Source organism: Tamandua tetradactyla, chromosome 15, assembly GCF_023851605.1.
Source record: "Tamandua tetradactyla isolate mTamTet1 chromosome 15, mTamTet1.pri, whole genome shotgun sequence".
NCBI classification, from domain to species: Eukaryota; Metazoa; Chordata; class Mammalia; order Pilosa; family Myrmecophagidae; genus Tamandua; species Tamandua tetradactyla.
The window spans coordinates 57,275,335-57,563,692 of NC_135341.1; the positions used below are offsets into that span (position 1 = coordinate 57,275,335).

The 288,358-nt window shown below is 38.6% G+C and overlaps 2 protein-coding genes and 2 long non-coding RNA genes across 7 annotated transcripts; 2 read left to right on the top strand and 2 right to left on the bottom strand.

Moving 5' to 3' along the window:
* The first annotated feature begins 4,197 nt into the window (after positions 1–4,197).
* Positions 4,198–170,365, top strand: GADL1 (glutamate decarboxylase like 1). Its single transcript, XM_077130402.1, has 15 exons — positions 4,198–4,408; positions 33,850–34,016; positions 37,672–37,798; positions 39,912–40,002; positions 43,774–43,880; positions 44,674–44,789; positions 50,433–50,512; positions 50,633–50,687; positions 55,897–56,013; positions 60,743–60,807; positions 61,077–61,158; positions 93,592–93,791; positions 103,118–103,169; positions 115,088–115,177; positions 168,570–170,365. The coding sequence occupies exons 1-15, from the start codon at positions 4,372–4,374 to the stop codon at positions 168,741–168,743; spliced, it is 1,560 nt and encodes a 519-aa protein (XP_076986517.1). The 5' UTR covers positions 4,198–4,371; the 3' UTR covers positions 168,744–170,365.
* Positions 103,047–148,093, bottom strand: LOC143657998 (uncharacterized). Its single transcript, XR_013163053.1, has 3 exons — positions 148,002–148,093; positions 135,534–135,640; positions 103,047–103,121 (listed from the first exon to the last, which is right to left on the bottom strand). It is a non-coding gene; the product is annotated as an uncharacterized LOC143657998 (long non-coding RNA).
* A 21,393-nt stretch (positions 170,366–191,758) lies between the features above and the next one.
* TGFBR2 (transforming growth factor beta receptor 2) lies at positions 191,759–276,753 on the bottom strand. 4 transcript variants are annotated; one of them, XM_077129928.1, is made up of 8 exons: positions 276,229–276,753; positions 263,464–263,538; positions 243,796–243,964; positions 239,011–239,201; positions 211,931–212,697; positions 210,191–210,332; positions 197,049–197,176; positions 191,759–194,525 (listed from the first exon to the last, which is right to left on the bottom strand). In XM_077129928.1, the coding sequence occupies exons 1-8, from the start codon at positions 276,320–276,322 to the stop codon at positions 194,346–194,348; spliced, it is 1,746 nt and encodes a 581-aa protein (XP_076986043.1). In that variant the 5' UTR covers positions 276,323–276,753; the 3' UTR covers positions 191,759–194,345. The 4 variants fall into 4 exon arrangements, with proteins under 4 accessions (XP_076986043.1, XP_076986042.1, XP_076986044.1 ...); XM_077129927.1 differs by having other exon boundaries at positions 211,931–212,727; positions 276,229–276,752; XM_077129929.1 differs by lacking the exon at positions 263,464–263,538 and having other exon boundaries at positions 211,931–212,727; positions 276,229–276,751.
* On the top strand, positions 259,699–264,349 carry LOC143657483 (uncharacterized). Its single transcript, XR_013162862.1, has 3 exons — positions 259,699–259,862; positions 260,320–260,925; positions 263,898–264,349. It is a non-coding gene; the product is annotated as an uncharacterized LOC143657483 (long non-coding RNA).
* Positions 276,754–288,358: the final 11,605 nt, after the last annotated feature.

A 288,358-nucleotide genomic window follows, 5' to 3' on the forward strand; every position in this document is an offset into this window, starting at 1 on the left:
ACACAGGAGGCCAAACACCTGGCTTCCGCTTTTCAATTACTCTCCTTTACATAGAATTGCCAGGAGGAATCTAATTTCACCTCCAATCATTTTTTCCATTACTTTTATTTATGAAAATAAATAGCCACCCCTGGGCTGAATACTCAGATTGAAATTGTAGAACCACTACCCAATTGGAAGAAAATGTCTGGCTTTCTGAATTCATTTACATTTGAAATTTTATTGTTCCTGTTTTTTTGTAATGTCAAGTTTGAAAACAACAACCACCGTCTTGCCTGTTCTATAAATGCACCCCCCAAAAATAGGTTTACGTCTCTGAAAGTTAGTTGCTATATATTTCTTTTCGAATTTCTAACACCACCTTCCTCAATCCACCTCTCCCCACCCCCCACCCCCAAATCCTCATTTTTAAGCAGCAATTAAGGCAAATAACTAAGTGGGGTGAAAGTACTTTCAAAGTCAAGGGTTTTGAAAAGCAAAGACCCATCTTTTAAAATCTCTGAAATTAGCTCTTATTTGGCAGCACTTTCTCTTCTCACTGTGCAGCCCCATGAGGCCTCAAGTGGAACTGGCCATCCCCTCAGCTGTGCCTCCTCTATGTCATGTACCAATATCTTTTGCAGAAATATCTAAGGGTGGTTAGCTGGTTCCAAGCCTCTCTCCCTAATTGTCAATATTCTGAAGGCAGGATTTGATTTTAAATTCCTAGTGCCTAGCACCTGGTAATTAAGAATAAAAACAAGGGACCCAATGGCTATCGAACTTCTCCCATGTAGAGGCACATCCAGGCCCAGAGACTTAATGCTATGGAATAAAGATCCTCAATGTGGGATCCTTGAGCCCACTTGCAACTGAATTACCTAAGGAGGGAGGTGCTTGTTTAAAAACACAGAATTTTGGGTCGCCTCTCAGACCAACTCCATCAGAATCTCTGGATGGCAATTCTGTGGATTTTGGAAATTTAACAATCTCCCTCAGGTGATTTGTGGGCATACTAAAAATGGAAAAGGCATAATGAGAGAAGGCGTGGAATAAAAACAGTAATAGTTCACACCTCTTCCACACTTACTGTGTGCTGGGCACTGTTTTAAGTGTTTTCCATATGCTAACCTATTTATTCCTCCCCATTAACTGTCCAAGGTAAATACTTACTATGATCTCCCATTTTTTTTCCAGAGGAGCAAACTGAGGCACAGAGAGATTTAGTGGATTTCCTAAGATCACACATCTGGTTAGCCGCAGAGGTGAGATCTGAACCCAGGCAAACAGTTTGGCTTTCAGACGCCGTACTTTCACCATTCCTTTCCATGTCTCTGCATGGTGTTTCCCCACGACACTTCAAAAATATACGTTGTGGGGCCCATCTCCTAGCTATTCTTATCTGGAGGGAGGGGGCCTGAGAAAGTCCCCCATGAGTCTGCTGGGGGGTTAATAATTATCCCTGGAATTCTGATGCCATACGCCTTTAGAAATACTGCCCGAGGGAATTCATGAGACATTCTCTCAAGTCAAATTCCCTCCCATCACACCTCTGAAAACAGGGCATGTGATCTCAGTTGGACATGCCATTCGATTTTCAGACCCAACAATCACACAATTTGTGGGCCTCCTTGGACAGGTATGAATGGTGTAAATCTGCTCATTGGAACAGATGCTTGGGATGTTGTTTTTTCTCTATTTCCTGTACCTCAAAAGGCATGTTTCTCAACTTCAAGTAAATGGCCAACTCTGCATGGAGCAACACTTCCTATTTCTCTCTCTGCATGTAAATTCCCAATTCCTTAAAGCACTTCTAGAAAAATCTATTGGCATGAAATAAGCTCCCAGAAAATATAGTACAGAGTAGGTGTACAGGCAGGTGTCTAACAAATATTATGAATTAATGAATGCTGTTCTCACAGCAGTCCTGCCTCAAACAATGATTCCCAAGTTAAGAGTCTTTTATATGTTCTGTCTTGTTATGACAAGCAGAAACTCTGCGAAGGAACTAAGATTCCCAAGGTGCAATCCAATTTCTTACAACTGGTCTTATCCATACATCTGAAGAATCCATTTTCCTGCAAGGCTTTGGCAGAAGCTCTTATTACAGTGATTGTGGAAAGTGTCTTTGCTAGTCAACACCACTATAGTCTAACTTAGAGATCAGGCACAGGCTTTATAATTACAGACAGCTACATTCCAGTCATAGTTCTGAAACACCTCATCTCTGTATTCTTGGGCAAATTACTTAATTTAAGCCTCAATTTGTCTATCTATAAAATGGGGAGAATAATAATTTCTGCCCTTACAAGGATTTTGGGAGAGAGTGTATGAAAAGCTTTTGACGGAATGCCTAGGTCATAGTGCATGCTTAGTAATGACAGCAATTTTCATTAGTGAAATTGTATTGAGTATTTCAAAATGCTCACTTCTGACTGGAAGCATTTCTTAATTCCTCAAGTGAAACTGGCCATCCCCTCAGCTGTGCCTCCTCTATGCCGTGTACCAATATCTTTTGCAGAAATATCTAAGGGTGGTTAGCTGGTTCCAAGCCTCTCTCCCTAATTGGCAATATTCTGAAGGCAGGATTTGATTTTAAATTCCTAGTGCCTAGCACCTGGTAATTAAGAATAAAAACAAGAAATAATATAATGCAATGCCTTTACTATAGGAATAACTGAGATAATCGAGATAAATTGGAAGAAGTGAGTTCATAAGGCAGTTTCTGGCTTTCAATCTAAGAAATTTTGAATATCATGTTCTTGTTTGGGGAGTCCTTTGTCCAGGTCTGTAAATTGACATTTTTGTAATCCACTGCACCTGCAGCAGGCCCTCATTTGTCTCACACAGAGGGAAGTAATTCAGTAGCTGCCAACACTGGTCACTCTTGCAGTAGAGAAGGTTCCATGCTGAAAAAACCTGCAGATGTCTTTTCTAAATCACTTCTTAACTTGTTAAAAAATTAAATGATAGAAAAGTAAAACTTTCTAGAGCATATGCTTATTTCAGTATTTTAAATAGGGTAACCAAAGATTAAGTCCTGAAGTTCTTATTTATGCCATTATCACTGACATCTCAGTATCTCAGTCCTTTATCTGATTAAACCAGATACAAAATAATAGAGTAGTTGCGAGCTCAGAAATTTACAGTCTTCATAAAATCTGTTGGTGGGGTCCTGACTCTAACATTTTTAGTAATCCTGGTTCAGGTTTATTAGAAATAATCAGTTCTTATTTTGGAGACAAGGACTTAACTGTCTTCACTGATGTGACTTTTAATTATGCTAGCCGGGGGAAATAATTCACCTGTTAGGAAATGATACTAGGCTCTCTGTAAAAGTAAACCAGGGAATTTTTTTTTTTTAAGCCCGTTGAAGGATCTGGTTTACAAATGCAGTTCCCTAATGCAGTTGTCACAAATGTCCTTTGAAACGGCATTAACTGATTGCTCCTATCATAGCAACAGCGGATGTTAAAGATTCCAAAGGGAATTTAGCTGTAAACATAGTTCGTCGCAGGAATCACAAAAAAAAGCAGCGCTCACTGATTAAATTTAAATTTACAGTAGGAACATGGCTGACACTAAACTTCCAGGGACTTGCTGGAAGGAGAGAATTTTAGTCTCAAGACCCGGCAAATATTGGGCCCTTCTAACTGACCCCCTCCTTTTGAGCATCACCATCTGGCAACAGTGCTTCCATCCTGTCCCTTCTCAAAACCTGGGATTTGGCAGAGGCAGAAGGCTGAAATCCGATAGGAAGGAAAAGGGATTCTTATAGAACTCTTAAATGTCAGAGCGGTACTGAATGAATGAGTAGCAGATTCTGTTCACCACAGCAGCCCTAAAATAGGCTCCCTGAGCTGGTAGCTCTCAGGTCAGATCAGACCCTACCAGGTGGTTACTCTAAAAAGCTGGGTGCAGAGAAGGTCACCAAGGCAACACTCCCTCGTCGACCTGGCCCAGCCTCAGCCCTTGGTGGTGGGGGGGTGGGGGGGGCCCGCTTATTCCTACCCAGAAACCCCCTTCGCTCTTACATACTGCTCACTACCCCTCACTGGTTGCGGCGCGCCTGGCGCTGAGAACCAGGGCAGAAGGACCTTGGCCGTGGATCAAGCCATGTCCTACATCCGAGGCGCGGCAGGCAGCCAGCCGCGCTCCAAGTATTAATAGGGAGCCGCCGGGCTGCGGGAGGCTGGCCCTGGAACCTCCGCTGACAAAGTGAAAGGAGCGCCGAGCGCGCACGTCCTCCTCCCCCACTTGCATTCTCCGTGCTCCTGGCGACTGCCGGGTGCACCTGCGGGTCCCGGAGGGGGGGCGCTGCCTCAGCAACCGCAGCCGTCGCCCAGACTGCGGGAGCCGCGCCGGGGGGCAGCCTGGAGTGGGGGAGCCGCGATGAGCCGCGATTCGGACCGCGAGTGCCCGCTGGACGGTAACGACTCGCCTCCGCGCGGCTGCGTTTTTAGTCCTTACCTGCCCCTCCATCCGGGTTTTAATCTCCGGGTGTTTGATCTGGGGAACTAGGAATCCGGGTATCTCCCCGGTAAGGCGGCTGGGGTGGTGGGACGCCCCCATCTTCGTGGGCTTTTGCACCCTTTTCTGTACCTTTTGGGCTTATTTTAGAATTAAACGAGCTCATTTGTAAAGCTCTGAGAACCGCGCCTTGCTCATAATGGACTGTGCGTGTTTGTTAAATAAAACGCTTACTGGGATTGCACTGCGTGGATCTCTGCGGCGGATATCCTTAGGCAGAGTACCTGCCCTGAAAGAAGATGATTTTGCTTCTACTTTGGGGCAAGTACAGCATCACCCCGCCCCTCCCACCTCCACCCAGCTACCTTATAAACAGGCATAAAAAGAGGCTACCTTGATCTTACAGAGGAAGTGATGCCCTCACCTTCCTCAGATTTGGAGGCGGGGGATGGTTGGTTGAAAGAAGACAGTGCAGTAAAATTCCCCAAATCGACTTTATCGCCCCATGTCATCTAGTCATATTTCTGTAAAACACTGGTTTCCAACTTTGGGGATGGAGGGTCTCAGACTGCTTTGAACATGTGATGAAATTCCCTACCCCCCCCCCCCCCCGCCCTTACCCCATCAAAATCAACCCACTGAAACACATCTGTATCTTTGCTGACGATCTCCTAGACTCCCCCCGTGGACCCCCTTGTAAAGAACCCGTGCTTTGAAAAGTCGTTATTATTGCTATTGTGGCATTTTCAACTAAGCAGTTAGTTGTTGACCATTTAGGGGGAGCGCTCCTCCAGGAATTGCTTCTCTTTGTATCAAGAACCTTTTTGGATTGTACTGCGCAAGGCTTAATGAAGCCTCGTTAAGTTGGCCCCCCTAGGGGCTTCTACTCAGCAGGTACGTCAGGTACCTCTGCCTGTGTTCCCCGCGGATCTCAGTCATTTTCAGGGTCGGGAATTTTGCACAAGACGAAAACCTTTGTGCTGAAAGAAATGTTTCATTCATTCCTTTTTCAGTACCAAAGAAATTTCCCAGAATAACTGTCCTGGAAACTCTTTTAAAATATGTATTTTAAAATGACATTTTTGTTGTTTTCAGTTCATTATATTGCATAAAACTCTGACACTTTAAATTGTTGGAGCTTCTTGCCAGACTATAACTTTTGTGTTTTTAGGGTCAGCACCTTCCGAAATTTAAGGTATTTTGCTATTTGAGAATGATTGAGAGGTAAATATTAGATTGTTAATTAAAAAAAAAATCCTCCTAATAATATGGCCGATTTTTTTCTGTGTGGCAAGGATGGGTAAGGTAATTGCCCTTGACCACCGTTAGCTCTGCTTTTTTTGTTTTATTTCAACCTAAATTTCTGTTTCAAAGCCACACAACCTTTAGAATGTGATAGACACAAAACAAACAAAAAAGTTTTCTGCTTTTCCTGAATTAAGCATATATCCTTGAAACCACTCATGTCTGAAGCCTCTGTTGACTTCAATAGCTGCCATATATGAACAGTGAAGTGCTAAGTTTAACTTTAAATCTGAATTCCTGAGGATTGCAAAAGACTTAGCTTGCTATCTATCTGTGATCCTTGAGCAGGTGATAAGGTGAATAACTTGTTGAATAACACCTCATTGTGCCAAATGCTTGCAATAACATCTTAAAAGAGTAACAGGATGTGTATCCTTCAGACTTTGTAAATTTCCAAGGACATAGGACACGATCGACATTTGATTTGTATGTTAAATGATATGCCTGTCTTAAACTCGCTTGTTGAGTATCTGTTACAGACCTATACATTATGGAAGAATGTCACAGGGAATCCTGTTGCAGATAAAGAATTCTTATTCTATTCCACATGTTTTCATAGAGGTTTTTGGGTTTATCAAGGTACATCCAAGAGAAATTTAGGCAATTTATTACATCAGGTTAAAATTTTAATTTTATTAAAAAGAAAGGATTCTTTGAACTCAATAGTATTTTCCCTAAGGCTTGAAATAATAGCTCCACCTTCCACGTAATCCTGCCTGCGAAATCATTGTTTTAGTTTTATTCAACTTTGGTTCTTATAGAGAACCTTTTTTTAATGGAAGTAAAGTTCAAGTTTTAATGGGGCGGTAGAATTTTCTTTCTGTTGAAAAGTTGGCCTTTATATACTGTTATAAATTAATATAGTGTAATAAAAGTTGGAGCCATCACATTCAGGGCCTAAATCTCTCTAATTGATTATTATTATTATTATTATTTTCCCTATAGATCTCTCCTTTTTCTTTCTCGCTGTAATCTTTGTGCTTTTGTTTATTCCTTTTTTTTTCTACTCTACTGCATGAGTAAACATCGGGAATGTTTTTAATCATCATTTAAATGAATACCACCGTGGTCAAAATTCATCATTCTGTGGATGATCCCCCTTTCAGGATAAGAAATGCTAATGTTTATGGAGCACTTATTATTTGCTAAACTGTGCTACAAGTACTATCTTATTTAACCCTCTAACCCTCAAAATAAGTCACTGGGAGTGGTACTATTATTATCTCCTTTTTTTAAATTTTTTTTTATTTTGAGAAGGCTGTGGCACCGACAAGGTAAACCTCATCTCAGGTGCTCTAACTCCAGATTCCACACTCCTAACCCCATGCTGCCTGGGCTGGGTCATAATGCTGAAAATGGACAGGTGACCTGGAGCAGTCTCCTTTGCCTGCCTCTGCAGAGACTATAGGAAGTATGCTGAGGAGCCCCTGGGATGTGGTGCTACGCTCATTGGAACGACAGCACCCTGTTGGGTGGGAAGGATGGGTGCAAAGCTTGTCACTATTCACAGGTGGACCCTAATGGCAGGGCTGGACACAGCAGTCCCCTGAAGGTAATCCACTGGCCCTGTCACCAGGGTGAGGGCGTATGCTCTGCCCATGGGGCGGGAGCCTCTGCTTACTAAGAATGCAAAGCAGCTTGGTTCTGAGGGAAGACGGCAGTGTCCTTTGGGACTTGTTCTCTAACAGTACTTCCCTCAAGCAGGTTTAGTCTCTCAGGCCACAGCAGACGGGTTCATTATATTTTTAAAATATTTTTATTGAGAAATATCCACACATGTATAGTCCAACCATATTATACAATCAGTGGCTCACAATAGCATCACATAGTTGTATATTCTTCACTATGGTCATTTTTAGAACATTTGCATGACTCCAGAAGAAAGAAATAAAAAAGAACTCATGCATCCCATTACCCCTTACTCCTCCCTCTCATTGACCCACAGTATTTCAATCTACCCAATTATCACTCTTTGTCTTCCCCTATTTATGTATTTTTTAGATGGGTTCAATTGAGAAAGCCAGCACCCCTTGAGAGCAGGTGGACCTGCCGTGGGCCATCACTTTTCTCCCATGTGTAACTATGGGAACAGAGGAAGGAGAAGAGCACATAGCAAACACTTGACCAGTAGCTGGGTCAGGCTGTGTATCTCTGGATACATGATTTAACCTCTGTGAGCCTCAGTTTCTTCATCTGTTAAGTAGGAATAAAATCATCCAATGTTTAGGATTATTATGAGGATTAGCACTAACATGGAAGGTATCGACTAAGCCATGGATTAATGGATTTACTATGTTCAGATAATTGGATGTGAAGGTTAATGAGGAAATAGGAAAGTGTTAGCACCATGCAACTTTCTAGAAAGATAGCTCAAGGTGACATCTTCAACTCTACAACATTATTGAGAACCATCTAACACTTTCTTATTGCTGCAGAAGGTCTGTTAGACATGTGATCAGGCGCGCAGTCTGGGTGTTTGGCTTCTGCTGTGTCTTTGTAGCTTGGGCTTTGATTTTTGAGAAAGATTGCGGAGAAGTTTATTTATATATTGAAGCAGAAGAATGAGTAAAGAATCCAGTGATACGTGGGGAAGTGATTTGCAGAAAGCGATTTGGTCACTGGTGCTGTGAAGTTACCACTACAATTGGCTTCAGTACTTTTATCCTGCTCACTGTTCTTTGTTTTTCCCTTCATGTAATTTAGTAAATCCTATATTGCCTACATCTTAGCACTTGTGACAGGATTTTTTAATAGTGTGTTTACATCTCTTTTTCCTGGGTAAGGCACATGAGAGCACGGATAACAGCTATTTACCACCTCCCCAGCATCTCACAAAGTCCCTGGCATAGTAGGTGCTCAGCATATATTTGTTGAAAGAATGGATGAATGAATGATTGAGTGAGGGATGGGAGCATTTTTGTAACAATGAGTGATTCCTGAAATACTTTAGTCCTTGTCAACTTGGCTTTAAATTTTGAAGTCATCTTCATTTTTTCCTCCTCTGAGTTGTCATCCTAAAAATCTGTCACTATTTCCATGTCAAAAATAGAACAATATTTGAAATGTCTATATATTTAATGTTTGAATTAAATTGTGGTAGGTTGTAATATTCTATGTAAATGCATTCCATTTGGGGGCAGTGATTATTTGGAGCAAGAGGATCTAGATGATTAGAGATAGCAAAGTTTTAGTAGGGATTGCCTCTGGGTAGTGTAGGATTATGGGTATTCTTTAAATTCTTTTGCTTGCTTATCTTTTCTGACTCTTACGTAATGAACTTGCATTGCTTTTGTAAAAATAAAGCACATTACCAGAAAATATACACAATAGATCATAGATTGCTTATACTGTACTTCCTAACCCCCTGTCATTGGGCACATAGGTCGTCTTTTCAACTGATTTTCCAGTTTTGTCCACCTAACTCCTTCTCCCGCCCCCCCCTTTCTGGCATGGGTAGGCCCCAGGAATCAAACCCGGGTCTCCGGTATGGCAGGGGAGAATTCAGCCACTGAGCCACCGTTGCCCACCCCTAGCTCTTTTATGAACATTCAAATAGTTTCTACCTTCTCAGTGTTAACACAGTAGCATAATCTATTTATAAGAGATGACTTATTGAAAAAAGAAACTCAAAGTATGATTTTTAAAAAGCTATCACAAAGTCAGAACTTGGATTATTAATTTTCCAACATATTGTCATGTCAACTACATGGCCTTGCTGCCAACCGTAGCTCAGCTAACTTTTAGTCTCCCTTCTGCTTTTGGTTTTTCCTCCTTTACAATGTAAACATTTTATGACAGTTCATAAATACCTAATTTATAAAAGTTTCCTAATTGTTTTGTGTTTGTACTTGAGGTGCTTTCAAGATGGCTACTGTTGGGTATCAGTTCTTTTTCTGCAGGGTGAGCTCCAGAAACTAGAACCTTTGTAAGTAGGGCTGGTGTTTTTTTTTGTCTCGTTTTTTCTTTTTAATCAGCATTTCTTGGGAACAGTGATGTGAATGAGTAACCATAAATCTTACATATTTACTCGTCTTTGAGGCAATTGTACTGCTCTTCTATGTTGTCCCTGGAAGCACCATGACATTATATTCCTCTAGCATCTCATGGCTGCTACTGTTCTCTGAGTAAGAAGCAGAACCCAGAACCTCTTTTCCCAGGATCCACCAGTATCACCATTCTCTTCTTTGGGAGATATTTCTTATTGAAGGAAATTCTTACCTCATTTAGGAGATCTTCCCTCAAAGGCACTCAGTTAAACTTGCTCAAAGCCTCTGAGATCCCACCCGTCTGTGCTATTCAGCCCTGCCATACTCCCCCATGGTCTTAATGAATCTCTCTCTCTTTTTCACTAGAGAACTTGTAGGTTTACAGAAAAATCATGCAGAAAATGCAGAGTTCCCACATGCTCCCCAACCACCACTATTAACATCTTGCCTTTGTGTGGTACATTTGTTACAACTGAAAGCATTTAAATAATTGTACTATTAACTATAGTCCCTGGTTTATATTAGGGTTCGCTGCTTGTGTCATGCAGTCCTCTGGTTGAATTTTTTTTTTTCAGTGCTATTAATTACAGCCATAATGTTGTGCTACCATCTCTTGATTTGAGGGGCACCACTATTTCATCCCACCTTGGTGGAATGGGTGTGGAAAAGGGAAAATACCTGAAAGAAAATAACATCTCAAAAATAGAATCCCTTGCTGTGCCATTAAAATTTCTCCTGACACTCATGAGGATTCTGGCATAGCTCTTTTTTCCCAGCTCCACTTTCCTTTCACTATGAGTTTCTTTTGATGCTTAAGAGGCTGTGGGACTCCATGATGGTTGGTTCTGTTTTGTGTTTATTCCATTTCTTTCAGATTGTGAGGGATTGCACTTAACTCTCCTTTTGGGTGGTTGCTTCCAGATTGTTGTGGTGGGGGGGCTCATACTCAAACAAGCTCAATCCCCTTTTCCCAAACACTCACACACCAACTACGCCCCTCCCCACTCCTGTGCACAAACATGTGTGCATGTGCACACACTCACACACACACACAAATTCAGGCTCTTCATGTCATCAGCCTTGATACCCCTGGCTTGTAAATTCCTTGAGGGCAAAGATATCTCGTTGTCCTCCTCCTCTTCTTTTTCCTCTTCCTCTCCTTTTCCTTCTTCGTATCCTATATATTTTTTGTTGCAAAATGAAACACAGATCCAGAAAACCAAACCAAACAAATGTATAGCTAAATGCATTTTTATAGAACAAACACGCGTGCAACCACCACAGATGAAGATGTATGAGTTTTTCCTCCATCCTAGATGCTGCTTCCATATACCCCTTTCCAGTTAGAGCTTCTTCCCACCCCCATCACTCTGATTTTCATTGTAATTACTTCCTTACATTTGTCAGTAGTTTTATTAACAAGTAAACATTTCTAGACATAACAGTTTAGTCTTACCCATTTTAAAAACTATGATATATCTTTTAAGTCTCTTTTAATTTATAGATTTCCCCTCTCATCTTTTTTTTTCCTTTTAATTTATCTGTTGAGGAACCTGAGCCATTTGTCCTTTAGAATTCCCCATGATCTGCTGGCATGCTCACAGCTCCATGTTTTCCTCGAAGCTTGCCTACCTTTGAACTCTAAGAGGAGTTTGAACTCCTCCTTGGCCCTTCCTCCTTCCCTGTCCTTACCTGCATTCCACAGGTACTCTGCTAATGAACGGATATAAAGAGGTGAAGTGACACACCACATTGGAGTCCAGCACCAACAATGGCACCGGGCACTGGGGTTGCTGAACTGTAACTTTGGGCATATGGCCCAAATTCTCTGGTTCATTATAGCTAGTAACAGAACCTGCCCTACAGGGCTTTTGTGAGGGTTAAATAAACCATCCATGCAAGCACTTAGCACAGTGTCCAGCCCATACGTTGCAATCCATTAACTGCTGCTATGGTGAGTATTTTTGTTAAGTGGAGGGAGGCAGGCTACATTGGTGACTGAACCTCTGAGGTATCTATATCAATTCCTTTGTCCCTGTTTTCATCCCCTGTCTCCCTTATGGTGCCAGCCAAAAACCTTAAGCTATGACCTGCCTGCAGCAAGGCAAACTGCTGCCCCAAGCCTCCACTCAACCTGGATGCCCCAGAGCAATTAAAATCCTTGAGGCCTCTCTAGGCTGTGTGGCTACAGAGAGGACAGGGGTGTAATATGGGCTGTTGGCATGGAGGTATCCCCTATGGTGAGAAGTTTACATTCCACCTGAATAACCCCTGACAGCTCTAAGTCATCAGAGCCCTTCCACCAATGAAGTTCCTTCCCCACACACCATTGCCCCCCACCAACACCAAACCATGTTTGATCTCCTTATGCCTGTGTTTTACTCCTTGTAACACAGTGACTCTGTGTAGTTGCTCTAGGGGGAGTCTTGCTTTCTTCTGCAGAACTTCTGGATACTCTAATTAGCGGTAAGAAATGAGGACCTTATTTTTCAGAGTGCAGAAATTTCTCCATGTTGCTATCTCCTGGGACATATCTGTCTCATCTTCTTGACTCCATTACATATTTTAACCCAAATCCTTAAATTCTAAAAGTAAGAATGAAACTCTTTTATCTAGTAGGCTTTTTCTTATTAGGCAGTCAAGCACTTTTCTGAGCTTCTTATATTCAACTCCTTAATTCTTACATTAACTTCATAAAGCATACTTTACTGTTATTGGCTTAAACAACAGGAATTTATTGGCTCATGGTTTCATGGCTAGGAGAAGTTGAAAATGGAAGTGTCAGCAAGGCAATGCTTTCTCCCTGAAGTCTGTGGTATTCTGGGGCTGTAGGCAATCCTTGGCCCTTGGGGTTTTCCATCACATGCAACGTACATGGTATTTTCTTCTCCTTTCTCTGTCGGGTTCCCTTGACATCCCCTTTTTGGCTGCTCCCCATATTGTCCCTTCTCTGATTGAATTTCATTCTGCTTTCAAAGAACTCCAAAGGTCTGGATTAAAGCCCGACCTAATTCAGTGAGGCCACCACTTAACTGACGCAACATCTCCAAGAGAACCTGTTAAAATAGGTCCCAGCCCACAGGTATGGGTGACCAGGGATTAGCACCTGAACTTATATTTGTAGGGGACATGAATCTATTCCCAACAAGCATTATAATGAGTTGCTTGAAAAGTTATGTTCTCATTTGCTAATTATTTAAAATATTAGAAATTTAGGTACATTATGGGCAGTTTTGCAAAACTTTATCTTTAAAGTCTTTTTTCTATTTAATTTTTTTCATTTTTTCTTTTACTTTGCTTTTGATCACTTAAGTAATTTTTAGACCATTATTTCTTCTCCCTGCCATTAATAATAGCAGAATGCTAGAGTACATTAAATGTTTAGAAATAGACATTAGGTTGAAAAGTGTTAATGCTAGATTAATTAAATTATAAAAGGTTGCAAAACAGTATTACAGTAAGAACTCACTTTGGTGAAAAATAGTAATACATTTATATATGTATATATGGAATTGGAACTTAAAAAGTGTATTTCTAGGGATTAAAAGTAGTTGCATGATTGGGTGGATGATGGATTTTTCTTAGTTCTTCTGCCTGTTTGTTTTTCTTGTAGTGAATCTCCATTGTCTCTGTCAAAAATAGAAAAATAAAGAAAATTATTTTAATTTTGGTGGAGGAACGCACTGGGGAATGGAATTTTTTCTCTTGCTTGAATTTCTTCTCACTCATTTTAGGCCAACTATATTCATCTAGCTTAGTTTTCATATTCTTACACAGGGATGAACGTCATTTCCATTGCTTTAAAAAATCTGTTAAATTTTAATTAATTTAATTTAATTAATTCTAATTAGTCTATTGTTGAGTATTTAAGTTGTCTCAATATTTTTTTTTTCGCAAACAAGACAGAGAGAAATGTAACTGGCTAAAAAAATGCAAAAATAATTTCATTTTAGAAAAGGATTAAAAATGTTTAAAGCCTAAATATAGAGTTGAAAATTTGATATGATACATAGGAGTGTGTCAGAATTACTTATCTGTCCCAAAAAGCTGGGGACTGAAAATATTGAATTTTTAACAAATTGTCATCTGGACCAATTTGCACTTAGCCAAATTGCTGTGGGACCAACACCGTAATACTGTCAAGGCAATGAGTGGGAGGGACAGAGTTTGAGCCTCTCTTCTCCATCTATATGGAGGCTCCTTTTCTGACTCTGAAAGTAGAGAGGCCCTCCTCTCTGATCATCCATTCACTCGCCAGCATAATGAAAACTGAGAGATGATACCTTATCAGCTTCTATGAGGTTGGTGCAGAATAGGTGTAAAGTAAATTGAAGATAAGCATTTCCTACCTTGCTCCCTCAATAAAAATTTATCACATTGAATTATATGGATAAATATGCATGGAACTCTATGGACTATGTTTTTCATAAGTTTTAGTTTAATTAAATCCCCCAAGCCAAATAATAAATGCATTATAAAATGAGGAAAGTAGACTTTAAATTCTATCACTCTTAATAGAATAATTGAAGAAAGAATGAAAACTTCAAAAATTCTTCCTACTCATGACTGAACAGCACAGATAGAAAATGCTATTTAAAAATATACTGTGGAAGATAGATTTTTTTTTGACTACTGATTGAATTATAATGTTGAGTTAGATATCACCTCAAGGCTGGCAGGGGGAAATATATCTTTGGTGGGTTTGGAAATGGAAGTTGGTGTTGATGCTATTTACACTCCTGCCTGGTCCACAGGACCACCCCTTCAACAGGAGCTGCAAACTTGCATTGGAAATAAGTCATGGAGCCCACCAGTATGGGTTTATCCCTGATGTTCAGTGCATGAATGTCATAAAGTTCTCATGCAATGGGATAGTCACAGATCATGCATTACTCTGTCTCAGCTAGGCTTAACCCCAAGTCTCCAGTGCTGGTTTAAATACTCTATTTAAACTTCTTTGATCTGTGATTTCTGTGGCTTGAGCCCTTCAATCTTGGAATTGGTCCTAATAAATGATGGCCCTCAAACCCAAGAGATCAACATGAAATGCATCTTTTATTGTTCCCTTCTTTTTCCTTAGTGGTAGGAGAATGGCAGAATTTTTTAGACTAAGATGTGGAAGCACTGGGAGTTAAGTAAGCAAATGAGATATTTATTATTAAAGGATTCAGACCAGTAGAATAGATACCAGCTGCCTATTCACTAGTTGACTGTTTCACTGTTTATCCCGTTAAGAGCCAAATGCATAAAAATTTTATTAAATAAAAGTACCTCTTAGGAATGAAAAAGATTGTAAAATAATTTAGAAACTTACTTGCCTACTTGGGAACAAGTTTAATCATTTGTATATCTTGACCTTGCTATCACAAGCACTGTTCATATTATAATACTTCTCAAGAGCTGAGATACATCCAGGTGTTTGTACCTTCATTGAATGACCCCAAACTACTGCTCTTGAGTTCCAGTATATTCTCTTTTACTCTTGCTGTCTCCTTCATTTTGCTCTCCTGTGAGTGCCTATTATCTTTTCTTTCTAATTTTAAACCTTTGTTTTTTGTGTGTGATTTGATCTTTTTTATTTTAAAAGCTTTTTATTTTTTATTCACACACCATACAATCCATCCTAAGTGCAACAACCAGTGGCTGTTGATAGAATCACGTAGTTATGCATTCACCACCATAGTCAATACCCATGCCCCTTAAATCCCCCTTTTATCAACATTCAGCTTTGATATAGTGCCTTTGTTACAACTAATGAAAAGATTCTAATCTTAATTCATAATAGCACTTCATCCAATTTCTTGCTTCTAAAGAGGTTAGTTGTCATCTCATCTCCTGGCTTCTTGGCCTACAAAGGATGGAATTGTACTTGATGAAAAGTAGATTTCCTCTGAATGAGATGTGAACAGGTCTCCTACAACAAGAGTTTATAAGTGTTGGTTACATTGACATTGCTCTCTCTCTCTCCCTTCTTTTTTTTTTGCATTTTTTTATATTCTTAGATATGTTCTGGATATTTGATTTTGCCAGATAAGAAGCTTCTATATATGTGTATGTAAATGAATATATATTTTATATAAACATATGCATTTACAATTATAGTTCATGCTCATGATTTGAAGAAACTGATAATGTTTTATTGCTCAAAAGATATTCATGTAAACAGAATGGCACGTAAGTTGCAGTTTGAAGAAAAATTATAGCTTTCTACTCCTTGAACTGCACTGGGAGTGTAACTGATCTCTACCTTATGGAGGGGATAAGATTTACTCTTTCTCTTTACTTTCTCTATTTCCACTGCTTCCATAACAAACCCACTAGAGGAGTTCATAATACAGCTCACAGGAGGGTGGGAAACTGTGTTTCACACATTTTTTTGACACATGATATTTTTAATGTGTTTTATTGAGGTATGATTTATATACTATAAAATTCACCCATTTTGAGGGTATGATTAAATTTTTAATAAATCTAAAGTGTTATGCAACCTTCACCACAATCCTGTTTTGGAACATTTCTATGCACACGATGCTTTTCTTCTGCAACCTTTCTGAGTACATACTCCTCTCTGCCAGCAGCTATCTGCAAAGGAGAGATTACGATCTTTTTAGGTAGGGTGCAAAGAGAAAGGCACTTACTGCTTAGATTTGAACAGTGAAAATAGGATTTTCAAAGCAAAACAATATTTTTACAAGTCAGGCTACCGCCTTGAGGTAGGGTTTTCTAAATTCTTTTTTTCCCCTCTTATCAAGATTTACTAGGTTTAGAGAGCCAGACCCTGAAGTTTTATCCACAGTACAGATACCTTATATACCTTTAGTAGGTATTTGTAGGGCTAGAGTAAAGAAAAAGCAAGATCTGATGTAGGAGAAGTCAAAGGAAAAATAGCAACTTTTGTCTGAGGTTATAATAGGGAGAGAAAAAGATTGTCAAGAGAAGCAAGTGTTGAAAGGCATCTCTCTGATTTCCCACCCCTTGGGACACAAGCCCAGGAGTGGTGATAGGGGTTGGAGGGACAGCTGGGAACACTGGGTAGTTTTGGGTAGTTTTTATGGTGGTTTTATGTGATACTGAAGGCAATGTGAAGAGTTTTTACCAATTCCTATTGGATGAGACTACCTTGCAGCCTCCTCAGAGCAGGAGGTATGGTTAATTGAAGATGAATGGAGAGGATTTAGCTTCTTAGGGTGGTGGAGGTGACTTGGAAAGACCCTCTTGACTTGTCTTCAGAGGAAAGTAACCTGAACTGAATACCCTTAATCATCCCGAGGGGCCTTCTCTGATAATGTGTTGAATCTGCTCTACTGAGAGCTGAGGAAGAATGTGCCATAAACCCAGAGAGGTCTATCCCATCACCAAGAGACCACCTCAGCCAGAGTCTCGTCCACACCCCCCATCTCTGACCAAGTTGAGTGAGAGAAGACTGGAAGTGTACCTCAGGTATGACTGCCAGGTGGAAAGGAGTGACAAATTGGACAAGTAATACTGCCCAGAGACAAAGGTGCCAGTGGACACTTCACCTTTCCAAGGTTCTCAACACTCTTCCTCTGCTTTGAAGTTGAGTAAGACTTGCTTTCTCCTAGTGTACCTAAACTATCGAGGAGAGAATTAAGAGAGTGAAAATTTGAAAGACCGACAATTACATGGTAAAACTAAGCATTGCCTAAAGGTACTATTTAACTTATTGTATCTGACTTAGTTTTTAATCCTCATTGGGCTAAATATGGTGAATTTTGTTGCCTCTTTCCAGCAATGTGGGCTCATGAAGACATGATTAATTAAGAGACAAAAATAAAGATACTATGTTTTCTTTATATATATGAGTGTTATAAAGGTACTAGCTGCACAATATAGTCTTGAAACAAGTGAAATTGGCTACTACAGCTGCTGCCATTGCCACCAGCACTGCCTTTGGGAAGAATGATTGACAGAGGTTAATATGCATAGAGCTGTCTTTGGTCTGCTGATGGCATGTCTTATCTCAGCAGAGTTCTCCGTTTCTTAGAGAGAAAAGATTTGGGTGTCAAATATCTGTCAGTCATGTTATTTCAAGCCAAAGGGTTCATTCATCCATTCACTTATGCATACCTAAAAACAATATAGTATAGGGAGGCTTGAGATAAAATAGCTTTGCTGTGCCTGAAACAGTTGTGAAGTAGGTTCCATGGTCCTAAAAGACCATCTGCTCATCTTCTCCATCACTTCCTCCCTGGGCCTCTACCATGGAGGTCTTGAAACACTTTAGGAGTTCACGGTTCTGCAGGGCACTGTATGAAGTCAACTTTTAGATACGCGGAATGTGATTTATTTTATTTCATGAACAAGAATTTCATTGAAAAATGGGCTTTAGCCACAGAATAATTAACATTTAGGGTGGCAAGTCATGTTGTAGAGCATGATGTACTTGGCAACATCATTTAACCAGAGAGGTGAAAGCATTTGCTTGCAGCCACACAGGTACTTAGGGCCAGAATCAGAATTAGAACTGCTCCCCAGCCCAAATCCCAGAGTGTTCTCTCTGTACATCTTGTCAGGGTGGATAATTAAAAAGAGGAAATCAACCCTGTGAAATACTGATTAAATCAAAGTTAAACATTTATGTTTGTCTTCACCAGCATCTGAGATTTCTTGGTACACTGCTAAAACTGTCAGTACTCAGAAGCTTCTTGATGGGAAATGTTGCAGGACTGCTATTTAAATTACTTGATGTCAGCAAGCCATTGTTAAATATTAAGATCTGCTTGGTGATTTGACCACAGTATTGACAAATTTTAAACTTTGATGCCCTGGTTTTTGCCTATTAAATATATTGCTCTGTCTTCCCTTTGAGTTTTTGTTTTTAAGCTTATAAGATTATTCCCAGTTCAGCACTCTTGATGCTATCTTTTTTGATCTCCTAATACTTTGTATCGACTTACAAAATCAATAGAGACTTAGTTGGTACTTTATGACATATCTTATCTGTTCTTTCAGATGCCATGTTGGCCAAAAATGCATCCAGGGAACATATTTCCTTCATATGTATTTTCATCGTGGTATATTCTGCTTGGCCATGAGCTCAGTTTTATTTCAGAACCTCATTTCTATGAAACAATGATAGAGGAGAAAGAAAATCCTTGAAAAATTGAATATCCTAATATTAGTTGGTGGCCTTAATTCTTCAAGTTGATGGCACAACAAAAGAGGGTTTAGAAAGTAATTATGGAACATAAGTATGATGACAGTTTTGCCCAGAAGTGTTCCATACAATATGTCAGCTTAGCAGTTAATTGTACTTTCATTGTTTTGTGTGTGTGTTGGTCCAACCTCTCCAGTGAGAAAGGCTGCATACTTAGAGGAAAGAGAAGAGATGGTGCAATCGATCATAGGCCTGAATATCAGCTCTACTGTTTACTATAGCAGCTACGTGACCTCTATAAAGTTACTTAATCTCTCTGATTTTCATTTCCATACTTGTAGGTATGATATTTGCCTGATGGGTATAATGAAGATATGTGCAAAACCATGTAACTAAAGTGCCTACTACAGTGTCTTTGTGGTCCACACTCAAAAAGTGATAGCTGGTAGTTTGTTTCTTTTTGCATGGGCAAGCACCAGGAATCGAACCCGGGTCTCTGGCATGGCAGACAAGAACTCTTACCACTGAGCCACTGGTGCCTGCCCATGTAGCTACTTGTTTTATTTGCAATTCTCCAGATACAGAGCCTGAGTCAAGATGAGTGTCAGGAGTTAATTTGGAAGGTGATCCCAGGGAGACAGCCAACAGAATATGGTGGAAGTAAGGTTGGGTGGCATCCACTCTGAGGCCACCAGAGGTTTTGCAGCTTTTGCTTTCACTCTCTTTGAAGCTGGCCCCACCTGTGAGAAAGCCCAGGCTGACTTTCCAAGTTGGATGCAGTCGTATGAGTTCTGGCAAGACCCGCAGAATCCAGCAACCCACAGAATCATGAAAAATAATTATTCACTGCTGTATTAAACTACTAAGGCTTGGGGTCAGTCGTTACACAACTACAGATAGCTGATACATCCTTCCAATAATTGTTTTTCTGTTTGTTTTTGCTTAACTTTTAATCAGAGTTTTAGTTGTTGTCCTTTCAGAGTTGCGGTGTGAGATGAATGTGCTACTATGTAAAGAATTGACCAAAAACCTGGTGCCTAATATGTGATCAGTAAATGCTGGCTATTAGTATATGAAATAGCACCTGGTTTATTTAGAGAGGTGAAGTGTGGACAGCCCTTTGTAGATCTCATAAAACTCAAGAAGGGGATATGGGAGCATTGGCCAACCTTTGTGCAAACTGTGTGCCTCTAAACCTCTGTTCTCTCAATTGCAAAGTGAGAACATTTGCTAAATTATCTGTAAATGCTTTTCAAACTCTAAGATTCTATGTCCTTCCAAAAAATATAAAAAAGATCAAAAGTCATCTTTGGCACATAGTCTATATGGTTTCAGATCTATATCTTAGTGGATCTTAGCTAAGGAGTCACCCACCCAGGTATCTTTGTGCCCTGTTATGTAGTGTTCTGTGAGCACTTTGCTTCTCAACATCAGGGTAACACTGAGATGTGTGTAACTCCAGGGATACCATCTATAAGGTAGGTCATGTGACTACATAGGCTCCTAGGCGGTTAAATCTTCTCAGATGATCTCTTCCAATTTTATTTGGAGGTGGGGCTGATGCTGTGTAGGATAAAAGATGAGAATGAAGATGATGGTGGCAGCCTCATCTTCTTCTGTACTTCACTGAGCAATTCAGCTCTGGACCCACCTTTGCAAATCCTGCACGGGTACACGTTAGCCCTGCAGGTAACAGAATCCTCCTTAAAAGGCAGTTGTGGGGGGAGGGGGGGCAGTGTGCAAGGATAGCTCGGTGGTAGAATCCTTGCCTGCCATGTTGGAGATCTGGGTTCAATTCCCAGGGCATGCACCTCCCAGAAAACAAACATACAAACGCAAAATTCAACAAATGGTGCTGCAACAACGGGATACTCACATGGGAAAATAATTAAATGTGACCCCACCATATGAAAAAAAATGTCAGTTAAGGACTTCTGCTTTTACTTTGAAATACCCCTTAATGCCATTCCAAGCAACTTCTTAGTATATTCTTTCCAACCACATCTAGTAAATTCCATAAAGGAGTTTGGGTAAGTATAGTTTTCTGCATCTGAGGCTGGCCATGTGTGAATGTCACAGCCTGTATGTGAAGATGCAAAAGACCTGAGAGTAATTGCCCTCTACTTACCTAGGAGATGATTTGTCAAAGCCCTCAGGCTAGGAAGCAAAACCCTGTGCACAGATGAGCCTCATATCAGAGTTAATCAACAGATCATGTAAATGAGGCACCCATTTATAGCATTTATTTAAATTTTCATTTAAATTGCCAGTTAAATAGAATACATCTAAAATCCTGAAGTCAACACTTGAGCAAATTGGTTTTAAAACTATATATTAAATTGCAGCACATTGCAATTTAATACATAGTGCCAAGGTAATTGCTTATTGCTTTAGGAGTATAAAATATGTGTCCAAATAGTGTAGTGTGGCTGATGAGACACGAGAAGCAATATCTGAAATTAAAGAACTTGAGCTTATGCCTTTTGGGAATAGTAGAATGTGGTAATTATCAACATAGGGTCTGGATTCAGGCTGCCTGGCTTTGAATTCTGGCACTTACTAGCAGTGTAATTCAGGTAAGTCTTTTCATCTCTCTGGACCTTATTTTCTCTATCTGTAAAATGGAATTAATAAAAATACTTTCATCATAAGATTGTGAAATGAAATACTTGATTTAAAGGGCCTAGCTCTGTGCCTTTACCAATGTAAGTTTATTCAATAAATGTTCACTGTTGCTATTATTTTGCAAGTGCAGTTACATATATTTCTTTTATGCCACACTTTTGGGAAATAAAGGAGGAGACAAGGGCTAGAAAATGGACTTTTATTGAGTAAAGTGTTATGTCTTGACATTGCACAAGGCATATGCTAGTAATTTTGCTTCATCTTGAAAACAAGCCCATGAAATTGTGACAACATCTCTATTCTACAGCTAAGAATCCAATAGGCCTATGGATCAAAGGTATCGGACCTTGCATGAGGTACTGGACCCATCAGAGGTAGGATTTGAAATGGACATCTAGACTTCCCCTGTCCAATATCATATATAGACACTCATCACATGTGACTATTAAGTACATGAAATACTTCATTAGTCCAAATTGAGATATTCTGTGAGTATAAATACACACCAGATCTTGAAGACTCAATAGGGAGAAGAGAATGTAAAATATCTTATTAATAGTTTTTTTAAATATTTATTATATGTTGAAATGATAGTATTTAGGATATTTGGGGTTAAATAAAAGGCATTAAATTAATTTTAACTGTTTCTTTTTTACTTTAAAAAAATTATATTAGAAAAGATAAAATTACACAGATAGCTTGTTTCTGTGGTTTGTAGTTTATTTCTTTTGGTCAGTGCTGTTCTAGACTCTTTGCTAATTCTATGCTATCCCCATTGCCCTCAAACACCAAGACATGTATTTAAATGGAATTTTAAAACAAAAACAGAAAAAGCCATATTTATGTGCTGACAGTAACTCAGTAACCTCTAAGTTTTGGGAAAGAGTGAAAGTATATGAGAAACCCTGAGAGTTCAAAGACTATACTTAATAAGACATATCTAGTTGGTTTTAACATTTCTTAGTTAAAATGGCTACAGAAGCCAAGTCACTTAGAGTATTAGTTATGGTTCTCTACTTTTGCATAACACAGAATGACTTTTGCTCACCATAAGGTGGAGTTTATTGGAAAGAACTGGGAGTACTCACCCCCAGAACTGATGAAAAAGCTGAATAATTAGGCTTTAGAAAGGACAGGAACCAAGCCTCTTCTGGAAATCTGTAATACTTGGGATTTGGAGATATTTGTAAAAGGGGGTAACCCTAACTGACAGTCCTCCAAAACAGTCCTACCAGAGAAGTCATGATGCAGGTTATGCCCAGAATTCTCCAAGCAAATGAGCAAAACAAAATAGGCATTTTCCCTATTCGGCCTTAAACCTCAGAAAACACAGGGGTCACTGATAAAGTAATGTTTCACTTATATATGTAGACAAGAAGCAAAAAAGGAAGAGTCATAGAGGACAAAGAGCCAAGATATTGGAGAATGCCAACAAGAATGTGATTACTCAGGGGAGTCGCCAATGAAGAGGAGAGGGAAGATCCAGTGAATCTGTTGGGAAACAGACTGTGCCTTAGCAGTAGCTACTGTTGAGTCAGATTAAAGCGTATCAACTAAAGGAAAAGTGCCTGCCTGGGCTGAAGCAGGGATGAAATGTATTGAACAGGTATACCAAGTCCTACTCCAGTTTTCTCATGGACTCTAAATGTGTTCAAGTTCTTGCAGGCTGAAGTCGTACACATCAGAGAAGTTCAGAAGGTTTAGAGGTGGGATGGTGGAGAGGGGTGGTTTTATTTTTGATATAATAAGTTAAGACATGCAATAGCAGCATATATAGCTTGTCAAGTCATGTTTACTCAAGCCATAGAACTAGATGTTTTAGAAAACCTACTCTCCTGTAAAGATCAGGATGTTAGCCAATTCCTGGCCTGGAGCCCAGTAAAAAGAAAGAAATTAAAGACAAATAAATAGATTTTATGGTACACCATGCATGTATTGGTTATTGGAGCTTCCACATGAAACACAATTTAAGGAGGATAAACACCCCCAGTGAAGACCCATGCACATCAGAACAGGACATTGCCAGCTATTTTTTGTGGCTATTTCAAAGATTCCCTTCTGAGGAGCTTGTACTCTCAGAAGTTGGATGAAGCTTATGGACCTGGCTTTTTTGTTGAAGTAGGTGCCTTGGTATTTAAGCAGAATCCAAATAATCTGACTCATAAAATGAAACCCTGGGTGTTGGGGACATCACAACTCCCAGAAATGTTATACGATCATCTGCTACAAGAAACAATCTGATGCATGGATGCACAAAAATTTTTTTTTCTTTGCCTTATTCTGTCTCCTTTTCATCCAGAGATCATTTTGGAATATAGACTTACTGGAGAATAGAAAAGTTCTCCTATTTACAGACAGTTGTATGGCTTATTACAAAAACATGGGATTGCTGTCTTCAAGTTTGCAGTAATGCTATGGTAGAGGAGTGTATAAAATAAATGCAAACTTGCCGTCTGGTCCACCACCTAGTTCACGTTCTCCCTCTCCATGGCCTGGCTTATTGATCATCACATTTCCTTAACACCAGTTCTTGATATCCCATTTGAACTCTATACCAGTCCCCGCATCATTTTTCTACGGTGTGTCTCTCATCCCATCAGGAATTCTTAATGACTTCCTATTGCCTGCCCGATAGCATCTGTGATGGTTTGAAGCTGTATGTACCCTAGAAGGGATCATGTTCTTAAAGCAAATCCATTCCTCTGGGTGTGGACCATTATGAGGAGTATGTTTTGGCGAGTGGGATCTTAAGTTGAGATGTGACCCACCTCATTCAGGATGGGTCTGAATCCTCTTACTGGAGTCCTTTATAAAAGGATAAAAAAGAGAAAACACAGAAAAGAGCCCTCACAGAAGCTAAGAGAGACAGAAGCTACAGGAAGGTCACTTGCCCTGCGTATGGACCCTGTCCTTTGGCCAAACAGAAGTTCTCAAGGTTTTCTGTACACACACAGGTTTTTCTTCCTGAGTTCATGGTTTGTTTTTCTGATATGAATGTCCTTGCCATGACTCTTTTTACCCCATCATAACCAATTCCTACTAGTCAGTCAAAAATTTGGATGCGCTCCCCTTACCCACTTGCCATTTCCAGTGTTTCCCATATCAGTGTAAAGCTCCACCATCTACCTGGTTGCTCAGGTCCTAAGCCTAAGAGTCTACTTCATTTCTTTTGTTTCCTTGATCCCCTACATCCAATTTGCCAGCAAATCCTCTCAGTTTTACACCCAGAATATGTCTTGAGTCCTACCTCTTCGCTCCATCTCCATAGGTATCTTCCAAATCAAAGCCACCTTTATCTATTGTTTGAATTTCTAGAATAACCTCCTAAGCAATCTCCCTATTTTCACATCAGTTCATTCTCTACATGGCATTCTGAGTAATCGTCTATAAATATAAATCAGATCATTTTACTCCGTTGTTTAAAACCCTTAAGAATAAAATACAACCTTACTTGATCTGCTCCCAGTGTGTCTTTCCAAATCTCACTTTATTCCTTCCATCCCCTTGCCCTCATGCTTGAGCCACACTGATCTCTTTCTATATCTCAAAGAGGCCAATTCATTGACACTTTGTATTTTCTGTCCCATCTTCCCGGATCCTTCTTTTTCCACATCTTTTCATGTCTGGCTCCTTCTCTTTCCTGTCTCATTTCAAATGTCTCCTCTTCAGAAATACTTTCCCCTGCCCACATATAAAATAGCTTCTTGTCCTTATTCTATCAAATAATTCAGATAATTTCCTTTAAAGCATTTATCACAGTCTGCGGTTATCTCAATTATTTATGTTTGCCTTTTTATTAGCTGTATATCCCTGCCACCCCAACTGAATATAAATTTGTCTGTCTTCTTGTGCACTGCACAACTTCCAATGTCTGAAACAGTGCTCTGGACATAACAGGTACCTGATAAATATTTGCTGAATAGTTGAATAAAGGTCGATCTCAAATACTGTCTCATCTATGAGGACTTTCTTCTTTTCACAGTCAAAAGCAATGCCCTTTTCTGGAATTTCAGAGCTTGTTCTGCCTGATCTCAAGTGTCATACTTTTTTACTTTCTGGATGGGATTCTGTGTATTTGTAAACACATCTAACATTCCTTAATGGGGGTTTGAGGTCATTGGTAGTGCATCTGATTCAACTTTGAGTTGCTTTTCCTATTTCTTATGCGTAGTAGATAGTCAATGAATATTTCATGAAATTCTAATTAAGAAATACCTACTCACTGTGGATTTCAATTAAGGAGAATTTAACCCCAAAGCAAGATTCAAAAGCGATTTAGATTTTATTTTCTTTGATTTCAGGCACCCATCGCTAGCCAAATAAAGTTGTGAACATCGTTTTGCTATTTAGTTCCTTGACTTCATATTTGTGGATTGCACTGTGGAATTTGCTCAATCCCTAAGCGGGTTCTGTGACTCTACTGCATTGCAGGGCTTGATTCAGAAATTAATCCCTTCTGAATGCAGAAGTAAATCCCTGCATTCACTACCATTACCCAGATCTTCTGAGTTTCTATGGCTACTGTCTTGTATTATTGTTACTTGTTTCTATCCTGTAGGTCTTCTTCCTAGTAAATTGTTCATAGCTGCCCTCTCATTGGCCTGCTGTTTCAAAGACAGCAAAAATTGCTTAAAACAGGTGTGAAATTTTGAAAGGCATGTAAATTTATGAGGCTCACAGTACATCAACTAATTTAGGCATCCCTCTTTTGCAGTTTAGGAAAGATAGCTGAGTTAGAAAAATTCAGATCAGAAAGATTTCTCTTTAACTTTTTTTTTTTCAGCTAAATCTTCATTTACCCTGGCTCCCTGAATATTCTCTTTCTAGACTTTAAGCAACTTGAGAACAATAGAAACTCTGTGTTGTTTACTTCTGTTTTATCAATAACAGACTGGGATACTAATTTGCTAACTAAAACCAATACTACCCTAACTCCTTTCCTAGGCCTTGCTTCTTATGCCTAGCTTGGACTGGTCTACTTACTAGGTTTGCCAGACCTAACCCTCAAGCCTCCCTTGCTCCCCAATGTCTTGGACTTAATTTTCTGAACTTTTCCTTGGCCTTCCAACCAGATGTTTCTGCTCACTTTGTTTTTGCTTCTGTTCATTTTGATCCATTTTTCCTACTTTGTCCTTTGGAAGAGGGCTTTATTTTCCTACTACTAATTAGCTTTTAGCAATTAAAAAGACTCGGATGGGAAACTTGGCTCTTACTGGCAGACTTTATGGCAAAGACCTAAGGTTATTAATTCTAATTTCTGCTAGAGCCAACAATGTAATATGGGTGCCAAAATAGAGTTCACATAGACTCAGAGCATATCAATAGTCATCATTTATTGAGTTCTTTACTCTCTTACTGGCACTTTGCTAAGCAGCTGGCCTGCACTGTCGTCATCATATTCAACCCTCTCAAGATTCTCTGTGCTAGGTGTGGTTATTTTCCCCATTTGCCGGATAAGAAATCAGATTCACATGGAAGCTAAGTAACGTGGGTAAGGTCACAGCAGCATGTTGGAATTTGGGCCAAGATCTACCTGATTTCAGAGCTTGAGCTTTGATGTTAATGCAAGCCTTATCAGTGGAAACACGGTGACTAGAGTTCACTGAATTCAGATCTGGTGAAACCATACCTGGTTTAGGCCTGATGTTAACAGACAGAAACAAACAGACCCAGATTAGGGAGTATGATCTATCAGAAGCCATTGAAGAAACTAGTTTCAACTGACAAAGTAAAAATTTAAAGAGGAGTGGAAAGAAGTCATCACATATTTGGATTAGAGTCTGTCCTCTGAAAAGAAAAATTAGACTTAGTTTGTCTGTTTATTTTATGCAAAATGCTGTAGAAATTATGCAAATATGTAATTGAAGCCACTCTAAGAAGAAACTGTGTGACCATTACTGCTATCCATCAATGGAGTGGCTACTTGAAGAACTGATGAGGTTTGGAAATGATTGTTAATTTTTAAAATATGTAAATCCTTTACAGCAGTCTTGCACATAGCAAGTGTTTTATATATATATATCTTGTATTGTAATTTTTTGGGTCCTAACTCCCCATCGAGACTTTGAGATCCTTGACAGGAGATTCAATTGATGTCCTTAACTCCTAGCTTAATGACTGGCACATGGTAGGTGATTGATACATGTTTGTTGAAATGAATATATAATTGTGAAAGGATGAGAGAGAGGCTAGACAATTGAAGATGTTAAATTAGGAAAGCACCTTGGTGGTCACCTAGAGCAGTGATTCCCCAACATACCCATCAGTTAAAGTGCTTGCTAAAATTTCTGTTTCTGGATCCCACCCCAGAACAAAATCTTCTGGGGCAGTTACCCTAGAATTAGAATCTGTATCAATTTTCCCAGGGATTTTCCAGCAGCCAGCCTAATATTTTCCTCAGGTATTCTCTCATTCTGTAAATGAGGAATCTAAAGAACTGAGAGGTTGAATTGTCCCAGCATCAGAGATCTTGGGATTGAGTGAGTGATATTAGAATTCAGCTCTCCTGATGTCTTGGCCTCTGGGTTGTAGAGGGGATTTCTGGTCTGTATGAGAAGGTTAGATAAGATGACCTCCAAGATAACTATGTAGTTAGATAATTTGTCAGTTAATCAGTCAGTCCTGGGATAGTTGTTGAATACCTAGTAATGTTGGTTGCTAAGCTCTGCTGTGTGGATGTCCAGAAAACTGAGAAATTGATCATTTCCTTGTAGGGCTTTTTTTTTTTTTTTGGCATGCTGTATGGCGGGGGTCACATTTCATTCTGTTTTCCATGTGAGTATCCCCTTATTGCAGCACCATTTGTTGATTTTTGTTTTGTTTGGTTTGGTTTTTCATTTGTTTGTTTGCTTGTCTGTTTGTTTAGGAAGAGCATAGGCCAAGAATTGAACCTGGGTCTCCTGCATGGCAGGCAAGAATTCTACCACTGAACTCCTCTCATGCTCCCTCCTTGTAGAAATTTACAATCTGGTATAAGAAATAAGACTTCTACACGGTGAAAGGAAGAAAGTGACAAAGTTGGAGGTCAGGATAGCTGCCCACCCATTATGGCCAAGCTACATGACCACCATCTTGTTTTTTTTTTGCATGGTCAGGCACCAGGAGTCAAGCCCAGGTCTCTGGCATGGCAGGCAAGAATTCTACCACTGTGCCACCATTACACTGCCCAACCATTTTGTATCTTAAACTTCGTGGCAGGAGGTCCCTCTCCTCACAGGGAAATGCCCCATTAGTTTTCTCCTATCACTACTCTTGCTTAAGAATCTAAATCCATCTTCCAGAGGTGACAACCTTCTGGTTAACTGATCAAGAATTCACACCCTGGTCATTTGATCACTCTGAGGATACTTCCCTTCCTACATCATGGCACATGCAAATCTCATTCATGCCCATATGCAGTTATATAAACAATAAATATCATTGATTGCCTGCTCCAATATGAGCTAATATTGACTGAGTATCTTCTATGTACCAGGCACTCTTTGAAGTCTGTATTAATTCCTTTAATCCTATGTCAAAGGAAGAGGCCCCATCTCAATATTTGAAACAATGTTTGAAGCTGAATTTATTGTTTGTTAAGCAAGGGAGAACTGTGCATATGTCTGAATAAAGCAAAAGTTGGACTTATATAGAGTTTGGGAATGTATAGAATTGGGGTGTTGGTGGAAATTCACAAGTCAGAGTGTTTAGGGATTGGCTGACATTCAGATTTGGAAGCGTGATTCCTGGTGTGGGCTGTGGTTGATTGGCTGCCTTTCAGAAGTCTATAGACTACAAGTGGGGAAAAGAGAGAATGTAGAGATGGAGCAGCCACAGTGAAAATTATAGAGAGAAGCAGAAGGGTGGGACATCCTTTTGTTCACAGTTTTTCTTCACCTAGAGACCACACACTCAGGTTTGCCTAGCTGATCCTATTCTTGGGGTTCTCCTTTCAGTCTTCACTATCTCTGCTGTGGCGAATGAATCATGTGCCATGTCATTTCCATCCTTTGCCACAGGTGTCCTCTGCTTGATTAAGTCCAGTCTCTTCCCTGTGCCAACAAATCACAAAGACGTACAGATGACCTGCAATGGCATCTCAGAAGACGAACTCTGAGATAACCATGCAGTCAGTCAATTTATTAGTCAGTCCTGGGATAGAACTGGTTGGCTGGAGGAATCAGGGAGAGTTTCTTTCATTTAACAGTCAAAATATGTCTATTGAACTCCTACAAATTGCCAGGCACTTTCTAGGTACTGTGGAACAACACTGAAACCAACCTGCAGACTCAAACTTCTGCTCTCATAAAGCTTAATTTCTATTGGAAAAACAGATATTTAAATAAATTCATAAATATATATTGTATGCCATATAATGGTCACCGTTCTGAAGAAAAATAAAGAAGAGAAAGAAAATAGGAGAGGGGTGGCTGCAGTTTTAAAAGGGAGGTCAAGAAAGGCCTTGCTGAGATGCTGATGTATGAAGAAAGAGCTCAAAGGATAGTATGAGACCACTAAGGATGGAGTTGGGTGAACTAAGAAGGGAGCCATAAGCTATGAGGTCTGAGGCCCATGAGATCATGGGAGGAAGGGTTCATTTAGGTCATCAGAAAGACACTGACTTTTAGTTTGATGTGATGAGGAATCGTTTTGAGCAGAGGTGTGGTCATGTGATCTGATTTACTCTTGTCAAAGAATCCAGGAGCTGCTATGTTATGAATAGTACACAGATGATGAGAAGGGGCAAGGGTAGAGGCTGGGGAGGTTGTTAGCTAGAAGGCTGCCGAAGTCATCCAGACATTCTTTTGGTGGCTTAGACTAAGGTTGTAGGAGTGGTGGTGATGAAAACAGTCAGATTCTGGATATAGTCTGCACAGAGGAATTCCCCAATTGATTTTATTATTAATCATTATAAGCAATAGCAATTAAAATGGTAGTCCTTGGTGTGGGTCCTCAAAAAGATAAAAATAAGAAAACACCACAAGATGCCTATTTGGAATCTCTAGAGGGACTTTCATGCCTGGGTAAATGCAAAAGAACTAAGAGGCACATTATCACATCTGGCAATAGAAATTAAATGTATCCATCAAGAGAGGCATAATCTACCCCCAACTCTTTATAGTTTTTTTTTTTAAGAGTATTTCCCAACTCCTTATAGTTTTTTTTTTAAGAGTATTTTCTCCTAGTTAACTGTATAAATTATGGGGATTTCTCTTGAATTTATTGCTGTGAAAATGATGATTTTAATTTTACTGCTATTCTGGTTGTAAGTGGGTGTTTGACATTTTAAATTTTATTGTGTGTATGTGTGCATGTAGGAGAGAGAGAGAAAGAGAGAGAGAGAGACGAAACAGGTTACAGAGTTGCTGCTATTCCCTTGGCAATAAAAACCTGGAATCCTACTAATGAGTTTAAAAAAAAAACACTAGAATTTTCTGTGTACCTAATAATTGCAGTGCCTAGTGACACAACCAGGGTTCCCTGAATAATTGCCCTCTTTCCCAATTTATTTTTAGATCCTAAAGAAAGTTTTGGGAAAGTGCCTTCAGGTGTAAAACATTTCCATAAGAGTTCGATTCCTGGGCTTCAACATTTGACCCTAAAACATGTAAATGCATCCTTTCGAGTGAAAGATAAGTGAAAGTGAAGGATAGAACTAAAATTTGTCACCGAGCTTACCCTTCAGTGTGAGGGTAAAAGATTGATCCTTGACGGCAGATTGCATCTATCCCAAATCGGAATCTTCCTGTGACACTTTTACCTGCTCTTGTGGACATCATACATGGTTACTGACATTAAAGCTAAAGGGTTAATAAAGCCACAGATTTTTTTTTTTTTAACGTAGGCAGGCACAAGAAATCGAACCCGGGTCCTCGGGCATGGCAGGCAAGCATTCTTACCTGCTGAGCCACCGTGGCCCGCCCAAAGCCACAGATTTTTGCCAGAAACTGTAACTTTGAGGATAAAATGAAGCTAAGATATAATTAATGTTAATACTGTTAGAGCCCTCAGTTGGTATAGAAATATTTGATATATGTGTTGAAAGAGATTGTTTTTAATCCTTTAATAGTCCATCAGCATTTAAAATGTGGACTTACAAAGTGTAAGGCACCGGCCCTTTAAAAAATTGTTTCTGTTAATTTCCATGACTAACAACATAGAAAGTATAAGGAGGAGAGAGATACTGATTAAGAAAAGAGAATGTTGATTGAATGAAAGCTTGGGGCAGATATTAATTGAATAAGTACCAAAATTATTTTTATGGAAGGCTATTTTGGATAGGCAGTAATCTTTATTCTCAGTTATAGATTTCCATATTGACTTTCAACCTTTAGTCGCTGACTAGCAGTTATGCACTCCTGAACGTATTCTGTTACGTTTTTCTGCCTGTGCTTAAACTCCAGGCTAGAAAAGTTTAAGGGCATTAAAGATGGATTTACACAAGCTGTCATGTTGCTTTTTTTTTAATCATCCTTTTAGTAAGAAAAGGCTGAGTAGATTTAAGAAGAGGCTCTCAGAGACAGAGCAGTGTCTATAATATAAAAGGTCATTTAAACATAGGTTTTAAAATGTGCAACTAGAAGCAGTGATATGTTGATACCATTCTTATTCTTTAGGAATGATTTATTTAAAGGGAAACTATGGTAATGTGTAACAAATTGCAAGAGAGTCTGTGCACATGAAATGGACATGGACTTGTGTTTACAAAGATCTTTTTGTACATGTGTTTGAGAAGTTTTTGCAAGAGTGAGTAAAATGGGTTGAATTTACATTTCTTGAGCTCCTCCACACTAACGGATGCTAAACCAGATGGCCAGGAATGGAAAATAGAAATAACTTTCTTCCTGTGCAGACTTTGTAATCTAGTTCAAGGAAAAATTGACTAATGGTTGCATACGCCTAGAGAAAGAGGGCACATACATTTAGAGAAACATAATCATGTGGGACAATCCTTCAAAAAAGCAGCAGCTAGCTTTCTTCCTTTGAAGATTTCAACGTTTACTTTCTTGAGGGTGACCAGATGATCTCTCTCAGTCCTTTCCATTACTCAGATGCATCATATCCAACATGTATCTTTATAAAATTCAATTTGGTATTCCAATCTGAAAATGCATCACTGCTTCTTTGAGGAAAAGCAATTGGCATACAACCAGGTACATTCTCCTACACCTCTGTACAAGAGTTTCATCCTAGGACTCAAAAATGCTAGGTGAATTTGCACATGTGAAACCAGAGGCTTGCTGCCTCAGTTAGATAGTTTGCTCAATTTGCTAGATTCTGAAAGTTAGGAAAAATAGTGTATAATTTATATTTTGAGAAAATACTAATAGCATAGAGGTGGTGTTAAATAAAATTTGAAAGGCTTTTTTCCAAATTATGAACTCCCTTCCCTTCTCCCCTCACTTTGCCGTGGTGGAGTGGGGAATGTCTCTAAAGAAACATTGTATTGGCAGTCCTTTGTATTTTGTTAGAATGCTAATGATATTTTATCCTCTTACACGGATGGTTCCTGTGTTAGTTAGATTCAGTTGTCAACTTGGCCAGGTGAGCGTACCTAGTTCTGTTGCTGTGGACACAAGCCAATGGTACGTGAATCTCATCTGTTGCTAATTACATCTGCAGTCAGCTAGGAGGCGTGTCTGCTGCAATGAGTGACGTTTGACTTAATTGGCTGGTGCTTAAATGAGAGAACGCAATGTAGCACAGCCAAGCAGCTTGGCATTCCTCATCTCAGCGCTTGCAGCTCAGCCCAGGCCTTTGGAGATGCAGAAAGAAGTCACCCCAGGGAAAGTTGTTGGAACCCAGGAGCATGGAGAGAAGACCAGCAGAGACCATCCTGTGCCTTCCACGTAAGAAAGAACCTCAGTGGAAAGTTAGCTGCCTTTCCTCTGAAGAACCAACAAAATAAATCCCCTTTTATTAAAAGCCAATCCGTCTCTGGTGTGTTGCATTCCGGCAGCTAGCAAACTAGAACAGTTCCTTTGTATGCTACTTCTCTGTTTATGGAAATAAAGGCATTATTCTTTCAACTGCAAACACCATTCAACAGGGAAATTGTGTACAAGATGATACCCTTTACGAACATCCCTGAATGTTTTACTGAATAAAGTGTCACCCACTCCATGTGTTAACCCATCCCAATTTAGAGGGACATAGAAAATAAGTTAGATTTATTCAATCCATAATTTAGGAGCTTTCTGGAATTCACCTCAATCAGTCGTGCCATTGGGCAAAATAATAAATGGTGAGCTTCAATGCCCCAAAAGATGTCTTTATGTACTAAAAGAAGATATGGCATTTGGAGTTGGGATGGTGCTTTGTTTTCCCTTCTGCTTTCTTGCATGGCTTAAATATATTATCTTTTAAACACAATTTATATGTTTCTAGGTGATCAACAAGAGATGGTTCCAAGTAAGAAGAGTGCTGTTCTAGTGGATGGGGTCGTACTGAATGGTCCCACAACAAATGCAAAAGCAGGAGAAAAGTTTGTTGAAGAAGCCTGTAGGTTAATAATGGAAGAGGTGGTTTTGAAGGCCACAGATGTCAATGAGAAGGTAAAATTAAAAGCCAATAAGAAATCCCAGAAATGGGAAAGATACATTTTCCAGTTTGGTTGGCCAGAGGTAATGGATATGGGAAGCAAAAGTTTTTACTTCCTCTATACCTTTGTTTCAAGGAGATGTCCAGATGCCAGAGTTTGCATACACACACGTGCGCGCGCGCACACACACACACACACACACACACACAGCATCTGCTTTCCTTGAAGCGTTCACTCATTTCTCTGTCAACCATCATTTGTTAGGAGCTGCTCTGAGGCCCCAGCCATTAACCAGGTGAGGACATGAGGCAGTGGGATGGTGCCTCAGCCATTCTTCTCTCAGTGCTCTTTGCCCTCCAAACCCCAAGAACGACACAAATTTCCTATATAAAAAGCTGAGATTGCAAGTGACCTGCTGTTCTAATGTATATACTGTTTAAAACACTCTTTGCTTTCCATTTTTGTACAAGTTCTATATGTTGCTACTGAAAATCAAGCACAAGGTAGAAAAGGGTGTGAAAACTTCTTATTTATCTGAGGGTCTTTGGCAGAAACTTTCCTGAACTTAGACTAGAACTCTCAGATTATTTCATTTGAGTTCTGATTGGCATCAATTATTGGTGCTAAGTTTCAATTCAGGTTCAAATTCGGATACAAATTGATATTAAAACTACTACTACAAGCATCTACTCTTAGGAATATTTACTGTGTTCCAGGCAATTTTCTAATGATTAATACATACATATAAATATACATATATAATATATATAAATGCTTGGGTATTTAATCCTCTCAAAAACCCCAAGAGACTGATGCTATCATTACCCCTATTTTAGAGAGAAAGAGCAAGTGAGGTACAGAAAAGTTAAATATCTAAACAAGATCACACAGCCGTAAATGTCAGAGATGAAACTAAAACCCTGCAAGTCTGCCTTCAGTATCTATACCACATACTTCTTAAAATTTCTAAATTACCCTCTATCACAATGCTCACTTTTCATATTGTAATTGGATTGCCAACAAATGGATGTATGGAAGAGATTTTCATTCCAATTAAATTCGTGAGAAATAAATGTCATTTAGAAAAAGATTTTGAATGTGAAGGGCATTACTCTGAATTTTTGATCACGTACATTTGGAAAAACTAATAAGAAAATAGGTTGAAATGGCCTGTGAACTTAGAATTGTTATGTTTAAGGCAAATCATTGATGGTATTTCCTATTCCATCGAATTATATATTTATAATTGCATATTTTCTGGTCTTGTCTATACTTAGGAAATATTTTAGATCCTGCTTTACCTTGGAGTATACTTCTCTTCTGGCAAATATTTTTTTAAACTGGTCTTTATTCAGTCATTAAATATTAACTGAGTGTTAGCTATGGGTAAGGCATTATATTAGGCTCTGGAGGATATAGAGAAAAATAAGGAAAGGCCCAACTTTGAACAGAATTTATAGTCTAGTTGGAAGAGTAAGTTTTCACTAGAAAACGGAATAGAGTTCCCAGTGAGAGTGTAATAAATGACATGTGAATGGGGTAGACTTTCAGGATTTCACAGAGGAGTGAGCACTTTGAGCTTTGATGTGGAATATGAAGGTTAAGTCTGATTTGATGGCAGAGAAGAGTCAGGGATGGGGTTGCTCATTTCTAGGGATGCTGAAGAATGAAGGAAGGTAAATAATAGAAAGAGTGTTGCAAAAAGACAAGATGTAACATAGCATGGGGACCTTTTGCCTGGAAAGAAGGGCTCACACAGTAGAGGACTAATGGAAGATAAAATGAAAAGGGGAGATTTAACATCCTGAGTTATAAATGAAGGATTACAAGTTGCTCGCTTTGTAGGAAACATTCAGGCTATCCATGTGATCTTAGATTGAAAGCTATGTTTTGCTTGGGAGAGGGAGGTGAAATTTTTATACTATTGCTAACTTAGCCTACTTTGACTAAGATCCAACAGGGTACCATTAAAGGCAACCTGTGAATATATCCCATGCTTAGTGAGACCATTACATCTGATTGCTTTCTTCAACTTTGACCGCTTTGCTCAGCTCCCTTGTTTTTCCCTCTTAAATTAAGGTACAACTTACACTCAGTGAAATTTACCCTTTTTGGTGTACAGTCCTATGAGTTTTGACAAGAACATATAGTTATGAGACCACAACCACGATGGAAATGTAGAATCACCCGCTGATTCAGTTTTCTGGCTCCTAAAACAGCTAACATGCAATAGGCTGGCTTAAACAATGGGAATTTATTGGCTCATGTTTTTGAGTCTAGGAGAAGTCCAAAATCGAAGTTTCATCAATGTAGTGCTTTCTCCTTGAAGACTGTAGTTTTCTGAGCCTGGTGGTAGAGATCTTGGTCCTTGGCTTTTCTGTCACATAGCAATGTATATGGTGGCTTCTCCTGCCTTCTCTTCTAGGTTCTGTTGACTTCCAGCTCCTGGCTGCTTCCTCAGGCTTCTCTCTGCTTCAGAAATAGGATAAAAACCCATCCTGATTGAGTTGGGCCACAACTTAACTGAAGTAACCTTATCTAAAGGTCCTATTTTCAATAAGTTCACACCCACAGGAGTGATTAAGATTAAGAACATGTTTTTCTGGGGAAAATTTCCATTCTCCCCTATAATCAATCTCTCCCCTTATCACTGGCAACCACTGATCTGTTTATGTCTTTACATTTTTTCCATTTCCATAATGACATATAGATAGAATCATATTGTGAGTAGGTTTTTGAGACTTATCTTTTCTTTCCTCCACAAAATGCATTTGAAATTCATCTTTCTTGTTGCCTTTATCAATAGTCATTCCTTTTGGTTGACTCAGCCATTTTTTATTTACTTCTACCTATCATTATTATAATACCAGAGTTTAATTTCATACTGTTTGCACACTTGATATTTCCTTCTGCTTCCCCAACTGCCCACCTCCTAGTCTTTTTTTTGAGTTAATCCATTTCTATGGGTGTGAATTCATTGTAAGTAGGATCTTTTGATGAGGTTACTTCAGTTAAGGTACATCCCACCTCCATCAGGATGGGTCTTAATCATATTACAGGCATCCTTTATAAATGGAATGAATTTAGACATGAGAGAAAGAAAGCCACAGGAAGCAAGAAGCTGAAAATTAGCAAAACCTGGAAGAGAGGGGAAAGACTAGCAGATGTCACAATGTGCTTTGCCATGTGACAGAGCCACCAAGGATCCGTGGCAGCCTGTCTTCAAGAAGAAAGCATCACCTTGATGATGCCTTGAATTGGATATTTTCCTGGCCTCAAAGCCATGAGTGAATGAATTCCCATTGTTTAGCCTGACCCATTTTATAGGATTTGCTTTGAGTAGCCTAGGAAACTAAATGGTCCTTGCATTCCCTCATCCCCCTAACTTTTGCTCTGTTCAGTTTACCCTTATTATATGTAACAATGTAGACATTGATTCCACCAAGGCAATCTTCTTTAACATTCCAAATCTATGAAATGCCCCTCATTTCCACCAACTTCCTCACAAGTACCATAGCTCTTTTCACACAGAACTTAGGTATATGCTTAATTCTCTGTCTTTCCTGCTTGTCTGGAAGTCTCGTAAGCATAAGGTCCATGCTTTTAATGTCCTCTTGAAACCTCAATCTAGTGAGTGCTCAATAAACTGTGTCATACTGAATCTCCAGGTTTGTGAATGGCAGCCTCCTGAACAACTGAAACAACTTCTTGATTTGGAGGTGAGAGACATGGGAGAGCCGCACCATAGGCTGTTGGAACTCTGCCAGGATGTCATACGCTACAGTGTCAAGACTAGTAAGAATTAATCTTTCATTTTATTTTTTACTTCCTTGATCTGTACTGCTGCTGGTTTATTACATTTTCTTACATTTGTTTTAAAAGCTGAGTATGGTGATGTTTATAGGATGACAAATTTTGATAAAAAAAAAAAAGCAGAGGCTCTGACATTTTTATAATGATCTATTTAATCTTTACTTGTGCACAGAGTTGTTGTCAAGGCCGAAGATAAAACTGTTGGTTTTTGTGGTCATAGGTGAATACAGACTATCCTTCCTTTATAATCAAGAGCTTACATTAGTTTTTTTTTTTATGCTGGCCCAACTAGAGGATAATATTTTGTCTGTATGGATTTGTTAAGGGATTTTAAATCTTGAAAACCCAGACTATGCCAAAAATTATATCCAAAAAGGTGTCTTTAGTATAAATGGGAAAGAGTTTATTGGAAGGGTACTGATTAACTCTCAGCAATTGGAAATCATCAATTTTTTTTATCAACTCTGGCAGGATGAAAAGTATAAACCTTAAGAGGGTATAATAAAAATGAATCCATGGTTAAGTTTTTGCTGTGATCGCTTCACAGTGATGCCATCACCACTATAATCTTTTGTAAATATACAATGTGATATCAGTCTTAAAGTGAAGTATTATTCCAACTTGACTGTTCATATCCATTCAACCATTAAACAAGCTTGAAGGTGTGAGAATAACTTTCCAAAATATGCGTTTCTTAGTGTGCTGTAAAAGTAATCTAGTGTTTAAAACTATAGAAGCATTATGCTTTCTGAATTCTGACACTGAACTAAATTTAGCGGAAAGAACATAATAAAATCCTAGCTAAAATGACTGGATTATATTCCCTTGGAAAAGTCTGGTGTATGGGTCAAAAACCCAGTTAGCATTTCAAAAGCAGAGATACATATCTTATTATTGTAGTGTATGTCACAAGCAAAGAATGACATTTAATGTAGTTGATTTTTCAGTTTACTGGATATTTTCCATAATGTTACCATGGAAATCAATCATAAATTAACACAGAACTAAAAAACAATCTTATTAAAATTACTTGTAGCTGTGTCGGATTTCCTTTGCCAAATCAAAGAAAGGTTTCCATGTTTAATTTTAAGAGTTCTTTTCTTTGGGGATTTTTTCTCAGATTTAGAAAGAGTCCTCCTGCCTTTGTTTTCCATCATGCTGGGCTTCCTATGATTGAGAATGTCAAGCCAGTAATCCTGGTGTTTGGTGTGAATATTCACACTGTGTAAAGCCAAGAACCTTTATGAGACCTTTTATATGAGGAAACTAAATAGAAAGTTGGAACTAGAAATTGTTTGAGTCTTAAAGACAACTGCCTTTGAAATAAGTTGACTCAGAAAGTTCATGAAAGCTGGGTGATAAATCACATCTTACTCCATTTACATAATATCAGTCACTCTGGTTCAATCTGAAAAATGAAAAACCCTCTCATTGATGATAGTCTGAAATGTGTTTGAAGTTCGGGAAGTTGATATTGATATTTTTGTAAGATAAAAGTAGCAGGCTTTGGTACTTGGACACCACAATATTCAGATAATCCAGTTCTCGAGGGCATTGCTTGATTCTGGATAGTAAAAAAACGGGAGCAGTTAAACCAAAGCCTTTAAAAGTGTACTCAAATTTTACCTAGAAACATTTTATTATTCAATAGAAAGGGGTATGAGATGATCTTCAACACTTTTTTATCCTTGTATTATGATTAGATTTTGACTTTTTTTAAAAAAATTGAGGTATAATTTACATTCTATTAAGTGTACAAGTCTTAAGTGCTCATCTAGATGAATTTTTACATAATTGTACACATGTAACCAGCCCTAGATCAGGCTATAGAACTTTCCAGCACTCCAAAGGCTCCTTCAAGCTCCATGCCAATCAATAATTCTTTCTCAAAGATAACCACAATTTTTATCTCTATCTCTATAGATTAGCTTGTATGATTTTGAATGTGACATAAATGGAATCATAGAGTATTGTCCTCTTTTATGTCTGGCTGCTTTAACTATCTGAAAGATTCATTCATGTTGTTGTTATAATAGTAGTTTACTTTTTCCTTTTCATTGCTGTGTAGTGAAATACTATGCTTTAAAATTTACAGATCATCCAAGATTTTTCAACCAGTTGTATGCTGGACTTGATTACTACTCCTTAGTGGCTCGTTTTATAACAGAGGCATTGAACCCAAGTGTGTAAGTGTCATGTTGCTGGAATGTTCCACTAAACCTGGATTAGAGATTTTTTCTTTGTATGCTTTATGGCAGGGGTCACATTTCTTTCCTTTTCCATGTGAGTATCCCCTATTGCAGCACCATTTGTTGAATTATGTTTGTTTGGCTAGTTTTTCGTTTGTTTGTTTGCTTGTTTGGGAAGTGCATGGACAGAAATTGAACCTGGGTCTCCTATATGGCAGGTAAGAAATCTACCACTGAACTACTCTCGTACTCGCCTGGATTAGAGATATATTTTTAAGTAAATGAAATTTTATTTCATGAATTTATAGTTAATGGATTCATTTGTGCAGTGCTATCACGAATAATGGAATAGCCTTATGATACTTGATAGTATTCAGAGAACTTTTGATTTGTGCAGTGGTACTGCAAGGTGGGTGAGGCAGACACTGTATCTCCAATTTAATAGCTGAGAAAATTGATTAAGCAGTTTTTTTATTCATTTCTTCATGAAGTGCATATTTGTGCTAAGTAGAGATACACCTTGAATAAAAACAAACCTTGATTCTGCCCCCATGGAGCATAAAGCCTGATGAGAGAAAAGAAAAATGCTAATAGAAATGAGCACAAAAAGAAATGTAAAATTCAAACTCTGATATTAAGTAGAGGCACACCATCCCATAGATATAAATGGGACAAGTTTTCCTACTTGGAGCCATGGCTTCTCTGAGGAAATGATAGCTGAGGACTGAAGGATGAGTAGAATTAACTAGGTGAAAAGGTAAGGGATGAGTGCCAAGCTGAGGGAATAGCAAGTATAATGGCCCTGTGGCAGGAGAAAGCATGGCATACTCTATTAACTGAAAGGCCAGTGAAAGTGTAGCTGAGAGAGCTAGAGGGAATATAATGGAGGGTAAGCTAGAGAAATAGATAGGAGTGGGATACACAGGGCCCAGTAGACTATGTTTATGAGTTATTCAAAGTACAATGAAAAGCCATTGAAGGGTTCTAAGTCATTGGGTGCCATTTGGAACAGATTAGGGGGACATTGCCTTTGTTGGGTAGGAGATGATTGTAGCTTGGACTAGGACAGAAGTAGTGAGAATGGAGGAAAAATGTGTTTTGAAGATAAAACAAAAAGGACTGAATGATGTGTTAGACTTTGGAAATGAGGATGAAGGAGAGTTTTCTGGGTAGTTGGCTTTCATAACTGGATAGATGGTCATGCCAGTCATTGAAATAAGAAGCTCTGGGAGAGGGGTTATTTTTTAAGTGTGTGATAGAAGAGGAAAGATCAAGAATTCAATTTCCAATTGTAGGATTTTTTAGTTGGCAGTGACTTTCAGATACCCAAGAGGATATATCAACAAAAATATATCTAGACACTTCGGCCTAGAATTCTGATATCTATGTAGAAGGTATAAATTTAGGAGTTTTGAGAAATAGATGGTAATTGAAATAGTAGGCATCGATGAGATCCCTTAGGTCAGTGATTCTCAGCTCTGACTGCTCATTAGAATCAACTTGGGATCTTTCAAACATTGTTGATCCTGGGCCCCGATCCAGATGGATTAAATCTGAATTTCTGTGATTAAGTCCGTTGACTACTTACAAAGCTTACCAAGAAATTTTAATGAACAGCCACAATGGGCAACCACTTCCTGAGAACAGAGTATAGAATAAGGAGAGAAGAGGACCTAGGATTGAACCTAGGGGGATCTAGCATTTAATGCTTAGGAGAAGGGACACCATCTACAATGGAACCAGAGAAGGAGGAAAATCAAGAGGGTAGATGTGGAAGACACGGAACACAGTGTGTCTAGAAGAAGAAAGGGATCAATAACATCGTGTGTTTTTGAGTGTTCAGCCAAGGTGAAGACTGAAAAATGTCCTTTGGATTAGTGTCATGGAGGTCATTGGTAACTTTAGGTACAGAAGGTTTGATGATATGGTGAGAATTATTCACCAAGTTACAATGGGTAGAGGAGTAAGTGGTAGGTAAATCAGAAGAGACAGTAAGATTACATTCCAGTATGTCTAAGTTTTCTAATTCCTTATTTGAGTTCTTTCATCTGAAATATTTAGATAGTACTTTATGATAAATGATAATAATAAATAAATCTCTCTACTTTACAAATTACTTTTATTTGAGAAGTTGTCTGAATCACATTTTGTTTATGCTTAAAATCCTTTTGGAACCCAGGCATTGGCACGTATTGTTATTGCCATTTTATTCCTCAAGTGACAGACAGAAAGAAAATGATTAACTGTGGAGACTTGTGTCCAGATAGGTACTACATGGTGCTAAACTGAAATGTGGCCAAAACACACAAACATTTTATGTTGCCCTCTCCTCCATCTACAAACCTATTTCCAGGTTTACAGTGGAGACATTTTTCAAAAAGGAGAACAATACTAACTTTTATTCTTACAAAAAAGTGAAGGATTATTTCATTTATATTTTTAGGTATATATTAACATATATACATTTTCATACTGTTGGTATTTGTGACTTGGCTTCATAACGTGGTTGAAAACAGGACCTAAATCATTTTGAAATGACATGTCCAATAGAGTGCTTGACATATAGTACATGCTCAGTATTTTTTGTTTCTTTCCAAAAGCTTTCTTTTCCACATGTTAAAATAATTGCATTAAATTCTGCCACTGTAAATCTAAATGTGTCTGCTTAACTCACATATTGAGCGTACACATTTACTCAAATACAATGTAAAGTAATTATCTAATTGAGAAGGAAATTTTTGGTATTTAGTCTCCCTGAAGTTATCTGGAGGGAGAAGAAACTCAAACATTATATAGCTTCATAACTATCACAGGCTGGGTTTCCTGGGAAGCAGTCTCCTACATGCAGTTTAGTGAGCAGGATTTTTGCTAAATAGTACTCCTGAGATCAACACAGGTAGATAGGAGCCTGAGGAAGCAGGATCGCAAATAGGTAGGAGTGAAGCTGCCATGCAGACTGAATAACAATGCCGGCCGACCCCATGGAGACTCTGCGGCTAGAATAGCCCTTCAGAGTGGGCCAAGTTCATCCCAAATGGCAGGTCTTATACTTCCACTTTTGTCTTCCATCGAGTGTGGACCACCACTAGAAGGGGTGTGTCCTCAGGAAAGGTGACTCCCTATGGATGAGGCAATCCCTAAATGGGTTAACTTGGCAATAACATTCCAGTCCCTGGAGAAATGAATCCTTCATTGACAGGGCATTTGGGTGCTGCCTTTGTTGCAAAATCAGTCACATATAAAGAGATGCCCCCACAGATTTTTCCCATTTGTGTAATCACAGGCAATGTGACAGAAGCCCTTGGTCAGGACAGGTAGTCTCCAGGTAGAATATTGAGAACTGACTGTTAACGTACTCATGGTAATACCCTGATAACAGCTGGTTTCCATGACAATGACTTTTCTTTAACCGGCATCCAAAGCACGTGTTAGAAAGTGCTAAATTAGAAATGGCTAATGCCCTGGCTAATAGAAAGAAGCCAGATGCACCAACTTTATCTCTCCCAATGGAATTAAAGATTCCCTTCAAAAAAGTCTGAGAAAGTAGTGTACATATCCCTAAGGTCAACAGCTACTGGAATTTACCTAACCATGACTAGCATTGTCACTGATGCATGTGTCTCTATTTCCAGTGGATATATTTCCAAAGATTCTACATACACTATGACAGCAACTTGGTTTGATAAAACTCTCTATGCATTTCTTGGGACACCAGAGGGATGATTTGGTTCTAGTCATAGAACTGAAGTATTTTTTATATCTACCTAGTTATACGTATGAGGTGTCCCCAGTGTTTCTGTTGGTGGAAGAAGTGGTCCTGAAGAAAATGATCGAATTTATTGGCTGGAAAGAAGGGGATGGAATATTTAATCCAGGTAAGTACAATTAGTTATTGCCATCATCCTTCTATTATGAACATATATAAAACTAAATAACTCATGTCCTAAATGAGGAATAAAAACTCCTTTCAGATTTATATATTACAAAAAGTTTGGATATTAATAATAGTATTTGGTGAGAACATAGCTTGTGTCTTTCTAGAGAGTGATAATATTTTGAATAAATGCTATTTATTTGGGTAACTGGTCACACAAATGAAATTCCTACAATTTAATTTTTGTATTGAACACAAAGAAGTTTATCTGATGTTGGGAGTTTGGAAGTGCTACAGTTTCCTCAAGTTTTAAAATCCATTTAATTTGAAAAAGTTTTTGTGTCACGTTTTGTTTATTCATACAATATGCAGTTTTTGGAACCAGGAATGAGTCTATGTAGTTGCTTCCATTTTATTGATCAAATGACAGACAGAGAATTATTAACTATGGAGATTTGGGTCCAAATAAGTCTCCAGACCCTAAATCCAGAGCTCATAGATCGAAACTTTTAGTTTGGAAAAACCCTGGAATGATAATGAATCAAAATCTCTCTCTTTGCTGAGACTGGAAATTGCGGGGATTGGAAATCAGAAAGTGTGTAAGTGAAATATTCAGAGTATCGGGGCAATGGGGGGGTGGGGGTAAGTGGGGAGGGTAGTGGTCCCGAGAAATTTCACAGGGATTTGTTGTTAGACAAGAGCAGCCATGGCCATTCTTGCTTTAGATCGTATTTAGTAATCAGGGAGCTGTAATTTTATGTGGTAAATATGCCATTTTACTTTTGTTTTTGCAGGTGGTTCAGTGTCCAATATGTATGCAATGAATTTAGCTAGATACAAATATTGTCCTGATGTTAAGGAGAAGGGACTGTCTGGATTGCCAAGATTTGTCCTTTTCACATCTGCAGAGGTAAAAAAAAAAATATTCTTGATATAAGCTATAGATTTGTCTGAGAATGCATCATTTAAATGACTTGTCTGTTTGGGAACTCCTCATGTGATTTTATCCTATCTTTGTGTAACCAGTATCAAAATATAATGTATTATTTATTCCAAAGGGAATGGGATTAATTTTGTAACCTCCAGCCACCCGATTTTGTACATCACCTTTATTTAAAATGTTATAGCCTGTAACATTTTTCTTTGGAAAAAGAGCCTATTTAATTTTAAAGTGCTATTTCTTTCTGTGAATCTCTTCTTTGAGTGTATTTATTAGAGTTTAGATGATTGCTACTGATTTAGGCCATGTCTTCTCACATTCCTTGTAAAATTGATTGCTTTGAGTGGCTAATATAATCCTTTGTATCTTCCTTTTTAAGGTAGAAAGGAGAGATCCAATAACAATGAATATCACGCACACACACACAATACATACACAATTGGATGTTGCCACAGTTCCCTTATCTTTTATTTTACTATTACTTCTTCTAAGTAGAAAGTCAGCTTGTGGTTAAGTGCATTGGCTTTGAGCTTGGCTGCCTGGATTCAGTTTCTGTCTCCATCACTCACTGAGTGATCTTGGATAAATTCATTAACTTCTCTGTTTCTCAGTTTCCTAATCTGTAAAAATGAGTATATCAGTTACCTCTTGTCATTTAACAATTTGTCCCCAAACCCAGTAGCATAGAACTGCAATGGTTCTGCTGCTCAAGGCTGGGCTCCCTCAGTGTCTGGGGGTGGCTGGTTGATAGCCTATCTAGGATTAGCTCAACTGGGATGACAGCAACAATTCCCCTCTGCTCCATATGCCTCTCATCCTCCCACAGGTTAGCCCAAGTATACTCTCATGGCAATGGTAGAGGTAAAAAAGCATGGAAATATACATGGACCTTTGGGTCCTAGGTTCATAACTGGCACATTGTCACTTTTGCCTCATTTTCTTGGCCTAGTAAGTCAAATCTATGAATCTAGATCCAAGATGTGGGAAAATAAACCGCACCTCTTGAGAAGATTTCTTCAGAGTCCCCTAGAATAGGGCATAGATATAGGAAGCAGTGAACAATTGAGGCCATTCAAGCAATCAGTTTAGTTTAACACAGCACACTCACTAAAGCATGCTGAATATTAAAGAATTAATGCAAGTAAAATAATATATCTGGCAGTTAGTAGATAGTAAAAAATATTAGCTATTATTACTAAGGGAAGAGGGAATGATCCAGCTATAGTAAAATAGGTAGAAGGAGATGGTGAGCCATAAGTACAGTCTTGTGTGGGAGGAATTTGTTATTCCTTTCTCTGTGTTTGTGTGATTCCAGCGGGTGCTTCTTTCCATCCCTCCATTGCTTCTTTCCCAGAACCTTGTAGGAGGAGTTTACTGTCTGCCATAATTTTAGGTGTCTGTCAAATACATGAAGTGGGCAAAATCTATTAGTTTTCTGCCACGTTTGGCTAGACTTTCCATATCTGTAATTTTCTTTCAAGACCCCAAGTTACCTTTTATTGCAAAAGGATTAATTATGCTTTAAGAGGTCAGTAACAGAAGAAAACCTGGCCACCCTCATGTTTTCCTCCTGCCCTGTATGATCCTGGATTTGGTTATTCAGTGCTAGGTGCAAAATGGGCATTGAGAACTTGGAGGCACCTGGGAGGAATCATCTGATCTGAGATGATCTCAGCAACCCGAGGCCTGCCTTCATCAGACCTTCTATAGTATCAGAAGGATGTTTGCTAATATGTACAACTGGGGAAAATACTGAGTTACTGGGATTATCACAGAGTAAAGTTTCCCTCTCCAGGTTCCAACCTTGGAGAGACCCCTGCAGATGCAAAGTCTCTTCTGTGTTGGATTGCTATTTGCAAGTCTGGGAAAGCTGATTATATAGGGCTCCTGCTCTCAGCTCTGTGCTTTCACTCTTCCCCCTTTTCATTCTTTATGGTATTTAAAACATGTTGGAGTTATCTTCCGACCTAGTTACCCTGGGAAAGGGAAAGATATTCTATGGACGCCTAGAATGAAGATTATGTCTGGGAAAGATCAATAACAACAGGTGTGGCTGGTAAATTGGAAATTAAAATGAGTCAAAACCTCATGTAGTTGTGAAACCAAAACTAAGTGAACATTTTTTTTCAACCCGCCAGTGAAGTTATAGATGTAAAATGAGGTAAAATGTATCCCATGGCTAACACGCCAGCAGAAGATGAAGCTAGAACACTAAGGACTAGGTATGAATCCCTCAGAAAAATCCCATCACTTTGAGAGCACAATAGCCTTGAAGGATTTCTCCCCATCCATCCACACCCCACTTTGGAGCTAATTCCTTCCCTTGACCTTCCAAAGAGATTCAGGTCATAGTACTTGCATTATTTTAATTCATAGTTTAGTGACCACCTTTATCACCTAGTCCAACAAATCAATCCATTACTTTGTTTCAAAAAAGAATTAAAGAAGCTTATGTTTACTTAATAGTCTTAAATCTTGTGTAAGCCTTTTAGCTACACTTACCTCATTTTCTTTTTGTTGTCTTATCTTTGGCCCAGTGCTTATTTTCCTGTATTATTTTATTAGGTGGTCTTACCTTTCCAATTTTTATGCTGCTCAACCAGATTAACAGGTTAATAACTTATCACTGTTTGGTGCCATCAAATGGATGTATAAAGGTGCTTTTGTGTACTTGAGACCTGGGATGTAATTCAACTGTTTTTGGAGAGCTGGAATATCATGACAGAGATGTTTTCAAGGTAGCCTCTCCATTGCCTGTTGGAAATCCAAGAGGAGGGGACTTTGGAAAAAAAGTAATAAAGTCCTTGCCTCTGGCTTGATTAGCACTCCCTTATGAATTCCTTGGGCATGTAGAAATCCTAAGTTTGCAAAATTCCTGAACAATTCAAATTACTCTGGGAATCAGCAAAAAGTGGCCATTGTTGTGTGCCACTAAAAAGTGAGGCTAAGAAAGGAACTGCTTCTTCCAAGGTCAGTGTGCAATTAGTCTAGTTCCTCCTAGTGGTGCCAGGACTAGGGTGAGGCTAAATGAGATGTCTGGGGTGCAGGTTTCAGGGTCGTGTCTCCCTACATTTTTGTACCCTAAGGGCTTCACTCCCCTCACCCTAGTCGGGCCCTGCTGTGTAGAAGGGTTCTCATGGGTGTTCTTACGGTGACATGCAGAGCACAAGGCTAGAAGCAACCCGCCTTGATTCTGCTTCAAGAAAATGAGGGAAGTGTAGCTAAAAGGCTTACACAAGGTTTAAGACTATCAAATAAGCATAAGCTTCTTTAATTCTTTTTTGAAACAAAGTAATGGATTGATTTGTTGGACTAGATGATAAAGGTGGTCACTAAACTATGAATTAAACGAATGCAAGTACTATGACCTGAATCTCTTTGGAAGGGCAAGGAAAGGAATTAACCACAAAGTGGGGTCTGGACGGATGGGAAGAAATCCTCTTTGGGGAGTGAACCAATGGGTGCCCTTGGAGAAGTCTCCTGTAGCTTCCTTTTTTTCATTTCCTAACATGTAATATTTATAAACTCTGCCCTTCCTACTACCTGAAGCTAATTTGATCATTGAACTAGTGAGCACTAGAAGGAGTTAGAGTGTCCAGGGCACAATCTAAACTGCGGGGAAGCAGCAGTTCATTGAAGAAAACCCAAGGTCATATAAAAAATCCTTGCTGGAATGAGAAAATAAAACTTCAACTCACTGCTGTCTTCCACGTAGGCACTTGCTGTTTTATCTTTTTGGAAATGAATGCCCGCTGAGAATTTGTAATCTTTTGTAGACGAATCAAACATAGGGGGAGGTCGGGTCTTAGAATGACTGACTTTTCTTTTGCCAGCGATGGAAACAGCCACTCTTTGTCTCTAAAATGCACTCATTACTTCTGAACTCCAGCCCTCGAGATTTTTCCTTTCCTGGAAACTGCTTGGCATGCCTGAAGCATTTCTCACCTCATCCCCACCCCCTTTCAGAGCTCTTTTCCTTCTCTGATGCTTTCAGATGTTTAGACTTCAGCTTTGCAGAATTTTTAATCTGTCCTTACCCATTTGAGATTGACGTTGGGCTATATTTTCGCTGAGGTACCTAAAGATAGCTCCACTGAAGCTCTTTTATTCTGATTGCAAGTTTTTTATTTAGCAAATGCATTGGTTGGGAATATTTTGCTCTTCCTCAGAGGCAGAAAACCGTGATTTTACTTATAGGTGGTTGTCAATGGGGTAGGGTAGTATTTATCATTGTGAAATCAATAGCTGTTTGGTTGCCAGAGCACAGATCTCCAGTGAGAAATAATTCACCTTAGCTATGCCACCTTAGTTATGCCAGCCATGTTACCTCAAACCAGCACAAACTGATGTAGCAAGTTGAGAATTAATTACACTTTCATGTACATTATTACTCTTCGATATGCATATGTTCTTGTAACAACCTGAGATGAATATATCCTACAGGCATTTTGGATGTGATTTATTTCATATCTGGAAATTAATTATTTAGAATGGTTTCATTCTTCCTGATGTTGTTACATCTACATTTATTCTTATAGAGTTAAAAAAAAAAAAGAGCTCCCAATAAAACCCTTTTGACAGAAGAAGAAAAAAAATTACCACATTTGAGGGAATACATCAAGTTAAATGGGAAGGTGTGACTACTCTTTTAATATATTCATACCTACAAATTAAATTGCTAAGGTTTTTTGGGTACAATAATATCCTTTAGCACCTTCATTTTTCTGGCATGAAGAAGAATTAATTGACCACCTGTCCTTGCTAATATATAACAAGTGACATTTACAGTGTTGAATGCTAATTATTTTGCAGGTTTTTTGTAGGGGGCAATGGGAGGTGAAGGTCCAATAGTCTATAGCATATACTCTTATTTGCCAATTAGAAATAGACCCGAGCTAATTCCAGAACCATTTATTAACCTCATTCAAGCCATGGCTGAGTTAGTGTGTCCGTAATTTATTATTACTTCTGTTAAGATTTTAAACACATTCCTGTGTGTATCGTTTCTGTCTTAGATTCAATTTTAAACAAGATTGGTCAGATGTCTGGTCAGCATTCATAACCCATTATTTGCTCTAGGAAATAGTTGTATACTTGTCTGGTCGGTGATGGCAATCTTGTCATATCCTTGGAGGGTTTCCAGTCAGCAATGGACTAGATTCTAAGTTTTCACTAACACTGAGTCTTATTAATAGCACAGAGAAACTTTTCTTTTCTTGACATTGTATAGAGCAACAGCCTCTCCTGACCGAGTGTGTTCCACATGACAACTCTATGCTGAATTTTTATAACAAATCTATGAAGTAGGCATTATTGCCATGTCCATTTTATAGACTGAAAAACTGAGGTTTCAAGAGTGTGTTGTTTGCTCCACATTCCATAGTTGTAACTGGTAGAACTTGGAATTAAATCCTGGTTTTTCTGACCCCAAAGTCAATGTCCTTCACCACTGTACCACAAACAATTAAATTACTGTTTCCTTTTTCTTTTATGCAATAATGTTCTTAAGACTGGGCTCAGTCACAATCACTTATACCCAGGTAAATAATAAGCAGTGCATTTTCTGTGCTATATATTCATGTTTCTCCCTTCCCCATTGCCCCTTTAATTCAGTGCCATTACTCCATGAAGAAGGCAGCCTCCTTTCTTGGAATTGGTACCGAAAATGTTTGCTTTGTGGAAACAGATGGAAGGTAATGGGGACAGGATCTGGAAATCTTGTGGGTGGAGGGTGAAATCTAGACCCTCTACAAAGTGGTAGTATTGTCTATTAACTACTAAACATAACTGAAAGTCTCTCCTGTGTCCTTTAGAGGTAAAATGATACCTGAGGAACTGGAGAAGCAAGTCTGGCAAGCCAGAAAAGAGGTGAGCCGGGAGAAAGAGAGAAGGAGAGAAAATGTGGGCATGTGTCTGGATGTGAGAGAGAGGAAGAGAATGACAGGGGGAGAATGCAAGCAGCCAGCCCATATCTGTGTGTGGGAGAGAGAAGAGAGCATGCTGCAGTTAAAATAGGGAAACTCATTCACAGATGTTCTGTTTCTAGGTGCTTGGCTCTCTATGTTCTGTGGAGTTTCTGGGGTGTTCTCATTCCCAGGTGGCCCGAGTCTATTAAAACACTGACCTCATGGTATTCAGGATTCTTGCCTAGAATTAGCCTTAAGGAAGAACCCAACTTTTGCAGCAGGTCCCATCATCTCCTTTTCTACATAACTCCTGACTCTGAAAACTCTGCAGGCCAAACCAGTTGTCTCTGGGTTGCATCCAGAACAATCTCTGATTTCTTGATCCCAATGTAAAGCCTCCCAATGTAAAGCCTCCCAATGTAAAGCCCTTATATTGCCATCACCCCATGTTGGGTCTGGGTGCAGAATTTCAGCTCTGGCAGAATGTCCTCACTTCCTTAGCTGCCAGAAAGTATGAAATCTGACATGTGCATTGCTTGGGAGGGAAAGTGCAGCCCTGGTCACCTTCTATGCACCAGCTAGAGCTGGCCTGGCATTGGCTTTTTAGGTGGCTCATTCCCTAGGCGCAGCTGTTTTGCTTCTTGGTGAGCACACCTGAGACCAAAAGCCTGCCATTTTCAATGCACCTACAACACAGCTTTCTTTCCATCCACCTCCTGCCCCCTTGCATTGCTAATGGAACTTCAGACCATTCTCCCACAACTTTCTAATAGGTAGCAACAAAGTCAGGCATGCCTATTGAAAAATGAAAAGCCCAGCTGCTGAGCCTTCATGTAAGTATGTCTATGATCGTAAGATTTCATACTCTAGGGAAGATGGATTCTTTCGTTTTCTTAAGTTTTAGTATTATATTTCTGCTGCTACACTCTTTATTTTTTCAATTTTTATCAAAAAATTGTCTTGTCTTTTGGGCATGCTAGATCACTCATTTAAAATTCCATACTTAAAAAGTTCTCTTAATCAAATGTTAAAATAAATTGAGTAGAGGGAAATACTAGTGGTCAATGAGAGGGTCGGGAAAGAGTATGGTATGCATGAGTTTTTTCTTTTTTTCTTTTTTTTTCTTTTGCTGGAATGATGTTTATGTTCTGAGAAATGATCATGGTGATGAATATACGACTATGTGAGGATGATATTGTCAGCCAGTGATTATACACCAAACATGGAATGTTCATACATTAAGAATGTTCACATTGTATGCTGATTGATTTTATTAATACAATTTTTTTAAAAAAGTTCTGTTACTATTACATATGTGTTGGTTTCAGGTATGTGTCCTTACATGTACATTTATAGCATTTTTTTTTTTTGGCAAGGAAAAAACTTGAATTTAATCAAGCCTCTAGATCTATTTAATTTATTAGAAACATGGAAGTTAGAGACAAAGGTTAAATGACACTGTAAGAAATAGATCAAACCCAGAATTCTACTGCACAGACAATGCATTATATTCTTTTTGTTTTGTTTTTAAAAACACACCAATAACAAGTGGATTGGATAGTTCTCTGATGGTACAGACTATCAAAATTTCTTTGAATTTTGGATAAATTCTGCATTACAACCTGTAAGACATTTATTCAGGGATGAACTACAGATACTGTTTTCTAGTTTTAGTTTCATCTTTTTCTACAGATGTTTCTATAAGAAAGAGTTTTCATGAGGTCATCCGTGCTTGTTGTTGGAAAATGTTGGTTATGTTTTTTGTGTAGTTCGCATGATTTCCTCCCTCCTTTTTTCCTTCCTTTGCTTCCTCCTTCTTTCTCCCTTCTTGTCTTTCTTTCTGTCTTTCCTTTTAGACCTTTTTTATTATGAAAAATTTCAAAGGTAAGCAAAACTAAAGAGTAATATAATGACACCCCATACACCCATCATATAGCTCCAACATTCATTAACTCTTATACAATCCTGTTTCATCTATACCTCCCCAAAATGGTATCCTTTGATATGTAAGTAGTTCAGAATATCTTTAAAAGAAAAGACCATCTTTAAAAAAAGCAGTACCATGTTATATTTAACCAAATAACAATATATTTAACCAAATAATAATAAATAATAATTTCTTAATATTATCAAATAACCAGTCTGATTTAAAATTTCTCCTATTTCCTTTTTTTTTTAAATAATGCTTATTTGAATCAGAATTCAAACAATTTGAATTTGGTTGGCACATAAAATAAATCTTTGCTAATCTATAGCTTCCCTTCCTTCCTTTTTTTTTCTTCTCTTCCTGCAATTGATTTGTTGCGGAAACCAGTCCTGTAGAATTTTCCACATTATGGATTTTGTTATATCCAGAATTTGAGAATCAAAATGCTTTATTCCCCAATTCTCCTCTTCTGTTTCTATATTTCTGGTAATTTGGCAGTTAGACATTTAGGCTTCATGAAATTCAGGTTGGGCATTGGATTTTCTACCAAGAATACTTCTTGGGCAGTATTTTGTCCTTCCATCAGGAGACAGCCCATGTCTTTTTTTGTGATTTGATTGATGGGTCCGTGTGTCCTTGGCCTGATCTATCCATTATAAAGCTCTCCATCAGCCTCTCATCACATGGATTTTGCTTGGTCATTGTCTAGAACCCTTATGTCATTAGGGGATGTTCTAATTCACTCTCTTATTCCTCCTTCATTAATTGGCTGGCATGATATTGTAAAGGAAAACATACCCTCATCCCTATTTTTGTTCCTTAAGAAAATGGTTTGCACGAAAGGCAAGATAAATACTTGATTCTTTCCCCTTCTTTGCCAGTTTTCAGAATAGTGAACTGGTTGTCTAGCATCCTTCGAAGATAGCTGAAACTTATTTTTGTTTAGTATCATTATGACCTCATGTCTCTAGCATTCCTCTGCAGTCATTATTTTCGTTGTTCAAGTTGTTGTTTGTTTGACAAAGAAAGTACATGAGACTGACATAATCCTGAAGTTGAGAAATTGAAAATAGAAGTTTTTAATAAGTAAAAATTGCTCGAGGCATATTTAAAAATAGGACAATGGGGTTAGAGTTGGTTTGTCTTCTCAGTTTTCTTTCAAGTCATTAAAACTTGAGACTGAATTCACCAAGGACAAACCTTGCATCCATTCTTAGATCGTAATACATGATGACTAGTTTATTTATTTATCTATTTTTTGGTACCTTCAGGCCTAGTTGTTTTGTTTCAAGCACTCAGCTTGCGTTGTTTCAGATATAGGGAATGGTATATCAACATTTTTCCTGCTGGGATTCATTTCCCTGGCCAATCACAACCCATTGAAAAACTATTGAGCAGTGACCCCTACTTGGTGCCATAACTAAAGGTGGTAAAAAAAAAAAAACATGGAGGCAGCAGAGATTTTGAGATGCTTATATAAAGATAAAACTGTATAAAGTAATCCCTGAATATCTGGAGATATTTGTGTGTGTGTGCTAGAGATGACAAACTTTTTTAGGGAATACAGCTTGCTGGCAATCAATATTGTTCCCACTGAATTTTTCTCACTAACAACATGAGATCTGGGGGAACAAATCTGGAAAGTTAAATCCAGATTTCAAAGTTTAATTTCTGGGCCTGATATTTATAAATAAGCTTGTGAGCAAGGTGAGGAAAACTCATTAGTAGGCTGTAATAGCTTGTGTAGGTATTTTCTCACCACTGTCACAATGTTATATAATTTAAGGTGGTGAAACCCATCCATGAAAGACACCTTAAAGGGTTTCAGTAAATTACTTCTCCTGTTGTTTTGAATGACTGATGTAAATCTGTATCATTTCATTTAGGTCACTGGGCATGGTAAAGAAATAAGATGTTGGTAGGGAAGAATTTCCAAAGTCTGTGGTTTCCCAGGTGCTCTAAGAGCTGTAGCTGGACTGGATTCCATGGGTCACAACTCTCTCCCATGACGGCAAATGGATTCATGATGTACCATTCACCTGATTCCGATGTGTCTCCCTTTAGAGAGTATCCAGCTCTGCCCCACTCTCTATCGAGAAATCACATCTTTCTGTCAAAAGTCAGCTAAATTGAAATGAGTCTGGTTCAAATGCAACAACCCCTGATATTAAAAGTACATAAAAACATATTGCAGTCTCAACTGCATTTCAAATAATACCGAGAGAAGAAAATGGCTCCATCCTTAATGAAGGTAAAGTGACTTTTAGGTGGTGTTTTTGTCACTTATTCCTCGGGTGCTCTAGAATTTTAGAATTCTAATTGCTTTCTTCAATCCCGCCTTTATCTGTAAGTTTTCCCTCCAAGGCATCACTGAGGGCAGACAGGGATCCATCCATTTGGAGACAGCCTCATATACTCTTCCTCCAAATGGTTGGAGTAAAGTACCTTACTGGGGCCAAGTGCCTCGCTAGTTTGGCTGTGATTGTTATTCACACCTATGTGTGCTCCCACATGCCTCCTGTTCTCCCCTACTTCCCACTGGCACCTGCTCATCTCTAACAGACGCAGCCATCAGCTGTGCAGGGAGGAATAATTGTGGTGGGAGTGATGCAGGCTGTCTTTTCCAGCACATTCCAATGGATCTCTCTAAACACCCATTTAGGAGAGGATTTCCCAGTGAGATTACCTTACTCCCTATAATGCTAAATTTGTACTTGAGAGCATTCTTTGTTTTATAATGACACTTACTTTGCAAGAAAACAAGCCAGGTCAACATAGTTTATCCCTGAAGCTGGCTGTTTGTCTTCCAATTGTGTCCCTTTTCGTTTTGAAGAAGGACCACAGTGCTGGCATTAGGGAGCTGCCACTGTATTTCCCCAGAAATGAATCAGGAACCAAGTAGAATGTCAGTTTGCCATTGTGGTTGAGGTTGTTCTTGTTCTATATGGAACCGCTATGGAACAGAATTTACCGAGGAAAGAAAATGAGAGTGAAAGTAGTGAGGATGTATATTGAGTTGAGACAAAGGACTACTCATTGTCATGATTTTTCTGCTTCCTTAACCTGCTTCTAGTGTCAAGAAGATACATGGTGAAATTTTAAAATTCCCAGTGAATTAATGATAATTTCCAAAGAAACCAATTAAATATCTGGATAGAGAGCTATTTGCCTTTACCCACCATTCCACAGGACAAACTTAGTGGTGATGATTATAATTGTCTCTGTGTGTGGCTTCTTCTTACAGGGGGCAGCACCCTTTCTTGTCTGTGCCACCTCTGGGACAACTGTGTTGGGAGCCTTTGATCCTCTGGATGAAATAGCTGACATCTGTGAAAGACACAACCTGTGGCTTCATGTAGATGTAAGTTCATATATTTAACTTTATAGTTTTTCTTCATCATTGGTAGACTTATCAGACACAAGTTATGAGATCCCCAGCTATTTTTACTTATGCATGCATTTCTAATTTGGGGAAATAAGAGTGTTATTAACTGTAAAGTACACAGAAGAAGATGCCAAGATGATGTAAATCTCCTTTTCGCATTCTGAATTCCATTTTATTTCCTCCTCTCCCAAGAACTGTCTTCTTTGGTTCCTCAAAACTACTGTCACTGAGGCAGCACAGTGTAAGGGACACTTTTGGGACTACAAAGTAAGGAGATTTTAGGATTCTGATTTCCCTCTTCATCACTGTAACCTCAGCTCTTTGGGCTTCAGTTTCCTCATATGTAAACAGATGTGGTCTAAGTCTCTACCTGCTCTAAAATTACATGATTCCAGTCAGCTGGAAAATGCAAGAAAAGCTGCATTACAAAATTCCCTGCTATAATCAAAGTAAGTTCATCTGGATCTATCAGAGTTAATTATTTGAGAGGGATTCTTCATAATTTTCTTAGCAAAGAATTGGCTTTATTCCTAATTCATTTTCTGAATTCGGAGGTTGTTCATAATCAGTTTTCCCTTAACTAAAGGTAATTCTTAAAATTCTACTTATCAAAAGTAAAAACTTGAATTCAGCAAGTTCTGAAAGCTTGTTGAGCTTTCTGGTGATCTTATTTTGCGTGGGAAACCAGGATTTTATTTGTTGGATTGTATGCAGGAGAAGTTAGGAGCTTGCCTCTAAGTCAGTTACTGGTTTAGAACCTCCTTCTCAAAAGAAGAAAGGACAATATTTTGACTTGCTGAGTTGAGGTAACTAATCATTTGGGGGCTAAGACTATATATAACATCATAGTTTGGATGCCTTCATGTTTTCAAAGCAGAGTGGATATGCTATGATATGGAGAGAATTTTTCAGTAGCTCATGACTTTCATTAAAAGTGTGCTAGCATTTGGCAAAAGCAACACTAATAGAAAGCTTGCTAGAGTTAAAAGCTCCATTAACATGCCAATGGCAGTACTTCAGGTAGATTATTTGTAATTTCTTAAATGGAACTGCAGTATTTATATCTGTTCATTTCGACTTATATCTTATTGATTTTTATAGATTTGGAAGCATAACAATACATTATGTCCTAAAAGATAATATGAAATGAATACTTTTGTAACTTTGGAAATAAGGGGAAAAAAATCAACTACATCAGCTGTTATACTTACATATTCTATTCTCATAAAAGAAGCATTAAATATGGATTATATCATTTATCTAAAGCAGAGTAACTACAGCAATATCTAAATTGGGAATGATATTAAGAGATTTATGGGACTTAGACAGAAATGCAATTTATAAATATGAATGAAAAGTTCTCTAAGATGTCTAAAAAATAAAAGTTGAGTCCTTGAAATAAACACTTTTAAAGGAAATATTTATGCCCCACCAAATTATGCTACTTGCACATAGTAGGTATCTAATAAATGCCTGTAGTGTTACATTAAGTTTAACAACACCTATCAGAGCTATTAAAAAAATGAGTAAGCTCTAACGTGGAGACAATGTTCACTCATATTTCAGGTATCTAATCTGTCGATAAAATGTATATAGGAGCGTATAATTTATCTTGAAGGGAGTTTATAGAGTATCCCATGCATAGATTTTTAATTAAAACAATGAACAGAATTGCAGTAATTGCTCTGATATGTTGAAAAAGAATTGAAGGTTATTTTAAAGATCCTTAAAAATATTAAAAAGTGGTTTATTGTATCTCTTTTTAAAAATGTAATTATGTTTCCTTGTTTTGCTGAGTCTTCTATAAAACCAAGTCGATGTGCTTATGTACATACTTGTATTTTATTAATTTTAAGATGACCCCTCATCCTTTTTAAAATTTTTAACATCTCAGAAATTATATTGATATCTTTTTACCTTTCTTAGTGGCACATAAAAAATGGTGACCCTTATATTTGATGGCATCTTAAATTTGATTTATTATAATGAAATTTTAAATGATAAAACAAGATAACTTTGATTTTTTTTTATCATTTTTTGCCTCCAGTCCCATTCTCCCTCCTTGAGAGTGAATTTTCCCCCAGCCTCGGGCTCTGAGTAGGATGGCGTCACTGGTGTAGTTCTTTTATAACACAGAGGTTATGCAGCTGCAGAGCCTCCCACTTCCAGCTCAGCTTCCTAAACTCACTTTCTACTCTTCATCTCAAGCCCCAAGAGAGATAATACGAATCGTGTTTAAAATCACCGGCTTTTAGAGGCCACCAGCTCTACATCCCACAACTGATTCCACCTCACTTTCAGGATTAGTTTTATTATTAATGTATTGACTAATTAACTGAAGGGAAAACATGTGTGAAGTGGTATTCCACAGTGCCTGGCATATAGTAATAGCTCAATAAATGATAATTCTCCCTGAGTTAGAAATCAAGTTCCTTCACCCTGTAGTTGATTGGGTTAATGTTTTAAGTTTTTAGGAATTTAGAAAGCAAAGCAAGTACAAGTGGGGCATTGATACAAGGGGATGGGGTGCTTTTCTCTCTTTTGGTTCTTTTGAGGAGTATGGTTGCAGATGAGCTCTGCCCAACTCTGCTAAGCCATTCTATAATATGTGAACTAATGCCTTGAAAGAGTTCATGTGATTTTGAAACTTCAGTTCAGCTCATTAGGCATCAGGAATTTCTTTTTTTTTTATATTTTTTTAAGAGGAAGAGGAGCAGAGGATAGTGCAGGAGACAGGACAGAGTTCAAGCATGGTGAGACAGGCAGAAAGGGGGAGAGTAAATGGGTGTGACTGAGTTTTACCAATTCTTCCCCTAGACGTCACTGGTAGGCTCTCAGTGAGATTGGGAGATTAAAGAATTGAGAAAAGTAGTCAATTTAGTATTTAAGATGTGTAATGGGAGTAAAAGAGTCTAATATGTTAGTTATTTAAAGTTTACATATTATAAAATAAAACCCAAAATCCAGATCTTGGGTTCTTCATCAGTAGGCCTTGATAAAAATTTCCCGAATGCCGAAGGCTTTGCAGCCCAGCCATAGTCACACATGGTGAATCCCAGTGGGGAGAAGAGCGCAGCAGGAAGGGGATTTGACTGACAACCCAAGTCATCAATCCTCTGTCAGAACCTTTGGGATTTACACACACATCATCCTTGAGATGCATTGAGCTCACAAGCTTTGGTGGAGCCGATGAAACTGTAAGAGTCTCCATGGAATCATGGAAGCCAGGCTGGACCCAAGATGAGGCAAGTGAGGTAGCATTCAACATTGCAGGAGGCACTCACTCTCAGGTTGTGCAAAGGCAAAGCAGGGACTTGCACAACTACGAGGAGGAGCACCTCCTTAAGTTCTACATCCTAGATGTACATCCTTCGTCTCACACAAGTTCCAGTCTTCATGACAGAATTGTTTGAAAATGGGATGTAAGGCCACAATGTGGTTTGTACTGTACATTCTCTTTATTTTGAATGAGTGGGCCCGGCTTTTATGAAGAGGTCTCATTTTCTTCATCTTTCATATCCACAGTGTGCGTAATCTTGGCACTTCTTCCAACGTAATTTGGGGGTGTCCATCATATCTTTTTACCTTCTCTAGTCAAAGAGGGCTCTGTCTATATCCTAGGTAGCCCCTGGCCTCATCTCCCGCTTCCAGCATTTCCATCTCCCCTTACATTTCTGTGCTCCAGTCCACCATTGGCCAAATGATGACATTTCCTGCATCATGATATTATCATGAATGGACTTTAGATCCCAGGTCTGTTTCTTATTACCTGTGAGGCCTTTGCCAATTTACCTACCACCTTTGGATCTTAGTTTATCTGTCAAGTATCTGTTAGATACTCTGAGGTTTAAATAACCTTGCAGAGCATTCAACATTGCCCAAACTAGTCCCCTCCTACTCCTCTCACTGCAGTTACTCTTTAGGGGTCTACAAATTAAAACTTAGAAGTCAGCTTAATTTCAAGGACTGAACTGACTTTCATATTCCCTGTATTGATTCTTTCTTTCCCTTACTCCAGACCTATTGACTTTGGGATTTCCTTTAATCTCATTTTCAGCTCCTTTCTCCCTAAAAAATTTACCTTTTGCATGGATAAGTTCCTTAAGTCTCAATTTTCCTCTCTCCCACTCTCACAGTTTTGGTTTGCAAATATTTCTGAAAACCATCTGGCTTTTTTACATTTTTATTGACGTGATCCATTTTCACCTACCCCATCTAGTTGGCTATGACTTCCTTTACTCTTCTCTGTCCACCTTGCCAAGCATGTGCCTCATTACTTGGATAGAATGCCAGCTCAGAGTCCATGGCTCATCCTCAGCATTTGTACAATTTGTATGGTAAAGGACATCAGCACTGTGAAGTGCTGTCTGTCTCAGATTCTAAACTTCAAGAAGGTATGAACTGTACCTTTTGTAAACTCATTTTCAACCACACCCAGCTCAAGTGGTTAATACATGAATATTTTTATGGTATGTGAATTTAAATTGTAAATTTAAATTTACAGGAGCCCATCTATTGTGATGAGATTCTGGTTCCCTGTGTAGAGCCAGTGATCAGCTTCCTGGAATACAAACTGGTTAACATTACTTAACGCAAAGTACCAAATAAGAGAGATGAAGGTTGTCACGCAGGGTTTTCTATGATAACCAGATGGTAAACAAATCATTGAAATAACATTGTTTTGGTTATATAAATATCTCAACAGGCTTCTTGGGGTGGCTCAGCTTTGATGTCAAGGAAGCACCGCAAGCTTCTGCATGGCATCCACAGGTAAATGTAGTTTCCCAGGGAATCTCTTTGGACTTTGCCCATCCAAGAGCCATTTTGAAAATAGACAAATACAAAGTAATTGCTTCCCTTAAAAAGAAAAAAAAAGAAAGAGCTCCAAACTCCCCAAACAACACAGAAAAGGAACCCTATAGGACACTAAGTGGGTGTGAGTACTGAATGCGTATCCTGTTAATGATTTACTCTCTCTGCCAGTAGAAACAAATTGACTCCCCTTCCTACCCTGTCCCTTTCTTTGTTGAACACAACAGGGCCGACTCTGTGGCCTGGAACCCACACAAGATGCTGATGGCTGGAATCCAGTGCTGTGCTCTTCTCGTGAAAGACAGATCTGTGAGTTTGCCTTTTGCGGTCTTTGGGCATCAAGGGGGTTCAATCGCCAGGCTTGCAGATGACTTCATTTTTACTTACGGTTCGGTGGCTTGGGCCTGGTGTCAATGATGATTTTCAGGAAATGTTGACAGCATCAAAAGGAAAAATAAATAGACCCAAATAAAAAATCTAGTGTTTCTGCTCAGGTAATTTTGTGGATTTGATGGAGGTATTATATAATCTCATTAGTTACAGCAAAATGGTCTCTCTCACCCTCATTTGGATTATATATATATTTTTTGGGGGTGGTGCATGGTCCAGGAATTGAACCCAGGTCTTCTGCAAGAAAGGCGAGCATTCTCCCACTGAACCACCCGTGCACCCATCACTTGGATTATATTTTAAAACTCGGTTTTAAATGTGCCAAGATGTTTTTTTTTCTCCTCAATTAACTTTGGAATTTAAGTTATCTTGAAACTTCTGCTCACTGAGAAAATGTAACAGATGTGTGTCATACATTAAATTGAATGCTTAATATACTTAGCTAGGTCTTAATGGCCCATTTATAAAGGAAGATGTTAGTTCAGGGCTAATCATTGGTGCTGATTTATTAGGGGATTGTCTGTCTCCAGTGTTTGGAACTTAGCTTCATTTGGAGCACTGGGAAAAAGTGAAAACTGGCTTGATCCCTGGAAGGCAAGTTTGAAAGAGTTGTTGAGGTTCCTCCTTGCCAGAGAAAGAAACCCCAAGTTTTCTGTGGGTTAAATAAGGATCCTTGTGGGAAGTGGCCCAGGCTGGAAGTGCCACTTCATTCTTAGAAATGCCTCTTCAGGATCTGTGTTCAGCATGTGGGTGATCATTCTTAGCCATCTGTTTTCATTTTGTTCTTAGGGGACTCCCTTTGCTGAAACTCAAGTCATTTTCTACTTTTAAGGAATTTTACTTCAAATAAAATACATGATTAAAACTTAAAACCTAGTTTTGGGTGTATGGATATTTACAGCTAATTTTTTTTAATTGTTGTGACATTTGTGTGTCAGTGCCCTGTGTGTTTTGACATGACTGAACAGAATGCCCATTAGCTACTAGGACCAGATTCTCCTTCTGTAGAAACAGATACGCTCAGGAATTTGCATCTGTTCCTTAATGTTTTATTAGGTTGGCTATAATTGAACATGTTCAATGCCATTTGCTTTTTTTTTCATTTACTTTTTAAAATTGTGAAATGACTGCATGTCATAACTGAAAGGCAGTTAATGCTTGCTATGTCATTTGTGAACCAAAGAACACAATCAACTTATCCATAGTTATATATTTAAGACATGACAGAGCTAAGAATAAATCCATGTTTCCTTTGGTGCAGATATAAGAACAAAAATGTGTCAGGCATCCTTTATGTCTCAGGCATTTTACATTTTCTTTTTCCTTAATCAGCCAATTAGAATTATATATATTCATCTGTTTCTGAGATGCTTTCAGGAGTGGAAAATTTAAACCAAAAGTTTTTGCTCTACTGTTTTGAATAGCTTCTTATCCTTTAAACATTTTTTTCTTGTTAAATGATATTTGAGTGTTTTAGCCAAGAATTGATTTACATTCATGTACTTGAGGCAATTTAAGATTTTATGGATCATATAACTCCTTAACAGGGTTAAATTTTATTTTTTATAAGAATTATTGCCTAGATCTCAATGACAATAGTAGTTCCCATGTCTACTCACATGGAGGGAATTAAGAGGTTAGGAAAATTGCATTCATTGTGCAAGGAATTAAACACTTCCAAAAAATTTGCAAGTTTTTTTTTTTTTTTTTTATGAAAAGTCCGCTTTCAAATGAACAGGAATGGAGACCTGTACAATGAGATATGTTAGTCAGTTTAGGAAGTTTTGTATTGGCAGTTTTCTGTCTCTGTTGTACCTGTTTTCTACCAATGTTATTCTCGTTCATATTCATTCATTCTGTGGTTCATTCACTCAGCACTAACTGATCTCCTATGTAAGTCAAACACTGTGCCAATTCTGGGCTTATAACAATGAGTAAGACAGACACATCCCTAGTAGACAAAGCATTTATAATCTCACAGAGGAGACAATGAACTAAATCTACATATGCTATTCTTTAATTACTATTTTAAGGGCTCCAAAGAAAGTTTTACAAACTATTGACTCTAAAATCAATAGCCATTCCAATCTCTCTTTTTTTTTTTTGCCTATCTTTTAGACATCCCTTGCAGCTAAGAGTTACCATATCACACAGAATTGGCTGATATGATATGTGAGAAATGTGATGGGAGCTCTTGTGAAAGATATTATTTTCTGATAAAAACAATATACACAAGAGGAGAGCACTGTGGCACAATCCTTTCCTCCTTTTTTTCTACCTTGAATGCAGTTGTGTTAGGACTTGATGCATGGAGCTGTCTTGTGACCATAAAGCAATGACTCTAAATTAAAAATTTAGAGAATGACAGAGCAGAATGGAAAAAAAAAAAACAACTTGGTTTTGGATAATGATTTTGAAATGCTTTAGAAACTCTGGAAATGGCTACTCCTAGATTTTTTGGATTATGTAGTAGTTGAATGTTCTAATTGCTGAGATAATTTCTATTAGGGAATCTGTTAACTGTGGTCTAATGCTCCCCTATTGATACAGAGATGTGTATGATAGTCTCAGAACATATAGCCAGGAGACCTGATATTGCTCCAGGTGGATGGAACAGCATAAACTAAGTCTCCAACAAAAGAAGATTATTTTATTTTTTTAATTTTAGAAACTGTGTCTAAAGCACAGAGAATAATGTAAAGACTGTCAAGAGATGAGACTAAAGGATTAGGCAATGGGTAGGTCATGCGGTGTCTTAGAGACCATTGTAATGATTTTAGACATGATCCTTAGAAGAATGGAAGAATTTTAAAACTAAAAAGTAATCTGCAAGACAATGGATTGGAAGGAGGCAAGCATGGGTGCTAGATTAAGAAAAGGCTTGCAGTACCTAACCAAGAGTTGATAGCAGGGATTTGTAAATGAGCATCCACTTATTATTCTTTCTCAGACCCTGTTCTCTTCCTTTAAAGTACTCATTACACTTTGTAATTATGATTTCTCATGAAATGCCTTTCCCTTCTACTAGAATGTAAGCTCCGTGAAGGGAGAGACCATATCAGTATATTCACCACCATATCCCAGTGCCTAGCAAGTATTCATTAAAAGAAAGGAAAAATTTAAAATTAATTGAAAAAATTAATGATTGATTAAATGAATTAAAAATCTTCAGAAATATCTGCCTTTGTGTCAGCAATAACTATGAATTTTCAATTGCCCCTTTACCCCCAAGCCGTTCCTTTTAAGAAGCGCTGAGATACAATGAATAAAATGATAGTTGATGAGCTTTATTGCCAAATACCTCCAAGAATAATGATTTTAATATGAATTTCTTCAGCTGATATAAGGGGATAACTTTATTTAAAAGAAAGCAAATTACTTGGTGAATATGATTCTGTTAAGGGAAAAACCAGCTCCCTAAGTTGTCCCCCTAAAGCCCTGACATTCACAATGCTGTTTTCCTAATTGATGAGCTGGTGGTGCTTGCATTTTTAATTTCCTGAATTAATAAAGAGAAATATGTCAGAAACAAGGCAGAGCTGTTGCTTTCAAAGTTGTACTATCAGTAACTCTCTTTGCAACACAAGGATTAAAAGTAAATCAGAGAGTTGAAAAACTATGTGATTATAAATAAGTTGACTTTAGACGTAAATGCTGGATCTACATGGCACTTTTTGGATCAAAAACAGTTTTGATGCTTTAATCTAAAATAAAAGGCAAAATATTCTAAGAATCAGTTGCATGTATGATGAAAAATCTCAACATCGGCTTTTGATTTTTAGCGTTTATTGGAAAGACTCTTTAATTTAAAAAAACGAACAGATATATGAGAACATGATGATCAGATGAGTTTTCGATTATAGATTATTCCCCTCCATTTCTACCTACCATTATCATTCAATATTAACTTACAAGGCCTTCTTGTTTAACCTGTAGCTACAAAGAATTCAAATAACATCTTTTTTTTTCCCCAGAAAGTCTATATTGACACTATAGATTTTTTTATTCTGTCCATTTTTATATCTTTTACTTCAGAAGTTATGTTCATCATAGGCAAATCAGAAAATTTAGATAAGCAGAAAGAAAAAAAAATAGGACATAGAGTGTGAATGCTAATATAATTTTTCTCTCTGTATATACATGTAAATGTATGCATGTATACATTTACCTAATCCAAAAAACTTGCAGCATATTTTTCTTAACTACTTTTTGTGTGTGTAGTATAGTATATATACAAAGCAAAGAAATAAAAAAGCAATAGTTTTCAAAGCACTCTTCAATAAGTGGTTACAAGACAGATCCCAGAGTTTGTCATGGGCTTCCATACGAGCCTCTCATATTTTTCCTTCTAGCTACTCCAGAATATAGGAGGCTAGAGGGCTTAAATACTTTTTTATCATCACAATTGACTGTTTTTCCTTCTTATTTTGTGAAAAAATAACATATATACAAAAAGAAGCTATAAATTTCAAAGCACAGCAACACAATTAGTTGTAGAAAATACATCAGAGTTTGGCATGGGTTACAATTTCACAATTTTAGGTTTCTACTTCTAGCTACTCTAAAATACTGGAAACTAAAAGAGCTATCACTTTAATGATTCAGGATTCATATTCATTTGTTTTATTTACAAATGAATCTATCTTCTCTGTATAACTCCACCATCACCTTTGATCTTTCCAGCCCTCTCCTTAGGGGTCATATTTTAACATGCTTTTTCTATTGAACAAAATTGTAGGCATTATTCCATAACAACAAATGTATGTATTCTACACAGTTTTAATGGCCGCATAGTAAACTATCGTTTTGACATACTACAGTTAACTTAGCCAACCTCTTATTACTGAACAATTAAGGTGATTTTAATTTTTGGCTATTACAAATGTAGCTGCAATCTTTGAGGCTAAATCTCTGTGCACATCCTTTGTTCTTCCCTTAGGATAAATCCCTAGATTTAACAGTCTTCATGGTGCATTTTTACACTCATTTCCAAAATTTCCTTCAAAATCTGTTTACATTTTCACTAGCAGGGTATTCACACTGTGCATGTGTGTGTGTTTAACCTTTGACATCCCTGGATTGTTTAGCTTTGTCAATTTAATCGGCAAACATCTGTACACCCACATTTACAGACACACCTGCAAACATTTTCCTGCTAATTTAATCCGTTGACATTTCATGCCTCTTTTCAGGCATCTTCTTTGGCTGGGGACATTGACGCGCAGGTCTAGCTATCTTGGTTTCAAATGTATAGCCTTGGAGATAAACTTAAAATTCTCTTCCTTTCATCTTCACTTGAGAGGAGTCTTAGAGCATAGAACCAATTTTTCTTTAGGAGACAGAATGACAAGAAAAAGAGGAGTAGGGAATTCATTCAATACATATTTATTGAGGCTGTGCTGTGGGCCAGGAAATGCAATGCAAAGAAAAAGAAGAAACCAATGTTGCTTCCGAAGGGCTCCCGCAGCAGAGGCAGGGTTTGCACTGACATAACCACACCTAAGAAACACATCCCTCTCAGCCTCATTTTCATTTTCATTCTGAATGACGATTGTTATTGCAACTAACAACTTATATGCCTTTTAAAAATTCCTGTGCAATAAAAGAAAAAAAAGCAAATAGATTTCTTATCAGAGAAACTAGATCAAGTGATATCTGTTTTGTGTATGTGTGTGTGTGTGAGAGGACTTTTTTTTTTCAATTCTTGTTTTCCTTCCTGGAGCTCCTTTGGAGGTGCCATTTAAATGCTTTGAAAATATGGAACTATCTGATCATCAAGGACATTTTTTTCCCTCTCATGCCAGAGAATACTCACCTATACACATGTACTATAAATTTCTTTGGAATGGCAATCCCCTAGCTAATGCAGCAGAAAAGGGGGAAGTTAGGTGTTTAAAACTGACACAAAAAGAGAAAACCATTTGACTTGTAGGAGGGACAGCAATCCCCTGTGCTTGTCTCTGCCAAAATCATTCTCCATATCCTGAATGTTCTTGAGCTGAGAAGATTCTTTCCAGAACTTTGAGCAAGGCTGATTGGTAAATAGCCCTTTTCTTTCTTTCTCCCTGTTTTGTTCTTTTATTTAATATAATGACCAAAAGCTAATTTTCTTTTCATTAGGTTTTTGGAAATGTTGTGCATGTGCATGCATATATGTATATATGTATGTGCCATACTTTTAGAAACCTGACACAGTTCTATCAATAATGACTAACATCTCTAACATGTCTGCTTTCCTTCTCAATGAAGTAAAGGGGTGTACTAATTAATGTCAAAGTTTCACATGTTCAAACTTTATTATGTCTTTCCCTGCCAAACAAACCAATGAAATAGTGTTGTAGGTTTATTTGTTGGTATTGCAATTGTTATTTTTAGCAAGAGAATTTTCTCTTTGTTTCAGATCCATTCTTCATTTAGCCTAAGATATTAATCGTATTGCTGACTGTGGCCCAAGAGATATGTTTTTATATAGTTGTGATTATACGATTATATTAGTTGTCATTCTGTCTCCTAAAGAAAAATTGGTTCTGTGCTCTGATTATACGACCAGATTTCGATCATTACTTACCATCCAGTCATGAATACACACAGGTCCTAAGACAGGACTTGAGAATGCTCCAATAGGACCCAATCCACAGTGTTGGGATCCTCCATCTATCTGTTTCCCTAGTACACTATGAAGTACTTGAGGACAGGGACTGGGTCTTAATCATTGCTATGGTCCCCCTACTTAGTGCAAAGCCTGACACTCAGTTAATGCTCAATAAAATGTTTGTTGAAGCAAACTGAGTCTGCATCTCTTTCCAACACCAACAGATGGTAATGAGATTTTGAAGTTTGTTACCCATGGTGTGAAGTAGTATGTCCTTGATTATCACAACCTGATCTCTTTCAAGTCAGAGAGTGTCCCTTCTTGCAAGTATGTAGGAATTTTTTTTTCGGGGGTGAAGAAATTAGTGTTTGTTTTATCCATATGGTTTGATTTTTCCATTACCTTCTCATATCCCATCTCACGACTTACAAAAAGTCTTTCCTCCAGACCACTAACATTTGGCCTTTTATCTACATGCCTCAGAGACCAATAATAAATTAGTGACTCATGCTTTCCTTTTTCAGAAACCATATTGTCTTTCCCCTTGGAAGTTATTTTTGTTTCAATGTCTAATGATGCTTTTCTTTATTGGAGACTGGGCAAGCAAGCAGAAGAAACATGTCTTTTTGGGCTCTCTGGGTCCTCTCTTGACCCCATCTAATAAACATAATGACATTCACAATCTGCCAGTTCACTAGCAGTAGCTGTTTGTAGCATTGGAGTCCAGCATCTTGGCCAACAGTTTCCCAATTTCATCCTTGAATTCCTTTAAAACTCTTGGGTAACTGCCACCTGGTCCTACTCATTGAGCTACATCTATTTTGTCAGTTTGGCTTAGATGAGTTGGGTTGTTGCCCACTACTGGATTTAATATCTCTGGCTTTCTATTTCTGGAGAACCCTGAGAGTGTGGGAATCTCTTTGATATCCTTCCAGGTAAAGAATTCGTCGTCATAGCTGCCACCCATTTCAGTATATGATCCTAACCTTTGCTTCTCTGCCAATCACCCCAGAGGACCTCAGATTCATTGAGAAATAGCCAAAAAGAAAAAATATGAACATTCTCCCTTCATGTTCTTTTGTCCTCACTGATTCAATAAACACTAATAATTGAAAAATATCCCAGAGAGAGGATTGTGCTTACAGATGTAATATTTTTCTGTCCTGCTTTATGCAAAACTCAACAGGAAGATTATATAAGTTAAAACTTGAGAAAAAGGAGAAACATAAGGGTAAGGGCATAAAAGGAAACCTGAAATGAAGCTAATGGAAAAATTCTTACCGTGATTAGCATGCTACACCTGCCTCTGGGGGTGGGCCAAAATTTGGTTTTAGCATTTTTAAAAGATTGCAGGCATCTGCCATTTTGCCTTTTTATTTTATTAACTCATTGCACTGAGGTTTTCTCTTTCATTTCTACTCCCTACCATGACACTTGAGACCCTTTTGATTTCTTGGAGTAAATCAGTCTGATTTTTTTTTTCTTTGCACAATTCTAGTTGTTGTTTTCCAAGGAAGATATCTGAAAATATAACTGATACCCCTAATTAGTCTTTCCAGCTTTTCTTTGTTGTTTCAAGGTAAAAAAAAAATGCCAAGAAGTCAATTTTTCTTCCTAGGGTTTTCTTTTCATGGCATTTCAAATTGTCAACACAAGTTTGCATGAATAACAGAAGTGCTCTAATTTTGTAAATAAATCATTAGTGTTAAATATAAATTTATTTTATTTAGACTTTTGGTAATTGTATTTAAACCCTAATCCGGACTGAAGCTGTTACTGGCATATAATAAATTAACTGTAGATTGGGTAGAAAAAAGGAAACTCTGTAAAATAGCCACCATAGCTTATATATAGGGATTGCAATATCCACGGAAGGAGCTCCACAAAATGGAGGTGGTACCCCGTCCTTGAATCCCTTATTTCCAAGCTGTGATGATGCATATATCTCATAGACTATTATGATGCTGAGAAAAAAACATTATGTAGAAAGTTTTGTTCATTGCCAAAGTAATATTCTTTGTATTTCATTCTTAAGGCTATGAATAGGAGTTTGGAAGCTGCTTGTCTTATTTTTGTGTTAAAAATTATTGTGAAATATAACATAAAACATAAATAATTTAATTTTTATTTTAAATTTGTATTTTAAAATTATTGTTATAAAATGAATAACCATATAATTCCCACCCTAATTAAGAAAAAGAACTTAACCAGAAACCCATAAATCCTTCATGCACTCCTTTCTCTTAATTTCCTGCACTTAGTAGAATCCACTATTTTGACTTTTATTGTGTTGACTTTCTTTTCTTTTTAATTTTGCCATGTATTTATTCATTCCTAAATAATGAAGTTTACTTTTGTTTTTTTCCTAGATATCTATATCTATGTCTACGTCTCTATCTATATGTATCTATTTATATATATAATTTTGTGTTTGGCTTTTTTTTTTCCAAGCTTATATCTGTAAGATTCATTCGTGTGCTGTGGCACAATCTACTGATTATTCATTTCATATCTTTATAGAATTCCAGGTGGATACACCACAATTTGCTTATCCATTGTATTGTTGATAGATGTTTTGTTTATTCCAATTTTTGGCAACTACATAAATTTGCTCTGAACATTTTTGTGCACATCTTTATTGCTTGCTATATCTCCTTGGTTCCATCTGGGATACTTTTTCTTCTTGTTAAGACCATATTTAAGAATTTTTTAATTGATATATTCCAAGGGTTGGGGGTTGTTTGAAATCTTTTTACTTCTTTTCGTTCTTGAGAAATACTTTCACTGGGGACAGAATTCGGTTAGTGGTTTTCTTTCAGCACTCTGATGATGTGCTTCTGTTTTCGTTTGGCTGTCAGTGTTGTTGAGAGTCAGCTATGACTAACTGTCATTCCTGTGATGATAACATGATGTTTTTCTCTTGCTGTTTTTAAGGTTTTCAAGCTTTCATTAATTTTCTGATGTTTAACTCTACTGTTCTAAGTGGGGATTTTGTTTAGTTTCTCTTGCTTTGGCTTCATTGGACTTCTTAAAGCTGAATTGACATGTTGAATCAGCTTTGAAAACTATCTTTTTAAATGTTGCCTCTGTCCCCTTTTCTCTCTCTTTTTCTGGGACTCCAATTAAACTACATTAAACTTCCTCACTGTTTCTTCTGTTTCTTGATCTCTATTTATATTTTCTATCATATTGTCTTTCCATGCTTCACTGTGGATAGTTTCATCTGATTTGTCCTGAAATTCACTAATTGTCTCTTCAGCTTTGTCTGATATGCTGTTAAAACCATCCATTGAGCTCTTACTTTGTTATGATCTTTCCAGTTTTATAATTTCTAGTTGATTCTTTTCTATCTCTACCATGTCTCTAGGCCCTGGCTCACATTTTTAATATCAGCTTTTACTCCATGAAGAGAGCAAACATAGGTTTGCAACCTGCCGCTGATGACTCCAATACCTACACTCCCTCCAGTGCTTTTCCTGTTTCCCAGGTGTTCTAGTTTGCTAGCTGCCAGGATGCAACACACCAGAGACAGATTGGCTTTTAATAAAGAGGATTTGGTTTGTTAGTTCTTCAGAGGAAAGGCAGCCAACTTTCCACTGAGGTTCTTTCTTACATGGGAAGGCTCAGGGTGATCTCTGCTGGCCTTCTCTCCAGGCCTCTGGGTTCCAACAACTTTCCCTGGGGTGATTCCTTTCTGCATCTCCAAAGGCCTGGGCTGAGCTATGAGTGCTGAGATGAGGTATGCCGAGCTGCTTCGGCTATGCTATGTTGCACTCTCTCATTTAAGCACCAGCCAGTTAAGTCAAACGTCATTCATTGCAGCAGGCATGCCTCCTAGCCGACTGCAGATGTAATTAGCCAACAGATGAAGTTCACGTACCTTTGGCTCATGTCCACAGCAACAAAACTAGGTACACTCACCTGGCCAAGTTGACAACCGACTCTAACTACCACATCAGGTGATTGCCATTCCTGGCTCTCATCTGGCCTAGAGATGCACCTTAGAACCTTTAAGCTCTGCCAAACATTTTATTTGAAATTTACCTTTAGGAAAAATTTGAGACCCACAGTGAATTTATCTTTTCTCACAGATGATTTTATTTTCATTCTGAGGGAATCTGGGGAAACAAGCAATCCAAGTCCAAGGCCTGAAGGTTTTTTTTATTCTCCACAGTATAACTTGCACCTCCATCTCAGACTGAAGAACTCTCATTCCTAAAATAGAGAGGAGTTCTTTTATTGCCCTTGAAGACACTGAACACCTCTCAACTCCATATTTCCTGAAGCCCTTGAGATCCCTGCTGGGGAGGATAAATGACTATGGTATACCAGATCTCCACACCTGGTGGCCAAAGACTTCAGTCCCAGTTGCCCCATCCCACCAGTCTGGCTCTTGTCTCGGCTCTCCTTCCTGGGTCCGAAAACATCCATGGGGCAGAAACATCTCTGGCTCACCTTGTTAAGCTCCATTCCTCTCTTGTACCTCCCTGTAATTTATTCCTGTCATGTTTGGGTCTGCAATGGTTTTCTTCAGATGCAGTTTTTGCATTTTATCCTAGTATTTTTAGTTGTCTTCATGGGAGGGTTTCCAAATCATCTCATTCTCCATTACTGGAATTACTACCAGATTTTGGTTGTTTTAGTAGTTGTCTATTGTTCAGTACTGCCAGTAAGGGTAAGCATTTATTATTCTCCCTTTATTCACTCTACAAATATGGAGAACCTATTACGTGTTAGATGAATAAAGCATGATCCCTATCATAAGTGAACTCAAAGGCTGGTAGGGGAAACAGGTTCTAAGCAAAAATTAAAATATAATGCCATTTTCTTAAAGAAAGGAGTAATAAGTAAGTATTTTGAGAATGCAGAGCAGGTAAGAGAACAACCTTGCTGAAGAGGCTGGTCGAGAAAATTTAATTGCAGCAGTGGTGACTTTTAAAATATCTGTTATTGGTATTTTATTTTCATATTTAAAAAAAAGCAATACATGATCACAATAGCAAATAGAGTCAAACATAATGAGGAACATAAATATTACTTGTAGCCCACTAACCAATACTGCATCATTTTAAAATTTCATGATAGATGTAGATTAATCTATGCAGATATATATATATATATAGATAGATAGATAGATAGATCAATATATTTTGCTTCTATTACACTATTTCCCTTTCTTTACCTACTCCTACCCCTATTTATTGTCTAAAACACCGAGATGCTTTGGATTTATACAATCTTAAGAAAATTCAACTCTTTGAAGATGGACACCATTTTGATGGCATCCTGAGTCCTGCTCAGAGATGTGAACTGTAAGGAGGTCTATGTAAGTTTCAAGAAGCCTTTCTTTCTTTGCAAACTTTCACAATACCTCCTCCCCTGACCCTATTCAGACACTTCTTATAATCATAATTACTCAAGTTGCCAGTGACTTTGTAAGATAGACAGGAAGCGAAATCTTTTGTTATTGCTTTTGTCTTCAATTAGAAGATATCAGTATTTGGAAAGCTTAACCAACCATCTATTCCTCTGGGAATTCCCCATCCTTTTCTGACACACAGCACATATTCCTCAATAGAGAAAAGTTTTCCTGTGAAATCAGATTCTTATAATAGAAGTTATCCTTTTTAGATGTCCCAGATGAGACCCAATATTGCATGAAACTTACATATCCACTAGAAGAAATGGGAAATAGTCGAAGGTGAAAAGTTTTGAAACAAAACAAAACAGGAACTGCAGAACTCTAACAGTGTATAAAATGAAGGATAAAAAGTAAAGGAATGTTAATTATTAAGCCACAGAAACAGACAAGGTGAGGAGAGGATATAATTTGACATTTTTCCATTTCTGGAATAATCCATTCATTGGATCAAACTGTTATTGATAGTTTTGCTGAGTTCATACTACTGTAATTATTATGGCTTCAAAATAGTTTTATCTAGTAGGGCAAGCCTTTAGTCACTCTTCTTTTACAAAATGATTTATTCCCATCTGTTTATTCTTCCAAGTGAATTTTGGAAAGTTTATTTTTTCAAGCTAAACCCCCCCATTGGGATTCCTGATTAGGATTATATTAAACCTATGAATTAATTTTAGAAGATTTTACATCTTTCCATTATTTCAGCTTTCCCATCTAGGAACGTGGTATGTCTCTTTACTTATTCTGCTCTCTCTTATCTCATAAAGTTTCTTTTGAACTTTTTTAATGAAAATTTTCAAGCATGTACAAAAGCAGAAATGAACTTTCATATACCTATCACATCGCATTCCTTCAATAAGGATCAGCTCACAGCCAAGCTAGTTTCATATCTATACATTCCTACTCTCCCTTGGGTATTTTTTTAAAAAACAATTATAGACGTGATATCATTTTACCTGTATTTCTGTTCATTAGAGTTTGAATGGTTTTACTCATAGAAGATGTGCATGTATTTTGCTAAAGTTTTGCTAAATATAGATTTTTATATTTGCTGAAATCATTATGTTCAGAGTTCTTTTTTTTAACCTTCTAATCGTTAATGGTAGTATAAAGAAAACCTTTAAAATATTTATTTATATTTAATTATTTTTACCAAATTCATATGAATTATCTTAGATATTTAAAGCTATTCTTTTGGACTTTTTAAGTAAATAATCATATAAGCATAAAATATCTGAGCTTCATATCAGTTCTAATTATATTGCACTGTTGAATCTCCAAAAAAATTCAATAATAAGAGTAAATTAGAAGGCATTCTTGTCTTTGTGATTTTATTGAAATCGTCTTAAGATATAATTCCTTATAAATCCTCTTGAGCAATTATCTAGGAATGAGTATTGAATTTTACCATATTCGTTATTATTTAATAAGATAGCTGCATCATTTTATTTTTTGAACAGTTGCTAAATAGATGTTAGTATTTTTCTTCACTACTGATTTACCTTATTTTATTGCAATAAATTATTGTTTTCATGTATTAATGGATTTGTATATTTATATTTCTGTTCTATATTTGTACATATGCATTATCTACTGTTATTGCATGTACGTTTTATCTTGGTTGGACTGCAATTTGAGAGTCAGTTTTAAAGTGGCTTCTTTGTTTTAGAATAAATATTATAGCCTAGGGATAATCATTTTTGGAAATCCTCAGAAAACTCAATCAAAAAATTCTCTTGCCCAGAAAATCTTTTGGAGAAGGTTTCTCTGGTGGTATGCTCATTTTCTCCATTTTTATTTAATTCTTAAGAATTTCTTGTTTTGCATGAGTCAATTACAATAATTTATATTTTTTTGAGTATTTAATGTATTTAATCAATATTTTCAAACACATTAACACAATGTTCAACACTCCCTTAAATGTATATCTCACTTTTGTATTATATTTCATTATGAAATCTTAATTTTTAAAATATTTTTTCTATTCTTTCCTGTTTTAGTTTGCTTATCTTATCATCATCTTTCCACAAGGAATCACTTCTTGCATTTGTTTTTAAGATCAAATGTTTATTAAACTCACTGGATTATCATTCATTTCTAATGCTTCTTTGTGTATTTGTTCTGTACAAGTGTTATTTTACCTTTGAGGGTAGTTTTGGCAAGGCTTCTTAAATTTTATTTTGCAATGTTCTTATTTAAATTATCTTTTAGTTAATCTGTAATAACAGTGTTGGTTTACTCTTTGGGCCGAGTGACTTAGAAAAGTGACTTTTACCTTCTAAATGCTTAAGATATGTTATGAAATCCCAGTTTATTTTATTGTAATAAGATAATGATCAGAATGAAATCAGAGACAAATAGTGACAAATTTTTACCTTTTAAAATCAGAAGATAATCTTGGAAGGATATCTTTTCACCCAGAATTCATTTTTTTGTCTGCACTCTCTTTTCCGAGTAGAAAAACAGTTGTCAGAGTTGGGAAGAGGAAATGAGTGCTTTAAAGGAAGCAAGTGTTAAATATGAATGTGCAAATCCCAGGGAGATCAAGACAGACTAGAACCTGCCTGTAAGAATAAGGATATATAGTTTCTTTCTTCCTGTGGCTCAAGCAGTGGGTGAGTCTCAGAGCACTGGGAAGCCTTCCCCGTCCCCTATCTCCCATGTCAATGTGGTAAACCATAAATAAAATAGAGGTGGCAGCAGGGTATATCTAGGTTTGTGCATGTCTGATCTGAGACACCCCCTACTTTTCCTGCAGACTTCAGAGTGGCATGAGAGTCATCCAACAGTGATTGAAAATAAGCCAGAAGACACAAGAGAGTCTAAAAATAGGAGCAAGGAACAAGGAGCATGACTCATGTGGACCTGACAGATCCATGTGGCCATGGCAGGTCTTCAGACATCAGTAGCAAGGTGGAAAGACTATCTTGGGATGAACTGGGGAAGGAGCAGGTAGTCAGCCCAAAAACACAATGACCACACTGGAGAAGCAGACAATTCACTTCTCAGATTCTGTGTAGGGTTGACAGATTTCACAAATAAAAATGCAAGATGTCCATTTAAATTTATATTTCAGATAAACAGCATGTAATATTTTAATATAAGTACATCCCAAATATTGCACGGGAGATACACTACAGTTTCATTTGTCACAAATATGAAATTTACATTTAAATAGATGTCCTGTATTTTATCTGGTAACCCTCCTCAGTTGCATTTGTGTAAGTTCCACTAATGTTAAATAGGGGGCAAGAAGAGGAAGAAAACTTTTAGGAAAAATCTTGACTGTGTTTTAAGTCTGAATGGCCTGAAAAGTCATTTGAGTTTTTCTAGAAGTCATTAGATTAAATGTTCTGCATCAAAGATAATAAGGGCTCAAAATAGAAAGTGATTTCAGTTAATAAAAAAATAGTCACTTTTGCACAAAGCGATATAATTTTTAGATTTGTAACAATTGTATTTTCTCTAAGTTCATATGACAGGTAAAATATGGCACCTCACAGTATCGCGGTTATATTTCAGCTCAAGAGAAAAGGCTGAATTAGAAGCTCTCAGTGTTAATTCCAAATTTCTAGTTTTCTCCATCTCTGGTCCAGTTAGCTGGGGACAAGGGGATGGGGTGAAGGACAGTAAATGTGCCCACCTCTGTGGGAGAGAAGGAAAGTAAAAGTTCATTGTGCACTGGGTAAAGAATCTAAATTGTGTTTGCTAGGAACTGTTTCCATCTCTTGCTGTTGATGACTTGCTAACGGATTACTGAGTTGTAAATTTGATCCAGAAGCTGAAATGGAAAAAGGAAGATGGATTGTATCTTCCCCACTTCTAACTCCATAGTAATTGTCAGAAGTTCATGGCTTCTTTTATGTAAGGCTGCTCTCTTCCTTGTACATTTCATTATGCCCTTGTAATGAGGTAGCACATGTTCCTATTATATGTCCTTTGGTTCTTTTCTTGACATGTTATTCCTCTGTTTTATTACTAGTTTTAGAGAGTACCTTAGTGTAGACCAAACCCTCGACATCCTGTTACAGAAACACTGATGCATTCATTCAGAGCACTGTCAGAATCTTTGCACCATTTCCATGTCCAACTTGCCAGTTTGATGTGAAATGCAATGAAATGCATAGCTTTTCTTCAGAACTAGGAACTTATATATAATAAGGAAAAGATTTTTTTCTCCCTGTGAAGTAGCAGCAATAGGCGTTAGAACATTAGCCACCCTAATAGGTTCTATTTCCCAATCAGAAAATTTAGGGGGTCCCCTTCATTTAAAGGATTCAATTGAAATCCAAGAGAAAAATCTCCAGGTGAGAGGAGTTCTTCAAATGTTGCTTTCATTTGAAAAGAATGTGAGTGTGAAAATAACTTCATTCATGATTGTTAGTGAGGTTAAAGTTTATGGAGCCAGGAGTTTTAAGTGTGTTCTAGAATCTGACATTGACTTTGCAATAACAGTGAATCAATGTGAACCCATGGCCGGTTATCTTTCCCTAGATGGGAATTTTTCACCAATACTTCTATTGCTTCAAGCATTCTTCAGAAAGATTGTTACTTATTTTCAAGGCATTTATCATTTTATTCACAACCATAAAATGTCAGACTGTTGGTGCCAGGCTAGATTCAACACAGAGGGGATTTATTATCCCTCATCATTATATTGATTTCCTGGATTTTGTGAGGTAGGTTAGCAGGAAGATGTCCATAGTTCTTTTAAACTTACTTTGGGTCTAAGGCATTGTGTCTGTGAGCCCACCATGCTTTTCAAAATATACCCTGGGCAGGGTTGGACCTGTGGACCGTATCTGTGATTGGATATAGGGCAAGAGAAGGAGTATAGCCTTTACCCTGTGATGTTGTTTTAACAGCTGTTTACTCTCAGCTTTCTAACAAGTGCAAGTGTCAGGCATTGCGAACATATGGTCTTGGGGCAAAGCAATAAACTCAATAGTGGAAGGTCTAATGTGTCCAGGCAGTGACACATGCCAGGTGTCTGGGACCTGGGGTGAGGGGGTGATATGCTGGGGGCTGCAACTGGGGCTGGGGAGCAAGATAAGGTCCTATTATAGGGCACTTTGGGCATTGTGTTTAAGACTCCATGAGTCTTTTAAGACTCCATTTTCCTATAGGTAAGTTTTTCTCTTTGTATGGAAAATCAGACACTCTCTTTCTTGCCTATCTGAGTCCTGTGTTTTCGCTCACAAAACTCAGCTCAAGTATCAGCTCCTCTAGGGGTCTTCTTGCTTTCCCAAGCTGCTTCAGAGGCCCTTTCTCTATGCAAATCTTCATACATCACATATCGCAAAAGTCCTCTAATGGTGGAGCCATTATCCTGTCATCTACACTCAATTGGAGTCCCTTAAAACTGTCCTATTTATGCCTAATACAAGCCCAGACACAGAGGAAGCTCTTCAATAAGTCTGATTGACAGATAAATGAGCAGGTAAACATATTAACTACTCAATCTCCCTATCACTCCCATGAAGTAGGGACTATCACCCTGCCCCCTCTTTTTTAAACCAAGTTTCTGTACTGGTTTATTAGCTCTAGTTGCTTTACTGTAGTTTTTTTTTTTGATTTTCAACTTATAGGATCATGTCATTTGCAGAAAGTATAAGTTTTACCTCTCCCTTTCCAATCTGGATGCCTTTTATTTCTTTCCCTTGTCTAATGCTCTGGTTAGAACTTCCAGCACAATGTTTAATAACAATGGTGACAGTGGGCATCCATGTCTTATTCCTGATCTTAGAGGGAAAGCTTTCAGTCTTTCCCAATTGAGGATGATGATGTTGCTGTGGTTTTTTCACATATTCCCTTTATCGCGTTGAAGAATTTTCCTTCTATTCTTACCCTTTGAACTGTTTTCATTAAGAACAGATGCTGAATTTTGTCAAATGCCTTTTCTGCATCAATTGAGATGATCATGTGATTTTTCTCTTTAATTTATTAATGTGGTGTATTATATTAATTGATTTTCTTGTGTTGAACCATCCTTGCATCCCTGGAATAAAACCCACTTGGTCATGGTGTATAATTCTTTTAATGTGCTGTTGAATTCAATTTGCAAGTATTTTGTTGAGGATTTCTGCATCTGTATTCATTAAAGATATTGGTCTGTAATTTTTTCTTGTAGAATCTTTACCTGGCTTTGGTATTAGGGTGATGTTGGCTTCATAGATTAAGTTCAGTAGCTTTCCCTGCTCTTCAGTTTTTTGAAACAGTTTGAGAAGGATTGGTACTAATTCTTTCTTTTAATGCAGTTTTATTAAGATACATTCACAAACCATATTGTCATCCAAAGTTTACAATCAGTGGGTCACAGTATCATCATAATAGTTGTGCATTCATCACCACAATCAACTTTAGAACATTTTCCTTACCACAAAAAAAAAAAATAAATAAGAACACACAAAACATCCCATACTCTTTATCCCTCCCTATTATTTGTTTATTTTTTCTTTATATTCTTGCTCATCCCCCCATTCACTGGATAAAGGCAGTGTTAGTCACAAGGTTTTCACAGTCACACAGTCACATTGCAAACACTATATAGTTATACAGTCATCATCAAGAATCAAGGCTACTGGATTACAGTTCAAATTAAAGTTCAACAGTTTCAGGTATTTCCATCTAGCTAGTCTAATATACTACAAACTAAAAAGGAATACCTATATAATGCATAAGAATAACCTTCAGAATGACCTCTCAACTCTATTTGAAATCTCTTAGCCACTGAAACCTTATTTTGTCTCATTTCTTTCCCCCCTTTTGGTCAAGAAGGTTTTCTCAATCCCACAGTGCCAGGGTTAGGCTCATCCCTGGGGAGTCATGTCTCAGGTTGCCAGGGAGATTTACACCCCTGGGAGTCATGTCCCATGTAGGGAGGGAGAATAATGAGTCTATTTGCAGAGTCGGCTTAGAGAGAGAGAGTGAGTGCCACTGCCTTTTCTTTTTTTTTTTTTTTTAGCTTTCAAAATTTGTATTATGGTGATACATATATATATATATAAAACATAAAATTTGCTATTTTAATCATTATAAAGTGTACAATTCAGTGGCATTACTTACATTTACAATGTTGTGCTACCATCACCTGCATACAAATAGTTACTTTTATTCATCACATAATGTAGTTTTCCTCACCATGATCACTTTTAGAATATTTGCATTACTCCAGAAAATGAAATTAAACTTAAAAAGAAAACCCTGAACATCCCATACCCTGCCCATTTTACAGATGAGGAAATTGAGGTTCAGAAAGCATAAATAACATGCCCAAGGCTACAAAGGATTCAAAACCAGTCAGTGGCACTTCTGCAGTCCATACTTTTAACTACACAGCTCATATGATCCCAAGTCACAAACACAGGAAATGGGGCAACCTCTTTTCCTGCCCCCAGACCATGAATTTTAAATCTACAGTGATGTACAGAAATAGGAAATGTTGATTTAGAAAGATAAAACCTGACTGTTTAATTCCCTTAGATCCAATACAAAGTGAAATGTTATTGCTAATGATTTTGTTAATTTTAATTCATTTCTCTGTACCCAGGCAGGCTAGTTAAACTGACCTGTAAATCTCCTCCTTACTCAGTTTGGTCCCCAGATTCTAGCCTGTAAGTTTTCACATTATGCCTTTCCTCTTCTAACCCAGAGTATTCAGAAATTCTGTAGATATAGTCACACTCTGCAAGGACTTGCTTCCAGGTTGTTCTAACTGCACCCAGTCCGCTTGTCCCCTTTCGGACACTTGCAGTTCATCAGACTGCAAGTGTTGTCTTGTTTGGTCTTGAAAATGTAATCTTCATACCTAGAGACAGATGAAGCCAGAGAATCTTAGAGGTTATCTCATCCCCTTGCCTCTATCCTACCAGAGAGTTTTTCCTTATTCATCGTTTCCCTCTCCCCTCCTCCCTTTTTGGCAGCTTTTAACCAGTAGTAACTTCTACTTGCTGCTTGCATAGAATGAGCTTTGTGTTTGAGATTCATAGCTGTTCCTGCCACACTATTTCTCAGCAAAGATCCATTACGAATGACAAGATACAACCTTAGAATAAAACAGAAAACGAACCCAGATTTAACCAGTTTCATCATAGAATATATTTTTTCTTGTTGGGTTGTTGGGAACAAAGGAGTTTAGAAATCAGAAAGCAGTTTGCATCTCCATCATCAAAGGCCACTCCTCATGGGAATTGCTTGGAGTGTTTCTTTCTCCAATCCATAAGGGAAAGTAATCCATGGCTATTTTATTTTCCAAATTAAGTATTTACTTTTAGAAGCTATATATTTACTTATGAAAGGGATTTTAAAATTGGTGCGTATTTGGCCTAAATGAAAACGAAAGATGATTTTTTGTCCTTTATCAAAGAAACAACTCTAGTTTAAGAGACCTTTAAAATGTTTCACTTTTCCTATCTCTACACATTTGGAAACAATTGTGTCATTGAGAGTGTCTCCTTAGGCTTAGGTTGTAGAAAGTTGGGTGCAAACTGCTTTTTAAAAAAACAAGTTTCATTGGAATACAGCCGTGCCTATTCCTTTAAGTATTGTTTGTGGCTCCTTTCGCGCTGCAGAGTCAAGTCGTTGTGAAAGAAACTGAACGGCTTGCAAAGCTGAAAATATTTACTTTGTGGGACCCTTTACAATAACATCCCTGTTTTAGAACATGCAGAGGAGAAGGGTTTTGCCTCCCCCAGTCTCTGGGACCACAATTTGAACGAGTAAATTCTGAAATTAAATAAACTTCTCATAGGTGAATCCATCTTTAGACCTTAAAGCCCAGGATGACCAGTGTTCAAATACTGCTCTGCTAGGGACCACAGAATCCCCATTCTTTCATCTGTAAAATAGAGACACCTCTTTTGAAGATTTACTCTAGGAATAAATAAGGTAATGTTCAAAAGTGCACAGATTCTTTTGTCCCAACAAATATCCTCTAGTATAGTGTAAACATTCCCTGTCATTTTGGTTCATTTCTGTATTTTACGATAAGTCTTTGGGAATAAAAGCCTTTGTCCACTACATCTTGGACTCTATCCAAGGGTTTTCCTAAGTGCTTTATGATTCATTTTAAATTATTATATAAAGCTAGTTTTAAGTAGGCTTGCCTATGGTTATGGTAATATCAACAATTTTAAACAATCCTTCAGTGAAATTTATAAAAAGAAGAGCAGGGAACTTGTGTTTCAGCAATTGCCTTCTTGCATAGCATTTTCCCCTGTATGAAATCAATCTCTTTCCTTTACTCCAAGCCTCAGAGGCCAGACCTCTTGAGGATGCTCAGACCCCGTAGGCCAGTAACCTTGCTGCTGAATGCGTAAAATTCCATTTGAGAAGGAACCGGGCCCCATTAACGGCATCACAATAAATTGGTAGACATAGACTGATTCTGCTAAATGTGCTTCTGCATGGAATAGCTCTTCTAACCTCAGTCTCCAGCAGCACACTCCCTCTGTGTCTGTTTTGCCCAATTTGAAAGAGAGCATTTCCAAACATGTCATGTACACCTATTTTGGAAGATGCAACTAAGTTATCTAAACTGAGGAAATATGCCTTGTGTTAATGAATAATTTTTTACAAGCGTTCACTGAGCCTTGAGGCCATGAATACACAAAGCATCTGCAGGAGGTGGGTTGCACTACAGTATCATCATCCTCAGTTTACAGATGAATAAAAATGTGATATGATGAGGTAAAATGATGTAGCTGTAAGTTGCACAGTAAAGGCTCACTGTTCAGCAGCAGCAAATGACTACTGGATGCTTTTGTGGTACCTGCCAGGTATACCAGGAAGTTGGCTAATTACTTAACCCCTTTCTATTCCTTCCAGCGTGCCTTTTGCAAGCAGATATCACTCCAGGCTTCATTTTATTTCCCCAACGTCATTTTCTCTTGGCTTTGACCTCATCCCTTCTTCTCCTCTTACTCATCCTCTTCCTCCTTCTCTTCCTTCTTCTTTTCCCTCATGCACCCCCCATCTCTCCTACTTCCTCCTTCTCTTTCTCCTCCTTTTTCTTCCTAATCCTCCCGTATTATATTTTTGTAAACTGCCTTAAAAGGCAACAAAGTAGAGTATAAATGAATGTATACCGGATAAATGATAGAAACTCAAAATTGGAAGTAATGCAGGGAAAGTAAAGATCACAAGTCTCCCATCAGAATTTAGTAAGCAAAGTTTACTCATATCCATGTTGATTTGACTTAGCTTGCAAAAACAAATGGTGCTTTGTCAGTTTTGCTTCATATCACAAAAACATAGCCAATCAGAAAATTGAATAGATTAGGGATCTTGTGATGTATGTTTTTTTGTTTGTTTACACATCCCATCACACCACTATCCATGGGTATTTGTTTCATATCTTGAACCATTCTTTTTCTCTGATTAAGGCTCCAGCATTATTCAAATCTTATCCATGTTCTCTTTATGTGAGTGATTAGAATAAAGCCATTCTTCACTTGATTCACATACAAACAAAACTTTAATAACAGACACTAATAGCATAAAACACAGTCATACAACCACCCTGGTTTTATAATTTGTCATAAAAATTACACTTCAAACTTCTCTAGTTTCAACAATGTAATGTCGACTGAAACATTTTCTAAGTGAGGTTGAGACCCATCAGAGCAGTGTTTTTCATTCCTGATTGCACATTAGGATCACCTGGTGAGCTTAAAAATCTAGTGTGGTCCTTACTCCAAACCAGAGAGTCTAGTTTAATTGGTCTGGAATCAGGGTCCTGCGTTGGTATTTTTTTGGAACTTATTCTCCAGAGCTGAAAACCATACTGATTGGTCTTAAATTGTACAATTGTAATTTGTATGACCTTTATATTTTTGCCTTTTAATGAACAGAATAGAATAGAATGGAATAGAATTTAAAGTATCCATCATATGTAGTTTCATGCCTTTTAGGTGGTACTGTGTTACTGCTCAAAAATAATTTCTTACTGTGGGCTGTAGTCAAAGTTTGAGAAATACCATTTTAGATTAACTTTAACAGAGAAGGTGTGCTGATAGCAGCCTTGGGGAAATCAGAAAATCTCCATCTGTCCTAAGAGAGAAGCCCAATTGCACTATTTTTAAATACTTGCAGGGCATGTAAAGGTGTTGCCAAGTATCTCTGCATTATCAAATGTCTTTTTAACTATTTATAGAGGCACTTACACATTCTCTAAGACACTGAGCCGAACTTTCCTCTCTCCTGTAGGCAATGTCACTATTTAAAATTAAGTTGCATTTCTTAAAAAATATCTTTTTAGCTTAGTCTCCTGATTTTCAAATCAGCTCATCCTAATCCTTAGATTTAGGAGTGCTTAAGGAAGATTTACACTTCAGGACAAATATAGGCTCTTAGGTCCGGCACTAAACTGCTGTATCAGTTCTCTGAAAATCCCTTTCAGGGCTACAGACCTGAAGCTTTCTGCAATTTGACACTTAATGAAACTTTCTGGAATATTCCAGGAGGCCTTCTGGAAGGAGAAGAGAGTGTTGATATAAACTCTAGGTGTTCAAATATTCCAGCATAGTCAGTGGTTTTCACAGATGACATAAGTTTGAGTCAGCTAACTTATCATCTGGTCATCAGGTTACAGCTCATTTTTTGGTAAGGAAGAAACCCCTCTCTCACCCAGACTAGTGTGCTTCCAGGCCCTGCTGGCACTGCTCTCCGCCATCAGGACCCTCCTTCTCCCCGTCTCCTCGCGTGGCTGGGCAATGGCGCATGAGGGGCTGCTCCATACAGTGGCCGGTTTGCTGGCTGCTGTGGCTAGGGATCCAAAGGTGAGGGGAAAGCAAACCAGTGGAGGCTGCCTAAAGGAGAAGGCTGCACTTTCCTCACATAGAGGAATGCCAGGGAAGGTCCTGGAGGAGTCGTGCCCACCATGCATGCTCGTGCCGTGCTCCTTCGGGCCCCTTGTACCTTGAGTTGGGGCACGGAGCTGCGGGATCTGTTTGATGACTTAAAGCAATATATCCAATGAGAAACAGGCGATTTTGAAAAATATTTTGCTAAGCGATTTAGAACTTTTCAAAAGACGATCAACTTGAAGCTCAAGGAAAGAGAAAGCTACAAGTATAGAGCTTGCAAGACTTCCCTTTCAAAGCATCCTATATGAAATGGTGACATTTTCTCAAACAGTATACCTTCTGTGCCCTTTGAGAGTACTGTGAAGTTTAAAGCATTGTGTAAATAACTGAAAGAAGAGAAGTTATCTTTTTTGTGTAGGAAACCAACACATGCATAAAAAAGCTTCCTGGAACCAGCTTCGGTCAGGCAAACCATTGAACAGGCTTGCACGGAGGCTGACAGCACAGCAGTATTTTGAGAAAATGGAGGCCTATATTAACTTGACAAAAAGATGTTGAAAGGGCAGAACAAGTTCAAATATGTTACCGCATGGCAGGAGAGAGCCAGCAGTCTGCTCACTGGTTCTTCAGAAATGCAAGCACAGACACCATGAATATCAGAGAACTTATGTAGCTAATAGCTTTCAGAAAATACAAGCAATGAGGGGAAGATTTTTTTGAATTGGAGAATCAATAGAAGACATACTCAGAGGTTGATCCATACTCAGAAGTGATAGCAATGATTGGAACATGCTTGAATGGAATAGGAAAGAGTGTTGAATCAGTGGGTCCAAAAATGGTTCGGAGTTGCTAATGGAAGCCTGCAAGTGAGTATGTGAAATTTCTGGAGCCACTGATGCCATCAATGAAGCACAGTGTGTTTGAAACTAACCTTTCAGATTCCAGAGGAGAAGGTAAATAAGAAATCAGATTTGGTGGCAAGTTCAAATATACTGTGGCTGTTCATAAAATATAAGAAGCTTTGGGTGCACGGGTAGTTCAGTGGGAGAATGCTTGCCTTCCTCGCGGGAGACCCGGGTTCGATTCCTGGACCATGCACCCCCCCCCCACCTCACCCGCCAAAGAAAGAAGAAGCAGCTTTCTCTCGAGCTGTATGCAGCACCCGATGATTTTAACCATTTTCTACTCCATCAGAGAATGAAAAAGTTGCAACAGAAAGGAAATGAATTAAGATTCATAAAAGATGGATCCAAGAAATGTCATAAGATAAATGAGAGATGTCTGTTGAAAGACTTCAAGATGAAAATACACCTGCTTTGGATTGCAAATGAACATAGATAAGGCAAAAATGCAGAAATGTGTGTAGAGGGCCAAAAAATTGAGGCCTGAGTGATTTCAGATTGAAGCAGACTTCCAATAATTAATAAGTGAACAGATATTATGAAAGAATTGGATGTATGAAATACACTCCCCCTCATCAGTTGAAAACCGAGCATGAGCTGGAGATGGCCAGATGGAAGTTATGCAGAGGAACAGAGCCAAGAGAGTGAGATGAAGATAAATGCAAAGATTTTGATGACCAGCTCTCATTCTTGCCATAAGTATTTGAATGTTTTGTGCATTTGAAATCAAAGAGAGGGAACATTTTTGAGATTGAAGAAAAAAACATTCTATTATAGAGAAAGACAAAATTAATGGGAGCACATGCATTTGGGAAATGAAGATAGAGGGTTACGTTCTCACTTCATACATCAAAATCTATTTAGATGAAAATAGCAAAAGATTCCTAAAGGTGGTGTGCTAGTACAAGAACCTTGATGTGTTGGAGGAGAAAACAAATGGTCTGCTGGTTTTCACAGCCCTCAAGCCTACCTATATAAACAAATATCTTGAGATGAACTATACTTTAGCACTTGAAATGACAACTGCAACTTGTCCAGGCACCATCCTTTTCCTTTCCCTTCTGTGTTTTTTGTTGTTGTTGTTTGTTTGTTTTGTTTGTTTGTTTTGCATGTGCCGTCACTGGCAATTGAACCTGGGTCTCCAGCATGGCAGATGAGAACTCTGCCTGGTGAGCCACCATGACCCACACCCTTCCCTTCTGTTTTTAAAGCAGGCTCTTCATGGCTTATCCTCACGGTTCAATCTTTCTCACGGTTCAATCCGGCTTGCCTCCTTTTGGGGAAAATGATGCTGACATTATTTTATTCTGATTATTTCCTACTCCATCCCACACCAGCCATTCAGCAGTCAGTTGACATATCCACTTTCTCTTCTCTGAATAAGGAAACTGAAACTAGACATGTTACCAGCTGGCCGTTTGATGTGTCCTTAGCCCTCGGTGTATGGCCTGGCCTATTCTCATTTCACACTATGCCTTTTGTGTCTTCCGTTGAACCCAGCCTGAGACTTGCAAGGGCCCACGACATCTGAGTTCCCTCAAGTAGGGGAGCTTGAGCAAGGTCAGGACTATGTCCATTTGGAGGATGAAGACTATGGATAACTCTTTCTATTGCTCTAAGATTTCTTGTAATATCCTCCATATATTCTGTACCTTGGTCTATTTCTATGGAGATAATGGCAGATATATCCTGTCCAAAAGGGGAGATGGATGGGAAGTTTTCTTTTCTTTTCTTTTTATTGTGAGATATATATACAAGAAAGCAATAAATTTCCAAGTACAATTTTTTTTTTAATGCTGTATGGCAGGGTCACATTTCATTCTTTTTCCATGTGGAATTATACAGAGACCTTTCCATCCTTGTATAACTCCACCATCACCTTTGATCTCACACTTTGGGGGTATTTGGGCTATGCCCATTCTAACTTTGTCATGTTGGAAGGGCCGGTCTATAATATGGTACAGAGGGATGAAACTAGCTGCTGCTCTGGTAAGGCTGGCTCTTCTGCATTTCAGGACTTATCTGGCCAGGAATCCATCTGGAGGTTGTAAGTTTCTGGAAAGTTATCCTAGTGCATTGAACCTCTGTTGAATCTTACATAATGCCCTAGGTGTTCTTTAGGCTTGGCAGGAACAGTTTTGATTGGGGTTTGGCAAATTTTGATAGGTAGTAATGTCTAACTGAAGCTTGCATAAGAGTGAGCTCCAGAGCAGCCTCTCGACTCTATTTGAACTCTCTCAGCCACTGATAACTTATTTGTTACACTTCTTTTCCCCCTTTTGGTCAGGATGGCATTGTTGATCCCATGGTGCCAGGGCCAGACTCATCCCTGGGAGTCATCTCCCATGCCACCAAGGAGACTTTCATCCCTGGATGTCATGTCCCATGTAGTGGGGGAGGGCAATGGCTTAGAGAGAGGGCAACAAGAGGTCTACCACAAGTAATTCTTAGGCATATGGGAGGTTTTAATATGCTCACTTCATATACAGTGAGGAAGGCTGTCACCTTGTTCTGCGGCTTGCCTGGGGAGAGAAGTATTTCAAAGGAAAAATGGGTGGTGGCATCTGGCAGGAATGTGCAGGAGAAAAAGAGGATTATGGCCAAAGACTGGGAGGTGTTCCCAATTTACTATATTTCATTAGATTGTCACAGTATTACTGTTTGGTGGGTAGCAAGTATCCTCATCTCCACTAGATTGAGGAGAAAAATGAAGCCCAAAATGTCAGGTGACTTGCCTTGAGCTCTGACACCAAGTAACTAAAGCAAAAGCAGAATTCACATCTGTTGATTTTCACTTTATTCTCCCAGATCAGAAATGACGTTTAAGTGGTACCCAGTGTATGGACCTGTGAAAATCCCATGACCAATCATTCTTCCAATGGCATTTGAGATTCTTACTAACTTGGCTACTCTTTGCCTTTCCATCCTACACTCTCTACCTATGTCCCACCTCATTAATTAGCTCCAATCATATTCAGTTAGTTCCATTGCTTTTCTACCCAGCTGCTCCTCATCTTTGGCTCTCAGCTGACACATTGGTTCTCTGGAAAGTCCTATCTAACATCTTGAATTTGTGAAAGATGACCCTTTGTGCTCCATGGCACTGGTGCTGCATTGTAATTGTTTTTCTGTCCCTAGCCCTTTTCTAAATTTCTTGAGGGTAGTGACTTTATTTACTATTACATCACCAGTGCCTACCACAACTTTTGGCATATATCAAGGTACTCAAAATGTCTGTTCAATAAAAATAAAGCCAATATCAGATGACATAAAGTTTTAAAATTCACTTTTATGTTTTGTATGACAACCAAACCTTTCTGCTCTTTACAGCCTAAATTTGATTTTGCACATTCAGTCTAGGCAAATGTTAGCCTAGATGCTGAGCACCTCCATGGGGTTTGATGTCCAGGCTCCTGGCATCAAAATGTTTGTGGTGTAATGGCTTCAGAGTACTTTGGGAATGAATTAATTGGTACAAAGATGATTAATATGCCCAATTCACAACATATTTAGTTTGAACCATTTTTTGCATGTAAATAATGGTCATCTGGGACAGAATATGGGAAAAGACATATGGAAAGAGTTTTCAGTTTGGTAAACTGAAAAACATGCTCACAAAGAATGAGGAAATTATAAATATCTTTGTTGCACACAGAAACCTGACTTAAAATATGTCTGTGTGTTCACTGACTCCTGTGAAAGAAACTGCAGAATCAGGACTGGCCTGGCTTGGCTAATCTTCACAAAGGGAATATATAACCTGCTGATTCATTATGTGTTTTAGTGATATCCTTAAATATCACCAGATTCATAGATATTTAGAAAAATCTAACATGATTTATAAACAAGATGTTAGCAGTATGATCAGTCATATTTACAGGACCAGCATAAGGGTCTGAAACAGAATCTCAGTTGTTTTGATCTCTAGTTCAATATGCTTTCCACTATCATTTTCCTTTTCAGATAGTAGCGCATAATGGGTCATGAGCTCAGGTTCTGAATCCAAACAAGCCTTGTTTTTAAACAGCCCTACCACATAGACCGTCATGGCTTTGAATAATTAACTGAACCTCTTTGTGTGGCCATTTTCTCATTATTGCAATGGAATTGATGAAAGTAGTAGAACTTATCTCACTGGGTTTTTGTGAGAATAAATGAATTTGTACCTATACAGTGCCTGGCACATAATAAGAATTTAATAAATGTTATCCTTGGCCATTATTATTAAGTGCTAGACACTGTGTTCAGTGTTGTGAACACAGAAAATGAAAGTTGTTGTTTTGGTACTCATATAGCACACTTGTCATTTGCCTATTTGCTGTATAATCCATTTTTTAACCTTCCTTTGCTTTTTTCTGCCAACAGGACTTGACTCTTGCAAACCTCATTTCTCAGGCTGTCTTGCCCAATGGCCTCACACTAGGTTTGGCCAATAGACGATTCAGACAGAGACTGAGGTAGCAAGGCCAAAGCTTTCTCCCTGCCTGGGTAACATCACCAGTAGAGGCTCTCTCTTCTCCATGTCTCATCTCCTTCCAAACAGAACCTCCTTCCATGGTCACAGGGCCCACTAAGATCCCTGGTTCCCAGGCTCCCTTCCAGCTGTGAGGGTGGGGGATGGGGTGGTTAGCAGCTATATTTTTTGAGAGTGAGGCCAATACCAAAGAAAATAGATCAGAAGAAAAAGATTTACTGCTGATGATTTATGTCATTTAATCCTGGAAACAGCTCTGCCTGAAGCTGTCATATACCTGGATTTTTTAAATATTAGAGCTTATAAAAATTCCCCTTTTTGCTGTAGCTATTTTGACTGTATTTCTTTCACTTGTCACTGTGAGAGTGCTAATACAATGTCTTTTAATCCCTTAGAACTGTTTATGTTGATATCACAACATAAAGTGATTATTATTCTCATTAGATTCTTGTCTCTGGAATCATCTAACCAATATTTATTGTCCAGTTAGGATTAAGGATATGAAGATTGCAAGATAAATATGGTCCCTCTCTTTGATTGCATAACAGTGAAGCTTTTCTTCCCCCAAATTTCAACTTTTACTACACTTACTCCAAAATGCATTTTCTCTGGAAATTTGAGCATCTTCTCTTAGTTTATGTATTTCTTAAAACTAAAGGACACCTCATTCATTTTAACACAATGATATAAACTTAAATGCAAAGCAGGAACTTTGGGCGGAAAGTGTTCATTTATTTTCAATCAAGTAACTCCCGTGCCTCTGGTTGTTCTTTATGAAGCCTTCTCAAAGCAGGAGATTTTTCAAGGCCACAAAGTAAACAGTGACCCCCCTGTAAGACAAATCACTCATTCTGTTATATGCTTTCTTGGCTCTCCTCTTTTACATTTGCCTATGATGATGCAATTTGTCATCTGATAATGGATGAGCATCTTCTCTTCTTCAGTCACCAGCATAAGCTAGTGAAACTTGCCCAAAACATGTTCAAAGTTCATTTGCTTTGGGGAACGTTTTGAGTTGAGGAAAGTAAATTTATAATGAAGGATGAAGAGAGTAAAGTACAATTATGATGCAAGCATGAGTACATGTATATGTCTGTGGTGTGAATATGTGCATATGTTTTGTCCTTACAATATATGCATCGGTCTTTTAATCTTAATAATATATAGCCAAGCTGTAATTGTTACAGAAGCAATAACCAAATTTTCTTACCTTTTAGGATAGGGAGATACAGTGGTGTCAGCTCAGATAAAAGCAGAAGAGGATTCTGATAGAAACAAGTAAATTCATAGGATTAAAGATTTTTTGTTTTGTTTTGTTTTTGTTTTACCTTAGCATTCAGGCCAAAGCAATTTGCTCTTTCCCTCAGTGTTTACCAATAATATCCATCAGCGCCACACTGAAGGCTTATTAGTATTCATTAATTATTATTTTGTAATCAGTTTATTGTATATACTGGTTGAGTAGGATTTTGAAATTCTTAAGTCTAGTATATAATTTTTTTTTTCTTACGTGGGCAGGCACCGGAAATCGAACCTGGGTCTCTGGCAGGGCCTCAGAGCCACTGTGGCCCGCCCTATAATTCTTTCTCATAGCAAAATATTATGCTTTTTGGTAATGGGACACTAATCTGGATTTAAATGTATATTTCTATTAAGACAACAAATGCATGCTTTCACTTGGAATGCGTTACCTTATGATTTTTGTTTTAATTCTTTAATTACAGGTTGACCAATCAAATAGAGCACAGTTTATGCATTTTCTGATCAGCAGGGGTCATTTTCTAGGGCCTCTGTGACCGATGGGGAGTTTCTCTGTTGCTTGCTTTACAACACTGATAGTTTGCATTGTCAAGGTTTGGAGGATGCTGCAAATGAAAAACTCATGTATCTGTGTTTCTTCTATCCACCCCGCAACCCAGTGAACTGTGAAGGAAGTCTGGAGGGAGGGGAGTGGCATTATCATCCTGAATGCTTAGTGAGAGTGCTCTGTGCCCCATGCAGTGTTGGACTCTGTGGATGTAAGATGGTTGGGGTGGGATCTCCACCCCCTAGAAACTGCTTGACCACACGAGGAGAGAGTATATTCTGATTGCTCATTGAGTGGTGATGGTACAGGAACAAGGCTAACAAGTGAGCCAGTTATCAGGAAGTGAGCCCTGTAGAAGGACAGAGAAAGAAGCTGAAGAAGAGGAAGAATTGAGATAGAAATTGAGGAAGGACAGACCTAGATAAAGAGGGAAGACATGTTCAGTTTATTGCTAAACTTAAGGTTTATGAAATGTTATTCTTTTAAATGTGTCAGATGTGAAATTAAAAAGAAACATGCACAAGCAAATGGCGTGAGCAAAGATGGAAACGGAGCATGATCTTGAGCTTAAGAGAAATTGAGTAGATTGGTTATGCCGGGGAGCAGAGGGTTCTAATGAGTGTTTGGGGCTTTAGTAAACACCAGATAACATTGAAATTAGCTTGGTTTAGACTAGTAATTTTAGGTCAAGATGAAGATTCTGCTAGTGATAGGGTGAATTGTCAAATGGTTACCTACTTCTTAGTTAGAAATATCCGGTCAATAAATGCAAACTGAATTTGGTTGCAAATAAAGCCAACGAGAGACCCACCTACAAGGACCTTTGGGATGGAAGCTGATGTTTTGAGGTGATAAAAGCTTTCTGAATCTTGTTTAATTCCTCCATAGAATTTTCCACAGGTTTTATCTCTGGATTACTGTCTACTTCTGGCCTTTTCAATATGGACATGAGTAGGAGGCCTAGTTTTTGCCTGTGAAAATGTGTAAGGCATGTACAACGTTCTGATTTTTTTTTTTTATCACCAATGTGGAGCTTTGAGGGAGTTGCAGACAGATTTGGACATCTTGAGAAACTAGCCCACCTTGACTTTGCACAGATGATAAAATAGTGGTCTCAAAGCTTCTCAGTGCCCATTGGTCAGATTATAAAGATGGATTCCAGAGTTTTAACTACAAGGGTTTGTTTTGGAAATAAAATGGTAGTCAGTGTCTCAAAGTAAATACACACCTATCACTTCCATCATCGGGCAGTCATAAAGTGAGATATATGTTTGGCACACAGTAGTAAAACGTGTGTGTTCTAAAAATGGACAGTCTTGTCATCTTTCTTTTTTTTCTTTTTTCTTTTCAAAAGGACCTTCTTAAGAAATGCTACTCTGCCAAAGCATCGTACTTATTCCAGCAGGATAAATTCTATGACGTCAGCTATGACACGGGAGACAAGTCTATCCAATGTAGCCGGAGACCTGATGCATTCAAGTTCTGGATGACCTGGAAGGCCCTGGGCACATTAGGCCTTGAAGAAAGAGTTAATCGTGCTCTTGCTTTATCTAGGTACCTATCTGTATGTGTGCCCATGTATGCCTGTGGTAGAAAGACGGAATGAAAGTAACAAATTTGTAAAGTCTGTTCATATACTTTTACTTGTGCATGCCTTCTTTCACCCAGCAAACATTTTCTCAGTGCCTACCATGTGTTAGGGATTGTGGATAAAGGAGTGTCGCCCCTGTCCTCAAGGATCCTACCTAGTGAGATACACATTCATATGAAAAAGTACATAGAACACAAGGAAACTCCATTGTGAAGAGGTCATATATGGTGCTCCAGGAGCATTCAGGAGAGTCCTCTGGTCCATTTTTGGTGGACATTGGCAGAGGCTTCTTGGAGGAAGGAACACTAAAATGAGACCTTAAATGGAAAAAGGGAGAAGAATGATTCAGGCAGCGGGAGCACCAGGCACAAGTCTTGAGTTGTGTGAGAGATTACAGTGACTTTAAGGACCTGAAAGCACATCTGTGAGATGGGAGGGTAGCATGTGAGGCTGGGGTGGAGAAGTAATGTGGAAGCACCACGTTTGCCTGTCTTCTTATGCAACTTTAGAAACAAAGCTGTTGACCCCACTTTAAAAGACATTAGAAAAGCTATTGAGATGTTCAAACGGGGCTGCCTGCTGCTTGAACAGGACCAAACCACCGAACTTGGATCAAGTCATTTAATGTGCTAGGTTAGCCTGCATTGTATAGGACTGGCTTTCATGGTGTTTTAAAAAATCAAATATTTAAGATATTTAAAAATGAGGAGATTTCTCAAAAATCTGGATTCTTGGCTTTCTCTGAAAGATCTGAAGTCTCTCAATTGGCAATAATCAACTGAACCTGGTGATGTCTGGCCCTCGCAGGGACCATGTCCCCATCACTCCTTACTGTTTTTTATTAGCCTATTTTATTATAGCAGAGAGCTGCAGATGGCCTGGATATAAAACCTAGCTCTACCATTTACAAGCTATATCACTTGGGCAATTTAATTAGCCCCTCTTCGCCTCAGTTTCGTTCTAGAAAAAATGGATATATAATGATGGCACCTAAGCTCAAAAAATTATTTTGAGAACTAAATTAGTTGACATATCTAAACCACTTGGGACAGTGCCTGGCATGTGGCACATGTTATGCTATGTCTATTATGAGTTATTAGTCATCCCTGGCCACTGTGGGCATGAGTTTGAGATCCCTGGTTTGAATGTTGTCTTCTTCTTTACTCTCCCTATTCACATTTCGCTTACCAGAACGTCACGTGTCTCCTCACAGATTTATGACAATTTCCTCTTTCTACACTGAAAGTGGAGTGGTATGGGAGTAAACAGCTATAGGATGTTTTTCTAAGGCTCTTGAAAATAAGATAAAGGCTATGTCACTCAACTTTTACCGTAATAATGCAGTGCAACAAGCTGAATGCAAATCCAGTGTTTTATAAAAGCAAGTACTTGCTGTCTGAAGCGGCTTTACCTCATAGTGTGGTGGCCGGTGGTTCGGATTTACTCCCCAGGTCCTTTACCTTCTGTGGGCCTGGTGGCTGTCCAGGGCATGTCCTTCTGATGGTGATGCCAGAAGCCCAAGAAGCGAGCTCAATTGTGCAGGCCCACTTTAAACTGCTGCAGGCACCAAACCTACTCACATTCCACTGACCGAAGCATCTCATGGCCAAGCTCAGTGCCAAAAGGCAGGAGGTAAAATTTGCTTTTTTTTTGCAGAAGGAACTGCAAAGTGACATGGCAAAGGGCTTGTAGAAAAGGAGAGGTGAGGGATTGGAGTCAGTAATCCAATCAGCCATGCACTCTAGGAGTTTAGGAACCTATCCAACATAAAATAGCCTTCAGGGTCTCGCTTACCATAACAGTTTTTAACTTGTTGAAAAACCGTGAATTGAACCAGTTTTGCCAAGAGAGTCATTGGAGGAGAAATAATTCAAAGAGCTTGCAATTATAATGTTTCTGTTTTGTTAGAAGAGTTTATTTATTTGAAGCACTATTCACCTTGGGTTTATTTTCAAGGTTCATATGTGGTTTCCTGGACTTTTAATTTAACAGACAACCAGAAATATTTATGGTATACAGTTTCTCCCCCCACCATCCACCACTGGGTAGATGTCACCCTACTTCTTGTAAAGGAATACCTTCCACCCAGCTTCAGTACATATACATTAGGAGGAATTGACGCTTTCCTCAGCATGAAGAAAGGGCATGTGACTCAGGCATGACCAATTAAAGCATCACATGTCCCTGGCAACCGTGACTGATTCAGAGATGGACATTTGCTTCATTTGGAAATAAATAAACTTTCCTTCAGACTGTTAAGAGAGTAGTGCTCCCTTTAAGCATTTTCTTACACTATTAAAATGTGGTAGAATCTCTGCATTATTTCATTGTGTAAGCTGCTAAGTAATTCAGTGGCAGGTGTCTTGAAATAAGGCTAAACATAAATATTTGATGATCGTATTTATTACAAAGTTAACATTCATCTCAGGATGGATTTTTGTTTATAGTCTAAGGATACTTGCTAATTTCTGCAGAGAAGTATCAGAGGAGGATAAATGTTAACATTTCAATTCAATTTAACAAACATATTGTTTATAAATGTTTGTGAATATCAATTGAATTGAATTAACATTTTAGTGAGCATCACTGCAGACTCTGTGACCTATATTTAAATATTTGAAAAATAACCCCTCCTCTTTCATGCTGATCATTATACAAATTGACTTGCCTTAACCTTCCACACTCTTGATGCACAGCACTCTAGCTCTGGGTTGGGCAAAAGTCATCCTGTCCTCCATTATTAGTGCCAAGCAAAAGAGTAGAGTCCATTTAGTCACATCACTTGGAATGAATGTGAAGCTTTAAACTTGGAGAGAGGATCTTTAGGATTAAGAATTACAATAAGTTAGCAGCCGAATTGTTTTATGCCCATGTCTTTATTTCTTTTCAAATTGGCTGATTGGTTTGTGGTTCTGTTCTTTAAGAAACAGAGTATTCTCTCAATTCTGGGATTTTCTTTTGCTTGCTTGCTTGAGCCTATGTGCAGTGGCGTGCTGGTAAACTGCCTCTCAGGAGGAAGAGAAAATAACAGCCCCAATTGAAATGCCTGTCCATTTCTATGGTGTAAGTCCTTTCATGATAGTAGATTGTAAAGTGACTAACCGTTGTGGTTTGCAAAAATCCTGAATATTCAACAATCAGCTTTCACCAGTCACCAAAAGCTAGATCTACAACACCACTGATTATGTGAGCAAACATAATCATTTAAACTTCTGACTGTTGAGAATTAAGTTTTCACTTTCTGTCAAACCCGCTGACACACACAGACATTTGCTTCAGAATTTGTCAAATAAAAATGTTTCTCGTCTATGGTCAGTAGGCTCTGCCTGACACAATTTCTAAATCAGAGTGACCTTATTTTGTTTCCAAGAAGGATCATTTCTGTCCACAGGTAACAACATTAGCAAAGCTGTACATGATGATTGTGTTACTATTTGGGGTATATATAATTATTGGCAGTCTGATACAGTTATGATATCCATTTGTCTAGGCCCTTAGGCAGGGTCTCTAAAATACTGGAAAAGCTATGCAACTCTTTTGCTCTGTCATATTACAGTGAGGATTGCAATGACTCCATAGATAAGATGTATCCATGCTCATAAATCTAAATAGAGCTTAACTTTGAGATGCATAATGGACCTTAAGATTTAAGTACCAGATTTTGATGGACCAATGGATTGCTGTCACTCTGATCAGATAGCTCACTCTCTCTATTCATGGGAAAGTAAGAACAGACACTTCTAAGAGAATTGACAGTTCCTATTTTATGGGTTGTCAGAAATCCAGCAAGAAGGAAAAAAATATTGCCAAGATCTCTAAGGCCTCTCCTCATTTCCATTTGACCCTTGTCATTCCAGTTGAGAAAAGAACATTTATTTCCAATATTAATGAGTAAAAATTTGCTTTCTCCTTTAGTTGACTGAAAATCAGTGACACTGGGAGCTTAAGGCAACAGCATGTGATTATTAGGCATAATTAAAACCCAGAGGGCTGAGGTTTGGAACCACCACTCTGCACAAGCCAGCTGGTTGTGTGTCTCTGAAAGCGGCCTACGAAAATCGAAAATATTTTGTAATACCCAGGGCTACCTGTTGCTGAGGGTGCCTTTTAGACCTTTGTCATGCTACTCAGGTTAATGGATAGTCAGTGAGGAATAATTTTTAAAGCAGGCCTAGAAGAGTCACATGTGTCTTTTCAACAACAAGCAACTCAGGAACTCCCATTGTGCTACATTGCACAGTCTCCAGTGTACTATGAATCTGTTCCCTTGATCCACACTCTCTGCAATCTCTCAGAAAGCATTCATTTCAGGACTTGCATGGATGGTGAGGGGTTTATTGTAATCACTATGGAAAGGTGAGCAGTTACACATTGACGCTTTTGTGCTAGTGTATTTCTCCAGATGGCAGAGGGAAAAAATCTAGAAGACTATCTTCTAAGGGCCAGTGTTTTCATTTTTTTCTTAATTATGGTGATTTAAAAAAAAAAAAACAGTTGCAGTAGAATGTAGTACATGGATATCTGTGATGAATCACCCAAGCTATGTGATATATTCTGATATATGCAGTGTGCAGAAAGCAGATGGAGAAATTCAGGAGTTCTGAGATGTTCCTCCGTGCATCAGAAGAAATTTCAAATGAGGAGATGAGACTGGAGGGAAGTAGGCCCAGAGTGGTCAAAGGAAGACTCTAATTGCCTAGTGAATCAAGGAAGGGACTGGAAAGGCTAGTTTCAGGAAGGAAAAAAAAAAGTCTCATAAAAGAACAAATGAAGTCTGTAAAAAATTAAATGAACTCATGAATCAGAGAATTTTGGTGCCCTAATGTTGGAAGCACATTTGCAAGCAAAGAGAGAGTGTTTTGAAACAAGATTATCAGTAATGAATGCTTCAAAATCCCACCAGAATTTTAATATAAGTTTATATGTAGTAAGATTGGGGAAAATTCTTGCTAATGTATGTATTTTCTCCCCCTTTTTTTGCTAAGCTGATGTACGTATTTTCTCTCTCTTTTTTTGCTAAGCTTACTGGGGAGGACAGAGATGAGTTTTAGCAAGGTATTGCTGCTGTTTGAGACCATTTAGCTAGATTTTGGTAGAAGAGGTTTATGGTTCCTACATTTTGTCCCCAAACTGAATGTGCATCTTTTTTTCTTTCCTAGCGTCTACCACATGAGAATAAATTTTTTTTTTTAAAAAATTGCTTTCATCTTTATACTGTTTCCATATTCAAATGATAAATATTCAGGAATAAATCATTCCTACGACTATAGACAGAAGTCAACCAAACCATATTTGGATTCTCTTCCAACCAATCATTTCATTTAACCATTTATTTAAGTAGAGTATAAGATACCCTGTAGAAGAGGCACTTTTGAACCAGCCTTTCTGAAACTATGTTCTGGGGAATAGTAGACTTCCAGAAGATATTAATAAATGTTCTTCAGAAAAACAGCTCCATACTCAGATATGTGGAAATTCATGGTGCCCATTAACACATAGAAGGCTCTGAAAATAACTGTGATATAGAACATTTAAAACTTTGTTTTAACCAGTATGCAGACACTGTTGACCTCCCACACAACAAGCATTCTCCCTTCTTGATTCTGCCAATAGAACCTTGATTTTGTCATGGCAGTGATGTCCCAGCTGGGAATGTGGGTCTTAGCCAGTTCTCTCTGCTAGCAGTTGTTCTAGGGGTGGGCATATGACTCTATTTCAGTCAATGAGAGAGTTCTGTGACGGTTTCTGAGGAAAATATTATTCCCTAAATAATAGGGTTTGCATGCATACCCTATTATTATTTATTATATAGAAAATAATAATATTTTCTGAGGAAAATATTATTCCCTAAATAATAAGAGGTTTGCATGCATGAGGAGAAAGTTCTTTTGCTCAAGTCCCCTTGTCTTTCTTCATGGGACAGTGCTGGATAAGGGTGTGCTATATGGAGCAGCAGCCACTTTCTGAATAAGAGGAAGCCTCAGTAGCACACTGAACATGGCAGACTGGAGTGGTAGAAAATGCCTGGCTTTGATGATATTGTGGCACCAACCAACCAGCCCAATAAATGTCTTCCTGACTTAAGCCAATTATACTTCTATTTGCAGACGAAAGCAGTCTAATTGATATGCCCAGCATGGCTCAAACTTAGTCGACTGCGGAACCCTTTTATGCGCAACACTTATTAATATGAAAAAACTGTGGAGCATAGTTTGGGAACTGTGGTATAAGCTTTTTGCTCTTTTTATAATAGCAGCAAGCCCTCTTCCTCAAATCACCTTGAACCTCAACCCAGTCAAAGGGTTACATTGGGCTTTGAGTATGACTACAGTGGAGACATTGACCCTGACACAGCCAGGGTCTACTTGGTTAGCACAAAGCAGAGTTTTTAACTGAAAAAATTCAGTTCTGTTTAAAGATCCTTTTCCCCCTGGAATAGCTTTAGCTAGTTGGACAGAACTGTTTAAACTGAGACTAAAGGTAAGTTCATGTAGCTTTATATACTTATAGTCTGTTAGATAGAGAAGGATCTTACCAGTTTACTTCCACATCTCCATTACATGTGTGAGGAAACTGAGGCAGGCTCAAAGAGGCACATACTTAACTACACAACTGAAGTCTTCTAACCTAGAGTCATTCTCTGGATTTCTGCTGATGCAAGGTGGGCCGCCATTCACAGTTCTCACTGAGCTGACATCTGTTTGAAGTGGCACTGAGGAAACTTATACTGGTCAGGTGTACCTCAAGGAAGCTCGTCTGACTTTTCATAGTCTCAGGGATCCATGTAGGCCTTCTCAGGATGAAATCATGGCATCTGCTTAACAGCAAATTGTGCATTTATGCCTGAGAAGATGAGGACAAGTAGGCTCACAAAGCTTCCCTTGCATAGGTGGATATTGGGTCTATTATTTGTTGTCATTTGTGCTTTACATTTTTCTTTAAGTTCCTTTTCAAACACTTAGGCATGTAACTACACCTATGAAATGTTGCAGAGATATAAAAAGAGAGTTGAAATCTCTGCTGCCCCCATCCCACCCCCGTGCCTCCTGTCTCTAACAGTTATGCATCTTCCCATACTTTACTCCATGATCATATATATATGTGGGGAGGGATTGTTTTTGCTTTCTTTTTAAAAATGCCTTTAAAAATGGAATCATATTACCGACATTTCTCAGTTCTTTGGTTTTCTCTTTTAATAATGCATCATGAGCATCCCTATGGTTTAATAGAGGTAGATATAATTCATTATTTTTAATACCTGTATCTTATTATATTGTATTGCGGCAATACATCTTATTTTACCACTCACCTCATTCTGATTATTAATCTTATTTTTGTATGGCAGAAACACACAAAGACAAACATATAGATACATCAACGTATGTGTGCATGTATATGTATTTATTCATCTATAATTCTATCTTTCTATCTATCAACATCTATCATCCATCCTTACTGTAGGTGATTTTTTTCTAATATACCAGTGCCTCAAAAGTGGATTGTTGGGCATTATTAATCTTCAAAGGTTTTTAGCAGTTTTTCCCCTCCATTCACTAGCACCAGTATGACACAGGAAGCATGGTTCAGTACTGTTGTTCTTAATTTTCTGTCTTTGACTAACAGTGATCTTAAGCATCCTATGTTTATTAGCCACTGGGATTGCTCTTTTTGAAAGTTAGGCAGTCCTTGAGTGTGCTAAACATTCAAAAACCTTATAGGTTTGTGACTTCTCCTGAAAAAATATTTTGGGAAAGGTGTGTGTAGAATATCTAATACTTGGTGAATCTTTGTGTGTGCATGGTCATAAAGCATAAAATAAAATACACACTATCTAGTTAATATTGATAGAATTTTTATAAAGTTTCGTATATTTCAAAGAGGTTATAATCTATATGCTAACATTAATATTTAACCTAATGTGAAAATCTACAAATAAGTTTGGGAAAAAAGGTACGTATCTCATGAACTGGTGTATTTCATATCCACATTCTAGAATGACCTTTAGCAAATGAGCATGATAGTAATATCGTTTCCTCCAATTTTTTACGTGTGCTTTTATTTAATATTTTACACCAATTTTTGACATTGGAGGAGCAGATTGTATTATTCTAGCTTTACAGATAAAGAGATTGAAGCCTAGAAGGAGCATTTTTGCATCATTGAATGTTAAGTGAATATATAACGTAATTCAGTAGAGTATCATATAATTCCATATTACAGTACTTTAATTCCTTATGATGGGATCATGATTTTCAAAGTAAGTAAGTCTTCATTGTTCACTGTGATTTTTTTTTTTTTGGCTATTACATATAAAGATCACAACAGATATCCCATGGAAAATATAATTTTGTCGGAACTGTTTATTTCCTTAGAATTGACCCCCAGATTTGAAATACTGCATCAAATGCTATGAACTTTCAAAGCTCATGATCAATCCCTAGTTTTCAAGGCTACCATTTCAGAAGGCTTCTCTTTTTATGTAGACCAAAACAAACCCAGGTAAGAGGAGCCAATGCTGTTTTACTTGCATCCTCAATATCGTTTTAGACTTTTTGCAGTCATATTCCATACCTCACATAGCTATGTCCTTTGTTCCTGGTGTGACTTTATCTTTTCCCTGACAATGTAGATTAGTTCACAGACTTTCTATAAATGGCTATAGCTCACTTTTTTGGTGGTGTTTTTTTTTTTTGCATGGGCAGGTTCCAGAAATTGAACCTGGGTCTCCGGCATGGCAGGAGAGAACTCTGCCGCTGAGCCACGATTGCACCACCCTAGCTCACTTACTTTTAACATCATATCAGTTACCAGTTCTTCTTCTCTCAGTCCTGGCCTTGGAAAGGATGATATTGGTCTCCCTTGATAGCAAATTCATTTATAAGCAGGACTGTACTCCAAAAACTCTTTGCTTCGCATCAGTTTGGTAATTTAGTTATTTGCTGAATCTTCACCTAGAATACGAATGTGAAATCCACACATTTAGAGATGTATGTCAAAGCAACTTTATATGGGTTTTTACACTGAGGTTAAAGTCTGGTGCTAACATGTAAGATGCACCTCATCTCGTCAAAGAGATGGACGTTTTTACTTAGGCCTCTGGAGATTACAGCAAGTTCACAAATACCTCCGCCTAAATTCAGAGCTACGCATATACTTATACTCTTACCTGTATCTTCATATTTTCTAAGCCTTGTTGCTGCATCATAAATAACAGTTTTGCCATATGTCAGTCATGTTTCTGGCATTTTTAGATTGCACATTATAAATATTACTATGGTTTCCATTTTAGGTACCTAGTGGAAGAAATCAAGAAAAGGGAAGGATTCAGGTTACTGATGGAAGTAAGTAATTGTGGAATTGTGCTCATGATTTTGTCAGTCAACAGTCACGAAAGTGGTAATTTTCTAATCTGTTATATTTCACTGGTTTTTGTGTTGCAGACCGAGAAACAAATCATTAACTTTATTCATAGAGTCCATTATGTTAATTTACTCTATTAGTGCATTTTTTCCTTTGTTGGATTCACACAGAATGCACTTGCCTTTGAGTATTGAAAATTAAAATGCTCAATAATAATTACCAAGGATAATACTAAATAAATTATGACTTCTGTCTTGATATATAAATTGCATAATGATTGTACTAAAAATATTCAACTGTGCTATGGTGGTGACTGCATATGAAAAATCAATTAAATAAGTACAGTAATACTAGTTTTCTCTTTCTATAAAAGAATGGGAACATTTTCACTTTGAAACAATGGGATAATCGGTCATTTTATTTTTTATGTTTTTGGATTGCTTGCTATATATATCAGAAATAAGGTAGTTAAAAGGTGGAGAATATTTTACCTCTCAAATATATAATTCTTTTTACCCCTCAAATATATGGTTATAAAATGTGAAAACTATTTTGTAATTCTGATTTTTACTAAATATAAAGCATGAAAGGAAAGATGTTGTCTTAGATCTTTTTAGGGCATAAGCTTTATAACAGTTTTTACTAATGTGAAAATTGCCCAGAGATTACAGCCTGCGAACCTGTAACATATGTAAACAATCTAGCTAATTCTTTACATGTATTTATTCAGCAAGATTTATTGAGCAATTACCATGTGCCAGGCACAGTTCTTGGCACTGTAGATGCAAGATAGAAATGGTCCCTGCTGTCATGGTACTTATGTTCAAATGGAAAGTGATGGGCAATAAACCCGCAAATGAACACATAAGAAATATCAGGTAGTGAGAAATCTTGTGAAGAAAATAGAACAGATTCATGAGAGGTAAGTTAGTAAACAAATAAATAATCAGATAATTTCAAATGTGGCAAGTACTATATGGAAATAAATAGGATGAAATTCTGGAATGGGTGTGGGGAAGGCTTGTTTAGTTTGGTTGGTTTGTGTAGGGCTCTCTGAGGTGCATTAAGTAAGAGGGATTGAGGTAGCTGATAGGGTCAGAGAGATGGATAGGGGCCAGAGCTTATGGAATCAGGTAGATCATAGAAAGACTTTTGATTTTCATTCCAAGAGTAGTTTTGGGGAAAGTTTCAAACAGACAGTAGTCTGACATCCATTTTCAAAGATAATGCTGTGTGTCATGAGAAGAAAGGAATGTTGTGGTTGGTGGGTTGAGGGAGGGACAAGGAAAGAATAAGTGAGATGAATTTGGAGACTGTTGCAGTAGTCCAGGCGAGATATGCCGATGAACCTCAGGAAAGTTCAGGAAACCCTGCCCCAGAGGCATCACATTAGAAGGTTCTAAGTTTCCAAAGTTCCTGAAAATTAGGGGTACAAGAAACTTGAAACCACTGCAGAAGAAAACATATTTAAATAATATTCTGTTAATACACTGGAGAAGCAAGAAAGCTTCTTTGGGACATTCTATAAGACAGCTGACGTACTTAATTATGCATCTCTAAAAATGCCTGAACATTTTTTTTTACCATAATCATAATGCCTAACAAAATTTTTGATAAGTTCTTTGTACCATCTAATAACCAGCTGATATTCAAAATTTCCCAACTGTTCCAATATTGCTTTTTTACAGATGGTTTGTTCAAATTAGGATCCTCTGACATGTTTAACGCTGAGAAATAGATTTCAAAATGGTGTGCTGATTATATACCATGACATGTAGGGTTTATACCAGGAATGCAAGGATGGTTCAACACAAGAAAATCAATTAATGTAATACAGCACATTAACAAATCAAAAGGGAAAAATCATATGATCATCTCGATGATGCTGAAAAAGCATTCGACAAAATTCAGCATCCTTTTCTGATAGAAATACTCCAAAAGATAAGAATAAAAGATATCTACTTCAATATGATAAAGAGAATAGGTGAAAAACCAATAGCCAGCGTTGTACTCAATAGAGAGAGACTGAAAGCCTTTTCCCTAAGATCAGGTACAAGACAAGGATGCCCACTGTCACCACTATTATTCAACATTATGCTAGAAGTTCTAGAGCAATCAGGCAGGACAAAGAAATACAAGGCATCCAAATTGGAAAGAAAGAAGTAAAATTCTCATTATTTGCAGATGATATGATGCTATACGTGGAAGACCCTGAGAAATCTACAGCAAAGTTACTTGAGCTAATAAACAAATTCAGCAAGGTGATAGGATATAAAATTAATGTGCAAAAATCAGTCCCATTTCTATACATAAGCAATGAGCTAGGTGAGGAATCAGTTAAGGAAAAAATTCCATTCTAGATAGCAACTAAAAGAATCAAATATTTAGGAATGAACTTAAGTAGGGATTTAAAGGCTTGTACACAGAAAGCTACATAACATTGATAAAAAGAAATCAAAGGAGATCTAAATAGGTGGAAAGACATTCCCTGCTCATGGATAGGAAGGTTAAATATAGTTAAGATGTCAATTCTCCCCAAATTGATGTACAGATTCAACACAGTAACAGTCAAAATCCCAACAACCTACTTTGAAGATTTGGAAAAGCTAACTACCAAATTCGTTTGAAAGGGAAAGAGACCCCGAATAGCTAAAAGCATCCTTAAAAAAAAAAAGAATGAAGTGGGAGGATTAACACTCCCTGACTTTAAAACCTATTATAAAGCCACAGTAGTCAAAACAGCATAGTACTGGCACAAAGATAGAAGCATTGACCAATGGAATCAAATTGAGAGTGCAGAAATAGACCACCCAATCTATGGTCAACTGATTTTTGACAAGGCCCTCAAATCCTTTGAAAAGACAAAATAGTCTTTTCAATAATTGTGCATGGAAGAACTGGATATCAATAGCCAAGAGAATGAAAGAGGACCCCTATCTTACACCCTACACAAAAATTAACTCAAAGTGGATCAAACACCTACATATAAGAACTACCACCATAAAGCTTCTAGAAGAAAATGTAGGGAAACATCTTTAAGACCTAATAATAGGAGGTAGCTTCCTAAACTTTACACCCAAAGAACAAGCATCAAAAGAAAAAGTAGATAAATGGGAACTCCTCAAACTCAAATGCTTCTGACTCAAAGACTGTCAAAAAGGTGAAGGGGCAGTGTGTTAGTTAGATTCAGTTGTCAACTTGGCCAGGTGAGCATACCTAGTCTTGTTGCTGAGGACATAAGCCAATGGTGCGTGAACCTCATCTGTTGCCAATTACATCTGCAGTCAGCTAGGAGGCGTGTCTGCTGCAATGAGTGACGTCTGACTTAATTGGCTGGTGCTTAAATGGGAGATTGCAACGTAGCACTGCTAGCAGCTCAGCATTCCTCATCTCAGCACTTGCAGCTCAGCCCAGGCCTTTGGAGATGGAGAAAGAATTCACCCCGGGGAAAGTTGTTGGAACCCAAGGGCCTGGAGAGAAGACCAGCAGAGACCATCCTGTGCCTTCCACGTAAGAAAGAACCTCAGTGGAAAGTTAGCTGCCTTTCCTCTGAAGAACCAACAAAATAAATCCCCTTTTATTAAAAGCCAATCCGTCTCTGGTGTGTTGCATTCCAGCAGCTAGCAAACTAGAACAGGCAGCCAACTCAATGGTGGAAAATATTAGGAAATCACATATCAGACAAAGGTTTGATTTTCTGTATATACAAAGAAATCATACAACTCAATAACAAAAGAACAATCCAATTATAAAAAGGTATGAATAGGCATTTTTCTGAAGAGCAAATACAGATGGCTCAAAAGCACATGAAGAAATGCTCATTTTCACTGGCTATAAGGGAAATGCAGATCAAAACTACAATGAGATACCACCTCACACCTATAAGAATGGCTGTTATTAAACAATTAGGAAACTATAAATGTTGGAAAGGATGCGGAGAAACTGGGACACTTATGCACTGCTGGTAGGAATGTACAATGGTGCAGCCACTATGGAAGACTGTTTGGCAGTTCCTTAGGAAACTAAATATTGAGCTGCCCTACAACCCAGCAATCACACTACACGGTATATATCCAGAAGAGCTGAAACAATGACACAAACAGACATTAGCACACCGATGTTCATAGCAGCATTATTCACAATCGCTAAAAGATGGAAACAAACCAAATGCCTGTCAACAGATGAGTGGATCAACAAAAAGTGGTATATACATTTGATGGAATATTATACAGCAGTAAAACAGAATGAGGTCCTGAAGCACATGACAAGATGGATGACCCTTGAGGACATAATGCTGAGTGAAATTAGCCAGACACAAAAGAACAGATACTGTATGATCCCACTTTTATGACCAGCATAAAGGTATAATCAGGGATTTATAATCCAGAATACAAAGGACTTAGAGATACACAGAAGCTAGAGATGGGTGAACTGTTAGCTAATGAGTTTGAACTCCAATGTAAGGGAATAGATAGGAACAAAGGAGATTCTCTAGTAGGTCTAGAAGTAACATTACCACATTGAAGACAAACAAGATTGAAAGCAGTTGAATAGACCTACGTGTCCCACTGACTCACACTAGAAATATGAATGAGTTCTTGTAAGAATTACTTCAAAGATATGGTTCTTGTATAAAGAGTGTTTAAGTCCAGGGTACAAGGGGAAAACTGCTATTGCATGCTATGAGCTATGCTCAAAAGTAAACCATCAGCACGACCACAGCAACAACAGAGGTAAATAATGGGGTCAAGAAGAGATTTCGATCTCCTATTTGGTGAGGGTGTGTTTATTGGGTTCTGTCTCTTGGAAACAATGAAATTATCTAAAATTGAAAATGTTGATGGACTGTGGACTTTGGGCCCTCTACATGATGCCCAATGAATGCAGGTGGCTGAAGGATTCCCTGATGGAGAAGTAGAATAGCGAACAATGGTGTATACTTATGAACGAAGATTGTGCTGCTACAAAAAGGAACAATGTCGTGAGGCATGCAACGATGTGAATGAACATGTGGGACATTTGTTGAGACAAAATAAGCTGAAACAAAAAACACAATGGTATGGTCACCTTTAGAAAATGCTTATAAGAAAACAGGGGCCTACATTGTAAGGTTTTAGAGCAGACAACTTTAATCCAGAGTGGTGATTATTATTTCTGGATTTTGAGAGGCTGTTTTATATATATAACCTGATGTTTAGAGATAAGAATGAAGCTGAACAGGTTGGGGTTAAAGTAATTCAGAACATAGGGGTAAGGAAGACAATGCCTTTATTTTAGTACCACACATACTCTTTGAGACCAATGGAAGAAAGCTTTATTTGATCTGGAACTGAAATTTTCTGTAGTGCATAATCTAATTCAATTTATCTGTATAGCTCATTTGAACAACTGAAACACAGAGAGCACAGAATGAGAAAGAGGTCCTTTAATCCTGTATAGATTATTGTAATGCCTGGAAACTTCCTAGAGTATATTAACCAGATAATCAAAAAGTATTAGCAAAGTCCCCTGAGGGAGGGGAGAAGACTATGGAACTATTAAACCTTATCATCAGGGAATCCCTTGATACTGGGTCAAACTTTAGGGACACCCAAATCAATAGGCCGTGCCCTCAATCATGAGGCTTACTCTTGGGAAGCTTATGTAGGTAGCATAGAAGCTTAGACTACCTATAGGCATGCCTAAGAGTTACTTCTGGAGGACCTCTGTTGTTGCTCAGATGTGGCCTCAGTCTCTCTAACCCAACTCTGCAAGTGAAATCATTGCCCTCCACTCTATGTGGGACATGACATGCAGGGATGAAAGTCTTCCTGGTGATGTGGGAGAGTACTTCCAAGGATGAATCCAGACCTGGCACCATGGGATCAACAATTCCATCCTGACCAAATGAGGGGAAAGAAGTGTAATTCATAAATTACCAGTGGCAGAGTTCAAATAGAGTCGAGAGGCTACTCTGGAGGTTGCTCTTATGCAAGCTTCAGTTAGATACTGCTACCCATCATAACTTGCCAACCCCCAACCAGGACCATTCCAGCCAATCCTAAAGAATACCTAGGGCAATTTATAAGATTCCACAAGGGTTCCAGGCACTAGAGTAACTTGCCAGAAACCTGCAACCTCCAGATGGGTCCCTGGTCCAGATAAGTCCCGAAACCTAGCCCTATCTCTCCAGAACATCAGATAATTCCATCTCCCTACCCCATATTAGTGACAGACTCTTCCAATAGCAAAAATTTAGAACTGCCATAGCCCAAACAACCCCAAAGAGAGGTATGGAAAGATCAAAGGTGATCGTGGAATTATACGTTGAAGATAGGACGTAACAAATGAATACGAATGCTGAATCCTTAAATTGATCTATTTTAGTCTTCAGTATTTTAGAGCAACTAGAAGTAAAAACCTAAAATGTGAAATTGTAACTCATGGCAAAGTCTGAAATATGTTCTACAACTAATGTGGTGCTGTGCTTGGAAATTTATAGCTTTTTTGTATATATGTTATTGTTCACAAAAAGAAAGGAAAAAAAGTCGATTGTGATGATAAAAAAGTATTTAAGCCCTCTAGCCTTCTATATTCTGGAGCAGCTAGAAGAAAAAATATGAGAGGATTTTACGGTAGCCCATGACAAAACAAAGAGTACTTTGAAAACTGTTGCTTTTTTATTTCTTTGCTTTGTATATATGTTATACTATACAATAAAAAAGTTAAAAAAAATTAAACATTTAGGGGGAAATGCAATAAATCTTAATGATTTGAAAGGAGAGAATTATTGCAGAATATGATTTCTTACCACAGTACAGTTTTCTAGAACTCAACACAAAAATGTTTTTGAAAATATGGAAATCCATTGCTAAAGTAAACAGTAGGGCAAAAAAGAAAAAAAAAATTCAATTGGGGCCCAGACTTGTGAGACTGCAAGTTTTTCAGTTTAGGAAAAAGAGAAGTCTATACCTATAGCTACACACACACACACACACACACACACACACACACACACACACAGAGTCACTCTTTCGCAGACAGCAGCAAGAGTGTTAAGAGGTACATTAAAACAGTAAATGAACACAACAAATAGAGTACCCGTAACTTGAATATTTTTTCCTGAAAGGAGCAAAAAATAATGCATATCTTTTTTAAGATGATTGAAAGTTATCATTTCAAATGAATTCTGCATTATTCATAGATGCTCTGAAAATCATCTCTATTTTTCTATGTTGGATCTAAGATCTAATAGATGGATTTCCCTAGAGATATAGTTATTCTTTACCATCATTCATATATTTTATTTTGATCTCTTGGGGGAGTCCTAATTATTTAACTTCTTGTTATTCTCTTCATGAGTTCTACAATAGGAAGAGTTTCTTAGGTTTCATAGACTTTTGGAGTTATAAAGAATTTTCAAGGGCATCTAGTTAAACTTCCTGTCCAATGCAGGAAACCTTTCTAGCGACATCCGTGTGTGATAGGAGGTCAACCTCTGCCTGAACACTTCCTTTGTCAGAGAATTCACTAATTCATCCCTCTTCTAGGTAGCTCTTATTATCCATTATTATTGAACCTTACTATTAATATACATCAAGCGCTTTGCAATTTATCTTATATAGTTATCTTATTATACAGTTTTATTAGATTATAACAACCTCCTAATTACTAAATCCAGTACACATTATTTAGTCTTCATCTTATTGGACTGCTGCAACTTTTCATACTGCTGTCCACTCCACCTCATCCTCCACACTGCAGCCAGAGTGAGCTTTCTAAAGTGAAATCTGTCCCCTAGATTGAACTCTCCAGTGAGTCCACATTGATATGAGAATGGAGCCCAAACTCCCCAGTATGGCATGTAAGGAAGCCCTTTGTGAAATGACCTCCATCTCCATTTTCAGCCCCCCTTTCTTAAGGAAACCCTGTCCTCTCTCCATTTCAAGTACTTGGCACCCCCCTTGAAAATACTGTCTTCTATATGTGCTTTATTCCTTTTGCTGGGACTATTTTTTAGATTATAAGAAATCTCTTCTTTTATAATGCTCATTCCATTGCAGATTAACTGCCTGTACATAGGTCCGCTACTAGTCTCTGAGTCCCTGGAGGTAGACGTGTTGCTATGTATTGGAAATGCGTCATCTTTTTACTAATTGAACAGACCCAGAGGGGCAAACAATATCACAGGCTAGATAGATTTGGAAGTGAAGGTTTAGAGAGTTCAACACTTGCCCAAGCAAATGCATAGTGAAATTGGGATTCACACCCATATGTGTGACTCAAACACCCAGGCTCATCCTGCTTCCCAGTGCTCTCTTTGAGTTTTTTCAGTAGTCCTAGCAGATATTTAGTACCTATGATTGTGAAGTCATATAAAATCCGCCATGCTACCTTTTCATCATTCTCTACTTGCGTGATTGACTGTTTGAATGCAACCTATGTTCTAGCTTCTGCATTTATACTTATTTGAATGCAAAATAATAGCTTTGTTTGTTATTACTATTATTGTGCCTAATGGTGTTATAAACAAAGAATGTGAATTTCTTTTGGGGTGATTCCATTTTAGAGAATGCAAGCTACTACCTCTTGGTGACCACTGATTTCTTTTCCAAGTGGTATCATATTGTTTTTTCAATAAAACCTTCCTGGAATGAACTAAGAGCACCTGCTTTCATTCTTAGAATATATTACTTTTTTTTCTATTTGAAAATCAGGATAAAATGTATCTATCTTTTCTTTAATAGCTCTGCTTTACTTCCCCATGAATTCTTAAAGATTATGACAGTGTTTTTGCTGCTACTGGTTGTTTTGAACGCTTCACTTTCATCTGCCTAGTCTAGACTGTGGATTCCTTTTTATGTGTTTGAATACGACTGGTGTGTAGAGAACATAGTTAAATATGTTCCTAAGATACCAAGAGGTCAGGACTTTCATCTATGTAAGGAATTAAACTTAAATGACATGTGAATGTTTCTACTCTGAAATTACTCAGGCCTTTGAAGCCCCTGGAAGAAAGTCAGTATATCAAATACAAGCAACAGAGGCAAAGAGATAGCAGAACCTCAAGTATGTTCTTTGTGAACATTCAAAGGGATGCTTTTTCTTCAATTCTTCAAGTGATTTTGGAAATAACTACAGTGAAGATATTCCACCAAATGGAGCATTAAATTTCTTCCAGCAAAATAAAGTGTCAGAAGGACTTCATACATTTTCAAATGCCACAGCCATGCCATTCTAAAAGACAATGTTTGGGCAGAAGAAATCACAGATCTGTCACTTCTAAAATATCTAAATAGAAATTACTAAAGCAAACCAATTTAAAATGTTACTCAAAAGATATAGGTCCCATCTTGTAAAACATGGAGCTTATAATAACTGATAAATCTGTTGCAAAATGTTTCATAATATCAACATGAAAAGAGAAGGAATAATTAATTTGTTGATATAGCTGTCAGGGTACCATGAGGAGTTAAAAATCACCCAGTAGAAATGGGAAAGTTTAATATACAGCATTGTTGACAGAGACTAGAATAAGGAGGGATTGCCTCATAAAAGATAAAGAGATCCTAAAAATAAAGAAATAGCAGATAGAGCACTTCCTACCCCTCGAACTGATATAAAGCACCCAAAGAAGAGACCACCCCTCCCAGGGCTGTGACCCAGCCCTCTTCATAGAAAGCATGACCAAGTTCAATGGATGGAAGAGAAGTTGACTGAGTTGCCTCACCGTGAGGGCTCACTGGAAATCCGCCCTCTGGAGTACTGGGCAAAGCCACGCACTGGGAGGTGCCATGCTTTGGAACTCACTGCAACCCACTCAGAGGGGATGTCAGAGAAGTCAACCAAGACAAGATCCCTACCTGGAAGCGTTGCCCTATGAAATTGTCTGAGGGGCTTTTGCTAGGGAAACCATTCATCTTTTGACCCTCTGATGTGAAGCCACCTGAAGGGGGGCATAATCGGGAAAGCTGCCAGGGGGACCACTTGCAGCGGGTCATACATTGCTGCTGGAAAGAACCACTTACTATGCAGGAATCCAGCAAGGTGAGCACATGGGAACAAGAAAGAGATACCCCTTCCTCTACCAGGGTGCCTCCAGCATCCTCTGCTCACAGAGTCTCCAATTGAACTGGTTGGCAAAGGAGAAATGTTAAGAGTCCACTCCATTATTTGGAGGGCACCAAAACCAGGTGGATTTAGAGCTGAGGGGCTCTAAATTGTCATAAATGGTAGTTGGAAAAAATCTTCTGTGTTATGAAGACACCAATTTCTAGAATCTAGTGACAGATAATTAGTGTATTTTTCTTCTACTTTCTAATTAATCTAGCTACTTTATTTGAAATGAATTATTCACAGTTAATTGTTAAAGAATTTTGAAGGCCAGTGCATTCTTTTCTAAAGAAACCAAATCAATTATAAACCAGAAATCCAAGTACACATGGGTAGATTTGTAAAACGTATTCTTTTCTCATAATACTTATTTGTGGAATTGCATTAAATTACTTGATACTCCATTTTGAATTTTTGATATTTTGAAGATTTGTAGTAGCTATTTTTTTTCCCAATCCAATAAGGATGTGACAAATTGCAAAGGTGAAAGGATGAGCAGATCAAGAACTTATCTTGCAATACTGGGAATGTTTCTGGACATTCACTGGTGATTTAATATTCTCTAAAACTAGAACTCTGTATAGTACCAGTCTTGCTCTTAAGATATGACATGAGAACTGTTTCCTCTTTCTGAAATATTTTGAACCTTTATACTGACACTGAAGTGTAATTCTGGTGGTTGGTTATTGTGCATATAATGGCATTGGTTATTACCTACAAACTGTATTTGTGGTGGAAAAATGCAAGCCATTTCAAATGCTAAATGTCAATGCTAAGAACCAAATGAAGTGGGTGAGTGAGTGAGTGAGACCGATAATCTGTGGTGTTTGCAAGTCTGTGTGTCTCATTTATGGGTCCCCAACATAGTGTCAGTCCCATACATTTTTGTCCGGTGAGGATAGAGTGGGGGGGGGGAGACCTTTGTCTATATTACAATGGCTTATCTAAAGCCCATTCTAGAATATTTTCTCATGCTTAGCCAAATGGTGTCTGATTGAAAAGCCAAGTACTGGGAAAGATGGACCAGTGCTCAGACATAGACTGTGCATTGTCTTCTTTAGAATCTCCTGCGATACTTCTTAAAATTTCAGTTATTTGGCCTTACCTGTGAGGGATTAGTCGAACTCTGGACATCCGGAGCACAGAGGCTGAGAATCTACATTTTGAACAAGGTCTATAGCTGACTGACATCTTTACTGATGTTTGGGAGCCAGGAGTCAAGATGATGCTCCTTTTCCCCCCTAAAGTAATGTTGACAAGCATGACAGCAGGGCCACTTAGTGAAGCCCCTGTATGTCGAACTGTCATCAACTCACAGGTAATCTGGAAATCTGCATTTGTGACATGTAGCAGGTAATAGAAACCAACATTGGCTAAGCAGAGAGAGAATTGCTGGAAGAACATAGTGGTTTAAGAACAACTCAAGGATCAGGTTTGAAGAGGGAGGAACCAGGGAGTCTCTGAGCATATGTGTCTCAGATGCTAACCAATGGTCAGAGCTGGGTGGAATCAGCTCCACATTTTTATGGTGTTTTTTTTCCTAATGTTGTGTCCATGCCTTACCTAGAGTAAAGAGCACCCTCTAGGAGCACCTAATGGAGAAGAAAATTCCCCGGTAGGCTATCAGATGAGAGGTAGAATGGAAACCAGACCCCAGATAAAAAATATCCACTGTTTCTGATTCCAATTTGTCATTAAAGTAATGCACACTCTTAAAGAAACTGGCTAAGGGTTTAAGCAGTATGTGTTTTTTCTAAGCTACTTTTTTAGATTAACAAAATAACTTTCACATTTTCTTAATTCTCAGCCTGAATATGCCAATATTTGCTTTTGGTACATTCCACCAAGCCTCAGAGACATGGAAGAAGGACCTGAGTTTTGGGGAAAGCTTAATTTAGTAAGTAATAAGCTAATTGCATTTTTCTTTTTGATGAAGTGGGTTAAATGCTCCTTGGCTACTGATCCTATGAATAATTATATACTATGCAGATCTTGCTAGGGCCTCCTGAAAATCTAGAGAGGTGGTTTGTAGTAAATTCAAGAATAATGAACTACTAAACAGTTATAAACATTGTTTACACTGAATGAGGCAGCATGCTTGATGCACACACAAACAAATTCAGGATAATATGCTGTTTGCAAAGTAATTAAATAATTTATTAGCAGTTATAATTTACAGTGCTCCTCAGAGAGTATAATCAGGTAATGGGACGTAAGGTTAAAGCTGTGTGCTGAATGGCTATTTCTTTCAACTCTGGTAGTGAGTCTTTGTGACTATGTAACCTCTCCTGAGAATAATTTTAAAAGCCTTAATCTGATATATTTTGTGAGTATGAGACCTTCTTCCCTTTCTCCCAGAAAGGCCCTTGATCTCACACCCAAGGGACTTACATGATAAAAGATAAAAAAGAGGCAGTAGTGTGTTTCAACTCATCACACACACAGGTAGTAAGGGCTAACCATCCAGAGTGAGGAGAAGCCCCAAGCTCTAAGAAACCTCACCTAATTTGCCTTTGTCAGTTACAGTCCTTCCTCTAGTTCAGATATAGAAGAACTATGACGTCTCACGAGTTCACACTACTGGATCCCACTGCCCTGCTGAATGGACATACCATTTATTGAAAATGAATCCATGGGAGTTTCCCTGGGAATTCTTTAGTCATCATGTGTAGAATGAGAGTCAGCTACGGGTTGGCATCATTAAAGCTAGGCAATCCTCAATAACTTGTATCTTCCCACTCAAGGGAAGCAAAGCTTCCTCCATGACCCTGGTTAGAAAACGTTTGACTTGGAAACTTCTCCCTACTCTCAATGGGGGAATCAATGATAGTTTTACTGTTTTTATAGGCTATAGCCCTTCTATTTGCCTAGAAAAAGAAGGGAAACTTCCCACTTGGGCAATCAACAAACATGTACTGAGTTTTCACTCTGCTATACACTGGTAATGCAAACATAAAAAGGACTTGGCCCCTGCCTTTGAGAAGCTTATTGTTGGGGAAGTAAATGAATTAAAAAAACATCACAATGAGGAACTGCCTGAATGGAGTTAAACATGGTTTGCAAGGAAAGCAAAAAGAAAGGATATCTACCCCAATGTGCGAAAAAAAAGCAGATTTATTCAAGTGGTGTCTTGAACAGTAAGTAGATGTCATTCAGGTGAAAATTGCCTGAAAGTGGATTCCAGAAAGAATCATAGCATGAAGACCCAGGGGCTCAAGAGAGGGTAATGTGATTCGAGGATCAAAGGAGTGCAAAGGGGCAGTGGAGGGAAGTGAGGTGAGTGGCAGGCAGAGAGTGGATCGCGGCAGGCCTTGTCTTTCATGGCAAGGAGCAGGGAATTTGTACTGCAGCCCAATTAGGAGGAAGAGGCAGACCATGCCTTGTCAAATCAAGGCCACTGTCACCTCATCTGGCAGCATCTCCTTTTAACCCAGAGTCATTTTCTGTTTATTCATGGCCCATGAAACATCTTTTATTGTTACATAATAGATGGCTAATATATAAATATTCTACCTCTTATCAAACCTGATAGCAGCTGGCAAAACTGGGGGGAGATGGGTTGTGTCACTTGGGCCCTTGGCTAAGCAGGCCTTCATTACCTGTTTCAGGCAGTTAGCATAGGTCTAGGGATTCATCTTGTATTTTTGTCACACAGTGCAAATAAGAAGGTGCTTAAGAGTACATTTCAGATGGTAAGTAACCCATAAGAAAAGAAACAGGAACTGGGCAGTGTGAAAATTTAATGATGAGTTTTCTAGGGACATTTTCCACTTTGCTAGAATGTTATTGACATTTTTTTGTGGAGTGGGGGAAGAAGCTGCTTGGAATTAAGAAAGATATACTTGCCATTTGTCTTACTAAGCTAGAAATCACTTTTCAGTTGCCAAGAAAGCAATCAAGAATGTAATATTTTTGTTTTACTGACTCAATACTGGTTGCATAGACATGAATCTGGGCAAGTAGATAGCCCCATTATATTTGGAGATTTTTTTAATTCACTTCTCCTTAACTTAAAGAAATGTTTACAGTATTAGAAAATTAGAAACTGAGAATGGATATATGAGTAAAACCGGACAATTTCAGAATATAATATATTTGTCATCTTAAATGGAAAATGAAACTGAATTGGAATGTTTTCTTCTGTTCTCAGTATTTGTCAACATTGATTCTCTTGCAGTTAATATATGTGTCTCTCCATCCCTCCACTTTGAAATGCTTTTCTGCCAGTTTGAATCATAGTCCCCCATTTCTTGGTCTATTAACAGCCCAGTCTAATTGTCTGGCTGCTTCTGATGAGTTCACATCCATGATGCAGACAAATAATTGTTGACCTCAGGTTTTTAGTTTCCTTTTATTCTCTCTCTTTTCTTGTGTATATAAGTGTGCATGTACATGAATTTGGCAAGCCGAAGAGAGATGTATTTCTATAGCTGAGCTATGTGGTTTTATGCTTACTGTAGTGTGAGAATGCAAGTGTATGATTTATAATCTGGAGTGCACTTAAAGTACACTTGAAATTTATTTGGAGGTTTATCTTGGGTGGAAAATCACAAACAAATAAATAAACCGTATTTCTGAATCAATGGTATGATAATTCTTCCCTTTGGCAATGGGAGGGGAGACGGATTATTTGGTAATGAGTTTTCAGTGTCCAAACATGTGCACATGCATACAGCATGCACACACATGCAAGTGTGTGTTTGTAGGTATGTGTGTAAACATGTGAGGCTATTTTTAAGAACCCAATCACTCTGCAGTCCAATAACACTATCGCGGTTATTCTGTGACACTGTATTCAGTCACTGAGTTTTAACAAGTTCTTTTTCTAAGATGCTCTTCATTATCATTCTTTTAGGCACTGCACTTTTCTTGGTCTTCATTACTGCTCTGCCCAGATTCAGTATTCACTTTTTTCCTGGTCTCTTTTCCTCCTGCCGTCTCCTTTCTCAGTTCATTTTCTTTGCTCTTTGCACATTCATACCTGAAACACTGCCGTATAGTGTCACTCAGCTGCTGGAAGACTCTGGTCTCCTACACACTAGAGCAGGGGACTTCAATGCCAACAGACCCAATGGCTGCTTTTACAACAAATATTGCTAATGTTCCCTTTATTCTCTTAAAATAAAAATGATAGAAGATATGACCTACATTTCCACCCAGTTTTGTAAATGGGCAATATAAGAGCTTGCATGTAATATAAAGAAGAAATGAGCTAATATGTCATAAAATATGCATTTCAATATACAAGCTTGGCTTGGGCATGACACTATTAGAAGACATAATGTGGCTGGGTCCCGGTGGCTCCACAGGCAGAGTTCTCGCTTGCCATGCTGGAGACCCGGGTTTGATTCCCAGTGCCTGCCCATGCAAAAAAAAAAAAGAAGACATGATGTGATAATAAGATTTTAGCTCATATGCCGTTCAAACCATATATACATGCAGACTGTTATAAATAGGTTATATTGGTGATGCAAATGACAGGAATGGTGTGGTATTGGTGACATAATTTACAAAATGGTGCCCAACTCTTGATAAAATTCTTAAGAAAACAATCTTCCCTTAATTTACATGGTAGTGGGAAACAGTATTTATAAAAACTGGACGTAGAATATTTTGCATTGACATGTAAAACATTTAGGTTCTGGGCTTGAATAATTATAATGAGGCCTTTCACCTCATGCATTTCCAGTAGAGCATCTGAAAGTTTTGCAAGATGAGGACCAGTTCTTCCTTGCTTGGGATTGCTGTTCACATTGCCAGGCAGCTAGCATCTGCAGTCCCTACCCACTAAATGCCAATAACACTCCCAAGCATGTGACAACCAATGACACTGCTCAAAACTTCTAAAATGCTCATGAAGGATGTAGTACTGCCCTGTTGAGAGAGCTTCTGATCCACAGGGTAAAGTCTCGTCTCATCTCATTGGCATCCAAACCCCCCCCCCCCCCATTTGTGACCCTTGGTATTTTTCTAACTCGATCTCTATGGTTTCAAGTGTCAAGACCCATGTAAGGCCAGAGGAAACTGGCCAATTTTTGTACTAGTTAGCAAGCATGGTTAGGAACTAAGTAATAGAATCTTTCACTAATCAAACTGACAAATTACTCTAGTTTTAATGTTAATGCCTAGTGTTGGTGAGAGTGTCAAACAATTCACATTGGCAGCTCATAGGTATGTAAATTTGTACACATTTTCTGAAGAGCAACTATTCAAAATTTATTAAATGTCTAGCTTTGCATATAGTTTCTTCCATGATTCCACTTGTAGATACGAAGTCTTTGGGAATGGTTATAGAATTGTGGGTGACAAGAGCTGCCTGGAAGGGCATAGCCATATTATTTGAAATACCAAAAAAAAAAATTTTGTAGGAGTTTGTTTTGTTTGTTTGTTTGTTTGTTTGTTGTGCATGGTCCGGGAATCAAACCCGGGTCTCCCACACAGACGGTGAGCATTCTACCACTGAACCACCCATTGCACCCTTTGTGGGAGATTCTTGATGGTCTGATTAAATTTCTTTACAGTTAATTGTTTTGTTGAAATCTTCTATTTCTTCTTGAGCCAGTATAGGTAGTTAGTGTGTTTCTAGGAATGTGTCTGGTTTGTTGGCGTATAGTTGTTCATAGTATTCCAATACGATTTTTAAAATTTCTTCAAGATTCATGGTAACGTCACTTCTCTCATTTCTGATTTTGTTTGTATCCTCTCTTTTTTTTCTTTGCTGGCCTAGCTAGGGGGGCGTTCATCAGTTTTATTGATTTTTTCCCAAAGAACCAACCTTTGGTTTTGTTGATTCTTTCTATTGTTTTGTTGTTATTGTCGGCATTGGTTGTTCTCCAGTTCATTTATTTCTGCTTTTAATCTTTATTTCTCTTCTTTTATTTGCTTTGGGGTTAATTTTCTGTCTTTCTCTAAATTCTCCAGGGGAACAGTTAAATCCTCAAGTTTTGCTCATTCTCATTTTTAATATAGGCACTTAGGGCAATAAATTTCCCTCTCGGCACTGCTTTGCCGCATCCCGTAAGTTTTGCTATGTTGTTTTCTCATTATATATTTTTTCCAGATATTTACCAATTTCTCTAGCAATTTTTTCCTTTACCCACTGATTATTTAAGAACATGTTGTTTAATCTCCATTTGTGAAAGCTCTGGTTCTTTGGTGATTATTAATTTCTAGCTTCATTCCATTTTAGTTAAAGTGCCTTGGATCATTTCAATTTTATTAAGTTTATAAAAATTTGTTTTGTGGCCCAGCATATGATCTATCCTGCAGAATGCTCCATGTGCACTAGAGAAGAATATATATCCTGGTATTTTGGGGTGTAGTGATCTATATATGCCTATTATGTCTAATTCATTTATCACATAGTTTAAGTTCTCTATTTCCTTGTGGATCCTCTTTCTGGTTGTTCTATGTATAATGGAGGTCAGTGTATTGAAGTCTCCCACTGTTGTTGATGAAATGTCTATAGCTTCCTTCAGTTTTGTCAATGGAGCCCCTGGATTGAAGACATAAACATTTATGGTTGTTATTTCCTCTTGATGAATTATCCCGTTTATTAATATGTAGTGTCCTTTGTCTTTTATGATGTCTTTACATTTAAAGTCTATTTTATCTAATATTAGCATAGCTATAGCTGTTCTCTTTTGGTTATAGCTTGCAAAAAACATCTTTTCCCATCCTGCACTGGTTTTAAGTTCAAATGTATTGTCTTTGCTGGTTTATAGTGAGTAGTGCTGAACAGGCTTCCTGAAACCTTCCAGTATTGTGGTAAGGTTATACCGTGTTCTCTAAAATGACACCCTAAAATTTGTTTATGTGAGTTTGTTTCTTCTGAAGATGCCCCCCAGTGATCAGCAAAGATAAACTGGGAAGCTTGAGACTCAGAGAAGGTAACTGAAAATTATACTAGTGTGTTTGTCTCGTCAATGCATGTAGATCTCCTCTTTTGTAGACACTTAAGTAATTCTACATTATACCCCTAAAATTTACATTCTTTAAAGTAATTAACAAGCTGTCTTTTTATACTCAGGCATGGACATTTCAACTTTTTTTATTTGCTGGCTGCAGATTGATAACTAATATTATCATTTATAACAACAGGCTCCTCTCTCCTCAGCAGTTGAGAAGGAATAAATCTTTAGAGCCTCCTTGATGGGCTCGGTGTTTTATTGCTTATCTGGTGATATAACTTGATATAATATTTCAGATATGTTTGGAGATAATTTAGTATTCTTCTTGACATGTTTCTGATTAATGGCACTTGAAGATGAGGCTACATTATCTGGATATGGTGATGGGCTTCACTGGGAGCCTACAGCAAAGGCATCTAAATAGGCCACTTCCCAGATTTTAGGCAGGACTCGCTGTCCCTGGCCACACCCCATTTATTTCCTAAAAGCTTTGTCTAAGCTAAATATCTGGCCTTATTGCCAACTACTCAGACAGCGTTGTCTATATGACGTCTTCAGATTTCTTTGTTGTGCATACGAATTCATAAAAATGTTGAGAGCTTCTGCTAATTTTTGAGAACTCTGTTTATGATTTTTTTTCTGATCATCATCTATGACATTGGTATAGCCAAATACATCCATTTTTGGATTGTGAACTAAAGACACCTGTTTGTTCCAAGGTGCAGCAAAGTGTTTTTATATAATCAAAGATAAGGTGCTTCTTTTTTAAGCTGGTGAAGTAGAATCTATAATACATTCTTCAAAAAACCTATTTCCTAATGGGTATCACTCATTTTTAAAACTGTACTTTCTTAAAAATTTGTACATAAAGAGAATCTAATAAAGGAAGGACTTTAAATAAACTATTTCTGAATGTGGCTCCCCTTGTTCCACGAGTGGCTGGGGTGTAGATTTTGAAATTGCTGAACTAACGAATTTTCTATGTTTCTTAAGTACTGGATGCTATTTTCTCAATCCATTAAGACCTGAGCTAAAATGCTGTGCTTTTAAGTATTCTCACAGGCAGAGATGCCCTTATGTACCATTTATCAAACATTTTACTAGTTATAATCAGTTTTGTTCTTTTCTCACTCTGCAATTAAGGATCAAGTGGCCACTCATGTACTTCAGATCTAAGTATGAACTTCTTCAGAAATCAGCTGGAAAAATGTTTGGCTGAGGGACAAGGGATGCTTTTTTGGCTGAGGCATGGAGGACACTGTGAATGTTTAGTAGCTTTTATACTCCTTTCTCCTCCCCAGCTGTTTAGTCATGGTCTTTCAAAAGAATCTGCTTTATTGGGTTTATTAAATTTCAACAAACAAGAGATTCCAACAAAATTCTTGTTGTGTTTGCACGTTCAGTGGGGACATTCAGATTTTTCTTTTGCACCTTTAACAGTGTACAAAATTTAACAGCACCTTTCAACATGTCGACAGCATATATATTTTTAATTATTGCTATTATTTACATATTTATCTGATTGCTTATTTTGCTTTTTGTTCTTTAGACATTATTTTCAAATGCATGGAGGGATTTTCACAGATAGTAACTTGAACTTCCCAGAAAGTCAGACAAGCACAGATGGTCTCATTACAAAATTATTTTTTTCCTCCTTTTATTTTCTCTCTTAAATGTAACAGACTCCTCTCTCTTGTTTCTGTTGGACTTTCCTACTTAACTGCGCAAGAACTTCCAAGCTGGGCATATGTGTTGAAAATTAAAATTGTGCAAAATGAAGCTGTCTGTCTCTGCAGGCTGAGCCTGAGTTCATGGCCAGAGGTCAGAATGAGTCTGTTTTTAAAAGAGGAATTCCCATATAGCTGCCCTCCAGCAGCTCACTGACACCAGTGAACTCTTGTCCACGTGTGAATGGCTCATTCGCTGGGCACTCTCTATAGTAGTGATGGAAAATGAGGGCAAGGAACACTGTAAAAGCTGCAGTCACAAGGCCTGCCATTTAGCACATAGGCATATACACTAATCTCTGCTTGGAGTATCACTGGCCTCATCTCTAATGTTTGCATATGAATTTAGTTCAGTTTTAAATATGCCAGTTTCTCCAAACTCTGCACAGATTTCAGGTGCAATTGGAATAATTCTGAATTTCCAAATGTATCAGGGTGAGAATTGAGGAAAGGCCGGATCCTAATTAATGCTTATGGAACACTCCCCACTGTGTCCCCTGAGTACATTCTTATTTAGTTTACCCTGGCAGGGATTATGAACTCAAGTACCTACAGGTGCTGGATAAGTAACAGAAATGAGGGAAGTGGACTGGATAAAACACAATGGGGAGTGGGGAGGTCTTTGGGAGCCTGGAGAGCCCAGGCCCCAGCCAAAGTGAGCAGTCTCTGCTCAGTACCTGGTGGTTACTGCTACATGGAAATGGGGTCTCGGTTGCCAGGTTTGCTTGTTTCGTTTTTTTTGTTTGTTTTTCAGGTGCATGGTCTAGGAATCAAATGCCAGGTTTGTTGGTTTTTAATATTTTGTGGGAAGCTGGATATATAGATACTTGCGTGAACTATCCCTTTGTTTTAATGACTTAAATGTTGGCAAAAGATTTAAATTGTCAGTAGGCTCTGGCCTTCAGGCTTTTAGTTTGCAACTCTTAGATTTTGTCAGTCCTCGATGACCTTTTTCTGCAAAGGTGTCACTGTGGTAGCCCCCGAGATGAGGGTAGTCAGGTCCTTTGTCTTGTTCTCCCCATGCCAGTTTATCTGGTGGCCTTCCACAGCCTACCGTCATCTCTGAGGGACGCCCAAGTTCTCTGCTATCTCCCAGAAAAAGCAACTTACTGCCTCTGTGAGAAGTTCTCATGCACAGTCGGATCTATAAACAGGGTGTTTGAAAAATGGTGACATTGTGGCAAATGCAGCAGCACAATTAAGAAATAAATATGTGTTTTATTCTCCTGTTTTTTTCCTTTCCCCATCCCAAGAACTAGCCACTGCCTTTGGGCTCCATGCCTCATTTCAGCCTTGTGCAGCCTGAAGACATCTGTCTTCTTAGATTTTATGAAAGCCTAAGCTGGCTGATGATGAGACCTCAGAGGAAGGAAGGTAAGGGATTTTGAGGTCAGAGAGGCAGGCAGAGGGGACAGATTTCCTTCAGGTAGGGATGACCCTCAAGTTCCCATCTTTGAGCTGTCTGTGCTTGTGTGCTTGCACATGTGTGTGTGTGTATGTGTGTGTCCCAGACATTGGGTCCATAGCCTAACAGGTGAGTATACAGCAGTCACGGCTGATCCAGGGATTGTGTTGGTTCAGCACCTAAGCATTTCACCAGTAGTGAGGACGTACCAATGAACTAAACGTTGGCGTTGGCTCACCCCTGCAGGGCCCTTTCGGGCTGTCGGAACCATGATAATAACTGAGACTGACTTTCAGTCTGGCCCAGTAGGATGGTGACTTGAGGTGACCGTCCTGTTGGGTCTTGAATTTAACTTTATTTAAGGGAAATTAAATATTGTGACATTTTTCGGACGCCTGAGTTTATGGAGCAAAATTCATACCACAACACCAACCATTAAGGAAATTGCTTTGGACTCGCTGTAATATTTATTCTCACAGAACAGAACGGACTCAGTGCCGAAAGAGGCAAGGCATTTTTTGCATACCTTTTAAAGTCCCTTTGCCAGAAACAAACCTGCCCCCTGGTGGCACTTTTGCTCATTTTGCCTTTTATAGCTGAGATGTGACAGCTAAAGGCCGACTGAATAAATGTTTAAAATGTTATAGAATCACAACTTCACTGGTGTTAAGGCTGCGTGATTTCTCTGAGACAAGAAGGTCTCACCTGAATATTCAGATATTCGAGCCTTTCCTTCCTTCTCTTCACTTCAAACATGTTTCGGTATCTCTTTCTTCCTCCTGACTCCAGAGGAATTCGTGTTCCTTCCCTTCCGGAGCTTTGGATTTTTAAGTCTCCCTCTGCCTGGGACTTTGTCCCACTTGCTATCTCAACATTCCCTGCCTTTTCCTGCCCTCTGCTGCCCTGCCCTGATTAGTCTCTTCTCATCTCTTCTCTTCCTTCCTCTGCTCAAATTTTCATTCCTTATTCCTCTAATATTCTACTCCCCTTAATAGATAAACAAGGCCAGATTTTGATAACCTCAAGGAAACAATGACACGATTTTCTCTTAATATCGCTTCCCCCTCAAGCTACTTCTCTGTTTCAGTCTCCATTCTTTTGAATTAAACTCCATAAAGGAAATGGTGAAAAATGCCTTACCCGGTGTAATAGTTAATATTATAAAACCATTCCCATAATTTTTGGTGTTTGGCTTGTTTCCGATATTTTGCCACTGTGAGTAATAACCGTTGAACGTCTTCATGCTCACATTCATTTTTGCTTTTGTTATTTCTAGAAGAAAAGCACAATGTATGTAGTAATTGTTGGTTATGGAAAGCAATGTGGTTTTGAGCCTCAGTCTGACTATGTGTTGTGATGCTGATTTTTAAGCAGGTTGCATTCGTTGGCAATGCCACCAGTGAGGAATGAGTGTACCAACTGCGGCAATATAAGGTGTGGCCAATTGGGGGTAAAAATGTTGTTTAGAGGGTGAAAAATCCTAACTCAAGTTTGCTTTAGTTTACGTTGTATTAATTGTGGGTAGGCTGAACATTTTTTCTATTTTTTTTTTGTTTCCTGATTGTTTCTCTCTATGTAGTCATTGTTTTTTCATATTTTCCATATTTATATTTTGAGCTCTGATGTTTTCCTTATAAATTTGGATGAGAATATAGTTTGGGCTTTAATGCTCTCTGTCACGAGGAATACAAATATTCCCCTCCATATAATGTCCTTTTAATTTTAGTCTTATTGTTTTTTTTATTGTACAGAAGTTTTAAAGTTTTATGTATTCAAACCTGTCGTCCTTTTCCTTCATGATTTATTTTACTGCTTCAAAGCTGAAGAAGTTACTGTTTTTTCACAAATCTGATAAATATTCTACTCCATCTCCTGCTGTTTTTTCTCTCATTCGTATATATTTTTTTTATGTTTAACTCCTTAATCCATTTGGGTGTTATTTTTGTATTCAGTATAAAATATGGATTTAATTTTTACAAATTATTATCCATGTACTCCAATTTGATTTATTAAATAAATCTTCTTAACACTTTTATTATTGGAAGCTTGTGTTATGTGATACATTTTTTAAAACATTTCATTCCATTTGAGTTTTCCAGTCTGTTCTATTGATCTATGTTTCTGTTTTTGTGCCAGCAACAAAAGACATCTTACCACATTTTTAATTGGAGTTTAGAATCACTGGTTTAGACATTAAATAAATAACATTTCTGCTGCCCATCTAGCTGGGTGACACATTATTTAAACTCCTTTTGCCTCCACTTTTTCATCAATAGCATAGGTATAAGAAAAGTACCTACTTAATAAGGATTTGATGGGGATTAAATGCCATAACCCATGTAAGGTGCTTCAGACAGTGGCTGGCACAGAATAAGTGCTCAATGAACATTAGCTTTCATTATTATTATCCCATTATCTTGTGTTTGAAGGACCACATGAGCCTCAGATATCTTTCTCATGCCTTTTTTGCTTGTGCCCCTCCAAAGTATCTTATCTTAATATTATCTTCTACAATATTAAATTCTTTAAACCACATCCCTAATTATGTCATTCTTTCCTGTTTTCCCTTATCCCATAGGAAAGGGTCTATAATCATTCAGAGACCACAGTGATCTAATTTAATGAAACCTTCTCACCTTCCTCCTGCTAATCCTGCTCATAACCCCTGCACATTAGCCAGTCGACTCACCTGTTCTTGTGCTTACTTGGAAAGCTGGCATACAACCCTCGCCAAGCACACTGGCTTGGCAATCAGAAAACGTGTGTTCATATCCTGGATTTACCACCTCTGTTTTTGTGTGTCTATTGGTAGAGTGCATTCCCACCCCATGTTTCAGTTTCCTCATCCATAAAATCACAGTGGTAATTATATATAATGGATTTCCAGGGATTAAATGAGATAATGCATGTAAAGCAATTAACACTCTGCTAAACATGGCTTAGTGCAAAATTAAAATGTGAGGAGTTTGTATGTCTGATCCCCTCTTAAACTTAGGCTATCAGCCCTGCTACTTCCCCAGAAGCCTTTTCCGACCCTGAAATGTCAGTGCTCTTTCTATGTACTCCCGTGATGCCTGTCTTAGAAATTATCACACTACAGCAACATTGTTAAGTTTGAAACTGGAAGCTACACAGAGAGAGTTAGGATTTGGAGGGAGGGAGAGAAGTGAAGAAATGTCTGAGAAGATGGTGGCAAGCCAGAGTGAAAAAAGGAAAGGCAATGAGCAGCACTCCCCTCTAGCAAGATAAAGCCGATAAACTTTAGCCCAGGGACAATGCATTGCAATGTCCCTATTAGCAACAAAAATTCAGTGATGTGCATCTATGATATTGTTGGTGAGAGGGAAGATGAAGAAAGTGGGACAATGTGCCATACTGGGGTTCTCCATATTTGAGCTTCAATCTTTCAAACATGGCTAGCACTTATCACATGGAAAATGCATAATACATGTTTGCTGAATGAACACATTGATGACTGAAAGCATGAACTAATGTGTTAGCCCTTTGGGTGAAATATATCCTTATCGAGGTCTCCTGGAGACATAGCGGTGATTAACTTTTTGCCCATTAACTCACCTTTAGATGCTTTTAAAAATATGGGTGCTCAGCCCTGAGTGATTGAGTTGGTCTCAAGTGGGTCCCTGCGGTCTGCTTTTTATCTGGTTTCTGATATGCAGCAAGGGCTGAAAGCTCCCACTTCATATAAATGGTGATTGGTATGTGGGATTCTCAAGACAAGAGAAGGCAATGAGGAAGACGTTTTAAGGAGATGAGCTTTCCAATGATTCCTCTAGTGCTGCCATGAGGGTCCACCTGCTCTGTCTATGTATACAACTAGCAGAATTAGTGTTGTAATTGCAGTCTAGCTGTGTTCTTTCTGCTAAATCATCATTAGTTCATCCAAAAACAATTTGGAAAAGAATGCAAAACAGATGTCAAAATTTGCAGGACTGGCTTCAGATGGCTTAACTTCCCTTGGCCTTAGTTCTCATGTTTCCTGCTATCTATCCTTTGATGAGGTTCTGTTTCTTTTGAAGGCATCCCCCCTATCCAGGATCTCTTAGAAATGATAGCTTCCTACTCTTTGGGGGATAGAGAGAATTAAAATTATACTGCCCAGCAGTATAGCAGCAGAGCTGGCTTCAGCTAATTGCAGCATAACCTATCAGCAGAGAATGGAGAGTGTTTTCCATTCTACAGTCTGAGGAGGAACTGATTGCCCAGGTGGTCCTGAGGTAGACCAGAATACTGTCGCTAGTGAATTGGGTCGTAATGAAACCTATCATATTGAACAATGCTTTCTGATACAAAGCTCATCAGCCAAGGGAGACAGAATTCTCATTTGAATCTACCCATTCACTCTAAAAAGATATTGAACACCTACTATAAGCCAAACAGTCTTCTAGATGCTTGAGAGTCATCTCTTTTGTTGAGTCTTTCCTCTTACAAATGTTGATCAAAGGGCCTAGAAAAATTATAATTCAGGGCTGGAGTTTTATGAAAGATAAGAAGAAAGGTAAGGAAAATATAACTAAAGCTGGATCGTTCTTCAGTTATTATGAAAGAAAGTTCAATTTAATTTTTAGTTTATAATGCAGTGTTCATACATTGTACGTGTATTCTGACAGAAATATTGCAAAAATGAGCTATGATTTCTTCATAGTCTAAACACCAGAATCTATCAGATCATGTCTTGGAAACTAGTTTCTACCATGTATTTTCTTACAGTTTCAGCTGAGAAAATGCCTCAGATCTAAAATCTCATACTTTTCCTCTACTAAGAGCACTTTTTTTCATTGCTTCTTCAGTTATTTAATAGAACTACATTTTGAAATTTTTCTTAAAGTGCTTTATTTTTCATTATTTTGGGAATGAAGTCATTGATTACGCTGCTTTAAGTGTAAATATATACACATAAATATGATACACCTTTGTAAAATACTTGTTCCCTTAAAATAATCTATAATATTATCACAACATTTCTATTGAATAAAATATTTAAACATCTGATACCCCCATTCAGAGGTTTAAAGTTAGTTTTTAACTATAAATAGAAATGCCTTTTCAAATTTTGGCAAGGAAAAGGTAGTTTCTTTGTACTATTGAACTTATGAAGTCATATTTTAAAATTTAGCCACATTCTGCATCATTTAAAAGAAGTGTTTTTCTGGTCACTGCACATTTCTTCATTTGATAATTTTATTAACTTTGTTACACAAATTTGAGAATTCTGGTGAAAATATGACTAAGAATTGCATACATATATACATATACACATAATTTAAATGTGTCTACATACTACATACATTTACACACGTAATTTAAATGTGTCTATATTTATGTATATTTACACACAAACATCCATACATATATGGAAAGAGAGAGGGAGAGGTATTTTCTAAAGCTATTTTTATTGAGGTAGAATTCATAATACATAAAATTCACCACTTTAAGGTGTACAGTCAATATATTCACAGTGTTATATGATCAGTCACCACTATCTAATTCTAGATTATTTTCAACCTGTCAAAAAGAAGCCTCATACCCATTGGTAATTACTCCCCACTCTCTTCCCACCAGCCCCCAGCAACCACTAAACTGCTTCTGGACTTGCCTATCCGGACATTTCATAATAATGGAATCATAATATGTAGACTTTATACCTGCCTTCTTTCACTTAGCTTGATGGTTGCAACTCTTTCATCAGCACCTACTACGTATGTGCAATCTTCATAACAAATCTACAAAGTAGAAATAATTTTAATTTTCAGATAATGAAACGGAGGCCCATGGAGCTTAAGTAACCTTTCTGGGGTCTACAAATCTCTCCCGTTGCACTTTTGACCAGCCTAGTGAATGTGTGTGAAGCCTCCTTGGCCTGATTTTCTTGCTGGCTGGATGGCTCAGCCCATTGGAATGGACCAGCACGTCCTTGTCCTCGTGCTCGCTTTTGCCCTCCCTGCCACCCCATTCATACTTTCTCCCACTTGTATCCACGGAGACTGACATCTACCTTTGGGATCACCTGTATCCTTTGCCCTGTGGTATTCCATTGGATTTGTGGGAAGCACCACAAACGATCAGAGGGTGGGGGGAGAGGTTGGTTTCTTCTTCCCTGCTCCTCCTCTTCAGTGCTCTGTCTCGGTTCTTACCAGACCACCTTCTCAGTTACACTATTTCCTTTACTTGCCCCTCAAAGGAAGCATGTAATGGAAGTTAGTGGGTAGCAAGTATGTTGAATGAAGAACAGTTTATAACCTTATAGCATGATATTTTTGTTAAATTCCTAATCTCTAAATTTGGAGGTTAGTTTGTTAAACTGTAGAAATCAGATATACTTTGTATGATTTTTCATGTCATAGCAATTCAGAAAAATCAAGTGAAAACTTAAAGTACAGCCTTCCAAAGGAATCTTATATTGAACTTCAGGGTGGAAAAGGAAGCTTTTGTATGTCCTACCTTCCTCCTTTCTTGCTAGGTTATTGACACACACCATCTCGTCCTGACCCACTTGCTTCTAGTCTTGCTTCTACTCCAAGCCTCTCTCTACCCACTGTTAGAGGACCATGTATAAACAGCCATCAAATCATTTTGTTCCACTGATTGAAGACCTTCCCACTGCTGTCTCAAGGCATTTGGCAATAGGGGTTTTGCCTCCTCCTGCAGCCATACTTGCTACCTGTCCAAGCTTCTTTTAGATTCCTAAGAGCTCCTTACTCAAGGTTTCACCTCTCTCTTTTGTACCTTAGTTTCAGATGCTCCCTTTAGAGCCTCACTCCTCCTACGTCCCACTTACCCCCAAATATTACATACATATATGTGTATATGCATATATATGCATGCACACACACACATATTATAAGATATAAATGTATATGTGTAAATATTATATATCATGTAAAATAAAGCATATTGGTGTGTTTACCATTTTACCATTGTCTTTAAAAATATTAACCCATGGTGTGACCCCTGAATGAGGAATGCTCTACTGGGGATATGTGTAGAATAAGTGTTCTAATATGATTTTTACTTATTGTTGGTCCAATGAAAAGTAATTTTTTCTCTGTTTAGTCCCCAAATACACACACACACACACACACACACACACGGCTCTGCTTTCTCATCCCAGCCTCCTTTCCAATCATAACAGAAATAGCAAACATTCTGCTAGGTATTGATATTTTCAGCCAGATAAAATTTGGTCTAGACTCAAAGGATGTTTTGGTTTAAGAATAGGGTCAACTATAGAGTCAGGGAAGGAAGCTTCCCAGTGTCCATTTACACAAAAAATGTGGCTAGTGCAGGAGCTAAAATATACTCATCAGTAAAACTAAGCCTAATACACCTCTATGTCTGTTAGTTAATGGATTGTGAAATGTGTGTGTGTGTGTGATTCTGGGTGCCTGGAAGAAACCTTTGACACTTGTTTGTCAATAAATCCTACATATACTTGGTAAACATAGCCATTATTCATCCCTAGAATTCACCAAATAAGTATTCTCTGAGTCACTTTTAACTGGGAAGCTTGTAAGGAACTCGGATGGATTCCAGCTGCCTTCTCCCTGGAGGCTTTGCTTTAAATTCCTGTGACTATCCATGATAGAACTTCTCTCAATAATGTACAATGGGATAGAGGTTCAGCCAGATTTTGGGGGCGGAGGGGAGGGGAAACTGGAATCTTATAAAATGAATGAATAAAGCATATAATATGAGATTTATACCCAAGGTCTTTTCAAAGAATGCTGGTATGAAAATCTGTTAGTGTTACAACAGAATGAATGGAAAAAGAAATCAAGTTGCAGACTATTTTTATGGGTTGCATTCTGCATGGTAAATTTTAATCCTTGTTTTGCTATTCTGAGTTAATGTTGCTTATATTTTTATTAACCATTGATTTTTGAGTAGGACAGCACAGAATACCAGCCTTTAATTTTGCTAACTGAAGTGGGAATGGCTGCAGTTTCCACATGTCATCTTGCCCCACTAAAACTCTCGATGATTATTCATAATCTTTTTTATTAGTATAGGTGAAGTTCCACCTTCTGTCCATCTTGTCCCCAGTTCAAGGAAAAATGTTTATTGAAAAAAAATCTGTAATTAGAGGACACATTCTTTCAGGGCAAAGTCACATTATAAATTCACTCTGCTTTACAAGCATGATTCCAAATAGTATTCCTTTAACTTACAAACCCCACCCCTAGCCTAAATAATTCATTTTGAGTGCTTATCAAAGCTATGCCTGTTTCAATTGTGAGGTATTTGGCAGTTATTAAACCTGGACTATGGTTGGGATAAGAGGAAAATAATTTAATATGGAGAGCTTGAGTCTGGGTGACCTGAGAGATAAGTTAGTAAAAGAAACAGGTAGCAGAGGAGTGAGTTTGAAAGAGAAGTTGCGGACACGGTTTGGGGAGTGTTCTGTGAGGGATGTTAGGAGAAAGGTCAACTGGGGATAATTGACTGGCAATTAGGACTCAGTGGCTTTCAAGGAAAAATTCAGGGCTGTGGAGTGAATTTGACAGTTTTCCTCAGACAGTGGTACAGGTCCCTGAAAATGAATGAAACTTAAAGGAGAGAAGAGCACTTGAAGAAGAAAAGCAAAAATCTTGAAATAACGTCTATTAATAAGGCACTAGGAGAGTGGGGGTGTTAAAGTCAGAGAAGTGGCTGGGCCATTAGGAATATACAGGGTCATGGAAATGGGAGATGAGTGTCAAGGAGGAAGATGGGAAGCAGGGGAGAAGGAGATTCACTAGAGAAAAGCATGTGATGGTGCACCTGTCTTTCTAATACGCTCAATCTTCTTTGAAAGGGAGCATTTCCTTTTTTGCCTATCCAGGAACATGATTTGTTGCTATAGTAATATAGTTTAACAATCACAAAACCTCAGAGTATAAAACAGTAAATATTCATTGCTTATGCGTCTGTAGATGAGTGAGGGGGAGGGTGATAGAACGGGATGTTGACTGACTTAGACTGGACTCAAATGGAGTGGCTCAGCCTCATGAGTCTTTCATCCTCTTCCTTGGACCAGTGGGCTGTCAGCGCATATTCTTCTCAGGACAATAGTAAAAGCACAGGAACACAAGCTCCACTGCACAAGAACATTTCAAGAGTCTCTGCCATGTCATGTCTTCTAGTATCTGATTGGCCAAAGCAAATCACATGACTGAGCCCAATATCAAAAGGGGGTGGAGACTATACTCCATCCCAGTGGAAGATCAAATCTAACTTATGGCCAAACCCATTATCAATAGAGCAGGGAAATATGCTTTTCCCATGGAAGAGAGGAGGTTAGGATAAATATTTCTGAAGAATATCCTTATCTACCATGCATGAATATTGCCACTTTTAAAACCAGCAATGTAGGCATAATTTAACAAGAGATAGGATATGGAATGATGAAACCTAGTGATAATTCAAAATTATGATTTAGCCTACCATAATGTTATTGTGGGAACTAAGAATCAAGGCTGCCCAATTAGATTCAGCAAATGTTGTGTGCTAAGCACTGTACAAGCACAATGAAGGAAATCAAAGATGAAAATGATATAGCATCTTCTGTCAAGCAGCTTTCAACCTGAGAGATAGCTATATTTGAAAGTTACTATAAGAAAAGTTGAGTGTGATAAGAATTATGGACAGGGACAAAGTGCTATGATTACAGAGAGGAGGGCAAGAAAAATTTCCCTTCCAAGGAATTGTTCAGGGATGTGGTACAGATAATAGAGTATACTGTAGATAATTTAAGAAGAAAGGAATTTATAGAGAAGTAAATATTGGGAGGACTAAAGAGATGCCGCAAAGCCGTGCCCCAGAACTGGGCTGCCGAGGGAGCTGCTCAGTGTGGAAGTGGCCTGTTGCGAAGCTGCCACCAGTGCTGTCAGCACCAGAACTATGCTTCCTCTCCCACAATCAGTACTGAAAATCCAGCATTAATCTCCTTCCCCAATTAACTCAGTTCTAAAATTATGGCTTATGCGAGTACATCAGATTGACAACATCAGACACTTAAGCTGCAAAAGAACTTTGGAAATGTTTAAACTTCTGCTGTTTAGGAAGAAACTTTAGGAAGAGATTGGAATAAAGCTGAAGTAATCCCTAATTGATTCCACTGGAAGCTCAGAGAAGACTTCATTGAGAGGGTGGCTTTTATACCAGGCCTTAGAAAGTGCTGTTTTATAGAAAGGATGCCATAGGATTCTGTTTTGAAAAATACTTCATAAATTGCAAAGCAGCAAACAAATATAAAGAAGTCTTGCTGTACAGAAATACAATGGAGTCTTCTTGAATGGGCTCACCATGGAGACCTTTTTCTCAGTAACAGGAATCCCGGAACAGATTTAACCTTTTACCTTCGCCAAATCTGCATGTTCATGGAAAGCCTGCATTTCTGTTTTTGTAATATTTTGTGAGCGTTTACTTATGAGTGGTCACCCATTACAAAAACACATATAAACACACATGTGTATGTATATACACACACACACAGACAGACATATATATATATATATAATCTCATTTAGTCTTTTCAACCACGCTCTATGGAGTAGATGCTGTTATCTCCACTTTACAAATGAAGAAATAAAGCCTAGAGAGAGTAGGTCACTTGCCCAATATCTCATATTAATTAGTTAGTTAGTAGCAGAGATAGTCTGATCCTAAAGTTCTGAAGCCCAGGCACTGTTGTTCTTGTTGAGGGAAAGAGAGGAACAAGGATGGAAGTCAATGCAGGGAGAAGTAAAAAAAACGGAGATGTGACAGAAGAAAGAGCTGGGCTGGAAGAAAAACCATCAATCTATTTGATGGTTGAGCACTCAGCTGAGTGCTCCCTTGAGTTCTGTCAAGGAATGGGATTCCCTCAGAGATAGGAAACACTTGGTTCATGCAATTGTGCATGTGAAAACCCTTGGAAGAACATACCACACTGTACAAACATAGGTTTCAAAAGCAAAGAATGCTGGCAAAGCCGAAATACGAGATTCAAATCGCCAGGAAGAGAGTTCTTTAGTATCATCCAGGCTTAGTTTTGCTCTTGGCTCTATCTGCTACTAGCTATGATACTTTTGGGGCAAGTAACTGCATCTCACACAGCCCATCTGTGAGTGGGTTTAAAAATACCTAACTGGTGGAATACTGAGAAGATAAATTTGAGATAACGAATGAACACCATGATGCTTCTTATGTAGTAAAGCGCTCAATAAATGTTACCTGCAGTCATTGTTGATGAGTAGCTGTTTTCCCCATCTTCATCTCAGATACTCTTCCTCATTTTTTGCTGAGCTGCTGGCAGTCTGAACAGCTTTGCTCCTGTTGTACTATGATAAGAAAGAAGAAAGAGGGAAGGCTGGAGATGAAGAAGGTACAGTCTAAAAAAGAGATTCCTTTGAACAAGGTTGGAAATATATTTCTGCCACTCTTTCAGTTTCTCATAATGTTGTGGATTTGATCTACTAATCATGAGAAATATCTGAATGATTCAAGTTCTACGTCTTTATCCTGTACTTATGCATACTTTGCAGGAGGAGTTAAGCCCTAGGAAATAAACACAGGGTAGAAATAAAGAGAAATGCTAATGCATAGTCTCTGTAACTATCCCCACAATATCACTAATGACATTACATTAGTCTTGGCTGTACACATAGTTTTCTGAGCAAGGGGATATTTGGTCATAAAAAACACATCGACAGGTTACTCTTTCACTTCTTCTTTAATTCCCTTTCCACTTTCCATGCAAATTTTATGTGGCTTTTATAGGCTTGTGATAATCTAGCCTCTGATCTGTTTCCTTTTCTACTTTTGCTAACTAATCCTTCCTGCTTTACTGTATCAGCTGATTTCTAAATGTCAGACTGGGTAGGTGGATTTCAGAAGCTATATTTAAAAGAGACCTGCCTGCGTATATTGGTCCTTTATTGGGACAGCCTACTTTAAGAGGGATTTGATAAGGTCCAGGAAGCCATTTTTATTTGCTTTTTCAGATAGCCTCTTGGAAGCAGGAGCACAGCTGTTCACGTGGTGTTCTGTGAATTAAGGGCAGCCTTTCTGCTGAGATCAGAAGCTTTCAGCCTTAGTACTAAGGTCAGCCAGGAGTTGTGGCTAAATAACTCCCTGGAAAACACTGAAAGAAGCTTAAGGGAAAAGCTCAAACATACAGTTGAATGTTTTCTGGCCATGTTACCCACACATTTTCTGACCATTATCCGTGCTTTCTGGGCATGTTCCCAAGAACTCTGGTGGGAAGCTACAGTGCTATATCAGTTAGCTATTGCTACATAACAAACCACCCAAAATGAAGTGTTTTAAAATAATAAGCTTTTAGTATTCCTCGTGAATCTAGAGAACAGCTGGGTGGTTCCACTGGTCTTAGCTGGGCTCACTTTTGCACCTGCAGTCAGCCATGGATCAGATAGGCAGTTCTGCTAATCTTGGCTCTGTCTGCTTCTAAAGGGACTAGGAAGGCCTCAGTTGAAACAGCTGAGTTCTCTTCCAAATGGCCAGTAATCCTCCATCAGATTAATATGGGCTTGTTCTTCTGGCAGTGGGAGAAGAGCAAGTGAAAGGGTGCAAGACTCGTTGAGATCTGGGCTCAGAATTAGCACATCATCTTCAAAGCAAATCACAAGACCAATCCAGATCAAAGGGAAAGTGTATGGAAGATATATGAAAAATAGATTCCACCTTTTGATAGGAGGCACTTCAAAGTTGTATTGCAAAGAGTCAGAAGGGTAGAGGATTAGTACTATTATTTGCAGTGAGTCTACCAGTGCAAAGATGACTTTCTTTATAGCATTAATATTACAGAATGATTTATGGCTTAACAAGTGTTCCCACATCTATAATCTCACTTGGCTTGCCAAAGAATCCCAGTGAGGTCAATTTCATTCTTATCATCACTCCCATCTTACATAAGAAACAGTTCTGCTTCAGTTGGAGAGCTCAGGTTTTCAGTGCAGCCAGGACTTAAATTTAGTTCCCTTGTCACTAAGCTCCATGTTCTCCTCACGGTCCATGAAAACATGGTTAAGTCAAAGGAGGAAGTGAATAGAAGTGCTTCTTGATGTAGCTAAGTCATTGGAGTCCAAAGAACAGTGAGTCGTTTCATCTCTCTTAGTCATTTTGTCTGCAGCTGATGTTTCCATCATGACAAGGTATTTTGTGAAGTTCTTTCCTGCTGAGTGAGTGGAGGCAGCAAGTATCTTCTGTACAACCCTTGGTCTAATCCTGCCAGGCCTAGAAAATGTGATCGTACAGATGGTCTAGAAACTCAGGTCTTCATATACATATAGGAGAAGGATCACTGAAGTCTAGCAGTGGCATAGCAGTGGCTCACAAAAAAGAACCAACCATTTGAGGCTGACGTGGGAGTATGTATATGAATGTTGGATATATATACAGGTGATTACCTCTCATTCTCTTTTAGTAGGAAAAGAGAGAATATGTTGACATGCTTAATCATTTTCTCTCACAACATATGTTTCTGCTATTTCCTTTTATTTCATTCATTTATTCATTTAACAGTATTTATTGGTCATTTCCAATTTGTTAGGGACTCTTCTAGGAGGGCTTCCTGCCTTCAATGAGCTTATGGTCTAATGGGGGAGACAAATAGAAAAACATATAAATAACTATAATATTCTAACCATTCAGCAAGTGTATGTTCTCTGTAACTACCACACTCTAATAGTGGGAAAAAAACAGAAACTTTCCTGTCTTAACAGAATTTCAAAAGAGATACCCTTTTAGGAGAGGCCCAAGAAGATCCCAAAGGAGAGGAAAAATCTTCATCTGTCCTTTAGCTTAATATATATTTTAAATGGATGAATAATCATCTTTGTATTTATTCCAGTGCAGGCTTAGAGAATTTTTTGGCTTATTAACAGTTTTACTATGTAGAAATGCTAAATTTTTCATGGTGGTATCTTCCAAGTGGTAGCTTGGAGCTGTCCCTTTTATTGTTGTTATTTATTGAAAAGAAAATGCATCCAGTTTCTTTAAATCAGGCTGTCGGTTTCATCACATAAACGTCTCTGTTCATATCTTCAAGTCAATAAATAATTATTATCTCATTACAGTCAAGATGAATCTAGTTGGGATATAATAAGAGTAAGGTAAAGATTAGTCCTTGGTTGAAGTGCTAACCATCTGGATATATTGCTACATCAAACAGGATGCTGTATCCAGGAAATCCTCTTCTGAGAGGTTGTAATGCTGAAGTGGTTTCTCTTTGGCCTGTTTGCTCAGTGAAAGTCTTTTTGTTTTCCATATTTGACCATCTTATCAGTTACTGAATATTTTTTTAATTAATTATTTCTAAGCACACGAGATACTATTTTACAGAAGCAAAAATAAAAAGGAAAATGAATAAATGAGTGCCTTGAAGTTGTTGCCCTCTGTAGCACTGAGTTAAGTTTCATTTTTAGAAAAACATGCTGGGTAATTACATCCTCTACATTTGCCAGTTTATCTCCGTTAAACATAGTAAACATCTCACTGCTTAATTTGCTCTGTCAGCCACGGCTTTTATAAAACTAGAGCTTTCAGGCAGTTGAAATTTTATGTCTGCAGTATAATTTCACAGGCAGCTTTTTTTTTTTAATTTTGTATTCTTGGCTCATTTACAGTCAAATATCTTCCACTCTGTGAAGCTTAAATATTTAGCCATTGAGTTAATATACTCTTTATTATCTGTCAGTTTAGCTGTAGAATCTGGACTCCAGATTCTTGATATTCTCAAGCTCCTGTAGAATAAAGTTTGTCATCAGTGTGCCTATAACACTATACCCTTTTCCAAATCCCTTTAAGATTTAGGCTTTTTTTTTTTCTCACTTCCAGCATCTTTTATTTTTTCCTAGAAACTAGACAGAATAAACTCATTTTCTCAATGTTGATCTAGACATAACTGCACAAAATTATTCTATACTCAACACATGGCCTTTATTACAGAACTTGGCCTTCTAAGGAGGCTTATAAACATTACAAATCACTCTTTGCATTTCCATGCTAGCCAAAGTTGCAACCAACAAACCACTCCTAGTTTTTTACTGAGTATTTGAATCAACTTAAGTGATGATCCCTCCCCTTAGAGGTGGGAAAAAAACCTCAATTTCTGTCCTAAAATAACTTGGATTTAGGCTTTTTAATGCTTATTATCTTGATTGAATATAAACTCTCAAAATATAGTCACAACATACTCCTTTTTTCCAGAAACCTGGAAGACTGTATTATTTGGTAACTTTTCTTTCATCATTTGGGTAGAATTATACTTTGTTCCCCAAAGGGACTGCTTGTGGGTCCTCTTTTACATATCTTGATTTTAAAAAAAAAGGCAGACTTCCCACCACTTACACTAAACTGGAGGTCACATATCACACATTATTGTTCCAGGAATTGAGTTTATCAACTCGCAAGAGAAGATATAGTCCCTTTGGGCAAATTCTATAAGTAGTCATGCCTTTGAGTGTGCTTCTAACAGAATGGTGGTGTTGTTTTTTTTTTTTTTTAAAGGCAATTGCTTCCTTTTCTCTAGTCAAGGTTCTACTTACCATGTTTGCAGGACCCAGTAAAACAAAGGTGCTAATCAAGGGATTAAAATATACTGCAAGAAAGCTAGCCTGGCTTCTTGCAATTTATGAATTAGCTAAAGCTTACATAGGAACACATGCTCTGAAAGGGATAATAGTTAAAGAGTAAATGTGGTTTTTCTTGTTGTTGTTTTTTTAATGGTGGTTATTATTTGGACCACTAGATTCACATTAGTTTCCTCTTATTATTACCCCAGTGTCAACTGGGACCTCCTGTAAACCTCATCCCACAGGGAAATGTGGGGTTAAAAAGGCAAATGTAAGTAATGCCCAAGAGAAAGACTAACAAGTTACTCTTTAAAGTCAGTTGATCCTTGATGGTTCTGTTGAATGGACTCAATAGTGGTAGGTGGGGAAAATGGTTTATATCAGAAACCTTATATCAGAAACCATCCTTCCCTAAAAGAAGTAGTCGATTTCTTTTTAGATTGAAAAATGACTGAGAGAGGATGATATTGTTTTCCCTAAAAATTAAAATTATGAAAATTTAAAAGTAAGCCAGAAGCCCAAACCCCAATTAACCAAGATACATAAGCAAAATGCAAATTATATGCAAGTCAGTCACTCATATTTGTAAAGATGCATTTGGAACATATAAACTCTCAAAATGTAGTCATAAAGTACTCCTTTTTTCATTTGGGTAGGAAAGCTGCTTTGAGAAAGGATTTCCAAATTAAAGAAATAAATGCTGTTATGTATAGAGCATGTAATGTAAACTGGAACTATCTCAGTTCCAACAGTCTGAAGGCAATTTCCTTCCACTTGCATATGTGGTCATGACAGGCTCTTTGGATATGGTTTATATTTCACAAGGTTACTTAGATGACTGAAACCACAGTGGCAGTAAATCGCTGTCTTATCAACAAGAGAAAATATTACATTTGTCTGTTGACAGTGACAGTGTTTGTTTTTAAAGAGAAATTGGTTTAAGAAGATGCCCGTTATGATTCTCCTTTAGAAACCCAAACATACTTACATTTTAGTACTTAAAATACACTGATGTTGGAGCGTTCTAAGCTGATTTAAGATGACAAGATGAAATTTCTCAGTTCCGCATCTGAGTCCATGGGTCCTACCAGTTTGTCTTCGTCTACTTGACCTGGTGTGACCTCCATGTACCCTTGATAGCAGTTGTTTTTTTGAGAGCTATTTTTTGAGACAACATTGTTCTTTTAACCTAAATAGAACAAACACTTTAATCTCTTCCAACCATCTGGCTTGTTTTAATGTCTCTTTAATCTTTCAAGTGTCAACGAATAAATCTATGGACTCCAACACTTTCAAGAAATTCACAAATTAATTAAGAGAGCCGGGTGAAGTTTCTTCTAGAATAAGTCAAGCTGCAGCTTCCACTACTCTTATCCTGCTGTGGAGTGTGCCCCAATATAATGTTCTTGCAACTATCCGAGATTAAGGGGAACAGGTTAAGAGCAAAAGGCCAGGGAAAGAGTCTCTTACAACTCCTTGAGAGTGGGTTTCTGAGTAGTTCTGGTGATTTTATGAAGCAAACAGTGTATCATATCATTCTCCAGGGCTATGGTAAATTTATAGTAACTGCTGGATACAGGGCATTATCTAAAAAGTGGGATCAGCTGTGGCAGACTCCACTGTTATTCCTATCACCTTTTGCCATAAATTCCTACCCCTCCAGGCACGTGCATCAATTAAAGTGATTTTGTGTTTAAACTGTTTCTGGAACTGTCCAATAGGCAGATATAAGACCCACAACATCTGAAATGAAAGTTGCTTGTTTCATGCCAATCTGTGCGAGTACTGAGTTTGTTGTTCTGTCCTCCCCTCAATTTAAAAGAAGTAAAAGCTACTGGCGATAACCCTGAAATGATCTGAGAAAGCCTCACGAGCTGCATATTTTGCTCGCATTTCTCCGTAAAGTACCCAGTCAAGGGTCTCTTTCTGTATTGAGTGAGAATGACAAGAGCGCTTTTATGGAATGGGTGTCAACACATGGGCCTGGGTGACTTTTGGAGGTGTTTTGCCTGCTGGGTTTAATTTCAGAATCTTGCCCTATCTTACTCAGACAGCCATCAGCAAGTCTTTTTTTGCTACTGTTCTTTGCATCCTTGGCCTTGTTACTCTTCGCCATTCACTTGTTGGAAAGGGAGGGAAGCGTGATTGGTCTGGGGCAAGAGGGAAGCTAGATTTAGCCCTGCCATTTAATCCTACCCCATCCTGCGGCAAAAAGCTGTGAAAAGGTGTCCAAGGGACTTTCCTTTAAAAACTATGAGCATTGAAATGGTAAGACCATTGGGGGGCACCAGCGCAACAGAAATCTAATTGAGCATTTCCATAGTACAGACATTTAATGTCAATGGGGCACAAATGTAGGAAAAGCCAGATTGAGGGGCTGGGAGGATAATCCTTCAAACCATTTCCCTTTAAAATTTCATATTGGCTTATCTTCCACTCAGATACCTCTGCTCAAAATCTGGAGGGCTTTTTGTTTTCTTTCTTGGTATATTCAGTTTATCTATGAAATAGCTATTTTCTCCTTTCTCTACCAAAAGACATTTCGTTTTACATTTGCTAAAGGTTTGACCTCGTGGTACAGGTGATGTCCTTGTGTCTGCCAGAATTATGTAAAATATAATATGCTCTATTGATTATAGGCTTGACCAGCAACTAATTTTCATCGTCAATAAAAATGAGCCTCTAAGTCAGACAAAGGAATTAGCATTCATGTTTGAGTCAAGCTGAAAGTAAATTCGTTTGAAGATACAAATTTGAATGAATATGAAACCATGGAATAAATTACATATGTGTTTGTGTTTATATCTGATCAGTCTACTTATGTATTGATCTATCTACCTGTCCGTTGCTGATATTAGCAATTAGTTTTAGTAATTGTGACAAAATATTGAGGACAAGAAGAAAGGAAGAGAAAAATGGGAATTTGGTATCCAGTAGACTTTTCTATCATTTAAAAACATAACTTGGTCCTCACCCAGTGGCCACTATTGCCATAGTGGCCTCACCTTTGGGATGTTTGGGTATTTCTGTAGAACTGGCATTTTGGAATCTAATTAGAGAAAGAGTGGCAGTGCTAGTGGTGCCAGTAGACTCTGATATTGCATAAATACCCAGTTGTGCTGCTCCATGTCACAGTCACAAAATAGACTGTGGGTTTGTTTACATGCCCAGAGTATGTACTGCCCAAATCAAGACACTTCTGAAAGTGAAAGTGGATGCTATTAATAATTACAGCAGAATGAGCAAATCAGCCGCCCTTATAATGTACTCCTCTGATTGTAATTTTACCCCTTTCTTTCTCATTCATGAAAGCATGTCCATGTCAGAGCATGAATAAGAGGGATGCTCCATAAGGATTATCTGAAATGATCCCCAATTGATTTTAAAGAGGAAAAAGAATAAGGAGGAGGAGGAGAAATAATTACTTACAAATTCCAGCATTTAACCTGAATGACGAGTTGCATACACATCATGCAAATGATTAAGTGCCTGCAACTTCTCCTGAATCTAGTCTAAATTACAGGATCTGCTGTCCAAAGCATTCATTTCCATCAGCCCTGATCATTGGCTGTAGAATAGCATGTCCTAAATCCCTATCACACTTTGATTTTCAATTATGATACGCCACCTATTCTGTATCATATCTTCATTATTTTCCGGGTTTCTCACCTTCCTTGAGTGGTGACATGTCACGCCTCATTACCCACTGTTCTAGTTTGCTAGCTGCCAGAATGCAATATACCAGAAACAGAATGGCTTTTTAAAAAGGGAAATTTAATAAGTTCCTAGTTTACAGTTCTAAGGCCAAGAAAATGTCCCAATTACAACAAGTCTGTAGAAATGTCCAATCGAGGCATCCATCCAGGGAAAGATACCTTGGTTCGAGAAGGCCAATGAAATTCAGGGTTTCTCTCTCCAGTGAGAAGGCACATGGTGAACACAGTCAGGGTTTCTCTCTCATCTGGAAAGGCACATGGTGAACACGGCATCATCTGTTAGCTTTCTCTGCTGGCTTCCTGTTTCATAACGCTTCCCAGGAGGCGTTTTCCTTCTTCATCTCCAAAGGTCACTGGCTAGTGGACTCTGCTTCGTGATGCTACAGCATTCTCTGCTCTCTCTGAATCTCTTTCATTCTCCAAAACGTTTCCTCTTTTGTAGAACTACAGAAACTTATTAAGACCTACCCAAATGGGTGGAGACATGTCGTCACCTAATCCAGCTTAACAACCACTCTTGATTAAATCACATCTCTAGGGAGATGATCTGATTACAAATTCAAAGATACAGTATTGAATAGGGATTATTCTGCCTTTACAAAATGGGATTTAGATTAAAACATGGCTTTTCTAGGGGACATACATCCAAAACCAGCACACCCACCACCTCCTTTCCAGTGTGTGTCAGTGGTTTGATTATGTGAGGTGCTGAAGGGAGCCAATGGCAACGGACTGTAGGGTTTTAAACCCCTTAAACAGAGGCATCCCAGAATTCTGCTAGCCTTCGGGCACTTTCAGGTGCTGCCTAGAAGACAGACTTTTTGATGGTAAACCGTCTCTCCCTATTAAAGGACCACAAGGAAATACAAGGAAAGCACAGTTGAAATGTTTGAAAACTCTTCTGTTCTCTGAATTCAAAATAAGCTCAATTGATCTAAAGGGTTGGCTTCATGAAGAAACGTCCCAAGATTCAACTATTGCTAAAAAATAGGCCTGAGTTAGTTAGTGCATTGCCTCTTTAAATATGATATAGCTAATTAGCCATTTGTCAAGACTTCGGGGTTGGGAGGAGGAAAAAAGAGAGAAATCCTGTACCCTGGTCAGTCTTTACTTTTGCTTAGGAGGAGAAGACCTGGGATTTGCTGTAAGGTCACTATCTTCCCAGGGGTGTCTAATCCAGGCTTTTGGACTGTATTGGAGATTTCCTTGCTGCACCTGTGTAGGAAAACCAGCCACCTCAAGCAACACAAATACAGCATTGACTCCCATTTAAGAATAGCCAGAATCAGGTACTCAAGACTGTGATGCCCAAAATGACAGACTGTCCTTGTAACTTCAGAGCAGCTTAGAGAAATGACAAAAGAAGCTTCCAATCAGGAATAACGGAGTGAGGTTTACTGAAAGCCAGAATAAGGTGAATAATTACAAAGTTACTTGGGGAATTTTTCATTAATTATAGTACAAGTGCCACGATACTGAGATTGAGGATTTTGTTGTTTCACCTCATCTCCCCCTGCCCACCCCGTGGCAAGTTTAGAAGCAGTCTGTCACGTGACATTTATTCAACGCTAAGAGCACAGAGATCAATGTGTACAGGGGTGTGGCGTTGAAATGTAGAGTTGCAAACCCCCAGCTGCCAAATAGAGAACCCAGTTTTACAGAGGAGGATTCAAAATAATAGTGGTTGAATTATATTCAGCTTTCTTCTCTGGTTAAAGATTTTAGCTTCCACTTCAAGTTATTGAACAATGTTATATTTATTGAGTGTCTTTCGTGTGCAGCACACTGTGAAATAGGTGCTGTTGTTACTGATTTTCTGGCGATAAAGCTTTAGAATTTTTTAAAACTTCTTGAAGCTAAATCCTCTGACACATACGCTGATGAACTGAAAAGCACCATGGCCAATGGATGCTGTTTGAAAGTCTGGTTCCTTGGCATTAGTCTTCTCAAACCCTTTGGTGCCATTTCTGGACACTGATTCTCTGGCAGAAGGAAACTATTGAATAGGCTGACCCCATGGGGCATTTCTTACATTCTTCCAGTAGTCAGTGGGAGAGTGCTGAGAGAAGCTGACCCTTCTATTCTAAGAGGCAATGGGATAATTATAGCTGAATCTGGTCTGTGCTGCACTATACAACGGCCACTCTGTTTTACTTTTGCTCTAAGTTTTGTGGCTTTTTAAAAAAAGTACACCATCATTGATTTCAGAAGCATTTAAAACAGTCTGAAAGGAAATGTTAATCCAATAGAATCTGAATTTGACTGGGGTGTTTTCTTTCTACATCTATGCACTTCCTCAAATCCTTCACTAGATGGCGTTGCACATCAATCCATAGCCTCTATGCCATTTGCTTTGGTCCAGGAAGAAGTGGCAAAACACAAAGCCGGCCCTCTCTAACTGACTTAGCTTCCATCCTGTGGGTTCAAGGATGAGCGGATCTTTTACACCGTCCTCTCAGAAATCGTCTGCATGTTATTAATTTGTTCAAATTGACAGGCTTTACATGTGCACGTTTTGGCGGTGGTTCTGACAAGAAGCATCTTTAAGCCATTGAACGGTTCCCGTGGTTCACAGGAAGCTTTGCTAGGCCTGTCATTAGTGGCCCCAGTGATGTAGCTGGTGCAGTGAATTGGGAACAAATTTATTTCAGCTCCTTGGTGAAGACAGACAGTTCAAACCACAGGCCACAGTCCTGGCAGGACCTGGAATCCAGGTTTGGTAAGTGAATCGAGAATATTTACAGAAAGCGAGAGGCCAGTGGAAGTGGGTGAATTCTGTGCCCTCATATTTCAGTCTTTGGTGCATGTGCCCTGAGATGGGACCATGTCTAGACCCTTCATTACACCTTAATACATTAATATTAATTCCTTTAGTGCCAAAAAATTCTTTGAATCAGAAAATATAGTTGAGGTTACCTTTCCAAAAGAAACTGAATTCGAAAGAAAGTATCCAAGTAGGTGTATAAAATGGGTATGAATTTATCCTTTACCAGAATGACTAAGTATGTGTGGTTTCAGAGTCTACTCAATTTCACATTTTTTCATTCTCTCCTCCTTACTCTAGTATTCAGATAGTTAAACTCACCGACCTTTTGACAGATATTCATGCAGTTGATTCATTATTGTCAGCCACCAAGGGGAGTGAATTTTTCCGTGACGTATCTGGGGTCTGGAAGCAGCTCCACGGAAAGAGTTTCCGGACAACCCCATGGGTGTGGTGTTCAAATCCCGGGGAGGGACAATAACCTGCTCACACCTGTGATCATTTGGTTGTCAGCAGAAACAGAACAGAGCCCGGTTCTAACCGATCAGTCTGATGCTATGCTTCATATGCAAGGCATTTAGTTCGGGCTTGTGGTAATGCAAACCGTCTAAGGGACAAAAACAAACATACACATGGGAACCCAAAAGACCACATTTTGTACATACCCCACAATACGGCTGCTGTAATTTTACAAAGGTACTAAAAAGGGCCTGGGACAATAAGGAATGGAAAAGTCCTGGCCTAAATTGTATTCTCTCACTGTAAGGTATCTCACCACCCTTAGGCCCTTTAGTATTCAAACTCATACTGTTTCATTTTCACTCTCCTGCACTGTGGGCCCACAGAAACCCTGAAACCCAATCCTGAATTTATGAAGAATGATTTTGTACCTGTGATGGATCTGGTTAATTTTAAAAATGATTTTAATGGCATTTTTTATTGACAGTTATTTTAAGGTCAGTTTTTTTTTTCTTGCATCCCCAGGTTATACCCCGTTTTTACATGTTTGCATCACTTAGAGTGAGAGGTCTGATGATTAGCTATTGTCCTCAGCTGAAGGGAAAGCTTGACGTGGAAAGTGAAGGCAATTCCAATGAGCAGTAGGTACATTTTCTTCTTTTCACCCAATGAGGTATATGCCCTGGTGCTGATATCCAAGCCCGCATGAAGGTATTGACAGTGATGACTAGTATTTTTCATTTTTCTTTAATAAAGAGGCTTACATACTTGTTTACACATCAGAATCATAGGGAAATCTGGTAAAAATTGTACTTCCAGGCCCAACTTCCTAAAGATTGGAAATTCAGTGATTCTGGGGCAAGTCGTACCCTGGAATCTGTGTTTTTAATAGGCATTTCCAGGTAATTCCAAGTCAACTTATTCACATTCTGGAAACACTAGACAGGGGTTCAAGGCCTAATGTGAACGCCACTACCATTAATTATCTTAACAACAGGATTAATGACTATTAAGTAATTTTCCCAGTTTTATGCTCCATCCCCCCCACATTTCCTCAAACACACAAACATCCTGACACCACAGAGGGGTGTAATTTAGGGTAAATTTCACTTGCCCTAAAAATGGCTCCTACTCTGTGAATAAAATGGAAATTTCCTTAACTACATACCCTCATTTTATGGAAGAATATTTCTACCTTTCTTTTTATACCAATTCAGGAGGGAGGTATTCACGCCCATCTTGGCATCTTGTGAGGTAAATGTGCATAGATTTCACACATCCCCTATTATCCATCTCATGACAGAAAAGACATTGTGAGATTACAAATGGATACTGATATTGGTCATTATTCTGGCAATTAAGGAAATGGAAAGAATGAGAGGAGGAGATAGGGTTTTAGTGTTATGGGACAGAGTGAACTTTGATCAGGAGGCTTAGGAAGACAAATTTAAAGTGTTAAAGGAGACAGAAAATATATTGGGAAAATAAATAGCTTTTTCCACCTATGGCATTTAGGAGAAAAGGGTGGTTCAGCTATCTCAACAACTGTCACTACAACCCACGTTCCAAAGATGGTGGATATTGACTTGGTCTCCCGAGTTCACTGGACCCTACTTATTTACAATAGAAGACATTTAACAGGACATAGAGCAATATATTGGGAATCATTGCTGTTTGGAGGAAAATTTCGCCTCCCAGTCTGAGTTCAATAAATCACCAAATTGACTTCTTTTAATTGAGGAGCTGCTGAATGAAGCAGATAGCATTAGGATTCTATTTTCTATCCCTCCTACAAAGCAGGATAGAGCTCTAAAGCACGGCTTTGGGGGATTTCATGACTTTGCTAGAGAACACAGATACTTGTTTTCTATCATTCAAAATATGCCCTTGAATTAAAAGTAAAGCATTTCCACATCAGGTCAATATAATTAGGAAGCTAATTAACAGACATGTAAATCATGACGTATATTAATATTTACTCTTCATTATTATAAGTTTGTCTTATCAATCCAGTTGCTCAGCGAATGTTGACCTAAGGATTCTCTGCTTTACCTCATTACTGTTTAACCTCATTCATTAACTAGGCATGTATTAACCAGGCCTTCATTGAAAATCCATTCTGAATCTTGTACAGCAGGATAAAGATGAAAGGAACTGAAATTCTTTGAGCATTAAGTCACTCACTGGCACTTTATTTTTCATCTTAATTAATTCCCGCAAAATCCTAATGAAGAGGCTTTTATTATCTCCATTTTACATATAAGGAAACAAAGGAAATGCTCATGTCCTTGAGTAGCCACTGGATAGCTTTTAATGTGAAAATAATAGAAGCATGGGAGGTAGACTGTTGTTCTATACGAGGCTAGTTTTAAGGCTTTTTTGTTTGTTTGCTTTTTAGCTTTTCTCATACATAGTGGGGCTCAGCCTACAGGCCAAATCCAGCCAGCCCAGTGCCTATTTCATAAATAAAGTTTAATTGGGACACAGCCACAGTCATATGTTTGCTGATGTCTGTGACCGCTTTCACTTACAACCTGAGTAGCTGTGACAGAGGTTGTATGGCCTGCAAAGTCTAGAGTATTTACTATCTGGTCCTTCACAGAAAAAGTTTGCCAACCTCTGTGCAATAGATCTCTGCTGTTGATATTGATCAAAGCAGTGGGTTCTCTACTCTGTGTGCTCAAATGACCAATTCCTGAGACACTGGGTTGTCAAAGAGACAGAATTTATTGCTAGGCATGAAGCAGGAGAACAGATGGCCTATTGTCTTAAAAATCTGTCTCAGGGAACTGCAGCAACTTTGGTAGTTCCATAGTGCCAAAAGATGGGAAGGTTTTAGGATATATGAGCACAATGGCTTGAGACGACCGAGTTAGAGATGAACTAATTATTGAGCATGCCCAGATTGATGACCTGTTGAGTCAGAACTCATGTGCAGATTGGTTACATGTTTAGTCAAAGGAAGTAGTCATGGCCTTAATATGATAATGGGTGTGATTATAATGAGGTCACTGATTGGTTAAACTTTTAAGTTACTGTGCATGTCAGGTGGGCCAATTTTGGTTACATCCAGTTTCGTGTAGTAAGATAGTTTTGGAATTGGAGTGGGTTAGTACTGGGCTGACTCAGGGCCTTTCATTAATAAACATTAGGGGCTGTTTTCAGTGATCATAAGACTCTAAAGTTGAAAAAACAGGATAAAGATGTATAAGTGAGGGTTAGTCACAAGGTTTCTACAATCACAAGATAAAGGCTATAGAGTTATACAGTCATTCTCAGAGATTAAGGCAGCTGGATTACAGTTCAGCAATTTCAGGAATTTCCCTATGGCTGTTTTAATGTATCTGAAAATAAAAAGAAATATCTATGTAATGGTTCAGTAGTCATGATCATTTGTTAAATCCTAACTTCTTGGTCACACTATCTCTCTATATGATTAAACCACTTTTATGATGATGAATAATCATTTAATATAGCTGAGCACTATCAAGTTGTTGCTGCAGTTTTGCCTATGAAAATCCCAGCTCATGGTATCCCCAGCTTTTGAGAGTGGGCTTTGGTCTCCTATTGTCTAAAGCAGGGAAAATGAACTAGCAACAAATTTCTCATCCAAACCTGGTTTCCTCTAAAGTGGAGCTCATCCCAGATCTGACCAAATACACCGTATTTTGAATAATATAAATTAGGTGTGCTTGTCTAGGCTATAATAACACATACACCTCCCCCGACCTCCTCCCCAATCCAGTGGTTTATAATAACAAAGGTTTATTATAGGCTTTGGCCCATCGCCTTCATCTCAGCATCCAGGCTGAAGGAGGAGGCCCCGTCTGGTATAAGCCATTCTCAGGACAGAGGCAGAAACTCACACTGAGTTTCAGTTTGGAATCCTCCACCTGGTAATGGAAAGAGGACATATACTCTTCCTAGACAGATTCCTTGCAGGTGAAGAGGCAACAGCATAGAGGCACATTCCTCGTAAAGGAGAAGGACATTTGAGTAGTAAGGAACAACAGTAAAATCTAGCCCAGGCCATAACAGTCAACCCTCCATCTGTCAACTAGAAGACATCCACTGTTCTAATCATCCCCCTCCTAATCCGAGTGCATTGTGAAGTCTTGGAGTTGTCGCTTTCTGTAAGCACCTCCCTCTTTCACTCCTTTTTTGGGGGAGCCCTTGTTCTGTGTTCTCTCACAACAGTAAGCCTTACCTCCTATTGTCTTCCACATTTGTGTTTCCGTTTTTCTCTCTGGGGTGAATGCCTTGACTTGACAAATAATCAATGGCGAGATAAAAGCAGTTCTAGCCAAGAGCTTCTGATTGACTTCCATCAATAGATATCCACTATCCTGAGGTACAAAGGTTATTCCAGACCTCTGCTTTCTGTTTGTTGGGGGATAAAAAATAGAAAGTAAAATCACCTAAAAAGCTGCCTTGTCATATAAGTTTCAATTTCCTTTCTAAAGAAAGCAGGCCCCTTTGTGAGACTGAAGATGAAAGTTGCCTGTTAAATGCAGATATTTCTGGCTCTTCTGCCTGGAGGTCAATGAAGTAGAACAAGATATTAAAGATATATTGCCAAACTGGCTCAGAGCTGTGTTAAAAGATGAGAGGATTATTTCAGGATGCCACACAAGAATCCACTCATACAGGTTGAAAAACTTAATTTATGTGATGTTTTTAGAATCTGAAAAACTGACTGAGACGATGGATTAGTCAGCCAGTGTAACACATGGTGTTGACGTACGGGTTCAGTTTTTAGTGCTCCTTTCAGCAAAATTCCATTATTTCAGAAAGCAAGCAAAGGCAGATTTTAAAAAAAGCAAATTCATCATTTTCTACTTATTGTTGAATAAGTAAATCATGAAAATGATCCCAAATTACTTCTCCCATGTGAAATGAAGCAGGGAAAAAGTCCTTAGAAATTTGCTAAGATACATACATTGAATAGTTTTCAAAATTAATGTTAACAGTTAGAGATTATCACATAATTATATTTTTTGTTTGCTTAATATGATTATTAGATTGCTATGTATATTAGACATACAAAGCCTTCCCTAGAAAATCAGTAACAAATTAGAAAAATCCACTCTTACCACTGTGAGTTGATGTTGTTTGAGAGTGTTAACAAATGCAATGACCAGAAAAATGCATGACTCCAAAATATTTTGAAAGAAAAGACCAAAATACATGAATTTTAATTTGTAACTTTTGTCTGTAGAACAAGTTTTACATAAGCAGTAAGTAGCTAGAAGCTAGAGGATTGAAATTTATATCAGAAGTGAGTTTCTTAATCAGAATAATTTCATCATCATAAATAACAAAACATATATGAAATAACTACAGCTTTAAAAAGTATGGCACCTATATAAAACTCTGAAACTTTAAGACTGAAAACCTTTATGCTCCAGTTATAGTTTCTGTTTTACAGATTACTCCAAATACAGCAGCTTTGAAAAACCATTTTGTTATTCTTGTGTGCTTTGAGGGTGAGGAATTCAGACAGAGCACAGAGGGTATAGGATGTGTCGAGCCTCATCTGGGAAGCCTGAAATGACTGAGGGCAAGTCAGTGATTGGACTGGAATATTCTGGAAGCATCTTTGCTGGCATCTCACTTGAGGCTGTGGACCAGAGAACTCACCTGGGGCCCCTCCTTGTGGCCTGGGACTCCTTGTAATCTGGTGGTTCAAGATAGTTGGAATTCTTACCCAGCAGTTCAGGACTCTCCGCAAACAAGCTGGACCCTGCCCTACCTCCAGGACCTCACTGCAGCACTTCCACTGCATTCTGTTGGTTGCTAATGTGCCACAAACCCTCTCAGATTAAAAAAAATCTGTATGAGAGGAATGCCAAAGGATTTTCCGCCATAGTATTTTTTTAAACCGTTACATTTAGTAACTAAAAAACATCACGATTCTAGATGAGGACATTAATTTCTCCTAATAAATATACAGGCTTAATATAATTCTAATCATATTCATGAAAAGATGTTTTTTTTTAACTTACCAAAATGTTTCTAGATATCATCTGGAAGAACAGGTGGGGATAATAGATAAAGAACATTTTGAAAAGGGCGAATACTAAAAGGAGAGTTCTCTCAAGCAGTTGAACATATTATAGAGTTTCAATAAATAAAACAGCTTGGATTATTCTAAGAATAGATTTATCTTATAGAATAGAAACCTCAGACCCACGTGTTTATAGGAACCATGCAAGTTCCCCATATACAGTGGGGAAAGGCAGGCCTAGTCCAACAGTGGTGCTGACACTGCTGGTTAAGTGTGAGGGTCTAGGGAGTTTATCTCTAATTTATGTTCAGATGGATTAGAAGTTTAAATGCCAAAATCAAGTTAGAAAAGAACAAGTATTTATTTAATCTTGGTATGGATAAGCCTTTATAAGTATAATGCCAAAATTGGAAATGTATGTGAATATGCTAATTGATAGGTTTGAGTCTGTAAAAATTAAAATGGTACCTAAAACAACTAAGAAAATTAAAGGCAGATAACGTTCAATATGTTTGCCAGTCAGATAGCTAATATTCTTAGTAATAAAGTGTTCTTCTAAGTCAGTAAGAAAGAGATGAACACTCAAAACAAAAAGGGGCAAAGACCATAAGCAGGCAATTCACACAGGAAGAGGTTCAGATGACCAGTGGATACGTTGGAACTTTGGGGTACATGTGGGAGAGTAAGAGAGCGGGAATCTAACTGTGATTACCTGTAAGAAGCAAATGAGTCCTTCGGCTGGAAGGCCTTTGTGAGGTAGCTGCACTTGCGACATGCTTAGAGGCTCAATTATGTGAAATGGTCACTTAATATTTATTATCATTATTCTGCTTTAACGTACGTTGACAGTGTTTGCTTGGTTTCAGCAAAGCAACGTGTTTCCCTGCGACTTTTCGCACAATTCCCCCAACTTGGTCAAGAATATCAGGCTCTAATTCTCCTTTCTCTCCCTTCACTCGGCATGTGCCGTGCAGTCCCAGTGTGCCATCTTGAGGGTTATTTTGCAGATATTCCAAAGTGATAGGTCTTGAATAATAAACAAAAATACATTGCCAATCTAATTCAAACTTTGTCTATTTAAATAATGAGCAAACTCTTACATTGACCCCAAAACATAAAACAAGTAAATGTGGAGCTTGCTTGGAAGAGCCCTGCAAGCGCTGCCTCCTGCTCGCCCCCTTCGGCAGCCCCCCTGCCCCTTCCCACCTGCCCCACTTCCTCCCCCCCACCCCGCCCGCAGCCCCGTGCACGCCTTGTAGCCCTGGAACGTGGTTGGAACAGAGGGAAACCTCACTCCCAATTTGAGCACTAAACTGAAGAGTGTTGAGAAAAATTGGTAATTCACTTTTGCTAATTTGCTGGTGTGGGTAGCCCTCAAAATGTGCAAACCTAAAGCTTTTTTGTTACTTAAGTAAACTGGATTTCTGTTAAAAGCCGATGCTTAATATTTACAGCATTAAGTTTAAAGGCCCTTTGTATTTCTAAAGATTTCAGTGAAGAACCCCTAACACAGTTTCCTAATATTTTTAGGAGTAATACAGAAACAGTAATTATTTTTAAATGCTCTCTTGATAGCTCTCTTTGCTTCAGCAAAAAAAAAATAAAAATAGAAAATAAAGTAAGATACCTAAAATGTGTGACTTCAGAAGTTTAGGCTTTGCCTATGGAGTTGAAATACCAGGACATTTTAGGATATGTGGAGCAGAATAGAGAAGTGTAGTGAATCGGAAACACTTCTTATAAATAGAGATGCAGAGAAAAGCTTTAGAGAGAAGTGGAAAGTATGTCCTCTGTGTGCAACTGACTTTTGGATGGATAATGAACACTGGTGTGTAACCAGAACAACAACAAAAGGTTAAAGAAGGACCATTTGGATTTCAGTTTACCCTTGAAGCAAATAAGCAGTGCAAAAAAAAAAAAAAAAAAAAGCTACAAAAAAAAGATAAGGATGCAGGTAGATGGGTGCAGCTGGGTGGGTGCAGGCAGGTAGGTACAGGTGCAGGTATGTGAATATAGGTGCGTGGGTGCTGGCATCTCACTGGGCACACACGTCATTCGAATGCCTTGGCAGTCTGTGCAGAGCAGGATGTCTTTCAGGTCAGAGAAGCTTACCCTCTGCTGTGCCAAGTCCCAGAATCTACTTATACTACCACTGCAAAAAAATAAAGGCCAATAATTCTGCTACTCGGGAAACCACACCCCCCAAGCTTAATATGTAAGTTCTGCACCTTAAAATAATTGCTTGACCAACACCAGGCCTGCCTGCCACATCTGTGCAGTCACTGCCAGGTAGGAGTTTTGCATATATGCTCCAAAGAGCCTCATTGAATTTTGGAGTTTTGTCAGCATGTAATAAGCCAGGCAAAACTGTAGCTGCTAATTGTCCATTGTCAAATATCGAAAGGGAATAGGATTCCCAGGGAAAGTTAGAGAATACCTGCTGGAAAGGAGCCAGTTTCCATCTTCTTTACTCTGCTTTGCAGGTGCACCTTATCTCACGAAGTGGGTGAGATGTGAATGAAGTAACTGTGTGGCAAGAAACTAGTGAATCTGATTCACTTATTGTGTTAGGCAGAGTGTTGAGGCCAACTCGAGGGCCCCCAAGTTTTGTCCATGCTAAAATGGCCAGGTATGATATTTGGAAGCATTGGGCCACTGTCTGTAGGACACAGAGATAAACGTAAGGCTCTACTCATTTTCTCCTTTCTGATCTGCTACTACTCTTCGAATATGGTCAGACTCTTTTGGAAATAATAGAAAAATCCAGGAATTTGATCATCTGTTCTAGATCAAAGAAAGGTTAACGATGCCTAAGAGAAACTTAAACAATCCAGAGGTATGAAGAGAAAGTCTATAAGGTGTCAATAAAGCACACAGGACTTTTGCACAGTTTCTCAACAGGCCACTATTGGCATTTGGGGCAAGATAATTCTTCCTTGTGAAAGTTATTCTGAGCATTGTAAGGTGTTTAACATCCTTGACCTTTAGACAGTAAAAGCAAGGAGCACCCCACAGCCATTGCAATAATCCCAAATGCACTGGCATGTTTTCAAATGCCTGTAAGAAGGTGGTGCCGCTGCTGGCTGAGGACTACTGAATAACCCATCATTTTATGGAACCGTATAAGGATCTCCCAACAGGGACTAAAAACTGAGAGTCAGCCCACAGCAGTTACTCAGGAGCTATTAGCTCAGAAGGCTGCTGCGATACAATTGAGTATTAAGATTTTGCTTTATAGAGTGTGTAAAACGTTTATTGTGTCCATTCTTCAGCTAACGCTTTCGGTTCAGTTTGGTTTGTTTTTATGACTGTTCATTTCAGCTGCCTTGAATATATGACTGACATTATTAGGTTTATTGGAAATTGCTGTCTTTGTCATTTCTATGTTGTAAACACCGAATGTGAAGCTAACTGTGTTCTTCAGGCTTTCTGGGATTTCTTAACTCTTTGTTTTTGTGCCTTTGCACATCTATATTGGAAAGGGCAAGAAGAGGGCAGTTCTTTTAAGTTGAGACACTTTTATTTTGTGCATTCCCATTTTCAGATGTACTCTGGAGGAAAATCAGAGTGAAAATCCATATTTGAAAAAGATAATGCCCTAAGTATGACCTATTTCTCCATGTTATGCCAAGCTGAAATGATCTCTTAGATGTATATGATTTCATGGGCTATAGACCACCAATTTTACATAATTTAAGCTTGAGAGACTTATACCGACACTTCTTGCCTCTAAATTATGGGGGAGATATACCACGGAAAATGACCAAGATTGTGCAAAGGAGTAAAAGAAGAATTGGGCAGGTAAGAAATGGCAGAAAATAAATTGAAAGAGGTAAATTGATTCTTCAGGGAATCAAAACAGAGGCTCACTGTTTTAGGGGTCAATCTTCAGTGTTTTAAACACTTTGTCAAGTTTTATGACTAACAGAAAAGTTGGCTAACAACTTATTTGAAGGTCACTGGCATATTTTGTTGCAAAAGTGACATAAGCATTCCAGGAAGGGCAAGTTCCCAATCTCCTCTCACCTTCTCTTTTGTAATTGCTTTTCCAGCAAACACCTCTCACGTCCCACCTCCCACTTCCCAGATCACCATTTCTTCCTCTCCTAAAGTCTTAGTTAAAGAACAAACACTCCCCAGTGTTTCTAAATTTGCACTTTATAATAAGAAGCTCTTAAGGTGCCTGGTAAATACATCCAGCAACAAGCCTATCCCACTGAAATTCAAATTTTTGACTCTGGTTTGGGACATGAATCCAGGAGATTTTTATCTTCAGGTTAGCTTGAGCAGCACCAAATACTGTTCTTTGACCTTTTTGTTGATAAAAGTATAAATGGTAGGACAACAAAAGGAGACTGCAATTTTGGAAATAAGCTCAACCTTTTCAGCATATGATGTTTCCACACATCCAAAGAAGAAGCAATTCTTTAATAAATATTTCTCTATTCTGAGAATTTACACACATAAGGTAGAAATTTCTAGAAGGCTGTAGAATCTTAACTCTGCACACAATAAATTTTGATGGAAAACCTTTTTTCCCCCAAACTGCCAAGATAATTATTGTCCTACCTTTTAAAGGGGGTGGGAAAAGATTACTTTGTCAGTGTTGAAAAGAAAATTGAAACTTAAATACAAGATTAATGTGGATATGGTTTACATGTAGTGCATGATTTAATTTCTAAAACTGCTAACTCAAACTCCCTTACAATTATTTAAATACAGTTTGAATGCTTTGGGGAGTAAGAATATATTACAAGCCATGTTTTTCTCAGCACTTTCGAATGCTCATGTCTCAAGAGGTAATAATGAACTGGAGGAATGAAAACCCAGGTATGAGTGTAAATTGGTTAAAAACAAATTCATTTTAAGAAATAAATAATAGTAGTCTCTACCATTGAATGCCTAACAGATGTTAAGCTCTATGCTAGGTGTGTTTGCATACACTATAGCAATTAATCCACATAACCATCCTATGAGGGATTAACAATTTTTAATAGATGAGGAATATGAGTTGCTGAGGGTTTATATTTTTGCCCGAGGTCACACAGAATTGGAGGAAGTGTGTCCTACGTCGGTCTAAAGCAGAGTGACCATACAATTTATCATCCAAACGGAGACACTTCTAAGAGTGAAAAGGGGTGCTATTGATAATTATGGGAAAATAGGCATAAACTGTTTCTGACCTGAAGAAACTGGATGTTTGGTCACACTAGTGTGAAGAGAGCTAGTTTATTTGATCTTCAGACAGAATAAGCATGGAGGGGGGATGTCGGTAGAAGTTATTCAGGAACTTTTAAAACTTGTTAAAAAAAACAGTGACTCCAAAATGCAACAGAAAAGCTGCAGATTAACATAAGATTATGTTCATTTACTCAACTACAACTCAATTTAAATCTTTATAATTATATTTAAAAAGTATGGTGGGTACATTTAAATATGTTTGATTTACTGTGCAGTAGAACCTCCATTCAGCTTTGAGCCATTACAGTTTCCATTGCGCTATACTTCCCACCATTAGGAAAGCTGCAAGTACCACAGTGACCAAACACCACTGCTCTCCTCACCTATGAGTGGCCAATGTTGATACCGAACAAAAGGGGTGGGTCCTTTGCCCAGTGCACAAAAATGACCCATGCTGAGACACCAGAGTTTCAGAGAAGAAGTTTATTGCAAGGCATGAAGCAGCAGACCAAATGGGCTATTGGCCTGAAAATCTACCCCTGACCACAGTAACTCGGATCATTTTATAGTATCAAAAATGGGCAGGTTTGGGGTGTGTGATGGTGGTTCAGTGGCAGAACTCTCTCCTGCCATGCTGGAGACCCAGATTTGATTCCCGGTGCCTGCCCATGCCAAAAAAAAGGGGGCAGGTTTTAGGATAATGAGCACAATGGGTAGAGATCACAAAGTTAGAAATGATCTAATTATCGCGCAAACGCAGATAGACGAATAGACGACATGGTTAGTCACAGAACATATGTAAGAAAATGGCAGCCTTAATATGATGATGGGCATAATTTTTAGTATTATAATGAGACATAGGAAACTCGCAGATTAATGTTAAACTACTGCACATGTCAAGCCAGCCAGTTTTGGTTACACATAGTTTCATTTAGCAAGACAGTTTTGGAATCGGGATGGGTCAGTTCTGGGTTGACTCACAGCCTTTCCTTAACAAACGTTAGGGGCTCTCATTAGCCATCATAAGACTCTAAAGTTCAAAAACAAGATAAAGGGATACAAATGAGTATTGGTCACAGGGTTTGTTTGTTTTTTTACATGGGCAGGCACTGGGAAGTGAACCCGGGTCTCCGACATGGCAGGTGAGAATTCTGCCACTGAGCCACCATCACACCACCTCGTCACAAGGTTTCTGCAATCACAGGATAAAGGCTATGTCGTTATACAGTCATTATCAAAGATTAATTCAGGAGTTTCCCTCTGGCTATTCTAATATATTTGAAAGTGAAAAGAAATATCTATATAATGAGTCCATAAAAGTAATCATTTCGTAATCTTAACTTCTTGATTACAGCATGATCCTTCTCATTTTCAGTGCTACAGAGAAGTTGAGTGACTGGCTTAAGGGCGTGCAATTAGTGGTAGAGTTAGAAGGAGACGTCCCAGTTCAGCCTTATCTGGTTCACCAATAATAGCATAGCCTACCTTTTGTCAGTGCTATAAGGGAGTTGAGGAAACAGATACTGGGGGCCTAAGTCACTTACTTAGTGTCATATAGCTGCATGTCCTCTCAGACTCTTTTTTGGTTTTTAATTAATAATTTATTCATTTTTATATTTATATATGGGCACAAAGTCTTGTAAGGTTTACAGTTCTATGGGTTTTGAGAAGTACCTAGTCATAGCTACCAGAAGGTTTCCCGTTAGGCTCGAGGGGATATAAAGAATAATAACGGAACGGCCTACCTCTGAACAGAGTCAAAAGACCAGTGGTCATACATCCACTACTTCAGTGCCACACTGAACACTTCCACCACCTCAGAATTTACCCTAAAACTGTCTTTTTTGTAATCAGCTCCCATACCCACCCTCCAGCCCCTGCCAGTCGCTGATCTGGTTTCCACTCCTATGGTGTTGCCTTTTTAGGAAATCCACATAATGAGACATATAGAAAGTGACCTTTGAGCTTCATTTCTTTCACTTAGCATAATATCTTGGAGATGCGTCCATGTTTTAATGATATTTCCCCCCTTTTCTTGCTGAGTAGTATCCCATCATATAGATGTACCACAGTTTGTTTATCTATTCAGCAAGTGAAAGACATTTGGGTTTTGTCCATTGGGGACAATCTTGAGTAACGTTGATATGAACATTGGTATTTCTTTTGCTTTTAAAACTACACAGCCAAAATACCTTCTTCAAAATGGAAGAGAGGGTGGTCAATGGTGGCTCAGTGGCAGAGTACTCGCCTGCCGTGCCAAAGATTTGGGTTCAATTCCCGGTGCCTACCCATGCAAAAAAAAAAAAAAAAAAAAAAAAATTAAAAAGGAAGAGAAATGATAAATTTGATAGGTTCACTTGATTTGGGACTTTTAATAGAAATGTTCTAAATCATGCATTGACAAATAGTTGCTCCTTGCCCTGTGTGTAAATACATTACATTGAATGAAATGGTCCCTTCTACACAGAGCTATGAGAAAATCAGCTTTCTCTACTGTACTGATCAAGAACTTATTAACAAAAGTTAGTATTCTTTTGCTATTTCCTACTCCAAAAGGGAAATAAATTATTTGATGAAATTATTAAGAAATAGGACCACCTACCTAAGACTAAATCAGGAAGGAAAAAAACAAAGGGGAGAGATACTTAGTTTGGCCCAGACACAAACTGTCTTTGTTTCCTCTTTGAATTGTCTTGTTTGAATCGTCGAGTTTCCTCTTTGAACTGCTGAGCAGTCTAAGAAATGTGGAAGTCCTTTAGCTTGTCCAGGCAGGTACTGCTTGCTTCTTACATGACGGATGGGCATGGAAATTGCCTACATAATCATGAATAACCAAAATGTCTTGGCATTAACAGCTGTGGACAAGGACAAATTCTAGACAAAAACAAAATTTGGGGGAACTTTTCCAGAGTTGGCCTTTTTAAGGCTGTGTCAGGAGGGCAAATGTCTGATTTTGTAGAATGTTTTATGTGGGGTAAGAGGCAAATGACTTAGATATTTTTGTAAATACAAAGGAAAAGTTTTAAATTGTGAAGTAGTTACTGTTTCTTTTGTATCATATACGAGATTCCATTTACTGCATTTCAAGATACAAAGCTACACATGCCCACTCAGAAGCTTTTAGATAAGACTTCAAAAATCACTTTCTCCTTTGGGCTATAATATGAGTAGACCATAAGGAAATGTTTCCCTCCAACAGCTGTTCATTTAGCAGCAACCATCCTGGGTAACATGGAGGTGTTACAAACCAGTGGATACATAGTTAACTGAATTGGAAACCTGTTTCAACTTTGCATGTTGTGTGTTGCGAGGGTAAAGGAAAAGCCAGTTCATATTTACAGTCAGAGAAAACCCATATATCTGGTTCAAAAATAAAATTTAGCTTTCAGGAGGTTCTTATATGAGATATTATTGAGCTCTTTCATGATCAGAAACAGATGGAATCCCCTTTTCTACCAGAAAATCTTTTTCATTTGAAGCTGAAAGGAAAATGAAGATGTAGATCTCTGTTGGAGACTTTGGAATCCAGTACGGATATTCTGATGACCTTACATCCACTGGAGCATGAAAGGGCACTATCATGCTTTAGTTGTAGAGATAGATGCCAGAGGACTTAATGAGCAAACAAAGGAATTGCATGCCTTCTCCTCTGTCTCACCTTCCATTCTTACAGAACAGAACATTCAAGACTGATAGGATAATCTCTCCAAGGGTAGCTTTTGTCAGATTGTTGGTTGACCTTCAGCTTGTGGGACTGTGGTCACTGTCTCCCAAGTGCATTGAGAAAAGGAAGACCCCTTCGCACATTATTAGGAAGCACATTCTTGCTTCCTAAACTGCCGTTGCAGTGGCCGACACCCATTTCAGAAAAAGGAAGGTGTGTGAAAAGCCCCTGGAGATGCTCTTGATGATTTTGGCATGCCAGCCCTTCTCTGGGACTGGGGTTCTTCCATTTGCTCTCTGGTGCTGTTTCATGCCTTGACTTCTGGCCCCTGCCCAATCCACGGTGCAGCTCTATCTGGCCCCAGAAAATTCACGGTATCCCAAAACCATAAATAAAATCAACTTGACTTAATAAGGGAAGAAGTTATATGTAATTAATTAGGAGTCTTAAAAATAGTTTTGGGTTGAGTCCAGGTGCAGACATTTCACGCCAACTTTTTCCATGAGTAGGATTTTAATATCCTACTCCGGAGATCCCGCCTCAAGTTAACGTGAAAGTTGAGGAGGTGGGGGATGCACATTAGGAACCCAGATTATTTGGGAAGAAAGTGTAAAGCAAGTTACGTTTTGTGGTTGTTCCCGAATAGTTCTGCTGGAAGAAGGCCAGTCCATCCATCTGTGGCTCTGGTTTCATGCTGTAGGGGAAGGAAGATCAAGGAGACATTTATCAGTTCCTGGCTCAAAGCAGGATTTCTGAGCGAAGCCCAATGAACATATTTTTTTCTAGGCACCTTTTCCTTTGGAGGAGTAGTTTTTATATATCAGGAAGTATTTTTTAGACTGGGGAGTTGGCAAACTATCGTTCACAGGCCGAAAATAGTACATTGCCTTTTTGTGTGCAACCCACGAGCTACGATTGGGTTTCACATTTTTAAATGATTGAAAAATAATCAAAAAGAGTATAGTGTTTCATCATATGAAAATTATATGATAGTCAAACTTTATTCCTAATTGAAGTCTTATTGAAACATAAACATGCTCATTTGTTTATGTATTATCTATGGCTGTTTGTGCTACAATGGCAGTATTGAATAGATGCACTAGAGAGTGTATATTGCTCACAAAGCTTAAAATATTTACTACCTGACCCTTTACAAAAAAAGAAACTTTGCCTCTCCTGACTTAGAACAACTAAAATTCAAGTTTATCAGCTAACTTAGTCCCCACAATTTCGTTTTTCTCAGGGTTTAATTGAGTAACCATGTATCAGAACAAGTAGTTTTCCTATGGCAATGTATTTATTCTGTTCAGGGAAATACAGAAGAAACCAAAGATTTATGAAGTTTAATGTAGATACAGATAAATTAAAACTATTTCATGAGACTTTTTATAGAGAAGATAACATTGTAGATAATTTCTCTTTAGGGAAAGGTAATCTTAGGGAAAATTCATTTATTATAATAAAACTCTGATCATTTATTTTTCAGTTGATTAGTCTGCCTGCCCACCACATACTCTACCCTCAAGATTTGCAAATTATTATGAGTTTAGTACCCCATTCCCTAAATAATCTTGCTACCGAGGATGAAATGGAACATAGATTAATTCAATTGAACTTGAGAAGAGTATCAGAATCTGGAGTTTAGGAGCAGTGACTTCTTTATGGTTTAGGGGATGATTCAGCAAAACATTAATCTCTTTGGATTTATTAGAAGCTCTGAATGGTATTGCTAACATCATAGTAAAAGCTTAGGTAGTCTTTTCCCTCACATTTTCTGAAAATCACCTCCTTTTATACATTCATCTTCTCAGCCACCCTGGGTACAATGCTACCCCATATTTTATAGGCGAAGAATGCAACTGTTTCAAAGCTACATCATAAGTGATGGAAAATGTTGACTAAAGATTCTAAAGTCTAGAATATTTTTGAACCACTTACTGTCATAATCCCTGGACTAGACCTTGAAGAACTCACTTAGAGGTTTCATGGGTGGGTGCATGGTTTCATTGAAATGTCATCATAAGTGAAGCAGTTCCAAGGTTCAACAATTGGGAATCAGTTAGGTAAACTGTGGTATAGTGGGATGGTGGAAAATGGTAATGCCATTCAAAATGATATGTAAACCATGCTCAGAAATGGAAATATGGATGCAGAACACCATCAAGTTCATGCCTAAAAGTAGGTATAAGTTGCCGAGGGAGTTAATGCAGAACAGTGATCCTCAAAAATGTGGTTGCCAGGCCCTAGAGGTATGTTGCAAAATGTATGTTGCAATCTGCAATAAGAAAAGTACGGAAATTGAGAGTCATCGTTTTTAAACTTGACAGAGTAACTTTGCTGTTGGATTTAAGGTAAAAAAAGAAAATTCATCTTGTATCTTTAATGTCTTCTTTATTTCACTTTTCTATTAATTCATTTTTATTTTATTTCCTAAAAGAATCCGTCTGCAATGCATTGGAGGAAATAAAATTGGTCCTTTCCTGCAAATATGTTGAGAAACAATTTAAATATTGAAAAAGTGTGTGGTTATTAACATTAAATATGTGAACATTTTAAAAAGGAAATGCCGTTTTATGGACATTACAATTTCATTTTCAGCAAAGGCTGTGATGGTGCCTGGTCAGTTGCTTGTTATCAAATTGCTTTACTTGACCAGAATGAAAGAGTCAGTTTTTCCCCCGCTTGGGTTTAAGCAACTTTTAAATATCAAATGCTATTTTGTGTTGCATTTTGTATAACAACAAAATTCTGTTTAAATGGACTAAATCATTGCTGGAACATAATTTAAGGGGGAAGAAAACAGCAATCCTACAGAAATGTGTAGATGAAGTTGCTGTGCAACCAAATAGAAATGTCAGGATCTTCCACCACTTAAGATGCAAGAACCAGTGCACTGAGGCACAAGAAGAGAATGTGATTTACAATTTGAAGGAAAACCAGCAGAAAAATAATTGAGATCTGGAAAGCAATCTCACTCCTGCCAAATTGCTTTCCTTCATGCATGCTCCATTTAGGGGCAATATTCAGATGCTTACATTTAGTTTGTGCATATATTCTTTTCCCTGTGAATATTCCATCCTTTTGGATTAGGACTGTTTCTCTGCTGTGGTCAGCAAAAGAGACTATCTCAGTTGCCTGGTATTGGATTATGTCTGGAGCTTTGTAAATAGAAAAATGATTGATTTTTTTAAATTCAAAGATGATGAGCTGGTTGTTAATAAGAGTATTCCTGGTCCCTAAATTGTGACATTCATAAGTTCCCTAATCATAAGCTTTAATTTGAGTTATCAGGAATCAAGGCAATCATATAAGGCTGGTCCAATGTCTGCAAATAGCAACAACAACAACAACGAATTATAACAGATTTTAACGAGCGTCTGCCTTGGTGTTGTATATGGCTTCCCTTTCCCCTGAAGAATTCATAGAAAAAGAAGGCCTTTCCCTGTTGCTTACTAGGAACAACTTCTAAGAATGAATTGTACAGTTCAAACATACATAAATAAAACTTATACTGACTGTCAAATTCTTTCCTAGCTGATTCTTTGTCACAGAGATATTTAGTCATGTATTTTTAATCTTGGAAATTCAGCCACAAACGTTGGCTTAGGAGTTTGGTTCTTATGCTGTGTTTTTTTTGCCCACAGAAGCACAATCTTGATTTTCACCCAAAAGCAACAATTTAAACATTCAAAAATATCTTGATATTAAAGCACCCAAAGTAACATCTTACATTTACCTTTCTTGCTCACATTAAAAAGTATTTTTCATTCATTTCAAAGAAATGCAGACCTGATTGATTCATTTTGATAATTGCCTCATATGAGCCTCAGACACATTATGAGCTGGCATCAAAATTCTAATGTTGTGCAAAGGTAAGGGATAAAATAACATTTGGGGGAAAAACATAGACGTATTGAAAAGTAAATAGCAATCAACTATGCAAATTAAGCTAGAAGCAAAGACATGCCTGTTTAAAATTGTAAGTTGGCTAGAAACCAGAGTCAGTTATACCCTGGGTCCCTGGAGAAGGGGAGAGGTGAATATGAAAGGAATTTTTATTTAAAAAAAACTACAATCCATAAGCTGTAAGCTTTAAAATTGATAGCCTGTGGCTCTCCTGGCCAGGCATTTAACTTATGTGAAGCAGATAGAAATCTTAATGTTGATTGCCATTGGTACTATTCTGTTTATCCCTTATAGCTTCAGTTTACCTTCAAGAAGTCACTTTGAATCAAAAAGGGCATGAGCCTAAGGTAGACCAAGGTTCTGCTTGTACTGTGACCAAATAGGGTGATCTTAAGAGCAGTAAATGACAGGTAGTGCTTTGGGAATATATATTACACATATATACACACACTGATGCATTTGGGAATATATATTACACATATATACACACACTGATGCACATACACCCTCCACACTCATGTACATACTAGACACACTCCTGCCTAAGGTGATTGAGATGATCAGTTAAAGCAAATAAATTTTTAAAAAATGGTGATTCATGCATAATTTAAACATTTTAACTTTAAACACGTCTATGTACATTTGTTTCTCCATCTTTTGAGGGAAAGGCAAGGCTTTTCTTGAATAGATTATTAGTGTCCCCCACTGTTCTTGCATATGCTATGACCTTTACAAATCATCCATCATATCCAATTTGGGCTCCTTGAAGGGAAGTGAGTACTCAGACACCTCTCTAAAAATGTTAGCGCAGAATCAATCTGGACTCTTCAGATTTTGAGATTTTGTTTTACAAACTTTTATAGTTCTTTTGCCATACCTACTAATTTAACAGCAATAATATTTAGCCACCGCCCATGTAGCTAGTCTTTCCAAAGGATTTAACTTATTTTCTTTATGAAAACAATGCTCCTTTTTTTGTACTTACTTTTAATTGTTTATTATTTCACTATATTTTATCATTCTAATAAGAAATACTTCCATAAACAGCTTTGGAAGAAAACTCAACTGATGCTTGGAGGACATATGAATTCAAATGTTGAGGGTGGACATGTGTAGGCATAATAGAGAGTTGCCTACTACATTCCAGCTTTCGTCAACTAAGACTTTGGTCAACTGGACTTTCGTCAACTAAGTTATGAAGAGAGAACAGAGGGTGTTGTTTAATTAACCCTATTTTTCTGATCTCTAAAAAGCTCCGAATACAATTTGTGGCACATTTCCAGAAATTTATAGATTCCCAATGATCCACATTTTTTCACTAACTTGACCTCTAACTTCATCTTTTCCTTCATTTGTTTTTTTCCTTTACCACTGTATGTTTTCATTTCATTCCCGTTATATTGTAAGAGACTTCACATCTTTTGCTAGAATGGTAAAACGATCGTGCGGAATAGTTGATTTTGTTGTTTTCATTGTTGTAGGCATAGCATATTCCATGCTTTGCAAGGCTTACTTAGTTTCTAAAAATTAGTCCATAAGTTAAGAAGTGTTTAGTCAAAATTATCCTTGAGCATCCGTTGAGAAGGCTTGAGGTTGAGTCCAATACATTGTATCTTCAGAATCATAAGACAGCTAATTTTCTCCTGATTTGGAATACATATAACGGTATTATGCATCAGAAAGTATTTTGACTTGGCTTCAAGCAGGATCTGGCAAAAAAAAATAGGGATGTTAAAAAATTAGTGTTGTTTGGAATTGTCACACTGTGAGAGACTCTGGGAATTAAGATTTATGCCCCGCCTCTGAGGTGTGTAAAAGCACATTATGTTTGGCGTTATTTACAAGTACATACCTCCCTTCTTGATTACCTAAGTTTCATCTCATCTTCCTGAGAAGACAAGGACAGAAACTCAGCATATCCCCTGTTCACACGTTCACACAGGACACATTTAAATATGTTCCAAAGAGTTAAAATAAAATTGAAATGGAAAACCTTTTATTTGAAGCCACTAAGAGTATATTCTTATTTTTTTTAAGTCAGAGTTTCAAAAATTAATTGCATTTAAAGTTCACAGCCCAGCCCTTGGGTGACCACACTACTGATTTGATAATGGACTCGTTTTCCTGTCTTTCTGAAATTGGGCAAATGTCCTCAAACATTAAACTTATAGGAAAATATGCACATTTGGATTATCCGGGTCCACACTTCTCATGTTGGCCAGAAATCATTAAAATAGGGTTTCTTAATTTTATTCTACCTTTACACCTTTTAATAAAAGACAAATGTTTGTAGTCATATATAAGGACAATATCAAACTTTCATTTTCTACTAGAGCCTTCCTTAATTTTCAAATCATAATAATTTACAGAAAGGCACAGGTTCCAGTTCATAATGATTAAATAAATGATTACTCTTCAAAATAGAACTATGTGTAATACCTTCATTAGTGTTTTCCCTGGTAGACTATGTTTTTTTCTCTCATTTCTTACTAATTTGGTTAGAAATCAGTAACCAACATTCAGGTGGTTGAACTGGAGGATTTTTTAGTTCAGACAAATTTGGGAGTGTAACATTTGACACTCTGGGGACAGTGACCCCTGAGGACAGCTGATTTGTTTTGGATTTCAGAGCATGTGCTTGCACTGAGACTGCCTGGCTCTCTACAAACCCAGCATGTCGCTTTGGGCGATGAATCTCCCTGTGCCTCAGTTTCCTCATCTATAAATGAGCATATCAACACTATCTCCCTCCTGGGGTTACTGTGAAGATTAAATGGTTCATTTATCTAATGTACATCAATCAGTCCTGACGTGTCATAAGCTCTCAAGACATTATTGTTAATGGATGGTGACCTTGTGATCCCGAGAATGGGCTCCATACCAGCAGGCGCCTGGGAAATGAGATGACTGGTTATAATGTGCATATAATGCTTTGGTCTTCTGGTCTTTCACCTCCTCCCCTCCTCTTACCCACACAGGTGGCCCCAGCCATTAAGGAGAGGATGATGAAGAAGGGAAGCCTGATGTTGGGCTACCAGCCCCACCGTGGGAAGGTCAACTTCTTCCGCCAGGTGGTCATCAGCCCTCAAGTGAGCCGGGAGGACATGGACTTCCTCCTAGATGAGATAGACCGACTGGGCAGAGACATGTAGCTGTGGCTTTTGGTCCCCCGCAGGCATGGATCCTGTCCTGGGGAGGGTTACAGAACCAGGCGGACTGGAGACACAGTAGATTTCAGCCATTCTGATGAGAAATAGGAAATACTCCCAACCCAGTCCCAGCAAAACCCAAATGCTAAGCAGATAGTGGTAAAGACTCTCTGGCTGCTTGGACACTACTGTTGCTATAAAGGAAGAAGTAAACAATTGATTTTCTAGATATTTTTCCTGGGACATGGCATTGATGAGACTTAGTTTAATAAACCCCACTGTGGATCCTGAGCTCTCTGCTTTCATTGTTCTTTAAAGCACATATAAACCAATCGTTTAAAGCAGTAGATCACAAAGTGTGGTCTCTGAACCAGCAGCATCAGCATCACCTGAGAACTTGTTAGAAATGCAAATTCTAGATTCTTCTCCAGATTGACTAAATCATAAACTCTGCGGGTAGGGCCCCGTATTCTGTGGGTGAGTGATGCACAAGCCCTCCAGGTGATTCTAATGCTGGGTAAAGTCTGAGAACCACTGGTTTAGAGTAACTTCTTAATGACTGTTAATCACTCTGATGTTTTATCAGCAAAGAGATAGCATTTCAGTGGCCCCAGAGCTAGTCTTTGAAAATACTGCTGTGGCATCTGTAACATGAATACTTCGGAGCATCAGAAGCATGGTAAAGCTATTTTTTAAGAGAGAAATTAGATGAGGTGCTTTTTAAAATAACTATCTTTTATGTAAGCTAAATATTTATTTCCCAAAGGGAAAATTAACCATTATTTATTCTAATTTATCTACGTTAGAAATAAGGATAAAAGGCAAGTACTTTGTAGTGTGAGCCTTTCGATCAAAGAGCAATAAACTTAATTCATTTCCCCAATTCATTTGCATCATTAACAGAGAGAGGGCATTAGATATATGCGACTCTGTTCCCCCCTTTTAGCTGGACAGGTGCATTTTTTTCATTTGCTCTCTGCCTTTTAGAGAATAATGAGAACGAAGTCGAGGGTTGCACAACATTCCCCTTCCCAAGCTTTGAAAATCAGTATAGAATATTAAATGGTTTTATTGAGCAGAGAATCTGGGAATCAGGGGGCTTCCAGCAGAAGCACCTCCTCCATTTGTCCTGGGAGTGCATGATGACCAGCCTATCTCTGCACCTGATCCGAGGTTTTTAGAATAGTTTTATTCAAATAATAAATGGTCAGCATTCAGAGGTGTAGGTGCAGAGTGTAATAAGGGTAAGATTGTGATTCTAATTAATGAGCTCAGCATTGGAAGGTGAATGAATGAATAATGGTTCAAGTGTTAGATTTAGCAACTCAATTATCTTTTCCTAATCCATTGTTGATTAACTCATGTCATTTAAGTTTTGAAGAGCAGAAAGCTAATGTGTAACTTCGTTTGCCTTTTCTTCCATTTTCTCACTTTAGCCTTTGTGTTTTTTCAATATCTCCATTGGTCAAAAAACGTTTTAATGTCAGTCTGAATTACTTCTAATTAACTGGTGGTAGCTATTAGCATATGTGTTTTGTGTTTCTTCTTGCCTTTTTTAAAAAAAAGTCTACATAAAATATTCCTGAAACTGATGTTTGCAATAATTTGGATTTCATGAAATAAAAAGTAACAGCACATGCTTTGTATTGTTGACTTTTCTTTTCCTGTCATCTCCTCTTTACTGGATTGTACCCTATGCATTTTAGAATTGAACTGGACTCAGTTGGTATTTTAGCTAAATTACAGGAGAAGCACTTTGGAAGATATCTGTTTTTCAGTTAGCGACTTGAATAAAATGGAAAAAGCAGTTAAGGCAAGGGGTGGATTTGTCTCTTGTTTAGTCTCTCTTCCTTTAGCTATTAGGCAACTTATGTGAAACTCCGTAGCCCCAGCTCAGCTCTTGCTGTACCTTTTTGTTGTTATTGTTAGTGTATAATGATATTTTTTTTGAAATATTTTTACCATAAAACAACCTACACACATAAACATTCTTAACATAAAAACATTGTATATATGGTGTACAATCAATGGCTCACAATATCATCACATAGTTGTATATCCATCACCAAGATCATTTTTTAGAACATTTGCATCACTCCAGAAAAAGAAATAAAAAGAAAAAAAGAAAAAACTCATACATGCTATACCCCTTACCCACTTTCTCATCGACCACTTGCTGTGCCTTTTTATGAGAGATTATATTGAGTGCTTCAGCAATGAAAAACAACTACTACCAGATACTTTGAAAATTCCATTCTTTTCTTCTTCTTTCTTTCTTTTTTGAAATACTCAGATAAATCACACTCAATCAGGTATTTGACTGAATGGTCAAATAATTTTTTGTAAAAGGTTGATTATGGTTTACTCAGTCATTAAATATATTTATTGCATGTCTACTTTGTCTCAGGCAATGATCTAGGTGCTAGGGTTATACAGTGCATATGACAGTTCTTGTTCTTCCGGAGCTTTTGTTCTAGTGGGGAGAGAAAATCAACGACTAAGTGTGTTCAGGTGGTGATAAGTGTTTTGAAGAAAAATTAAAGAGTGGTTATGAAGTTCCTTAGTTAGCTTAAATGCTTCACTTTCGTTAGTAGCTCTCCATTTTGAGAAGTCATTTAAGGGATTTTTCCAATTCGCTTTGTCTAGCCAAATTTTGGTATGACCTTAACCAGCAGTCATGTAAATTAATTGGTAAAGGTCTGCATATGTAGGCTTTTGAGTCTGAATGATAAGACTGAATTCTTTTGCAAAACCCACCGAGTCTTCAGTGGAATTTGGGAGGTCATCACTATAGAAGGGAAGTTAGGCTAAGTAGAACATAGAGAGGAGGAAGACAGAAGGGGTTTAAAGAAGGGTTAAAACAATCAAAGTCAGGAGTTCCAGATAATTTTTCAAGCTTGATAATGTGCTTAGAGAAGTCTTCATTAGTTTTTGTTAATTTAGTATTTGTTTTAAAGAGAGGCAGTTTTAGAATTAGTTATGTGTTTGAAAGCTTCCAGGTACCAACTAAAACAAGGATTGTATTCAGGTTGCTTAGTTTTAATGCCTCTATTTTCTAGTTGAGCCATGCACATATACCAATTTAGTCATATCAGAAGATCCCCATACTGGCCATTGCAATGCAAGATTTTCTCTAGTGTTTCAGGTCCAGTGGGATAAGACTTTACATAAGGCAGGACCATAAGTTTTGTATATGAAACTAACTGGTACACTAGATGGTGGTGTACCATTAGACTTCTTAGATGAATTAGAATGGATTCTTTTAGTTAGCTCTGATTCTGGGCAATCCTAAAACCTAAGCCTGAGGGGAATTGTCTGGGTTTGGGGCAGTGTGAAGTTCTACAATGTGTCTTTCACGGGATACTTGTTTAACCTGACAGGTAAGCTGGTGCTGTAGTTGTCTAACCCAAGACCAGGTGTCCCTAGTTGCATAAAACTTGTCTTGAGAGTGGCAGGCAACCTAGTATTGATCTAGCCCATCCATGACCAATTTCTCCTTTCATAGGAGTCTTGTTCTTTGGAAGCTGAAGTTTCTCATCAGAAGGTGGTAGGTGCACTAATAGTGTTTAAATGCCTGTTCTGTGCCCACAAAAATAATTATTTGATTGTTCATAGTCAAAACAGAGATCAAATTGATTGTTAGGGTGGCTTCCCTCCACTGAAAAGAGCTCATGACTAAAGTGGGAATTAAAAAGTCCCATCTGAGTACATTAAAGGGAAATTTACTTTGTATACCAAAAAGGGCAAACAAAAATGAACTTCTGCCACAAGCCCAGACCAGAAGCAGACTGATACCAGCTTAAACCAAACAAACTAAAGTTCACAAAATGAGCTTCTGCCACAAGCCAAAACCAAACAACTGAAGCACAAACAGCTGCTGGTCCCCAGCCCAAACCAAAAGAACTGAAGTTCAAATTGCCCTTTACCAGAAGACATCCAAAGAAAGGCTAGAACCTCAACCAGAAAGAAGGGGATTTGGAGCCAAGAAGACTCACCAACAGGATTCTGGGGCTTTTGGGCTCAAGGGTCTTGTCCTTACCAAGCTCAAATCCAGTGATGGCTCCAGACTCAGGTTGGTGGTCACTTCAGATCCCACTTCTAACACTATGTAATGTCTAACCTAGAAATAACAAATTAACCTGCCTGGCAATAAAGGCATTTACTTGGGGGTTAAGAACTACAATTCATGGAGCACAGATTCAGATAGCAGCCCAAATCATGTCCCACCTTAGCATTTCCAGGCAAGGGTTTTTAAAGTAATAGAAGGTCATACATGTTGTTTGTGGTTGGATATTTGGGATTCACCAATTGTCCCTTTAGGTTAGGTTAGACAGTTAACTGAGTTCTTTATCATGTGATTTATTTATACTGTCTGGATACCCTAGGGTTTTAGGAACATTGTTGCGTGAGGCTTTGCATTCTGTGGCAGTTTATAATATCTCACAGGGACCACCATAAGTGTAACTTCTCGAGTAACCTCCTGAGTCCATTTGAAATACCTTAGCCATAGAAATGGTATTTTGTCTTATTACACATGTCCCAATCCAGTTTAATGCTTAGTCAATAATATAACTGTTTTTTTTTGTCTTCTTCTATATTTGTAGTGATATTTCCTGGGTTGACAATTGATTTTATTTTTAATCATATTTCCCTAACAACTGGCAAAAACCAATTGCCCATCTATTTGTAGTTGTATTTCTGTGCTCTCTGTTCTGTTTATTGCAGCTTTACTGTAGTCTTTAAATCAGGCAGTATGAATCCTTCACCTTATTATTCTTTTTCATAATTGTTTTGGCTAACCTAGTTCAAATAGAGATATAGGATCAAATTCAGAAATATCAAATATAGAAATTTGATTCTATATAAATTGTAGAATTAGATTGCTGATATATCAGGTAGGATTTTGATTGGATTGCATTGACTCGACAGATCAAATTGGAAAGAAACGATGTCTTAACAATATAGAATATTGATCACAGTACAGTACTCCATTCATTCTTACTTTGATTTGTTTCATCACTGTATTGTAGTTTTTAGCATACATATCTAGCATATATTTTATTAGAGATTAAGTCCATAGGCCTGTTCTCAATTTTGAGGTGATAATCATGCTATCTTCTCCATATCATATCTGCTTCTTTGCTAGTTCTGCTCAATCTATGTATTTCTCATTGAATATTTTGATCGAACTCCTTTTATTTCTATCAAACTTAACATTCCCTCTACTAGTAATATAGATCACTTCTGTCTATTCAGCACTTTGTAATTATAAAAATATTGGAAATAACTAGTGTCTTCAGGCAAATGAAGAAACTGTGGCGGGGCGGGCCACGGTGGCTCAGCAGGTAAGAGTGCTTGCCTGCCATGCCCGAGGACCCAGGTTCGATTCCTGGTGCCTGCCCATGAAAAAAAAAAAAAAAAAAAAAAAGAAACTGTGGCATGTTCATGTGATAAACACTATGTAGCAGTTAAAACAAATAAATTAGATTGGTATGCACCAACATAGCTGGATCTTAAAAACACACTGAAGTTAAAAATGTGGCAGAGTAATACAGTGTTCCATTTCTATCAGATAAAATATGTATATATGTGTTAATATTCAAGGCAATATTCAAGAGATGGGTCCTTCCAGCTATACATGGCTGGAAGGACCCATCTCTAAGTCCTCAGTGGAGTAGCCTCTGGGAGGGCTGGTATAGGTAGGAACTAGGAACTAGTTACTTAGAGTGTGAGGATGTGTTTGTAATATTTTGGTTCTTTTTAAATGAAAAGCTACGTGTTTAATCAACATGACATTTATTATTTTTGTATATATAGTCTTGGTCTGACATGTATTGAGTTTTTAAAATTTTTCCAAATGAAATGATATAGGATGAGAAAAATAACTGTGAAAGAAAAGGGAAAAACTTAACAAGCCATAACATCAAAGAAAATCTAGAAATGAAAAGGGTAAACAGTTCCTAGAGGTAACATCATCTATAATAAACCAATACTTAAATCTGAATAATGAAGCAAAATAGTCCAGAAATAATTCCTATTACAGGGACAAATGTATCATGGACTTAGGGAAGTAATACAAATCAATCATGAATTAAAGTTTTTTCATCCTCACTCTAACACAAAATGATGTGGAGCATCTGCTTAGCAATTAGAAAAAAAATAAAAAGTCTTTCCTCAAGCCCAACACCATATGCCTGAGGAAAATCTGGAGATAATAAATAATTGATTAGTTAAAAAATACTGCCATAGAAAATCTTGAAGAAATTAGAGTCGTATCGTTACTGGATCTGTAAAAAGTAATTATTTTCTAAATATGGATGCAGTAGTAGAATTAAGGAAATAAGAAGTGAGTGATTTGGCCCCATACATATTTTAAAATTCAGATGTTGTAAGTATACACTAAACAAATCAAAAGGCAAATAAAAGACATGGGAAATATTTGTAGCAAATATTATAACTATAAAATCATTTAGGCATAGTAGATAAATATTTGAAGAACATGACAGACAATTTCCAGATGAAACACTACAATTTCACACAAATATATAGGGAAAAAATGCTCACTTTTTAATGAATAAAACAGATGCTAATGATAGCAATAATAAAGTGTAATTGTGGAATATTAACTTAACAAAAATAGTCATCTGCAAAGCTGGTGAATGTGCAGTGAAATGCATGCTCTGATATATTGTTGTTGGGAATCAAAACAGACACAACCCTTCAGGGAAATAATTTGACCACAGATTGCAGGAACCCTAAAAATACTCATAACTTCTTACAGCTTACCTTAAGAAAATAACCAAAAATATATAAATACCAAATTATATGAAGATATTCATCCCAGCAATATTTACTATGCTGGAAAGTGGGAAATGGGAAGCAATCTAACAGATACCAATGCAGAAATGATAAACTTGCAGGCACATATACATGTATAAGACATAAAATTAAATAAAAGGATGAAAACTTGGATGTTTTCTCTGATTCTTTTCAATGTAATGTGATGTTCTATGTAACCGTCAACACGACTTATAATTATCCACTGACCGCAATTTATTTAATCATTTCTCTATTATTAACTGTTAAGATTTTGAATGTTCAGTGCTTAAATTTAAACTCACTTATTAGTGGTTTAAGAAATTACATTTAATATCCATTAGCAAAGATTTATAACACTTGAATGATTTCATTTCTTTACATAACCCTGGTATGTGAATGGTTTAATTTCCTAACACAATGTCTGTATTGTTAACACAATACCTGCCTCATAAAACAAAACCACAAGGTATTGCCTACATTAACAGCTTTTCCCTGTACTGTTTGTGCCTACAGCAGACATGCCTGCTGCATTCCTTGCAGTAATCATTACTTGGCACATTCCATACCAGAGCTATAGTGAACAGGCATTTCAACAAAACCAGTTCTGTTCCAAAAGTAGAAACAGTTGTCCCCCTGCCCCCACCTCCCACCAGAGGAAGTGCTAGAGAAGACACACAACTTCTCTGACTTCGGGGGAGATTTTTCAGCTGATTCCATTGAGTCCCAAACAAGCTCAAGGATGGTTGGTGAGAGAATGTGGGTGGTGGTGGGGGATGGGTTCAGCTAAATGCCACCACCATCATGCTTTCTGGTACCCAGAGTTCTACCAAATAGAGCTGGAAGCGCTTGTGAGGACCCTGGGCAAGGGTAAGGGGGTTATCCCACATAGGACCTCAGATAGTGTATTGTAGCCTGCTTTTTACTTTCAAATACTTGAGCACATGCATTTGATGTATTTGTGTGCATATAATAGTTCTGATATACATCCTGGGATGGATGGCTGCCCCAATCTCAGAGAAAAAAAATGCTGCAGGGATGGTTAGTTAGTATATAATCCAAATTCACGTGCAGAGACTGTTACGAGCATTTCCCTACCTTTCTTTTTTTTTTCAATAGCAGTGCTTTTTTCAATTATCATAAAGGATGTGTGAATGGGTGTTCGTTGGTGAAATTACTGGTATTCACAGTAATGTGTGAATAGACTAGAGATTCTGTGAAGATCCTCTCCATCATCACATGAACAGAATCCAGCTAGCCTCAAAGTCTGGATCCTTCAGAATGGATTTGAGGCTTGCTTCTGAAACAGTGCCCAGGTACTTATTTGGAAGACTCTGGCTGTCAGATACCAATTGTGAAGTTGCTGCATCTCCACATCTAGAATATTGTTGCTTTTGCCTCAAGAGTGAGGTATCATGAGAGCATCTAAAGGGATTTGCCACTTTCTTGATGTAACGGAATACCGCATCTTTTGTGCCTACTTGATTGTAGATATTGGCCAATTCAGGATTTGCCTTCATTGAGGACTGCTAGTGAAGTTGTTGGGGAGGGAACCCATAACCTTTATCTGTTTTGAACCTTTGGACACTACCGCTATGCACATAATAATTTGGACTAACATAATTTTCTAGGTTAATTCACATCAGATGAGGCCTGAGAAAACTCTCTTGGGGCACTGGAGCCACTTCTTATGGGCAGTAGGCCAGGTGCCTGGGAGCTTCTCTCCATGTGCCAGAGTAAAAGACTATTGATGCAATTCCTAGGCAAGGAGATAAATGATGCTTTCATGAGTGAATCCTGGAAGACCTAGAGTTTCTGAATTAGTACCCATGCTGTTCCCATGGATGGATAATGTTAAGTATTCACACTAATGGGGGCTGTGTGTTCTCTGGATTATGATTTGATGCTAGTCTGCATGGACCCACCATGTCCACAGTATTGTGGTTCTGAACGCAATGGACACCTTCCTTCATCATGGTTCCTTTGTCTTCCTTAATTGAGGAATCTTAACTGGTACAGGTAGTGGTGGGACAGGAAGCATTATTCTGATGCTTCTTGTATTCCTCCTTGCCCTGATTCCCTATAAGGCCAGGCTCTTGATTTGCAAAAGCACAAAGCTTTTTAAATTCAAAATGCTTTGTTTTTGTTTGTCAACTTTAACAGCCTGAAACAAGAATTGCCTCTTGATCTAGCCTGGATGGGCAAAAGAAGAAATATCCATGAATAAGAAATTTATTCAATAATTATATGTCCCAAACACTATCCAAAATCCTTGGAGTCAGGTGGGTTTGGAAAACCAGATCTTGGAAGAAATCTAAAAAGATAATATTCTGCATATTATGTGACATTCTACAGTGGGTATAGGAGATACCACCACAATAAAAAACATTAGTATTTCTGCCACAGACAATGTAATAGTCACCCTCTAAAGGGATAAATAAAGACTACAAATAGCCTCATATCAGTCCATGTTAGATTTAGGAGCCAAATGAGTTAGAAAATTTATTTAGATTTTCAGAACATTTGGATTTTTTAATTGCAAATTTTATTGTGGTATATTCACATATCATATAATCCACCCAAAATATACAATCAATGTCACACAGTGTCATTGTGGAGACACAGGTCCAGGCACCCCCTTCATATTGAGAGTAAGTTGCTGCACATAGCCACTGACATGACTGAGACAGAAGTTAAAAGTCAACTGACCTCCTCAGAGAGAGAAGAATGTACAGATGCTATCATAAACCACTTATCTTGTACAGCATTAAAACTCCTCTCCCCTGAGTACTTTTGATAACCAATCTCCAAAGTTTTGTGTCATGAGACCCTACTGAAATTCTGTCCTCATACCCTATGGAATGTCTTTGTCCTAAACCCTTATAAGCCGCCCCATGCACTCCAGCCTTTACAGGGTGTTATTTCATATTCTGAATGGTCACCACTGGGAAAGACCTCCTACTCGTAAGTCTAATAAAACTCATGTCAGATTTTGTGCCTAAAATGCTCTTTGGTATTGGGGTGTGCTGACCTAAGCCCTTCAAGAGCTGGGTTGAAACAGTCATCATCCTGTTGTGCAATTATCATCACATTCAATTTTAAACCATTTTTATAGCTCCAAAAAGAAAAAAGATAAACATAAATAAAAAGAAAACCCAAAATACCCCATATTCCTTATCCCCACCCCCATTACTAAACCCTAGTATTGCTGTGGTACACTTGTTACTGTTGATGAAATAACATTAAAATACTACTGATAGCTATAGTCCATAGTTTGCAACAGGTACTTTCCCCCCATATGCCAATCTATTATTAACTCTTTGTATAAGCATTGTACATTTGTACTGGTTCATAAAAGAACTTACATTTGTAATGTCAATCTTAGACTATGTTCACTTCAAGGTTCATTGTGTTATACGTTCCCATATTTAAACCATTGGCTTTCCTTCTGGTGACATATATGACTCTAAACATCCCTTTAAACAAAATTCAGCACTATTATTTAAAATCCCAATAAGGAGCTACCCTTGCCTATATCTATTTCCAAGCATTTAAAAAATATTTGAACTTTGAAGTACCAGATAATATTGTGGGCATTTATTACCTCACTCCAATAATAAACGCAAGTCTGCCATTTGTTTTCTTTGATATTTCTTCAGTGTTGTCAGCCATGAAAGAGAGTGGTCATGAGACCCAAGAGATTTGAGAAGTTGTTTGAACACAGACTCAAGAAAACCATCAGATGGAAATGTGATTCCCTTTATTATACTGTGGGATATGCAATGCATATAAATAAGCCTGATGTATTCTTTTGTGGCAGGATGTGAACATTTGTTCTTAATATGGAAAAATAATCATTTGGTTTTTCTTTCCTTTCTTTGAAGCAATGGAAATAAGAATGCAAATATTTCCTTCTCCAAGGAAGGTTAGAATATTAAATGAACTGGTTACTTAGTTGCAAATGATTCAGGCTCCAAGCTGATAGGCTATCAAAACCTATTGAGAAAAGGACAGGAGCAGAGCCAGGGAAAATGAGAAGGTAGGGAATCCCTAGGACTTGAGAAAGTGAGTAACAATGGTCTCTGGAGCAAATAGCCCTGACGATATGGTGGGTTTTCAGGGAGTGGCACTATTGGCTACTCCAATAGTGCACCAGGAATTATGTCCAGACCTGTGGCACTCAGGGAATAATATCAAGCCCTCAGCAAGGCAATGAATGAAAGGAAAGTCATACCTGAGCAAACCAGGCAAATGGAATAATGTGCATCTCAGGGGAATTAAGTTTACTCATAACTGAGAACCATAACTCTCCCATCCTTTGCTCCTTGTTCTCACCATAGGAAACCTGGAACAATGGCATAATCTCAAGACATTAGTGGGGAAGATAGTCCAAAAACAAAGGGCTGAACTTTCCATCATCCAGTAGGATGGGGGTTCAGAGTCAAAATTAAGTAGATTTATAGAAAAATAAGGACGTGAGCATTCTTATACACCCGAGTTTACAATCACAAGTGTTAGGTTCATAAGTACTAAAATTTAATTAGAGTATTGAAGTTTACTGGTTTATAACATATTTAGTATAATGGCAACTGATGACTCTTAAAAACAAAGGTCTAGAATGTCTCTCTGGCTTGTTTAACTCTGAGAAAAAAATTTCAAAATGGTGTACTGATTATACACCATGACCATGTAGGGTTTATACCAGAAATGCAAGGATGGTTCAACACAAGAAAATCAATTAATGTAATACAGCACATGAACAAATCAAAAGGAAAAAATCACATGATCATCTCGATTGATGCTGAAAAAGCATTCGACAAAATTCAGCATCCTTTTCTGATAAAAACACTCCAAAAGATAAGAATAAAAGATATCTACTTCAATATGATAAAGGGAATATATGAAAAATATATGAAAAACCAATAGCCAGCATCGTACTCAATGGAGAGAGACTGAAAGCCTTCTCCCTAAGATCAGGTACAAGACAAGGATGCCCACTGTCACCACTATTATTCAACATTGTGCTGGAAATTCTGGAGCAATCAGGCAGGACAAAGAAATAAAATTGGAAAGGAAGAAGTAAAATTCTCATTATTTGCAGCTGATATGATACTATACATGGAAGATCCTGAAAAATCTACAGCAAAGTTACTTGAGCTAATAAATTCAGCAAGGTGGCAGGATATAAAATTAATGTGCAAAAATCAGTCACATTTCTATACATAAGCAATGAGCTAGTGATGAGTCAGTTAAGGAAAAAATTCCATTCAAAATAGCAACTAAAAGAATCATATACTTAGGAATGAACTTAACTAGGGATGTAAAGGGCTTGTACACAGAAAACTACATGACATTGCTAAAAGAAATCAAAGGAGAATAAATAGGTGGATAGACATTCCCTTCTCATGGATAGGAAGGATAAATATAGTTAAGATGTCAATTCTTCACAAGTTGATCTACAGATTCAACACAGTACCAACCAAAATTCCAACAATTACTTTGAAGATTTGAAAAAGTTAACTACCAAATTCATCTGGAAGGGAAAGAGACCCCAAATAGCTAAAAGCATCCTAAAAAAAAACAACGAAGTGGGAGGATTAACACTCCTTGACTTTAAAACCTATTATAACACCACAGTGGTCAAAACAGCATGGTACTGGCACAAAGACAGAAGCATTGACCAATGGAATTGAATCAAGGGTGCAGAAATAGACCACCAAATCTATGGTCAAGTAATTTTTAACAAGGCCCTCAAATCCTCTGAACTGGGACAAAATAGTCTTTTCAATAATCGTGCATGGAAGAACTGGATATCAATAGCTAAGAGAATGAAAGAGGACCCCTATCTTACACCCTACACAAAAATTAACTCAAAGTGGATTAAACACCTACATATAAGAACCATCACCATAAAGCTTCCAGAAGAAAATGTAGGGAAACAGCTTCAAGACCTAGTAATAAGAGGTAGCTTCCTAAACTTTACACCCAAAGCACAAGCAACAAAAGAAAAAAATAGATAAATGGGAACTCCTCAAAATCAAATGCTTCTGCACCTCAAATGACTTTGTCAAAAAGGTGATGAGGCAGCCAATTCAATTGTAAAAAATATATGGAAATCACATATCAGACAAAGGCTTGATTTCCTGTATATACGAAGAAATCATACAACTCAACAACAGAAGAACAAACAACCCAATTATAAAGTGGGCTAAAGATATGAATAGGCATTTTTCTGAAAAGCAAATACAGATGTTTCAAAAGCACATGAAGAGATGCTCATTTTCACTGGTCATAAGGGAAATGCAGATTAAGCCTACAATGAGATACCACCTCACACCTATAAGAATGGCTGCTATTAAACAAACAGGAAACTATAAATATTGGAGAGGATGTGGGAAAATGGGGCACTTATGCACTGCTGGTGGGTAGGCATAATGGTGCAGCCACTATGGAAGACTATTTGGTGGTTCCTTAGGAAATTAAATATCGAGTTTCCCTATGACCCAAAAATTGCATTACTTGATATATACCCAGAAGAGCTGAAAGCAATGACGCAAACAAACATTTGCACACTGATATTCATAGCAGCAGTATTCACAACCACCAAAAGATGGAAACAAACCAAATGCCCATCAATGGACAAGTGGAACAACAAAACGTGGTATATACGTATGATGGATTATTATGCAGCAGTAAGACAAAATGATGTCCTGAAGCACATGACAAAATGGATGAGCCTTGAGGACATAATGCTGAGTGAAGTTAGCCAGACACAAAAGGATAGATACTGTATGAGTCCACTTTTATGACCAGCATAAAGGTAAAATCAGGGGCTTCTAATACAGAAGATAGGGGACTTAGAGATACATAGAAACTAGAAATGGGTGAACCATTAGCTAATGAGGTTGAACTCCAATGTAAGGGAATAGATAGAAGCAAAGGTGATTCCCTAGTAGGTCTAGAATTAATATTACCATATTGGAGATGAACAAGATTGAAAAGGTTGTATAGACCTATGTGTCCCACTGAGTCACACTAGAGATATGAATGAGTTCTCAAAAGTATTACTTCAAAGATATGATTCTTGTATAGAGTGTTTAAATACAGGGTACAGGGGAAAATGCTATTGTATGCTATGAGCTATGTTCAAAAGGAAACCATCAGCACTACCACAGCAACAGCAGAGGTAAATAATGGGGTGAGGGACAAGAGTTAAGAGGAGGTTTAGATTTCCTATTTGGCAAAGATGATGCTGTGCTTTGAAATTTATAGCTTTTTTGTATAAATGTTATTGTCCACAAAAAAGAAGGAAAAAACAGTTGATTGTGATGATAAAAAGTATTTAAAGCCCTCTAGCCTCCTATATTCTAGAGTAGCTAGAAGAAAAAGATGAGAGAATTGTATGGTAGCTCATAAACTCTGGGATCTGTTCTGTAACCACTTGTTGAAAAGTACTTTGAAAATGATTGCTTTTTCATGTCTTTGCTTTGTATATATGTTATACTATACAGTAAAAAAAATATGGTGTGCTGGCGGGTTCGCCACACTCACACACATAATACACAAACACCACACACAAACACACATGACACACACACACAGACAAAGCAACTCTACAAGTGTATATATATATATATAAAGAACTGGAAAGTAATTGAAACTGAGCCATTTTTCTGTTTTTCCACCCTTCTAAATGTATGTGATAAAGACATATTTTTGTAATATGGAAGAAAAGAGATGGCACATGAATACTGATGTGGGTTCCTTTAAGTTAAGATAATTAAAGGAAAGTAATCCATAGATGATAAGCAATAAGAGGCCTTAGAGATAATGTGGTCAAATTTTACAAAGCAGAGACCTGAGGTGCCAATCTTATAAAGTATTTATGGTGGTTTTCAAACATTGTCCCAATTTTTTTTTTTCATTTTTTCCATTGAGAGGTGAGGGTCTATGTTTCCTTGCTTTGAATTTGGGTGACATGTGACTGTTTGGTCTGAAAGAGTTTGGGAGAGTGATGGTAAGTGACTTGCATATCTACATCCTAAGTGTCCATGCAGTTTCCATATGGTTCCTTGGGACGTTCATCTTTGAGGAAGCCAGCTGTCAGGAAGAGCTCTGTTTCCCTGACACTGCTAGCTGGAAAGGTATGTGTAGGTGCTCCAGGTGACAGTCCCAACAGAGCTCCCACCTCACAACCAGAGGAATGCCAGAGTGAAGCTTCTTGGATGTCCAGCGCAGTTAAGCCATCAGATGACTCCAGTACCAGCCACCATATGACTGCAATGACCTTCCCAAATTCCTGTCCCACAAAAGTTGAGCAATATGAAATGGTTACTTTATGCCATAAACTTTAGAGTAACTTGTATAGTACATTAATAGTAGTTGTATATAATTTGTAATGTGTGCAATACATCAATGGTAACTGAAAAAAACAAATTTATGGAGCTAAAGAGGAAAAAGGCAAATATTTGCATTCCTGTAGTCACAGTTCATTTTTAAGTTTGGCATTGGTGATCCATTCCATAATATTCTTTGAGGACCACGAATTGCTCCCCACATTGTGTCAGGAGTTGTTGAGGTAGGAAAAAGGTTGTCACCTTCACTCCATCCCCAACTTTCTTGAAGGGAAAAATTATAACAGCCAGAAAAATGATAGGTATGTAAAAAAGTATGTGAAGTCAGCAAAATAACCAGTAATCTTTAAGTGATGTTTTAATTACTGTATAGTGTATAAGTCACCATTTTTTCATTACAATAGAAAATGAAAGAAAATAAAATTTGCGAAGCCATCAGAATCATCTTTGAGAATGCCTCAAGTGACCAAGGAACAGAGTCTTGGGCATGGGATCTTTTCATTTAGGAGGAATTCAACCCAGGGTAATTAGTGGGTTGAATGGTGGCCCCCCAAACAATACATCTACACATCTAACCCTGGGACCTGTGAATGTGACCTTATGTAGAAATAAAAGTATTTTCTTTGCGATGTAATTAAGTTAAGGATCTCAAGATATCATCTTAGGGTACCCTAAAGCCAGTGTTAAATATCCTTATAAGAGACACACAGAGAAGAAGAGGAGATATGAAGATGGATGCAGAGATTGGAGTGATGTGGCTACAAGCAAAGAAACACCAAAGAACACCAACCAATTGATGCTGGAAGAGGCAAGAGATGGATTGTCCCTTAGAGTTTTTGGAGGATTCATGGACCTGCTGACGACTTGATTTCAGACTTCGGCCCTCCAGAACTGTGAGACAATAACTGCAGTTGTTTTAAGCCATGAAACTTTTGGTAATGCAAGCCCTAGCACACTGATTAACAAACTTCTTCACAGGTAAAGCTTTAAGAGATGTGTGGGAGAAGGCATCCTCTCAGGGTGTGTTAGATTCAGTTGTCAACTTGGCCAGGTGAGCATACCTAGTCTTGTTGCTGCGGACATAAGCCAATGGTACGTGAACTTCATCTGTTGCTAATTACATCTGCAGTTGGCTAGGAGGAGTGTCTGCTGCAATGAGTGACATTTGACTTAATTGGCTGGTGCTTAAATAAGAGAGCTCAACGTAGCACAGCCTCAGCAGCTCGGCATTCCTCATCTCAGCACTTGCAGCTCAGCCCAGGCCTTTGGAGATGCAGAAAGAAGTCACCCCGGGGAAAGTTGTTGGGACCCAGGGGCCTGGAGAGAAGGCCAGCAGAGATCATCCTGTGCCTTCCACGTAAGAAAGAACCTCAGTGGAAAGCTAGCTGCCTTTCCTCTGAAGAATTAATAAAATAAATCCTTTTTTATTAAAAGCCAGTCCGTCTCTGGTGTGTTGCATTCCGGCAGCTAGCAAACTAGAACACAGGGGCAGTAGAACACTATGTCCCAATGGGCAGGACATGGGCTAGCAGCCAGGCTCACACTAGGAGTTTCTTTGCAAAACAAACAAACAAACAAATACGGATTTTTAGCCTCAGGTTGTTTCCTAGTAAGAGTCATTACTGATTAGGATATCCTAATTATGGACTATTTATTTGTATGTATCTATCTCCTCAGCTGCATCATGAACTTCTAAAGGTGAGTATTTATTAAAAGACTATTATGCAGTACAATCTGTGCTAAATGCTCAGATATGATGCTGAGTACCACATAGTCTTTTTTTTTTATGGCATCATTCTTGCTTTCAAGATGCGAGAATCTGGGTATGGTTCACAACTTTACAATAAACTAATGTGTATTGGATGAATGAAATAAATAAATATGGACAAAACAGCTTAGAGAGAGACTTTGTTTCAATTTGCTCAATTTTCTTAAAATGGAAGAAATAAGACCTTAGTTTGTAAGGTTACTATGATGATTATAATATATATATTTCTCACACATGTAAAATATATATTGTAAAATGCTTTCGTAGAAAGTACTTGATAACTGTTGACAAACATTTTAATTAACGAATGAAGGTCTAATATTCATTAGCAAACAGCAAAAATGTTTCACTATACACGTCCATTCAAAAATCTAATAAATTTTGCCTTGTGTTAATAATATTTACCTGTGTGTATGTGTGTTTTTAATGTGTCTTCACATTTATTATCTCATTCGATTTCTCTTGAGGGCAATGGCAGGGAATATTGCTCAGATGGGGCAAAAGTCATGGAGAAATGTGGTGGCAGGTGATGGAGCTGGAGTAAAACTCAGGATTTCTTTTCTCATAGGGCTCTGCATTTTCCAACGCAGCCATGCCACTCACACTTGGTGAAACAAGGATGAGGGGTGGACTGCTCACAGCTGTAAGAGAAACATGACTCATCTTCTTGAAGAGTCAGTTTTACCCATATATTTGGGAACAATGTATCTTAAAAATTGTCTTAGTTTTTCAGATGCTAAGAGAGATACCATACAATGGGTTAGCTTAATAACAAGAATTTATTGGTTCATGGTTTTGGAAGCTAGAGGGCTTGCAGCCTCCTGGGGTCAGTAGCATTCTGGCTAACCAGCAATACTTAGGTTACTTGCCTTTTCTGTCACATGGTGATATCTTCTTTTTCTTCTGGGTTCTGTTGACTTCCAGCTCCTGGCTCCTCTTTATGGCTTTCTCTTTTATAAAACCTTCATTCAGAGGATGGAGTGTCATCCTGATTCAGCTGGCCATATTTTAACTAAATATGACATCTTCAAAAGGTCCTATTTACAATGGGTTCGCACCCACAGGAATGGGATTAAGATTATGTTTGTTTTTTTTTTTAAACTAGAGTACATCATATTTAACCTGCCAGGAAAACATTACAACACAGCTCCATTTTTAAAGTAGAATATAAAACCATAATAATAATAACTAATGCTTATATGCATCAGTGTCTCTTTTGACCGTTTTTAAAATATTAACTCATTTAATTCTTCCAGTAATTCTTCCTGGTAGGTCCTATTGTAATCCCTATTTTACACTCTAAGAAACTGTATTAGTTTCTCAGGACTGCCACAACAAAGAACCACAAAGTTGATAGCTTAAAACAACAGAAAATTTATTCTTTCACAGTCTGGAGGCTGGAAATCCAAAATCAAGGCATTTTGGCATGACCACGTTCCCTCTGAAGGTTCTATAGGAATAACCCTTCTTTCCTCTCACTAACTTCTGGTGGTGGCCAGCAGTCCTTGGCTTTCCATGGCTTGTAGCTGCTTAAATCCAATCTCTGCCTCCATCTATACATGGCCATCTTCTCTCAGTGTCTCTTCTTCTCTTTCTATAAGGATACCAGTGGGATTGTATTAGGGCCCACCCTAATTCAGTATGGCATCATCTTAACTTGGATACATCTGGAAAGACTCCATTTCAAAATAAAATCACATTCACAGGTACTGAGAGGGTTAGCACTTCAAAATATCTTGCACAAGATCATACAAGGTCATATAACTAATTAGTGGCAGAGCTAGGATTTGACCCAGGGGACTTGCTCTTGAGGTCCTAATTTTAATCACTTTGTTATGAATTTTTAGACAAAACATGAGATTTCAAAGAATTGCGTCTTTATTGATGCTCAGGGATGCAACAGCTGTACAGTTTTCTGTGTCTACCATTGTGGAGATGGGTCAGGGAAGACTTTGAGGACAAGAGCATTGTGTTATTCAGACTGCATGAAGAAGTGATTTTTTTTTTTTTTTTTTTTTTAAAGGAAAGACAGAGAGAAGGAAGGAAGGATAGAAGGAAGGAAGGAAGGAAGAAAGGGAAACATTTTTTAAACATTTTCTTGTTTTATTGTATTCTGTTTCTCCGTTTTTGTTACATGGGCTGGGGCCGGGAATCGAACCGAGGTCCTCCGGCATAGCAGGCAAGCACTTTGCCCGCTGAGCCACCGCGGCCCGCCCCTGAAGAAGTGATTTTAAGGATCAGCTGTGTGTGTACATATGTGCGTTTGTGTGCATAGGGGACACAGGGAGAGAAAAAAGAACACATGGGAGAGAGCAAGTATTTCACATTCATGCAATTTTAGCTTAATTAGAACAGGAAGACTATTAACAAGTTATTTTAAAATGCACTGAAGATCAGGAAGTATATTAGAATTAAATTATACTGGGTGAGTCTGATTGGCAGCCCATGTAATGTGGACAACTTCATAATCTTGTCTTTATCAGCACAGTTTGCAAAGTACGCCTGAAAGCCATGGCCTCAAACCCATAGAGTAGGTTGTTCAAGTTAAAAAAATTATTCAAGAAAAAAAAAACTAATTGGAAATGTGATAAGCAATGATTGGGCAGCCTATTTCAGGAGGAACTGGAACAAAATGAGCAGATGCCAAATGCGGTGGCCTTTGTGAGAAAGGATGGGCACACTTGTTTAAATGAAAAGTTCCCAATTACCTAAGGAAGGTATTTCCCTCAGAACTGGACCATTAGCATGCCATTTGCATAAAGAACTTACAAGAAAATACCCATCACAAAATAGAAACTCCTGGGGACAAAGAAAGGCTGCATTCAAAAGCTGTTGACTGGTGCAAGGGACGGAGCCCCTGTTGGGGGCACACAGAGACACTGCCAACAGGAAATGCTCCTGACCTTGCAGTAGCAAGAACTGAAATGACCCCTAGCAAAATGGAGCCTGGAAGAAGGGCAGAGACTGAAGAGCTTGGCTCCTGTTTTGGTCGAAATTTTTGGTCTGGATTCTAGAGTTCTTGTGCCTTTCAGGAATAACTTTCTCTCTTTGGGCTCCTTCATTGCCAACTGTTCCCCTCCAGTACAAATGACATCTTCCTCCTCCATATTTTAGACTAGCAAATCAACCCCCCCAGGCCTCTGGGGGCTCTACCTTGCCCTCTAACTCCACCTTCATTTCTTGTTATGAGGGTAGGACTGTAGGCTCTGGAATCTGACTGCTGAGTTCAAATCGAATCCTAGTGCTAATGATTGCTAGCTGTGTGACCCTTAATGAGACCACACTTCTGCCTCAGTTTCCTCATCTATAATATGGAGGGAACACTACTTCATAGATTTGTTGTGAGGATTAAAGCAGATAAAGGAAAGGACAGAGAAGAGTCTCTGGTACTTACTAAATAAATATTAGTGGCTAATATGAATTTGTTTCTTCAGGAAAGCCCCCAAACTTCAATAATTCATAACCACATCTGTAGTTGGCATAAATAAGTACCATGATCTACGTAATGAATTTTAAAATCAATTCAGATTTTAAAACATGGCCTATTTTAAACAATAATATTTGTGAAATCCCATACTTTAATTATTTTTCTAATACATGTTAAAATAAAACCAAATGCACTAAAATAATTTTTAAAACATTGGCACAACCAGAAATCATCTCAGGTACCAGCACACATTGTATTAGGAAGCATTGTTTTTGCACATTCATATATCTTTCCTTTGCTCTCTCAGCAAGTTGTTGACAACACCTACAACACGAGGGGAGAGCAAATTGGGGCAATAGAGGTGAAAGAGTCCCTCCCCTGTCCCCACCAAGCAAACAGACCCACAGGGAGAGAGATGAGAACAATGGTCCTGCCATGCCTGCATCATGGAGTGGGTGGGTCAGTCCCCTCAGGAGCAGCATAAAATAGAGAAAATAGTTAAATTCCAATTGCAGATGAACTTGGCTTAGCACCCAGATTCTGCCTTCTCTGAGACCCTGGGTTTCTTACTTGAGTTCTCTGAGCATCTGATTCCTTATCAGTAATTGTGCTGGTGTGAAAGGAAGTATGCCCCCTAAGAAAAGCCATGTTTTACTATAAATCCCATTTCGTAAAGGTAGAATAATCTCTATTCAATACTGTATGTTTGAAACTGTAATGAGATCATCTCCCTGGTTGATGTGATTTAGTCAAGAATGGTTGTTAAACTGGATTAGGGGATGACATGTCTCCACTCATTTGAGTGGGTCTTCATTAGTTTCTGAAGTCCTATAAAAGAGGAAATATTTTGGAGAGAGAGATTCAGAGAGAGCAGAGAATGCTGCAGCACCACGAAACAGAGAGTCCACCAACCAGTGACTGTTGGAGATGAAGAAGGAAGACGCCTCCCGGGGAGCTTCATGAAACAGGAAGCCAGGAGAGAAAGCTAGCAGATGATGCTGTGTTCGCCATGTACCCTTCCAGCTCAGAGAGAAGCCCTGACTGTGTTTGCCATGTACCTTCTCACTTGAGAGAGAAACCCTGAACTTCATCGGCCTTCTTGAGCCAAGGTATCTTTCCCTGGATGCCTCTGATTGGACATTTCTTTAGACTTGTTTTAATTGGGACATTTTCTCGGCCTTAGAACTATAAACTAGCAACTCATTAAATTCCCCTTTTTAAAAGCCATTCCGTTTCTGGTATATTGCATTCCAGCAGCTAGCAAACTAGAACAGTAGTACAGGCATAATTATCTATCTCACGGCATGAATACGAATGGAGGATTAAATCTGATGATACAGCAGGTACTCAATGAATGAGAGCTCTCAGATTATCAGTACTCACCCAGGGCCGAAACCTGCCCATCCTTTGGGTCTGCCATATGTTCCCATTCTCCTCTGTGTTGTTAATGCACTTTAGGATTTAACTCAAAGTCTGCCTATTTGTGAAAGCAGCCCTTGACATTAAATAATAAACCAACTTAATATTGGCCAATATGTACTAAAGGCTTTCCAAATGCAAGACACAACTCCAAAAGCTTTGTGTGTATTCCTTAATGCAACAGTATCCTGCATAGGATGAGGTCTTTAAAATCCCCATTTTAAACATGCATAAACTGAGGCACAGATGGGTTAAGTAATTTGTTCAGTCACACATCTGGTAAATGGAGGGGCAGGTAACCATTAAAATTAGTGGCACTAAAATTGCCAAGCTACTAGTTAAGACTGGACTATAAGTCTACAATAATAAAGGATCACATTATCTAACTCAATGATTCTCAACAGAATGGTTTTTGCCTTGTAGAGAACATTTGGCAATGTCTGGAGACATTTTTAGTTGTGACTTGAGAGTGGTATAGGGATGCCACTAAATACAAGACAGTGGCCCACAACAAAGAATTATTCAACACAAAATGTCAACAATGCCAAGGTTGAGGCATCCCAAGCAGGCACTCCCCAAGAGTTTTAACCATTTAGACCCAATTAAGGTCTCAGAAGCCACAGAATCTCTGCAATTTAAAACAGGTAACTCCAAGTTTGGGCAGAAAAATAGCATACAGCATGCCACAAGGAGCTCTCCATGCAATAACCTGGAGCCAAACTCCCAAGGCCTTTCCTCTGGTGATGCAGATAAACGGATTGAAAGCATCAAAGGACACGTGGTACCTGGGGTGGAAAGGAATAGCAAAGATGAATGACACATGCCAGGGGTCAAAGAGATAACAGCCTGCTGGTATGAGGAATGGAGAAGATATAGAAGCAGGTAAACTCTTAGCAGCAGTCTTGTTGGGATAATCTCTGGAAGAAGCTGTCTTGGAGATGAAGGGAGTTCCTTGACCATGGGAGGCTATGTGGGTATGCAGAGGGAAGCCAGGCCAGGAAACCGGGATGATGGGGGGTGGGTGGGAGGGAGCGGGTGGGTAGGCCATCCATAACATCTGCTTCACCTCATAATATTGAGCGTCTGTGAATGCATTTTTTAGAGAAGGGACCTGAGAAAATAAATAGGGAAAAGCTGGAGGGAATTTGTCTTGTGACTTTTTCTGAACAAACTGCAAAATGGGTTTTGGGCAAACTGGTTTAGCTACCATGAATAGGAACAGGAAGCAGGAAGCTGACCTGAGTATTTTGCTTTATTCAATCAAATAAACATTTTATTTATATAAAAGACACACACTGAATAGAATGAAAATAGGTGCTTGAGACATTTGATATAAAAGGAGTATATAGCATTCACATTCCTATTTTAATACATGAGTACGGCTGAAGTGTTTCCATAAAAGAATAAAACTTTCCCTTTATGTATAGTAGTAAAAAAAGTCAGTATATTTAGGAACTACAGAATGTTATTCCTTGGTCTTTTACCTTGAATAAGAAAAACAAGAAATAATCAAAACAGGCCACAGTATCAACTGATGTTACATTCCAGTTTATGCTGATAATGGCCCAGAAGTGGTAACTGAAAATCCCATTAATGGACCAGTATTCTAGAAATCCACCACTAGAGGTCAATGAGCAACAGCTATTGGGATGGCATCGGCAAGCCCTAAGGTGTACATGGATTTTCCTGATCCTTCCATATTTCAGCCAAACTGTCCTTAACTCCCAGCTCACTCCCACTGAACCAAGAAGTGCCACTTAATCCCAAACTTCAGGATGTCTCATGAAACCCCAATGAGATGAGTGCTTTCAAAATCCAAATAGAGCCAATTTATTCACTGCCAGTCCCTGTCTGATATTCCTAATTTATTGCCGAACCTAAGTAGCTTCAAAGCATTTTTAACACATTACTTGTTTGTGGATTAACAAGTTTCCTATGGAGTATTAAAGCTCATTCTTTGTTCTTGTCCACATGGGCACAGATTTCCTAACTGCAAATGGGACTCTCGTTCCCACACTGAAGTCCTCATTAGCAAATTCTGCAAAGATTGGAAAGGCTGGAGAGAATGGTAACCATGACAAAAAGTTTGAGTAAAGGGCAGTAATCAGAGAGGACACCTGGAAGTGAAAAGCTCAGGTTAACCAGGACTACACAGAGGAGATCCCCGCGAGCCTAATAAAAGGCTAACTTCAAATCTTAACACCAGGTCATTTAGAGGGAAGGACTGAAATCAGGGTTTGTAGTCAGAGACTGACTGCTTCAATGTACATTTCTAACATGGGACCTTGGTTAGGGCAAGTTTAATTCCCAGAGTGGGGTCAGTGGCAAATTCATATGTGTACAGCAAGAAGTGAAGTAGCTTTGTAGGTGTGCACACACCTTTATTTTGTGAATAATGTGGCCTAAAGAGAACTGGAAACCAACTGCTGACCTCACCTGGGATCCAGATTTTTGGGAAAATTTTCCAAATATCTAAACTCTGGGTCAATTTTTTAAAATGCTGTGCAGGCCAAACAGAACGTGTGTTTGGAGTGCTTAAGGAAAGCATCCTGAATGTGGTGTGTATTGTGTAGTTCAAATCCTTTCCTTCAGGACAAATTGTATTTGAGCATTAAGGAACCCAAGAAAGATAGAATTAATCAGTGTTTGTATAGAAATTTGAAGACTAAAACGAGGTGCGCTTAAAAATTAAATATGAACCATGGGGCGGGGGGTGGGGGAGGGAGGTATTTGGGCCCTTTTAGGAAAAGCTGAGAGATGGGAACTGGAGAATGGTAATATAGTACAGAGTGGGGTGGGGGCAAATGAAGAAAAGAACAATCTCTCATTAGCTGAAGGTGTGGCAAATATAAGACATCTATCTAATTTCACAGGGTGGGAAATTTGTTCTTCTGATTTTTCTATGGTCTTTGAAGATGAAAGGTGGATCCTTAAACATTTAAACTATTAGAGATGTGGCAGAGTTTCTGAGAAAGCCTGAAGGTGGTGGTTCACGAACCAGGTATGGGGTGTGAAGCGAAGGTGAAAAGTCCTCAAGAAACAACTGTACACGGGAACGCCAGGAACACTGGTTTCCAAGTACTGCGACTGTGTCCAGCCACACAGCAAGAAAAGAGCCCACTTGCAGGAATTAATCTTTTTTTTTTTTGCATGGGCAGGCACCGGGAATCGAACCCAGGTCTCTGGCTTGGCAGGTGAGAACTGTGCTAAGTCACCATGGCATGCCCAGGAATTAATATTTTGCAAAAGCAAGTGTAACATGCCAATAGCAGGCTCTACAACATGGAGCCTCTCCCCCTAATGCAAGCTTCCCCACCCCCGAGCCCCCTGTAGAGTAGAGAATGCCTACGTACATGATTGTCAAGTGCTAATGCTGTCACGGATCCCTTCCTTCTCTGATCCGTCTGGAGCCCTCCAATAAAACAATTTCCTGGGAATATGTGATCTTTTTCTTTGTCTCTTTTCAGACTATGGCTATATATATAGATATAGACATATATAGATATATATAAAACATAGCTATTCCTTATTTATATACAGGCATTAATAAAGTGCAAATGTTATTGGCTATTGTAAAAATCAATCTCATTTCCTGAGGAAGTGCTAACTCAGCTTATCTTTTGACAATGTCAAAGGTGTAGAATGCTTTACATCACCCCCTCCCTGCTGCTGCCGTTTCCGCTCATCCCCACAGCCCATGGGGAGGAAGTGACCTCCTTGGTTTTCCAGGAAGCATCAGTCCAGGGGCAGCTTCCTGCTGCTTCTATTCTTTGGTGAGAGGGGCGGCCTCTTGGGACTTGGTCCAGCCGGCCCTGGAAAAATTACTTGTTAGTGTTCAGCGAGCCATCTTCTGGAATCTTCTCCTCGGAGCAGCTCCTCCCCGAGAGTCTGTCCAGGTACTCCAGCTCACTGAAACGTTCTGCCACACATTGGGCTGTGAGCCGGGCCTCTGGGTCATGGTCCCAGCACTCGGTGAGGGTCTCACACACTGTCTGGATGCCCTGAAACAGGAGAAAAGCCCAAAGGGCATCATAAGTGGTTGTGCTCTACGGAGAGCCAGCAGCCTGCTGGACCTTACTTCGGCAATGCCAGCCATGCACAAAGGATCCTGTGCATTTAGCAAGTTCTGACCGACTGCCCAGGTATGCCATGCTCTAGGCTGGTGGCCAGCCAGTTCCATATGGAAACACGGGAGGCTGGGCAGCTGCCCTGGCATCCTGCAGGACGCATTCACTTTGGTGCCCTTCGACCACAAGAGACCATGAAATGGCACAACTCTCCACTAGCCTTCTGGGGTATTATAACATTCCCAATACCTGCACATTTCTTGTGAAGTGGCTCCTACCACCAATTTCACACCTTTCTATTTTAACAGGACTGAATGTCCCATTCAGAGTGGCATATGGACTTTTACCTGGTTTTATTTTGTGATGTCCATACATATTATATAGTTATTCAGTAGCAACTTTCCACAGCTGCCAAGGATGACTTCTGCTGTGTTCTGTTACTTTCCAATGACATTAGGTTGGACCTTAGGAAACACTGGCATATGTCAGACGTACTTGACTCTAGAAGTTTCACAGGGTTCCACATAACCTCATAAAGGCCCCACTCAGAGGGCCCATACAAAAATGTTGCCCAGGAGGGCAGTGAGAGTCTTCTCTTACTGTCTTAATTTTTATTGTGCATTGCAAGATTTTTGTTATCAATTTCAAGTCCTTTCTGGGAATAAGGCAGGCAAGAGTTAAAGAAGTTGGACTGATAGGCAGAAAGAGAGTGTGCTTCTGGACTGATAGGCAGAAAGAGGGTGTGCTTCTGCCAATTAGTGGATCTGCTTCAAAGGTGACCTCACAGATCAGTTCCTAACACCATACTGGAGATGAGGCACTTTCCCTGTTTGCCCTCTACTATCAACACTTTCCCAACACACCTAGAAGCCTCTCTCTCCCTTCCCATCCCATGAGCTCATGATGTTGAATTAATTGTATAATTCCCCTAATTAACAGCATTGATTGATGGCCCTGTTAAGAGTAGAGTGCTATTGTTGATATACAAGTAACATTTATTTTATTCTGGCACTGTAATTACAGGCAGTAAATTAAATTAAATATTAAGCATTAACTTGAAATCAATAAGGCAACAAATCTCATTAAGAGAAAAAATGCATTATGCAAATTCTTTCCAGAATTTTATCATCATGAATAATGGCATCATTACCAGAACTGTACAGCAGAGGAGTCAATAGACTTAGAATGAAACATAACACCAGGGTCTTCTGATTTCAGAGTTAATGCAAAATAGTCTTGCATTTTCAGAGTCAGAGAGTCTTTGACCCAAACCCTGGGGAAGCCCCTGACCCACCAGAGCCTGGTTCCCTCTCCGTTCCTGCACTGGGGTATGTTTGCAGGCATTCGGGTATGTACGCAGGCATTGGGGTATATTCGCAGGCATTGGGGTATGTTCGCAGGTATTGGGGTATGTTCGGTGAAGCGGCTCTAGGTCAGGCCTGGCAGAGCCCCAGGCTCCTGCTCCATTTGTCTTCCTGATTGCGGCTCATTTGTTGCTTCTGATTCTTATCTGAATTTGCCTTGTCCTTAGGAAAACCTATGACTAAGCCCCAGCCTTTTGGATGAATTCTCTCAAATTTATCCAAAAGAAGCAATAAAAGGTTTTACTCAGTAGAAAGAGTAGTTTGTCAGGGAGATAGGGGTACATTTGTTCTCTCTCATTCTTCACTGGTGACCCTTTCCTGGGTGTGTCAGGCCAGTCCTCTCCCTTTCTCGATCACATCCTGACTATTGTTTTCTTCTTTTTCTATGACCTTTGCCCTCATAAAAAGGTTCCCAAAATAAAGAATTTGGGTAGGCATCCCTGTAAGCCCAGAACCACTGCCTTGCTATGGACAGCCTGATTTACCATTTCCATTAGGATGTTCCCAACAGACAGGTTTCTACACATTCACTTGCATTTTCCCTTTATTCTTTGCTTGTCTTTATTTCAGAGTGCAGAGCGCCCCCCTTCCCCTGCACATTCTCACACACTTCTCACTCTGGGTTGCACTACCTGCACACACCTGCAGATGGCGCTGTGCAAGCTGCAGTCACTTCCCAGTCCAGACGCCCAATAAACCCTGCTTATTTCTGACTCTGCTAAGTATTTTCTTCTGGAGCTGAAGATTTTCACGATAAAACATTTAGAACCCAGAAGGGAATGAAACATAAGCTCCCTATGTATAGGCATGGGGTGAGCGGCAAGGGCTGCAAACAAAACATTTTAACCTCGAGCCAAGGTGGCTTGGAAAATGTGACAAATGCCTTTTCAATGATTATTTGTGAATGCTGGTTGGAACTTACAACAGGGCCATCCCAGTCTTTTGAAAGTTTCTTTAGAAGCCAAAACTAACAGGGTCACAGAACACAGAGGGGCCTACCCTCAGGTTTAAACCCAGTATCTCAGAATTCTCTCCTCACTAAGAAGTTGCTATGGGTGCACCTTATTCACCTTTGAAAATAGTCAGTTTTTACCTGATGGTTGAGCCAAGAGCTGGGAATTTCTGGTCGTCCTCGATCTCTCAACACATTGTCCTTCATGCTTTCAACACAGGGATGTTCCCGCACTTTGGAACCAAACGGAGGTTCATAGTCTTTTACTTCTGTTAAGAAAGCAGACAAACATTGGGCTATTGAGAACCGTGCATGTGGCTGGTGAAAATGAGCATGTTGAAATGACTGGCTGGCTAGCATGAGGCGCTGAGTGTCAAAATACATGTATATTTACTCTAAAGAGCAATTTTTAATAGACTAAAAAAGAAAGAATAAGTGGTTGTGGCAGGAGTTCGAGTAGTATTCAATTACTACCGAATGATTACTTTCTGCAAGGTATTGTGCTAACAACTGGGGAAAGAACAGAGAACAAGATAGACAAAGACAGAGCTCAATTTGGGCACTATTGTCCCTTGAGGGGCAAAAGTTCATTCTTGGGAGGTGGAAAAAGTCAAACATTACAATGGGTTTTGGGCCACCAAAGGGTAACATATATAAACAGATTCAATATTTGGCATTAAAATTTCATAGGAAGGAGTGATTAGGGGAAAGTGTGTACAAAGTCATTACAATAGTAATGATTGAAACATTGGAAAACACTGCTTTAGTGGGTTGAAAGAACCGACAGATTAACGATAACATCAACAAAAAAATTTTCAAGGTAATTTTCCTTGAAACTCTTTCAAGCTATTCTCAGTTAGATGTCTTGAGCGGAACTCTACATCAGCATTTATATTTTAAAATAGTTGCCTGTTGATTTGTCTCACCAAACTAGACTATAAGGGGGTAGGGTCAGAGTCCTTTTCCACTCTTGTATCCCTAGCACCAATGAAAGGCCTCTCAGTAAGCACTTTGATGAATGAAAGAATGAATAAATGACTTTTAGATTTTGTCCAAAGTGGGAGTGCATGACAAATATTAACACAACACACGAATCTAAGTGGGTGGACTAATATACATGTTGATGCAGCAGAGAACAATTTAAAAGACAGAAAATACTCAAGTACCAAAACACTTATGAAATGAGAAAGGGGAGAGTGGATTAGATGCAATATTTTTCTCTCCAAAGCAAGTAAGATCTTTGACCATTAGCTTCGAAATACTCAGTTAATGAGTTAAAAAAAAAAAAAAAAAGACTTCAATAATCTGTTCTTCACAGGCTAATAACTGAAGGAGCCCTTTCCCAGAACCCTATTTGGATAATTTACCTTCTTCAGCCTTGCCTGAATGGGGACCCATGACATTTTCTTTATTTATAGTTTGAAATACAGGGAAATTTGAGATAAAGGCCTCCCATGAGACAAGCACAAACTGTCCTTCTTTGTCTCCACTTTTGCCTTTATATGCCCAAAGCACTTAATCCATACTACTCTTGGGGTAAGATCCAAATTGTGATTTGCCTAATATTTATTTCTTTCTTATTTCTCTCCATTCTCTTATCTTCCACCAGAATGTAAATGTCTAACGTCTGAGGCAGAGGCTGAGTTTTAAGTCTTTAATTTCCTTGCTCAGAGCCTAAAGCTGTGCCTTATATACAGTCGGCATTCAATAATGTGACTGTATTGGTTTGAAAGGATGTATGTCCCCTAGAAAAGCCATGTTTTAATCAAAATCCCACTTCATAAAGGTAGTATAATCCTTATTTCCTTATGATGTGATTTAGTCAAGAGTGGTTTTAAACTGGATTAGGTGACAACATGTCTCCACCCATTTTGGCGGATCTTGATAAATTTCTGGAGTCCTATAAAAGAGGAAACATTTTGGAGAATGAAGGAGATTCAGAGAGAGCAGAGAAGAACGACATAGCCATGAGAAGCAGAGAGCCCACAAGCCAGTGACCTTTGGAGATGAAGAAGGAAAATGCCTTCCAGGGAGCCTCATGAAACAGGAAGCCAGGAGAGAAAGTAGCAAATGATGCCTCGCTCACCATGTGCCCTTCCAGCCGAAAGAGAAACTTGTGACTGTGTTCACCATGTGCCTTTCCAGATGAGAGAGAAACCCTGAATATCATTGGTCTTCTTGAACTAAGTATCTTTCCCTGGATGCCTTTGATTGGACATTTCTATAGACTTGTTTTAATTGGGACAATTTCTCGGCCTTAGAACTGTAAACGAGCAACTTATTAAATTTTCCTTTTTAAGCCATTCTGATTCTGGTATATTGCATTCCAGGAGCCAGCAAATTAGAACAGTGACTTTGGTTGAATTCAGGAAAAAGCAGAGATTTGGGAATCAGAGAAGCTTCTTGATGGGGGGTCATTCTGATCTATTGTTTGTCTTCTTTAAAATGAAGGGGTTGAATTAAATGATACCCACATTTCTCTCAAGATTTATTTTTAATTCAATCTACTCAAATAATAGGATGGCATCAAAGTGCCATGTTTTGAGTTTTGTATGATATAATATGATGGGACAGGATACGTACATGATATAAGGTGCTGTTTAGATAACGTTTCAGTCTACTGACTCTTCATTTCCAACCTTTTTGGCTGCTGTAGCAGATGTGGGCTGCATGGATCCCCTTTAACTGGGCTAAGTGCCCCAGCCCCCAACTGTTGTAGATAGGGGATATGAAGTGCTCACAACTTCTCCCCCTTCAATGGAGGATTGCCATTGGCTGATGAGAGCCACCTAGCCTGGAGTTTCCTGGAACACAACAGTCCTACCTTCAGGGGTAGCTTATAGCAAATGACTGATTAATGCAGTAATTTAATAGTCTAGTCCCCTTACCTCTGGCTGATACTCTGAGATACAATTCATGTTCTAGATCTTCTTGTGAGACATGAGGCTAAATAAACTGAAACCACAGTTGGCTTATCTCCTTTTCCTAAACCTTCCTTCTTGTGAGACATGAGGCTAAATAAACTGAAACTGCAGTAGGCTTATCCCCTTCTCCTATAACACAGCCTAAGACAATGGCCACAGAAGTTCTTTCTCCTTTGTCCCCAAGTCTATCTCTCAGCTAAACTGCACCATCTGATTTTGGTTGCAAAGCCACTCTGTGGAAGCCCTGGTGTAGCCCTTTCTTGGGAAGACACCAACAATCTTCATCAGGAATTCCCATATCACACCTAATACAATGTTCACAAGTGAGGAAAACAAAACAAAAAGATAAACACAAACATGACCATAATCGGGGAGGGAAATGCTGGAGTCAGATTCAAGGATGTCTTTCTCATGGTTGATATTCCTTGAGAAAAAAACAAAAACTCTTCATAGTTGACCTTACAACCCAGGACCGATTTACTTCATTTTAAGTCCTAATCTTAAAAATCACATAAACAATAGCACTCCTTTTAATTTATAAGGTCCATGTGGACTCATGCAGGTTTCTGTGGGCAACACCGAAGATGGACTGGGAGAGCACATTCTCAGACATAAGAATATTTTTTTCTTTAAATAAAAAGCAATGAATTTTCTGTGGAAAAGAAGTCACAAGCCATAATCCTTTCCCAAAGAAAAGAGGACTGTAACTAGGTCACTTCCTGCTTTCTCTAATACCATGGAAAGTTGTGAGATTCCCCAGTATTCCCAAGGCATATGAGCCTGCTTCCGCCTTCGACTTGTGGAAGATTGCATAGGGAAAGGAAGTCAATGGTCGCACAAAAGAAGCTGGCAAAGAGACTGATTCCCTCAGCTGCACTGGGACAATCTATGAAGTATTCTGCTTACCTTTAGATTTAAAGGAGACATAGCTAAGATGATCCTTATCTGACCTACACTGGCAAACTCCTGTCCATTAATATTACAGCAGTCTTTCAGCTCAGGAGCAGGATGGGGATTTGAAGGGTATGCTTCTTTTAAAGTGAACTTTCTTCAATTCCTGGGAATGCCGTCTTTATACGATACATATTTTCCAAAACAACGAAATATATTTTTCCTTTTAGTTTTATTATGGACTTTTGCAATTATCCTTTCTTTGCTCTCATTCCTCACTTTGAACATCTGACACACACACATACACACACACAACTTTGCTTGTTATGTGCACACAGATTAGTTAATGCTTGGTAGTGTGTGTCTATTTGCCTCTTCATCAACAGCTTTGATATTTAAACTGAGGCAGGATAAAAACCACCCAGAGGCAGTATTGCTTTCTTTTGTTATCAGCTTTCTTGGCCATTAAGGCAATTCCATTCTCTGGGCCTCCACTGGGACCTGGAGGATTGTGTCTCGATATATTTGAGACCATCTACTGGGTACCATTTCCTGACTATTCCTCAGTGCTTCTAGGAGTCATACAGAATTCCATAGACATTTGCTTTGACTGAGCAGAAGGAGGTGACAAATGTCTGGGTGAGGCCTGAGCCCAGGGAGAGGAGGTGAGAGGGGTGGGTATCCCCTTCCAACTACAGAAGCACAGACAGTCCTTCCCAGGACAAACTTGCATGCATCTAAACACAGGCAGTCCTGCAGGATCAAACAGAGTTGGTGACTAGGAAAAAGTTGATGCCCTGGATGCTCGCACACTTCAGTTTTCTTCCCACGGTTTCAGGCATCTAGAGGCTGATATGTTTAATCCTCTTTGGCAAAAATCACCAGGTCCAAACTGCAGATCTTTTATCCATATCTATTTATTTTCACAAAGGAGCCTAAAATATTTTTATTTTAGAAAATGTGTGCTATTAAAAATATGAAATTACTAAATAAATACGTATTGAGAAAAGCAACTCATTTCCTCAGAAATAACCCCTAGTTTCATTCACAAAGTGATTCAGGTTGAATGGCAATAGTAAAGATTATTTAAATTTTTCCCTTATTGTTTATACATGAGTACTTTACAATCTATTCTTTTTCCTTTTTTTTTTTTTTTAACAAAAGACCAGATTTCTACACCCTCTCCCCCTACTCTTAATCCATCAGGGATCTGAGTCTTTGGTAAACATATTAGAAATGAACTATAAAAAAAATGAAATTCCACTTGGGTATTACAACATTGTCAGATTGCTATTACAATTTCTAAACACCTTCTCTCAGTTTCTGGATTCATCAGCCCACAGGTCTTTGGAACAAATAGTTTGAGTACCAAAATCAGTCCAAAGACCACACTGTAAGCAGCATTGCTCTAAATGAATTACATTTTGGCAGAATTAAACATATTCTAAGGGTTTCAAATGGATCACAGAGAATGTTGAAGAAGACTCCTCAGAAACATGATCCAACACTCTCATTTTATAGTTGAGAAAACTGAGCCCAAAGAAGTGTACTGGATTCTGGGAAGAACATTCTTTTACTCTGATGAAATGGTTTTGCCTTTTTGAGGAAACTTTCATGCTTTCTCCTCTCTACCAAGCATTGCATGGAGTTCACTCTCCCCCAACTGAAGCAAGCACAACTGGAATTCACGCCATGTGGAATTCAGTGTGTCTCTGCCGCCTTGGGTATGCCCTTCCCCGTGGCTCACGTTTGATGGCTATGGTTTGTAATACCTAAACAAGCTACTCAAAAAATCCCCAACTACAAAGAGGAGACCTCTCAGCTGCTTTTATTTCTCAACATTAAATCCAAATACGTTTCTGTTCTGGGGTTTGGGGAAGTAGATGGGAATGGTAGTGGCGGAGATGGGGAAAAAATGAGACTAGCTCCTTTTATACCACCAGCATCATACTCAAGGTATGGCTGGCAATAGAGTTAGTACAATATTTTTCAGGAGTTCCTCTTTGTGCATTCAATCAAATGATGAACAGCCTCAGGCCTCCCTTCTGTGATGAAATGCAGAGAAAGTGAGTGAAGGGGTGAGTGGGTTAATCCAGGCAGGCAGAATCCAGAGAGAGTACAATTCGTGGTTAACCTATAACAAGAATCAATTTTTTAAAAAAATTTAGAAATGCCTCTATGAAAAAAATCAGAGAACTCAGAGAGTAAGACTGAGTTTAAGACATAAAAAAAAAAAGATGTACTGAAAATACGCATCAGGAGTAGGGGTATTATTAGTTGTTTTCATGCTGGCTCCATCACGAACTAGATACAGAACCAGATCTCAGAAGAGATTTCAGCACTTTGTGCCTCAATTTTCATATCCACAAAATGAGGATCCACAAAATTACATCTGGCCTCCTTCAGCATTACTTAGTTGTTTACTACAGGACAGACTATACATCATCAGACCCACCCTGGCATGCCTGCTGGCCCATCTTCAAGAGGGATGGGTTGGGAGTAAAGAAGAATTAGTCCTCCCAACTCATCCCCAAGAGCAGATCCCAACCAAACTGGAGGGAGTTGGATGATAAAAACCTGAGTTTCCTTGTGAATCAGCTGTTAGGATGCCAAGGTACATGTTCCATGCTGCACCCAGAGTTCCCCAACAGCCTTATCTCTCAGTTGTCCACCGTTGTAGGCCATTTGACAGCCTACCATACACTGGCTTCCTTCCCTTTCCCAGCTCACTTCCCCACTCCATTACCAGCATTTACTGACATCTCTTTCCAAACCAACTACTTACACTCAAATTCTTATTCCAAGGTCTGGTAATGCAACCCAAGCAGGTACTCACATAGCAAAGGTTATTTAATCAGTTTCCTGTCTCACCGTCCCTGACTGCTTTCCAAGGACATATTGAAGTTGCACATCTTGAGTGTCTCAAACAACATCTTTTCTAAGAAATTTTTTTATTTCATTGCTGGAGAAAAGCTTCCTTTTCCTTCAAACTCCTCTCCCCCATTCATTCCCCACAGTCTTTTCACTGAAGGAAGCCACTCACAACTCTGGGGCCCTTGTAGCTTCTTTTAATTTCTTTCATGAGACTCTTCAGAGAAATTATGCTTGCCTCTCTTCTCCCAGTTCTGCAACAGTCAGAGGGCAAATCTTTGGGACAATAATGACATTCCTCTGAAAGTCAGCATCTGGGACACAGCTGTTGTTTGGATTGCAGTTTCAATTTAACAGTGCAGCAAAGTTGTTGACAGTTTTCCCCAAAGCAGTACCCCTGAGTTTTTATATCTGCTTTCCAAATTATAACTCCCCTGAAATCCAGGAAAATGCAGTGCTTCAATCCTGGTCTCTCCTCAGTCTCCCTCTCTCATCCCAACTTTTGTTTTCTTTCTTTTAGGTGCATTTGCACTTTTTGTTCATCTTACAAGAATGCAGCAGCCTGACACTATACTAAGAGCCATTCTTGGAGTTCTGCTATTCCTTCTGGTAATACTTGCTCAGTTGGCTGCTGTGTGTCAGCCTCTATTCAAAGGCTTAAATGGCTAGGGACTTAGAAGTTGGTGTACTTGTGGGACAGTGTAGGCTGAGGCTGACATTAATGCCATGCCTGCTGTGCTCACCAAATAGGGTCCTGCAAGGGTCTCTGCCTCCATCTGCCTCCCTCATACCACACAAACCCTCGCATTAACACCAAACAAACCAAAGCCCAGGCCGGTGGGACAGAGATTTCTTTGTAAAAAAGATCCAGCTTCTGGATCTGTCCTTGCTAAATGGCAATCTCATAACTGTTCTCCTTTATAAAACAGTAACACACCAATCACCTCCTTTGCATCCCCTCTTCAGTCAACTCGGAAAAGCCTGTTTTCTTGGCTACTCTTTTGTGTCCATTTAGATGAACAATGAATGTGTCTCAGATAACATCCCCTGTTATTATCTATCCCTTAACCTTGTTTTATTTTTCTTTCTAAAATCACCATATCCACCTTCCTGGCATTATGTTATATAACTATTCATTCATTACCCACCATTTAGAATATTAGCTTTTCACTAGACTCCCTGGCTTTTGGGGGACAGAGATGGTTTCATTTACTGCTGTATCCTTAACATTTGAATAATGTTGGTCACACAACAGATACTCAATAAATAATTGCTAAGTGAATAAATGAATGAACAAATGTATCACTGATGAAATAAGGAAGTTATCTCAGACTTTCTGATGCTGTGACATCCTACATAGTTTAACATGCTTCATTTTCTTTAACAGAGATTCACCCAGAGGAGACAGGAAGTCAATCAATGGAGACCTTTCAGAGTGAGGCCATCATTGAATGTTCCTGAACTGTGTGACTGTCTCACCAAGTACTTCTAGAAAGGCTTCAGTTTGATACCCAGGACACTTAAGAGTAGTATTGACCACTTGTGCTTATTTGAAACTGTTATGTACCCCAGAAAAGCCATGCTCTTTTAATCTGATCTCATGGGTACACACTTATTGTGGGTGGGGTCTTTTGATTAGGTTGTTCCCATAGAGACGTGACCAACCCAATTGTCGGTGGGACATTTTGATTGAATTATTTCTACGGAGATGTGACCCTGCCCATTCAAGATGGGTCTTAATCAGTTTACTGGAGTCCTTAAAAGAGCAGAGAGACACAGATGCTTGGAGAGCAGGCACAGAAAGAGCCGACAGAGAGCAGGGAGATGGAGCCAACACAGACGTTTAGAGATGTTTGGAGACAAAGAGTAGCTCAGAGAGGAGGCCACTGGAACCAGGAGCTGAGAGCAACAAAAACCAGGGGAGAAGGACAGCAGACATTGCCCTGTGCCTTCCCAACTGAAAGAGGTGTCTGGATGTCGGCTCCTTTCCTCCAAGAAGGCATGCTTTTGTTGTGCCTTAATCTGTCATTTTCATGGTCTTAGAATTGAAACCTGTAATGTAATAAATTCAATATATAAAAGTCAATCCATTTCTAGTAAACTGCATTCTGACAGCATTAGCAAATCGAAACACTGCCCCATCCATAATAAAAATTGCAATTATAGCTGTCATTTATTAAACATACTCTCCATTGATCAGCCAGCATTATACTAGGAAGATTAGGGGCTATAAGCTTGAGTCAGGCAACATGGCTTTGTTTCTTGGTGCTACATGTTTCCTGCCTTTCTAAGCTTCAGCGTTTTCATCTATGACGTGGGGATTATAGCAGTACATACTTCAAAGAGTTCTTGGTAGATTACATGAGTTGATCCATGAAGCAAGTGCTCAAGCAATGGTAGCTATTATTCCTCTGTGGCTATCTTCATCTGGATCAAACCCACTTCTACCAGAAAGCCTTTCCCTCTTTGACTACACTCTTCAATTCTGCCCCCCATCTTTTGTTGTCTCTAATGGAATTCTGTGCTAAATGGAGCCGTGCCCTTTGGCTTCAGAAGGATGCTTCTTTCATCTGTTCACATTTTCTTGCCTGATAAGAGTGAGACTTGGCCTATGAACTGTCGTATCTTTCTGTTATTTCCTTGGCAATGCCCTGAACAGATAAAGGCTGGCTGATAAAGAACAAGCTCAAGAGGCAAACTCCTGAGTCTTCCTCTTTCTAACCTTCATTGCTTGACTCTACCACTGGACTCCATTTAGCCAATCTGAGTGCCCAGCAATCTGTGCTAGCTGCCTCACCATCCCTGCAGCACTTATGTGCCTGTTTAAAAGTCTACCTCAGTGTTCCAGTCCCAGTAAATAGCAGGAGGCAAAAGTTAAAGGTGACACTACAAAGATATTCATAATGACTAAAGTGGAGAATGAGAGCACCTGATAGAGATGAGCACAGAAAGGCAAGCAGGGACCAAGCCTCATCATCCATGCGAAAACTTTGTGCTTAGTCATAAGAAGAAAGTGGAGTCCCTTAAAGGCAGAAGAGCTGGGATCTCATGTTCTCCAGCAAGACTGTCTCCTAATGCTTAGTATCCTACTTCTTTCAGTTTGCGGTAATGCTGTTCAGAATAGAATGGATAGAATGTTAATTCGCCTGTGTCATAAAATAAAATATTCATCAAACTAAGATAAGCATATTTCACACTTATTGTTTTGAAATTAGACTATCAAGGAAAAATAGTAATTACAAAAATTGTGCTTTAAGTTACAGAAAGGAAGTTTAAGGAAATTCCTTTTACATCCTGTCCTCTTTCTTAGACCTTAACAAATTAAAGCTTAACATCATTTAGAGGGAGCTATTATTTATTTCATTTATAAGATGAGAAATTTATCTGCAACTGGAAATTTCTAAAATATAAATGAGAAAAAGAATAAAACTCTATCTCATCGATAGACAACAAGCTTCTGGAGGGAAAGCCATGCCTTTCCATTCTTGTTCCACAACAGCCAGCCCAATGACAGTGTAAGGAAGGGTGTAAATGATATATATGTATCTCCAGACTCCATGTAACTTCGAACTGATTCTTTAAAAGGCAAAAGGAAAACAAAAGTCTTTTGCATTAGGAATGAGCTAAAAATCTGTCTTTAATGTTTCAAGCATGTATCAAACAGAAGCAAGGCAAAACAAAACTTAATGTTTTGGAAAGAGGGGGCTTAACACATGAGTTCACACACATACTCAAGCAAAGAGCTTTCCATTAGGCCAAACAGAGGACAGATAAATAACCTTGATTTTTGGAGCCTTAGCAGAGATGGGAGAAACAGGACTGTGGGCTTAAGATCAAACAAAATGAGAACTGGGATGGCCTCTTTCCTGTTCTCCAAAAGCCCTCCCTTCTTATCCCAAAGGTTATGAAAGGTTTTTTTGAGCCTAGCTGAACAAGTGAGATACTGTTCCTTCCTTGGGAAAACTTGTTTATATTGTATCTGTTTTTAGACCTCCTAAAAGTCGGTGAACTCCGTTCTTCCCCATTAGCTCAAATTCTCCCCCACTCAGCAAATATCAACAGGAAAGGGCTTTAGTCATTGCTAACAATGAAAGCAGGGAGCTACACAGGGCCCTAATAAGCTGGTGCCCTGACAGAGAGAAAGACAGAGACACAATCTTTAGCTCATGTTTATAGAATAACGGGTTGAAAAGGATAGGAAAAGATAACAAAATCTAGGCAAATTTATTCTGACAGTGACAACAGCATTGTCTCTGACAAAACTCATACTAGTCTAAGGATTCATTTTGGAACTGTCAAAGCTTTTAAGCAGAAAATTATTCTCCGTTGAAACTTGCTTAAACAAACTTCACTGTGCAAGGAAAATCCAAGTTACTTTTGGAACTGCTGAGGGGGAAGAAATTGCAGGTGAGAAATCAGAAAATAACAGCGTCAGCCACAGAGGAAGTGCCGTCTCCATGCAGGGATAGGGAAAATAGGTGATGGTTCTGCAAGACTCAATGTGTGGGGGGATGACCTGGACCTACCCTGGAGACCTAGCTAAATATGCTTTAAAAGGGACAAAGAACAGAGCCAGCAGGGGCCCAAAAGAATCCACCTTGGGCAAAATTTGGGGTAGTTTGGCCCAGTGACCAAAGTTGGGGCAATCTGAGCAATAAAATAAATAATGATAGTACTGAATAATAACCCATAAAATAAAATAAATATCCATGAATCCACACCAATATAAATAATTAAATGCATAAGTAATAGGGAATGGGGATGGAGAGACACATCTTCTTTACAGTAGAATACCTACGAATAAACCTAGAAAGACGAAGAAAATCAGAAAATCACCATTAGGTAAGTATTACAGTGATAATTGTTGCAGGCAAGGAATATGGATGGATCCTAAAATTGGTGGGTGAAATTATGATAAGAAACATGTCTAGTTCAATCTTTATTGAACAGGTGTTTAGCAACAGGGCAAAGTCTCTTCTGAAAAGATACATCTTAATCACAAAGGGAAAAACAGTGGTCAAATTTAACATCACCAATAAGAAACACTGACATCGTGTACACCCTAATACGATGCACTGCGAAGGGCACAATGCCAGTTCTCTGCTATTCTTGCCCCAAAATGGACACTCTCAACCTAATCATGAGAAAAACATAATATCAGAGAAGCATAAAGTAAGTGAAAATCTACCAAAACAAAACAAAACTGGTCTGAGCTTTTCAAAAGCATTAAGGTCATGAAAGTCAAAGATAAAATGAAGATCTGTCACAAATTACAGAAGACTACCGAGGCGTAGCACTAAATGCGAGAATGTGGGTTCCTAATTGGATCCTGTTTCAGAAAGGGACATTCCTGAGGACTTGGAATTATGAACAAGGTTTAGGATTAGTTAGGAGTATTGTACCAATGTTCATTTATTTTCTATAGTTGTACTATGGTTAGGTAAGGTGTTATCACTAGGAGAAGCTGGGTGAAAGATAAATGGAAATTGTCTGGACTATTCTTACAACTATTCTGTAAAACTCAAAGGACCACGAAACAAAAAATTAAAAGTAATATTGGGATTAGCTTGGCTGGATTCAGTATCCAGCTAGTACTAGGTTGGGATGCATAAATTTCCAAGATGAGAACTAAGGCCCAGATGGAAACCACTGAGAAGAGAATCAGAGAAGGAGATGATGGGGTAGATCTCAGCCATCTTCATCCCTGGGAAGGTCAGGGGACAATACTCCTTAAAACAATGACATCCCTGCTGCAGCCCAGGGGTTTGTAAGGTCTGCCCATTCTTATCTATATTCTCATAATCAGTAGCAATAACCACCTCTAACAATGAAAACACATCAGTGTGCTACTTGAAGACAAGATGCCACGGAGGGAATCTGAGAAAGCCATGCTCTGTTTTGTAGTGTATTTAGGGAGAAATTATTCTAAAAGAGAAAAGGAAAGCAAGAGATTGCATTTGGGGAAAAAGAGCAAGCTGGCCAGATCACCTTTTGCAGAGAAAAAGCAGGGGATGATGAGGTGTCTGAATCAGACCCAGAAGACTTAACCACTGAGAGGATGACGTTCTTCAAAAACCACTCTTCACCAGACATTTCAAAACTTAAACAATACAGCAAACCATTCTGCTTGTTTGCCTCAGGAAAAATAGTCATGTCCCTAGAAGTAAATTTTGAGTCCAATCCAAACCCTACAATTCTGAAAAACACTAAAATACAAAAAGAAACAAAGATCAGATACTCATTTGAATCATAGTACCCACTTGGTTAATAGAAATTATTTATGTAATTATCATTAGCACTCATGTGCTGCCAGATATTTCAATATCTTTGGGAGCAGATGTGAAAAGAAGAGCAATTACACATCAGACATGGATAGATGAAGCTTTAAGCTCTAAGCACAGCTTTCGGCTCAAAAACTTAGGATTTTTTAAAACAATTCCAAATAGTTCTGGAATGGCTGCCTCCACCAGATCTTGACCAGCTCTCACTGAGAGGTTAGCTGTTTTGTCACCTCCTGGAATTAGGCTTAGACCACATAACATGGTATCATCTGGAAGGCATGTCCACTGCTGCACCACGATGGTGCTAAATACGTACCTCCCACCGCATTACAGCGAGATGTCATTTCCCAGAGGACCAAAGCCATGGAGTAAACATCTGTCTGCTTGAAAGACTCAACATTCTCCAAATTCATCCTGGATTCTAGGACTTCGGGGGCCATGTATCTTGCAGTTCCCACCTAAAGCAAAAGCAGACACTTAGTGTAGCTGCATTTTTATTTTCAAAATGTAGCTGATGCTTCTGGCCTACATGTGCAGATGAACTTTTAAAAGTCACAGTTTTTTTTTTTTTTAATAATGAGACTAAGCAGGAAGGTACAGCATAGATGATGATTTTAAAAATGTAAGTGTTCTTTCCCTGGAAACCCTTTAAAGGCTATAAATGAAATACATCAAAAGAAGGAAATGCCCGACGTATGACATCACATTATTCACTAGCATCTTTAAGGATCATATATGAAGACAATATTTGTGATTTGTGGATGTTTACTTTTGCTTTTGTAAATTAGTTTTTAATTATTTGTTTTCATTCCTGAAACTTCAAGATGATTTATGGTGAAAATGTTAATAACTGCCAACATTTCTGATCATTTCAGAACTTTGTCTTAATTTTCTTTGTTTGTTCCATGGCACATTCTAGTGTGATGAGGATATAATAAAAATTCATCACCTTGCTACCAAGTTGAGTTGTACGGAAGTATTTCCACAGCAAGAAACCAAATTTAGATCATTATGTAGCTTTGGTGGGCTTGCTGTGTGGTTTTATTTTGACTTTTGGACCTGTGCTAATCTCTATGACTGATGATAAACAAACACGAATCCATAAGAAAAAGAGAAAAGCATTCTTGGAGGATGAATCACTTAACTGGTTGATGCTGCAACATGTAGTACTTAACTAAATAACAACACAATCCTACCCTCCCAAGGATCTAGAGAAGGTTGAATGAATTGACATTACCAGCCCAAGAGATGTTTCTTATTGACATATATCAGAAGACACTCATTTTCTTTTAACAAGTTATCCCATGCCTCAATATCCTGGCACATTAACCTGTCCAAATTTCAATTTCAACATTGCATGTCCTGCCATGGACAGAGAAGAATGACTGAGCAGTAAGTAAGTGTTTCATACACGTCCCTCTACATAGTAAAAAGAGGATTGTTATCTCAATGGACTCCACTCTAAACCACAGCCATGCTTTTGTAAGTGAAAACATGAGTCCTCATCATTCAGAAAGTATGTCTTGGTCATTTATAATTATTTTACACTTGCTCCTTAGCCAAAAATGTTACCAACTTATTCCACGAGCATGCTTCAAGAATACTTATTGGCCATGTTCACTGGCTAGGTCTTGAGTGACCTAATACGTGTGGACTTGGATTTCAAGACTGTCTTCAAGAATGGTAAAAAGAAATCCATATAATTATCAATCCTATAGATTGGAAAGGGCCAAGTAAAACTATAATGGAGGGAAAAAAATAAAGTGCTTAAGGCACAAAAAATCATTTGCAAATAAAAGAGAAATGAAGACTGAATCAGAAAGGAAAAAATATCTTCCCTGTACTGAGAAGGATTTGAAGAGACAGAAGAAATGGCGTCTATTACCAAAGGTACTTTGGCAGGAAGGCCCAGGGTAAATTCCCACTTTGGCTAGATTCTCCAGACAAGTGCCCAGAGTGTAGGACTGTTTGAGAAGAGAGACATGAGCTATGGATGAAGAGGTAAGGTAGGGCCAAGAGAAATGTCAGGAGGATCCAGGCGTGTGCTGTAACTTACCTGCCCACTGTTGGCCAGGTCGTCCACAGAAAGAGTGGGGTCCAGACGTAGAGAAAGCCCAAAGTCACATAGGCAGCAGGTCAGGTCATTCTTCACAAGGATATTGGAGCTCTTGAGATCCCTGTGCACGATGGGCATCTTGGGCCTCCCGCATGGGGTGTGGTCACTGTGGAGGTGAGCAATGCCCCGGGCGAGGGAGCTGCCCAGCTTGCGCAGGTCCTCCCAGCTGATGACGTGCCGAGTAAGGTACTCCTGGAGGTTGCCCTTGGTGTGGAAGGCAGTGATCAGCCAGTACTGCTTCCCCATTTCGGTCTTCCGCTCCTCAGCCGTCAGGAACTGGAGTATGTTCTCGTGCTTCAGGTTGATATCTGAGAAGATGTCCTTCTCTGTCTTCCAGGAGGCATACTCCTCGTAGGGGAAGATCTTGACTGCCACGGTCTCGAATTGCTCTGAAGTATTCTGCTTCAGCTTGGCCTTGTAGACCTCGGCAAAGCGGCCCTTCCCCACCAGGATGTCCAGCTCAATGGGCAGCAGCTCTGTGTTGTGGTTAATGTTGTTGGCACAGGTGGAGCTGATGTCAGAGCGGTCGTCTTCCAGAATGATAGCGCAGTGGTCACTGAACTCCATCAGCTTGCGGGGCTTGCTGCTCTCCCAGGATGGGCTCAGCTTCTGCTGCCGGTGAACACGGTAGCAGTAGAAGGTGATGATCACGGCTATGGCGATCCCCAGCGGTGGCAGGAGGCTAACGCCTGTCACCTGGAATATAACTAACAGCAAGTCGGGGCTGTTGTTATTTTCTGATAAGGAAACAAAACAGGGGAGAGAGGGAGCTGGGTTGAGTAAATATGCAGGCATAAAGTGGGCCCATATCCCAGGAATCTATAGATCTTGGCATTTGCATGGTTTTTGTGAGGGATATGTTGTGAATTTTTATTCCAGGGATGCCAAAGTGTGTACTTGTCCTATCCTCCCTGTCTCTGGACTCCCCTTCAAACTCTTCTACTTTTCCCCTAAACTTCAACATAAACATCACTTCCTAAGGAAACCCTAGGAAGAATTGAAAAAAAAAAAAGACTTTTTAAAAAATATATTCTTAGGACACTGTATACTTTTCCCATGTAACAATTTAGCCCAATCTTAATTAAATAATGATGACTCCACTTCTGGGTTTCATATCTATCTCCTCTGTTCTTCCCACCCCCAACAGCCTGGGAACTCCATGCCGGTGGGGACCAGGTCTTTTTTCTTCACCTATGTTAACAGTACCCAGCACACAGCAGTTCCTCAATAAATGTTCAGATGCTAGATTCATTCATTAAACATATCATTACTGAAGCCTACTACAGCACAGAGCTACCCTCCACGCAGTTTTAACCCAGCAGGAGCCAGGGCATTATATATAAATAAATGTGTTAATCAAATGGGTGCGGTATTTACTGAGTGGTGTTAAGTGAGCTCAAGATATTGCAGGAATGTAGAAAGAATGACACATCTCTTGCCTCCAAAAAGCCTGCATATATGGTAGTAAGTAAAAACAGAGACTGACAACAATTCTGCTGTAGGTTTTGCTCTTTCCTAAACTCCAGCTGCCCTGATCTGATCACCACCTGGGCCACGCTGAAACATCAACTCTGGATCTCTCAGTGGTGGAGAGAGAAATCTGCGGGAAGGGTCTCTTTGGAAGTAAGGTACTACAAGAACCACCCAATATGCCTTCTTTATTTGTTGAATTTTTGTTTGTTTGTTTGTTTGTTTTGGGGGAAGTACATGGACTGGGAATCAAACCTGGGTCTCCCACATGGCAGGGAGGAATTCTACTGAACAATCCTTGCACCCCCCAATATGCTTTCTTTTAAGAGTACATATAATCTGTAGTTTCATAAAGTAGGTGCATTTACTACCAATGCTGAAAACATTTCTACGGGGTTTGTTAAAGAGCAAGATGCAGTCAGTATTTCCTGGCTTGGAACATGGAAGCTGGTCCCTGCAGGTTGACAGAAGAGGATCCTTAGTGCGAGCAATTTAACTACAGTGTCTTGTACAGCACACTTGTTCGTGTGCTGGCCCTGGTTGGCTCTGGTGAAGTAGGTTTCCTCTTGGGAAGGATATGGACAGAAATGTTCAATGGGCAAAAGACGAATCAAAGGGTAGCTGTAGGTCAATGAGAGTCCTGTGTTGGGCTACTTCCCTTGGGCAAAAGGCCAAAATACTATTGCTTTACCTGTCATTTATCCACCCTCACAGGTGTCCACTAACAAGCAGGCTCAATGTTCAGATGCCGGATTCATTCATTAAACATATCACTACTGATGCTTACTACAGGCAGAGTGCTACCCTTGATGCAGCTGTTACCCAGCAGGAGCCATGCCTAGCAATATATGGCAGTCTGGGATGTGAGCTAAATGTGTAGTGCAACTTAAATGTTTCTGGGGTGGGAAAAGCTTAAAAAAACATGGAAAGCACAGAGGCAAGGGCTTCCTTATAGATGGTCTCTGAAGGACTGGAAGAAGCCAAAGATGCACAAAAGGAATGCTATGAATGAAAGTGCAGAGGTAATATAATATAATCTGAAGAATAGCAAATCTCCCAAACTGTTCTATTCCTAGGGGAATAGAAAGGCTGTGTAGGTGGTATGGGACAAGACTGCATGAGAGAAGGGATCTGTAATTATTCAATTGGCGGTTTGCACCTACTATAGGTTTTTGGGCAAAACCAAAAAGGTGATGTGAACACAGTCCAGGTAGAATGGAGATACCCTGGTCAGAAAGACTATATCAACTTTATTGTATACCCTCACCTAATGAACATAAAGAGAAATGAAGCTAGTACCATGTTACTTTGGAATGTTTATATTTAATGTGATTCACTACCTGTACTTAAGATATATTCTAAGAGGGAGACACCAACGTCTTAGGTCTATATATTCTAGATGAAAACTTTATGTCTTAACTCCATGTGATGTCGCTAAAAATTAGATAAGTAATTCCAAAACATTAGAATTTCAGCAACCAAGAGAGAAAACAAATCACTATTTTGAGGAAAGAGAGTAATGCATCAAAAGTAATAGTAAAAGGGATAAGATTTGGTGATTGCCTCATGAAAACTCAAATTCCTATTCATAATGAGAGGGTTGAACGGGGACAAAGAAGAGTTGGAACTAGGGGCAGAAGCAAAACCAGAAAGGATTGAACCTCAAAAAACAGGAAAAACGCCCTTGCAGAAAAGTATGGACTCTCCCTGTTGACCAGCAAAGAATGAATCTGGAAAACAAAATTAAGAGGCCAGAAAAACAACATTCAGGTACAATTAGATCAGGACACTTCTTCCCTGAAACTCCACCTCTATTATACAAAGAATTCAATGAATGTGTTAGCTTGAAGTATACCCAGCTGTTTCAATTCTCCAGCCTGCAACTACATGAGATGCTTTTGTAATCATAAATCTGTTTGTCTGCTGTTTTTCTCCTGAGAAGTTAAGTTTCTCATGGTTAAAGGCCAGGCCTAGTTTGATCACCATGATATCCCCAGTCCCTGGAGCAGGACTGGACACTATGATACTCAATAATGCTTGTAATGGAAGATGAATGTATGATTGGCTTACGGAGAATATTCCTCATATTTTTGCGTTCTATTCCAGGATTGGCAAACTATAGCCCAAGAGCCCATGGCCTGTCTTTATATAGTCCTGTGGGCTAGGAATGGTTTTTGCATTTTTAAAAAGTTGTAAAAAACAAAACAAACAAAAAACACAAAGAGAGCATGCAGCAGAGATTATATCTGGCCCAAGAACTTAAAATATTTACCATCTGGCCCTTTACAGAATAAATTTGCTAATTTCTGTTCTATAGATGTTATGTTAATAATATATTGGCAGAATTTGGAGAGATTTCATTTTGGTCTGACGTGAATATTCTTTCACATATTAGGCGATGAAGCAATTAGAAAAATTTACTAGTAACTGCATAATTACTTTGCTGTGTCTCCAATTCATTAAAGAGTGAAAAACATTCAATGAACCATTCACCTCTTGTTGATAAGTTTATTTTCTAATTCCTGACTATATATGAAAAGGGTCTTCCATGTAAATTTCTATTTCTTTTCAGGGTAAGGGAAATACAAAAACAGAAATCCCCTAAAGTTTATGTATGGCATTGACTGTGGAAGACTAAAATCCCCAGTTCAGTGTCAGAAACCAAAGTTTTATTTTACCCTTAAATTTCCTATGATTTCTTTTTGAAAACCTACATGCAAAAATTTTGAGGGGAAATTACTGAAAAACATCTGTCAATCTTAAAACTTCAAAGAGACGGCGAAAAAACTGTAACAATAGCAAACTAGGTTGAAAGGAAGCTTTGGGATGTGGCTTTAAACACAAGCCACCCACACCCTCTCACAGTATTAACCCTTGGGCTGATAGTATAACAGCAGCTGACCTTACAAACTAGCATCTCCTCGACTCAGAGACCAGAAGGAAATATCTTTTCTTGCCAACTCCCCCGCCAACCACAAACACATAAGCATGTGTGCAGGCACACACTGACAGACGCCCACACAGAAGCTCATAAAATGGATATTTAATATGTACCTGGCTTGTTGATAAGGGCTTTATATCATATTTATATTTAATTGACATAAACACCCTATGAAGCAGATATTGCTATTATTATAAACCCAGTTTTACAAGAAGGGAAGTTAAGGGTCAGGCCGCCTAAGTAATTTCCCAAGATCATTCACTTAGGCAAGAGCAAAGCTGATATTTGAAATGAGCCCTGTCTGATTGAACAGACCCCAGCTCTTAACTCCATACCGTATCTCTAAACTTCACATCGGTGAGAGACAATTAGAATGTTTGTAATCTCTCACTCTGATAAAACGGTTTTCCACAGCAGGGACTGGATTAAGTGATTTTAAACATCCATTATATGATATGCCTAAAGAACCATGTGCTGGTGTGCAGACTCTATTCCCTTTGGTTCTTAAGTAGGAATCCAAGTTGAGTGGTGGCCCTACAAATATGGCTGTTTTCCTCTGATGGGAAGAAAAATGTCCTACATGAGGGCAAACCCTAAAATTTCTCTTTCTTTTCCCAGGGCCTTTCCAAGGGCCTAGAACATAGGTGTGCTTATGACACAACTGTTAAACTGTTGTTACTACACCATGAATTATTTCTTGTCTACATGGGCAACTGGTAGGTGCTTATTAAAATATGTTCACATTTTACTCCCTTGTTATGTAACTAGACGTAGCTCTGGGAGGGAGGGGCATTACTAATAAGTGCCATATTTCTCCAAGCTTCATAAAAAATAAAGCTCTAAACATCAGAGCAGAAATTCTTAGTCGAGGCTTCACAGATTTGTGAATTTAAATCGGAATAATACACCTTTTTTTTCTACTAAGTTCTAACAAAATTTTACATTCCCTAGTAAACTTTGTACCAATAAAAACCGCGAATATTTTCACACAATACTGCATATGTTGCAGATATCTGGTATATTGTTCGTACTCATCATTACTTAGAAAGTCCTTTTTTTTTGGATTTGCTATTAGATCTTGTTAGTTAAAGCATTACTATAGAAGCATATGTTGCTATGTTACAAATTTATTTTTAAAAATAGTTGATAACTGCGTTTTCAATATAATTGGTTTTCTTTGAAATCAGGTGTATTTTGTTTCATGCATTTAAAAACATCACTCTGAGAAGGATCAATAGAGTTCACCAGACTTCCAAAGGAATCTAAGGCACACACAAGAAAACAGCTAAGAACTCTTGGCAAAGGGAAGGCATTCAAGCTCTAGTCTCTTTGCCAGGATTTCTTAGAGCAGAGATTTTGAAATTCATTATGTTTCTGTGGGAAGCTCATAATGGAGGAAACTTGTGCAGTGGCAGGCAGATTCATTTGGCTGGATGTGTTTTGTTGTTCCACTTTTGCATTTGTGGACTCTGTCAAGGCTTTTGTCGTGTGTGAAGGAAATTCTGTAGTAAAGAATAATGGGAAGCCCCACCCCACCACCTTTGAACTCTCAAGAATAATAAAGGCAACCAACATATAATGTGCTTAGGGTTCTTGCTTCAGAAAGAAAATGCCTCATCCACAGTACCCAAATTGTGGTCTTGAGATACACTTTTCAATTTAAGAAACCAGAGTTTTCTAGAGAAATGGCCAAGTCTAGGTCTGGGACAGGAAAGACTGCATTTGGAGTCGCCTGTCAGACCAGATAACAAGGAAACAAAAACTATTAAGATCATGACAAAAGAACTCAGGAGCCAGCCTCAAGAGTCAAAATAGGACAATTTGATATTTAGTGAAGATAAGAAAAGAAAAGCACTGCAATCCATAAAGGATTCATGATTTCACAATGATAAAAAACTTATCAACTTCTAAGGATAATATGATGTCAATTCATTTTACGAAAAACTAGTAAATAAAAGGAAAACAGTAAGTGTTTATCTTGCCTTTCCCATGAAAACCACATCATTTTATAAACAAGAAGTTGAAGAAAGCATCCCTTTATTAAATTATTCTTGCTAGTAAATGAAAATGAATTGATAGAAAAATAGCACATTGCCCTTTTGCAACTCCTAATGAATTTAATAGATCTAGGCAATGGGAATCAATGCCTGCTAATATTACAAAATAAGAAACAATCAGACATTATTACCACTTGATGGAGGAACATGACCACACTTACAGACTTGCCAAAGGGATGGAACCTGAGCCTAGTCAAGTCTATGGTTCCAGCTGCCAATTTGCAGGAAATTCAGAGGATAGATTAATGCATTGAACTTCACCAGGATTATGCCATCGGCAAAATCCAGACTGCAAAACAGTACCTGTCAAAGGGGTTATTCAATAGATACATCGTAAGGACAAGAAAGAGACGTAGAGGAGGGGAATAGATTAAAAGAGATCTACAGGATATGAAATTACCAAAATAATGATGATGAGCTAAAATCTACACCACACAGGTTATATATAGGTGTGCTCGTGTGATAAGACCATTGAAACTGCAAGGAAGCAATAACAAAAACCCAGGAAGAGCAGTTACTTTTGGAGGGAGGGGGGTGTAATTGCGTTAGGGAACACCAAAGGGCTTCTGGAGTGGCTGAAAGTTACCATTTTTTTACCTGGTTAGGGATTTTAAGGGTGTTTGCCTCATAATAATTCACTAAACTAGACATTTTTAGTCTCATTTTTTTCTGTCTGTGCTATACACTGTAATGAAAAAAAATTTAAAGAAAAGATAGAAATCAGAATAATAACTTATAAAGCGCATGCCTTGCTCATGGGCTAACTTTTTTGTTTAATCACCTACTACGTGTCAGGAACTTCAAGTATGAAATCTCGTTTGATACTCAGAACCCCCCTTCCAAGTATTAGGTCCATTTTAGGAGTTAAGAAATAAAAAATTATGGATAACACACCCCAGGACACCAAACAGACAGGCAGTGGGGCTCGTCTTTCACTTAGGTCTGAGTAACTCCCATGCCTGTGTTCCTTCCATTCCACCAAACTGTCTCCCTAGCAGTAAACCTAGAACTTCACTTAATAAATCTGAAATTTTTCTAACCAAATGTGTCTCATATAGAGGCCAGATTTAGTTACATGTAAGGAGCCATGTGCAAAAGTCAGCCAGTGCCTTAAATAATATTTTTTTCCAAAGAAAAATGTCAAATTCCTTTTTCTGTTTGCTTGTTTTTGGTCTCCCTAAGATAAATGTTAGCACGCCACTAAAAAATACAAATTCACAGAAACCTCAAGGGGAATCCCCTGGTATACTTTCGTTTGGAGTGACTGAAAAGTAAACACGTTGTCTTATAACATACACACACATAATTAACATTGAAAATATTAGGCTGCTCCCAGACACTTTCAAACCCTTTGTTATGCCAAATCTAACCCTTGTTTTTAAAAGGAACTTAAAACTGAATCTTTTAATTCATGATTTTAAATGAAAATATCACATTCAAGAACATATTAAACCAGGGCCATCACAAGAAAGAGGCATAAGTGGATTGTATAATGTGCCTTGGTAAAAACAAATCAGTAGAGCTGAATTTGATAAATGGACTTCTACTTAAAATTTTAAGCTGTTTGACAATCTCTCAGCTCAAAGAAGGAGTTTTGTGTGAAAATTTATTGAGATGCTAATTTATCTGAGCAACAGAGTGGGGTGCAAAGGATCATTTCCCTGCACCCTTGTGCGTTGGTGTACTAACGGGCATCACAGAACAAGTAGGTAGATTTTGACGAAGTTGGCAGTGGCATGCTAACCACAAAGATTTTCACACACCATGTTCATCTAAAGCAACAGGAAATATATGCAACTGGCAGAGATCCAAAGAAGGAAACTGTGCTGAACAGTGATATGCTGGGGGTGGGTGGGAGAACTTCCTGACTCAAGTCAGTATATTAATGATACTCTTGAAAAGATGGCAAACATTTATTGAGCACCTATTAAATGCCAAGAACTAAGTTTGACATGGATTATTTTGAATCCTCGCAGTCACATTGCCACATATATTTTATTATTCCACTTTATAAAAATGGAAACTGGAAAAATACACATAAAACAAGCTGTGGTCAAAACAGGGGAGCCCTGCATGGCAACTGGTGGTGGGTAACTGGAGGAGCAGAGTTCCTGAAGGATTCCCACAGTACGTTACCAGGATCTGATGCCAACATGGGATTCAAAACGAAAGTGAAAAAAAGAACAAGATTATAGAGCCAATGAAAGTATAATAAAGGAGATAGTAAAAGAAGAAATCACTGAGACAAGACGAGGGAATAAAAAAGCCACGAAACTGTACTGGAGAAAGGCTAATATGATACACCTCTGTGAGACAGACTGGAACAAGGAACAAAGGCCCATAATTACAAGTATGGCAAAGATTAAAAAGATAAGAAAAACTTTTGCTAATATATTTGGAAGTAGAAAATGTGTGTATGATTACACATATTAAGGTTAAGACAATATCTATAAGATCAAAGTCCTAAAAAAAACGTTTATAACATCAAAATTGACTCAAGAAAAATTATAAAATCAGAATAAGCCTACACTTTTTTTTTTTTTTGAGGAAACTGAGTGGGCAGTTAAACATCTCTCTATGGTATAACCATCTTAATTGTTCATCCTTTTCTTTTTAGCCTTTTTCTCATCAGAAAGTTTTTCTTGATACTAATTTTAACAAAAGACAGGTGGCAACATTTATTTGTTGCAGAATCGCCCAAAATTCTCTTCTTACAATGAAAACACAAGTAGAATCCTTACCAAAAAATGCTTAAATGGAACTTAAGCAAGTGGGAACCATCAGAGAAATTTAGAATGTTTTTCTATAAAATAAATGCCTCGCCCGATTCAAAGTCAATGTCCTGAAAAACAAAAATACACTAAAGAGGCAAAACAAACATGTGCAACAGTGTGACCGGATCCTGAATATAAACACAAACCCCTAGTTCTGGAATAATATGAATATGGACAGTATAATACATCTATATCTAAAGAGAGGCAGACAGACAGACAGAAAGAGACTGGTAAAATGTTAACAAATGGTAAATCTAAAGGAAGAGTATACAGGGTTCATTGTCCCATTCTTTCAACTTTTCTGAAGCTTTATAATTGCTTCAAATTAAAAGTTGAAAAAAATAAAAAATAACCCAAAAGATATGGCAACACTGTTCCCTCAAAGCCACAAACACATACCAGTCTCAGATGAAGTAGTGAGCTATAAACTTTCAGGGATTAAGATACTTTAATTTCACATACACTTCTCCAGAGAATAAGACAAGTGTACTATGCCACAATTCAGTCCACAAAGACAGTACAATCAAAACCAGACAAAAAGAATATGAGAAAATTTCAGAACACTCCTACTCATGTACAAAGATAAAAAGAAAAATTCTAAATCAAATAATAGCAAGCTGAATATAGAAGCAGATTAAAAAAAAAAGTTAAGACAGCAAGATCAAGTTACCAGAAAAGTACGTTTTAGCATTAATAAAACAAAAACAAAACTACTGACATCACCGAACACATTAAATGTTTAAAGGAGAAAACCTATATGATTGATCAATTCAGCAGAGCCAGAGGAAGTATGTAAAACAGCTAAACATCCCAATAACAATATACAACAATCCTCAGCAAACCTTATTTTAAAGGGGAAATATTAAATGAATTCCTTTCAAAAATAGGAAATGGGCACTGATGACAATTATAATGATTTATATTCAACAGGAATTGGGGGTCTTAATCAGAACTACAAGACAGAGTGGAGGGATCTGCCCTGCCAAATATTTATAAATCTACAGTAATTAAGACAATGAGGTAAAAGTACAGGGATAAACAAATTATAAATGGATCCCTACGTCACTATACACATCAGAAAATTAATTCCAAACGGGTTAAATATGAAACGTGAAAATTATACGATCCTTAGAAGAAAGTATAGCAGAGTATCTTTCTGACTTTTTTCAGGATGTTCTTGGAGAAAAAACAAACTAAACCCTAGCAGAAGAAATTAATATATTTGATTATAAAAGAATTAAGAATTTGTCAAAAGACACAATAAAGTGAAAATACAAGTTGAGAAACAGGGGACTATAAAATATAAAACAGACAAGGAATTAGCATCTAAAATATATTAAGAGCTCTTACAAATCAACAAGAAAAAGACAAGCAGCCCAACAGGGGGGGAAAAACAGGTAGAACGTATTTCAAAACACAGGCATTTCACAAAAGCCACACAATGTGGAAAAAATAAAAGAAAAAGATGCTCAACCTCTTTGTAATAAGAAAATTATAAACAAAGACTACAATGAAGTACCATTTAAGCCACATATATTATATATATATCTGGAATCTACATCACCTATGTTCTTTTGTATAGTTATATTAAAAAGAAAATACAGGCAAAGTTAAACCCACACATTAAGTTATATCTTAATGGCCGGAATATCTAAACTGTGAAAAAGAAATAAAGAATAAAAGGATTATATAGTTTAAGCCAACTTCTACATGAGAAAAGGTAAAAGAAAATCCATCCTTTAGTATTTTAAACAAGAACCCATATAAGAAATACCTTTTTATTTTTGGCAAGGGCAGGTTCCAGGAATCGAACCCAGGTCTCCGTCATGGCAGGCAAGAATTCTGCCACTGAGCCACCGTTGCACCACCCCATATAGGAGATGCATATCCAACCTGAAGTGTTTCAAGTCAGTGCTACCAGGAACCCAATTTATTCTCCTACATGTTTTCTAGTTCACTGAATTTGCTGAGGAATCCCAGTGTTATTGTTTTACCAATTTGCAGTTATAAGATTAAAAACAGAGTCTACTTCAGACCCATCTAGCCTGCTCCTTGCACAATCGTCTTCAATGATTCTTAGTCTCCAGATGTCACTGTGCTAACTCATCCATGTAGAAACAGATCTACTAGTATATGGCTTATATTATGATGTCTGATGATATTATCTATATTTATGGGATGGCCTAGGCATTGATAAGAAAGAGAGGTTCACATCTATTAAACATACTTTTATTTTCAGTCAGAAAACTTTGATTCCCAAAGAAAATAACATAATATGTATTTTGTTATAACAGCTTACTTTGAGGATTTTTATCCCAAGTCTCCTACATACCCCATGCTGTGTTTGTTGCTTGGGATTTAGGGCCGCTTTTACTTCCTTTAAACAATTTAGCAGGACGTTCTGCAACAGCAAATGCATTTAAAGTCCTGAAGTCCCTTCTCTGCTGCTCTAGGAAGATGTTTCTAAGTGATGTACTACGGTCTTTCACTTGGCCTCCTCTACGATCCACTATATTTGCAGACACCATATTGAGCTGAGATCCAATTTCACGGTTTTCTCAAACACACTTTCAAATGGACTTTCTTAACAATTCAAAGAGAAAATTAACAACAAAAAAAATAGCACTAGACTCTAATTACTAACCCTTCATCAGACAATAAAGAGATCAAAGTATAGTCAAACAGATCCTGAGATTAAAATTTTTACAGATATCATTCTGTATATTTAGAAGCAGAATAACTTTGCTTTTGAAAACATGGGTCTGAGTGTTGAGACATGGCTTTGCTATTTCTGACTGTGTGATCTGGGGGCTCAGCTTCTCCATCTGTTTAATGAGGACAACCCAGAATCAAAACTGCTGGGTGCTCAGAGAAGGATCACAACACACAATGTTTGTCAGGCACTTAAGTTCCTTTTATTTTATGACAGATTTTAACAAAAGATGTTTAAGTTCACAAATTTCCAACTGGAAAATAAAATCCCTAACCTTGTAGGACATCATTAAACTATCACTAAGATATGGCTTCACTGTAGGTACTCAGGCAGTTTTGCTTTACCTCTTTGTGTAATAGGTCACATGATAACGCTATCTCTAAATAAATCATTTTGCCCCATGACTCTCTGAACTGCAGGATTCTCCTTCTTGCAAAATGAAGCCATAAAACCTTGTCAGAAATAAATTTAAGATAGCACATATTGAAGTATCTGGCAATATGCTGGAAGATAACTTCTTTTCAAAAAGCACAAATAAGTTAGAAGGTTATAGGTGGACGATCTGACTGTATTGAGACAATGGAGGCATGCTCTTTGTGGTAATTTAGTTTGGTTTTTTGGTTGTTGTTTTTCAGAGACACAAATCAATTGAAACATATGTCTAGTGAAGTTGGAACCAGTTATAATAAAGAAAATATTGGAAGTTAAAAAAGTATGCATATTTCCAAAATATTTACTTGATACATTTCAATATATTCATTCAACTTGCAAAGGAACAGTGACTGAGTCCAGCACTGTGCCATGCAGTCTACCATGGTCTCTAGAGAGAAAAATAAAAGATTTCATGTGGAACAAAAGAAATTATCTCTTTATTCTATTATCTTCCATATCCTTATCAGTCTTCCTTCTTTTTTCTCTTCCAACACACACACATACTCACACACACACACACAACCAAGCCCCATCATTACACATACTTTTTTCCCTGAAGAGTTCATAGATCATGCCAACATTTTCTGCATCTTTTAAGATTTTAGTGATATGGTGCAGAATCTCTCGGTATCTTGCTATTCAAGGCCTGTTTGCCAGACCAGCTGCATTGGCATCACCTGGGAACGTACTGTAACTACAAAATCTCAGCCCTGTCTTAAACTTGCTGAATCATAATCTACATTTTAAAAGCTCCCCAGGTGATTCATTTAACATTAAAGTTTGAGAAGCATTGCTTTAACAAAAATGGAATATCTTTCTTGGTACCCTGCCATAGAGATGTTTCCCTCTTACAAAGAAAATTCTTGGTGGAATTCTTTGCAAAGCCCTGTCACAATTGTATTTAGTGGTAGCCAGTGAGAAAATCATCCATGAGAACTTTCTAGTCAATTAACTGGGAAAGGAGTGTAGGATGAGATATGATTCCCCATTCATCACCTCAATAAAAAGCAAACAATTGAATTCAGCCAAACAATAAAAATCCTTTTAATTAACCAACAGAATGACAGTGAGTTCACTGGGCATGCAGGATTTAATTTAACTTTCAGCATATTAGAGGTACTACTTGACATTCTGGACAGTCTTGAGAATAATTTTTTTTTTCCCAAAATGATGGGAGAAAATGAACATTATTGTTTTATTCCAATTGCACATATTTCAAAGCTAAATTTTCCCCCATCTTTTCTCACCCAATTCCACAGTTTACTATGCATTATTTCCTTACCCCACATGACAACCTCTTCCGGAGAGTGACAACCTTGGTCTGACAGCCTCCTCTGGAATATTCCTGAGAGGTACAGGTAAAACCTCTAGTTGAAATGTGTTAATAGTGGGACCCTACTCCTCTGTAAATCAATCCATTCCATAATCTAAATATTGAGGTATAACCCTAAATATAAAGATATTTAAAAATCTACTCTTTAGGTTAAATCAAATTTGGCTTCTCTATAACTTCCAGTTATTGGCCCTAGGGCTGCTCTCAAGAGCAAAAGACAACAAAATGATACCTTCTGATACTGAATGAGAGCTTTTAAACTCTTAGACATTTAACATGGCTCCCTAAATCATTTCTTTCCCATGTGAACATCCCTGGTTTACTCAATCACTCTTCAAAAAAAGACATATTGACCAGACTTTAAACTCTGACATTTTTCAGATACTAAAATCTGCCTGCCCAGCATATAGCATGTATCCAACAATATGAGCTTCTCTTTCTCAGTATAAAGTGATCTGTCCTCTGAAACCATTCTTGCTATTGAAGATACTTCATGATGTGTTTCTCTATATCCAGCTACAGTATGTGGAAGGTGAGCTGAGGCCAAGATTACAGTGGGATTCTCACCTTTTCTTCCTCTGAAAGCAATGCAAGACTATTGCTTATTTGTCTGTCGTGCTGTAGTTTCAATTCTCTCAGTCAGATCACACTGATTTCAGAATGACCTTACCTTAACTCTAAACCCCAGATCTTTATCACATGAACAGATGCAGAGCAAGTTCTCTGATAAGCTGCTTCCCTGCAATTGACTGATGAACCTATATGCCTGGCTTTACAGTTATCAACTAAATGTCATATTACAGGCCATTTCAAGCAAGTAAAACCTAGATTCTATTTTTGATGGATTAGGTATGCCTTCCAGTTTGTCTATAATCCTTCATGCTCCTCCTCGTGATATAGATTCTTGCTAATTCTATTGCTGTGACTTTAGAGGGAAGACAACCAACATTCACTGCAGGCCTGCAATGTGACAGGCATTGCCCAAGACATGACAGCACATCCTATGAATGTTTGTGCCTCTATGGTCAGTCTCAGGCCTCACCATATATATATATATATATTCTTTGGTATAGGATTTCTTAGTTTTCTTCTCTGTGCTGAGGTCTTCTGACCACTAATATTCAGTTTTGTCAGGCTCACCACCTGCCCTGCTTCTTTTATCTTTTACTGGTTGCCTGTCTGGATTATCTCTTCTACTCTGTCTAGGGCCCCTTTATGTTCTCAGGAAACCCAAAAGCAGAGATACATTTCTTGAGTTAATTTAGTAACTTCTCCAACAAAGAGACTAGACTGCTTTGGAAAAGCACATAAATTATTCACACTACTTGTCAGGTCACTGAAATATATCTGCCCTTTCTTTCTTTCAGTGTGAACCACAGTTGTCTGTAGTTCCATTTCACCTGAGTTTATTTACCTCCTAAAACTATGCACCCTGCCTACTCCTAGCTCACCCTTTGTCTTTGCCAAAATAGTGGCCATTCCTCAGGTCCCCACTCAAACCTTTTCACCCAACCTTTCAGTGACACTTCAAAGTTTAAAGTTTCCTTTAACGTATAATTTCGCCAGTCTTAAAACCTCAAATGCCTATTCCTAATGAGGTCACCGGCCTCATTCTCAAGTAACTGTTTATAAATTGCAGAAAACACAATAATACCCTGTATTAAAAAGTCTTATTATTCCAAAGGAAATGAGGATAACATAGGTATTGTGTTTGTTTTCCTTTTCCTCTAACTTTAGCAGGCTGAATTTTACCTACTGCCTGTAGTATTGCCATTCTCTAAGATTCCTCTCCAGATTATATGGGAAAATGACAAAAAATATTTAAAAATTTGGCAGAATAAATTGTCTTGAGTCCAATAGTTCCCAACATTAGCTGCTTATTGGAATATCTTGGGTAATTTTTTTCTAATTCCTGATATCAGGCCCCAGACCAATTAAATCAGAAACTGCAGTAGTATGACCCAGTTATGAGTACTTTTAAAAGCTTCTCAGGTGTTTCCAATGTGAACACCCAGTTACGAGTATTTTTTTAAAGCTCTCAGGTGTTTCCAATGAGTGACCAAAGTTGAGAACCACTACTTCAGCCCGAGTGGAGAAATAGTTATTTTGAATATGATGGGCCTGGAGAACAGACGGAATTTTAATGACTAAATTTAGAATCAAGTATCTTTTTTTTTTTTGCATGGGTAGGCACCAGGAATAGAACCCAGGTCTCTGGCATGGCAGGCAAGAACTCTGTCTGCTGAGCCACTATGGCCCGCCCTAGAATCAAGTATCTTGACATTGGAACCAGATATATCCTAACGAAGCATCATGAGATATTAAAAAAAAAAGTAGAAAAGGAAATATGAATGGTTTCTTTAAAAATTAATATTTGCTTTTTTAAAAAATTAAGCATAATTGTTACTGGTAAAATTAGTAACTAACAACATGCAGGAGTAATCTAGGGATCAAAAAACATTTCCCAAATGCAAACTGGCCAGATATCCAACTGGTGGTAAACATGACCTCCAGAGCTCAGTATGGCCGGAAATCAAAGTCAATTTCACAGTGGCTAGCTTGTTCCCTGGGTGTTTTTCCACCAGAGGGACACTAGGATACTTGCAAAATATAAAAAGGGTCTCTGTTGGTTCTTTTTCCCATTACCCACCGATGTGGAGTTTACGGAACCCTTGGAGGCCACTGCAGGAGGGATGTGAGACTGCAGATGTTTCTGCCAGAGCCTAGTGGCAATGCCAGCCCTACTGGTCCAGTTGTTTATTGGTAGCTCATACCCAGTGGATGGGATTTGGGACGGTCTGTGTGTGTACTGAATTACACTCTGCCATGCTTCGTATCAAAATGAGATTCCAGGATATAAATAGACAGCACCAACAACCACATCTGGCCTCAATGAATCTTTGTTTACTTTGCTGCTTAGGAAAGAAAAAAATCTACAAAGGCGAGTTGCTTTGCTTTTAGTTACTTCAAACACATTCTAAGCTTCACATGACTGAGTCACAGTGGCCTCTGGCACATACAATCTTTACTATTTCCTTGGCCAGACATGGTACTATATCCATCAATGCAGAGCTTTCTAACCTAAGTTGTTCACAACTAAAGGATACTTCAGTTCTGAGTTATTACCCTAAATAACTAATTTCTCTTCCTAGGAATGAGACTAGTGGCTTTAATCCATCATTTTTCTCCTCTTTCAACAACTCTTCTCAACCATATTTCCCCATTTATTTTTTTCTTATGCATTTAGATCAAAAAGGAAATCTCGTTTGTTTCTCTCTAAACAGCGAGCCAGCTATGTTGAGGAGCAAGTGCGTACTACAAAAGCAGCATAGTCAGAATTCCCCAGGGCTGTCCTTGTTTCTCGTATGCTAGTACTAAGAGATTCCTTATGAAGCCAGCTCCCTCATGATGCAGTGGAACAAACAGAAAATGAGATGTGGAAGAAAGGAGGCAGAATTTCTAAATTTTTCCTTACTCAGAAACCAAAAGAAGTCAATAAAGTGTGCAAGTTCTGTGACCAATGCACAGAGTGGGTTTGCTGGTTGACACGAAGCTACATCAAGATCACAATGGCTTCTAGGGGGAACCAGCTGTCTTGAGATGTCCTGCTAGCAAGTTAAACACAGACAGGAAACCGCGTGTCTGATACTGTAAAAAAAATAAAATAAATAAATCATTTGTCTTCCTGCCAGAGCTGGGCATGCAAACCAAAGAAGCTGTTTTCATTTAAAAGAAATTCTACAGCAATGCGAGAGGAAGGAATGAAACTTGATGGCTTCTAGGAGTCCTCTTCTCCCTTCTCTCCTTCTCAGGTTGAAAAGCATGCATTCCCATTAACTGCTGAAGCCCAGGCATAGCTTGCAAGTCAGCAATGAATACATAGCCAGGTGTCAGCTTACAACTCAAGGTTGCTTCCCTATGTAACCACATGTTCAACTTTGAGTCAGAAGTGGTTTTTAAAGTCCTGGTTTCCAAGCCAACTTGATATAACTGATATATACTTATTATAGTTCTGCCCTTTTCAAAAAAACAATTTTAAAAAAATCTCATGTACCATACAGAGATGCACACCAAAGAAGATAAAGGAAAACACAGGAGCTGTAATCGAGATAAATGGAGTGTAAAGGTGGGGAAAGAAGGCACAGCAAAGGTGATAGGAGCACAAGAAATGCATGCATGTCTACTTATTTACTTGATAGAAGCATAGCTCAGATCTGAGCTTTTCTGGTAAATAATGTTGAAGGGGGAAATACAAAAAAAACATGATCATCTGCATCAGGTCTTGGCAAGAAGCCTGGTTTTGTAAATAACTTTCACAGGGGCACAGCCATGTCCAGTCATTTTATATGCTGTCTATGGCTATTTCAACTATGGCTGGTAAAATAGAAAAGCCAAAAATATTTATTATCTGGACTTTTATCAAAGAAGCCTGCTGACCTCTGCTCTATATCCTTCAAAGTGTTCATAAGAGCAGGAACAAATAGATCAAGGGGACAGCAATCTTTCTAGGACAGAGAACTGAGAGGTTTTCCTGGCTTCCGCATGAAGATAAGAATACAATGCAGCGAACAACATCCTCAAAAACATTCTTTCAAGTGAACATTTCACTCAGATTCACAGGATTGTTGCTTATGATGGATGGCATCTAATCACAATTCAGCTGGAGGAATTTGCAGGGGGATGGAGGACACCACACAATGCTGGCACAAAGCTCCTCATTCATCTGGCTAAATCCAAAAGAACATATTTAAATCCAGGGGAATAACAGTAAGTATTTGCAGCCAACATGCATCAAATACTTAGACTGTGCCAGGTACTATTCTAAATTCTCCAAACAAATAAACTCATTTATTCTCACAATGATCCCATTTAAGGAAAGCACTATTTCTGTCCCTATTTTTCAGAAGGGAAAACGGAGTAAAGTAGTTCACCCACGTACAAAACCTCAGTTACATAAGTAACTGAGTCGGGATTTGAACCCATATAGTCTCTCTGAGGAAACCATGCTCTTAAACCCTCCCCTATGTTGTCCTCTGAAAACATGAGCATCCTGCTGGCCATCATTATAAACACTGTTCTCTCAAACACATTTCAGACAGGTCTTGAAGAGTGTAAGCCTGAGGAATTTCTTGCTGAATGTTGGCTCTGGTTCAGGAACCATTCATGAGCTCACATAAGGGCATCCGTTTAGACAAGCTGAGCAGCCTCCTATGGGTGTAGGGTTGCTAAAATAGCCCCCTATCGTCACCCCAAAATGTGGAGAGTGAGGATGTTCCTGGAGAGAGAGACCAGAATCTCTGATTTTCCTAAGAACAAATGGTGGGGAACCAATTTTGAGATCTTGGGAAATACACATCACTCTCTGGAGCTCAATTTCTTCGTCTGTAAAATGAAAAGTCTGGACGAGCTATTTTCATGATTTCATTCCAGCACAACAATTAAATGACACTGTAAAATAGGATAACACATCTGAAAGCAGTTAGCACGGGCTTAGCACATTCCTGGTAGGCTCTCCTCACACACGACAGCAACCATCACTACTACTAACCCTATGAGTTCCCAAGGCCTGGGCCAAAGGTACTGCACCATTTTGCCTGACTCCAATTAAGGAAGGGCCCTAGGCCATGCAAACAAACTTTCCAAAGCCCATGACATGAGTTTGATACTAACTTCTTTCCCTGCAATGGCCATGGTGCCACTCTATTTCGAGAATGAACAGCAGCTAAGCTCCCAGTTTGGAGGAGTGGTATAATGATCAGGTACCCAGTCACCTGAAAGCAGTCCACAAGCATGCCTCCTCTAATCCCTCATGGGTCACTACTTTCTTGCTTCCTAGGTACTCACCTCCAGAAGATGATCACAACAAACAAATGAAGAACAAACTGATTCAGGCAAATTCCTTTTTAATGCCAACTATTAATTCTCGAGGGCTCCTGGAGCTACCAACCATCTCCTTTGTAGATCCGATTAAGAACATAAAAATATGACTTGAAAACATTCCTAGATGTGGGAAATATTAAGGGACAATCTTACAGTTAAACTAACTTGAACATTATCATAGAAACCAAAAAAAAGTTTACTAAAAATATGTCTGACCTTCTCTACATCCCGACTCATAGAACAAAGTTTGTGGAGTATAAAAAAATGATTTTTACCAGATAAACAAAATGTGATATATACTAAAACAGAATATTATTCAACCATAAAAAGTGACGAACCTTCAATACGTGCCACAACATGGATGAACGTTGAAAACATTATGCCTAGAGAAATAAGCCAGACACAAAAGGACAAATATTGTATAGTATTGCTTTTATGAAATATCTAAAATGGGCAGATACATAGAGACAAATAGTAATTAAAAGTTAGCAAGGGATGAGGAGATAGGGGAATAGGGAGTTACTGCTTAATGTGTATAGTATTTCTGTTTGGGGTAAAGAAGATTGCATAATAGATGGTGGCAATGGTAGCACAACATTGTAAAAGAAATAAATGCCAACTGAATTGTACGTTTAAAAATGGCTAAAATAGCTAATTTTATGTTATATATCTGTTGTCACAATACATTTAAAAAATAAATAGATTTTACTAATGTTTCTATGAAACCCCCAAGTTTCACTACAGAGTTCTATTACACTAACAGATTCAATAAACATATTTAGCTCATTTCCAAATGACCAGGATTAAGATCAAAGGTATTCCTCTTGGGCCAATTATCTCAGCAAGTCAACAGCAAGGAGGTAACCATGCCCATGTCTCTGGTTCCATCTCTCTGTGGGTTAGTCCACACCAGTGCTTCTGAGGCTTCAATGTGCACACAAATCACAGGGGACCCTTAGTACAATGCAGGTGCTGATGCAATGAGTCTGGGAGGCCCCCAAGATTCTGAATTTTTAACAAGATGCTGATGCTGCTGGTCTGTGGACACATTTTTACATCATTCACAGAAGAGGTGTGCTCCTTGGCATAGAGCATTCTCCTTACCCAGGGGAAGAATGAGTAAGAAAGTCTCCTGCTATGTGCCGGCTCCAGCGCTGGCCACTCATGAGCATCAGCTCATTTAATTTCCACAACAACCCTTGGCAATGTGAACCCTTCCCATTTGGTCAACAGTGGCACCACCATTCAAAGAGAAGCCCATGCGGGCCCAAAGCAAGCTTCCCTCTGAAAATAAGAAGGGGGAATGACTCCCTCTGGCAAGTGTAGATTACCCTAACTGCTGATCTGAAAGCACTTGTGAGTCCTTCCAATTTTACTTAGCTGCCTCCTGCTGTGATTCTGAGTCAAAACAGGAACAACATGCCTAATTTGTAATATTATCCAACCATGTCAGGGATGTGGTTAGCTTTGATTAGAAATCCGAGACTCAGCATGCTCCCTTCTCCATTGTGAAAGCATGCAAAGAAGAGAAAATGAATGAGGCAGGGATAAAGCAAAACAATACCCTCCAAAAAGATGATACCCAGAGATGTCCGAATACTTTGCTCACATGCCACAGTCAAAACTGAACTATAAATGTCAAAGCTGGATGGAAGCACTAAACAGGCCTGGCATCCTGCCTTCAGACAAGAAAAGTTTCAAGTCCTCTATAAAAGGTCCAAATAGTACTAAGAACTCACTATGCCAGGAACTGTTGTAAGCATTTTATGTGACTAAATATATTTAATCCTCACAACCCCCCACTTTGATTTCCATTTTACAGATGAGGAAACTGAAGCATGCATCTGTCAGGTAACTGACCCAAGGTGGCAAATTTAATAAGTGGTAGGTCCAGTTTTAAAATCCAGGAAACTTGGCTCCATCATCTACTCTTACCCATTACACTAATGATCATTTCTCTCTTGTCTAAAGTAGCAGAAATAATTTCCTTGTCCAGTGCTCTTCATTGTGTCTCTACTGCTCTTGGCAACCACTGATAGAATGAACAAAACTGTGAGTGGTTATGCCAGATTCTTAGAGGTTCAGACAGAGATGAATAATTACATGTGGTCTTTGCAATATTCTGCCCTGAGGGTGAAAGTGGGTGTCATTTACCAGTAAACAGGACAGCTGATAACTTAGGATGGCCTCCCCCACAACTTCTGCTCCCTTCTGTTTTTGAGCAAAGAGGGCCTTATCTGACTGATAGTTGTCACCAGGCCGTCAATAATGACCAGTACTAATTCCCTCTCTTCTCACTGGAATCTATGTTTTGATGAGTTCAGAGGTAGAATCTGACTTCCTTGGAAATAGACACAAAATCTCACGACCAGAGGGGAATCTTCAGAGACAGGACTGGGAGATGTGACTGAGAGAACAGGTGTGAAGGGCCCATCTCTCTTCTAGTTACTCCTCTACTCCTGCTTGTGCTGGGCCACTTCAGTGAGCAGGAAAACCGCTGGACATGGCACAACACCCATGGGGGGTATCTCAGGGTAAAGGTAAGTACTTGATTCAAAGAGGAAGATGAAAGGTGGCTTTAATTCCTCTGTTCTAGAGCAAAGGTTTTCAAATTCATCATGGCTAGCAACAACTTGCTGTAATCCAGAGTTTCAACTGAAGCTCACAATAAAGGGCAGGGAAAAGAACAGCAGCTCCAATCCCTTCTCACTTAATTTCCCTGATGACCCTCAGAATACAATTTTCAAAACTACGACTAGGGAAAAGAGACATGTGTTGGAGTCTGGAGAGCTGAGCAAGAGCGCCAGCTCTGCCATAGGCCATGCAGTTGTAGGTAACACACGTGATATCTGTGTTCCTGTTTTTAAGCCAGCATCAAATAGGACAGTACTCTAATTACTTTATAGGGCCTGAAGAGGACCATCTGAATGCATTGTCTGTACACTTCTTATGTATAGAAAATAAAAGTGCTTCAACAAGGTTAAAAGAACCATAGGCCTGTGAGCCATTGCTGGCAGCAAGGAGCTTGAAGTAACAGTGGAGATGGGAAAATGAGGGGCTTATATGGTGGTCTACCCTTCCACCAAACCATCTCCTGGTGCTCATGATTACTCACTACAGGGATACAGACAAACAGCATGGTTGGGGAAGAAATACCTGAGCTGAACAAAGCAGAGGCTGGGTGTTTGTTGATTTCCTTGTAGACTAGACCTGGGTGTCTTTGGATGCACAGGGGCACAATAGGATCCTGTTGCCAGAGGCTAGGGGCCACCCCAGATGCTCAATCCCCAGAAGACTGAGGCCCTTACCTTGGTTGAGTATTTTAATATGGAAGCCACTACATACATACATATACATCAAAAAAACAAATTTTTAAAATGAGAATAAAAATCCCAATGACAACTGCAAAAGGGCACGAAGGAGTTTTCTGGGAGTCATGGAAATGTTCTGTATCTTGATTGTGACAGTGGCTGTATAACTGTACATACAACACCTTAGGGAACCCCACATTTCGATAGGGTAAATTGCATCATATGTAAATTAGACATTAATGAATTTGACATTTAAAAAAAATCTCAATTAAATGCTTCACCCAATTCAGGGTTTACCCATAATTCTAAACAGAAAAGTATCTCTGGAGGGATGGATAATCACTCGGGGGACAGGGAGTTTAGGGGACAAGCTGAAAGGAAAACTTCATGTAAGTACCTGTTTTGTATCATTGAATTTTTTGTTTTGTTTTGTTTTTTTTGCATGGGCAGGCACTGGGAAATGAACACTGAATGATTTTTGACACGCATATATTACCTATTTAGAAAGCAAAGAAAGAGAGATAAAGAAATAAAGAAGAATAAATATGAAAAAGAAGAAAGGAAGGTAAGGTGGGAGGGAAAGAAGGGAGGGAGGGAAGGAAGAAGGAATTCAGACCCTCACAGGTTTTAGTGCCATGTAGAGCCCATTATAAATCCTAGTACTAGCTCTTGGATCTTGGACAAATGGTTGAACTTCTCAAAGCTCAGTTTCCCCATCCCTAAAGTGGGGATAGTGGCTGCCTCCTGGGAGGCTCTGAGGATGCAATGGGACCATGGCATGGAAATAGCATCCTGTAGAGCACCCACACGTTCTCACTGCATGTTAGCTATCATTAATAACTGCACTGGAAATAAAGAACTACATCTAAAAAAAGAAAAATCTTGTGGCTCCACGTTTTTTCTTCACATATTTAAGAAAAATGGAAGATGGAAATAAGTACTGTGTGTCTGCAGATGAGAAACCTGGCAACAACAATGGAGTATTGTGTTACTAACAATATAGTGTAAAACACTCTGGAACTTTTGTATTCACCATCTTTGGGGGACAGTAATTGGAATGGAGAAATACAAATTGCTTCAAGAAATTTCATTCCTTGGTTTAAAGAAGAGGATGTGGCAATAAGAAGGGAAATGGAACTAAAATGTTGCTCCTAACATCTGCTGTGTTTCAAGTGGGGAAAACCCCTATAACAGAGAAGAGTGATGTTTAAAAAGCAAACCCCACCCCCAGCACATTCTAGAAGATGCTAATAAGCATCCTGACATCTGAGTCATCAGCTGAGCTGGGCTTTGTGAGTTGTAGAATGAAAAACTGCCTTTATACTGATTATCTGACCTCCCAAGGAAAGAAATAGCAGTCTGACAATGAATAAGAGGAAAACTGTAAATGGAAATCCATGATTATGACATGAATATACTGAAATTTGAAGTTATTAACATCTCAGGCTTCTAGTAAAATGTATATATAATATGACTTGAAGACAATTTATCAAAATTTGTCCTTTGAAATAAAATAAACTTGTCCACTGTGGACTAACCAGTATGCAGAAATAGAGACAAGTTTCATATATGGTAGTAAGCATGCCTGGAGGGTCTACCATTAGAGTTTAATTCCTTTGACTTAATCTGGGTCTTCTTTTCAAAGATGAACTGCCTGGGGAAACATGACGTTAATCCGGGATATCAGGTGTGGTAACACTTCAGTGTGATTTAATCTATTGACATTTTCCCTCCTAACTCAACTCATATCAGGAAAAGGAGAGAAATAGACTGCATGCAGGATGAGGAAATAGGAGGGAGGAGGAATTTTGGAAAACAGTGGACGCCTGTCATCAGTGCACTGAGAAACAGACATAGGTGAGGAATTAGACAGGCTGGCAAAATTGAAAGAACAGTTTTGGAGAGGCCCCATGGAAAGCCATATGGCCATACATCTTTTCTTTTAGAGAGAAAAATTTGGTAGCTGTTATCCAGATTTAAAACGTATGTAACTTTCGATCCAAATATTTCACTTCTGGTACTCCATTTTCCAGAAATAGTAACACAAATATACAAGATATAAACACAAAGATACTCAATGTGGCATTAAGTGGAAAACTGGAGATAACTAAATAATCTATCAACACAGAACGGTTAAATCACTCATGAAAGATAAATACATATTATGGAATTCTGGATAATGATTAAAAGGTATGCAGTGTATCTATATGTAATGACTTTAGAAGGAGGTATAAAAGTGGTTGAGTAGTCCCTGAACAAGATAAGTTCTGAAATGCAGAGGGTCCAGCCTCTCTAGAACATCAACTAGTTCTAACCCCTTACCCCATATTACTGACAGCTCCTTCCATCATGAAAAGGTAAGAATGGCCACAGCCCAAATACCCCTCAGAGTGGGAGAAAGATCAAAGTGGTGGTGAAGTTATACAGAGATGGAAAGGTTTAACAAATGAGTATGATTGCTGAATCATTATATTGATATTTCTTTTAGTCTCCAGTATCTTAGAGCAGCTAGCAGTAAAAACTTAAAGTTGTGGAACTGTAACCCATACCAAACTCTGACATTTGTTCAACAACTAATCGTTGAGATGTACATTGAAATTCATTGATTTTTTTTTGTATATATGTTATTTTTCACAAAAAGAAAAAAAAAGTCAATTATGATAAATGCACGGCTATATGATGATATTGTGAACCACTGATTGTATACTTTGGATGATTACATAGTAAGTGAATATATAATACATATCAATAAAAAATAAATCATTCAAAAATGTTAATACCTAATCATAAAAAAGAAGACAGGCAATAAGATTAAAGAAGAGACATTACTGGGTCTCTTGTGCTCCATACATTCTTCTCCTAAAGTGTGTTCCTTCCTTATGATCTAAAAGTTGAACAGATAGAACTAACCCCTCAGAGTATCTAAGTTATTTCACTAATTTTCAGACTCAGACACATATTTGGTAAAACTGTCCTTTGTGGACATTCTTTATTCTCAGGAGCAAAAACATCTTAACAACCTGTAGTGAAAATTATTTCTGAATTCACAGAAACTATGAACATGATTGAGCCAAATAATAAATGACTATTATTATTATGAAAAAAAGTGATTTAGTAATAAAAAGGTAGCAAAATAACATTTACTATAATCAAATGTTTGCACTGAAAGAAGGATGAGTAGATAAGATGGATGGATGGATGGATGGATGGATGGATGGATGGATGGATGGATAGAGAGGGAAGGAGAGAGAAAACATGAGTGAGAGAGATACATGTACATCCAGCAAACTATCAGTATTGATTATCTGTTGAATTGGGAGTGAGGGGATAAAGGAAATGTATTTTCATTTTTTAATTGTTATACACTGTTGGGTTGTTTGTTTTTTTATAAGGTACAGATAAGACTTTGTAATTAAAAATAATTGAATCATTTTTCAATTAAGGGAATAATGTAAGCCTTCCTTTCCAGCTAAGTAAACACTGAACTTCAAGAATAGCGCTTGGTTTCTAATCTATTTTTCCCTAGTTTGATGTGTTTGAATTTTTCTCTTAAATGGGACCAATATTAAATAACCTTTAGTCAAATCCTAGAAATATGTACAAGAAAATACTTGAATTAACTCAAAGAAAGCCCCCCTCCTTCTGGATCAAGCAACACCCTCCAAACCTCTAAACCTCTAAACCACTAGTCCTCAAATTTTAGCTGTATCAGAATCTCCCAGAGAGCTTGTTAAAACACAGATTGCTGGGCCATACTCCCAGAGTTTCTGATTCAGTAGTCAGGATGGGTTCTGAGAATGCGCATTTCTAACAAGTTCCTGCTGATCTAGGCATTATTTTGAGAACCACTGCTCTCTGTAAAAGAAACTATTTGTCAAAGACAAACAAAAACGTGGGCCCAGATGAGCCAGATTTGGTAAGGACCAGAACCAACCCAGTGACTTCCTAACCACCTCTTTCTACAGGTGAAAGGGTTCCTAAACCACAGAGCATAAGATCACTCTCCAGCATCAGGTCCAGGAAGATGTACTTGGTAAGAATGCAGATCAGTCTCACAAGACAACAACATAGGGGAAGAGAGGCCAGGTTCTCAAGAGGAGAAAACTCACCTTCTGAGAAGATGATGTGGTCGTTGCACTCATCGGAACTGCAGGAACACATAAAGAAGGTCTCACCGGACTTTTTCTTTTCCTTCATGATACACTTTGAAGAAGCAAAATCTTCCAGAGCAAATCCATGGTAGGTGATCCCAGGGTCATGGCAAACTGTCTCTAGGGTTATGTTTTCATCATTCTTTCTCCTAAGACACAGAATTTCATGGAGAGATGGGAGGGTAGAACATGGTTTCAGTAAACACAAAGGCAATCTGGACTGTATTTCCTCCATGAACTTTTAACAACAGCAGCTAGTTCCAATTCTCTAATATTATTACTGGGCTGCCCTACAGCATCCTGTGCTTTTTCTACTTATTTCAGTTTTCCCTTTGCTTAGTCTGAGAGCCCACTTATGATTATAAAGATGTGGGCTTTCCTTGGGGACTGTTCTGTTGGAGAATTTTACACATTAACTCTTAATTAAATCATTAAAGGAGAGTAGCTGGAAAAAGAAAGGACCCCTAGATACTGAGGATAATTTAAACCTTCCACATTGAACGTACTAGAAGGTTTGCATTGCATTCATAGTTTATTTGGCAGAATCAGGTCCATGTCTAGCTAACCTGTCCTCAAAGAGTGTGTCTGCAAAAACAGCCACAGTTCCTCTGGGTTCCTGCTTTGTTTTTGTTGAGCCCCAGGGCATAGTGTGAGGCATATTCCATGTCAACAACTAGTTTTGCTGAGAAAAGGGAAGGAGCCTACTAGATAAAAAACCAAAGCTTCCTGAATTCCAGGAGGGAACAGCAGAGAAAAAAGAACTAAAACACGTGGGAAAGAATTGCAGGATGCTCTTCATTGATAGCTCAGTGAAAAATGGTATGTTATCACAAACTAATTACTTCTACATTTATTACCTCTTCATATGACATATTTGGACCCTAATTCAGCTAAGGGCTCAGAAACTCTCTCAAGTGGCATTTTACTTGGGCCCTAGAAAATACTCAGTTGGCTATAAGTGCACATTACATTAAAATGACGGGATTAATGTTCAGCATTATAATTGAACCTGCCAAAATAAAAATCCGCATTACTTCTCTACCTACTTTCCTCCACTCTCCTTACAAACTTTCCAATAACTGTGTTCAATAGCAAGATTGGCCTGACAGCCTCCTTCCCATCCCTGCCATTTTCAGATGCCTGTTGACTTTACTGGTATTCTCTCGTAACTAGAGGGAGAGGCTAGGAAGGGGCTAATTAGGTCTTAAACAACATGATAGGTTCAATTCATTTTAATAGTATACATTTCCTAGGGGAAGAATTCTGAATGCATGCATGGCTGTGCACACGTACCAACACATTTGTGCACTCATCCCTCCTCTTCACTGCTCACAGCAAGGACAATGGAAGGCAGACTGGGAGCAAGGAGCAGCTAAGAGAACAACTTTCATTTGCAAAGGGGGCATGGTCATACTCAGGAAGGAAGGAGCAACTTTGACTAGTCCCACCTCCCTCCGTGCTCAATTCAAGGACACGGAAAGACAATATATTAATAAGGGGATTGGGTGTAGGGGTGAGGAGGAAACGGTCCAACCAGGAATGGAGTCCATGTTTATGACATCCATGCTGCCCAGAGCTGACTCAGAAGAGGGAAATGTGTGTCCCTCAGTGAAAGAGTTCAAGGGTTAAGGGCTGCAGCTAAAACTCCAGCTTGCTCAGCAAGAGAAAGTCCTTACCGAGCAGGGTCCCACTGTTAAAGGAAGAACCACAATCAGAATCTAGCTTGAGAGTGGCTGACAGGGAACTAAAAATGGTATCATCACTCAACAAATGCTATCTATTTAGACACCTACGTACTCAACACAAAAGCTGTCATGCTGCCCTTGTAAACCTATGGCAATGGTCTGAGAGCATCCTCACTCATTGCCCCCACAGTAGCATGGGTATGTTTGTGTGTGTGCACATGTGTGTACACACATATGGGGAAGGGAATTGGAGTTGTTTTGTTTTTGGTAATAAAATGAAGGCATGCTGAATCCTCCATGCTCTCAAGGAAAAGTGTGATGTGTCTTGTGACGCTTCTAAGGGCCAAGGCCTGGGATTAGGAAGGAATTGCAAGCCATGAAGAAAAGCTCTTCCATAATCATTCAGCAGCTCTTATAGAAGCTGGGACAAACAAAGACTCTCCTCCCCTCTTACCCTCTATTCCCAGCTGCATAGAGAACTAAAATCACAGAGAGGAACTCAGTAATAATATTCAGGTCTGCATAAAACCCTTAAGTGCTTTCTCTACTCACCCCTGTAACAGTGCCCTATGTCAGGCAGAGCTAACTTTTCAAAGAACTCTGGATAAGTAATGAAATCAATTTAGATTTTTTTTTTTTTGCCCTGCTCTATGACACTGAAGAGGTTGTCAAGAATCACAATAATGAAATTGATTTAAGTTTCAAAATATTTCTATCCCTGGAAAGAACTTAAGTATTTTACATGGAATGGGTGTGTAATAGGCATTAGAAGAGTGAATGAATGGAGGAATGAATGAATGAATTGGTACATGAATGAAAAGAACACTATAACTGATAAAAGTACTACTACGGTAGAGTTTTTCAGTTTCCATATTTGATGATTATCTTAAAAATAGCTTGCTATCTTAATTTTGGTACTGAGTTTGAGGCACAGGAGGTTTTTTTGGAGATGAACCTGTAAGGGATTGAATGAAGCAGACATGTACAGAGGGAGAAGTTGAACTGCAAGGCAAGTCGCAACAGAGGCCTTAACTGATCCTACAGAAGCTCTAAAACTGGGATGGCCTTTCAGAGTTCTCTCAAATCGAGGCAAAGCGGTCAAGCTTTTGTACCTGTGCATCAACAGTCATGGGAGGCTGGCTGCCCCTGAGGAGGGGGCAAAATTGAATGAAGCAGCTTCCTTCAGTGGCTTCACTTGGGGTGAGCATTCAGAAGCCAGTGTTCCCACTTCCAGAAGCTGGGGGACTAAGTGTCTTGGAAGAAGGATCTGGGTGGCCCATCACTGCATCCACTCCATTTCCCTTTCTCATCTACACGTTTGCTACACAGGAGTGTTTGCATTTGCAAAAAATAGTAAAAATAGCATTCACTGTATTTATTCTTTATAGTAGGGATATAGGGGTGATAGGGAGGTTTCCTCTTCTATACATGCATGCATTTTTTGAGAGTAGCAAAGACCCTCTTTCAGAGAAATATGATTTAAATTCAATAATTTGGATTTGTATTATGAGTCAAGGAGAAAAATCTTAAACAAAAGCGTCTCTTTTCAGGAGCAGGAGTAAGCTCTCAGACAACACTTGGTATTTAAGTAAAGATAATCAGTGGAGAACAGAACCATAGAAGGAAGCACTGAGGTCATCTCATCTGGTGTCTCAATCTTTCCTGCACTTTTCTGAACTTTGCTTGACTCTTCTGGAAAAGGAAGTTGGGAAACCATGATTGTGAAAATGTTTAAAGTTATACTGAAAATAAATTTGTTGCACAGGTTTATGGCCTCTTCTTATGCCCTTCAGATTTATGTAGGACAATCAGCCCCTCAAGTATCTCTCAACAGATCTTGTGTCCGCTCTTCTAGCGGACTAACCATGTCTAATTGCCTCAGCCATTTCTTAAATGGCACGTGTTCCAAACCTCTAACTACACTGGACCCTCTCCTCTGAACATACTGTCTGTCAAACCCCTTCTTCAAAAGCATCTCCCAGAACTGAATCTGTCATGACAGGTCTTTGTGTTAATTTTCCTCTAGAACTTAAGAAACCAGTTCTGCAAAGTTCTCAGAATAATCATCAAGGCTAACTACAGGTGGTCTGCAGAAAGTCTCAAAAGACTCGATCCCAACAAAAAGGGGACAGAGGAGATACTTGGGTTAATATTTTTGCTTGCCAGCTGGCCAGGAGATACATAGATTATTTTTTTAAAAAAGCCAATACACCCAAAACATCAGAACAAGTCTGCAAAATGTTGTATCTCATTTATTTACAAAAAGAGATAATTCCATATATTTTCATAAAATTGGGACTCATTTCATAGTATCTATTTTTCTTGTATCTATTGCTCATGCATCCAGTCTACAACCATAAGTTTATCAAATGTTTCATGAGCACCTATTGTGTATATATGAAGAACTATATCAGGGGTGTGTGTGTTTGTGTATGTACATATATGTGTGTGTGTACATAAGATAGAGAAAGAGAATGAGAGAAAGACAGAGGAGAGAGAGAGAGAGATAGGAGAATTTGAAAAAGATGTAGTGTGTAGCCCAATGGTTATACAGGACATGTAATCAAAGTTTCTAAGGAATGGGTTCTTTCTCTGGTTCCCCAAGCAGCTTTTCCTTTAGTGTTTGCCCTTTCCAACAGGCCACCTTTCATCTCCCCTCCTTCTATATCACAGAACTGAGACAGCCTCAGGGAAAAAAGCTCCCAGTGTCACTATGAGGCATTGAGGAGGGGCCAGATAAATAGTTAGTAAGTAGCAAATCACTCTTTCTCGATGTAAGGAAGGGTTTCCAGATTTGTTATATATATATATATATAGTGAGTACACATTGTCACTCACACACATACACTCACCAGTGTGTGTGTATATGAGAATATACAGACTATCCTTGGAAAGCTACCTTTCATAATTGAAAGTGAGATGGTCTAGGGGGAAGGGAAATAAGATAGGTGTCTATGCTTAGGAGATTGAGACCCACTGACTCTACCTACCATGAGCATGCATTACTTATAAAAAGGGGGAAAGAAAGAAAGAGAGATTTTGTAAAAGGCAATCTCACCACACAGCCACACAGACTTCGTTTGTGTTCTCACAGATGGACGTGATGCTGCAATTGCTCATGCAGGACTTCTGATTGGCACAGGTGGAAGATCTCACGTCACAAAACTTACACAGCTGCCGCAACTTGATTCCACCATTGTTGTCAGTGACCATCATGTCGTTATTAACTGGGGGAAATAGAAAAATTCATTAAATACTTATCCAACTCTTAGGCAGCCTGCCAATGAATTCCTGAAGATGTTATGCAACTCCAAATGAGCTTGATGTCGAGTACAGAAAAAAGGGGAAAAAAAATCCCCTCACATCAGATTAGAAATTTCTCACGTATGTAATTCATAATGAAAGACATTATGCAGTGCAACCTGGTAGTGCAAATTGAGTACCTTCTTGCCTTCGTCAATGATTATTATAAGGTCCTCTTTCTACAAAAACCTTATCATTAGATTATGAAACACACAGTGGCCCAATGCATAATATTAGTGCTGGGAGCACAATGAAAATCACCCTTAAGCAAACTGTAGTTTAACTGGGTGAATAGACAAGGAAACAGACCAGGACAGGCTATTCTAAAATAAAAGGGAAACAGGGGATGTGGGAGGCAGACAAGAGCGATGGCCCAAGTGGGCAAACAGAGGTCTCAACCAAGCAGTCACAAACTACAAGAAAGAACTGGCCAACTGAAAGGAGAAGCTATAGGTGAGGAAGGATGTTGCCATCATTTACCTGACTTAACACCTAAAAGAGCTACGAGGGCCTTGTAAGGCACTGGCTCTACAGACTCCTCTCGACTGCCATAAAGGTGAATTAGTATATTAACCAATACTTGTTGAGTGCTAAAGCTTGGTATTGTGGGGTCATGAAGGCAAATCAAAGCTGAGTCCCATCTCGAGGACCTGCCTCCTACCCAGTTCTGACCTCATGCCTCACCACTCCTCCTTTACTCCTTACTCATTACCTTTTAGGACATATGAACCTTTCCTGGAGAGGCCAAACTCCCTCCTTCCCTTCCTCAGCCTTTTATTCACTGTTCCCTTTGTCTGTCTTCTGCTTACTTTTCTTGTCTTCAGTTACATGAAACCTCTTCGTTCTTAAGTAACCAGCAAGTAACGACCACAGGACTTTGTTTTATCTTCTGCACAAACTATTTCAATCAATTTATTTGCTTATAATCTATACACCAAAATGCAAGCTCCATGAGAATATCTCCACAAGATTTTATCTATCTTGCTCATACAATGTATCTCCAGTACTCAAAAGAGGACATGCCACAAATAAGCATACAAAATTATGTTTACTGCATAATTTTGCATTAACAAAATTCATAATTCATGAATGAGTGAATGAATGAATAAAGGAACAAACGCAATGAGTTCAGATTTGGCCCTTTATAGCAAATGAGAAGGGATATAGAATGTCTTCAACCAAATTAAGGGGGAATTATGATCATGAAGGCAATACTCATTCACATCTATTCAATAAAACATTAAAGACAGACTGCTTTGCAACATGGTCTGGATGCTGAGGCAGTAAAAAAGGGTTAACATCCCTTTCCCCATCCTCTTCCTCAGTGAGATCCATTTCCACTGGCAATGGTGGTAATTAAAGGTATGAGTTTGGAGGGTCAGGTGAATTAAGACAAGACCACTAGGCAGTCAATCAACAAACATGAAACACTGCCATTATATTCTAGACTAAGAAAGATTAAGCAGCTAGATCACGGGTGGCCTGCGATTAGTGGCTTGCCATTAGAAGTTGGTAGGTGTGCTCTCCCAGGGTCAACTGCTGGAGGACACAGGAGAAAACCTCCTTATCTTCTCCTACTGTTAAATGTGCTCCTCCTAAAGCCAGGGGAATGGCCCAATGCCTTCCAAGGTTGCTCTCTGCCCTATGAATTTTAGATTTCTGTCATGGATATTTTACTCTGCCACACAACCCTCTTTGTCACTTGGGTACAACACCTGTTTCCTGGGTGTCTAAAAATATAAACATACATAAATTTAAGATTTGCTTTCTTGTGGCAACATTAAATATAGAAGAAAAAAATAAACCCATTCATCCCTCTCAGGCCTCAAGTTCATTTCAGGAAGTGTATTTTTAGGTGACACACTATTTTGAAATTCTCAGTGTGTCCCAGGCCAAAAGCCCTATGCTTAGCTAAAAATACAGGCAGAAATGCTCTCTGAATCTTTTTAAATTTAGGACGAACACAAAAATGAAGATACATTTTTTCTACAATGGTTAGATTTGGATCAATCTGCAAAACAAGCAATTTAACCCGTTAGGTCTTCCTACATAACATTTGCCACAGCAAAAAAACAAACAAACAAACAAAAAAAAAAATGGCTGTCTATTTTTATTTGACCTTTGTGTATGTGTATGGTATGTTTCAGATAAACGTCTGTTTGTTAAACAGCTTTGTTATTTTTAAACTTAAAATCAAACTTTCATGACTTGAAATTCAGCCTTCCAGTGTTTTAGAATTTTAGCCTAAATGAGTGGCTCTCAACTTTGGTGGCATGTTGGAATCACTTGGGTGATTAGTTAAAAAATAATGAAGCTTGATTCCCACTCCAGATATTCTGATTTAATTATTCTGGAGGATGTCCTAGGCATCAGGATTTTTCAAAGCTTCACAGATGATACTAATGTGCAACTGATGTTGAGAATTAACCTGGAATCAGTTGAAAGCAATACAATAAGCACAAAATGAAACAAAACAACAATAACCACAAAACACACACACACGATGTATTTGAAGGTGCAGGGGCCATCAAGAAATGTCCTTGAGAAAACATGCATCTAAAGAGATGTTTCACATCACAGCTAGAAAGAAGGCATGTCCAGACTATTCAGTTCTTTTCTAGCAAAAGCTAAGAAGTGTGAGAGAAGCAACAGAAGTCAGGATTGATAGAAAAGAAAGAAAAACTAACAAGAATGGTGCTGGAAGCAGCAGTGGCAGACACAGTTGTATTGGCAAGTCTGGGTGATTTAGGTCTGATGCCTGCAAAAGACAAAGAGAAGAGAAGAGAAAAAAGAGGGCCACACACACACACACACACACACACACACAAAAGGGCCACCAAGTTGCACACCTCCAGGGGGTGCCATTCACATTGCTGTCTGTGCCAATGGCGCCCCTGGAGATATGCAGGTATACAATGTGTGTGTCTTACAGAGAGGCTCCCATCCATTGAATTTTGGGGGAAAGGCAAACATAGCCAAGTACACTCTACTTCCATATATGAGAGTGGGGAGAGGGAGTATACAAAGGGGACTTACTCTGATGGAGCAACTTTCTGACTTTCTGTGTGCCTGTTTACTCACATAACTTCACAATTTCCCAGTGAGGAAGATTTCATTCTTTCCCTCATTACAGGGAAAGCTACCACTGCTAAGGTCAATGGATTTTCAGCATTTTTATTTTAATTGGAAAGCTTTCTAATTTCACTACAATTCACCACCAGCCACTTCCTATTAGCTGATCCCAGGAGGCTCCCCACCCTAATAATTCCTGCTGGTTCCTGAAGGCATGTGCATCCCTCACTGGCTTTAATCCCCCATGGCCTTTTCACTACACAATATGGGCTCCCAACAACTTTGTACACACACACACACACACAACTATATAGAGGTGGGATAGGGAGTTACCTGCAGAGGGCAAAGTGATTCTTAACCTTTCTGGGGATGTCATCTCCTTAATAATTTTGATAAAATCTTCATAAACTCACTTTACAAAAACACATACAAAATTTTGCTCATAATTTCACAGGGTTCACAGATGCCTCAAATGCCCATAAGTCCCAGTTGAAGAATTTCAAGCAGTGGCCAGAGTCCTCAAGAATCACTGATAATATCTAAGCAGTATTAGTGGGGTGGAGAGTGAGGGAGCTGGGGGGAAAAGGGGATGATGGTCATTCACTCTGTCCATTCCATTCCATGAGAAAAGATGAGCCCCTGTCATGACCCCACTTATGTTCAATTCATGTTGGTGACAAAGGAATGGAAAGGGAAATAAATGCACACGCGAGAATAGCTAGAAACAAAGATATTATTTTAGCACTTCCAGGATGTAAAAGCACCACAACAAAACCCAACTACGGCAAAACCTAACCCAACTTCAAAACTACCCTCAATTCTGGTTGTCAAATTACTGTCCTCTGTGTCTTGGGTTAAGGTGTGTTCTCATGTTAAGGCAGGGTGTTTTAATGCCTGTAGACCCTCTGTGAGCAGCTGGTCATTCTTAGGGAATTCTCTACCCATCACAGTCAAATTGCCTAAGCATTCAGTTCTCCAGAAAGGGGTTCCAGAGAGAATGCTTCTCACCCAGAAACTCACCCACTAAAGGAAGTGAATATGGTCAGCTCCTTTCAGCATATGATGGTGTCACATGGCCCATCATATTTCACTTCTCTTCACCATGAGTAATATCCAGACCTTCAGTCTAGATCATACTGCCTTCCTCATTTTATGACACATTTCCCCCCAAATCATCATCTAGGGACAGAGGTTCCAGGTCTTGAGAATATAAATTAAGGATTTAGCAGTGTCTATTTTTGAAATAGTACTGTTATCTTTGTTTAAGATCAGAGAGGAACAGGATCAGAGGTATTGCAGATAAATATGAGGAATTTTGGATACAAATTCATAGCCCCTATCTTTGGAGTGGTATCTACCATTAACTGAATTCTTACACAAATTTTCAAAGTTTCACAAATAATCCTGAACACTTGGTAGAAATAGGTCCATGTATTTTTGAATTCATGCATCTGCCCGCCGTTGTTTTGTGGCATGATTTTTGGAGCACTTAAACTTCATTGATCCTACAAACACCACAGATGTCTTGCATAGTGCTATATATTTCACAGCAGGACCATTAAGAGTGATACAACTGAATGTAGCATCAGAGAACAGTAATTGGCCACTGTGACTAGAACCACCAATGCCTTACAGACATGCTTCTCAAATGATAGTATGTACACCAATCACTTGTAAATATGTTAACCCAAAAGGTCCTGGGTAGGAGCTGATATTCTGTTCCCAGGTGATAACAATGTTTCTGGTTCCTCACACTGCGAATAGAAGGGCTTTGGAGAAAGCCATTTCTCTTTTCTTACTCTTTTTGCATCTAGAAAAATAAATACTAATTTCTCACCTTTACAGGCATTTCTCATCTTGCGTTTTTTTCCCATCTGCTTTTCTCCTGAACCTGGCCTCTTAGACAATCAGAGGCCCTGAGGTGCTGATCACCATATGGACCTGGAATTGAAAGACTTGTTCTCTGAAAGAAGGTTTTAATTGCAGCAGGCATTTTGGAGCCAGACATTGCAGCAACCATCTGGCAGAGAACCGCCTTGGTCTGTGATACTGGCAAAAAAGAAAAAAAAAACACCCCACGGCTCTTGAGACCAGGTGGGACAAGTCTATTGGCTTGTCACACACATACTCCCTGCCAGAACAGAGGAGCAAGTCAAGCTGATCTAAGAGGATACCCTGGGTGACAATTCATGAAAGAAAGATATTCCCAAGCAATTGCCTCCTTCATCAAATACTCTGGACAATTACAAACAACCAACAGAAAATATCTCATGATCATATCAAAGAACATTGACATTTTAGCAATATTCTTTTCTCCAACATCTATTGCATAATTGAAAGTGATACAGAACGTGCATCTTGATTGGCACACAGTGAGTGCTCAATAAAATTTTATTAAACCATTATCAATACTCGTTGGAAACAGTATATTTTTCAAGGTCTCTACACTGCTGTGTAGTTTCCATTTAAATCACCAAATAATAAAGACTCTTTAAAACCAAAAGCATGTCAAGCTCATTGCTAATAGGAGAAATGCAGATTAAAAAATGCAGACCAGTTTTTCACCAATCTGAGACTGATAAAAGAGCAACAGGTTTGATAATACAAATTTGTATTGGGTTAGATAAGGTTGGGTAAACAGGTCCTCTCACAAAGCTGGTGGGGTATGAACTGGTATAACATCTCTAGAGTATATGCCAAAACTACAAATGCAAACAACATTTTGCCTAGAACTTTCCCTTCTAAGAAGGCATGATATCCAGTGATAAATTCATTGCAGCCTTGTTAATAAGGGTGAAAGACCACAAACAGTCTAAATGTTCATCAACAGAGGATTGCTAAAACAAATTACAGCACATCCAAACATAGAATACAAAGCAATGCTTAAGGGGTGGGAGGCAGTTCCATATGGATATCTTTATGAGTCAATGCCCAAGCTATGGCAGTCAATGAAAAAATCAAGGTGCAAACCAAGATGTGGAGCTGGGATCTGTGCTGAATATCTTCTGTTGCCCCTCAAGATCTGCTCTTCTTCACCTGCCTCTCGGCCCCAGGAGGTGGCACTTGATGGAGTATGTCAATTGGCTCTCTCACCCTCAAGCTTTTGTCAGATTTGGCCAATGAGGAGAACCAACAGTGTATAAGAGGAAACCAAGGGCAATACCTTCTCTTCAAGGTGGTTTTTCATTGCAGATGGAGGCCCTGTCCTTAACCCTTTGGTCCAAAACAGTCAAGATAACTACCATCGGTCCTGAGTAACTAACTGCGCTGTCTCCTGTCGCTTCTTCACACACTGTCCACACCTGTCAATAGTCTCTGCACTAAACCCTCCTCAAATCATCCTAATTTCAGTGTGCCATCTGTGTGCTGCTGGAACCCTGGCTGACATAGCCCGTTAGCGTATTTGCGTGTGCATGTTTTACGTAGATCATAGGCTTATAAACGCACTCTACCTCTAGGAGGAGATGCCAGAAAGTAGGAATGTTGTTTGACTCTATAAAGGAAAATGAACCAGGCAACAGAAATAAAACAGAAACAGGCAAGAAACATTTTTACTTCATGCCCCTTTTGTCATTTCTGAATTCTCTATCATGTAAATGTACTATTTAATAAAAAATTAACAAGCGTTAAAAAGCTCGTTTTCATTATTTTGGAGGTAACTGGAAATGAACTGAAGGAGAGGTGTGTGTATGTGCTTATGTGTATGTTTTCCCTCTCTGTTTTGACTTTGTCCAGCTGAGGGAATTTAGCTCTGAGGATTAGGTTTCAGTAACCTTTCTGGCTCATGACTTCGTTTTCATAGTTCCCTATGTGTTGCTTTATGCAAGCTGGATAAATAAAAATTTGTATTCACCAAACAGGTAAATTAAGGGATTAAAGGATGATTATCCATGTTTCAAAGCAATTTATCCAACAAGGTACTTTAAATTGGAACCTGACTCTGCCTTAACACTAGGGTTTTTTTTTTTAATTGATTTGCAAGGAAATTTTAAAGAAACCATTTACAGAATAAAACAAGTTGTAGCTGAACAGAAAAGTAATTGACTTTTTCCAATGGCAAACATAAAATAACTGAGCTGGAGTTTCAATTACATTGTTCCCTGTTTAACATCCCAGCTCAAATACATCCAAATAACTCCCAAATATAAACATTCTGTTTTTTTGCTTATTCCTGAATTTCTTGGATCACTGAGGAATGAAGTGTAGTTTGCGTTATCCAAACACTTGCTGAGTTTTGCCTTTTCTGGGGGACCAATTCCCCAGAATCAGGTCAGATATTAGGAGACAAAAAACTAAACATTTAAAATGACTCTTTCAGATGGAAATATTAATATTGTTGCCAAAGGCAGGAGTTCAAAATACCAGCACTTTTGCCATATTAAAAAAACTGCAAGGCTTTTAGCTCTTTCAATCACCTTCCTTCGTCTTTATTAGGGACCATGTGGGGAAAAAAATCACCTCTGAAAGCTGGGAAGACAGGAACAGTTTGCAGCGAAAACCATCATCAATATTCTGTCAATTTTAATTTCTTATTAACAAAGTCCATGTAAATGATGCATTTATCTGGCAAATCCTGACTTCAGAGACTGCAAGAGCACCCAAGAAATAGGAGCATGTAGGGGCTGGGGCAGAGAAGAAAAAGAAGTCAGCTGAACAAATCATACCACATCAATGCAAATGGGATGGTGTATCAGTGGAATAGTATGCGGTACTATTTCACAGACTTTCAAAACAATATTTTCCGGGAAGTGTTTTAAAGCTGTTATTTTACATAAAGTGATAGCAACTGAGAAAACAATTGTCACTCAGTTGGTAAGACAGGGACAGTGTACTGTAGCAAAAGGGAAAATACAATGCAATTAAACTCTCTTGGTAATGGTCAAACATTGAAAATGCCACAGTTCGCAGGCAAGATAATGGGCTCACAATTTAAGAGTTTTATAAGATTACAAGTAGGCTAAAATAATTTGTTACTTACCAAAAAATTAGGTTTACTTAAGCAAATATATGTTATTGGTCTGCTTTGTGAGGGGGCTTCCTACTAAATCCTGGTGGAAAAGGGTCGGCAATGGAAAACACAGTTCCTTTCTTCAAGATGAGTATGTTCTTATAGGGAATGAAAGACTGTATTTACAAATGATTTTCATACAAAGAACTTTGGAAACTGAAAAGATCTAAATGAATATGTTTTTGTAATGGAGTTATTCAGTTAGGATTTAAATAATACTTTATCTCAGTGTTGGGATAGCTTAATGCAAAAATGCAAAAAATAAAAATAAAATATAAAATCTCTTAATAAGAGATCTTTAAAAGGTAGCAATTCCAAGAGAATCAGAAAACAGGAACCTAAAATAAGTCATTTACTTCAACTAAACACAGAATTTGGTCTGAAGTTCTACTGCCCATGGGATCAGGCTTTTCGCTGACAAACTCCTCTATGGAGGCTTCTCTCTCTCTCTTTGGAAATGTGCTACAATGTCCAGAGCTATGCAAAGTTTCCGAACGTTTATTCATTAGTTTTATTAAATATGTGCAAACTTTGGTCAAAGCAGATGATTTCCATAGTCGCCCTTTTGAACAAGGCTGGAATACTACTGTACTCATGAGAGGTATCTCTTTTAGGGTTGATAGCATGAGGTTCAAGAGGCTTGGCTGCTGACAACCATATCTTAGGGTTAGAGCCAGCTGGGAAAAACTAAAGCAGAGTTTGCTATGTGGGTGCATAAGCCAGGTAATGCCAACAGATATGTTCTGTGGGCCTAAACTTTCTTTTAAAGTGTAAGTCAAGTTTTAAAATGAAGAGTTTCACATGAAAAGGTGGATTTCCAATTTCACTTAAGAAAACAAAAAGTCAGCTGGAGGTGAGGTTTGGTGACTCCGGTCACCAGGAGGACATATCTTCAAGCTTGCCTCAGAGTTGACGTTCCTTCTGGTCTCCTACCTCCTGCCTGGCCCTTGGGGCCATCTGAATTTTTATCATTAATATTTAATTCATCCATTCTATTCTGTCTTCCAACAACAGTTTAACTGAAATATAAAATTCATGATTCAATTCTCTAACATGATTTTTTTAATATAGATTTAATTCTCTCATGTGGTTATTCACATTTCAATTCAAGGAAAGAGCTGCTTTAGAAATCAGACCTATGAGAGATAATAGTAATAATTACTGTTATTATTATCACCTTTATTGAATGGAGACAAATGCCTGGTCCAGTATTAATTGTTGTGATGATGATTTCACTTTTTCATTACAAAAAGCATGTCATTTTATCATCAACACTTTATAGACGGGGAAATTTAGGGCCAAAGATGTGAAATAATTTATCCAAGGTCAGTGAGATTCAGCTAATGAGAGACAAAGCCACAGGTCACACATTAGCTCTCAGCCTTCCTAACACTCAACAACAAAACTGGCATAGCCATCATAAAAGTTTAAGAGCAGAGCTTACAGGCATTCAAGAAGGCAAAGATACTACGTGTGGCCTGTAGGAGTGGAGGTGGGTATTTAGGAGGCAAGGGAAGCAGTAAGTGTCTTTAGAAAAGCAGTTTGGTTTTTTGTAAATACTTGATTTATTTTAGGAGACATACATAACAAGCTTGAAATCTAACTGAGTCTGAGTCCAGGCTCTGCCTATGCCACTACGGACAAGCCACTTAACTTCTCAGAACCTCCACTTTCTGATCAATGAAATGGTACCTTTTAGGGTCAAGATAAGGAGAAAATATGCTTGCAATACTTGTGAAAACCGTCTAGACAATACAAAGTGCCATGTAAGCACTCTTGTTAGAAAAATAACACTCCATGCAATGCCTCTTTCACCAAAGGAAATTACAGGAAATACATGTCAAGAAAAATCAAGAGTTTGGTAAATCTATTCCTATGCAGAAGTTTGATGACTTCTAAAAATCTTTCAGGAAATATGAGTGAACAGACAAACTCAAATATAATAATTTTTTATTATATAACATTCTGCTCTAAAACTTTCAAAGAGATATAATGGAATAATCATTGATGAAATAATTTCAAGAATGTGTAGGATCCTTAACCAACCCTCCCCCAACCAAAGTATAATCTAGTTTTAAAATACTGTTCAAAACCAGGTTAGTTCTGGCAAATAGGCAGTAACCTGAGGATCAAGGTCAATTTTCAAACCCTCTGCTAACTCCTGCACAACAGACAAGAGCTGATCTGCTTTGGCTATGAGACACTTAGAGTGTTATTTGGCAACATGCTAATAAAATCAGTGAATTTCACATGCAGAGAAGGGGAGGCAATGAGATGCTTTAAGATGTTGAAGTAAAGTCACATTTGGCTTTTGTTGTTGATGAGATGCTAGTATATTTTGATTGCACTGAATGAAAGAATTGGAGTATATGAGCAACAATTTCCTTATATATTTTTTAATTATCTAGCTAATAAGCATCATGTGCCATCTCTCTCTATATATACATATATGAACACATTCACATATATACATATATATATATATATAAAACAATGTTCTTTAATCTCCCTTCCTTGAGGTCATTTCCTTATGTAAAGTGAATTCTGTAATATTGTTCTATGATTTGTACTGGAGGAGAATTTACTCTGTTGGAAGCAGAGACAGGTTGCAGTAGAAAAGGCTCTGTCTGGACTGATGGTGACCTGGCTGTGTGCTCATGGTCAGTTTCACAACCACTCTCTGTGCCTGTTTTCAGAACGGTCAATTGGGTGGGCTGAACATGCTGATCTTGAAGCTTTCTTTCATTTTTGAAAAATATTCACAATTCAACCCATAAAAGGTCAAGAAGGCTGAATCATTCAACTATGTCCCAACTTAGACCTGGCAGCCCTGGTTAAATAGAACGAGACCCTCTTCAGCTATATAAGAATAATAGCTTCAGGACCATCAAATATGTGTTACTTCATGCTTTGTTTTCCTGGTTTGTTTTCCTGTTAATTAGGAAACCTACTCTTTGAAACTTCTCAGTATGTTGTTGAGGTACAATACTGGTCCCCCAATTCCACACTCACACATAAATTTAAACCTGATCGCTGCAGGTATTTGCAACAGCAAAGCTACACAGTGTAATTTGTGCATCACGAGGTCAGAAGGAAGGAAAAATTATGTCAGGTGACAAAGGGCCACTTTCCGTATAGACCTTGTAGGCATTTCCTCTAATTTTATGGGGGATGTGGAGGAAATTCTGATTTGGGGCAGAGACATTTACTGTAACGGTTTAAAACAACAACCTTTAGCATTAGAAGTGTTATGACTACTCTCAATATATTCTCCAGGTTCAGCTTCAGTGATGGGTAATAATAAAAGCAGAGTATTTTATTACTGTATACCAACATCCTAGTGCTTGATCAAAGACCTGATTAGATCTGATGAATAGTTCTGTAAGATAAGGCTTATTGTTCACGTTTTACAGAAGAGGAAACTGTTTAAGCCACTTTGGAGGTTGGCAAAGACAGCAGGCTATAAACTACATGAGGACAGGGACTGTCATCTGACTTGTTCCCTGACAGATATCCCCAAGCCAGGGTCTGGTGCATTATAAATGCTCCCTAAATGTTGGCTGAATTAACTAAAAGTCAAAATTCAAATGCAGGCTCTTTCCACTTTCACCGTCTCCCCTCACCCCCGCTTCTGTCCAGTGCAAATGAAGGAAAAGAAGTATGGTCCATTTTAAGGAAATAAAGGTGGAAACCACGCCTAGTATAGTTTCGGTTGTGTAACAAAACAGTGATCCACTTCTAAAAGAATTTGGAGTGGTTTTTAATTCATTTGTAGCAGCCAAACCACCCCTGACTGGTTGGCGTAAGAGGCTAAATAAAAGATATGTTCAGGCTCACTTTGGTTTCCGAGATAACACCAAAACCTCCCCCTTCATGTTTTTGAAGCAGAGGAAGTGAAATAAAAAAGAAACAAGTTTCAAGCATTGTTAAGGCTTCAAGGAAGGACAACAAAGTGCAGGAAATTTGAAACAAAATCTGAGAATCTGCCCTTAAACTGAGCGATTCTGCTTGTTTGCTCACATTGTGGTTGAGTGAGAAAGTGCGAGGCTGATCTTCGCCCCTCCTGCACATTACTCAATGCTGTCACGACCTTAATATTATTTGCAGTAAACAGCATAAAGGGGTCCGGTGAGGTATGTAGTTGCACTTTGCTTGATGTTACCTTGCCATGAGTGAAAATCACTCCCCTCCAAACCCTAAAAATCCTACTGTAGTTCCTAGGAAGCAAAAGCAGCATTTACATATGACATGTGATTGTCAAGGGGTTGTGACAGAGTTAATATAGATTCCAGCAGCCATTTTAATGTGGAAAATGAGAACACAACATCCTCGAAATGTGTTCTTCTAACACTATACTTGAGTACAGTGGGCCCCTTCCATCTATGGGGAATGGCCACATTTGTGTACTGAAATAACATTTAGTACCCAGCCTAAGGTTTGTGGAATAAACTATACAAACTTTGAAAGACCTTTGACTTGGAAGTCAAATGACAATGTTTTTTGCTTCTTAAGGAGATTTTATATACAAGCTCTGATATGCACCTAACTTTGGCCCTTTCAATTTGTCCTCCACTCAAACAGTGTATTCATTAAACTCTGAAATTAAACCTACCTGATGCTGGCAGAACAGAAATGTAATAAACGCTGCATGGTCCCACAGGTGACTGAAAAAGTACATGCTTACTACAATTCCCAGTGTCTTATTCATCTTAGTCTAACCTTTTTATGAATGACAATGGGGTTGCAGACTGGCTCCATTTCTTGTGGATTCTAATATAAAAATACATGTCTGTACATTGTGACTCTTTTAAAGAGAGAAGTCAGGCTCATGAGAAACCATGGGGCAGGGAAAAGAGGAAAAGATGATAAGCACTCTGGTTTTAGGATGTTTGTATTAACTGTACGTTCTAACTAGGATTTTTCCACCCCAGGTAGACACCTCAATCATCCCCTAACTTCATTTTAAATCTGTCCTCAAATAGCCCACAGTTGACCACTCTTTCTAAAACTACAAACACCCCAGCATCACTGTCTGCCCCTCAACCCTGACACTAGTATAATCCTGTTTGTTGATATGTGTACAAGGATTTTTTTTTTTTTTTTTTAGTTCACCGCTGTTCTTGCAGAACCTTGAACATTACCTGGCACATGGCAGTTGGTACTCAATAAACCCTCGATGTGATTGATAGCTTTCCATTTCCCTAAACCCTCTAAAGCACAGCCTCACATCTCATGACTTAAGTTCCATGAGAAACCTTCTACTCTTCTGATAATATGAAATATAAATGCAAACCTGTAGTTACTGGATAAGCAAGAGGATATGCTCCAGAAGGAAGAGGACAAAAAAAAGACATGATGAACCCAAGAATGAGGTAGGGTGCAAACAGTCAGGGAAGACTTTTTTTTTTCCACATGGGCAGGCACCAGAAAACAAACCCAGGTCTCCAGCTTGGCAGGTGAAAAGTCTGCCTGCTGAGCCCTCTACCTGCTGAGCCACTGTTGCACCGCCCCAGGGAAGACTTTAAAAAAAGAAAACTAAAAAGCCCAAGACTTAGACAGTCAAAAGTAGTGGTAAAAGGAACTCAGTTCAGATGTCAAGGAAGCTTCTTTCATGGGAATAGCTTGTTCATGCAGGTGGAGGACCACAGACCAGCCAAGAGAAGACATTGTCTCAAGACACTACACTGAACTCAAGAACCCAATCTGGGGCCACAGTGGCTCAGCAGGCAGGAATGTTTGCCCGCGATGCCAGAGGACCTGGGTTCGGTTCCTGGTGCCTGCCCACGTTAAAAACAAACAAACAAAAAACCCAATCTGGAGGTGTCCTGTTTAACTGGTAGTCACTAGTACACGTGGAGATTCTAAATCTAAATTTAGATTAAACTTAATTTAAATTAGTAGAATTAGGGCAGGCCACGGTGGCTCCGCAGGTAAGAATGCTTGCCCTGCCATGCCCGAGGACCTGGGTTCGATTCCCAGTGCCTGCCCATGCAAAAAAAAAAAATAGCAGAATTGTAAATTTGCTTGCAAGATGCACTAGCCACATTTCAAGTGCTTAACAGCCACATGTGGCCAGGGCAAATAGAGAACGTCATCACTGCAGAGCATTCTATTGGAAAGTATTTACCTAAAAAAATCTTTTTGGTTTCTCAACTTTTAGGATATCCGAAAAAGGCCACAAGGGACTGGGCAGATCAAGAAAGGAAATCACACTGGGAAGGGATTTGCCTACTAACTTGTAACCATAGTTCCATCCCAACTTCTTACGGGCAATGTGTAGTAGTAAATGATCAAGAGTTTGTAGTGTCCATTGCTGAAGTAGGGACAAGGGCTAGAGTTCCACGGTAAACCCTTAAGCCGTGAGTGACAGCAGCAGAAGGTCCCAGAAGTGAAAGAAATGGACCAAACTAGGTCTGGAACAAGCCGAAACCTGTGAAGGCTCAAGTCAGCTGGCACAGATTCTCAAAATGTAAATCCCTGGGCCTAAGATAAAAGACTGTTTAAAAGAAAAAAAAAAAGTAAGGCTTATCTGCCTCCTAAAATAGCGAGTAATTCTTATTACGCCTGATTTAAATGACTGCAATATAATGTAGAATTGAGGCACACAGATTAAGTTTCTAGTCAAAGCCCACATAAGCCTAAAGGAAGGAAATGAACATTTCAGAAAAAATATTGGTCTTTTTCTTTTTTTTTTTTTTTGTGAAGGATTTAAGTCACGGTATGTCAAACCAAGGTGAATTTCTAGGAGAACATAGCAGGGACGTGGCCAATGGGAGAATTATTCACTGGGGAAAATCCCAATGCCCTGAGGAAGGCCACTTTTGCTGGACTGTTGATGGAAACTGAACCCAATTAAAAACATTCCTCCAGGGCAGACTTTTACCTGTCTCTTTAAATTTCCTTTACCCAGTATTTCCAGGAGGAATTGTAAGATTTTATAATCCCTGCCTTTCCAGGTGAAGATTAAAATTAGCATAGACATTAAGCAAATTGCTTATGCACCAAATACTCTTTCTACAGACCTTTTAAGATAAAAACACAGTCTATTTAAGAGGTCTGGCTGGATCCTCCTGCAACAAAATATTATAATTAGAGTGTACTGCTAAAGAGTATTTCCATAATTGTTAGAATATCATGTACCCAGGACAGAAGAGCCTTTAATTTCAAAGTACGGGAATGGAGGGATACAAATAATTTCATCTGCCCCATGACAAATAAAGATACTAAGAAATGACCTGAATGTGCTTCTTTGAAAAACCTGAAAGAATGGGAATTTTAAGATGCTCTATAATCGTTCTGTCCTATATACTAGCCAATAAGATATATGTGGCTACTTAAATTTAAATTAATTGAAATAAAATATTTAAAATTCATTTCCTTAGCCATACCTGTGACATATCAAGCACTTCATTATGGTTAGTAGTTCCCACATTGGACAGCACAGATACAGGATATTTACATCATGGCAGAAAGTTCTTTTTAACATCACTGCTCTCTAAGGTGGCTACTCATCTGTCCTAATATCATCATGGACATTATGAAGCAACACACTCCATAAACACCGAGTTCCGTTGCTATTTGCAACCTTCTCCACTCTGGTGAACTCCTTGAGGTGGTTTATACATGTCACCCAACGACCACTACTCTCCTGTCTCAAGATCATTAAAATGGCCTTAGATGTAATAAAAGGTATACAACTGCGGTTCTACATGCACTGGAATTCCAAAATTAGGATATTTAAGGTGAGGCCATGTCAAGAAAAGGTCTATGAGTGGGGCTCAGGATAAAAAAAGGCACTCTGGAATTGTTTTATTTTCTTTCTTTCCTTTTTTTTTTTCCCACACTTTATTCCCAGAAGAGACAGCCCACTACTTTGCATGCAATAAGGTCTTGAAAGCGCCTCATGATAAGCAGGAAGATACTGAAAGTTCTGGGACTCTAAAGAGCTTCCCCTTATATCTTTTTAAGTGTGATGAAGGAACTATTATTTTGAAAGATCATCCTTAAGTGCTGATGCGACATGGGATAAGAATACAGGAGGCCCAAGTTTCTCTGGAGCACTGGAAAGGCACAAGGGTTAAAATGGGCATGAGGAGAAAAGAGGAAAGGGATTCACTACTGTCACATTACAAATAGCTGGTCAGGCAATGGTTTTATTATGCATAACTAATATTTATTCCTTTACTTATAATTTTCCAGTGACTCAGAGGATTAAGCCTAAACTACGTTGCCTGGCATTTAAAGCACCCTAATCTGATCTGCAGGATAACCCCCCACCCTTATCAGAAACCCTCCTAACGTCTTCTGCCTCGCCCACCCCCAGCATTATGACCTTTCTACAAGATCATCCAGGAGGACCACAAGGCCAAGGTCATAATCCCAAGACAGGCTGCCCTGCCCCTGGAAGGAGTTCAGTACCTAAACTATCAGCTAGAACGTCTACATGGCTGGGTAAAGAACTCAGAGAATGGCATCTCCAATGACAACTGGGTGTCCATGAGAAGAGGTCCAAGGTGTCCTACGCTGAAGGCCCATTTTGGCCATGGCTCAGCAGAGCTAGAGAACTGCTTCTACATGGTTGGTGGGCACACGTCCCTGCAGTTGTCTTCCCAGCCTCCCTGTTTCCTTGAAGCAAGTTGAGAAGTATGACCTGGGGACGAACAAGTGGACAATGGTGTCCCACTGAATCCAATGCAGCCTTTCAGAGACAGGTCAACTGCCCAGTGCTCTGCCTTCTTTAGCCTTGACTTTAAACTGCCTTTATCATGACAGAGACTTATAAGGTTTATAACCCTGACTCTGCAGGTGAGTTTCTAGCGGTAAAGCGATTTTGATTGCTCCTTAGCCTTCTCCAAAACTGGATTTAAAGGCAGTAAAGGGGAGTTTTTGAACCTAGGTACTTTTTGGCTGTGGAACATTAGGTAAGTACCGTGGCCTCTCTGCTGCAGTTTCCTCAATTGTAACCTATCTCAGCTAGGTTAAATCAATGTTTCTCAACCTTGATTTCTCATTAGAATCAAACGAGGAATTTGTTAAACAAAACCGAAGTTCTGAGACAGGCTGACATCAGATGAACCTTGAAAACATTACACTGAATGAAACAAGAAAGGCACATAAGGTCAAATACTATAGGATTTCCCTTACACGAAGTATCTAGATAGAGCAAATTTGTAGAGGCCACCAGGGAGTGAGGGGAGAAGGAAGGAGGACCTGTTGCTTGGTGGGTTTTGAGTATTTGTAAATTTTGGAAACTTTTAGATAAAAAATTAAAAATAAGAAAGGACAACATTGATTCCTGAACCCTATCCCAGGACAAACGAATCAGAACTTTAGGTACCATTATAGTTTTAAGAGGCTCCCACATCATTCTAATGTACAGTCAGAGTTGATAAAAGAAATACAGTTCATGAAAGAATTTATTCTATGTGGAATGGGGAATTCAATAGGAACAAATACACGGGCTAGAGACGGGGACATGGCAGTACTGGATAAAGGTGGGTAAGCAGGCCTACAAATGATTCTTCCCAACTTTGCTTCCAGTGGCTGCTCATAAAATTGCCAAATACATTATAACAGAATTTCTTTATTAGTGAATACAGGTAGGGTGAAGCCCAACTTAATTTTCTTACATGACTCACACTCTAATAATGTTCTAGGGTGAGGCAGGGATCATAAGCATAATTGCCCCCAAGGCATTTTGCTGCCATTGTATAAATTCTTCCTGGAAGATTACGTTTAGATTAAATTTTAAGTACAAATTTTACAAATTCATATCTTTTGAAAGGGTGGAAAACCTTTGCCAATTACTAAGAGAGCAATAAGATTATAGGAAAATCTGTTTGAAAGATCTGAGCAGCAGCTCTCCTGAGAAAGCTAAATTTCTAAAGTGTTTTGACCCCACAAGGCAACATGAACGGTAAATTCAAGGAGACCAAGGTGAAAAAGCTTATCTCCCTTCAGATAATCTAGAAAAGGAGTTAAAAAGGTAAATAGCTCCTTAGATAGGAGTTTAACAGCTGCCAGTAAGATACGCCATCAGAAAATCACAAAACTACATACACAAACAGGATAAATTTTAATTCAATATATTCCAATAATTTAATATTGTTCTCTTGTCTACTTTTTCCGTTAAGCAGATATACTACATGTTTTTATTTCTATATATGGACAGAGCACCATTTATGTACCAATCTGAAGAAAGACTATTTCTGCAATGTTTGAAATTTGAGTATTGTCTTGGTACAATTTTATTTGCCTTAACAGGAACCAGTATGTAAAAATTACAAAATTTTAAAGGATTATTCCAGAGGTATATAATAAAGGTATTATTCCTGAGGACTTACTATGGATCCTTTTTAAAAAGGAAATGCATAAAAAGGTAAAAGGGGAATCTATTTTAGTTTGAAGAAAATCTCTCAAATTACTATATAAATTCATGAACCCAGTCATTATTTAATGAAGCTTATCCTTGCTGGAATATCTCCGCAGAAGAGTAAGGGTCAGAACGATCCTCAGTCCCTGGCCCACTGGAAAAACTGAATGATTACTGGTGGAAAAGAAGGGGAAAAGGTCCATAATATAGGGTGGGAGCTGAATTAATGAAGATCCTTAACCAAATCAAGTAAAACTACCTCGTGACTCAACTTCCCTTTTTATGTTGTGGGGAAAATAACATAGAGAGAGATCAAGTTGCAGGAATGTAGGAGTATAAATTAGCTTTGTGTGCTGACACACACCAGAAAAGTATCTGATGTTCCTAATCAAGATAAGTTTTTATCAAGTCCTTTGAAAATTCTACTCAGGTAGTTCCATGCCGATACGGTGAAAAAGAACCCTTTCTAAGGAAAGATGTCCATATCCCTGATTATTTTAAGCACCCTGAAGTTTGGGAGAAGAGGGAAACCACAGGACTGTAGCAACTGAAGTAGCCTTTTATAAATGGCAACATTTGTCTACTGACAATTGTGACACAACCATCTAGAAGGCAGACCAGATGGTGTTTAAAAGAGAAGCTGTCTCCATAAGAAAAGGGAAAAAACAAAAATGACTCATTACACAGTCTGAACTCTAGTAAGACTGGTGGACAAAATTGTTAAAGTGTGTGTCTTGAAAGGGGAAATTCTCTAGGCCTAAAATTGGGTTCTAAGGGGAGCTTTCCCAGCCAAAGAACAAGGCTCCTGAGGTCAACCCTTCCATCTCTTCTTCTACAATTTGGCTACAAAAAAACATGAAAATATGCTGGAACCACGGTCTTATTTTAGATTTGCTTAGAAATTAAACAGGAAGGGAACACAATGGCTAAAAATGATAATATGAGGACAAGATAAATTCTTGATACTTTACAATGTCTCAGTGGATGGATGGTCCTATTACAGCTTGGGCAGATGGTTTCATTTCTCTGGACCTCCATTTCCACATCTGTAAAACAGGATAATTATACCCATGTCAGAGGGTTGCTTCAAAGATTAAATATAGCATCCAAGTGAAACTGTTTTGCAAATATAAATGTAGGGGCTTATTAAAAGATTATTATAACTGGGCATGATCAATTCATTTTCTTCTTTAAAGTTATCAAATTAGACTTCTTCTTTTCACCAATCTGTTCCCCAAAGTTTCAATGATAATGAAATTATTTGTCACTACTCTAATTCATTTTCATCACTAGCTTTTTGTCTCCCTGTGCAGGTAGGTAAATGACTATTTGCAAGATGTTTTTTACGTTTAATATTCATTTAGCAGTTGTTTTAACAATGAAAGAAATTTTGTGTTTCAAGCAGGTATGTACCAAAGAGAGCCGTGAAAAGAAATGGTCACTAAAAGCAGAAACTTCTACTACAGCCTTGTTCACCACTGATGAAGCTTACACAAGCCCCTAAGTGAGCTGAGGTTTATGTGGCTGCTTTCAACCAACACAATCATCAACTGGCCACTCTAATCACTCTGTTTCCTTATAACTTCATGACACTTCAGTTTAGAGAACACGGGAGTTAAAAGTAAAGTAGGAAGGTGATTTAAGAAAAGCAACACCGGATCAATCAGACTTTCCCAAGATTTTCAGGGACTCACTCTAAAGCCTCTCTCTACCATAAATTTTATTAAAGTACTGCTCACAACCAAAACAGTACTGAATTCAAGGTCAAGTGGTGTCTCTGACTTTCTTTCCCAGAACACCTTAAAGTCTGAGTAAAATATAAAGAAGAAAAAAAATTGTTCTGACTGGCAAAATTCAAGCAAAATAGACATCTAATATTTAGTCAAATTGCTTTTATGTAAAAGAAATTATACCTTGAGGAGTAGCCAAACCAAAGTAACATGGCACAGAAGGAGTTAATAATTAATTGTAGCCACAATAGTTACAAGAGCTTTTAAGAAACCTCATTTCCTCTTGTGTACTCAAGATACTATAGGCATCTCATTAACAAAACTGGTTAACATGCAACACTCTAAGTTTACAAACCTACTTTGTAAAGAACTGAGTAGATTTAAGGGATTACACGTTGGTTGTGAATTCTCACAAATGTTCTTACCAACATCAACATCAAATTCTTGGAAGATAAGTGTTTGGGGTGGTTTTGAAAAAGCAGCCAACAGTATCCCATTTGAAGAATTCTATTTCAGCCATTCCTAAGAAGTGTGCAGAATATTAAGACAAAACACTCTTATTTCATATCCCATAGGTGCACAGGCATTCTTAGCCCATGTCTGTAATATTACGAAGTCAGTGGTGGCTTCAGAATTTCCAAAGAGGAGGCTCCAGAATTTCATGGGTGCAAATCATGGAACAGAAGGGGAGATTTATCTGGAAATTGTGTTTGCATGGGAAGCATACTACTGGGAGCAGTGCTTATTCAGGGTGGCTTGGCAGGATAGCTGATATAGTCTAGGGTAAAGGAGAGAACGAAAGACCTTCAAGACCCTCCTTCGAGACCCCTTCTACTAAGCTCCCAACTAATGAATATTTCATATCTAAGTCTACACAGAACGTGCCACTTAACAGGCTTTCCAAAAACCGCAACCAAGAATTATATGGAATGCTGGACCCCGTGAAGAAGAATACCTTTGGGCATTCTCCATTCCATCAAGACCTTGCCAGCTTCCCCTTCTCCAACCATCTCAATGACAGGAGATAACCTATGTTTCATAAAAATGAAAGGCAGTAAGTGGCAACAATCTGTCCTGAGTCAGGCAGTATAATTGAGTTTATGAGCTTTTCTGACCTCTTAAGTCATAATGCATTGGGGCCCTCTATAAAAGACTAACACATCAGAGGATAAATGAATCAAAGGCAGTCTGTGATGGATGGAAAAACAACAGCCCTTAACTCCTACAGACCTCAGCTCCCCAAAATTCAGAGATACTAAGACTGCAAAAAGAGCAAACCTCCACTAAAAGAGTCAATTATCAAGGTCAGATCAATCGAGAATTCCCACAAGCCTACAGTTCTCTCAAACAATACAGGTAGCTACACACATCAAAGTCAGTGGCACAAAGCGTGGTGAAAAGTAGTCTTTCTCTCTCTCTCTCTCTCTCATACTCTCACACACACAAACAGTCATCTCTAGTCTTCAATCTACAGAGCAACAACCTTTTAATGAGAATGTGTGCTAAGTGCTGAGGAAGAATCAGACAGAAGTTTCCCCCTCAAAGAGTTTTCATCTAGTAAGGGAGTTAAACACACACTCACATAGGTATAGCTTTGCAAACATTCATGTGAGTCAAGAAGCAAGACATTATAGAAGCTGTGAGAAGATAAGACGAGTTAGTAAAGAAAGATCAAATCAAGGGAAGTAGTACTCAAACTAGGCTTTACGGCAAAGGGTAGAGGTGTTGTGGGGCATGAAGACAGACCAGGCAAATTTGGGGGAGAACGGTCATAAGCTAGGAAATATGAAAGCAAAAGGCTGCATGAGGAAGCCTGGCTCCAGAGGAGCCAGGGTATGAGGCATAATATGAACAGAACGGGCAGTGTCAGAGAAGCTTGATTGCATCTATGCATACACTCATCAAGCCAACCCTGTGTGTCCCACTTGCATGCAAAGCACTTGTCTGAGGAGCCACACATACAGATGTAGCCTCTGACCTCAAAGAAGAAGCAAGAAATATGTAATCACCAAAGATACATAAAAGGCTTTTTAGCAGGGGAGGCACCTATTCAAAATAATGCCCAGAGAGAACACATATCTGGTGTTAATGTACAAAGGTTGAAGAGATAATAAACAAAGGAAGTGCACAGGCAGAAACCAATTAGGAAATTCTTACATATGACAGAAAAGAAGAGTTCAGACTTGCATTCTGGTAGTAATTCAAGAGCAAAACTGAAACCAAAAGATTATGTATTTCACGTAACTAGGTTCCTGTTATAAATAAAAGGTCTGATTAAGATGTTCTAGATTTTAACATTCAAAAATCATTCTGATGAATAAGATGCGATTTGGGGCAACAGGAAGTAACATGAAATATAAGCTGCAATGGAAAGTTTTTCTTCTTTGTCAAGTGAAGCTCAGATGTCAAATGCAAATGAACAAAATCAGGCAATGAAATGATTTGGAAAAATCGGAAAGTAGCTGTGAGAACTGGTTATTGTGGCTACCGTGTGACTCAAGGGCATCGGTAACTGACAGGGACCCATATCTCTACAGGACAAAAGTAACAGGTGCAAAAATTGCCTTATGTGAATAATTACAGAAGCCAATGAATGAAAAAGGTAATAGCAGTGCTCACAGGACAGTCTAAACCAATGCTGAAAGATTCAAAAAACTCTTAGTGAGTCCGCACTGAGCATCAACCAAGTAAATTTCTCAAGACAAAAGGGGAGGATTTAAAAAAATGTCGAAGAGTAGAATCACTTCTTGAAAAACCTATGTCACTAAGTCATTAACCTACTGGGTACATATTTTGCATAGAGCAGAGCGCTGTGTATTTTAAGAAATGAGAAAATAGAATAGTTCCAGAATTAATCAAAGCCTAGATATGTCAAGGGGGTCTGTGGTTACATGCCTAATAAGGTAAACATAGTTTACATAATGAATTCAGTGTAGAAGAGGATCCTTGGGTTCTATAGTATATGGCTAAGAGCCAATCAGCAAAGGAAAGCTCCATGAAGGATACTTTGGGGAACCAACTGGTTGAAAGCTATGACTCATTTAACCAACTTGGCCGCCAGTGTGCTCTCTCTTCTGCCAGCCCTGGGGTGTTGGGTACATACAATTAAAACAGGCCTGGTAGCTTGGAAGGAGTCAAGACTCTTGAAACTAGAAGCAACTATTCCTTCAATCCTCCTCTTCCTCCCTGATGGAAACAAATCAGGCCTGATCCACTCGCATCACTGCAGACCATGCGACCATTTGGAAAATGCTTTAATGCTATCAGAACAGTGCTTTTCAAATTTCAACAGGCATACGAATAACCTTCAGATCTTGTTAAAATGCAGATTATGACGCAGTAGGTCTGAGGCAGGACACGAGATTCTGCATTTCCAATAAATTCTTGGTGATACTAATGCTACTGGTCTCTGGACCACCTTTTGAATAGCAGTAAGGTATTAAAACACCTTCGGTTGCTGTTACCAGGGGACGATAGGAAAATCATCGTTTTCAGAGTCAGAACGCTTGAACTCATAATTCAAGAAATTAAAACAGCTGGGTCTCAATGTGGATTATAACTCACGAAATCTGAGTGTTTAGGGAGGAAAGAGGTTCCTGAAGAACACGCAGGACCCCAAGCTGGAGGTGATGGAGAACAGAAGATTGCAACAAAAGAATGGACAGGTACATTGCTCATTAGAATAAATAGAAAGGCGAAAAGACTGGGAACAAAAACTTACAATGCATTATAATAGAAGTTGTAATAATAAAAAGTGAGATGATTAGAAATTATTTTACAAAAATATTAACTTTAGGAATAGTGAATGCCAAACGTTACTATTTCAATTTTTTTTCCATATACTTGAAGAACAAATACTGTCTTTTTTCACCCAATACTATGGGTTTTAGAGGACAAAACTTAATTGAGCTGTGTAGTAATGAAAGAGTCACTTAAAGCAGTAGTTAAAGGATTCCTCCTCTGTGCTATATACATACTATACGGAAATGCAATTATGGGACCAGCAGCTACTCCCCTGCCTAAAACAGCAGTCTGAAAACTGCCAATCTGTAGCAAATTCTGCCTTTTCTGAGAATATTTTAAGAAAAGTGGTGGAGACATCTTTGCACGGCAACAGGACACTAATTATATCCAGACAAGTTTCCTTTTTTTTTCAAGAAGAACATAGAAAGTCCTTCAGGGGCTTTGTTTCTTTTCCCAGATATTACAAGGCAAATGTGGCAACATTTGATAATTTTCTACCTTAGCAAGATCCTTCACAGACATTTTTATCCATGTGGGGGAACAGAGAATGAAAAGGGCATAATTAACCAAAGAAAAATGATAGGCCACCAATACCAAGTAAGCTTTTTCTTTGTAAGGAGGAATGAGTTCTGGCTGAAGTAAACATGCTATTTATTCAGGATGCATGCTCAGACACCTGTGGTGGGAAATTTTCAAAATAACTATGGTTTCTTTTACCTTCTTCTTTTTTTTCCCAATAGTAGTAATCTTCAATGGACTCCAAAATAAAATACGTGATATTTGTCAAATCTGACAAATGTTCTTTTCTTATTAGTTAAGGACTATGTAAATGGTTTCTTAATCAACTTCAATGATTTCCTCTACTAACTTTTCAGAATAGAAAAAATTTGAAGAACTCATCGTGTTCAATTCTTGTCACTGTCATAGAAGGAAAATGAGACCTTGAGACACCAAGAGACTTAACCCGGTCACCAGAAGCCAGGATCCCCAGGACAGTTTGCAGTAGTCTTCACCAGCTCTCTCCTGAGCAGTCTTTCTTCATTCAACCTAAGGGTCAGGTCTGGGTTACCTTTCAGTAACATTTTGTGGCAAATATATTTTTGCAATTTCTTTTATACATTTTCCTCTAAACTAGGAAAATGAACAGAGATTTGGCTAAACCTGAAAAAAGAAAAAGATTTGACTTGATGACATAACATTGCAGGCCTTACTCTCTGTAAGGCCTGGGGGAGTACATTTTTCATTTATTTCTTAAGCCATCAAGCAAATCCTGGATGTAGACCCAGGGCTTGTGAAGGCAAATTTATAAATTTCAGAGCACTACCTAAAAAAACAAATACAAACTTAAGCCTAGAAATACAAATGTGAAAGTAAATTATTTATTTAGACTGAAAAATGGCATCATAAAAAATTACGACTTTTTAAAAACTCCAAATACCACAAATATAAAACTTAAAAGAAAACAAATATTTGTATTAATTAAATGCCTAATACATCTCTGAAATATTTTTCCAACTTTTTTACTGCATATTCTTTGATCACCTCTTCCAATGATATTCTGCAATATTCTCTATAGAGAGAACAGAAAAACAATTCAATCTTTTCTCTAGCAGAGTTGATCAGAATTTGCAATTTATTATTGAATAACTTGGAAAAGTTTCTTTCAGGATCATAAATCATTATAGGTAATGAATGTCATGAAAGATTTTCAGATTGTCTCCAAATTTGGGGAAACCTCTATTGAGTATCTTTTATATGAGAGCTGTAAGATTCTTTGCTGGATGACATTCATCAACCACACTGTAAGGAACCCTTCTAGGGAGAGGCCTTGAAGTCTAAGTTTCATTTACTTCATGGTAAATATACATTGGGGGATCATCAGATCTCCCCTACATTTTTCCTGCATCCTTGAACTCCCCCAACTCCTTCCAAATAAAGTGCCTATTTTACTCAGCATCCCTAAACTCACTGATGGCATAAATATTACATGATTCAGCCAAGATTTGATGTATATATTTCATTTTCCCACTAACAACTGAGATTGGAACCTCACCAGTCTTAGATAGTTGCCCTGCAGCTAAATCTTTCATGATGATTGCCTTGGTTTGAAAGAATTAGGTACCCTAGAATAAGCCGGATCCATTTTGTGAAGGCAGCTGTTTCTTTTAATCCCTATTCAGTACTGTAGATTGGAAACGTGATTAGATTATCTCCACAGCACTGTGACGCACCCTCCTGTGGGTATTAACCTTTGATTAGAGGGAGATCTGACTCTACCCATTTCTGGTGGGTCTTAATTAGTTTACTGAAATCCTTTAAAAGAGGAAACATTTTTGGAAAAAAAACTTTGAGAGCCACAAGAACTAGGAGAGCCCATGCAGTGAGAGACTTTTGGAGGTGAAGAAGGAAAACACTCCCGGGGGAGCTTCATGAAACAAGAAGCCCATAGAGAAAGCTAGCAGACATCACCATGATCACCAGGTACCTCTCCAGTTGAGAGAGAAATTCTGAATTTCATTGACTTTTCTTGAGTGAAGGTAACCTCTTGTTGGTGCCTTAGATTGGACATTTCTATCGACTTGCTTTAATTTGGACATTTTCACAGCTTTAGAATTGTAAACTTACAACTTAAATTCCCCTTTTATAAAACCATTCTGATTCTGGTATATCGCTTACAAACTAGAACAATGATCTATAGCTCTGATCCTGCAAAAAAAAACTACAGTTGTTATAGAACTCTTCAGAGCATAAAGGTCAAAATCAAGAGGCCATGTATTAACTACACCCAAAGGGGCAATTAGTTGCTCCACGGTGGGTGTGGAGATCTAAAAAGCTGATCACCTACAAGTTTTCAAATTAGTTGGACCTCAAAAGTTAAATCATCCCCTTCTCCTTTGGTTCTGTTGGATAAATTCAGCATTTACTGCCCTAACCAGCAGTTGTTTGAGGCCTCTACAAGATGATGGTCCTAAGTGCCCAGAATTGGGGGTCGTGAAGACAAATTTTTAAAAACAGTGCAAATTCAACTGCTGTAAATGGTCACACTAGGTCCACCACCAAGACACCATTACCAGACTAGAAACAGTAGAGTTTCCTCACGCAAAGAAACCATACCCTATATCTTGATTTCTTTTAGTACAAAGATGATCTGGAAGAAGACAGATCAATGCAAACCAAGTCAATCAACTAAGAAGCACTGGGTTGATGATATTAGATACTAGATGTAAGTTTCTCCTCTCTCTTGACATTTTTTACCCCCTTCCCCAAATCCCCTCCTAATACACAGGCACACACACATATCCTACTCCATGAAACATAGCCTAGAAGACTGCAAGCTGGACAAGCTTCAAATGCACATGCACCACCACAAACCAAAGAGGCAAACCTCAATTGACACTGAGCAGACTCCATTTTCCTTATTTATTAAATAAATATGATAAAATTTATCTTGTGAGTTCCTTTTGAAGATTAAATGAAATAAGTAACGTCAAGTGGCTGGCTCAGAGCAGATTCTCAATAAATGCTAGTTCTTTCTCCCTCTCTTCCTTCATCCTACTTCTCCCTGAGCTGAATCAGTATACCTGCACAGCATTCCAAACTTGTAACATGCCAGGCAAAGAAGAGTAATAATCATTATCTTGCTCCAGTTGGAAGCAACAAGTACCTGGGGAGGAAACCATTAAAAGGAAAGGAGGGGAGTACAAAATAAGAAGTGAGCATTTTTGCTGCTGACGCTTATCATCTAAGTCATTTTCACCGCAAATCATAAGTTAAATCTGCTGAAGCCATAGAGGAAGGTCTGAAGGGCAAAGGCTAACAAGGTGATAGAGTTGTGCTTTTATGTGGAAACTGGCTAAATAATGGCATGCTATAGCCAGGAAGCAAGTTTCCTCTGCAGCTTATTTTAAACGGTTTTGTTGGTTTGCATCAGACCTGGTGCTCAGGAGACAGTGGCTTCTATGGTACCACACTTCTCTGAGATCAACTCTGCTTCACTGCTTATAGATCAAAACATTAAACCCCGATGAGAAAAAAGAAACTTGTAATCTAAATTTACATTTTAGCATTTCATTTTAATGAAAGACTCCTTTTGGCTAGATTCTAGGGGAAAAAAGAATTCTGTATTTATTGGACAATTTTTTGATGAAACTTGCGAAAAGTTTTGTAATGGCTTTGAATGTCCTACACTAATTCAAAATGTTTAGCCAACGGAGTAGGAAGAAAACTCCTAGGAGCTCTCTGTCATGTTTGTCAGAAGTTGAAACATCTTTCTCCATATCTCATCAGAATAAAGGTACTAATACTGTTCTTTATTGCCTATTTAGATCAGGGTTAACATGATTTTTACTGAAAATAAAGATTTTATCAAACAGAGAAAACCCCCAAGACACAATCACTGCTTGGTCACTAAAATGCCAGACCTAAGTTGCACTACACCCTGTAGGATGAGGTGGAGGTTCAGTTTACCATTTCCTGGGTGCTCAGTGATGTGCCAGACACTGCAGAAGACCCTGGGGATAGAGAAATGAGTAAGACACACCCCTTGCCTTTGAGACCTAACGAACAAGTGAGTCATGTAAAGATATAATTTCACTGTTATTAAGAGCTGAGAGAGTTTTGTACCCGGAAGGGAACACTTAGCCCTACCTGGGTCATTAACAGCAGGTTTCTTTAAGAAGATGACACTTGAGTTAAGTCTTAAAAGATGAATGCAAATTAGCCAGATGACAGGAGTCCCAGACAAAGGAAAGAGCTTGAGTAATGGCACAGCTGCCTACACTGCTGGCAGCATGTGTGCATGGTGATGGGGTGGACTGGAAATATCATCAGTGAGAGGAGAAAGTATTGGGCATGGCAGGAGGTGGACCTGCAGAGTCAGATGGAAACCAGGTCACTGGGGGCCTTGTTAGGCCAGATTAAGAAGTTAATAATAATAATAATCAAAGCTGATATTTATTGATCAATTACTATGCCACAGGCATTATGCTAAGCACTTAAAAGCATTATTTCATTTAATCCTTAAGAAAACTCCCTGAAGCAAATTCTGTAATCCCCTTAATAGATGAGGGCACTGAGGGTTACAGAGATAAAGTAATTTGCAACAAATTACACAGCCAGTAATGGGAAATGTGTCTGGAACTCAAGATGGCCTGACTCCAAAGCTTGTACCCTACCTACACTCTCCTACATCAAATGAAAAGCTGGATGGACATATGGGGTCCATTACGTTGGATACAGAATGGAAAGTGGAATACAAGGTGGCCTACGTGGGCCCTGGAACAAGGTAGAGATAGATAAGTGAAGATCTGTCAATGAAAACATATTTTCAGAGGGACTGAGAAGGAAACATTCAGCATGCGCTCCATCCTAATGCATTTAACAGCACGGGCTTTTGGAAATGGCATCTAGAAAATGAAACACCAGTATTCAATAATTCTTCCAAGTTAAAATGTACATCCTCTTTGCTTGCAGCACTCTCCCAAATGTTATAAACTCAATGAGGGCAAAAATCATGTCAGTCTTATTCATTCAGCATGATATCTCCAGGGCTGAGCATCCTGTGTGGCACAAGGAGACCCCTAATAAACATTGCTGAGAATGAATTAGCAGCGGTCACTTTTTACAATGGCACTGGGGTGTCATTCTTAATTGGAAAATTAGGGTTAAAAAGGAATAAAGAAAAATTTTAAAAAGTCATGGATAACTGAGTAACAACAGTCAGCTGAAATGGAAAGCATTTACCAGTTATGCTGACTACACAGACAATAAAGAGGAGCCGTCACCATGGGATGGCTAGTTTGAAAAGTCGGCACTGAATTCAAAATGTAATTAGTATTTTGTTTAAACTATAACTGGTTAAAAATAAGATGTTACTAAAGGAAGTAGCCTGGGGGGGAAATGTGCTTTATGGAAATAAAGTAAATAGACCAGAGATCAAATTCTGGGCCTAATGATTCCTAGTCTCTGATCCTGACAGAAGTAACAATGCTGTTAATGTGATTGTAGGAACCAGAAAGAAATTTATTCTTATGACACTTGTATGAATGTTTAGGTATGTGAAAGTAAAGAATCCTTTAGGTATGTGAAAAGTAAAGGTCATATTTTTCACATCTAAACAGTTTTCAGGCATTTACATTTTTCCCTAAAAGAGTAATTTCTTAATTTTGAGTACTTATGAAGAGCGAATCTACTAAGTCAAATAATAGTAATGATATACTTGGCAGTGAAATTTATTCTTGTACTGAAATCTATTACTCTCTTTTCAATCTACTAAACAGATGATGGTATGATATACTCTCAGCTTACCTAATAGGAGGCTATAAACAAACTCATTTCCTCATATCTTATCTTACTCTAAGATATTTTAAAAAATGATTTGACCGTTAACCAACTATGTTAGAAAACACTGAAACTATTTCCTGACACAGAAAATTAAAATGCAAGTAGAATTAGGTTTCTCATCTTCACTATCACTATCTCAATCTTCAACCATCTTTGAAAATTTAATTTGGGTCAAGTGAATATAAATTCAAAATTATTTATTTCAACTATTTTGAAACTTTAATTCCATAAAAGTATAAAAGTGGGGTTTGTTAAAAAAGACAAATAGAAAATTACCAGGCTTTTAAACTGATTGTTTAAAAGTGTATATATATATATGGAATGTAACTGACTCATGAACTGCTGAGCCCAGAATTTGCAAATTATAAATCTTATTTTTGTAAACAAAACCTAACCCATGTAGACAAACAAAATTGGAGCCCACTAATTTTCTTCTTTCATAATCTGAAACAAAAGTCTTAATTCTTAATGTATGCAGAAAATTAAGGGTGCCACTTTTAATTATTTATTAGCAAAGACAGAGCTCAGTTTTTAAGAGTCTAGAGTAAAATCAGAGACTCTTGAGCATTCTGTTAACTGCACTGTAGGAAAACATCCCAAAACAAAAACAGTGAGGTTTTATTAAACCCTTAGGACTTAAATTTGTGTTAGGATTTTTGTTTGTTTGTTTACAACAGTACTTCTTCCTCATTTCATTAAAAACTCCCACCCTCAGGTTACCGTTGGTCTACTTCAAATAGGCAGCCTATGAAATTTACCACCTTCCACACCACCCTAAAGGTAAGTGTAAACTGTGTCTCCCCATGATATGGAGTGTCATCCTCTAAATTTCATCCCAAATCTGCACAGGCCATCTCCAAGCCATCAAAAGAAATAAAAGAGCCCACAAGATGTTAAAGATAAAGGGGACATCAAGTTATCTAATCTGAATCCAACTGTGTCATTTTACAGGTGAGAAAACTGCATGCAGCCCAAAAAGGTCATATGACTTGCCCAAATACTCAGTTACTCAGACCACAGCTGCAGATAATCAGTTATGTGGCCCTTAGCTGCAAAAATTCTAGCTTTTGAGGTCTCAGAGATTCTACACTTTGCATAACAAAACCTTAGGAACCTAAATTCTGTATTCCCCCCCCCCCCAAAACTGTAGAGATTAAAAGCTGGTGGGCAGCCGAGGCACAATTTTAACCCTTTCATTTCCAACCGAAACAAGAATTGCAGAGAATCACCAACTCCTTGCAGGCAGGACTGCCTTCCTCTCAGCAGCATCCCCAGCAGCTAGTAGGCACTCAGCCTTCCATCTGACCATCCCCACTGCCCATCCAACGCCAGGATGTCAGTGGAGCCAGATAACTTTGCTTTGAAAATCATTTCTTTTCTTGAAACTTTTATCCAATAGCTCAGAAGCCCGCCTTGGGGAATGCATTTTCACTCTTAGGCGCTAAGGAGGGAATAAATGGCCATTTAAAGGGGTGTCTCGGGAAGAGAAGAAGGTGGGTGCGCAGCATCGCCACGGCCCGCAGTGACCCCAGGTGTGCGAGCTGACTTGGCGGCCTCGATGGCTGCAGCTCCGGGCCGCTGCTTCCCTGCCTTCTTCAGATAAACCAACTTCTCAAACTTCCCTTTCCGGGGGTGGGGGCTCGCCTCGGCCGCGGCCAACACAACGCCTTTTCCTACTCGCACAATGCGGGCCAGACGTGCCCCAGGCCCCCTTCCACTCTAACTTTCCTTCTCTTTTAAAGAAAAACTCACGCACCCCTGCGGCTACCGGAGTCGGGCTGCGTGGGTGCCGCGAGAGGAAACTTTCCCGTTTCCGCCCGAGCGCTAGCTGCTCCGGCTCGACTGTCAAGCACTTCGAAGGGGCGGGGAGCCCAGGAGACCCCAGTCAGTCCGCCAAGCCCCGGCTGGGGGGTCACTCACCCGACTTCTCAACTTGCGGCGGGATCGTGCTGGCGATGCGCGTCCACAGGACGATATGCAGCGGCCACAGGCCCCTGAGCAGCCCCCGACCCATGGCAGACCCCGCTTCTCGTCATAGACCGAGCCCCGAGCGCAGCGGACGGCGCCTCCCCGGTCCCCTGGCTGCGCCTTCGCCAGCTCCGCGCCGCGCCTTCTCCGAACCCCGCGCCGGGCCCGCAGGCCTAGTGTGCGGGCCAGATGTGGCGCCCGCGAGCGAGCACGGAGGGGGCCCGAAGGCTGGCGAGGCGCGGGGGGGCCCCCGGCGGCCAAGGGGAGCTGCGCAGGAGGCTGGCTCCTGCCCCGGGCGTGTGCGCGCACTGAGGAGTTGTCGGTCCGTGCGGCGAGTGACTCACTCACAACTTCACCCGGGCGCTGCGGGGGAAACAGGAAACTCCTCGCCAACAGCTGGGCAGGACCTCTCGCAGCCGGAGAGCCTTCTCCCTCTCCTCGGCTTTCAGTCCCGGCTCTCTCTCAAAGCTGTCAATCATCTCCCCTGGACCAGCCCCTCTGAGGGCTTTGGCAAACTTTCAGCTGCCCCTCACCGCCCTCCCACACCACTCTCCAAGTTATTTGCGCAGAATGACTAACGGCAGGCCTGTCAGAAAAGCAGCTGAACCTAGGAAGTGTCCACACTTTCTGTAGTCCCCCCACGAAGCCCACCTTCCCAAGTCCTAACCTTTGGTTTGTTCCTGGGTGCTTTACAGAGTTGTGTTTTTCAAACTATCAGTCGGGACCCATGAGTGAATCCTGAAATCTGTTTTCGTGAGTCGAAGCCTGTTTTTTCGCTAAAATAGTAAGGATAAGTAATGACTTCGTTAAAATTATGTTCAGTTATGTATATATGTATGGGTGTCACATTGTGAAAATGTCTTCTTACTGGTATATACCAAGTCCATCAGGTTCTCTCAAATTTAATGCGTGTATGGGCCACCTGGGAATCCTCTGATTCGATAGGTCTGGGGGGGCCTGAGTTGCACTCCTTGGAGTTGGCTCCATTTTCAGTAGCAAGGCTCTAGAATTGCCTCTTCCTGGGGTTGAGTCCGTGCATAATTGTAAACGGTCAACCATCACAGAATGATAATGGAGGAAATGTTATTTTCAGAATGTATCAAGTATGGCAGAAAATGGAAAAATGAAAGTGACCTGGGATTCACCAAACGCCAGCGTTTGCATTCCACTATTGCCCAGGAAGAGAACTACCTAGCATCTCATTTGCAAAAAGGATACTAGTGGGAGCAGGATAGGACCTTTCAAGTTTCCCTTCTTGCTAGGGCGACCAGTTTTACCCAAGGTAATTTTGGTTTACATCTATTTTCACAATTTAATTATTATTAGAACCCCCTTTTCTCTTTCAGATATGTCCTGGCCGGAATGACTTATATGATCATACTACGTCCAGTTTTCAGCGTCTTAGATTTTGTGTAGCTTGCTGGCCAGGAGATCTTCCAGCAGGCTATACAATGAATTCCTTCATCTGAGAAAACAATTGTTTGCAGAGGCAGGTGGTCAGTTTCACTGGGAATAAAAGTAAATACTTCCTGAAACCCTACTCCTGAACCCACGTCAAAGGGCTCATTTGTTTAATCCTGGGACCCTAAATCTCACCCCCACTGCTCCAGCATTGAAGCTGCCTCTGGATGTGTCTTTTAGGAAAACGCCCATCCCACATCCCTTGTTCAGGATGCAGGAAGTGGGTGAACTCAGCGTAGCTGAACATCTTCTCTCCCACCAACAGCCTTGCCAAAACTGGAGACCCTTTAACATGGAGGAAGGTTCATTGAAAAATCCATTTTTCCCCATTTTCTCTACAACCCCTCCCCCCACTTCTGTCACTATTATCCCTTTCCTGGAGTTACTTGGGAATCTCCTAACCACTCTTCCTCAGGGTCATTCCTCAAAGCAAAGCTGGAGTCCCTCCAAGCTGAAAACCTGATTATACCAATCCTCTGATTAAAATAATTAAACAGCCTCCCACTGCTCTAAAGATAAAGAAAAGACAGAAAACAATTTTTTAAATGTATTCAACCCCCCACCTCTCCTGTAATCTTCCATTTTCTACTTCCTCTCACATGCAGGGAGCCTTCTCTAAGTTCCTTTAGCATGCCCCGTCTCTCCTACACAGGGCCTTCCTCAGTGTGAATTCCCTTCCTCTTTCCTTCTCTTCCTCGTCACCAAGCCAACTCTTGGTTTTCCTTGGTGAATCATAATTTCCTTGATGGGCGAGTATATTTCTCTAAGTGGATTTTTTTTTATCAGTTTCTCTTGGCACCATATGCCTCTCCTTTTAACATTTACCATGGCTCTAATTTCTCACTTATTTTTCAATTATTTGCATCATTCCTTAATTTCTATTCTTCTTCCTAACTTAACTCTAATTTCTGGAGGGCAGGAATCATATCGTCCCTCCACTCACTATTATAGTCTCAGTATCTAGCACCTAATAGATTTTAAATAAATACATGTTGGATGAATGGATGTTATAGGCTGAATCGTGTACCCCACAGAGAAGTGTTCAAATCCTAAATCCCTGTCTTGTGAATGTTACCCTTTTTTGGGGAATAGGGTCTCTGAACATGTGATTAGTTGAAATGAGGCAAAACTGGGTTATGACTGGTGTCCTTATGAGAAAAGAGAGATTTGGACCCAGGAACATACACCTGGGAAGAAGTGCTGCCCCTGCAAGCTAAGGAATACCAAGAATTGTGGCACCCTACCAGAAGCTAAGTAGGAGCAAGGAAGGAGTCTCCCTACAGGTTTCTGAGGGAGAATAATTTTGCCAATACCTTGATTTTTGACTTCTAGCCTCCAGAACTGTGAAACAATAAAGTTATCTTATTTATGACACCCAATTTGTTATGGCAGCCCGAGGAAGCTAATATAATGAATGAATGAGGAAAAAAAAAGTTCATAAGAAAATTTTACTTAATTATCCTAGTTACTTCATAACTCTGAAAAAAAGCAGTATATGACCTGGTAATTTGAGATGTAACAGAACAGATTATATCTGGAGGGTGATGTTGCCACCACTTCCATTTCCTGAGAATGGAGATATATGTGAATTATTTTCCCCTTTCTTTTCCTTTTCTAAATTTGCATAAGTTCTTGTGGGCAATATACATGTACTTCCTTACTCCCCAGATCACACTGAAGCAAATAAATGCCCATCAATTCCAAGGCTTTTTTTTTTTTTTTTTCTGTGGTTATCAGAAAGATAGATGTTTTGTATTGTTAGAGGCCAGGTTTGGCTCTTGCCTGCCATCTTTCTTTACTTGCAAGAGTGCCTGTATGTCCTCTTATATTTGTATCTAATAAATTTCCTACTTGCTTGCTCTATCTGTTCAGTACCCTTGAATTCTTTCTTGCAGCGCAGTCAAGAACCTGGAAACCAAAGTCCAGCAACATATTTTGGTGTTCCAGCCAGAAGACACTTCTCTCTAACTGTCTGGATTGCCCTCCAAGAAACAGAAAACTTAATAGACAAAGGTCTCCTCTTTTTCATTTTCTAGAGACCAGGATTGAGATATTTGATTTCACAGTGCAGTGTTTAACTGGTAGCCTTTGTCATATTTTATCATTAACATTGATTTACTTTTGTTTGCCTTTAAATTTTCTGATTTAATTTTCAATCTCCTGTGAAATTGAGAAAAGTATGAATTCAGCATTGCCAAGAACAAATTAATCTTTCAGAAAATATCACAATGAAATCATTGACATAAAAATTCATGTACATTATAATTTGGCAATCTTAAAAATCTGTCAATATGCCCTTCTGTTAGAGATTCCCATTGAGAGAAAAAGATGATAACCTCAGATTAAGACATTTTTTTCATGTACAATTGTGTATTTGGCTTAATCAAATTTTCTGTGTATTCTCATGGGTGGTTAATATATATATGCATAAAATGGGCCATTTGAGGTGGAAACAGGAAAAGATGAAAGTTTGGCTCAAGATTTTTAAAATAAGGAAGGTAATTTTTATACCTACAAGGTTGAAAAATGATTTTAAATACACCTTGACAGCCATTTTTCAGTTTTACAAACTCTGCACACATACAAACAATTAAACTGAATCAAAATATGATTAATCCCATACCCTGAATTTCCCAGCAGTGATGAGACAAAAACTTTTTTTTTCCTCTGAACTTTCTAACACGCAGCTGTTGAGGTTATTGGCAGCTATAGAAGATGACAGGGAGATTCCTCTCCATGCAAATCATCAATCTGCAATCTCAGCTATTATCTCTTGACCAATGTTCCCCTTATTAAGAAGCAAATCAGTAAGCCCCGAGATGTGAGTGAAATTATTAGGGTCACCCACTTTTTAAGGATCATCCATAAAGCTAGCTCCTCCAGGAAACTTTTCCTGATCCCCCCCAATCTAATAAGATCTTTCTTCTCCCAGGAAGAACCCAGGTAGCCTTCATTGTATTTTACCTATTTTTTAAATGTTTGTCCCATTATGACTTGGAATGCATTCTAATTATTTGTCTATTTGTTGGAATCCTATTCCAGTAATTGTAAAGTCCTTTATTGTACAGATTATACCTTTTCCAATTTTGAACCCCACTATGTGCCCTGCAAATGATAAGTTCTCAGTGGGTATATCTCATCTTCAATACAGGGAAAAATAGAAATAAAATATTTGTTCCCCTAATCCATTCCCATGTTGTAGTTCACAGATATTAACAGAATATCCACAGACATTAATAGAATCTGAAATTATGCCGTATGTTTATAGAAGCATTGATAGACCTTTTAAAAACTGTAACCTTATTTAAATTGCAAAAAATATGTTAATTATAGGCAAAAGAAATCTGAAATACAGTTAAGCAAAGGGCAGAAAATGAAAAACATCCTTAATCCCAACAATTTAAGATAATTGCTGTTAATATTTTGGAGCATGTCCTTACAGCACTGTTCTAATCTTCATTTTATGGATGAAGAAATTGATTTGATGGATTAAATATGTAAAGGTCACATAACTAGTAAGTTATAGACCTAGATTTGAACCCAGACCTGTCTCATTTCAGAGTGTATACAGCAGAATAAGTTCTCAGGTTCATTCTAACCTCTCAATCGGTCTGGGTACCACAGTATTTTAGAATGACTTTGGAGTGATCAACACCAACCTTGGACCTTCATCCAGTTCTATCTTCAGCAGATTTGCTGATTAATCTTCTAGACTCTGCATTGGCTTTGAGGTTATGCCAAAGAGAATATGTGAGAAAACTTAGAAATGTCCCTGAGGAAAAAGAGCAGAGTTCCTACAGGTAAAGAATTAGCAGAGAAAAATCTAGCTTAAGGAAGATAATAAATAAGCTCCCCTGGCTATTGGCCATAAACAAAGGCCAGTTATCTGGGTAATTCAATAAGTAGCCTGGTCTATAGAGTACTCAGCATCTAATGCTCTGGCAAAAACTAAGACCATTTAGAGGAATTTCCTGTGTCCTATAAGGAATTCAACATGTGACTGAATCCTGGACAAATTCTGAGTGTGTGTGCCTAACCCTCCCAGTGCCTAGCCTCAATGAGTTTAGACATCACCACTCCATCAAACTTTATGTTCACCCCATGCCATATCATTCAGAGCCTATCATCTTCCAAAACTCAATTCATCAAGTCTCTTGAACGCCTCCATGTAATCCCGTTCTATCCAACCGCACTTCATATCTTTCAGGATTAAGTAAAAAATTCCTTGGGCTATCTAATCCAGAGTTCTAAATTCTGGGTGCACATCAGAATCAACTGTGAAGGCTCTTACACCCCAGATTTAATTCTTCCTCTGCTCCTTCCCTCCCCTTTCTGTAAAAGAGATGTTTTTCCTCTGGTTCAATTCCACAAAACTCTTATTCAATTGTCCCCTCTTTTCTCCTGATCATCCAATGCCTCCCTACTTATTCATATAAATGTATTCATGAGTTTTTTTCTTAAAGTGAAAACTTTTCTAAACTCGCTATCCCCTTTTCTTTTTTTTTTTTCTTGCTCTCCTTTTATTTTCTTCTTTACAACAAAGTTTCTTAAAATAGTAGATATCCTCTGCTGTTACTGCTTCTTTCCCTCTTACTCATCAGTCAACCCACGACTGTCACCTTTTCATTGGAAACTCCTTTGCTTGGCTCATGCTTTGTCCTCAACTGGTATAACCAGTGGGCAGTTTTTAGTAAGTAACTTACCTGACATCTCTATTGCTTTGGACGCTAGATTGTTCACCTTTCTCCCCTGGCATTTTCTCTCTCGTTGCTTCCATGAAATAACATGACTTCAGTGTTGCTACTATATCCCTGTTTCCTGCTTCCTTATCCAGTTGCTGCTCCTCAATACCTTCACAGGTTTGTTTCCCTCCACTCATTGTAGAAATGCTGGTGTTTGCCAATTCTGTCTTCTTCCCCTTATCTCACTCCTGTTGGGAAATGTGGTCATTTCTGTGGTTTCATTGAAATCTGATGATTTCCAAATCCAAAGATTGAACTCTGATTTTTCATCTAAGCTTCAATTAATCCCGTTGTCTACTCACCTATCTTTATAGATATCCCACTGGTGTCACACACATATCATTTCTAAAATTGACTCCAAAAGTGAATGCCCCTTTTGTTCATACACCATATCAAGAAAGTTTATATTTCCGCTGGTAACTTATGCTATAAATATAAAAATTCTAAGAGTATACCATTAGTTTACCCTTCAGATCCAAAGATGTATTGAATTCTATTTACTTTCTAAATAGCTATAAAATCTGTTCTGATATCATTCCCACTATTGACTTTCTTAGTTATGTTTCTTGTTATTTCAAGGCATTACTTCAATTTCCTCATCTTTTTTATTCTTTATCTATTCTCATGCTATGCTACTATATCCTCCATTATTATTAGAATAATCCCCTCAAAAAATGCAAGAATAATGATCACATTTAAAAATCTTCAATGGCTCCCCATTGCTTTCAGGGTAGAATTTCAGCCTACCATCATCCATTTATTCATTCAGCCAGCATTTGATTCTCTACTGTTACCCCAATATTATGTTAGGCACTGAAGACATGAAGACTCAGAAAATATAATTCCTGACTTAATTCTTAAGAGCATATAGTAGTTTGCAAGCTGCTAGAATGAAATATGCCAGAAATGGAATGGCTTTTATAAGGGGAATTTAATAAATCACAAATTTACAATTCTAAGGAAATAAAAGTGTCCACTCACTTAAGGCACCAACAAGAGGTTATCTTCACTCAAGAAAGGCTTATGGGTCAGGAACACCTTTGTCAACTGGGTAGTCACATGGCTGGCATCTGCTGGTCCCTTGCTCCTGGGCTCCATTACTTTCAGCCTCTATTCCTGTGGGGGTCCCTCACTTTGCTTCTCCAGGCTGGCTTTCATCTCTTGGCTTCCCTTGGCCCTCTCCAGGTTCTAGCTTGCTTAACATCTCGTGGCAACATCTGCTGGGCTCCAAGCATCTCTAAACATCTGTATCTCTGTTCCCCAGAGATTGTGAAATCACTGAGACCAGGGACTTCACCTAGTTTACAGAAAAGGTCAGTGAACATGTGCTAGTTTGATACTTACCTTCTAGTAAAAGATGGACAACTTCACTCTCATTGTTACAGTATTTTTTTCAAGCTCCAGAGTCATTCAGTTTGTTTAATATGTAGTTATTAACCAAACTATAGTACAAAGCCTTCAAAGTTAGACACATAAACAAGTTATCGCATTATTTACATTAAATCGTTTTAATTGTTCATTTCACAAAAGTACATAATCATTTAACAATGCAGGTTCATTGTCTTAAAATTATATCTTAAGAAAGATCTATGTACTTGGTGTCAGAAAAATGATAGAAATCCCTTGAATTGTATTTAATTTGTAATTCAAATTCATGATATTGCATAACTTAGGGCAGATTGTATATGTGCGTGTGTGTTTTGTTGTTGTTGTTGTTTACATGGGCAGGCACCAGGAATCAAACCTGGGTCTCCACAGCATGGCAGGCAAGAATCACGGTTGCACACCCTTGTGTGTTTTAATTAGATTTAATGAATATCTGAGATTTGTGGGCAAAAATTTTGTGCCCTAATCAAAGATAAATATTTTAGAGGTGGCAGCAGCATTTGGAAAGTCCTTATCAAAAGGCTACACCCTAGAAGTGTAATCATCTGCCAATATTTTGGCCATCTTTATGTTTGATCAACTCCAGAGGGCTTGTTAGTTGGCATAAAGGATGTTAAAAATGAATTTTCATTGGTGAAATAATTGGTGCTTAGGATATGTGGATTGGCGTAAAAGATTGTACAGGCATTCCTGTCCTGGCATAAAGGATGAATAGGGTATAAGAAGCCTGAATCCTTTGAAGGGATGTCCTAGGCTAAAGTACCCAGTCATGTGGTTAGCCTTTTTTTTTTTCGAGGATTCTGACACTTGAGTGCATATTAACTGAATTCTGCTGCTAGAAAATTGTTACAGTTTCCTGGAGTGACCATGTCCTGCAAAATGGTGTTGGATTGTGAAATCACTGAGACCAGGGACTTCACCTAGTTTACAGAAGAAGTCAATGACCACATGCTAGTTTGCTAATAAATGTTTGCACATGTGACAGAATTCAAGTGGCGTTACTTTCGTTGTTAATCATTACCTGGCAGTGAGGAAGTGGAGAGGAGACCTTGATCCCGCATCCATTTCTCACTTCTCCCATCCACTAATCATAACCGAATATTTTTCAATGACAAATTGACTTTGGTCAGTTCACAGCAGCTTTATAAATGTAGAAATTTTAGATTAACTTCTAAGAATGATTCCAAAGATATTTGGTAACAAAACACTTATGCTTTAGTGTGTCAGAGCTGAAGAATGCACGGTGTGGTACTAGTACCTGTTCTTGCATAATCATTTGTGCAAGTCTCAAGAAGTTGTTAATTGTTAACTCGATGAGTCAATGGAAAAGCATGTGCCACTTGGACCTTCAGGCATTTCAAAGGGTTGCCTCCTTCCTGAAGTTGACAATAGACTCATTGGTTTTTGTTTAAAATTGTCATGGTAAGTGCTTATCTCCAAATCATAATAAAATTAAACTATCTGCACCCTTGTAGTCATTTCTCATCTAAAGGCTACCAGTTCTGTAGGATGCCAGAGGAAGTAGTTCAGAGAGGCTGCCTTTGAAATTTATTGTTATCATTTTGCCTTCACACATAAAACAAACTACTAAAAGACAATTAAAACATTGTCTCAATTCTTAATGTTTTATTCGACTGTTTTTTTAGATACATTTTATTATGCTCTACTTAATTTCCTCTTAGCCATCTGCTCTGTGAAGTGTATTTTGTTTCTTTTATGGGAAGTACCCATGATCCTGGGACATTTTCTGCCAAGTAAAGAAAACTAAACCATGGTTTTTCTATACAACTTTTATAGGGTTTCATATAATGTCCCTGAAGTAGGTATTTTTCAATAGAAAATAAATAACAATTCTCTGCATAAAAATTTACTTCTGAGTGAGCTGTACAGTCTCCAGTCACACTTAAAAATAATATGGTGCAATATTTTCCACTTTACAGAATCTGCATATACATTATCTTATTCGTTCCTCATGAAATCCCATAAAGTAAACAGGGCAGGTATTATTATCTAATTTCTCAGATTAAGAAACTGGCTTTCACCCAACCCTACCCATCTAGTAAAAGCCAGACACAAACTGGTTACCTGACTACAAATTGTTCTTTCTCTTATTTCCCATGAACATCGTAACTTCTATCTCCTGCTAGCTTTCATGTCTCTAAGTTGGAATTTCATCTCTGTCCCTGGCTCAGGTAACAGGTATATGCTAAGGTCCATCCCCCTAATCCAAGCACTGCAATTTGCTTTCTATCCAATAGGGGCACAAGAGCCCTCTGAAACAGTGTGCAACGGGACATGGTGATTAACAATTAAAAGACACTATCTCCTCCAGGACTCAGGGGAGTCCAGGGCAGCTGTCTACCCATGAGCGTTATCCCAGGCAGAGGGTAGAGGAGATGGTGGTTCCTGATGGGTGGTGAGGATTAAATTCATATGTAAACTTAGCTGGGTTCTTGTGCTGGGGTTTGAAACTGTTATGTACTCCCAGAAAAGCCATTTCTTTTCATCCTAATCCAATCTTGTGGGGGCAGTCATTTTCTTTTAATCCTGATCCAGTATTGTAGGGTGGAACATCTTGATTAGATGGTTTCCATGGAGATGTGACACACTCGATAGTGGGTATGACCTATCTTAGATGGATTAGATGGAGATGTGAGTCTGCCCATTCAGGGTGTGTCTTAATTAGCTTACCTGAGTCTTTAAGAGAGCTCACAGAGGGAGAAAGAGTACAAAGCTGACAGATGCAGATGTTTGAAGATGCAGAGGAAAATGCTAGAAGGACCCACAGAATCTGCAAGAACTGTTTGAAACTAAAAGCCAGGAGAGAAGCCCAGTAGACGGTGCCATGTGCCTTCCCATGAGATGCTAAGCAAGCCAGAAGCCAGAATTTTACCCAGGAGAGGCTAAGTGAGAGTCCACAGATGCTTAGAGAGGAAACCACTGGAATCAGAAGCTAAGAGAATGCAGGTAAGAGAGAGGTTATATTCATGAAGCAAGTGGCCCTGGCTCCTCCTGCAGGAACTCTTCTACCAAGCAGATTACACACGCTCTTAGAGGGCAGCTGGGATGGGGGCAATGCAAGGGTCCCTCTACATCCTGGTGCGGGTCTGCCTACCCCTCTTAGGCTTGGTGCCTGCAGCGAGAAAGGGGTGGGGCCCAGTGTGGGGGTGACCGCTCAAAGGTCAGCGGCAAGTGCGGCCATTTTTTTCCTTAAATGTACTAAAGGATTATTTGCATGAGTATTTAAGATATAATAAAAAATAAATTACAATGCAGAAAGTGTTCTTTAGGAAGGAGATACCAAACAACAGAACCATATTACTCTTGAGTGGCAGATGGAATATATCTACTTTTCTCTATTTCTCTTGATAGTTACCACTAAAAATCCTGGATGTTATATATGAAACAAACATAAGTAGACTCTGAAAGGTGGAGAGAAGTCAGACCAGCTAAGTACCTTAGGACCTTAGGAATAACTTGGCAGTGAGTTCCCTGGGTTTTCTTATTGCCTCATATGTCCCAGGCATGGAGCTGAAAAAGCCAGCAATCTGGAAACACTGACTGGTAGAGACAAAACAAACAAACAAAAAACAAAAGCCTCCTCTCTCTAGTCAAAGACTGGGAGACAAACAGCCTAGAAAGAGAGAAAAATTTCAGATGATCACCACTCTACCCTAGCCAAGTATAACATAAAAAACTGTGGTCAAACACCAACCATGCCAGCAAAGGCTGAATAAAAAGCCAAGTCTTCCATCCTGGTTTGGCCTAGAAGAGGCCAAATAGAAAGGCAAGACTTTCATTCCCCGCTGGCCCTTAATGAACTTCCCAGCTTTCTACACCACCCCCCTGACACTGCTTGTATGGTGTCACTGGGGACCATGAGGAGAGCCTGACCTCCATCCCCATTCAGCAGTAAGGTGATGTCCCTTCCCCTTCCCACTGGGATAGCATCAGAGGAGGCCTAGTGGAGAACCAGGACTTGAACCTAAGTGGCCTAGGAGTACTGTGGCCACTTTCACAGTGGTATTAATGGAGACGCCTTGGGAACCAAAATGTCCACGTCTGCCTAGCAACAATGAGGAGCCACTAAACTCAGGAATCAATGAAGGCCAAGTGAGGTATCTAAACCTTTACTTCCGCTTAGCAGTAATAAGGCAGTGCCCTCCCCCCTCCCCCTGCTGGACTGAGTCAGAGAAAACTAGCTAAAAGAGGTTTAAATAAGAGCCAATAGCTTATAACATAACAGGAAAATGTCCAGATTTCAATAGAATATGGGTTATCAGACCAAGAAGAACAAGGAAGACCTCAAACTGAACAAAAAAAGAAAATCAAAAGATGTCAACATTGAAATGGCAGAAATGTTAGAATCGTCTGCCAAAGATATTAAAGCAGCCATGATAAAAATGCTTGAAAGAGCAATTGAGACATACTTAAAACAAATGAAAAACAGAAAGCCTTGGCAAAGAAATAGAAGATATAAAGAAGAACTAATT

What these genes read in the sequence shown, in the direction of transcription:
- GADL1 (XM_077130402.1), top strand. Translation starts at nt 4,372, where the DNA reads ATGAGCCGCGATTCGGACCGCGAGTGCCCGCTGGACG. An exon ending in CCACAGATGTCAATGAGAAG is followed by an intron (nt 34,017 to 37,671) that starts GTAAAATTAAAA and finishes CTGAATCTCCAG; the next exon opens with GTTTGTGAATGGCAGCCTCC. An exon ending in CGTGCTCTTGCTTTATCTAG is followed by an intron (nt 93,792 to 103,117) that starts GTACCTATCTGT and finishes TTTCCATTTTAG; the next exon opens with GTACCTAGTGGAAGAAATCA.
- TGFBR2 (XM_077129927.1), bottom strand. Translation starts at nt 276,322, where the DNA reads ATGGGTCGGGGGCTGCTCAGGGGCCTGTGGCCGCTGCATATCGTCCTG. An exon ending in GAAGTCTGTGTGGCTGTGTG is followed by an intron (nt 239,202 to 243,795) that starts GTGAGATTGCCT and finishes TCTGTGTCTTAG; the next exon opens with GAGAAAGAATGATGAAAACA. An exon ending in CCACATCATCTTCTCAGAAG is followed by an intron (nt 212,728 to 239,010) that starts GTGAGTTTTCTC and finishes TTTCCTTATCAG; the next exon opens with AAAATAACAACAGCCCCGAC.